A 288,358-nucleotide genomic window follows, 5' to 3' on the forward strand; every position below is an offset into this window, starting at 1 on the left:
TGCAAGGCTCGTGATTGGCTGTTCGCCATTCACACATTCATGTGCACGCGCTCCACAAACTCAGGATCAAAGCCTGAGTTGACAAAGAAAGTTGATGAACAGCATCATGGCACCAGCAAAGCCGGATTGGAGAGGTTTGGTTTTGTCAACTCAAAACTAATCCTGTAACTCCGAATTTGTTCAGCTACTAACATGGTTCAGGCCTCAGGTGTGCAAAAATCCTTGATCTCACTGTAGATGACCTTTGAAAATGTAGCCTGCCAAACTACAATCTATCTAGAAGGACTTCTAGAAACACTTTTGAGTGATGACTTAAACAAATAGATCAATCGTTGTTTGATTCAGTTTATTCCAGACTAGTTCTTTGCATGGTCAATGTGCTTGATATACTTTGTACACTAGCTTGATTGTTGTTGTTTTTATTTAGCATGGGGGAAAACAATTGGTCAAATTTACCTTAATGAGCATTTTAGAAAAATATTGCCATGTTTTAGTGCTATTTTGTACTTACAAAAATATATACAATTGGACCCACTTTATATTAATTGGCCTTAACTATTATGTACTTAAATTTTAATTAATTTAGTACAATGTACTTATTGTGTACATACATGTTTTTATATTGTACTTATATTTGAAAAAAAAACTACATGTAATTACATCTGTATTTAATTTCTGTAATTACATTTATAATTACACTGTTGACCCATACTTTACACCTTAACCCACCCTTAAACTTACCCATACCTCCAACCCTCTCCCTAACCTTACACCTATCCCACCTCAATAGCAGCAAAAGTGTTTTACAATACAATATGAACACAATAAGTACATTGTACTTATTTTTTTTATGTAAGTACATAGTAGTTAAGGCCACCTAATATAAAGTGGGACCATACAATTTATATCTAAATACAAATACGTCAATATAAGTCTAAATTATATATTACAAATAAAGCTTAGGCCACACAAAACTAATGATGATGCTCGACAAAAACACCAGCAAGGTAGTACAATTCTGTATCAAATATTCCATTTCGCATTGTGTAATTGTAATATGTTAATATTTTGTAATGCTCATGTGTAACTGTGCAGTTAATGTTATTTGTGACACCAGTCCAGCTATAAAGCTGTTTAGCACTCTACTGTACACAACTTGTTTGAAACAGTATAGTGTTACTGGAAAACCGTTGATATTTTAGAAAGAATAAATTGCGTTTGTTGCCAACACTTACGCTACTTACTAACAGCACTAGAATGATTCGCTTCTCAAACATCTTCACTGCTGCGGCTCATCGGTGGAATGAATTCCTAATAACAAAACAGGTGGCTTAATAGACATATGTATGTCATGTAAATCACTTGTTTAAATCAAAACTTTTGCATCAGTTTAGTGACTACCAGATAGGAATTCCTGTTTTTCTAGCAAAGTATGATTACGCAGAAGCACAAACAAAGCTTTCATTGTGACAGGAAAGCCACTATCTTTTATCCATTCAAATGTCAAATCAGTTTCTAAACTGGAGAAGGAACAAAATGTGTTGAGGTGTCAAAACTGTGAAATGGGAAGCTGGTGTACTTGGCTTGCAGATGTGGGTGGCTGGAATCTTTTGAGTTTCAGTGTGTTCATGCACATGCACTTGAAGTAAGACTAAACACCGATGTTTTCTCCTTTAGGCTGAATTAGCAAATTTTCATTGAAAAAAAAAAAGAGAAAAGCTAATATGTATTATATATGAAAAATGTACAATTGGTATATATCCCAAATTGTCAATCTACACTGAAGAAAGGAGAATTATAAGAACTGATGAATAGTCATGGAACCAGAAAACATATTATAATATATATTTTTTTTTCTTTTTTTTTGCCTTAATGAAGTTAGAAATCTGCCATTTTAGACTCCCTTTAAATTAAGTATTATTACAGTCTAAAAGAAAAATAGTGGTAATGCTCATTATAATGTGTTTTGACTTTAATATTCTCAAAAAAAAAAAGTTTCTTCTTCATTCGTTAATGGTTTCATGATACATCCACAAAACTTTTCTATTTCACACAAAAAAAAAATCGATATAATCTTTCAAATCTTTTACATTTTCTTCCGACTAAGAAAAACTGTTTCTTATAAGAACTGCTCACTGAAAGGTTCTTTGGTGAACTAAAAAAATAATTCTTCTATAGCATCTGTATTACTGTATTTTGTACCTTTATTAAGAGTATGCATTAGCATTCGCCCTAAAGCATTTGAGAGTGCAAAGATGATATATTAATGTCAGCAATCCTTGTGGATCTGTGGGACTCTACTCGTGTACTACTGTTGTTAGAGTTAGCAATTAGCAATTAAAAGTCTGTGTAATTGTGCAACTGAAGTGAAGCAAGTGATCGCTCCAGGTGTTGTTGGACTCTTTGCACATGAACACAACAATGTGCTTAATCAGTGCTGTCACTTTCTTATTGTTATGAGCAGCCAGAAGAATTTAGTTACGTAATATGTCTGGAATAGGTCAATACTTTCTCATTAACAATGTCTTTGTGCCTTTACGCTCTCAATGCGTCCATTCATGCCTCCAGCAAAGCTTATTTGCTGCATGCACCCTGAGACTTCGACTGCATTCAAGAGTTATCAGAGATTTCAAGTGAATAATTTGTTTGGTTTCATCTCTCTGATGTATCTAGCACTGAATTGTGGTTTGATGTTATTTATTTATTTTATTATTTTTTCACTTATCAAATGGATTCTAACTACATAGCTCTAAAGGACCAGCTGGTATCACATGTGAAAGAAAAGTAGTTGCTATAAGAGGTCATTATAGTATTTTTGTGATGGCCATAGGCAATAAAGACCACAATCTTGCACAGTTCACTTCGCAGTTTGTTTTCAAATGATTACAGTTCTTTTGAAAGTGATAAACCCTTTTTTTTGCACAAACATCAGGCAGTGACTTGATTATTCTCTTTGAAAAGGCCCTTTGATGTCATTCTGAAACTTCTGAGTCTGTGAAGAGGTTTTCATATAGTAATGTCAGAGTTGAACTCTTAAGCTGGTGTTGAACTGTTCAGCTCAGGTTTGATGATTTTCTGATTGCAGTCATGTTTATCTGCACCAGGCATCCTCCCACCCTTTGATTTGCACACTTTTCAATCACGTTCCTATGATTTCTTAGGGGAATTACACCGCTCCCCTGTGTTTAAGAGATGAGGAAATGACTCCAGACAGTAACCTGTATTATTCTTCTCTCCTCAATTAGGACCTGGAGATGCTGCTGTTGATGAGACATTTTGACTCCAAAAGAATTCATTACAGCTCCTTTGACATGAGCGTCAGTGGTCTGTTATCTCCCTGAGGGGGTGTCTGCACTGCTGCAGAAACATGTGTCTTCTTGCAGTCATCAGAGACTCAGCGTCATATCACTGAAATTAAGGCTCAGTGTGATATGGGTGGAAGTGGGGGTATACTGTTACAAGACACCACCCCCAAGGAGAATCAACAACTAGCTGAAAATCTGAATGTGTTTTACTGCAGATTCGAAAAGCCCAGTCTTTATGCCTGACACATTATGCCTGACTTTCTTTCAGCCAAAGTGACCCAGCTCTCTGTACCCACCTCCATCTGTCTGTGGATCATCAGCTTCCTGACAGAAAGAGCAGGCAGCAGCTAGTGAGGCTAGGCAAACTCACATCCGAGACTCTCAAGGTCAGGACTGGTGCCCCCCAGGGATGTGTGCTCTCCCCACTGCTCTTCTCCCTGTATACAAATGATTGAACCTCTAAAGACCCCTCTGTCAAGCTCCTGACGTTTGTAGATGACACAACCATCATCCGCCTCAAACACAGTGGAGACAAGTCTGCTTACAGACAGGAGGTTAAAGGGGGGGTGAAATGTTTTTCACTCAATATCCTGTTAATCTTGAGTACCTATAGAGGAGTACTGCATCCTTCATAACTCCAAAAAGTCTTTAGTTTTGTCATATTCATAAGCGAAAGATAGTCTGTAACGATTTTTCCCGGAAAAACGCGACCGACTGGAGGTGTGACGTGTGGGCGGAGCAAAAGAATCACGAGCGCCAGTAGGCTTTTGCGTTGAGAGCATGTGGAAGCTGTGACTTTACCTTGAGGAAAAAAACATCATCCTAAACAAACCATGGCTAACAGTCAGATTCAGCCATTTATTTATGATCCATAATCAGATCCCGAGGCTGAAACTGAACGAGAGCAGCAGCAGCAACGACTCGCTCCGAGCGGGGCTCGAACCCGGGTCTCCGATGGGAGGGGACGCACTAACAAGGAGGCAGAGATATTTTAAGCAGTTTTACTCAACGCCTGTGGTTCCAACACATGATCATGGCCCTTTTTCGTTGGGATTGCATCATCCTTAAGAAATAAACGATACGCAAATCTGTCATCAAACTGGGCCTTGTTTGTAAAACAAGCATCTTCGAAATGCAGGGAACAAACAAAAACACTTACACAACTCCGTTGATGCTCTGTAAAAATAAACTCCATCCACTGGTCCCTTAATGCTGTTTCTCTTTAGGTAATCTGTGCAGGGTTGTCTTGCCCTGGCAACCAAAAACACAATTCTTTTGTGACATTTCGCGACGCTCTCGCTCTGATCAGTGAATGCTCTCAGTTCTCTGCTATACGGGAGCGCGCGCTCTTCCGGCAGAAGTGCCTTAGGACCCATATAAGGAAATTCCGCTCCATCTAACGTCACACAGAGCCATACTCGAAAAAAACTTTCTGAAACTTGTGACAAACCGGAAGGAGTATTTTTGGAACAGAAATACTCCTTCAAACGTACAACTTAATTTTTGAAACTTTGTCCATGTTTAGCATGGGAATCCAACTCTTTAACAGTGTAAAAAAACTCAGTTTGCATAAAATAGCATTTCACCCCCCCCCCCCCTCCCCCCCCCCTTTAAGGATAGCAGTTGAGATGATAGTGGACTTCAGTAGAACCCCCTGCACTCCCCCCACTCATCATCATGAATAGCACTGTGGCTGCAGTAGAGTCATTAAGGTTCCTGGGCTCCACCATTTCTCAGAACCTGAAGTGGGACACTCACATAGACTCCATTACTATAAAGCCCAGCAAAGGCTGTATTTCCTTCGCTAGCAGAGGAAGTTCAACCTGCCACAGAAGCTGCTGAAACAGTTCTCCCCTCCATCATCTATTCTATCTTGTTTACATCCATAACTGTTTAGTTTTGCTCAGCTACCAGCTATCAAACATCAAGAGACTACAATAGACAGTCAGGACTGCTGAGAGGATTATTGGTTCCCCCCACCCAACCTCCATGATCTTGACACTTCCAGATTGAAGAAAACGGCTAATAAAATCACTTTGGATCCCATACACCTAGCCCATTCTCATTTTGAACTATTGCCTTCTGGTCGGTGTTGCAGAACACCAGCCCCCAGAACCCTTTTTAATTGTTCGGCCTAAATATGGCCTGGGCGGAATCAAGTTGTTTGTGGCCGGCCGCACATTATGCAAATGTGTTACCCTGTGACGTGCACCTACTGATGGTTAATTTAGGCTTTTCAGAGTCTATTTTTTTCTTTTGGGAGAAATAACTAAAAAAGAAATAAGGAATAACTTTATTCATCATGCACTTTCAGCTTTACAACTTTACAGATCATGTACATTCCCATATAGTTAAAATACACATTCCATGAAAGGCAATATTCTAAAGGGCATAAAAGGGGCAATTTAAAAAGTCTCCTTTTGTATTCAGATAGAAAAGCCCTGCAGGTTTGGAACTGCATGATGTAAGTTGAGGTAAGTAAATGATCACAGAATTTCAATTTTTGGGAAAACTTACCCTTTAATTTCATCCATTAAGGTTTTAATTTTTATATCTTGATGTCTTAAATAGCCTCTAACACATTGCTGATTGGGTTTCCAGAAACTCTCCTGGGGCTCGCTGTTGAAAGGAAGTCCCCTGAGAGCACTGCTCAAAAGGCAAGATTAGATGCAGGCTTTGTGGGATATACTGCAGGTGGCATTCCTTCTGCCAAAAAAACTCAATTTCCTTAACAACCTGCCGTTAGACTCATCATTACTGGTTATAAACAGCTTGTTCAAAAGGCCTTTTCTATTCTGCTTTTACCATCCATCTTTAATTAACCTATATATAATAATTTAGTTTTTGTCTTTCTGTGCTCATATTGCTGTGGATTTCATTTAATGTAATACAGTGTATTAGATACAGTGTATGTTTATTTCATATAATTCGCTTGAGCAGTCATGTATGCAGTTATTCAATAATCCTAACATTTAATACACGACCAGAAGTATATGGACACCCCCATCTAATTAATAGTCTCTTAATTCTACAATTCTCAAATTTGTGGCATACTGTTGCATTACAGAGGAATGAGTGCTTCCATCTTTACTGCCACAGTTTGGGCAGGGTACTTTTCAATTTCAGCTAAGCGAAACTGAAAATTTTAATTAAATTTAGCTTTATTTTTCATTTATTGAAAATCATTCTGAGAGATCAAGCTTTCAGCTCCGAGTAATTAGCTTTAGGTTTAACAAGCTTTCCCTTTTAGTTTAGTTTAGGCTCAGATTTTCAGGTCCATGTAGGATAGAGGACAAATTTGGGTGGATTAGCTCAAATACCTGGATCATAATCACAAAACTCATGTGTCTGATTCTTGTACAGTGCCAGACGTGCCTTTTGTGTGCCTTGACTTCGCAACGTCTTTTCTAAAAGATGACTTTCCATTTATAAAGGAAAAATGCAGCTAATTTATGATGTGATCTTTGAATAACATTCAGATTATATAATGTCAGAAGGATGGGGGTTCAGTTCCTTATGTATTTATTTTTACTGTCTTTTGCTGGTTTATATTGTTATCCTGGTGGTGTTGACTTCTGAAGTAATTGTTTGGTCTGATCAAATACGTTCTGTTCTGAAATAAAAGCGATTTCTATCCTTTATCCAATCGTTGCAATTAAAGAATGTCCAAATACACAATTTTTTGCTCACAGACCACAAAAGTAAATGAAATATAATACACAAATTAACACGAAGCCATATTGGTCTTCTTCCTGAACTATTTGATGCCAAGGACCACCATATAAAATATTAAGTGTGACATTATTAATAAAAGAATTGGCATTTTGTAATCATTTCATGGCACTTTACACAATGACCTTTCACCAATATTGGCTTTTTTTTTTTTTTTTTTCTAATAATGTTAATATAGCGTTTATATATTCTATATATAGAATAGACCTTCTCAACTAGGGTCCTCCACTGAAGCTTGGCCATTTCCAGCAATTTATATATGATAAAAAATATAAAATGCCCTGAGCTGCTGCATTCACTTAAGGCGAAATACTCTAAACGTTAAAGTTGCTTGTGTGCAACAAACTACGGTACTTTTAAAAGTTGCTTTTAAGTGCTGAGGTAGAGTTACTATTCTTATGATGTGGTACCAAGCTGGAAAATTGTCTGCCACGGCTATCATAGCTCTTACATGACACAACGTACGCAAAAAAGAACATCAAGGCCAGCTACCAGACAAATAGTTCTCTGAGTGAAAAACAAATGCCTCCATCAAGCTCCTGAGGAACCGTGCTGACATATTTCAAAGAGGTTTATGTTTCATGACTTCTGGCTGATGCCTTCTGAAAAACTACAAGGCAATGAGGTGAATAAAACTGAAGTGTAAAAGTCATGAACAAAGGCACTCATTCCATTAAGAATTCAACATTGGTAATATTGTATGAGTAAATCTGAAAAGTGGAATTGTGATTATGGAAATGATTTTGATAGGACTCGAGGCAAAATTAAAATTGAATGAAGCATGCATGAGCATAACTGACATATTCACATATTTAAAACCCACACAAAACACAGAGTTCACAAATAAGTGGGCATGCAATATTAAACTCTTGGACTCATCTGACCGCCCGGGCTCTAGTTGTTATGCTGCATTCATTCACTATATCTTAACTGATTGACGGCAGCAATTTCAGATTCAAGGTCTGCTCTCATCCTGAGTCATTTTGTCATTGCCTTCTTACCACAACTAATTTTCAGTTGGGACATCTGAGCATGACAGCAAAGTAGCAAGTCTTTATCCCGCCGCATGAGCAATATTTGGCCCTCGGTTACACAAATCAATTATTAATAAGAGTGTCCTGCCAAATATATTTAGTGTGGACCTCCATCTTCTATTTCAGAAGATGGAGCAGCACTAACCAAGGTTAGAGAGTTGCAGCCCGTCTTTTTGAAGATTTAAAACTCTGTAATGCTCCGTCGGTTGGGATATTAAAAGCTTTGAATTAATTTTTTCAGTGTAGACAACTTATTGATTAGTACTTCACCCAATCTCGTTTTTCTCCCTCTGCATGTTCGGTGGGTCTGATCATCTGGCAGCCTGGGTGTTTTGTCAGTCATTGCGAACGCTCACCGCCTCACCTGCTCTTAATCCAGGTCACATGGTCCTGATCGATCGTGCTACTACATTATGGAAGATGTTGTTCAGAGAACCTTGACATAATGTACTGTGCTTTAACAAAACCCTGTTTGTCAGGTTTACGCCAGCAGATGATTTCTAGTGCTAGTGCTGTCGCTATGTACTTGTTAGTTGTCAAACAAGTTCTCATCACAGACAAATCAATGAATCAGTGTTCATTGATTTAATCCTTCAGCGCTGAGAATGAATCACTACATCTTGGATAACCGGGGCTTTGTTAATTTAAACAAGAAGAGAATTGAATCATGGTTCAGATAGGGTCTGAATAAATTGATAAATTCTGACCCTCCGGCGAAGTGAGCATGTTTAGTTGCTTTTCAGAATCAAAGAATCACTTTATTCATGGTTATATAGTTACAGTACCAGGGTATGATGCAAACATCAGGCAATGTCAGATGGACGTGATCTCATTGGGTTTTCTGAATATTTTTGGCAGATTTCTGAACTTTTGCAATCTTGAAGGTCACTGCAGGAACGGGAAGTAGACTAGAGACTAGACCACTGAATCAACTGAACTTAAGTAGTTTTGTTGTTTATGATCATGTGATCTTGTGTGCCCAATAAGTACACTTAGCATAACTTAGAAAAAAAGAATGTCATCTTTTCTGACACTTAATTGCATGTTGACTGCAATTCGATGAATATAAATTAGCTGATTCTTACAAAAAGACAAAAATGTGATGTTTTGACCTTGCCTTGCCTGACATTATTTTCTATCTTTTTCTTTCCTCATCTCTGTTTCTTTTGTGTGTGTGTCAGTAAACGTAAGAGTGTTTAGCTTAAAACTTTATAGAATGAGAGACTGTGCTCCTGAATGCTGCAACACAATTGTTGTTCAAAATAGCTAGAGCTATTGCTTTATGAATTTCTAATTAGCTATCATATAACAGATATATTATAACACTGCATCCAAGATCATAATGTGTACTGTGTGTAGTTTTCTGTATAGAATACACTACTGTTATATAATGTAATATATTAATTTGTGTAGATTTTGTGCAAGAAACAAATATGAGTAATATAAATAATGAATTTACTGTGCATGCAGATTTTGTATTTCAATATAGTTTTTATTGCCCGTACATTTTCAACAGGAAATTCTGGATGCCTCAAGAACACATGTCACAAAGCAGAGAGGGAAAAAGAAACTAGCAGACATGATTGCTTACACAAGTCCCAGAGCCTGAAACCAACAGGAAATGAAGACTAAATTCACAAAGATTCAAATGGATTTGCACATGTCTGTTTCCTTGTACGTGACCAACCATAATGTGCTTTCAAAAACACTTGAATTGAATTATACAATTTTGAGCATGCAGCCAACCATCTTGTACATATTAAATAGTACATATTAAAATACCAGTATTTATTAAATGTCTGAACTATTAAAGCAGTAATTACAGCTCAAAAATAACTCAAAGATAGCAAAGTGTTCTTGAAAAGAAGGATGTCATTTCATTAAACTAAAGCCTGTGAAGCCTTTTATTGTGCATTTTTTTAAGCTTCTGAGTGCTCTGAGTATTTTTCTGAAGCCCAGTTCATTCTTTTCACTTTCAGTTTTGACAGGTTTCATAAGTGATCGACGTTGGTCTCTTTCAGCTCTGAGTGAAGTACTTTCATTCTTTTTCTTTCTTGCCCCCACAATGTCCTCCCACTGCTCCTTACCTTTTTAAAATGAAATGTGTTCATGCTTTAGTCTTCATGTTGGAGTTCAATTACATAAGCATTTTGAACATTTTAATTATTTTGGTAAACAGCCTATAATTACACCTGATTATTGCTTTTCGTATTTAATTAATTATAGTAGTGGATAATAAATGAGTAAATCTTCATAGTAATACTAAATGGAGTAATATGTGACACCTTAAATGGATTAGTTTTATGATGAATTGGTTAAAGAATGAAAAAAAGAAAAGAAAGCATAGCATAGTGTGAACATTAGTTTCCTTTATGATAATAATAATATAAAAAGTTAGAAAACGTTTTTTGTTTGACACTAGTATTGCAGTGTCAGTATGGCTAGAATGAAAAATGACCGCTTGCATTTGCACTTTCTACTAAGTAAAGTTTCAGTGCTTGGATGTTTTTATAGTTTAGAATCAGGTTTATTCTTTAAGCAGAGAGAAATATCAGTGGAAGATTTGCATTGACATAAAGGATCTCTTTTCTCAGTTTTCTTTTCCTCTCGCTGTCAGTCTCTTTCTGTCCCCTGCCCTCCTTGAGATTTAGCTGCTTTTCTCTTTACCCTGACTTCCTTACTGTCTGCCACCTTTAAGGCTTCTACTTTTTGAGCTCCAGGCAAAGAAACTCGCAAGAGGGATTGGTACCTCTTAAAAGGATAGACTACAAAGAACAAGGGAACAAAGCCAAGTGACTCAGAACAGAGCAGCCAAGGGAATAAATGAATGCGAATGGTATCCCAGAGAATCCTGTAATGATCATGGGATTGACTGGGGGTGAAATTTGATGGCTTCAAACAGAAAATGTTATCAGTGAAGTGTAATGAGACCAAAAATTAAGATGAGCCACCAAACTGAGAGTTTCCATTTAAACTATAGAAATATAAAGCTCATACACTTTCTTAGTATCACTATGACCTATATCCATTTCAGGTGCTTCTGATCTTGAACTGAATTGCAAAAATGATGATTGTTTCCCAAACACTCCAACATTCTGTAATATAGAGTTACCTCTGCATATTAAACTGGGATACTTCTACTAACAAAAATGACACTCCTCACCATTAAGTCCTTTCTTTTCCTCTGTTGTGGTAGTACAAAATCAAAGTCCTGTCTGAACACACATGCTGTGGGTGAGTATGTGTGAGTGCTCTCCTGGGGTAAGTGCACTGTCTCTTAAAAGAGTCCTGTGAAGAAGTGCTTGTGTTTTCTGCGATCCACTCAAAATGGTGTTTCCTGATAAGAAGGGATAAGGTCTGTTCTTTAATGACCTCCTCTAGTACTTTCCACATGGTAAATCAATCTAAAATAATATACAGTAAGCAGCCTCACCATAATAGAAGGAGACCAACATCATCTATTTGAAATCAGTTTAAGGTTATCCTTCTAGCTGTGCAATAAAACGTTTAAAGTCCTTAAAATGTAACCAGGTTGGGAAGTAACTGGACCTCAGTTCACTGAATTTGTATCGTGCTTCAAAAAACATTGTTGAAATTGTTTCAAAGCAGCTTTACAAAAAGATAATGTTTATTTGAAAATTGAATTCAGTCACATGGTATAATGACATCTAATAAGATCTAAAATGTATTTCTTAAAATGTATTTGTCTCAGGACAAATCTAAATATATGATCAAATATTATGAATTATATATTTAGCATTATGTGAATGACTTATGTTTGCAGTTACATAAATCCATTTTGACCATGATTATTTTAGTGTAACTGAGATTATAATTATAAAACTTGACTTGTAGCTATGAAATTACAATAGAATATTGTATAGATTTTTTTAATTATTTTGTTTTTCTGTTTTCATTTAAATTTTAGTTAAAGTTTTAGTATGCTGGTTGTGTTTTTTTTTTTTTTTTTTGAACAGACAATCAGCTATGAAGCCGGAATCTCATTAATAATTTGTTTTATCTGAGCACAAACTTGTTCAGTCTTGTTTCTGTTTATGCGTTCTGTTAGTTTGATGTCTCTGTGTTGCCCGTAATCATGGTAATCCTCTGTATATAGCAAATTACAGCTTCTAGGTTAGTAATGCAGAGGCTTTTACAGATCAAAGACATGTAGAAAAGGAATGTGATATATTAATCTGTGACATTTTATGCTACATTATACAAACATTTAAATGTGTACATTCCATGCAGAAAACATCACTGGATATTTCCCTAATATTTGTTGACAAAACTTTTTTTCCCGGCAATAAACTGTATGCACATTAGCTAATAGCATTGACTCTTAATGTTTGATTGGGAGATATGTTATCTATTGCATGCAGAACAAAACATCCACTGACAACAAGAAGATTAGGAGAGGAATTTGCATTGTGACGCGGAGTTAATTATCACTCTTTGTGCAACTGCAGGGCTGGATACAGGAGGATTAAGGTGCTTTACTGACTGACTCGAGCAGGTCACAGAAGGGGATGAATGTGGAGTATCACAAAGAGCTGTGATCTTGCTCTCTGTAGTAACAAGTATGTGCACAGTGTGTGTGTTACAGGTACAGATAGGGCATTAAAACTTTAAAGGAATACTTCACACAAAATATTTGCTGAAATTTTACTAATTCCTTCACTTTACTTAAAACTGTTGTTTCCGGCTAAAATACAAATCCTCTGTAATAATATTGCCTTATCCAAAAATAAAAAAATTAATAAAATAAAATAAAAAAAGTCAGCTCTTCTGATTCAGGAGAATAACATGCACAAACCAAGTACTGTTTATAAGTGAAAACAATCCAAAACCGTTTTAAACAAAAAAGTCAGTGGATTTAAATATGGGAGGACGGCAGAGGATGGACTTTTTCAATGCAGGAAGTGTTATTATGAATTAAGGAGCCATATTTTGATTAGAAGTGACAGTAAAAGTTAGATGTCTTAATTTTGGATTTTTTAATTTATTTATTTATTTATATTTTTTTTTTAAATGCAGCTTGTCTCTTCACAATATGTTTATTAATGGACTGGAGTTGTGCAGATTACTCGTGGAGTATTAGAACATTTTTATCAGCTGTTTAAACATTCATTCTGACGGCACCCATTCACTGCAGAGGATCCATTGGTGAACAAATGAAAAATAAATTAAAATAATAAATGAAAAATAAATTTCCTCTGTTTTGATGACATGTGAATTCTCATTTTTAGGAGTACCATTCCTTTAAGGGAGTGAATCTAAACCCACAGACCTCTCACTGAGTTTGAGAAACCCATTAGCAGATTAGTAATTGAGTAATGCCAAACATAGTGGCTAATTGATTTAAAATGTTTCGATTATTATTTATTTTTGTCTATCAGTTTTGGCAGTAGACCCAGACAGCTAGGTGTGGAATGACACGAGGGTGAGTAAATGATTTTCGTTTATGGGTGAACGATCCCTTTAAAGTAAGACTTGTGAAGTGTCTTATTAAAAGCTATGAGTTTGACTGAGAGATCAATAGAATCTCTCACCCTTTCATGTTTTATAAATGACTTCTGCACATCTTTCAGTCTGCCTTAATGAGGACAACATGATATATAGATCCGCTGTACAAAACATTGCACACTGGAAATGTGGAAATTATACACAAGATTACCCTGAACACAGTTTTCTCCTTATACAAAGTGAGAAAAAAACACATTAGCACTGTGTAATAATAAATGGTGTGCTCTGAAGTAGCTCATATTTTATTAGATATAACATTTGGATTCAAAGTGACTTTTTGTACACTAATTGCATGGACAGGTCCCACTGGAGCAATGTGGTGTTAAGTGGCCCAAGGACACAATTGTGTCGAAGACTGTGATCTCAGGGACTCACTTACTGTACCTGCCAGTTCCTTTTCAGAGCCGCTAAGATATTACCACACATATGATTTTCAGTCAAGGCTGCATTTATTTGATGAAAAAAAAAAATTATATTATGATGTATTATTACAATTTAAAATAGCTGTTTTCTATTTGAATATATTTTAAAATGTAATGTATTCTTGTGTGGGCGAAGCTAAATTTTCAGCAGCCATTACTCCAGTCTTCACTGTCACATGATCTTTCAGAAAATTCAGAAAACATTTATTTTTATTATTATTATTATAATTATTATTGGTGTAACCCAAATTTTGACTTCTGTCATGTGTACATTTGCTACGTGCTTAAAAGCACATGACAGTCTGTTCTGAAAGCCTTTAGGCTTTAGAAGACTTCTGCATTAATATAGAAACAGAAAAACAAAAAGATGTAGATTTCCATCTAGTTCCACAAAACGTTTCTATTCTGAGCTTCATGATTCTGTTTGTCTGAGTTTTAGCTTCAAATGTCTGTATTTTCAGTTATTTGTAATCCTTGTGGGTTTTTGATAAGGGAGACAATACAGCCAATCTCCTGAAGTATTTGTAACCCTGCATTTAACTGAGCAAAGTCCAACGGCAAAGACTGCCTGTTTTGACCTTCTAAAATGTGGAAGTGAAACTGGACTGCAAGGCTCATCTGGTATTTTTGGATAGATAGGAGACATATGACCAATGTTTTGATATCTATTTGAGACATGGCTGCAGAGACGTGGCTTCAGTTTGATCACAAGGTTTATCGATTCGCAGAACTATAAGAGAAGGCAATTCACCCATCCTTCCTCAGCTCAGACTGAGTTCAGCCTAGACCCTTCTAGCTGGACTTGGTCTTTTCTCACCTTCTTCTTCTCATATTCCGGGGCTCAATTGAACTCTTTGAACATCTTACAGGTTTTTATTCAAATCAGATACATTGTCTTGTATTGCTGTGACTTTGAAATGCAGGTATTTTATATACTGGTTATATACTTTGTATTATTCTTCTAACAGTTTGATTACTTTTGAATATTCTAATCAATGGTATTGTATTAATCTTAGATGAGTAAAATCCATCATATATGGATTGCTTTTAAAATGATATTAATTCTGGATTTGCATTTTCTATATTTGAAGTTGATTTTAATACTGTAATGATATAAACTTCCTAATCATCCAGAAGCAAAAAATTAAAAGCAAAACATAAAATATTGTCCAGGCCTGTTCCTCTCTCGTCCTTCACTATAGTTAGTCGCTCCAGTTTTATATCCTTCCATCTCCTACGTGGGACTCGATACCGGCGGTGGGGCGCAGGTGTAGCTCATCTCCAATCACTACACCTGGCCTCACTCCTTGTTCCCACGCCTCTCGGCCCCGCCCCACTCGGCACAAATACTTAATAATCTGTTTGCAAGAAATTAGTTGTTGTCTTACTTCCTATATTCTTTGAATAAATTTGCACACTGAATAACACCACACCGTCTGACCAGGATTGAAGTCTTTTTTTTTTGCATCAATTATCATCATCATTGTTGAAACCAGTTTCTCTACAATATTTTAATATAACTTAATATAAGATTTTCTGTGGAAAATGATTTAGTTTTTCCAGGATTTTAAAGAATAGAAAGTTTAAATGAACAGCACTGACTTGAAATATATGTTTTTAACATCATTAATGTATTTACTGTCACTTTTGATCAATTTAATACATTCTTACTGAATAAAAATATACATTTATTTCAAGAAAATTATTCTACTAACCACAAACATTTTACGGTTGTTTACATATATATATATATATATATATATATATAGAGAGAGAGAGAGAGAGAGAGAGAGAGAGAGAGAGAGAGAGAGAGAGAAAGAGAGAGAGAGAGAGAGAGAGAGAGAGAGAGAGAGAGAGAGAGTGGTGCTTCTCAATAAATTAGAATGTTGTGGAAAAATTCATTTATTTCAGTAATTCAACTCAACTTGTGAAACTTGTATATTAAATAAATTCAATGCACAGAGACTGAAGTAGTTTAAGTCTTTGGTTCTTTTAATTGTGATGATTTGGCTCAAATTTAACAAAAACCCACCAATCCACTCACATCTCAACAAATTAGAATATGGTGACATGCCAATCAGCTAATTAACTCAAAACACCTTCAAAATGGTTTCTCAGTTTGGTTCACTAGGCAACACAATCATGGGGAAGACTGCTGATCTGACAGTTGTCCAGAAGAAAATCATTGGCACCCTTCACAAGGAGGATAAGCCACAAACATTCATTGCCAAAGAAGCTGGGTGTCCACAGAGTGCTGTATCCAAGCATGTTAACAGAAGGTTGAGTGGAAGGAAAAAGATGTACAACCAAACGAGAGAACCACAGCCTTGTGAGGATTGTCAGGCAAAATCAATTCAAGAATTTGAGTGAACTTCACAAGGAATGGACTGAGGCTGGGGTCAAGGAATCAAGAGCCACCACACACAGACGTGTCAAGGAATTTGGCTACAGTGGTCGTATTCCTCTTTTTAAGCCACATGTTTTTGTTTGTTTGTTTGTTTGTTTGTTTTGTACCACAGACAACGTCAGAGGCATCTTACCTGGACTAAGGAGAAGAAGAACTGGACTGTTGCCCAGTGGTCCAAAGTCCTCTTTTCAGATGATAGCAGGTTTTGTATTTCATTTGGAAACCAAGGTCCTAGAGTCTGGAGGAAAAGTGGAGAAGCTCATAGCCAAGTTGCTTGAAGTCCAGTGTTAAGTTTCCACAGTCTGTGATGATTTGGGGTGCAATGTCATCTGCTGGTGTTGGTCTATTGTGTTTTTGGAAAACTAAAGTCACTGCACCCGTTTACCAAGAAATTTTTGAGCACTTCATGCTTCCTACTGCTGACCAGCTTTTTGGAGATGCTGATTTCATTTTCCAGCAGGATCTGGTACCTGCCCACACTGGCAAAAGCACCAAAAGTTGGTTAAATGACCAGTTGTTGGTGTGCTTGACTTGCCAGCAAACTCACCAGACCTGAACCCCAGAGAATCTATGGAGTATTGTCAAGAGGAAAATAAGAAACAAGAGACCAAAAAATGCAGATGAGCTGAAGGCCACTGTCAAAGAAACCTTGGCTTCCATACCACCTCAGCAGTGCCATAAACTGATCACCTCCATGCCACGCTGAAGTGAGGCAGTAATTAAAGCAAAAGGAACCCCTGCCAAGTATTGAGTACATGTACAATAAATCAACATACTTTCCAGAATGCCAACAATTCACTAGACATGTTTTTTATTTTATTTTATTGGTCCTATAAATTTGTTGAGATTGTTGTTTGTTTCGTTAAATGTGAGCCAAAATCATCACAATTAAAAGAACCAAAGACTTAAACTACTTCAGTCTGTGTGCATTGAATTTATTTAATACAAAAGTTTCACAATTTGAGTTGAATTACTGAAGTAAATGAACTTTTCCATGACATTCTAATTTATTGAGATGCACCTGTATATGCTAAATATTAATATTGCTAGGTGCTAGATGTATACAAATAAAATACTAATTCACATGCAGCAACAACAAAATGCAGCACTTTCAGCAGTTTCTCAAAAATGTTTTTTTTTATTTATTAGCAATGAAAATGCATTTAGCATTATTTTTATTTTTTTTAATTATATCTGTGTTTTTTGCAACAGGTGAAATATTAAGCTGATTTGTTTCCTTTCATATGCAGCAAAAAAAAAAGCATCATGCTTTTTCTCTCATATTTGCGAGTTATTGCTGTGAAGAAAAATGGGATTTGTGCCTGAGGACAGGTTGTGTTAGGTAAAGTTTACAAGTTTCAGTGAGTGATCAGTGAGTGAGATGAGCAGCGCTGTTCCCTTCCTGCCAGAGCACTACACAACATGTGTTTCTTAATTTCATGTTGCATCCAAAAAAGTTTTACATGGTAATATTTGTAATAGCTAGCTAGTTATTAACTGCCAATTAGGTTAGCTTGACATGTCAAAAATAACCCCACAAGATAACCCCACTTTCTCTGTGACACTGTAAGAAGCTACTGGTACTCGTTGTACCCCTGCAAAGAAACTTTTCAGTGTTAACAATTGTACTACATTGTCAGCTTTCCCAGAATGCTTCAATAATGTTTCCTTCAATTTCCTTCATTCTCCAGAAGCATGTACTTCCCAGTACATCAAACATTGTGTATTCTTAACATTTGATGTGCATCCTGCTGTTGCTCTCTGCTCTGTGGAAATGTAATGGAAATGAGGAGAATCTTCAGACTAATTTGTTTGAAGCCTGTCTGTCCTGCATGCTTCTATTGTGCTGCTGAAGGGCTTTGATGTCAGCAGGTAATTGCTCCCTTAGAACTGCGGAGGTTCAGCTTTAGAGCAACTCCATGGTGACCAGCACCACGAAAAGGACGCAGCTTAAGCCACAGACATTTCTGAGCACCACAAGGGGTCCGGTCTAATAAAGTGCAATAATTCTTGGATTGATCTGATAGCAGTGGCTGGAGAACAGCTCTTTGTGGTACATGTCTGAATGAAAATTATTATTGTAACCTTTATGTGGACAATTTAAATAGACTGCCATATCATTAAAGGCATTACATTTATATATATATATATATATATATTAAGTTTAAGTGATTAATGCCTTGTTATACGTTACACATTCAAAACATGTACCTGTTTCACTAATCACTGTTTTTGATCTTGGCAAAATGTAATGCAATTCCAAAGCATTTTGATTAATGTGACATAAACTGTATGTATAGTGAGACCATGCTTTGATTATTCATCAGTTATGCCTTCTCTGTGCACCACATTCTCCATCATTTAATGTTCAGACGCACTCTCTCTGGGCAAACCACGGGCTCTTAGGGTAAGTTTTCAGGAATGTGCTACAGGCCAAAGCCAGACCTTCAGCTGAATCTTAAATGGTTGGGTCAAATGTGTGAAAGAAAGTTAATAAAGTTGCTCATTTAATGGAGCCGATAGTAGAGCAATCGAAAAGGTGTTTGAAAGTGTTGAAGCCCAACACCATGAAGACAAAGAGGGCAGTGAAGAAAACCTGTCTCACATTTGATTAAAAAGTCTGTATTCAAACACTGTTAAAACGTAATTACATGTCAGCTGTTCCATTACAAACATTTGTTTAAGATAAGAAGAGTTTGCGGCATCATGCTCTGAAGTAAACTCAGACAGAGGGAATCAAATGTGACTCAGTGACGTTTGTGTGTGATGACTGTAGCCTTAAGAGGTGACTCATGACCCCACATAATGACATCGTTGTGCCCCTCGGCTAGTCTGCAGAGATGCAAAGAAGACGTAAAATTGATATTTTTCATTGTGTTCATGCTCAATTCATTACAACTGAAGTGCCATGAATAAGAGAAAAAGAGAGCAATAAGGAAAATTTACATTTTAGATTCCATCAAACCACATTACTCAATCGCTTGTGTGCTTTTTTTCATCTCTTCTCCTTGTCTCCTGTATCTAAAGGCTTAAATCAAACAAACTAATGCCATGCATTAATTATAACATTGTTGTGTGAATCTAAAACAAATTATATATTTAGTATATATATATATATAATATATATATAAAACTCGCCTCTGCTCTGACTATTTAATGAACTAGCTTGCATTCTGTTTCTTTTTGAATAAATGTTGTCATGATCCCAGACGAGGACTTTTGATCTCTAAAAAAAGCTCTTTGATTTGACCCTCTCCTAAAGCAACACTGAAACAGGATCTTAAGTGAGATGCATTAGTGTGAACTCATCTTTACATTAGGCCCTTTTACTTCAACAGCCTTAAAATGAGTTTGTCCTCATCCCTTTTGTAAATTTACCTCATAAATTAAATCACTGAATTACCATAATGTGACACTGAAAATGTGAGTGGGAGAGATCAATTCATAGTATATTTGTTACATTTATTGTCTTATTTGTATGTATTTATTTATGTATTTTTATTGTGTTATATTTGTGTGTGTGTGTGTGTTTATCATAAGATTTTACTGTTTAAATGTTTGACGTCAATAAGATTATTATTATTATTATTATCAAATTTAATTAATAATAAACCTTCAACAGGGTCATGTGCTACAATTGAGAGATCCAACACTAATTTTTTTTTTTTTTTTTTTTTGTCACAGCTTATTGTACAGATAAAGCTTGTTATAATAATATCCTATATGCTATTCAGAAGGGGAAAGATCCATCAGAGCTTGTTTAAATGTGAGGAAGTGACGATTTATAGGTTATTGCTATTATATCACTTATTTTAAGAAAATCCAGAGCCTGAATAACATTTCTGCACCATTGCCTCTTCCATCACACTCTGCATGTGGCTACTGACTGTCACAGGCTTTAAAGAACTAAACATCAGGACACATGTGGAAAATGTTTGGGGTGACTTTGCGGCATCATGCTAGGTCTGTATCGATAGCTGAAGTAATTGTATTTGTTTATTAGAGGAATAGTTCACCCAAAATCGGAACAGACTTTTGAGAAAATTAGTAGCATTATATCACTTGCTCAGAAACTGATCCTCTGTGGTGAATGGGTGCCGTCAGAATAAGGGTTTAAGCAGCTGATAAAAACATCACAATAAACCACAACATGACTCTAGACCATCAATTAATGTTTTGTGAAGCAAAAAGCGGCATGTTTGTAATAAACAAATCTATCACTAAGGTGTTTTAACTTTAAACCATTGCTGCTTGCTAAAATATCAGTCCATAATCCATAATAACGCTTCCTTAAGTGTAAAAATCCATACCTTTTGTTCTCTCACAAAATCCTGTCCACATACAGTATTTTTAATTTGTAACTGTTTTAGACTCTTTTTGCTTGTAAATCATGCTTGATCTGTTTAAATTTCTCTCCTGATTCAGACAAGATCCTTCACTCGGACTCGTATTTTAGACGAAAGCAACGGTTTGAAGTTAAAAATGTCAAAAATTGTGGATTTGTTTCCTACAAACACACAGCTTCACATTCCATTTGATCCACAGGATGTTAATTGATGGACTGGAGTCCTGTGGATTACTTGAGGATCATTGTGATGTTTCTACCAGCTGTTTGGACTCTCATTCTGGCGGCACCCATTCACTGCAGAGGATCCATTGGAGAGCAAGTGATGTAATGCAAAATCTTTCCAAATCTGTTCTGATGATGAAACAAACTCATCTAAATCGTGAATGTGAACTATTCCTATTAGGCTCTTTAAAACCTTTGGAAACAAACAGAAGGGTTTTCATTTGTTATAATTTAAACTGGTTTACAGGTTCTAAGATACTTTTTAATGCAACATGGTATAAATGCAGATTTAGAGGAACAAAGACCAAGTAATAGGGTAGCTTTGCCTGAGGCGAACTGATCATTGTGTACTTTTTTGCATCTCTGATACTGTCACTGACACACACATTATAGTGCTTTATTATCTATGTACACATATTACAATTTTATGTCCATATGCAAATTAAATATTTTTGATTTACCTAAAGCTTCCTTACGTGCCAAATAAAAAGAAAGAACATATTAATCATTTTAGGAAGAATATGCATTTTACTGAGTTATACTAACTTGTATTTAAATATAATTTAGATTTTTGTTCAGTAATTTCTTAAATGGTACATCTGAAGATTATATTGATAACCACATTAATTTCCCTTTGATCTTTTTTTCCCCAACCTTATTAAAGATCCCTCTCCCACCCCAACTACAATGATTCAAAATACAGTCCATTTTTGTGATCTAGATTTGTTTTTATTTCAAGGTATTTCCAGTCAGTCCATGTCCTTTAAGAAAACTGCTGAAAATAAATAGAAATGAGAAATGGTTTCACATTACATTTTTTTTTCTACATAAATGACCTGCTGGATCTTGACATCTCTGTGTGCTTACAGTCCCACCAACAGCTCCCTGCTCGGAGAATATACAGTAAAATAAATAATTTATTTATTAATTATTATTATTTTGTAGTTGTTGTTTGTTTGTTTGTTTGTTTAAGGGCTTAATTATTGAATGCACAGCTGGTCTGAGAGTCCTGGTCTAATCTGAATCCATCCAGTGGTAAATGCACATTGTTTTGTGGAAGCAGATAAACTTCACAGATAAACAAATACACAGGGACAGAGCTCTACCTCTTCTTGTGCTGTACTGTCCCGCCCTGCGTCCATTCGCTTGAATGCCTTTAGGGCAGTTCTTTAACAATCAATATGTGCATATTAGCATCCGTTTAACAGCATCGTTCACTGTCTAATACATTTGCATTTCAAGATCTTCTTAAATGCGTTCTGGAAGTCTTTGTTAAAGTAAGCGTATATGATGGGATTCAAAAGTGAGTTGGAGTATCCGAGCCAGTTAATGACTGCCCTCAACCACTCAGGCATGAAACAGTGTTGACAGAAAGGCGAAACAAGCGCCACGATGAAGAAGGGCAGCCAGCAGAAAATGAACGTGCCCATAATGATTCCCAGAGTCTTGACCGCTTTGCGCTCTCTGGCAAGGGCCACTTTGCGCCTCGCTTCCGTGTTTTTCTCGTTTCTGTTCTCGAAGCACGGCTGAGGGTTGTTAGGCAGGCTCAGGTGGTTTCTGGAGACGATTTGAATTTCTGTGATCTCGAACGACTCTCCGTCGTCTGAGTGTTTCAGCGCTCCGTTTACGCACGAGCCCGGCTGTGGCTCCACGCTTCGCCTCCAAGTTCTGCTCACCTCTCCGTTCGCCTTCCTCGAGAACAGCGCCGGAGACACCGACAGGCATTTGTCCGCGATTTTGCCCTTCTCGGTTTTCTTCACAGTTTTCCTAATGCGAAACCTCGCCGCTCGGAATATCCGCCCGTAGAGGACCAGCATGAGAATGAGGGGGATGTAGAAAGCTCCAAAAGTTGAGTAGATGGTGTACCCGTGGTCTTGGCTGATTGTGCACGCGTCGGGATCTGCCCGGTCCTTTGGTTTCCTCCAGCCCAGCATGGGAGGAATGGAAATTGAAAATCCTATTAGCCAAGTGAGGCTGATCAAGATAGCCGCTCGTCTGGGGGTCCTTTTATTAACATAGTCTATGGGATCAGTGATGGCCCAGTATCTATCCAAAGCGATTGCGCACAGATGCAGGATAGAAGAGGTGCAGCACAACACGTCTAGCGAGATGAATATATCGCACATCTCCTGTCCCAAAGTCCATTTGTTCAGAACCTGATACAGGGCTGCCATGGGTAGCACTAGAACCGACACCATGAGGTCTGTGACGGCCAGGGAGCCGATGAGATAGTTGGCCACATTCTGAAGCGATCTCTCCAAGGCGATGGCAGCGACTACACACGCGTTTCCTAATATGGCAAACAGAATTAACGCGGCCAGGAAAAGCGAGCAGACTATTTGGTAACTCAACGCAACTTCGCTAACTGTCGTCTCGTTCCCGCCCCATTCTTGGCTAACTGTGGTGTTGTTGTATCCCTCCATGGTGAGAGCGGTCACTCAGAAACAGTCCCTTGCGCCGGTCACCTCGCTGCTCTGAAGACGCATGGCGGGCTCCGGGCTCAGGAAATGCCGCACGCTCGAGCTTCGATTGGCGCCCAGTGACGAGGTGAATTCATTTATACGAGTCGTGCTAAGTGCGTCAGAGATGGCTGAGAGGTTGGCACGCGCTCTTTGCAGAGCAGCCGTCCAAGCTTTACAGCGGGACAAAGTTGTCCTTTTGGATGTGAACTGTTTAGGTACACGTTCAGAGATATTCAACAGCTTCTGTTCGGAAAGTTGCGCAGGCAAATTCAGCGACGTGCTGCGTCTGTTAAATTGTTTCCTAGTTCCTTGTTTTGCTAACAAAGGCACATTGTCAGCAAACATATTAAACGAAAATCGATGTTATTTCTTCACACAGCCATCTGAAACATTTTTTGTATGTTTATTTTTACAGTGATAAAGTCTTGTACTTTTTCAACTCATTTAAATTTCGTTTCAGATAAAGAAAGTAAGCTTGAAATCTGAAACTTGAGAACAAATGAATGGATATCAGTTTAATGGTTGGAAATAAATATAATTATGACGAAACGGTGAAAAAATACTTATACAGCTATATATAGTGAAAATTACAATAAATTACAAATGTGTATACAAATAATTTTTACCCGTTTTAATTAATAAAATGTTTTAATGTATTTAGGTTGATTCAATGATGCTAAATATCTTATGATTATTATTATTTGAATACATTCAGTTGATTTAGAACCATTTTGAGGATAGGCCCTTTTTCCAGTAGTAATAAAAATAGTATTAAAGTTAGTTTAGATAGTAATACAGTTTTGAATATCACAAGCATTTGATGATTATTAGATTTATTGTAATAGTGTACACTATATGTATTAGGTACAGCGATGCATCTGGAAAATGCACTTTCAGCACCGTGGACAGTTCCACGTGTTCCCTGGAACGGAAATCTGCTGCCATCTGGTGAGAGCATGGAAAAAGAATGAAAGAACATAATGACGATATAATAATGCACGAGACCCCGTTTCCCAACGATACAGATCACTCTTAACTCCCGTTTCTGCTGCCATCTGGAGTCCTGTGGATTACTTGAGGATCATTGTGATGTTTCTACCAGCTGTTTGGACTCTCATTCTGGCGGCACCCATTCACTGCAGAGGATCCATTGGAGAGCAAGTGATGTAATGCAAAATCTTTCCGAATCTGTTCTGATGATGAAACAAACTCATCTAAATCGTGAATGTGAACTATTCCTATTAGGCTCTTTAAAACCTTTGGAAACAAACAGAAGGGTTTTCATTTGTTATAATTTAAACTGGTTTACAGGTTCTAAGATACTTTTTAATGCAACATGGTATAAATGCAGCTTTAGAGGAACAAAGACCAAGTAATAGGGTAGCTTTGCCTGAGGCGAACTGATCATTGTGTACTTTTTTGCATCTCTGATACTGTCACTGACACACACATTATAGTGCTTTATTATCTATGTACACATTTTACAATTTTATGTCCATATGCAAATTAAATATTTTTGATTTACCTAAAGCTTCCTTATGTGCCAAATAAAAAGAAAGAACATATTAATCATTTTAGGAAGTACATGCATTTTACTGACTTATACTAACTTGTATTTAAATATAATTTAGATTTTTGTTCAGTAATTTCTTAAATGGTACATCTGAAGATTATATTGATAACCACATTAATTTCCTTTTGATCTTTTTTTCCCCAACCTTATTAAAGATCCCTCTCCCACCCCAACTACAATGATTCAAAATACAGTCCATTTTTGTGATCTAGATTTGTTTTTATTTCAAGGTATTTCCAGTCAGTCCATGTCCTTTAAGAAAACTGCTGAAAATAAATAGAAATGAGAAATGGTTTCACATTACATTTTTTTTTCTACATAAATGACCTGCTGGATCTTGACATCTCTGTGTGCTTACAGTCCCACCAACAGCTCCCTGCTCGGAGAATATACAGTAAAATAAATTATTTATTTATTTATTATTATTATTTGTTGTTTGTTTGTTTGTTTGTTTAAGGGCTTTATTATTGAATGCACAGCTGGTCTGAGAGTCCTGGTCTAATCTGAATCCATCCAGTGGTAAATGCACATTGTTTTGTGGAAGCAGATAAACTTCACAGATAAACAAATACACAGGGACAGAGCTCTACCTCTTCTTGTGCTGTACTGTCCCGCCCTGCGTCCATTCGCTTGAATGCCTTTAGGGCAGTTCTTTAACAATCAATATGTGCATATTAGCATCCGTTTAACAGCATCGTTCACTGTCTAATACATTTGCATTTCAAGATCTTCTTAAATGCGTTCTGGAAGTCTTTGTTAAAGTAAGCGTATATGATGGGATTCAAAAGTGAGTTGGAGTATCCGAGCCAGTTAATGACTGCCCTCAACCACTCAGGCATGAAACAGTGTTGACAGAAAGGCGAAACAAGCGCCACGATGAAGAAGGGCAGCCAGCAGAAAATGAACGTGCCCATAATGATTCCCAGAGTCTTGACCGCTTTGCGCTCTCTGGCAAGGGCCACTTTGCGCCTCGCTTCCGTGTTTTTCTCGTTTCTGTTCTCGAAGCACGGCTGAGGGTTGTTAGGCAGGCTCAGGTGGTTTCTGGAGACGATTTGAATTTCTGTGATCTCGAACGACTCTCCGTCGTCTGAGTGTTTCAGCGCTCCGTTTACGCACGAGCCCGGCTGTGGCTCCACGCTTCGCCTCCAAGTTCTGCTCACCTCTCCGTTCGCCTTCCTCGGGAACAGCGCCGGAGACACCGACAGGCATTTGTCCGCGATTTTGCCCTTCTCGGTTTTCTTCACAGTTTTCCTAATGCGAAACCTCGCCGCTCGGAATATCCGCCCGTAGAGGACCAGCATGAGAATGAGGGGGATGTAGAAAGCTCCAAAAGTTGAGTAGATGGTGTACCCGTGGTCTTGGCTGATTGTGCACGCGTCGGGATCTGCCCGGTCCTTTGGTTTCCTCCAGCCCAGCATGGGAGGAATGGAAATTGAAAATCCTATTAGCCAAGTGAGGCTGATCAAGATAGCCGCTCGTCTGGGGGTCCTTTTATTAACATAGTCTATGGGATCAGTGATGGCCCAGTATCTATCCAAAGCGATAGCGCACAGATGCAGGATAGAAGAGGTGCAGCACAACACGTCTAGCGAGATGAATATATCGCACATCTCCTGTCCCAAAGTCCATTTGTTCAGAACCTGATACAGGGCTGCCATGGGTAGCACTAGAACCGACACCATGAGGTCTGTGACGGCCAGGGAGCCGATGAGATAGTTGGCCACATTCTGAAGCGATCTCTCCAAGGCGATGGCAGCGACTACACACGCGTTTCCTAATAAGGCAAACAGAATTAACGCGGCCAGGAAAAGCGAGCAGACTATTTGGTAACTCAACGCAACTTCGCTAACTGTCGTCTCGTTCCCGCCCCATTCTTGGCTAACTGTGGTGTTGTTGTATCCCTCCATGGTGAGAGCGGTCACTCAGAAACAGTCCCTTGCGCCGGTCACCTCGCTGCTCTGAAGACGCATGGCGGGCTCCGGGCTCAGGAAATGCCGCACGCTCGAGCTTCGATTGGCGCCCAGTGACGAGGTGAATTCATTTATACGAGTCGTGCTAAGTGCGTCAGAGATGGCTGAGAGGTTGGCACGCGCTCTTTGCAGAGCAGCCGTCCAAGCTTTACAGCGGGACAAAGTTGTCCTTTTGGATGTGAACTGTTTAGGTACACGTTCAGAGATATTCAACAGCTTCTGTTCGGAAAGTTGCGCAGGCAAATTCAGCGACGTGCTGCGTCTGTTAAATTGTTTCCTAGTTCCTTGTTTTGCTAACAAAGGCACATTGTCAGCAAACATATTAAACGAAAATCGATGTTATTTCTTCACACAGCCATCTGAAACATTTTTTGTATGTTTATTTTTACAGTGATAAAGTCTTGTACTTTTTCAACTCATTTAAATTTCGTTTCAGATAAAGAAAGTAAGCTTGAAATCTGAAACTTGAGAACAAATGAATGGATATCAGTTTAATGGTTGGAAATAAATATAATTATGACGAAACGGTGAAAAAATACTTATACAGCTATATATAGTGAAAATTACAATAAATTACAAATGTGTATACAAATAATTTTTACCCGTTTTAATTAATAAAATGTTTTAATGTATTTAGGTTGATTCAATGATGCTAAATATCTTATGATTATTATTATTTGAATACATTCAGTTGATTTAGAACCATTTTGAGGATAGGCCCTTTTTCCAGTAGTAATAAAAATATTATTAAAGTTAGTTTAGATAGTAATACAGTTTTGAATATCACAAGCATTTGATGATTATTAGATTTATTGTAATAGTGTACACTATATGTATTAGGTACAGCGATGCATCTGGAAAATGCACTTTCAGCACCGTGGACAGTTCCACGTGTTCCCTGGAACGGAAATCTGCTGCCATCTGGTGAGAGCATGGAAAAAGAATGAAAGAACATAATGACGATATAATAATGCACGAGACCCCGTTTCCCAACGATACAGATCACTCTTAACTCCATGCAGCATTAGGGTGACCACCTGCTAATAAGCCCAAGGGGGGACAAGGGGTATGTTTCTGAGGGACAATGTGGGACACTGCCTTGCGCGGCGGTGCCCCCACACCATGGGCAAACTACCTGATAGTGGTTTACCCATTTCTAGCCCATACCACCTTATATGGCATATTAATAATGCCCTATTCCCCTAAACGTGTAACTGCTGATGTATGCCCATGACAGAATTGAAAGATTCACGTCCACTTATGATTTACTTTAGCTATTTAATTTTTTTATTACAATTTATTCATTTTAATTAAATTATAATATAAAATTATAGGATTAAAATGAAATGTAGTAGCTCAACACCACAGGAACAGTTAAAAAAAAAAAAAAAAAGTCTAAAATCACAACTCCAGAGGTTCACGAGGAGGAAGGATGGTGAACTCGCTTGTTAGTAAAGGCAGGCGCATGAAAAAAAAAACAGTTTGAAACAGGACACACCTTCTCTTTTTTTAGTTGATGATTGCGGTGCCTCAGAGTCTCTTTCTCCAATTTTCGAATTGGAAAGCGTGCATCTAAAAGTTCCTTCCCAGTGTGTCTGGTATGCACGTGCGTGCGTTGTCATGACAACAAAAAGAAAAAGTTGACAACAACCTAGACAGCAGTTCAATTGAGGGGTGTGTGTGGCAACAGTAGCGTCCTGAACTGTTAAGTAATGTTCGTTTGGCTGCCTGGGGCTCGAAGATATAGAGCGAACAACTTTTTTTGAGCAAGCATTGATTATGCGCGACAGAGTCTCAATTTGTGGGATGCATGAATTGGACTTCAAACGCTGTGCGCGCACGCGCTACGCGGGACGTGTGTTCAGCTTATGCAGCATAACTTTTCCCTCTCGCATCTCATTTAATGCTGAAAAGCTGTTGGAATATAAATAATATTAGTGAATTATTTACAACGATGGCTATCGAGAAGCCAAAAAACATACATGGATGATCAATAAAGAAAAAAATGTCCGATACCATTCGACATGCACTATTAATATTAACAAACATCACATCGTATAATGCTTAACCTAACATTATTCCATGCAATTCAACTTGTACGTGTCTTTAAAAACATAAGATAGACAAGTGGTATGAAAAAAATAAAGAAACCTGAGCTGGTCCAGGAAGGGTTACATGTTCAAAGCTCTGCAAAGGATCACCTTTGTACCCTTTGACAACTGTTTGTCTGATAAAAATATAATATATATTGTTTCTTTGCTTGCCATTAATATTTAAAATATCTTTCACTGTTTAACATGTTTACAGGGTCAACGAAAATATATTTCTTTTAATATTCAGTCATACTTTAAATAATTGAATAATCTGTTGAATTGAATGATTCATATATGGTGTGTTTTAATTTGCAAATAATTTAGTATTAACTTGTATCCATATCCAAATCCATTTAAGCAACTATTTGTTATTCACTGTAATGTGCATTTAATTAAATTGAAATAAATTCTTAAAAACATATAATTAAGATATATCATGAGTTTTAAAATGTTTGTACAAATATATTTAGTCTAATTATTTTTTGTATTATAATATAATAATTTATATTAAATAATTGTTAACAACTTGCACTAGGAGCTAAATCACTATAAAATGAATTAAGTTTCAAGTAGAAACCACACATACAGTACAAACTGTATAAAATGACCACACGTTTCGTTTCAGTCAGCATGACTGTCATATTCCTATATGCTGCCAATTGTTCAGACAGAAAAATAGCTGACAGTGTCTGTTGAAAGTTTGGTCTAGTTATTTCACCTAATTTTGCCACCCCTATAACACAAGGCATGCATTGTGGGTAATGTGAATTCTATAGGCCCCAAGAGACATTCAGGTGACTGAACTGTCACTATTTTGGGGGCTTTACCTTTTTCAACAGTGCAAAATACCTCATGGGACCAGTATGTTCCTACTCAACCTATCAAGAGGCTCATTACAGGGGGCAAAACCCTTACAAGGTTACTCTGATCTGCACTTTCCAGACTGTGATCTCCAGGCAGGACATATGCTGAGGTCCACAGCTAGCCAGTATGCCAACTTCCCCATTCCATAGGACAAGCCCTCCTCTTATTAACAGGGCTGTGATGTTTTTGAGGAGGTCTGATCTAGAACCTGTTAGGTCAGATATAATTAGAGGCTCATGCATCTCTTGTGAGGAACAGGAAGCAGGCGGCTCCTTCAACCGCAGAGCTCTTCTCATGTCTCTCAGCAGCTCTGAGGAGGAACAGGAGGCTGGAGAACAGGCTGGCAGAGCTCCAGCAGGGCTCAGTGTGGCTTCATCCCTGGTTACACCCACTCCTACTGGGGAACGCAGACTGGGTAAGAGAGAGAGAAAATGACTGAGGAGCCTGAGGAAGAGACAAAGGGGGAGAGAGTGCTGCAGACAGACCCAGAAACAGGAGAATGTGCAGGTGAAACAGAAATGCAATCAAGTGTTTATTTACACACACATGCATGCTGTTTGAGCTGCAATAGGACTGAAGTTTTCTGTCAGAATATTAGCTCTCTAGAGGCTGCATTTCTACAGTGGTGAATGCTGACAGTAAATGAAGATGACATTTTTTTTTTTTTTTTGCAGATGTTAATTCTCTGTCAATGTGATACAAATAAAAAATACAAACAATGCAACAAATCGAAGACAATATTTTAGGTTTTATTTCATTTGGTTATCAGCACAAACACACACACACACACATACGTTATATATATATATATATATATATATATATATATATATATATATATATATATATATATATATATATATATAAAACGTATGTTACGATAAATAGTTTAAACAAAAGGTGCTAAAACAAGACACAAAACTAGTAAGAGACAGAGAGTAAACTTAGAGGAAAACAAGTAACTATGTTTTGCATGTTTAATAATGATAATAATAATAATAATAACATAGACCTATACAGTGGGTATAAAATAATCACATTGTTGCTTTGCAGCATGAAATAAAGATGGACACAGTTTGTATTTTATCCAGCTGTATTTACTTATAACTTTACTTTACTTGTCAGTGAAAGATATAACACCAACATGTCAGAAAATAAATTAAAAAAAAAAACAACCGGAATCACTGAGTAGGAAAAGGACCACCCCCTCCTAAAAATGACTTTTAAAGTCAACCAGGTTTAGCTAATCACCTTCTCAATTACACACAAAGCTGACTTTCAACAGTGATCAGATGTGGTCACTTTGATTCACTCAGCGTGAAAATAGCGTTGTGCAACTGAAGCAAACAATCAACTATGGGTGGCAAGGCACAGTCAAAAGATCTCTGGGATAAAGTTGTGGACAGGCACAAGTCAGGAGATGGATACAAAAAAACTGTCAAAGACTTCATCAATGCCTAGAAGCATAGTGAAGTCTATTATTAAGAAGTGGAAGGGTACAACACAGAGCCTCCCTGGATCAGGACATCCCTCCAAACTGGATGAAAGAGCCAAGAGGGAACTGGTCCGAGAGGAGACCAAAAGGCCTCAGAAGCAGCTGCAGGAATTTATGACAGAGAGTGGTCATTGTGTGCAACAATATCACAAATGGAGCTTGAATGGGAGGATTGCAAGAAAAGAACTCCTCAAGAAAGGCCACATGCAGTCATGACTGAGATTTACCAAAACACACCTTGAAGATTCTGAGGCGTATGAAACTAAAATTGAATTATTTGGCCTCAACACCAAATGATATGTCTGGCGGAAATTCAAATTCTTGAGGAAAATCTGCTGCCCTCTGCCAGAAAGCTGTCATTGTAAAGAAGGTTTACCTTCCAACATTACAATGACCCGAAGCACACACAAAAAACTGACCACACTGTGGTTGAAGGAGAAAAAGGTAAATGTCGTTGCATGGCCTAGTCAGAGCCAAGACTTAAACCCCACTGAAAATCTGTGGACTGACTCGAAGACTGCAGTCCACAAACACTCACCATCACATTACTGAACTTGAGCAACGAAATGTGCTTATTTAAAGGGGGTGATTCTTTTCTATACCCACTGTATATTGCTTTTTCAATCTTGTTTCTAGACTGATTGTTTTCTACATTGTAATAGACTGTTTTTCTTCAAATATTTTTCTCAAATTAATATTTCATGATGGGGTTTATTTTGTGATAATATAAAGTATAAGTAAAATCTAATTAATGCTTTAAATGATTATTAAAATTATTTAAAAAAAAACTAAAAATGTATCTTAACAATTATTTTGATTATGTTTTAATGCACAACACCCAAAAAAGACTAAAATCTAAATCCACAGAAGAATGCTCTTAGAAAGCACTGGTCCTATAATTCCTGGTTTTGGTTTGATTATTAGTACTCAAATGCAATGACGTCTTTTGTTCCTTCATTTGTCACTGTCCACTGGCTAGAAGTGGGGTGGGTTGTGATTTGGCAGATGAAGTAAGGACCCTTCCTAATACAGTGATGAGAAAGAGAAATCCTAATAATAATTCTGGTGGTATGCTTTATATTTTCCCTTTGGAGATCACACACTTCAAGTGTGACTTAATTAAAATGGTTTAAATACTATATTTATTTATTTAATTCTGTTAAAAAAAAGAAGAGGGGTTCTGACTTTATTATAGGCATTAACTGGTTCCATGTGAGATGTTGATGTTAGAATTCTGATGTCCACTGGAAGAGTTCCTGGCTTGTCAAGTGGGATGTGGAGGCTAATATGAGATGTGTATTTGGTGATAATGACATACCAAGGGAAAAGAGGGCATGGGCTCTGGAGGTCCCCATGGTTCACAGTTCAGGGAATCTTATTGTGCGCTTGATTGTCCAACAAACAAGTGTGTTAAAAGTCAAGTTAAAACACTGTTTATATACGCCATCAGCATAACACTGCAAGCGATGCTCCCTAGTAAAGGTGAAGCTCAGCAGATTGTTGAGTTTAATAGCAGCACTGAGTCATCTCTTCTCCTCTCTCAATCTGCTGAAGAGCTCTACAGGGAAACATCTAGCAGCAGCGAGGACGAGGAGCTGCCTGGCCGAGATCGTGAAGGCTACATCTGCGCTGTGTGTCTGGATGTCTACTTCATCCAGACATGTGCCATCCCTGCAGCCGCGTCTTCTGTGAGCCTCGTCTGAGGATGCTGGCCAAGAACTGCCACCAATACATCCTGTACATTGTGCAGAACCACCCTAATACACGTCTTTCAGAAAGGTTTGTTTCAGAAAAAAAAAAAAAAGACGTCTTAAATTTTCTTTTTGGAAATGTGAAGAGTAATAATAATAATAATTGTTGTTGTTGTAATTGTCAGGAATCTTTTTAGGAATCATAAATTATTTGTAATTTGTTGTTACTGTTGTTGTTGATGATGATGATGACGATGATTATAATGTTTTTTATACTTTGTCAAAGGAGTTACCCAAGAGTTTTTTTTCTTAAAAACCCCAGACAAAACAACAAATTTAGCTGTTAAAAAAGATAATTAAAGAATAGCTAGCTAATATCTAATAAAAAGCTACTAATATTAATTTATTTTATAATTTGATATTATTAATACTATTATTATTATTGTGATTTGTCAAAGAGGTTGCAAAAACATACAATAATAATATTTTTAAAATGTGATTAATTAATTTAATTAATGTGGTTTTATTATTTGGAAATTTTTCCAAAACTTTTAATAATAATATCAATGTTATTATTATTGTTAAATATTACTCCTATTATTAATAATAATAAATGTTTTTTTCTTTCTTTTTTTTTTCTCCAAAGCTTAGGGACATTTCATAAATATCCAAACCAGCATTAAACAGAACATAAACAAAAAATGTTAGCAAGGAAAGAAGCAATACATAAAATGAAATAACATCAAAAGAGGGAAACGAGCAAAACAAAACAAAAGCTCTTCACTTGAAGACAACTAGGATTTACGAGCAATCGATTTTCTCTGGAATTTCCTATGGGTTTAGATAGGGGTTTATATTTGTAAAATGTGGTTCACATTACTTGAAGAGATTTTCACATTATTTTCAACAACATAAAATACACACAGTCATACCTAAAGCCTGAATTTTTAAACCTTTGTGTGCTTTATAAACAGGGGGTTAACAAGTTGCTACATAAAATATACGTGGCTAAATGGACTAAAACTCATTAGAAACTCCCAAGGGAACCCATGTAGCATTAGCCTTCTGAGTTGGCCTTCAAACTGTTCTGTAAAACAAGATTAACAACAAGAAGGGAATAAGTGCTGTGAGAATAGAGCTTAAGATCTGATCTGAGGGAGAAAGTTCATGACACTGAATAAAGTAGTCTTGCTTCACATTATGGACCTTTTTAGCAGGATTAAGCAAAAGCGAGCACCTATTTACAGACTCTTTGGTTTTGGAAGTACTTTTTCCATTTATGTTGTCCATAGGGATTTAAAAACATTTTCTTAGAGGCAAAATTAATGGGATTTTTTATTCCATTTACACTGGTTTTTCAGTGATTGAATAGAAATGAGGTTCTTCTATTGATTTCAAATGACATCAAATATGGCAGACAGAATCTGATCTGAAAAACAAGCTGTGTGAGATATGATAAATCTATTTAAAATGAGTCTGGGCTTTCTTAAAGTAAAGCACATTGCACTGAGCACACTAATGATTCACAGAAAAACACACATCCCACTCTTCACAGAACTGAACCAAACAGCCGTACATTCTTCCCAAAAGAATACCTGTCTCGAAAACAGAATTTCCAGAAAGCGCGCTGTGCAAAATGGCCTCTACCAAGCTGCCATAAACTGTCGGATTTTTGGAGGTAAATCAATTTTTACATCTATTTCCCTGATTTCCCTCCTAAATAAACTTTGCAGATTCAGCTGTTATTCTTCATATGGTAGTAATGCTCATTGTTCTTTGTCTTGCTCTTTTTCTCTCCCACTTTCTATATATCTTATACAGTATGTCTTTCTTAGGCTTTCAAAACCAGGCAAGTCCAATCTCAGACGCCAGTTCCCTCATGGGGGCTACCGGCTTGATGCCTTCAGCTTTGAGGATGATTCACATGGCTGGCGATTTGACATGGACATGGTGATCATCTATATATACTCCGTCAACCGGGACATTGGCTTCATTATCTTCTGCTTCTTCTGCTGTTTCATCTCCCTCTCTTTTTAAAGAGAAGGCACAGGGAAGCTGTCTGCAGTGTTTCAGACCTTTCAGGACAACACAAAAGTCAGCAACAAGGGAATAATGCGCTGCACAGAGAGAAATGAATTTATGCAGCCAAAGTTCCAGAGCTTGATGATTCCATTTACTGTAAAATTGAATCATGATTTTTCAGTTTGTGGTTTGCCTGATTACTGTTCGCTTTTAAACAGAATTTTAAAAGCATTCTTGCTTCTTTTTACAGTATTCCTAAACTGGCCAGAAAGGTTCTTTGTCTGGTCTCAATACCTAATGCTCAGTTTGTCATCTTAGATCTGTAATTAAACCATTATCCTGTCTAACACAGATTTTGCAATACAATATAGAGTGATTTATGTTATTATTTTTTATATTCAGTATATAGATTTTAAATCCAAGTATTACATTTACTTAATATGAAAAAAGAAAAAAGTTTTTTATTTATTAAAGAGAAAAAAAAACATGAAGTAGCAAAGAAAATCTTTTAGTAGTGGAAATATTTTTCTGCGCTTGAAAAAAATATTTAATGTTGAAAGCATTATGTATTATCCTTTGGAAACTTGTCTATTCCATGTTGTTAACACAAGCTGTCTTGTTCTACAACATGTCCACATATCCTAAACATGTTGTTAAGACCATCCATACCGACTCCATTAAATCAATTCTAGTCATCTTGCGCACAAACATACATAGATAAAGATATTACGTTAATAAAATCTCAAATCTCAGTGGTTTCTAGTGATTTTGCAGAGTACAACAAAACAGGCTGCTATTAGGCAACTCGTCCAATTTTGCTTCTTGTTTTTATACTAATAGGTTTTGATACGATAAACAGAATGATACACTAAACATTTAGAACCACTAGAACATTTCCTAATAACCAGACAAGAGATACTTTCTTTTATGAATATTTAATAAGATTCATTTGAAATAGCTTACATTAGAAACGTATTTCACTGACATACAGTAAAGACCAAAAGTTTGTTCAGACGTTCTCATTCAAAGAGTTTTCTTTATTTTCATGACTATGAAAATTGTAGAGTCACACTGAAGGCATCAAAACTATGAATTAACACATGTGGAATTATGTACATAACAAAAAAGTGTGAAACAACTGAAAATATGTCATATTCTAGGTTCTTCAAAGTAGCCACCTTTACTTTGATTACTGCTTTGCACACTCTTGGCATTCTCTTGATGAGCTTCAAGAGGTAGTCACCTGAAATGGTCTTCCAACAGTCTTGAAGGAGTTCCCCGAGAGATGATTAGCACTTGTTGGCCCTTTTGCCTTCTGTCTGCGGTCCAGCTCACCCCTAAACCATCTCGATTGGGTTCAGGTCCGGTGACTGTGGAGACCAGGTCATCTGGCGTAGCACCCCATCACTCTCCTTCTTGATCAAACACCTTCAGTGTGACTCTACAATTTTCATAGTCATGAAAATAAAGAAAACTCTTTGAATGAGAAGGTGTGTCCAAACTTTTGGTCTGTACTGTACATACAAAACCAGTCTTAGATGAGTAGTCCAGCCTGATCCAGTATGTCTGTCTGTTTGGGTTTAAATGTTTTTTTTTTTTCTCTCTCTCTCTCTCCGACAAGACACAAAGACAATCTAAGCACTGCTTGGACTATATAGTCTTAAACAGTCATCAAAAAATGTTTTATTAAAGACTGTCATAACTTTTTAAAATCAGTTACAAAAATGCAGAGTGATCTAATTTGAATTGAAAAGTAAGACTACCCCTTGGCTAACTGCTAGTTGATTAATAGTCTTAACATTGTGGCATATTCATGCAATTGGATTACTATTATTTTTTTTATTCCAGCAGGTTAGATAGATCTAAGCTGCCTATATGGTTTCTCTTGTTATATGTTTACTTCTTGCCTTTAGTGGCACACACTTGAAGCCGTGAGCGCACTGGAGTTGGTGAATCTTTGGCATTAGTATTCTCATCCTATGAGAGTGCAGTGTGTTCAACCACGTCATGCCTCAAGCAACTGCACCTATCAAGGTTAGAACAGCGCTACCTACTCTCAATAAACGCCATGTAGAGTTTATCATTTCAACTTGCGGCGCTTATTAGTTTATTTCGAGTAACGATTATTTGTCTCGGGGAGGTGTTCCGTTTAAAGGCGGCTGGTATTTCTTCGTTGAAGGACGTCGGGGCATCAAGAAATGTTTGCATCTGGTTCTTTGTTATCGCGCTTCTCTCTGCTGAAGAAGATGAAGCCCTGCAAGGACACTTCAGCTATATGCTGGAGTGAATGAAGGTGACTCGGCTTCTGCATCGTGGCAATGCGGAGAGAATCCAGGAGCAAGACACGGGCAGATCGATCAATTGAGTAAGAAATTGACCAAACGAGTTGCGGCGCATTAATCAATCAGCATTTTATATCAGGGCAGTTTCTTCACTTGATGTGTATGCATGAGTTCTGCACCGAATGGGCGCAAAACCCGCCCCAGATCTGCCGGGACCATTTTCCAGATCGGCAGTAAACCCCCGTCCAGAGAGTCGGAGCGCCGGGAGAGCAGCGAGGCTCTGCGCGCCGTGGCGGACTGCAGAATGGTGCGTAAAGCCTGCGTCATGACCCATGGCATTATTCCTCTCAGAATCCTGCTGATTGTTCATGCATTATTTGAAATTCACGCAGGGTTCTGCAAGTGCCAACATCCTAAATGTATAATGCGACACTAGGGACGTTTTAAATCATTCTGGCTTGGAGGTCTGTGACTTGCGGTAGTTCCAGCTTCATTTTCTCGGGCTGATTTTTCAGAAACGTTTCATTTGGCAGATTATGGCATGGAGAGTTAGTGCTCCATTTTGAGTTAAAACTGCGAGCACATTTGGAACGCACACTGGCTTGTGTGCCCCATTAACAGGCAGAAGGCATGTGGCAAGCCAGGTTAACATTGACCAATTGCTTTGAATTTTTGACATTTAATTCTGTGGTGCAGATTTAGCTGTTCATTTATGACTAATGTGTATTCCAATTGTTGCTGGTAACTATTCTAGTGTTGCTAGTAAGTGCTGGAGTATTTGTAAGCAACTTGTCGCCAGTCAGTAGTTGACACCTGACCCCCAGATTCCTATATTCATAGACAAAAAATAGACAAAAATATGCAGTGTGTGGAAAAGATTCATAGACAAAAATATGCAGTGTGTGGAAAAGTTACTTGTCAATATAGTAGTGAGTGAATAAGTGCTAGTGGCTGAATAGACTATATGCTATTCATTACTGAAATAAATACGTGTTTGTAATTAGTAGTTACTAGTTAAATAAAAAGAAGACATAGCAGTCACTGTGAGACTACTTATGAGTGATTAAAAACATAAAACATGCAAGTAATATCAATACAGATACCTTGGCAATTGAATCACCATTGGCTAGTATTTTTTTTAGTTTACTCGCCAGACTGATATACTATATATATATTACACACATAAACATGCTGTATATATTTTTTAAATGACACAGCTTTTAAAATACCTGAAAGTACACTCTTGACATCAGTCAGTCAACCATTATAATATGATATCTGGATAATCAAGTATTATTTAATGATATAACTTATTAATTATAATGAACTTGGTAACCATGCATGAATGCATAGACATTTAAAATGAATTTAGGACAGGTGGTGGTGTTTTGTTTGTGATTAAGGGAAAAAAACAAAGGGAAAAACGAAATGCACTAAGGATGAACGAGCTGCTGGACTCATGAATATTAATCAGGTTGTATCAGTTTGTGGGAACTGATCTGCTGAAATCAAAAGAGGGATGATAATAGATTATATAGATAGATAGATAGATAGATAGATAGAGATTGCCACTTGAGCATTACTTCTGTCCACTTCGCGCATGTGAGAGAAAGCGACACTGGTCTTGCACCTTCACACTAGAGTTCAAGGTACACCAAATACACAAACACAGGTGCGCTGCGCATCCATTGAGATGAACTGAAAAATATCACAGATTGCTTGACAGAGAGTGAAACTCTGAAGCGATCAGTCAGAGAGTGTTCAGCGAGTGACAATATATCTGTGCTAAACTTATACTTACCCTCCAACTCAAACACTGGTGAGTAAAATCTGATCATTTATTAGCCAGTAGCTAATATTAGACATCATTTAGTCGCCAGAGTGAAGATTTAGTCGCATATGTGAGTGATTTACACAATGTAGAGGGTTGAATTTAACAATAGATTATTAAGGTATTTATGTTTAATCAGCTTGCCATTAAACACTTCCTTTTACATTTATGCATTTAGCAGACGCTTTTATGCAAAACGACTTACTTAATCAGGCTACACATTTTTCTTTTTTCTTAACCATTATGTGTGTTCCCTTTTCACCAGATATTGATAAAATGACATGAGCATCTGGCGTCTGTGGCGCTGCTCTCCAACTAATAGTCTTTTTTAGCTTTGTGACATCGTCAGGTTGTTTCAGTGTTCAGAATGAAAACAAATTCTTGGCATGTTAGATACATGTCATTTCATTAATGTGTTGTCACGTTTCATTTATCTGCTTCATAGACATTTGAGGTTAAAATGGTATTGTAAATCCTACATCTTCACAGTTTGCATTTGTTTCTTCTTTCTTCCATCAGGTTGTCCAGGAGTTCAATACACTTGTGGCCCTCTATAGGGAGTTGGTTATCTCTATTGGAGAGATTTCCGCTGATTGCCCTTCTCTGCGTGCGGAAATGCACAAGACACGCACAAAAGGCTGTGAGATGGCACGGACCGCACACCAAAATCTTTCTGCAATATCAGGGTAAAAACATAGTGCTGTACATGCATATAGCCCATGCTTTATGTATATAGCCTATATATATACTGTATATGTGCAACCAAATTGTTTCTTTTTTGTGAGCGGTTGCCCATCTCATAAGCTCTTCCATTTCTGTTGTATTTGAGAAACATCAAACGGCAAACTAAACTAAACTGTGCTACGTTTCAGCAAAATTGTCGGAGCTCAGAACAGCTTTACTCGGGAGGCAAAGTTGATTTTGCGACTCTGTTAATGGACAGATGCGACAGTTCTGCGAGATCCAGTGAGAAGCGTTTAAATTTGCAGCACAATTATATGGTTACTGCGAGATCTAGTGAGAATCATTCAAATTATGTACATAAATCTGTTATAAACAGTGCTGACATATGTCAGGGAACAAGAAGCGGTAACGCTAACTGGAACCATGTTGTTGTGGTAGAAATAGTCGAATGAATCAATTATTCATTTCAGGGTTTGTACAACCTTTTGAGAGAGAAAATCAAGCACTTTTCAATGACTTTCAAACATTTCACACAACTATTTCCAGCACTTTAAAGCTCTAAGATGATCCAGTTTGAATGTTATTTTTAATGGGGTGATTATATATAAAATATAGCCTACTTTGGGTTAAACAAACACTTATGTAAAAAGTAAAAACATAAAATCACAATTATAACTAGTAGACAGCAGCAGAGGAGCACTTATTGGCTCATTTTAGTAATTAATTTCTACCTTTTCTCTAAATTTTGAAATGATAAAATCACTACCATAAAATATCAAATCATCAAGAAATCAGATTTTGTCAGAATTGTACACATTTTTTTGTGTATGAAGTAAGAAAAGCTTTATATACATATATAATGTATATTATATGTTAACAGTGCATTTTAATGTGGGAGGCTCAATGAGATATTAAGCTGAACATTAGCTTTAGCTTTGTTTCAATTTAATTTTTTTTTTTTTTTTTGGTCAAGTTATAATTAGCTTGCAGTACCCCTGTGGCCCCGCTAGGGGTCATGGGTCCCCTGTTGAAATCATGTTATATATTATGAAGCTGACAAAATTTCACCTTCCCAGCAACATTTAGATAATAAATATCAGTTAGTGCTGACAGGCTTACCATACACTATATTTGGAAAGCAAGATGGATGTTGATTAAGCTGGAAATTATGCTTTCTGCTGTGCATTTACCATAAATCACAGATCTGTGACACGATTTCACATTCTAAGAACACTATAAATCTTTACTATAGCTCTCAAATTGTCCTGCCCAATATTGCTCTGCTGCACTCGATTACACACCACTCTGTTTGCTGTTAGGATGATAAAAAGGTTTAGAAAGTGACATGTTAAGCTGGTCTGTTGTAGTGGTCTGACAGCTCTCGTCAATGTCAAAATGATTGAGATGGCCAATCAAATCAAAGAAGGCGAGGTTTACTGTGCACAAAAAAACGAGTGTGAATTCCAGCACCAAACTTCAGTTCTAACGTTGAAAGAAAGCAAGGTAAGATGGAAGTAACAAACCATTTAATATCTGACAGCAGTTAGACATGTTAAATGATTGACAGTCTTGCAAACTACTCGTTTTGCTCAGATTGAATCAAAATAAGGGATCATTCATGTGATTCGTGTAATTCTGAACTGAATGTGATGAGACAAGACATGTTTTGGATTTTCGACAGCATACAAATATGTGCATATTTTAAAATATAATTTGCGAATAATTCAAAATGATTACTTTAGAAACTAGAAATAATCAAAGAATGGCCAAGACATGGTTATGGCCTTGCTTTACATGCTTATCTTTAATGCCTACATTTGGTGCGTCTCTCTGTTACCAAGTAATTAAAGAACAGAAAAATAAAGTATCCACCATGCCACAGCATTACACCTGGGAATTACAGAGCAGTAATTATACAGGCGTGTAGTATTTTTATTAGTTACACAGTCCTTTTAAACCATCAAGACTGATGTTTTAAAAGTAAAAATTGTGTTGGAACTGGCGAGTTTGATGTACTTCTGTTTCCAGACATCAGCTCAAAACTCAATTTGCAATTAGTCTGCTTCACATTTAAAAAAATATTAAACTGATGGTCATACAGATTTGAAAAAGAAACTGTTAAGCAATTTCAGTGCAAACAATAAATACACGCAAATTGAATATCATCAGAAGGCTGAAAAATATCAAGTTATGCAGTAAATGCTTTAGCTGTATTGCCCAGCATGGCATACAATGTGTCTCAGACCTATGACTTTCATCATTGGTCACTTTTTGTGGACTGCGTGGCATAGGAATGCAGTAAAATGTAACTTGTGAGAGATTAGACAGGTTGAAGTGCATGGCTCGAGGCCAGAACTCTGCAGAATCTAGATCTCAGATGCATTATTGATGCTTTTTTCACAGGCCAGAAGATGGAGAAATACATCCGGAGATCTGCCGCCTCTTTATCCAGCTGCAGTGCTGTCTGGAAATGTACCTGACGGAGATGCTGAAGTCTGTGTGTCTACTGGGATCCCTGCAGCTCCACAGAAAAGGTAATGCTGTTAGGGCGCCCCAGGGCTCTCAGCAGGAAACAGCCACACCAGCGACAGGAAACTGATATCGATGAAGCCTGGCTTGTCCAACTGTAGAGTCTTCTAGTGGTTTAATGTTTGCAGGAGTTGACGCTGATAGTTTCTGTGTTTTGTATCTGATTTGAGCTTCATCATCAGAAACATGGATGTAAATACGGATGCTCTTGGAGCAGGTTGACTTGTTGCCCTGGGGTCAAACCTTGAAATGTTTATGTCTCACTTTATCTGTTCCAGCAAAACATTATTCACGAGTTGCAAAGGTTGACAATAAGAAGGAGGACAGCTCTGACATCCCAATCCTGGAAGACACGTCCTCCACTCTTCCGGACTGTCCGCAGACATACTCCCTGGTGGCCACAGACATTGAGAACATCGAGAGGTGAATAGTCTGAGCTGCTGAACAGGATCTCCATTTCTTTTACCATGAAAACTGAAAGTTTGACTCTGAAACGATTCCTCAATGTTCTAGGGACATGACAGAAATGAAAAACCTGCTAAGCAAACTCAGGGAGACCATGCCTTTACCACTGAAAAACCAAGGTAGTATCACTCAGCATTCGGAATATTTTAGCAAATTTTACCGACATATTTACTGAAAACTTACATACAATGGGCATCAAACAACAGTCTTTCAGCACAGTCAAGGTCTCAAATTGTTAATGTGTACTACCGTTCAGATGTCTGGGGCTATACGATTTTTTGTAAAAAAAAAAAAAAAAAAAAATGTTATGCACACCGAGGCTGCATTAATTTGCGCAAAAATACAGTAGAACAGTAACATTGTAAAATAGTGTATATATTTAAAGTTGTCTATTTTAATATATTGTAAAATGTAATTTATTCCTGTAATGGTAAAGCTGAATTTTCAGCAAATATTACTCCAGTCTTCAGTGTCACATGATCCTTCAGAAATTATTCTAATATTCTGATTTGCTGATATTTCTGATTATTATCGATGTTATAAACAGCTGCTTAAAGTTTTTGTGGAAACCTTGACATTTTTCACTTTGATTTATAGAAAGTTTAAAAGAACAGAATTTGTCTGACCCCTATTTGTTTTTTTTTAACACCGTAAATGTTTTTATGGTCATATTTTATTAATGAGTCCTTTCTGAATAAAAGTATCAATTTCTTTTAAAAATCATACTGACCCCAAACTTTTGAATGGTGATATATTTAAGATTCACTTAGAATTAAAGATGATCTTATACTTATTTTGCCAGAAAATAATAAAAATAATAATAATAATGCAGTTACTGTCCATATGTCCCAAGTGGCCACCTTATTTTTTTTATTTCCAATTTAGAAATTTCGGACTTCAGCAATATTTTTATTTTATTAAAAATTTTGATTTGCAAATTGGAGCTAATGCTTCCTAGATGGTAACAAAATATTGAATGTTGAATTAAAAAGAATGTTTTATTAAATGTATATATTGGCCAACTAAAGGACAGCTGATTTCTTAATGGTTGCTGCTGTTTTACAATGATCTGTTTTTGTGTCACCACAGATGACAGCAGTTTGTTGAATCTGACGCCATACCCCTTGGTCCGGCAGAGAAAGCGGCGTTTCTTTGGCCTCTGTTGTCTGGTGTCTAGCTAAGAGCCGTCTCTCCCAAAATCCAGTCACAAATGACTGCGTTCCCTCACAATGTGTGACACTCACCAATCAACCGTACTACTGCCATTTCCCAAACCAGAGCTTTCTTTTAGTGAGTTCTGTCCAATTTCCTACTGCTATGAGAATAAATAGTAATATCTGTGTAACATCAGTAGTCATACAAACACTATATAATATTTGATCAGTATGACAGATTTTCATTTTTAACTGAATGTTCGTCGACATTATACTTAGTAAAGAAAATGGTTTGTAGTATGAATATTGCTATGTTTGTCCACACGATTCATATTATGTGCTTTTTGTCAAGACAGGTGTTGTACTGAGAGTGCAGAGGTTATGATGCTAAACATTTATGATGCTTTAAAAAAAAATACTGCACAATACGAGTGAATGTGATATCTGACGGTTTGATCTGATTTTATTTGTATTTTTTGCTGTTACAATATTTTTACTACAGTATTATTTAGTCTTCCATAAACCGAAATCCTGTAACTTTTATCCCCCCTTTTCGTTTCAGCCTTTAGGAGTATACAATACCTGAAGAAGCCTTTGTAAATAAAGAATATATCTATAAATGGGAATTTTAGAGATATACAATGTAAACGCACTGTAAAAGCGATCTGAAATATTTTCCAAAACTGTGATTCCTTTAAAGAGATAGTCAGTAAACGGTGACATGTCTATCCATCTGGTGTGATATAAGTCCAGATTGGAGGGACTCAGCATGGGTCTTGCTTATTAATAACAGTTCTAAATGTGTCAGGCATGGTGAAGATACTGTAGTGTCTATGAAAAAACGCAGTGTCGTTTTACATTCATAATAAACCTTTTTATAATGATTTAACAAAACTGGAAGTTTGTGTCTTATATTAAGAATTGTGTTTTATTTAACATACAAAACACCATAAGAAAAGTACAGAAATTATATCTGTAGAATAATAAAAGTCAGTATCAATAGATATTACCCTCTTTTCAGAGAAACTCAGATTAGTCCGAGTGGAAACAATATAAACCGTCTGATATGCACCCTATTTCTCCCATTTCAGCATCTCCCATTAAATGTATCACGTTTGGATCTCAGTCAGTTTTGGGTAATTGGATTTGTTTGCACATTAATAAGGAGGGTGTGAAATTTGCACCTGGCAGCAGTGCCTACCCTTTTACTTTCTCGCAACAATGATGAAGCAGTAATGAAAAAAAAAAAGCATTTACAGGAACAGACATGGTTTTCAGGTTAATTATTTGGCTGCAATGTTGACGCTGGACAAGCTTTTGGCGGAATCTGGGCTGGCTGTCAGGAGTTTGGCAGGACGTCTGGAGCTGGCTCAATACGATCCTTTCAGTCCAGTGGAAGTCCAGAACAGGTTGACAAGAATACACAGCCAGTTTGGTTTAACGTGTGCTTTTTTTTTTTTTTTTTTTTTTGCTGGTTTTTAGGTTGACCAAAATGTCAAGGAAGGTAAAGACACAAAGTCTAGCTTTGTTTTGTTTTTTTTATGCACTTTTAGCAGTTACACTTGTTCCTTATCTTCCAGGAAAGCAAAAAAAGTTTTTTTTTTTTTTTGGTTAAATGCCTGAAATAAGTTCTTTTACTTTTCTTACTAAAGGCAGTTACAGAGGTTGTCAGGACATTAAATCTCATATACTCACTAGACTAGTGCACTTTCACAGACTTTTGTTTATATTTGCGCTTCTGAAAAAAATTCTAAAACATTCAGAGAGAATGGGTTTTAAATAAAAACTGAAAGAGCTGTCGGAAGCCTTCATTTATTAATAGCCTACATTCAGCTTCATATATTTGCTGATTTGACTGTATTTAGGCTTTAAAATTGATAAAAGTTTGTGAAGACTATCATGATTAACAAAAATTCAAAAGCCATTGGAAAAATCTTAATAGGATGAAGGAACAAGGGTCATGCTAATCTTCCGGGTTGGCCAACAAAAACAAAACAGCAGAACTGTATTTCTGCTCCTGCTCGAACTTACTGATTTACCTTTTTTTTTGACTGAATTCTCTGCAAACCAAAAGAAAACTGTTGCAGGAATCCTTCTCAGGGTTCAACATAAATTGTTACACTTTAATATGTAAGCGAGGCTCTGAGATTATGACTGACAGGGTTGAATGCTGACAACCTTGAGAGCCTCTCCTCTGCATTTCCTCACAGCCGCCTCACATTCTGTCATTGTCATTGGTGCAGACGCTCCTTCCTGCTGCACGCACACATGGATCCAGGCATCCTGGGATGAGCATTCCTCACTTGTCTTGCAACGGCAGCTGTTCGTTTGCTCTACAATGACACAATTGTTACAACCAAGCATTCCTGAATATTGACTAGTTGCGACATTTTCAATCTGTACATAGCTCTTTTCTAATCAGCTTCAAAAATACATTAGCAAGAATTTACAATTTCAAGCCAATGGATTCCTTAAAAAGCAGTTTTTGATTTCTGTGGTTAGCGTTATTTGAAGAGACTTCCACGATTTGTTTCACAACATTAAAACATTGTCGTACATTCATGTTTGGGTATGAAAGCATGTACTTTGTGTTTTAAAACAAAAGCTGCAAATTTTGTCGAAAGTCAAGTCAGTGTTAATCACCGAACTTCAAAATGTCAATATAAATAAAAAAAAAATGTCAAAATGTCTTGACACTCAGATTTACAATGTGAAAAAGAAGTCTAACTGATATTTTTAAAAACAGGAGTAGTTCTGAAATTACATATAAAGATTTATATTTAATATAATAGTTTTAATCTAAATTTAAACCATAATGTATTTTAATTTAATTGCAATTAATATGCAATTAATTGTCTGAAAACATTACATTCAGTTTGCACTTAAGTATATTATTTCCTTGTTAAGTACTGTTTTTAAAAGTCAGCTAAAGCGTACTTTTTTTTTCACAAGGGGATGTGTGCTATTATTTTATAATCCCTCACCGTCACACATCTCCCAGAGCGTGCAGTCCGGACAAGCAGTGGATGAGCGATGTGGCCACTGGCAGGCACTGTCTTCAGCAAGAGTGTACTGATTTCCCAGACAGCGCATAGCCTGTACTTTACACAGGCTCATTGTCCGTGCCCGACCGCGCTTCACATCAGTGGCACATATCTCCAGGGAAGACCTGCAGAAGAGAGAAACACACAACCCTTTGGCTCTATGGCTATATAGAAATACCTGTCCTGTCTAGGAACATACTTGCACTCGTGGGGTACTTTACAGACACATTTGTCCTTCGACAGGTTCTCCCATGGCTGGCACTGCAATGGCACAGCGGTTGACTTTAAAACTAATGGAAAACAAAGAACCTTTACTTACATTTTACTCACACTCAAAAACAATTACTTACATTAATTCTTTGCATCACTACATTTCAAAATTTGTCAAACAACCTTGTAATGGTTGACTCTTTACAATGTTTGTGTGTATCTACATTTGACTTCCACCTGTGAGACAACTGGTTTCTTTTGGCTGTGGTGACCAGGAAAGGCCAGCGTTGCACTGAATCTCAGCCGGACCTTCTCTGACTTTCCCTTCAGGGCAGGAAAGTGAGACAGCTTCACCGATGTTATAGGTAAGCTTCCACGGGCTTCCAGTGACATCTGGAGGAAGCTGAGGTAGATCACATAATGTCTCTGCAGACAGCAAGCAACATTTATTTTAAAACATATAAAACATATATGGTTCCTCATTTTTCGGAAAAGTTAAATATTATGGGATGCAATAAAATTAATTTATAAAGTTAATAATGAATCAATAACTGAAAAAAAACTAAATATGTAAAATATTAAATATGTAAAATATGCATTTTGTTTTATATTATATAGTATTAAAAAACACGGTTTCTTGTTTTCTAAAATGTATAATTTAAATAATTAAAACAGCAGTTATTATATATGTCGCAAACTATATCTTACAAAATATCATTTAATATTTAAATAAAATGTAAATAACCCTAAAGAAGTTCCTCACTAATTAATAATTTATGAAGACATGGTATATACAGTGTACTACCATCAGTATATGTCAGCTCTAAAAAGTCATATTCACTTACTCTTGCACTCTATTTGATGTCGCCCCCAGTCTAGATTTTCTTGACATTCTGCTATAGGATCCCCAATCAGGTGAAAGCCCTCAGTGCATGCATACTCAATCTTACTGCCCACTGGATATGCATCTTTGGGGTACTGCAATTAGGGGAAGACAAAAACATTGTAACGTCTCAAAAAAAAATATTCAATCACATTTTAATGGAGAATATTTAATAAAATTATTTTTTACCAAAACAAACCCATTAGCGAGGAAGGGGGGTGTTTTACAACTTTTCCTGGGTGTTAAAGAATTTGCAAAGCAGTGAGGCTCCATTGAACTGAAAATAGGTCAAAACCATTAAGTCAGGTTTCCACATAGTGGCAGTATTGCTGCACAGTAATATTCTCTAGGTCTCTAGCAACTTGTAAAGAACAGCTTATTACAGCCTTTCAGAACTAAGTTTTGTACTGTTGAAGAGGCGTTTGACCTTTCCTCACCGTAGGTAATCTAATTCCTGCACATCATCGCAGACTGTTGTCTCCACAGCGTTCCCAATACAGTCCCTGCCGCCTGAAGGAGCGGGACGGCTGCAGGAGCGGCTCCGGCTTTTCTGACCTTCCTTGCAGGTGCTCCATGAAGACCAACAGGCCCAGTCTCCGTGAATCACTCCTGAGATAAAAAGACATGAACTGGACAATCAAAAACAAGAAAGTGACCACAAAAGATATTTGGATACTTAAAGGGATAGTCCAACCCAGAATTTAAATTTTGTCATAAATCACTTACTCCCATGTCGTTTCAAACCCGTAAAAGCTTTGTTCGTCTTCGGAACACAATTTCAGATATTTTGGAGGAAACCCAGGACCGTTGTGACTGTCCAATAGACTGCCAAGTAAAATACACTGTCAAGGTCAAGAAAAGTATGAAAGACATCATCAGAATATTCCGTCTGCCATCAGTGATTAAACTGTAACATTATGAAGTGACAAGAATACTTTTTGTACGAGAAGAAAACAAAAATAACGTCTTTATTCAACAATTTGTCTCCTCTGACTCTCCCCGCATCACCGTAGTGCCATTTTGGAAAACACCTGCTGAACGCAAACTGCGTACCCTATTCTGTGTCAGCCACAACACAAGGATGCGCTACTTTCTTTCAAATCAAAGCATAAGTTCATGTAGAAAATGTATCCATGTGGCGCTGCTGACGCAGAAGAGTGTAAGCATTTTGCGTTCAGCAGTTGTTTTCCAAAATGGCGCTAAGTCATTATTTTAGTTTTCTTCTCATACAAAAAGTATTCTCGTCACTTCATAATGTTAAAGTTGAACCACTGACGGCAGATGGACTATTCTGATGATGCTTTTCATACTTTTCTGGACCTTGACAGTGTATTTTACTTGGCAGTCTATGGGAAAATCACAAGCCTCCCGGTTTTCATGCAAAATATCTTAAATTGTGTTTCAAAGACGAACAAAGCTTTTATGAGTTTGGAACAACATGGGGGTAAGTTATTAATGACAAAATTTTCATTTTGGGGTGGAGTATCCCTTTAAGCCACACTTAAAGTGAATGATTTAAACATAAACTGAGCATGTTACATTCCCAATCACATATCATAAATCAAGATCATACACAAAAAAAGAGAAAAATACTATAAAAATAAAGTTTTTAGTTATTATTATCATAAAAAGAAATGTTTACATTTAGAAATCCAAATAAAATATATACAAATATAAATGTATCATTTATTCATTAGATAGATCACAATTTAATATAATTAAGAATTGCAATTTTCTTCATAGCTGAGTTTCCATAATTGATTAAGCATTTTTTTTTGTTTATCCCTTTGTATGTTTTAACTTGACTTGAATTTATTCAAATTTGCAAACTCGTTAAATAATTACATTTTTTAGATTGGGAATTTGGGGTCCGCGGCTTTAAAAAAATTTGAAAACCCCTGATCGATGCAATATTAATTTAAGTGATTAATCTGTACCTGGCTGTTCATCTTGCGGCGTCCCATACTCGCACGCCTGGCCTTTGGTGCCTGGTTTACACACACACTTACAGACGTCATTGTCAAGCATGCGCAGCCCATTGTTCTTGCATTCTCTGCAGTGACATGAGTGTTTCTCGCTGAGGTAAGTCTCAATTGCGTGCTTTAAATGATGCTTTTTCACCCCCGCACATGAGACCTCTTTCACCAGCTCATGGAGAGGTCTGAGCTGCACGAATCAGAAATTCACACATGGTTTCTCATATTAGAATGAAATCATTGCATGTGTTTCTATTATATGATTAGCATAGCATACACTATTTGTTATTATAACAGCCTTATTTGCATACAATAACCATATATTAACATTGCTTTTCCAAACCAACCTTTTGTTTGATGACTTTTGGATACTCTTTCACTGAACCCGACCACTGTGAGAACGCCCTGCCATTCTCCACTAGTGTGTTTTTGTTTAACATTGACAATTTCGCTATAAATGCAGGAGCTCCACCATATATATTCGTGGTCATATCATTTTTTGGTATGCTTTCATCTGATTGGGAAACACAAAACAGAATATTATTATACAGTGCATTGCCTTTATACAGAAACAAGTATGAAAGTATTGCATAAGCGTGCAGAATTTTGTCTCCCAAAAGTAAAATAAAGCTTCAGTTAAGCATTTATGGTTTGAATTTGCTTTCTTTTTCTAAATGACTTACAAAATCGTTGAGCCTCATTAAATGTTTCTTCACGGCATTTTACTGTGGTCCACCTGATGAAAAACAGGATAGAATGGGACGTTTCGACACAATGTTTATAGTCTCTTTGTACAGTTTCTAAGTAAAAAGAGAAAACAGACAGCTGTTAGACAGTGCAATGACCTTGAATGAAAAACAACATCAACAGCTTCTCATGTAATAATGAAACAAAAATGTGACATACAGACCACTCACGCAATTTTTTAATGACATCTTGGCTGGCCATCATAAATAATCTAAACTGTCCCCCAAGAGAGCCCTCCGAAATGTAGTGGGTCCCAAATCTCTCCAGCACATTACGATAGGCAGCATAATCATATGTGACCGGTAAGGACAGCAGTGCTTTCCAGAACTCTTCTGAAAGTGGCAGATATTCTGGGGCCTGGTTTTGGAACTGGGCCACATCCATATCACTCTTCATGATAAGCAGATTTTTGGACTGAAAGGAGAGCAAAGTTTCAGATTTTAATATTTGGGTATATGTTGTCAATGACTTCAATTTTTTTTTTTTTAAGCAACAGAAAATTCAGAGATTGCGATACAGTTAACCTAAAATGAATGCCTAAATCCCCATTTTAACATTTAACATAAAAAATAAGAATAATAATTTGTTACCATAACCTAATGCATTAAGTCACATCTGCAACCAACAGAGTTAACCTCATACACAGAGTCAAATATTATGTTAACCCGGAGTTAAAATGTATTTTAATAATGACTTATTATCAATATTATATAGTGAATATGTTGTAGCATACGGTACCTGAGACTGGAACAGTTCGTTATGGAAGACATAATCGTCATGCCCATAAGATGTGCCGGATGTTCTTGAATGTTTTTCAATGTGAGTAAGGTAATGCCAAGAGCTGTCATAGGATTCATCTGTAAAATCATTTTTTGCTGTGACCTGGCAAAAACAAATGCAGAAACTAAGATAAAACTGAATAGAAAGTCTCCCAGATTCTGCTCTTGCACTGGTGACGTGTTCTGCTTTGTGTATCTCATGAGTATTATTTATCTTAATCTAGTAAACTGTGAAATTTAAAGGACCTGGAAAGTGTATCTGAGGACACTTTGGGGAAGTCTGTATAGGTCCCTGTGGTCTCCACTGAAGGTCTTTCTACACAGACCTCCAAAGCTTTTGGTGTTGATAACTGTTCCTCTTGCCTCTTTCCTCAATGCATCAAACCTTTAGTGCAAACATTCACAATCATAGTGGCTTTAGTCATCTGTCTGTGAATGTATTATTGAAATGAAATGAGATCTAATTAAGTTACCCGTGACCAGTGAGCTCTACATTCGGTGGAGGTTTTTGCAGGTCACAGATCACTTCACTGTCACATTTCCACTCATCTGAGCCGTCTTCACAGTCTTCCTCTCCATTGCATACCAGAGACTGACTGATACATTTCCCTTCAGAGAAAAATTATTCATCATTCAACTTAAAACTCTTTTTACGTTTTAAAGACGTTCAAATAAGTTTCATATCAAAAGAAGTACCTGACTGACAGCGAAAACGGTCTCCACAACCCTCCTCTAGAGGACAGACCTGAGCTGAAATGCATGATTGTGTGCGGGTTGAGCTCCCAGTGCAAGGCTGACCCCCAAACTGAGAGTAGACTGCAATGGAGCGGGTCTGTGTCTGTAATGTCCACATATGTCAGTATACAGATACCGCAACTACATTTACAGAAATTTATACAGCATACTAGACAGCAAGCAATTATTTAGTGTAAGATAGATGTACATTGTTAGTGATGCATGTCTAAGAACAGGTCAGAAACAAAACACTAGTCTCACCTGTGTTTTGGAGCAGCCATCACAGGCAGACCAGCTTTCAGGGGACCAGGGTCCCCACTTGCAGTGCACAGGTTCAGACACAGACCGGATGGACCTCACTGACACTGCACTGATTCAGAAGCAAGCTCATTAAAAATATGTAATCAGAATTACAAAATATGCTACTGTATATATGTACTCTGGCCACAAAAATATTTGGACATTTTTACATTAAATAACAGAATCTCAAACTGGCATCTGCAAAGAAATGACACTGGAGCTTTTCGCAGAACTGACTTCACTAAATTCACTGCCTTCACCCAGGTGTCCTATTGGAGTATATTACGTACAGTATTCAGTATACATTAGAGTTTACTACAATATGAAAATACCACAAAGTATTCAAATAAAAATAAAAATCTATAGATTCATCGCCTAATTCAATTAAATGTTTGGTGTCACATTTTATGTTGCTATACAATGCAATGGCATTTTAAATTGTGACTTCAGTGTCAGATACTTTTTGGGGCCACTGTCTATGAATATTGTATGTTCTATCACATTAAAACTGCCATGCATATAAACATTTTACATTGCATTCAAGCCATACATTTTGTATTCAAGCTATACAGACGGACAGACAGACAGACAGACAGACAGACAGACAGACAGACAGACAGACAGACAGACAGATAGATAGATAGATAGATAGATAGATAGATAGATAGATAGATAGATAGATAGATAGATAGATAGATAGATAGATAGATAGATAGATAGATAGATAGATAGATAGATAGATTTTCAGTTATATAGTTATTATTTACAGTTATTGCTCATAAAGCGTTAGGAAATAAAGTACATATTGCGGCAAAGTAGTTTTAGTTACTTACTGTATAACTGCTGCTGAAGACAACAGAGAGACAAGAAATACTTCATGCAGGGACACACACTAAAAACAAAGTTAAAATGAAAAACAGTTCTCCTAATAACACCATGTTAGCAGTTGTGGGGAAAAAAATGCATTTTATCAATATTGCATTAATCTTGACAGTTTACTGGAGTTCATCATTTGTGTCAGTGTACAGCATCGTGCTTTAAAAGTATATTTGTAGTGGTCCCTTTAAATTATGCAGGAATGTGTATATTAACGCTTACCTTCATTGTAATAATCCTAAACAACATACAGATTCTCTCCAAACTGTCTTTACTGTGTGCAGCTACAGGAAACACTCCCAGTTCCTGTTTTATCTCGCAACAACAAGTCTTAAGCGGGAAATGATCATTTCTCTGCCAAAAAAAATGCATGTAACAGCACAATCCTCATTTCACTGGAATGTGAGCGAGACTCAGGGGATCGAAAGAGCACATAACTCTCTCTAATGGCTCTAGAGGATTTAAGGCGCACGCTGAGAGTTAAACGGTCAGTTATGGATGTCCATTTGAGTAAATAGACAGATAAAATCATGTTTGCTTAGGTAGCTGTCATGCATCTAATGAGAATTAGACCTCTACATTTGATTCTCTGTCAGGTAGGTAAACACAATAAACACTTGATGGAGACAAAGCACCATTTCTTTTCATCCAATTCTGCAACATTAAAAGAATAGTGAATAAAAGAATGAAAATTACTCATACTCAGGCCATCACAGATGTAGAAGAGTTTGTTCTTACGATTTATTTAGATAGTTTAGTTTAGACATTGTACTACCTATAAGTAACTTTACAATTACATGTCACCTAACTCTCATTAGGGTTAACAGAATAAGTTGATATGTAATGTACTTGCAATGCTCTGTGAGGTGAAAAACTGCGTGTTTGTAAAAAAAAAAAAGTTGTTAAATTAAGCTGTTTTAACTATAAACCCTTGCTTCTGGTTAAAATTCCAGTCCTTAAACCATAATAGCACTTCTTCCAGTGAAAAGATTCACTTTTAAATGGTTCTTAATCTATGCATATTTCTCTCCTGAAATTAAAAAAATTCCTTAATGGACTAGTTTCTTCCAATACTGCAGCTTTTAGCTTCAGAAAAGGTTAAACGATTTAGTAGAGTCGTGGATTACTTGTGGATTATTGTGTTGTTTTCGTCAGCTTGTTGAACTCTCATTCTGACAGCATCCGTTTACTGTGGAGGATCCATTGTTGAGCAAGTGATGTGATGCTAAACTTCTACAAATCTGGTCAGACGAAGGGTGAGTACAGAAAATGTTTCATTTTTGGGTGAACGATCCCTTTTAAGAAGCTTCAAATGTGGATTATTTAATATATAGCCTCTTTTAGGTTACATACGTCTTGTTTACTGGAAAGGTCACTGTATTTAAAAAAAAAATCTCCTGATGTAGTATCTCCTAAGAGAACGACAGCACCTTCCCAGCATATAGATCGCCTTTGTGTATAATAATGCCTTATATTGTCTCTGTGTCAGGGGTTAATCGCCATGCTTTTTTTCGCTTCTTAGACCTCAGAATCCACAGTTCCTCTGAGGATCTCATTTGCATAATTAAAAGGTAATTGAGTTTCTCACCGAGCCCCTCATCAGCAAGCTGTTATTCACAACATGTTCAGCAGGGAGGTAATGCATCATAAATTCATGTCAGAGTCATGGTCACACAGTCCTTTCTTGCATGAGTCGACACAAACCAAAATATATACGTTTAATATTATTTAACATTTAAATGCACAGAGCATGTTAGTACTTCATGTATCTCTCCTTTAAATTTAATGACAGCAGAACTCAAACTGTAGTTTGTTTGCAACTTGACATTGTCATGTTCTCCAGCGTGTTTTGAAATGATCCATAGAACGTCTTGAGCATCACTGGAAGAACATCGGACTGGAATTTTTTTTTTTTAAATTTCCAAAAAGAAAAACTGCCCTGGTTCCAATTAGATTTAGAATTCCATTTCCAGTGGAGTCCTAGACTTGAGAACCCCATTTAGTTTGCTAGATGACACATGGAAACATGATGTAGAATACATACTGTATACTCAAAATTCATTCAAAAGTTTGAGGTGAGATTTTTTATTTTTCAGCAAGGATGTATTAAAGGGGTCATATGATTTTTTTTAAAGAACATTATTTTGTGTATTTGGTGTAACAGAATATGTAGACATGCTTTAATGTAAAAAAAAAACATTATTTTTAATAATATATTTGCCTCTCGCAAAATCCCTCCTTCCATAAATGCGGTCTGCACTGATTGGCCAACTGATCCAGGGCATTGTGATTAGTCGAACACATGCCTGCTTTTTTGCGTGAACATTTGGGCGGCATTACACAAATATTTCCACATAGTGATGTAGACGTGTTTGAACGTGGCATTTAAGGGGGGCGTGACAGAGTCTTAATTTTGAAAAAGAATATCTCTTTGGATTTGAGACTTCAGTCTTTGCAACTTTACAGATCTTCTTTATGCACCAAGAGCTTGTAACAGTCCAAAGAGAAAGGAAACATTGAAATCGCATCACGTGACCCCTTTAAACTGATCAAAAGAAATGTAAATATATTTATAATGTTACAAAAGGTTTCTATTTCAAGTAAATGCTGTTCTTTTGAACTCTACAAGGATTCTGAAAATTCTGTTTTCCAAAAAATATTCAACCGTTTTCAAACATGGATAACGACAAGAAATGTTTCTTTAGGAGCAAATCAGCATATTAAAATAATTTCTGGAGGATGTGACACTCAAGACTGGAATAATGGCTGCTTTTAAAAAAATTTAGCTTTGCCATCGCAGCAATAAATATAATTTTACTAAAATTTTTCTTAAAAATATATACAGTACTAGAAAACAGAAAACAGTTATGTTAAAATGCAATATTATTTGCATCAGCGAGTATGTTTATGAGAGTCTTTTAAAAACTGATGTGATAATGGAAACGTCAAGTCATATTGAATGGTATCTTCATCCACTTTTCTTGAGTGCTTTGTAATGGGACTAGAAAGGAGCATTTGTTTATTCGGTTTGTGCTTCTGATGACACAAAACCTAAGAATCCAGCTTAGAGTAAATCTCACAGTCAAGATTTGCAATGTCTGACAGTTTGAAGAAACAATGGATTATACAACAACACTAGCAACTTAACTGCTTTGAATTGTGATACACGCAACAATATTCAGTATTATGTAAATTGTTAACATCATTAAAAGGTGAAAAAGGTTATTTATACAGTTATTTTTTACATTATTTACATGTCTCAATATGAGTTGTAAATGGATGCTGTCAAACTAGGATGTTCTAATATTGTTCAGCTGGCTGTGTGAAAGCATGCTGGCATTAGGGAAACTCTTATCTTATGCCAGTACTGCTTTTAAAAATGGTGCCATGCTGCTCGTAATTACACTGTGGACCGTGAATGTGAGGTTTATGCCCAACCTTATTTGGCAATCCGAGTATCATTTTTAATATCACTGCAGGCAACTGTCAAACACGAATAGATTGAGCTGGCAGGAAAAAGAGCCAGTCAGACGCTGTCCACTCTTAATCAGAAACGGAAACTGACTAATGATTATATCATAATTGCCTCCCACAACAGGTTTTTATTTATGGCCAAGAGAAACATTTTTCTAGAATGAGATACATCTAGAACTGGAAATCAGCGATTATTGCTGATTAAGTAGTTTAATTACTGTCAAAGCTCAAGCTTCCTCCCCAGCCCATCAGAAAACAACAGTTGCACTAATTCTAACATTTTCTATAATCACATTTTTAGCTAACTTAAAGCAGCTTTAGGTGATTCTTTTAGAATACACATAGTAAAATATCCACATACCCTTATATCACTGTGTTGTGTGAAACCAAACATCTTTGTGTTGCAGCTAAAGTCTAAGCTAACCGTATAGCCTCAGTAAACAATATAGACAACCAAGGAGCATCCCTCAAAAAAAACAAGCCAATCATTCATGTTTTCTGCCTGTGAATCATTTTTAATATTCAGGTTAGCTTACATATCTTTAGATGGCTTTGGATAATGACTGCGAGGTTAAAGTTTAGTATAGCTACTGGCCGAACTGAGCAATGAAACCATTGAACAGCAGAGATGGTTTATCTGCTGTGCTCTAATTTCGAGAATCACAGTCACAGCAACGCTTGTTCGCTGCAGTTTGAAAAATACAATCAGCAGACTAACAGCTTCTCCTAATAAGCTCACAATCAGAAAAGAGAGTACACAGTGCTCGGAATAAGTGAAAGAGAGGTTTTTCACAGCTGCATAGTGCCGTTGTCAAAACATGCTGAGCGGACCTCTGCCAGCAATAAATAGCTGTAATTGAGAAAGCATGTAATGAGGCTACGGACTCTGCTCTCGGCATCACAGAGAGAGAGAGAGAGAGAGAGAGAGAGGGAGAGAGAGAGAGAGGGAGAGAGAGAGTTGGCAAACTGCACATCTACGCAAATGTTACTTTATCGATTGTTATTTATTTAAATTAATTTCTCGCCTGCATTTCAATAGATTTCACGAGTCATGGCTCATTTGGTAGAAGATATCATAGAAGACCTGGAGCAAGAATTTCAGCACATGCAATTTAACTGTGTTTAACTAGCAGTATCAGTTATGATTGTACATACATTTGTATAGATAACAACCTGATCTCATGAGAAAGTATTGCTATTTTATATTTTGGCAAATTGGTGTTTGTAGTGACAATTTGTGTTGAAATTTGTAATTTTTTGAAAAAAAAAAACAAAAAAAACACAAAAACAAACAAACAGAGATGTCGTGTCCACCTCTACATCTAACTATTAAATGGATAATTCACCCCAAAATAATTTTCTCACCCACAAGTTGTTCCAAATGTATGATTCGGTCTTCTGCTCAACACAAAACAGCTTTTAGGGGCCAAGTCGTGGCCTAATGGTTAGAGAGTCGGACTCGAAGGGTTGTGAGTTCGAGTCTCGGGCTGGCAGGAATTGTAGGTGGGGGGAGTGCATGTACAGTGCTCTCTCCACCTTCAATACCACGACTTAGGTGCCCTTGAGCAAGGCACCAAACCCCCAACTGCTCCCCGGAGCGCCACAGCATAAATGGCTGCCCACTGCTCCGGGTGTGTGTTCACAGTTTGTGTGTGTGTGTGTTCACTGCTGTGTGTGCGTTCTTTGGATGGGTTAAAAGCAGAGCATGAATTCTGAGTATGTGTCACCATACTTGGTCGTATGTCACTTCACTTCACAAAAGAAACTCATACAGGTTTAGTATGAGTGAACGATGGCAGTATTTTTATTTTTGGATGAACTAATTTTGAATTAATTAATAAATAATATGCAGTTGTTGAGGAGTCACACCACATGACATTTTATAACCTGAACTACCTTGTCTTGTCATGGAACATTCAAATTGACTGAATCTGAGAGACCTGTTGATCTTGACACACAATCCTGAGGATCTATAGGGCTCCCCTCTAAGACATCACTCCATGACTGTCATAGAAAAGTGGTATTAAAGTCATTGAATGTATTGAATTGCATTTTAATGTATTTTTTAATAATAATAATAATAAACACACCATATGGTATATATATATATATGCAGTATTTACATTTATTGTACACCAGATATTTCGATATTACGTACAATTTCTCGACCTAGACAACTACATGCAATTTTATACTGTACAAAGGCATGATTTATGCATTCACACTAGTCCATGTTCCAGATTGACCATGGGATTGTCACATTGATTAACATGATTTAAACATTTCAATGAACAAACAATGCTGCAAACTCTCTGAGTTGGTTTTTCAGGGCCACGTGACTGTAAAAATGAGAAGGCAGTGGGACATTGTTTCCTACTGTCAATTACTTGGCATCTGTGTGATTAAAACATTAGCATGGCCATTTACCCAATTAGCCTGGCTAATTAGAAAATGGTGTTATAATAAATCCGTTCACACCAATTAAGTGAGTCTCTTGTGTGTTTGTTTGTTTACGTATGCATGTTTACAACTGAATGCGATTTGTGCATTATTAAGTGATGGATTGTATGGGGGACTTCAGTGGCCACTCTTTAACAGTCCACAGTCACAAGAGTGCAAATGCAAAGAATATTTATGTTGTTCACTGATATATATAAAAGAATCTGTTGGCTAAAGTAAAGTACGGCTACAAAAATGTAGATACAAAGCCTCACCTATTAGTGTTAATAATGGCAGAAAGGCAAAAAATGCTGTTACATACAATTGAAATTTTTGGTTGTGAATACAAACATCGAATAGTTCACTTCTTCAACATTGCATGACCATACTGAGGCCTGGAAGGGAACCTCAACTCTTGACATACGTTTGGGCATGACAGATAGTGAGCAAAGATACAGTTCAACAGGTTTACAAGTATTTACAACTCGACAATCATACAAGTTACTATAACCACAAGAAATAAACTTACTATAGATTCAGCATCACATTCACTGTACAAACGATATTTATTCCCATGAAATTAGTATGTGTTACTGTTACTTTGATCAGAAGCAGAATTGGGGGAACTTATGAAGGTTTGGAGCATGTGGATCAGTAACTAGTAGTCCAATAGATAGGAAGCAGAGAAACATGGGGAAAGGCCAGTCACCTTTTTTGCCCAGAAAGAAATTAAATCATCATCTGCCCCCATTCATCCTCAGACAAAACCTGAAATTATTCCACCTGACCGTGTCTGGACTCTACTATCATTCTCAAGGTTTTCATTAGCCTTAAAAATGTCAGACGAACAGAGCCTCTATGATCCAAAATAAATCTATAAAAATCAATAAAACATAAAAAGAGAGAGGGAGCAAGTAATTGATACCACAAGCGATGTGGGAAATCTGGAGGTTCAGGTGGCGTTCTCTTCCTCATCGTCCAGGTAGTAGTTGAGGGTGATAACAGCGCTGATAAATTCCCCCAGCTCCACAAAATCGGCCGTGATGATGTTTACTCCACTTTCCCCAGGTCGCTGTGAGCGGATCCACTGCATCATGGCAGGAAGAGCCCTGAGAAAACACATACATACAGTCTGTTTCAATCTAAGGGGATTTGTTCCCAAACCGAACATCAGCGAACACAATAGCTCAGTTTCAAAATATAGTGTGCTGCCTCACTGTCTGCTGCCTACATAGGCAGCTGCCTTTTAAGGCGGTATCCTGAATGAAATCAAGCGTAGTGTTGGTTCTGGCAGGTCACGTCAGTCAAGATTGCATCAGATGACTCACATTGTTTTTTTATGTTATAACTTTGATCATTTAATGTCATAAAATGATGTCACATTTATGATTTGTATGTCATCACTATTTACCAAATAAATATTTGTTTTTTCTTATGTTGCTTAAATGGGCTTTCCTAGTCTGAGTAGGAAGTATGATTAAATTGTGTGACCAGGATACTGTCTAGGCAGGCAGCTCACTACATTTTGGAACAAATCTGATATGCAATGTTTGCTGGATCGGTCTTAAATTGTCTGCAGGTGGTGACAGACCAGAAGTGGGGTCACATCAGCAGACACAGACTCATTCCTGTGAGGGCTATGACTCAGGAGTTATCTCATGCTCTACTGCTCACTCCCAGATGATGCAAGGGCTAGAAGGCTTTATCAGCTAATAAGATGCCATGCTTGTCAGATTGCAGTGTGCTGGCAGAGGCCGTATCATTTTACTCTCTGTGCCCCACCTCTCCCCTTATCTGTAATTAATTTGACATCAGCACAGTCGATGCAAAAAATAAAGACACATTCGATCAAACCATCAAATTGGCTTTGGCCTGGATAAAATTAACGTAAACGTATGACCAAAGTGTGCATTTTCCTTAGAAAATAGAGATTTGACACTTGAGAGTCTTCCAGTAACCAGGATGACTAACGCTGGTGCCAGCTCTGCCCTTTAGCTAATGTTCCATATTCACTATCAGAAATAATGTGCTGCTTCTCACCAAATACCAGGGGAACCAGCTATGTCTGTGGATAGCATACGGTTGGTATCATAAGGTTGTGTGATTACAGTTCAGATATGGTTCCACTCTTTTTAAATACCTTGACCAAATTAGTCGGTTCTGTCAAACTAATTCTTCTGCCGTCTGTTCATTGGTACCAGCAACACAGCTACTGAATCTACACACTACTGTTCAGTAGTTTGGATTTTTTTAAAGAAATTAATACTTGCTTTCAGCAAGGACACAATTAACTGACAAAAATGACAGTAAATACATGTATAATGTTATAAATGGTTTCTATTCATCAAAGAATCCTGAAAAGAATGAGTCATGGTTTCCACAAAAATACTAAGCAGCCCTGATAATTCAGTACTGATAAGGAATAAGAAATGTTTCTTGAGCAGCAAATTGGCATAACAGAATGTTTTCTGAAGGATCGTGTGACACTTTACATATTGAACAGAACTGAATCAACACTGAACTGTCTTTAACTTAACAATTATTATTATTATTATTAGGGGTGCTCCGATCACGATCGGCCGATCATTAATGCATATCTCGTCAGTAAAGCCGGTTCTCTAATCAATGGTTAATTGCATCAGGTGCGTGATTTCACATAGAGCAGCTGTTACTACACAGAGCAATTCCTCTACAATTCCAATGGCTAGTTATTATAGCTGTGCTTAGCTGCATGCCCAGTTGCACACAATGTATCATGCCTGCCGACGGGCGAGAAGGAACAACAGAAGATCATCCTCTGACAGCAGCAGATGCCAATGTGGGAAGCAGAAAGACCCCCTCTCAGTCATTTGAATTAATGCATTGAATATGTTGTTCTGTCATGCAGAGCCATTTCGAAATCTGCTTTCTGCTAAGAGTCTCATGTTTCTAAACAAGCTTGACAAATCCTGATCAGTGAAACCCAAGATACTCTTAGCAATGGCTAATAACTGTAATGAGATTAAATTGGGACTGTAAAATTCTGCCTAGTGCTGATTTGAAGATAGCAGAGAGTGAGATCTAATGAGCCAGCAAGTTCTATGATGCCAAACATTTCACAGAATGGATTTTGTAACAGTGTACAATAGCTTACCTCTCTGTGATGGTCTCCCTCAGACCGCTGGTGACACCCTTCATGACTGTGCTTGCTTTGGGAGTGAGAACCACTTGGGACACAAAAAAGGTGCCCTTACGTCTCCGATCCTTTACTGAGGCTAGAAGGAACTGAATGAGCTTCTCAGGATCTGTGGTATTGGCCCAAGGAGAAGGCATCATCTGACCAGGCCACAGGAAAGGAACCTCCAGAGCCATGGGATTGTGATAGAAGACCAGCACCTGATACTCTTTCTCCCAGAGGTACTTCAGGCTTACCTCTTGAGCAAACACTACTGGACAGAGTCGGTCCCCGAAGATGGTGCGCAGCATCTGGACCAGCTTCTCGTGATGGAGGTTCTGTACGCCGTAGAAGTGGTTGAAGTCCAGGAACACGACCTCGCGAGCATGGGAGGCCAGGAAGGTGCTGATCTGCTCCAGGCCCTCGCGTACGGTGGCGCTGAACAGGCCGTGCGCAAAGAAGAGCTCGTTGCCAGGGTCTCTGGGTTTGGTGGATATGCGGAGGTCAAAGAAGCGGATGCCCGCCTCCAGCTGGCTGGTGAAGTTCATGGTCTGTGTCGCCAGCCACTTCCTCATCAGCTTCTTGGCCACTGTGCCAAACACAGAGACAAAGTTCTGCACGGTCTCAGGCTGCTCCGGCCCAACTGGTGAGGCTTCGTCGATGTAAAAACTAAAGGAGTCGTGGGAACCTGGATGAGAAGATTTCTGAGTTAGTGATATTTGTTAAGAGAGAACATAAAATGATGATGACATCTGAGTGAACAAATACAATTTTGTGGCTCATATAAAACATTCCAAAGGGAACTGAATAGTTATATCATTTATAATACCAAAATCACTAGTCTCTGTGGAATGACAAAGACAACATTCACTTTGCTATAGAAGAAAATAAATATAATATAATATAATATAATATTCAAACGTTGAAAGAAATCAATCAATCGATAAAAGGTAAAGTAACAGTAAAGACAGTAAAGACATTTATATTGTTACAAATGATTTTATTTCAAATAAATGCTGTTCTTCTGAACTTTCTATACATCAAAGAATCCTGAAAAAAAGTATCATGGTTTCCATAATTGTTGATAAACATTGATAAAAATGTTTGTTGAACAGCAATTTGCCATATTAAAATGAAAATTCAGCTTTGCCATCATGGGAATAAATTAGGTCACACTTTATTTTAGGGTCCAATTCTCACTATTAACTAACCATTAACTATGACTTTTGCCTGAATGAACTCCTTATTTGCTGCTTATTAATAGTTTATAAGGTAGTTGTTAAGTTTTGGGTATTAGGTAGGATTATGGATGTCATGCATTATATGTACTTTATAAGCACTAATAAACAGCCAATATGTTAATAATAGACATGCAGGGCCGTCGCCAGAACAAACCAAATGGGGGGGCATTTAATTTTCATAGGGGGGCACACTTTTTTTAATGATCTGAGACAGACCATAACATAAACCCATATTAGGCTATAACTAAAATAGACCACAATAGTCTTGTTTTGTTGAATTATTCAAATAAAATACTTCACCGTTTGATCTCAACGTCTCTGTTTATTGTCTCTTAACATTTCCAAAACCGCCAAAAATTTATTCTGAGATGGCATGCAACGCCAGCTCAGCTGCGCAAAGGAATTGCGAATAAACAATACAATACTGTATGCTTAACTAAATGAATTGCATGATTTATATATACATATACATATACTACTTACACACAAACTGCATATTGTAATTTGAATTAATAAAACTACTAACACAAAAATAACATATTGAAAGGTCTGCTGCTGGAGACTTGCCATTGGCTGTTGTATTTGAATAATTAATGAGGTAGGTCTTTGCAAGGTTTGGTTGCTGTTTTGGGATGTTTTAACAGTCATTTATGAATATAATTATATTTAAAATTATGTTCTGTGTAATAATGCGTTGAATAATGAATCGTCTGAATCATTTCTGAAGGTAATGTGTCATGCATTTCTAGTGTTACCGTTGTAGTGATTACTGTTCCTGTGAGCCAAGTTCTGCTGAAACAACGTTAATATTATGATGTTTTAAATCAATACCATTCAATATCACCGGCGGTGTCGGGAGCGTCAAAAATCGCTTGTGCCATTCTGTTCACGACACTGCAGAAAGATTCGTGAGCGCTCAGATGCTTTGACGTAGACCGAATGCTTGTTTTGTATTAGAAGTGGCCGCGAAGCAAACAGACTTGTTGGTCTTCTGCAGACTAATCTCAAGGAGGGTAACGTTATAAGTTGATCTCATTAAATGTTGTTGTGGAAGAAATATTAAGATCCTGTACTTAAAATGAACGATCTCAGACACCTTGGTCCACTTATCACTTTTAATTATTTTTTTATGTCCCTGTACGCAAACAGGGGCACATCATAGATTACTGCAAACGCGAAACAGCAATAATCAACCTGTCCTCTATTTTGCTTGGGAACTAATGTGATCGGAGCTGCGTCCTCTGGAATCCTCTCAAGCGGTTGACTTCTACGTTCCGATTAGTTGCTGCCCAACCGCGTCATAGCTCATTACCATAAGGTTGCCTTGATTTAAACTCTGCTCGACGCTCTCAAAGGCCAAGTCGCGCCGCGCCGCTCCTCGCTGCTGGTTTACATTGAAAATGAATGACTTCCGGCCACTTTGACGCTCTCGACGCCGGCGGTGTGAATGCACAATAATGCAAGTTTGGTTAATTGTTCTGTGCGTTACGTTTAGGGGGGCACAAAAAGTCCCCCCCTTGACGACGGGCCTGTAGACATGCTAATAAGCAACTACTTATTAGTATGAATTGGACCCTATACTAAAGTGTTGCCATAAATGATATTTAAAATATAGTAAAATAGAAAACCATATTTAACATAAAAAAAAAAAAAATTCAGAATATTACTGGCTGTACTTTATTTTTGATCACTGAGGCCTTGGTGCCCTTACATAAAAATGTATTTGAACGTATTCATTAAAAAAATTGTTTTGACTCCAAACTTTTGATAAATGTAATGGTAGTGTATGTTCGTGGTGTACATACATTTAATAATAAAGATTTACTCTGTTGATCTATAAAGTAATTTAATTAGAGTTCATATTTAACTATATTTTGACTAAATACTATTAAATTAAAATAGAAATAAAAACTGATGTTTAAGTTAATATTATAGAGAGCAGCTTTTCATCAACTCAGAATATTCTGGCAGTCATGTCCCTGAAAATATTCAGTTTTGGTTCATTGCTTGTAAAAATATAGAACAGCCCAGCTTTGTGATCTTGTAGACTTCACAGACATGCACAAGACTATGAACGCACATCACGTGCCAATTGAGACAGGGCCATCTTCTCTAAAAATGAACAGAACAATGATTTTATGGTAGCTTGTTCTGAAAAAGACACAAATCAAATACTGCCTGACAATCTGCAGTACTTTTGTACAGCAGGAACCTAAGAAAACATATAATGGCTGTTGTAACGGTTAAATGGAATAATGCAATAGCCAACACTTGCATCCAGACTGCAGCAGGAGGAGAAGCGTTGCCAGGGCCTACATGATAATAACACAGAGTTCACAAGCACGCTTTTAATTTAAATACAGAGCAAAGCCAGGTGCTATGTTTGATCTCCAAAAATCAAAACAACTATTTAAATAGATGCATTGCTAATGTAATTAAATGAAAGCATTAATCAGTCTATAACCGGTGCGTGTGAGAGAGACTCTCCGAATATTATTTTTGATGAATAAACAATGCATCTCTGCATCTGAAGGCAGCACTGTAGCCATCAACATTCACCATGGGAAAGGACCATTAGAGAAACAGCTGTCTGCTCGGCAAAGACATCTCAGCAATCACCACAACACCAAAACCAGTCGAAACGATGGAAGCATTAACAAGCCAAGGAGAAAGAAGGAAAGCAAGAGTGTTGAATTCAGATTAATGAGTAAATAGGTCTCATTTTCCTCCTTGAAATAGGTAATGCCTTCTGGTATGTGGAAACGGAGGGAAGTCTCCACTAAAACAATTTCTATGTACGTCTCATTGAATGAGAGACTGTGAAGGGTAAGATATGAGCATGATTGTAAATCAGTTTGTTTGGAAAGTGAAACAGACACTGAAGCTTTATTGTTTAACAGAAGAAAACCATGTAAATTCAACAAGTCCACTTTATTTGGCCTTCTAATAGCTCCTCAGCTAAATACAAAGGAGTATCTCCTTGTTATGAGATCCTTGCTTTGAGATGCACTGAGCTGATATTAGGAAGATTTGAGGAAAATTATTTCTGGGAAAATGGACCTATTAACAAAAGCGACCGACTGGGCTCATGTTTCACCTCTTGAGGAGGCACATTAGAGTGGATTAAACACTCATTTTTGTTTTTGAAACATACAATCCAGAGATTTATCTAGAGACAATAAATGTTGTTGTTCAAAGAAGTCACAGACCTGTCTAGAGTAAAATAAATAAAAAGCTAATTATATTACCACACAAACAGACAATATAAAGATTTAAATAATTGTAAAATAAACTTTTATTAATATTAAAAAAATAATATTAATTTTTATTATTATTATTAATAATAATAAATATTATTATTATTACTATTATTATCATTATTATTAACATACATCAGATAGAAAGAGAGGCACAAAACAGCTGTTCATAGCATCACTGAACAGAACCTCGATGAGAAAGTGCTGCAGTGTTTACTAGGGCTGTCAACTTTAGTCGTTTAGTCGACTAATCGGTCGATGACGTCTTGGTCGACTGACATTTATTCTGGTCGACCTGTTGCATAATTTTTTTTTTTTTTTTTTTTTTCACCAATGATGAAATTTTCATTGATTTACTCCTTGATATTTATTCCTTTATTAGCAGTTATATATTACTGCATTCTAAATATAATTAGCCTATGCTTGATCCCAAACTTTAAATGCTTTAATTTAGAAATAACAGCGCCAGAGTTTAGCGCACCACGTGAACACTCGGGAAGGCACCTGTGGCTGGCTGCCCTGCTGCTTCGCGCTCAGTAAGGAATATAGGTAGTTTTTATGTATTCATTCAGTTAGAAAGCTACTTGTTTTGGCTTTAGTCGACAAAATGTCCAAGGAATCTAAATCTTTTGTCTGGCTGCATTTAAAAAAAAAAAAAAAACGACAAGACCAATCCTCCGAGGCTGTAGGTCTCGCATCTGATTTGTGACCTTCCCTTAGAATGGAGGCATACATGACAGTTACGGCCCATTTTATCAATGCGGACTGTAAAATGAATAGCGTTGTGTTAGAAACAAAGCAGAAGGATGAAGCGCATACGGGAGAAAATGACTCCCTCAAGTCAACGCTTTCAACATGCTCTCAGTGGAATTACTGAAGGGATCCGGTCAGTGGCCAGACGTGAGCTCTTCACTTTGCAGTTAAAAAAAAAAATCACTTAACTTTCAAAGAATTGTATTATTATTATTATAGTTTTATTTATTATTGATGTTTTTTTCGTTGTTGTTTAATAAATACTCTATGACAATTGTTTAATAAATGTTCAATCAAATTGCAAAACATTGTGTCTTTTTTTTTTTTTTTTAGTCGACTGATCGTTGCGCAGGACAGGACTTTGGTCGACTAAGCATTTCTTTGGTTGACTACAGCCCTAGTGTTTACATCATAAGTCTTTATCTTCTGATTTAATGTGTTTTTGTTCATATACTGTACATACGCTGAATGAAAGCTAGCATACATTATTTTCCAATATTATCTTCCAAAATCTCCCTGGGTTACCTGTCTAACATCACATAATGCAGCCCAGAAACATGCTGGTCATACTAAAAAGCAAACCACCCAGCCGGCATTTCAACGTTGATTCAACGTTGAAACAACGTCAGGTACCATGGTTGAATCAACGTTGAAAAACCTTTCGATTTTGCAAATTGGATCAACGTTGAAATCACGACGTTGATTCACCGTTGAAATCGTGACGTTGATGTACGGTTGAAATCACAACGATGATTCACTGTTGAAATCCCGACGTTGAATCAACGTTGAAAAACCTTTCGATTTTGCAAATTGGATCAACGTTGAAATCACGACGTGGATTCACCGTTGAAATCGCGACGCTGTTTCACCGTCTTACCTGCATTATGGGTGAATTAGGGTCGTGCTGCAGCCCTGGGATGAAAGCTGAATGAGGTGTTGATTTTGAAAAGTTAATCAGCGTTGATAACACGACGTTGTTTCCCCGTCGTACCTTGCACCGTGTGTAAATACACCTAGATCCTAGTTGGCATTTAGATCAACAATGTACATGCAAGGCTAAAAATCTAATGACTGGCAGCAATGGCTTTACAAACAACTTCAATAAACTACCACATGCTCAAAATTGTCAAACAGCAGTTAAATTTTGGAAACAGATTAAAATAATCCCACACTTTATTATGCAGAGTATGCATGGAGGTAATGCTAAAAACAGGTAGTAGAACAATCCAAATACAATAATATTTAAAGGTTTTTGTGAAATAATTTGGCACATAAATGCATATTTTTTGCAGCACTTACAAGACAAACCCTTGTACCTTTATGACTGAAACCAGTGGATCCTTTATTTTGGTGGAAACCTACAGTTTCTGTCAAAAACATGTTTTAGTAATGTGTCTCATTACAAGAGTTGTGCACATTTGTGCGGTGAAAATGTGTTGCACAGTACGAGCAGGGAACCTTCCACCAGTTGATTTCTAATGGGAACCCCCCCGGACTGTGTCTTCTTTACCGTGGGGAATGCAGAATGAGATTTCTACCGCAGGGCACTCTAAAATGTTAGAACCAGCAGCCTTAGTGTATACAGTGTGGTTGTGCTTCGGGTGATCCTTGAAAGTGTCCCAGCGCTAGGTCCTTTCTGACGCCGTCCCCTCCACTCTCTCCCACTTGTGCACTTTCTGTACCGTCCTGTATAAAAATTTACATTTAATCATTTAACAGACGATTTTATCCAAAGCGACTTACAAATAAGAACAACAGAAGCAGTCAGGTGTACAAGCGAACAACAACAGTATACAAGTGCCATGACAAGTCTCAGTTAGTCTAGTACAGAACGCATAGCCAGGTTTTTTTTTTTATATATATATATATATATATATATATATATATATATATATATATATAAAAAAGACAAGAAAAGAAGGAAAAGTGCTAGCATTAGTTGGTTAAGTTCTGGTGAAAAAGATGAGTCTTAAGATGTTTCTTGAAAATGAGTAAAGACTCAGCAGTTCGGATTGAGATTGGGAGGTGATTCCACCAGCTGGACACAGTCCAGGAAAAGGTCCGTGAGAGTGATTATGAACCTCTTTGGGATGGCACCACAAGGCGTCGTTCACTTGCAGAGCGCAAACTTCTGGAGGGCACATAAGATTTAACCAGTGAGTTTAGGTATGTTCACAATGTTTGACAATAACTTTGATATTGTGAAATATATTTAACTGAAAACTGAATGCAAAATAAATCACACAATATTTTCACTTTACAGTTCAGTAACAGTGAGGTTGGAAACAAAGTGGACAACACTATTCATTAAACACTTATTTAATGTATTCAGATGAAAATGTACAATATTAACAAATTATTCACAAGCAGTGTTTTCAGAGCCCCCAGTTACACTGTTTTAATCAAAACACTAGCAATACAGTGTAGTAAAACAAGTCAAATCAAATTCAGTACATTTTTATTAAACTAAGTACAATCAAAACCTATCACAAAAGGTCAAAGCATATCTAGCAGAAGTGACAGTGCAATGTAGCAGAAGAACAATTTCTTACCAATGTTTCAAGAACAAGCTGGATCCTCGATGACTCTACAAGGGGAAAGAAGAAATGGTTTACTGAAAAGTTCTTAAAAAGCAGGATTTCATATTATACCATTTCTTTAAACCACTGGTTCTCAAACTTTTTATACCAAGTACCACTTCAGAAAATATTTGTTATTAAATATTTAGTTGCACCATAATGACCAACATTACATTTCAGCAGCGTAGTAGACCAAACTATTCAGCTACAGCTCTACAGTTAAAAAAATGAGGCAGTTTTATTCTAATAAGAATATTAATTGTTGTCAGACACTTTACCATGGTAAATACAGTTTGAACATTAACACTACAACTGTGCTTACATACACAGGTAAATGAAAAAAAAAAGTTTAAATTAAAATGTAATTTTAAATGTAATTATGTAACAAAAGTTACAAAACTGTACTGTACTTTAACTGTAACATACTTAAATGTGCAAAAAAAAAAAAAAAACTTACTCAATGATTAAGTTAAAATATATTAACATTAATTAGTTTAATTAAGTGATTCACCTGCATAACAACTAGAGGGGGCCTGACACTTTGAGAACCATGGCTTTAAACAATCCTTTTTTTTTTTTTTTCATTTTCATTAATTCATTAAAATTATATTATTTAAATACCGACATTTGCACTTATATGTTGCAGAAAACACTTTGAAACTAATATAAGAATACAAACATATATAACACACCTAATGCATGGGATTCATATCAGGAAAATATGGGAAAATCTCTAAAAGACAGACATTAACACATAACTCACCAGCAACACATTAGGTGAGCATCTAACTTGATCAGCTGTGATAAAGCAATGCAAAAATAGACACACGGGTATTTATTTATCTGCAGGTTACATGTCCTTTAAACTACCCATTTGTAAACTCTGGTAATACTTTACTATTTTCAAAAGATAATAAAGATAAAGTTAGCGATTTTCTTACCTCATTTTGACAGGATGTTTTCAGGACCTCGCAGAACACCTGACCCTTCTTGTGTTCACAGTTTTTGTTCTCCATTGACATGTCACGACTCAAATTCGCTCGAAATAAATAAAAAATATACAGGCAAATATGAAATAATTCGGGACCGACCGAGCAGTCAGTTATAACGAGCAGCAGCTCACAGTTAGCCGCCTCACTCACAGAAAGACGACAATAACGGTCATATTTTTAAATGTAGAAAAGCGCGAACCGATTCGTTGTCCAGTTTCCTGAATGACAGCCAGATTAACCAATCATGATAGAAGTAATAAAATAAAACTACCAATGGGAGTTGTTTCAGTGTGATAAAGCAGCGAAATGTATAGTTTTATTGTTGTTAATGATGATAATATTTAACATTTTAGAATAGGTATCATGACTAAAATATTTTTAAATGCTATTAAAATAATAATTAATTTAAATAATTTAATATAAATAATTTAAAAGCTTGTTAACCTTTTTCTACCATTTAGCATTAAACATTTTTAACGTTGTTTCATTAAAACAACTGACCTTATTTTAACCATATTTCAACGTTGAAAGTTTGTCATGTGCTTGATGTTTTTCAACCATTCAGCTTTAAACGTTGAATCAACGTTGTTTCAACGTTGAAACCACAACTGACCTTATTTCAACCATATTTCAACATTGAAAGTTGGTCATGTGCTGGATGTTTTTCAACCATTCAGCTTTAAACGTTGAATCAACGTTGTTTCAACGTTGAAACCACAACTGACCTTATTTCAACCATATTTCAACGTTGAAGGTCGGTCATGTGCCGGCTGGGCAGCAACAGCAAAGCATACAGCAGATTCGATGCTGTGTGATGATGAAACTACTCATCACACAAGATCGACACGTCACGGTCAACCACAGGGGACGGCATTTCAGTTCAGCAAGAAAAAAGTCATCATTACAGGAAAAAAAGTGACTCTTTTCCCCAATGTGACTGTGCAAATTCACGTATGATCACTTAATCTTTTCCATTTATCTTGTTTATTGAGACATGGCAGGCTAAAAATCTTCTCTTCTGGGTCTAAAGTGCAGGATTAATGGATGAACATTTAGATGTATAGACAGATTTAAAAATGAATCAGACAAGACGAATGGTGCCTTCAAGGTTTGAATCCATTATGATTTGTCATGCCCCTATGCAACTTTAAGTAATTGAAATCATTTTGTATGTGGCTGTACGTGATCAGTCAGAAAATAAATAAAATATTTTTTACACTTCACCACAGGAAACATTTAGGGATTTGACATCAAAGCAATGCAATGCTCTACTATGAAGAAAAATTAGTGATAGAAGAAGAGAAAAATTGGTAATTAAAATAATTTTCAGAGAACAACAAAGATGTGCCTTGAGTTTTGATGATTTATTCATTTATTTTTTTGCTTTCCAACAGAGCATGTAAAATCAATCCAAGTGTTTAGTCAATAACTGGCCGTGGATGCCGTTCATGGACAGAAAAAAAGACTAGTCATAGCAGATGAGTTTCTAATGGCACTCTCCTGCTACCTCAAGGTCAAATGGCTAGACTGGAGACCAAGAGCATTTCTAACCTACCAATGCAGTAAGACTCTGTGAAGCTCATCAACAAAAAGCTCTGGTTAGTGGCGTGATTCACATTAGTGAATAGGTGGGATTACATACGCTACCATGCATGAAAAATAGGGCAAGATAACTCCAGTTGTGCCCTGCAAACATCTTTACTATTCATACAACATAAAAACATGTTCAAAGCTTTATTTTTAAGACTTTTTTAAACATTTATTTTATTTTTTAAATTGAAAAGTTAACTGATAAAGACAGACCTACTGTGAACTATGCTGTTGTTAATTGACATTTTGAAAAGACCTGCCCCCCTTCATTACAGTTCCTATGTCTGACAAGCCACAGCACTCTCATGCCACACATCATGTTCTCACGCAGTGAAAAATACATCATGGAATAAAGAGGAGACTGACAACGCGCCAACAGACACGACAGAGCAGGTTATTTTTGGTACAGTATGAAACTGTCTCAGCTTTCACATTCTGTCATTTTTTGAAAGAAATTCAAACAATAAATACAATTTTGTGACTCTTTAATGTGTCATGACAGATCGCTGTAGCTCCTCATTACAAGCAGCACGTGAACCGATTATCTCTTGGCCTTTAGATATAGCACAAAATTACTGGATATCAGAAAATATTTTGTATCAATAACAGAAAGACAAAAATTTTGAAAAAATGGACAAAATTTGACATTAAGAGTGGTCAGATAGCCTGTTAATCAAGCTTCTGGCAAATGGTCAATTGATGGTATATGCTTTTGTCTATACCATCATAAATTAATACTTTTATTCAGTACGGATACATTAAATAGATAAAATGTTAAGAGTAAATGTATTTACAAGGTTGCAAAAGATTGATTTTTTAAATTAAAAGCTGCTCTTGTGAACAATTTTTTTCAAGAATCCTGAAAAATGTAACATTTTAAGCAGCACAATTGTTTTCATCATTGATAATAAGAAATGTTTCTTGAGCTGCAAATCAGCATATTTGAAGGATCATGTGACACTGAAGACTGGTGTAATAATGCTGAGGATTCAGCTTCACCGTCACAGGAACAAATTACATTTAATTAATTTGTGACGTGACACACAGCCAAGTATGGTGACCCATACTCAGAATTCGTGCTCTGCATTTAACCCATCCAAAGTGCACACACGCACACACACACACACACACACCAGTGAACACACACCATGAACACACACCCAGAGCAGTGTAATGTTGCTTTTAATCTGCAAAATATTCCATGTTTAATACATTTGCAGAAAAATTCCATGTCTGTCTCTGAACTGCAACACCCTGCGTACCTTCAAGGCACAGGTAGCTGATAAAGCAGTGGCGTCCTGCTTATTCTATGGGCCTGTCACTTCAGCATAGCCGCCTTCAGCAATGACACAATTCCTCTGCCCCTGTCCTGCTGCCTGTGCTGGTGACAATGCCAACTGTAACAGGGTGACGACCTCATCAAGCCAGCCATCCAGCAGAGCACAGTAGTGTAAGAGCCACACAAAAGCCTGCCTCTCCAAAAAAAGAAAAGAAAAAAAAACTTTCTCTAAGATGCCTATTGCTTGCCAATAGGAGAATGATTCACGTTTTTGCAAGTGTGTATGAGGAGGACGACAACCCAACCTCCAAAATACTGCCAACACTGATGTTGCAAGTGAACAATGCTGAGTTACAACAGGAGGGTCAGTCAAATCTTTAATCTCAGAAAGAGGTTTGAGAGGCTACAATGATTTCTTGAGCCTCTTAATTTGGAATGACTATAAAAAGAGTTTCGATAGAGGAAATCAAATTCACACTAGAATCTCTTAGCGCAAGCACTGACCTTCACACCACAGGAGGTGACAGAGTCAGTTTTTGAGTGGCAGTGCTTAAAAATATCAGGCTCTATAATGCAGCCACACACTGACTTTGATGATGTTTAAAGCAGATGGATTTCTGAAAATGACTCTATATGAAGAAATTGTTATTAGAAATGAGAAAGATTTACTAATATGATGTATTTCCAAGCAAATGTAGAGTGATATTTGATTTTACCCTGAAATTGATTGGATTGTGAAGAGCAAATATGGTAGGAGGAACACTATAGGATGCATTAGTCGGGTTCTGGAAGTAAAAATTCTTCTTACTTGCTTCTTGGGTATTTGTTAAAGCTAAGTGCAGTATTTCTGTATCTTTGTCTTTCATCTAATTTTACACCCTTTATTTTTTTAGCTTAAAATCCAAAATTGTATCATTGTGATTTACTTTGGGGCTTGTAGGTTTGGATTATGGCTTTAACGGATACTTTTTTAAAATTTCCATTGGAATAATATGCACTAGAATAACACCAGCATAAAAGAAAACCAAGAGCATGCATTAAGAAAGTAAATAGGTCGATTCTGGATAATGGTGTCTTTAATATAGACTCGTAAAGTAAAACAAAGTGCATTATGCAAGTTTAAAAAAAAATATTTTTCTGGAGAATCATGCAAACCTCCAGCAGCCTATGACAGTGCCTCAGGCTGAAATAAAGCACTAGGACAATACGCATGAGACAAAGGCGAATGATCAATGATTAGGTTTTAGGAATTGACCTTAAAATGACCATCGCTTTCTCTAATTATATCCGTATACAGCTAAACTTACTCTATTCCAGTGACTTAAGCAAAATCTAACATGAATAACATGGGGTCTCAATGGAGCAATGAATGGACATAAAAAGCTTTCAATGTTGCAGATGATAAATGCATTTCTACAATGGATGGATGGATACAAGGATAGATGGATAGACAGACAGACAGATCCTTTCTCATACAGTGTCAGTTGTATACAAACCCCTGGGCAGGGTGCTTATACTTTAATGGATCTTTTTTCCTTGTCTAATCTTAACCGCGCATAAGTGTAAGTGCAAGTCCTCAAAAGCTCACAGTTTTGCTGTGTGGGAGTGATATGTTGCCAGAATTCTTACCGAAGACTTAATTTGTTTAGTGTTTACACTACAACTTTCCATCATCCACCTACAGCCTCATCGACAATACTGTTTTACAAAAGTTTTACAAAATAGTGATGATGGCAGTGGGTCAAGTTGTCCTTAAGTAGAATACTGCTGCTATGCTATTGCTGGAATGATGAATCCAGCACAGACTAGCATCAGTGGCATGAGATGATCTTCTCATCTTTAGCCGTTAATGCAAATGATGCAGTTTAGTTTGCATTTATACAGTATGTTGAAGTCAGAGCACTTACTGTATAGTACGGTAAAGAAATCTGAATCTATAACTGATGATTAACAAGATGATTTGGAGATGGCAGGCCAGTTAATTGGTCTCTGTGGCACAGGGTCAAAATCAGTGACATAGACGTTAATCAAGGGTTTTAATCAGAGCTATCCGGGCTGATTGCTACAGCCTTTGGTGCATTTCAACTACAGATAGTCCACTTAAACCATAAAAAGTCATTTAAAAGAACAAGACGAAATCTGTGCATTTCACATTTAAAATAATAATAATGCAATCCTGGGTCATGTCCTGTTTGTTCATACTTTGCCCTGGGTTAGGATTCATCTGTATTTATTTGGCACCCTGCTCTCTTAGAAATGCTATACTACCCCCTAAAATGTAAACTATTCCTTTAAACAGATTTCTACAAGGAATGAGAGCTCAGTCACTGATTGGATTTGTCTGAACAGAAAATACTGACACACACTCTCAACAAGTGATGAATCATTATTGGTTGTACACCATGAACATGGGCAACGCCTGTATGCAAATACATGCCTACATGCCTTCCAATGTATTTTTTACTGCTCTGCACTTCAGGACGGTGTCAAAGAAGTTCCTACAATTGCCCTCTGTCACATCTTCTAAGTCACAACTGGAGCATATTATGGGGAGTACTGCCTGTGAGAAAGGTGTTTTTGGACATGGAGAGAATTGGCATTGAATAAGGTGTTTTACTTTCTTAAAAATAAAGGTTCCTCAAGTGGGTTTTCATAGCAAAGCCATAGAAGAACCATACTGGGTTTGTCAAACATTTCAATAGTTCTTGAGAGTTCTTGTAAAGAACTACACTTTCCAGTGGAAAGGTTCCATATATGTTAAAGGTTCTTCATAGAACCACGGATGTAAATAAAGAACCTATATGTTAAATAGTGGAGGTATCATGGAAATTATTACTTGTGAATAAGGCGTTTAGGGTTTTTAAGAGTATTGCCTGTGACTGAGATGTTGCGTTTTTTTTTTTTTTTTTTTACTGCATGTAACTACAATGTGGGTCCATGTATAATCTCATTGTTATTTAGTAATATTGTATCTGGTCAAGGCTGTGGCACACGTGTAATTTGTGTAGATTAATACAACGCCGAGACAGATTTCGAGCTCCGAGCAACAAGTGTCCTATTTAATTTCTGTCACACGTATTAACATCATTATGAACTCGCTAGATTGGAGCAATATTAATGTCGACAACCTATTAGTCACACAATAGCTTATGTCATAAGCAGAACCCATTTTATCTACGTTTGGGTGAGCTCAGTGCGATGTGCGTTTTGAACAAGAGTTGATTAAAAATAATGATTAAAAAAGTCAGTTAAGTCATTTAAAAACCTGACCCCAAGCAACATATTTTATTTATATATAATCTGCAGCAATTTCTCAGTGTTCAGTTAGTATTCCACCCATACGCGCATTAAAATGCGAAATAAGTCTTACCCGGGATGGCGAGGTTGGTAAGAGGAATACTGTGCAAGGTGTCCGGTAAACTTGACATCCAGTCCGCATAGCGGAGTTCGCTCTTCCCCTGAGACGATGCCATGCTGTCGGTTCTCTGTTCGGTGTCCGTGCTTTGCTCTGAGTGCTCTAGTATTCAGCGCCCGCTCGCGCTCTCGTGAGTTCACAGCGCGAGCATCACCACACCCCCGAGACGGCGCGCGCCGCTCCTACATCACAATTTCACCATCCTTCTGGATTTAAAAAGCGTCTTGCAAACATATAAACTCGTTGCATGTAAGATGTCTGAATTATTCCTTCCCACGTGTTTGCTGTGCGTGGGCGCAATAAGATATAGGCTTAAGCGCTCGCAACGCGCGCGAATTTAATTAATTCATTTGATTTTATTGAACAATTTCTGTTTGTGTAGAGCAACCGGGCGGTGGATCCGTGCATCATACACATTCACCGTTTCACGTTAGGTATGAACACAGCCGCTGTAGCCTATATGTTTGTAAGTCTGACTTGGTATTAAGAACAAACGGCTGTGGAACAACTGCAAACAGATGCATCAAAAATGACAAATCAACAGGCTTAAGTTACAGAGCTTCAAAAACATTCTCAAAGGATCTGATAAAACTATACAAACATGCAGTCAAAAGGAGATCTTAGTCAGATGAACAGTCTCTGTCACCATTCACTTAATATGCAGTGAAATAGTGACTGCAAGTCTCTTAACATTCTGCATATCTTCTGTGTTCCACTGAGAAAATTAAGTCATATAGCTTGAATAATATGAGGGTTTAACTAGCTGCAATTAATTAATATAGAAAACACAAGAAGGGGTTTCGATTGGGTCATGAATGGACATTTATTGCTTTGTACAAATAATATGTACAGAAAGAATCATTAAAGCCTCAGACCTGAGCTGAATTAGATGGGAAAATGGAAAATCTACATATGAAATGATGACTGATTGTTATTTTACAATACTTCTTGTTTAACCTATTGACAATATTTTAACAAATAATTTGCATTTAAATAAACTGATATTGACAACCTAAATCAACCATTCAGGCTACTTCACATTAATTCATTATTTAAACAGAGATGAATATACTGTGATGTTCTGATGACCTTATTGAATATTAGTTGTTTTTAACATACTTCAGTGAAATTTCCTCACAAATCTTCAGTTGAAGCCCTGAAAGGATTTGCAGTAGGGATTTAACAATTGTGTGGATTCCATTGGCTGTCTAAACAGCCTTAAGCATTTGTTTCTAAAACCGTTAAATTTGCTCCATTGGTTTCAAGTTAGGAGAGACCTGTTTGGAGAAAAAAAAACAGGAAAATAAGTTGTTAGTTTTCATTCAAGCTATAGTATTAGAGGGCTTTATATGCTGTTAAATGTCATCATGGGCTATGGAAACTATGGTACAAAGTCTTCAGTATTATTAACCATTTCTGTAAATCATCAATTATGTCATTCACCTCAAAGTCAGCCCCTGTGCATTTCTTAATGTCATCTGGTGTCAGACCCTCCCAAACCTCAATCAGTGTTAAACCTTTGTCCTTGTCGACATCGAAAACCGCCTGGAGAAGAAAGAAAAACAATGTGACCATGACAGAAGTGCCATCAAATGTGCAGCCATGTGTAAGAGAACTCTTCTGACCTTGAGGATGTGGTCAAATGAGGTAGAGAAAGGCAATGCGGTGAATAAAGCACAGAAAAAGACACTTGGTGATGTGATAAAAAAAAACAATGTATCATAAAAGTCTCAGACCATGCTGAAAAAATGTGAATATAAACCTGCAAACAGATTGGATGGGGGGAAAACAAACATAAGAAATACTTTAGTTCACTGCACTAATTCTAGGTCACTCTTCAAGTAAAATTAAAACATTCAGAAATCATCTTTACTCAACAATAAAAAAATAAATACAGTACAATTATAAAAACAGAAATTACAAAAATGCATTTTCACTAGTGGTCTCAAACTTTTAGACCTAACTTTACTGCATATTAAAAAAATTAAATTGAATAATTATTCAATTAAACCCGTGTTTAACATTATAGATGTCCACATGCACTGCAGATCTGTTGTGAGCTGCATGGCTCTTTTTTCATAATAATGCCACTTTTAGTTGGATAACGTACTTTTAAATCAGTTAATAATAATATTTGATTAATAATATATCACATTTAAACTACTAGGGCAGCTTTTGACATTTATTTTATTGTTCATTCAGCTTACAGTGATTAAAAACATCAAATCAAACGACCACATCATTAATATAAGATTTTTTTTTATATTATTCTTATAATATTGCAATACATAATACATCATGTTGTTTATGGAGTCATTAAAACACTTTTGTTAGTCAAGACACGTACGTGATTTGGTTCACAATGACCTGAAAGAGGTCGAGTGCATGCATTGTGTATGCTAAAGGCCATTACCAAACTAAATAATATATGTTTGCATGAAACCAGCAGCCTGTTGTTAATGTTCAATGTGACCCAAATCTAACATTGCTGTAGTCTCACTTCACAAAATACCTGTGGAGCACAACCTGCCACGGGCAGCATGCTTGCTGTAGCTCTGCCTTGAGCCTGCTGTCTCTGTATCCTCTCTTCCACCTGAATGAGAGTCTCTAATTCCTGGAGGATTTGCTTGGGTGTGTAACAATGCAGGCGATAGGATTAATCTACCTGCCAGAGTCCTAACCGTAAACTCTTGACAGTCAAAAAAACGTTTCTCTCCTCAGAGATATTTGTACTGCTTGCTTGTTTATTTATTTTTTTCAACAATCCGGGAAATCGAATTGAACAGTCAAACAAGACGGATGGCGTAATCACATCACAGCTTGCCAGCAATATTTAAATAAAAACTTCCATCGCTGGAGATGACAAGTGGCAAATTGGCTCAGAAAGCCATTCTTGGATTCAGATGCATTCTAGGAAGCAAGGATGTTTGCCCTGTATTGGTTTTATTTCTATGACAATACCTCATAAAGAAAGCATCTTATAATAAAAATAAAGTCCATGAACTAAAATATGAACCACATACATAAAAAAGGGTCAGTAACTGCCTTTGTTTTTTTTTTATTTTGTACTGTATACCGAGGTCCACTTATAATGTTATCAAGATTTTACATTAAAAAAACATCATAATTCAAGAAGTAATAGGCTGTTGTCTGTCCTGTTTTGACCCCCTCATAGAAATGCTCGGTTTGAATAAGTGTGGCTGATTGTAGACTCAGAAGTAAATGCCCACTGCTATGACTGGTAAACAGTTTTGCAGTTTTTCACAGATGTACTCTGCTGCTGTGATTAAGGTGAAAAGTGCATAAATACTCAAGACATATCAACTGATCTGTAAGAACAGATAAAGCAATAGTGACCATGTAACAAAAGGAGTTACTCACAATTGTGTGGTGCGAAATTACTGTATATCTTCGACACAGCATCGTCTTTAAGTTTCATATTTTACATCAAAGTGGCACATTCCACAACCTGTCGTTTTGGCTGATTGGCTTCAATGTAAGCTGTTTTTAGACTAACAAGAAAGGATTGAGTTCTGAAACTTACAAGATGCTTTCTTAGTTCAAGGACCTCTTATATGTAAAAAGATTAAGTGAATTTTGATTTCTCAGTTCATGGCCCCTTTAAGTTTCAATAACTGTCTCTACAGTTGCTCCTTTTTTTGTGAGAGTTTCACAAAAGCTTGAACCTCATGTTTTTTGAGTGACTTTCTTCATGTTGTCTTTATGTTTGGTGTTAGTGATGTGTGACAAAAAAAGAATACTAGTGATTTCAAAAGTAACTTCCGATTTTCTCTTCAAACTCTTTTAAATGCTCACGTTACATAATTAAACCATGGGACACAACGCCAGACCCTAAACATTTTGTTATTTGAAGAATGTTCTCAAGTTGAAATTATAATCAGCCCTTTTTAATAAGATTAAAAAGCTACCAAGCATCAAGGAGATATCTGGATACTAAACTTGTCCCTTGAGCTATTAACATGGCCTCTGGGTCTTGAAGAACAGTAGGGTTAAATAGTGAAAGGTTCTTCTTACAAGCGAAGCTAAAGCACTGCTTGTTAGGCTGACAGACAGGGGTTGTGTTGAACAGCAGGGTAGCATGACGAACACAGGCTGAACAGAAGGTGGTGGCAATGTAGCTGGAGAGGTCTAACCTTTCCAAATGTTGACAGAATCCTTTCACTGGAAACCACGGTGTGTAATTGTTACAAAAGCAAACACTGGCAAAGCATACAACGAGGAAGTGGGGAGAAAGAAAAGACTAAAAGGTAAGGAGAGGAGGAAGACTGCTGTTACACAGTCCAGTGATGCCACTGGCGAGATGAGAGGTCGGCTCAACAAGTGCCAGCAGCAGTCCATAAAAACCAGCAGCTATGAACAGCTGCATCAGTCAAGAGCCCCGTACCATCTAGTAAGGTTTTTTGTCTCAACCAACCAGCTGGGATCCCCAGGTCTCCGAACCCAGGCCATGTGGCAGGGCTGATAATATTATTAGCTGAGATTCACATTAAGGAGCTCTGGGTTTGAAAAAACAGTCGATATGTAATGTCACTCCAATCAGGAAATTTCACTAGGGTTGGTCCAATAATTGGATTTCTATTTTCCACTGCTTATGTGCAGTGTCATAACAATTTGTCATGTCCCATTAATTCTTTGCACATGCGTTAATAGAAGACAGCAAAGCCATTTTCACAGCTTTTCACTGTAGCAACTGAAGTTTTATTGGAGGCTGATTCGGTATATTGATGAAGTGATAAGCTGCTGAATAGATTGCATTTATTCTTTACCAGCAGAGTCTGGTTAGACACGGTGTGGGCTGTTGATTAAAGCGGTCTCCTAATGTTAAAAGGGTCAAATCAATGACTCATGTAAATCAAAACCCACCTTTTCTGTGATTATACGGTCTACACATTGTTTTCCAGTCAGAGGCAGATTGCACTTCTCCAGAACCTTGTGTTTGCCACCCTAGGAAACACAGAACAAAACAAAAACTATAAAATATAATGTAGAATATTTCACATTTAAATATACTAGGTTTCATTAGCACAAGAATAAAAATGTTATTTGACCCACATTAGTATTAATAAATATTATATTAGTATTATAAAATATATATTAATACATATTACTGAGGACAGTCTGAGGTTGGACAATTCAGTAACTAATTAATAATCATTAGTCAAATAAGTAATTATTTACTATAAGTTTTGCAACAAATAATAAGTAATTACTCCATTATCTGTAAAAACGTGTATCTATCCTCTTATATGCAATATAATTTTTTTAGATTACATCTACTTCTGTAAATTATAAATACATTAAATTATATATAAAACATAATAAATTAATATAGAAAGTTTTCATGATGTGAATATTCGTTACATTAAAGCATTCTGCTAAGTGTTCTTCCATAAAATAACAATACAATACAATACAATACTATATATATATATATATATATATATATATATATATATATATATATATATATATATATATATATATATATATATATATATATAAATAAATATATGACCCTACGCCAGCTTTCAGATGAACGATCAAAGGTTTGGGATCAGAATGATTTTTGATCTTTTTTCTTATGCTCATCAAGGCTTCATTTATTTGATCAAAAATACAGGGGAAAAAATCTATTGTGAAATATCATTAAGATGTAAAGTAAAATTTTTCTATTTTAATATACATTAAAATCTAATTTCTTCTTGTGATGCAAAGCTGAATTTTCAGCATCATTACTCCAGTCTTCAGTGATCCTTCAGAAATCATTCTGATGTACTGATTTATTATCAGTGCTGCTTAATATTTATTTGGAACCTGTGACACTTTTTTTCAGGATTCTTTAATGAATAAAAAGTTACAAAGAAGAGCATTTATTTAAAATAAAAATCTTTTCTCACAATATACACTACTGTTCATAAATTTGGGGTCAGTCAATTCTTTTTTTTTTAAAGAAATTAACACTTTTATTCAGCAAGTATGTTTTAAATCAGTGATAGCAAGGATTTATATTGTTAGAAAATATTTATCTTTTAAATAAATGCTATTCTTTTCATGACAATTGTGAGGGGGGTGAATTTTTTTTATAACTCATCCGTTTAAATTATATTAAGCCTTAAAGTTCTGCATAATTAAGTGTGTGGCCACTTGAGTGACAGGTGGATTGACGCTGCTGACAATGGCTGCATCTGAAAACTGAAAAATGCTGCCTTCGGAGGATGCATTCCAAGGCCGTGAGGCATCAAGGCACGTCCGAATTCAATGTTAGCCTCACTTCCTGTCTCCTGAGATGCCTTCATCTGGCCAATTTTTGAAGGCAGCGTAGATGTATCCTTCGCTGCCTTTGATATCCCACAATCCTGTGCGTTACATTCTGTGAGAGTTAAGCAAAAAAAATAAAGATGGCGTCTAAAAGTTGCGGTCGGTGATCAGTTTGTGTGTAAATGTATGTTTCTGATCAACGTTTTCCACTTTTGATGTCATTTCTAACGAGAAATCAATATTGCAGTAATGAAATATTCACTTAGTTATCACCAAAGCTCTCTATTTTTTGCTGTAGATCATTAAACCATTACACTGTCTCAGAAGCCTGTCCGAAATCAGTTATGTGAGGTGCCTTCGTGCAAAAACGCTGCCTGCAAAGTCATTGCCTGATAAGACTGATAGGCAGCAAGTCACCTGCCTAAGTTTTCGGATGCAGCCAATGCCATCGCACTAGGTGGGCGTGGCTTCAACAATCAACTTCCGCCTTTTTGCCCATTTTCGATTATCCGGGAGAGTCGCGCGGTGACGCGCTGCCAAGATGGCAACGGCTCGCTCTGCACACTTTAGGCTTCAAAACCGCTATTGAGGAGCCTATGGGTGATGTCACGGACACTACGTCCATATTTTTTTACAGTCTATGATGTATGTATTATATTATATGACATGAGCAATTAGTAATTAATACCATAAGAATAAGTTGTTAGTAATATATAATATAATATAGATAAATATTATTTAATTAACTATTATTTACAATAAATGTTAAAAATACATATATTTTTAATAATTTAAGTATGATCATTTAAAATTGTAATATAAATACATAAACATTATTAAAAAAAAATCATATGCATATGGCTTTTTAGAGAATATCGTTCTATTGAAACTGAATTTCTTTGCATAACATTCCATTTTAATTCTACTATTAATACAGTGAAATTTAAATTTCAGTCCTAAATGGTGTATTTATATTAAGGAATTACAAGTTAAAAAAGGCGCTCTCAACTAAATGCCGAATGGTGCACATCCACTCAGCCCTTGGGTACAGAAAACACTCTAAGCTAGCTGTGTTCATCATCAAGCGTAATGGATACACTGGCCCTGCTGACTCCATGTGCTCTTGGCTCAGGGGATAGTAATTAGAGAGCTGATGGTGGTTAATTCTAGTCATGTCCAGAGAGTTCATCCCACCAGGGGCAGGCAGCTGGCCCTGTTAGCCTTCCTTCAGGCCAGCCACTGCCTGCGTGAACAAAGCAAAGACAGCATGTGAACAGCAGCAGCCATGTCTTTCTATCTTTCACTCCATCTCAGCCTGGACCAATGGGATCTGAGTGGTGTGAAGGGAATTATGTCACCACCGTCATAATCAAGACTATTCACAACCATGGAACACATTTAAGCACATTTCACAGATGGGAACTCTGACACAGATTATTCAGCAATGGTGCCATTTATGTTTAATAGGGGGTTTTGATGATGGACACAGCCAAATTTAAACTTATTTTTATTCTGTGCCTGCCACTAGAGTTATTACAAGAGACGATTATATATATATATATATATATATATATATATATATATATATATATATATATATATATATATATATATAAATTAATGTATAATATAAATTAAAATAAACATTATTAATTGCATCCATTTTCTTTTCCAGAAATAATCAATGTTTAGTTTTTGATAATATGCCGATAACCAATTTCTGAAGAAAAAAAAACATTAATTAAATATGAATTCCTTTGCACTTTATCCATTTTAATTTTTCAGCATGTTGTGAGTCGGATTGCCAAACTCCAAAAGTGCTTCACACACTGCTCAATCTGTACCTTAAGAACTGTTTCAAAGAAGAGTACAGCGCACCCTCATGTCATTTCAAGCCCGTATGCTGTCAAAGGTTTTTTAAGAGTCTTTACACAGTTTGTTCCATTAAATGACAGTTCATAGTGGCTTTCAAGTTACAAAAAAGACACTACAAAAGCAGCAGAAAAGTAGTCCATGTGACTCATGCGGTATATTACAAATATTTAAAGCCACAGAAAGCTGTTATAGCATTAAAGTCCTTTAAAGACTTTAGTAACTAACTAAAAACATAAAAAAGATGTTACCTAAGCTTGCAGCCAAGGCAATATTTCCCAATTTTGATTAGTTTAATTTGCAGTACTTAAATAAATAAATAAATAAGAATTAATAAAAGAATTAAATAAGAATTAATAAAAAATTATAAAAATGACAAAACAAAAAAATTACTAGAACTATCAAAAAATTATGAAAACAGAAAACAAAACATAATTCAAAATATTAACAAAAACTACAGTAGTCTATTAATGACACTTAAATAACACAGATCTAAACTGATCACAAATGAAACGCACAAAACAATATAGAATCTCTAATATCAGCTGAAAACCAATGAGGTAATGACATTATGTGCATCCTTAGTTTTTATTCTATTAACTGTATAGCAAAAAAATATATTTTTTGTTTTCCAAAAAAAACAAAAAACAGCATAAACCTGGGAAAAACAGGAGGGTGAATAAATAATAAAATCAGAACAGAATGTTCATTTAACTATCCTTTAAAATATCAAAAATGTGTAGCGTACACCACTGACACCGCGTGTATGCATTCCGCTGTCTGCACAGCTGAAAGCTTCTCAGAATACCGACGCCTCTCCAACTGTCTGCTTAGGGAAAAGAGATTCTGTCACTCACAGGAAATAATGATGCCCTTCTCGCAGGGAATATGTGCCATGCAATGTGACTCAATGAGAATCTGTTCATTAAAACTGATTGATGCAATCATCACTTGCTTTTACATTTAAAACAAAACTATAAGAAATACATTCATAACATGATGATCAACACAACATATTCTGTTCATATACCTTCCATCGTCTCGAGAGAAAGAAACATCACTTACATTACTTTCTATGCAGCGTTCCAAAAAGTACCGACAATTTTAAAAACCAGGGATTGAATTGGGATTTCAGGAGTGGGAAAAGCCTTCAAATTTAGTGGTGGTACTGGTGAAAAGTCTGACATGACATGGATAAATATAGAAAAATGACCAATATCTATATGATATCATCAGTTCAGTGGGAGGATTCTTGCTTTGACTTGAATGGTCCTAGGTTAAAGATATTCCAGAACAGCTTTCAGTTTTCATTAGCAGAACACAAACAAATGGTCAAATTGTATCTGAAATGCTGAAGTTACTCTATATAAAATTCTTGTTTATTGAACAACTGCTCACAAAATAAGGCCATATAAGAAGCTAGTGTAACACAGTATCTTATGATTATACCTACCTTAGCAGAGTGCTCCATTGTAACAACTACTTTAGTTCCAGCACTGGCCACTAGATCCATAGCTCCTCCCATGCCCTTCACCATCTTACCCTGAAGGGAAACATACAAAAAGATGTTGTAAGAAATGAGCAACACATGCATGTAATTCAAAACACAATTCTACATTACAAACAAACAATATTTCAGGTTGCATGAAACAAATGAGAAAAATTCAGCAATTAAAATGAAATCCTTAAGTGGTCTGTGTGTTCTAGTTCAATTCGAGGAGGACAGGAGAGCTCGGTCAGGTTTATTTTGGAGGGGATCTGAAAGGACATTGTTGCTAGGAAACCATAAACCAGATTACCTGTGGCTAGAGTTACTTAACAAAAGGGTCTTTTCAGTGATGTTGATTTTATTATTATTATTATTTTTTATATAGTTTTTTTTTTCCAGACATGCTCAAAATACAGACGAAAGCACAAACAAACTGGGCACATGGATGCTAAGAAATCTATGAGTATTTGTGTTTATGAAAAGCTTGTTAATGACATCTCTTGTGTACCATATAGATTTTGTTTTGGTCTTGAATGCATTAACACAACATTTCCTGCCATCCCTGAAGCAACACATTAAGTCAACGCCTATATATTCTGCCACAATTCAGAAAAATGGAAATGGCCTTGACCGTTCATGCTTCATGATCCCCCGTAGAGTCATTTTACAGTAATTTCCAAAATCTATTTTATATGCTGAGAGAATTCATTTAAGAAAATGTCTTATGCTGTTTCTCAAAGTATTTGGCTCGAGCTCAACCAGCATGATCTCCTTCTGTCTCCAACAGAGACAGACGTACTTGAAATGCTTGAGTAGATTCTCAATAAAAGAAGCGAATATGAATAGAATACCTAATGTCTTGATGGTATTTCTGTTTTACAGGTATCCGTAATTTGTTTTTTGCACTCTTGTGTACAGAGATATATCTGGATTAAATAAATATTATAAACAATCTTATTTTTCAAGGTTTATTTATCTTAATGGCACCTGGCACTAAGATATCACATTATCCTGACATTTGGCAAAATTATGATAATGTCCAGCTTTATGGAAAGTTATTCCTTTTTACTGTAAACGTGCTGGACAAACCTTAGATAAAAGAAGGAGCCACACAGACACCTACATCTCAATAAATTAGAATGTTTTGGAAAAGTTCATTTATTTCAGTAATTCAACTCAAATTGTGAAACTCATGTATTAAATTAATTAAATGAACATAGACTGAAGTAGTTTAAGTCTTTGGTTCTTTAAATTGTGATGATTTTGGCTCACATTTAACAAAAACCCACCAATTCACTATCATCAACAAATTAGAATACTTTAATACATTTTAGCGAACTGTTGGCATTCTGGAAAGTATGTTCATTAACTGTACATGCACTCAATACTTGGTAGGGGCTCCTTTTGCTTTAATTACTGCCTCACTTTAGCATGGCATGGAGGTGATCTGTTTATGGCACTGCTGAGGTGGTATGGAAGCCCAGGTTTCTTTGACAGTGGCCTTCAGCTCATCTGCATTTTTTGGTTTCTTGTTTCTCATTTTCCTCTTGACAATAACATAATCTATGGGGTTCAGGTCTGGTGAGTTTGCTGGCCAGTCAAGCACACTAACAACTGGTCATTTAACCAACTTTTGGTGCTTTTGGCAGTGTGGGCAGGTGCCAAATCCTGCTGCAAAATGAAATCAATATCTTCAAAAAGCTGGTCAGCAGAAGGAAGCATGGAGTGCTCCAAAATGTCTTGGTAAACCAGTGCAGTGACTTTGGTTTTCAAAAAACACAATGGACCAACAAAAGCAGATGACATGACCACTGGTCAATGGTCCAGTTCTTCTTCTCCTTAGCCCAGGTAAGACACCTCTGATGTTATCTGTAGTTCAGCAAATAACTTGAAACATCTGTGTGTAGTGGCTCTTAATGCCTTGATCCCAGCCTCAGTCCATTCCTTGTGAAGTTCACTCAAATTCTTGAATCGATATTGCTTGACAATATTCATAAGGCTGCAGTTCTCTCGGTTGGTTGTGCATTTTCTTCCACACTTTTTCCTTCCAGTCAACTTTCTGTTGGCATGCTTTGATACAGCACTCTGTGAACAGCCAGATTCGGTGGCAATGAATGTTTGGGGCTTACCCTCCTTGAGAAGGGTGTCAATGAAACCTTAGCTAAAAGAAGGGGCCACACAGAGACAAATGTGCATCTCAATAAATTAGAATGTTGTGGAAAAGTTCATTTTCAGTAATTCAACTCAAATTGTGAAACTCATGTGTTCTCTCGGTTGGTTCTGCAATCTTTTTCTTCCACACTTTTTCCTTCCACTCAACTTTCTGTTAGCATGCTTGTATACAGCACTCTGTGAACAGCCAGCTTCTGTAGCAATGAATGTTTGTGGCTTACCCTACTTGTAAAAGGGTCTTCTGGACAACTATCAGATCAGCAGTCTTCCCCGTGATTGTGTAGCCTAGTGAACCAAACTGAGAGACCATTTTGAAGGCTCGGGAAACCTTTGCAGGCGTTTTGAGTTGATTAGCTGATTGGCATGTCACCATATTCTAATTTGTTGAGATGTGAGTGAATTGGTGGGTTTTTGTTAAATGTGAGCCAAGATCATCACAATTAAAAGAACAAAAGACTTAAACTACTTCAGTCTGTATGCATTGAATTTAATACAAGAGTTTCACAATTTGAGTTGAATTACTGAAATAAATGAACTTTTCCACAACATTCTAATTTATTGAGATGCACCTGTATATTGCTAATTTTATGTTCATACATTACAATTAGGGATGTACAGTATTGTTCAAAATAATAGCAGTACAATGTGACTAACCAGAATAATCAAGGTTTTTCGTATATTTTTTTATTGCTACGTGGCAAACAAGTTACCAGTAGGTTCAGTATATTCTCAGAAAACAAATGAGACCCAGCATTCATGATATGCACGCTCTTAAGGCTGTGCAATTGGGCAATTAGTTGAATTAGTTGAAAGGGGTGTGTTCAAAAAAATAGCAGTGTGGCATTCAATCACTGAGGTCATCAATTTTGTGAAGAAACAGGTGTGAATCAGGTGGCCCCTATTTAAGGATGAAGCCAACACTTGTTGAACATGCATTTGAAAGCTGAGGAAAATGGGTCGTTCAAGACATTGTTCAGAAGAACTGCATACTTTGATTAAAAAGTTGATTAGAGAGGGGAAAACCTATAAAGAGGTGCAAAAAATGATAGGCTGTTCAGCTAAAATGATCTCCAATGCCTTAAAATGGAGAGCAAAACCAGAGAGACGTGGAAGAAAATGGAAGACAACCATCAAAATGGATAGAAGAATAACCAGAATGGCAAAGGCTCAGCCAATGATCACCTCCAGGATGATCAAAGACAGTCTGGAGTTACCTGTAAGTACTGTGACAGTTAGAAGACGTTTGTGTGAAGCTAATCTATTTTCAAGAATCCCCCGCAAAGTCCCTCTGTTAAAAAAAAGGCATGTGCAGAAGAGGTTACAATTTGCCAAAGAACACATCAACTGGCCTAAAGAGAAATGGAGGAACATTTTGTGGACTGATGAGAGTAAAATTGTTCTTTTTGGGTCCAAGGGCCACAGGCAGTTTGTGAGACGACCTCCAAACTCTGAATTCAAGCCACAGTACACAGTGAAGACAGTGAAGCATGGAGGTGCAAGCATCATGATATGGGCATGTTTCTCCTACTATGGTGTTGGGCCTATTTATCGCATACCAGGGATCATGGATCAGTTTGCATATGTTAAAATACTTGAAGAGGTCATGTTGCCCTATGCTGAAGAGGACATGCCCTTGAAATGGTTGTTTCAACAAGACAATGACCCAAAACACACTAGTAAACGGGCAAAGTCTTGGTTCCAAACCAACAAAATTAATGTTATGGAGTGGCCAGCCCAATCTCCAGACCTTTATCCAATTGAGAACTTGTGGGGTGATATCAAAAATGCTGTTTCTGAAGCAAAACCAAGAAATGTAAATGAATTGTGGAATGTTGTTAAAGAATCATGGAGTGGAATAACAGTTGAGAGGTGCCACAAGTTGGTTGACTCCATGCCACACAGATGTCAAGCAGTTTTAAAAAACTGTGGTCATACAACTAAATATTAGTTTAGTGATTCACAGGATTGCTAAATAAAAAAAAAAAAAATGTTTGTACAAAATAGTTTTGAGTTTGTACAGTCAAAGGTAGACACTGCTATTTTTTTGAACACACCCCTTTCAACTAATTGCCCAATTGCACAGCCTTAAGAGCGTGCATATCATGAATGCTGGGTCTTGTTTGTTTTCTGACAATCTACTGAACCTACTGGTAACTTGTTTGCCACGTAGCAATAAAAAATATACTAAAAACCTTGATTATTCTGGTTAGTCACATTGTACTGCTATTATTTTGAACAATACTGTACATTATCAGCCCAAATGGATATTTAAGTGTGCCAGGCCCCGTTTACACCTCACACTAAAATATATACTGATACTAGGATCACAAGTGTCAGAAGAGACAAACTGCCACTTACACCCAGTAGTAACATGCATCTCAAATAAACATGTCTCCTGTGACCACTTACAATCGGATTTCAAGCAGTGTTATTATTGGTAACTAAAACAATTAAAAATTATTTTCATCAATGGAAAGAAAGCTGAACTGAAAATTGTTATTACATGTATACACTCGCCAGCCATTTATTACGTACACCAGTTCAATTGCTTGGTAACACAAATTGCTAATCAGCCAATCACATGGCAGCAACTCACAAGTGACTTTGAATGTGGAATGGTATTTGGTGCCAGACAGGCTGGTCTGTTTTTAAAAAACTGCTGATCTACTGGGGTTTTCAATGCACAACCATCTCCAGGGTTAACAGAGAATGGTCCGAAAAAGAGAAAATATCCAGTGAGCGGCAGTTATGTGGATGAAAATCTCTTGTTGATATCAGAGGTCAGAGGAGAATGGGATGACTGGATAGAGATTATGAAAAAGGCAACAGTAACTCAAATAACCACTTGTTACAACCAAGGTATGCAGAATACCATCTCTGAACGCACAACACATCGAACCCTGAAGCAGATGGGCTACAGCAGCAGAAGACCACACCAGGTGCCGCTCCTGTCAGCTAAGAACAGGAAATGAAGGTTACAATTTGCACAGGCTCACCAAAATTGGACAACAGAAGATAAAGAAAACGTTGCCTGGTCTGATGAGTCTCGAGTTCTGATGCAACATTCAGATGGTAGGGTCACAATTTGGCGTAAAGAACATGAAAGCATAGATCCATCCTGCCTTGTCTCAACGGTTCAGGCTGGTGGTGTAATGGTATGGGGGATATTTTCTTGAGGCATACTTTGGGCCTCTTAGTACCAACTGAGCATCATTTAAACGCCACAGCCAACCCGAGTATTGTTGCTGACCATGTCCATCTCTTCATGACTACAGTGTCGTCTTCCATCTTCTGATGGCTACAGACGATGGAAGCATGTAAATGCACCATGTCACAAAACTCAATTCATCTCAGACTGAATCTCATTATTATTCATTTTTTGATTTTCATTCAAACCCCCTTTTTTGCTAAATGGTTGATTGACAGTCCTTCTGGTTCATCAGATGCCTGAGGTTCATTTCACAAGCTCAGTGTGGTCTTTAATATTAGATATTTATTCAGTTGGCACATTTTGTTATATATGTGTCTTTTTATTAAAGTAATTAAAGACTAATTGTATTTTTTTTATTCGTTTTAAGCAGTTATATAACTGCAATCCAATTGTGACATAGTACACTATTCATTGAAATGTATTCTGAGATAAATGCTGTTTCCGACCCTACATATAGCTTTCCTACAACTTTATAACAATAGAAAATAAGTTGTGCCAAATGGTGATGTAAGCTTTCATTGAGTTTCCATCCATGAACAGTTCACAAATAACATCAAATGACGCATATGGACATGGTCATACGCCAGATGATGAATAATAATGCATTAACCAAATGAAAATGGTCCAAGAGTCTACCTCAAAACCCCAAAGAGCAAATCAATCAATCAACCATCAAGCTCTCATCATCACTGCAAAGGGCTTTTAACACAGAGAGCTTAACAAGCATACAAATAAATAACAGAGCAAAGTGGAAAGAAAGGGTCCAAGTGCAAACACCTGGGCTTTTTTCTTCTTCATTTATGCAGGCTTTGAAGGAGGCACATTCTGGAAGGAGAGCTGTTTACACGTTGGGGAAGTGCCACATGGAAGTGCTGTGTGGGTGTGTGTGTATATATATGTGTTGAGGGGATATTTCACATGGAAATAAAATGCAACTTTGGTGGACAGCAGACTGAGAGTTTCCATGACAACTTATCAAATATTTCCCCTGTAAAGTCACACTATCCTTGCTTTTCATGCCTGCTGATGAAGATGAGAAATTATGCCCTTCCCTTCAGGCAATTTCCTTTTGTCAGTTTGCATCCTTATCCGCTCCTCTAAATTCATTCTCTCCTACACAAACCGGGTGGACATTTAAATGCGTGGCAATTCAACAGTGACTAGCGTTAATGTCATTTCCTAGACAACAATTGTAGCACCAGTGACACTGTGACAAAAGGCTGTGTGTAGTTTGACAGTGCAGAACAACTTCAGACAATTGTGTAATTATCACATATTATGAAGTCTGTGAACTTTAGAATATTACATTCCATGTTCTTTTCTTTTTTTTTTTTTTTTTTTTTTTTTTACAATTAACCAGAATGATAACCTTTTGGCAAGGTGGCTTTACTCTGTGCAGCATGTTACCCACTGACATTTCAGTTTCAGGGAACACTGAAGTCTACATTTTGCAGGAAAAATGTGTTACACTTCCAAAACTGTAAATTCAACTCACAGGAGAAACAAGTTTTTTTCATGTGACCAAAGCCACACAGATCTTCACATGCATTCACACAAAATGGACAAAATTGATCGAGGCTTCTTCATGTCCATGTCTCTGAAAACAGACCTCATGCCAGTGAGGGGGCCATACCATGACAACACCTCCGACAACACTGGCCAATCAAAACGCTGGATCTGAAAGGTGCCAACTTGCTAAAATCTATGTTGCTTAAGCTGCTATGACTTATTCCAAAGAGAAACAAAGAAGTTCTGAAAGAAGCGAATTTGAGAAGTCTGGAAACAGCAACAGCAACAATGACCACAACGCTTATTGCTCCCCATCTTATGCAACAACTTCAGGAACATTTCGCCAGCAATCCTTCTCCTGCATGTTCCAGATCATCTTTATCTTCTGTACAGAATTTTCACCTTTGAGGCTCCTCCGTCTGCGCATTTCCAGATAAAGGACTTTCCTAGTGCTCAGGAGTTCGTTATTCACCAGTGCTTTGTGTTTAAGGCTGTGAAACAGATCTGACACCTTTCTTCCCACTGCAACGTGACCCAAGTCAACAAAGCCCCTTTCACACTGCACGTTGGACCCGGAAAATAGCCGGAACATTGCCGGATCGCCTTCTGTGTGAATGAACGCACGTCCCGGGATTGATTACGGGATCGATCCTGGGTTGGGGACCTAGTAACATTGCCGGGTCAGTCCCGGAACGAGCCCTGTGTGAACAAGAGCCAGAACCAATGCCGTAAAGGGTGTGTTGTAGTGATGATGCACGTAATTACATAAATATCACTCTTTCGAAAGCTTTTTCCTGATACCGTTTGCATTAGTGTGTATTGTCAGTTTATGATTATCTAATTTGCATTAGATTCTATATAACTGATGTCATTTAATACCAAATAATATCTTGATTCATTTGTTGAGTCTAGAATTAGGTTTACATTATTTCTTTCAGGAAACTTCAGTTTATCTAAAGATAATGTCCAACTCACTCACTTGCAACTATCAATCTTTAGCACTTTATCCATTCATTGTACTAGTTTAGTAGATGTTAGTTACCAGTGTTGGGAACGTTACTTTTAAAAAGTAATTAGTTATTGTTACTCACTACTTGTTCCAAAAAGTAACTGAGTTAGTAACTGAAATACTCTATAATAAAAGTAACTCATTACCAGGTAAAGTAACTATTTGCGTTACTGAAAAAAAAAAGAAAAAAAGTTGCTATATGTCAAATAATTTTTTTAGCAGTTTTCACAAGTCAGCTAAAATGAGTAGAACAGACATGTGTTTGTACATAACTTTCAATATTTATTGCACGTCAACAGACAGCAAGAGTTTTATCCTGCACTTCAAGTATTATCTTTGTAAGAAAAGTGTTTTTGGCCATTAGCTTTGTAGAAGCACGTGTATCACATTACACGTACACATTACATGCACGTTCTGGCCTTTGACCGCAATGAATTTGAAGTAGTTCTTATATCTCCACCTTAAAAATGGCAACTTGTCATTGAATTCGGATTACATAGTTTAAATCAATGCATAGTAACGTACCGCAGTTAATGTCCAGTAATGTTAACGGCGTTTGACGACAGGAAAAGTAATTAGTTAGATTACCCCGTTACTGAAAAAATAACGTCGTTACCTAACTTATTCCAAACACTGTTAGTTACTCAGTCTATCCTTCACTTCAACCTCAATGATAGGAAAACTCCTATTTCTGTGTACATATAGGTCAGGGGGCATGATTAAATATTTAATATTTATAAATGTTTTTTTTCATATATATTATATAATTAAGTGTACTGAGTTAACGTGTTAAATTAAAAGCCTTAAAAATATAAAAGAGTAAAAGATTCCTGCAGAATAGTGAGCGGAGACTGAGCAACTTCTGTGTCCTTAAGTTGTGTCAGGTAATGGGTACTTTGAAGTGGACTATAATTTTGTGTCTGGACTTGCTGAAAGGCTGTATGAGAGCCATTTCTGTATGAGGGTCAAGAGTTAGAGAGTCCCAACTCAGGTTTGTGCACATGAATTACATCTTTTTAACAAGAGAGTGTGTGGGTGTTAGGATGTGGAAGCAAGTGGGACTATTTCATTTAATCTAGTTCAGAATGTGTTCGACCCCCATTTTTTGCATCAGCGTTGTACATTATAATTAAAGACACAGCACGAATATAAAGTGAGGAATGGCTCTATTTTCCCCTCTCATTTCCATAAAAAAAAAAGAGATAACACCGCTTCACCATAAAAAGCTAGCCCAAAAGCCTTCCTTTACCAATGAATGCCAGCCAGCTCTTCTGAGAGCTCAAGGATGATGTACATTTGTTTTTGGATTAAGCTGTTCTGGAACATTACGAATGCTAACTCAAAATCCCCATTACCGATGCTTCAGGGGCATTTTCTCCAAGGATGCAAGGAAAGCAGTGTGTCCTCAAAAGAATTTGGATGAGAAACAGTACAAAAATTAAATTAAATACGAAATGTCAAAGTGTCCATGCACACAGCATGTGTTTCTGCGATGAAAAACATGAGACGTGGGCAGTGGAATGGAAAAAAAATAACACGTCCATTTTTTTTCTTTCTGGAAAATTTTATTCTGATTGGTCAGTCGAAACATTTCTAGGTGTGTAATTCAGTAATAATAATAATAGTTGTCATTACCAACATCAAATAACTTGCCCCTTATAAGTAATTTGCAATGGTTCATGAGATTGTAGTTATCTCCTTCACTAAAGATATTAAATATGCAGTCTTGTAATTTTTTTTTTTTTTTTCAGATTTTCTAATCCTAATTTTGTCATTCACCTTGAAGCTGGCTGGGGTTAGCTTGGTTCATGGCTTATAACTCATTAACAAAGACTTTTTTTAAATCCCTATGGCAAAAATTAATAGAACAAATACTTACAGAACCAAAAGTGAATGGGCTCTATTATGTTCACAATATCCAAATGAATGGGTCAAACAGGTGAAAATCAAAATGAAAAGTATGGTGACCCATACTCGGAATTTGTGCTCTACTTTTAACCCATCCAAAGTGCACACACACAGCAGTGAACACACACACACACTGTGAACACACACCCGGAGCAGCAGGGAGCCATTTATGCTGCGGCGCCCGGGGAGCAGTTGGGGGTTCGGTGCCTTGCTCAATGGCACCTCAGTCGAGGTATTGAGGGTGGAGAGAGCACTGTACATGCATAAAGCAATGTACATGACTAATTACAAAGTAAACTTTAGGAAGTAAATCATTTTTGTCCTCATCTGAACTGAAATGAATGAAATGACTTTCAATGATGATCTATGAGAGAGCAACCTGTCAGCTCGGTTAAATAAAATATTAACCTTCCTACCTGTCGCCACCGTAACACCTGTGGTGTTTACAGGGGATTTGTTTTCTAATGGTCTGAAAAGTGACAATTAATAACAACAGCTGAACAACCAAACAAATAATAGCTCATACTATAATCTGGGACACTCTGACACAACTCTTCCATTTTTTATTGGTGGAAGATCAATGTGACCAGTATGCCCCCTGTTAAAGATGCTATAACTATGTGATGTAGCATATCTTCATCATCATTTGGGATGCTGTGGAGAGGGAGAGCTGCTATCAGCCAATGAGCAGATGGAAGGGGAGGGGTTTTTGTTTTAGGTCCCTGTTCCTGTCTTGATAGTATTAGTCTTCCAGCTCCAGGCCCTCTGGCTACATTACATTCTGTTGTCCCTTTAGCCTTGAGAGGTGGCCAGGGAACCCACATTAATTGAGGGGATTATTGTAATTAGTCTGCCAGGCTTGTCTGATTCATTAAGAGTTTAAAGGCTAACGACAGCTTAGACCAGCACACTCTGTAGCACTGCATGCAAACCAATTTATGTTTGATAATGTACTCTGATGTCCGCACAGATATACTGACCTGAACATATGATCACGGGAGAATATGGACTTTATAAATCTGTTGTATTTAGGTTAAAATTGCAGTACATTTATATAGCACATTCCCCTAGAAATCAAACCCATGACTTTGCCATTGCTAATGTTATACTCCACTGTTTCAGCTAGAGGAATGCTTTAGGTTTGCGACTGAAAGGACATACGTTTACAAATGTGTAAAAGGATCTGAAATTAAGTTTAGATCAAAAACTTTTTAGAATTCTCAGGGACCACACAAAGTGATAAAGTGTATACGGTACTCTGAATGCTGTGTTGCTGTTGCTTTGGAAAAAACTCTCTGACAAATGCATTAATGTTATCAGCTCACCAATCCATATCTTCAACATTTTAGACACATTAAAGGAGCACATCTATCATAAGCACAATCTCTGCATTTCAATGTATGCTTCAGATTTTGCGCTTACCAATGTGTAAGTGAGGAGACTTGGGGGTTGGGGTGGGGGTGCACACTCAAAGCAGAGTGCAGCTCATGGTCTATGTGTGCCAGTTTGCGAGAAGTAACCTTCACCCAAACTCGATAAGCGAGACGCGCAGAGGGCCAGGAGGCTGGGAGGCATCAGTCAGTGACAGGGCGAGGGCCTTGGAGAGCTATAAATAACCCTGCAGAGGTGTCTGCATGCAGGGCAGCTGTGTATCGACAGTCCCTCGACTGACAGCAGGATCAGGCGCCACAGGCGACAGCCAGCAGAAGAATGGCTCCAAAAAACCACAGCCAACATTGACTCTCATTAAGCCTTGGAAACCTTTTGTGATCCTACAGGGAAGCAATGACTTTGGACTTAGGACAACAGCAGGCTAACTGATGCACCGACAATAGTTGGATGACTGTAAGGAAGAATTAAACTAAACAATGTGAACGCAAATAAAAGAAAGGAAACTGCTCTGACTTGCAGTGGGTCTGATTAACTGGAGCCAATGTTAGCTCAATGGATATTGTACATGTCAACTGTTGAGATTTACTAGTTTTCTTAGTTGTTGTTCTTAAGTGTAGTGATTCTCATCTCATGGGTTGCCCAAAAAATACAGAGTAGATTATGTCAATTTTGGATCCTGAAAATCTGTATTCGTTTTTGGTTTAGATAATATAGATCAAAATTGATATGCACGTTTGCACTACAATGTTACATTCTGAATTAAAATCTTCATGGGTTTGTACAAGTGCTACCTGAGTGACAACTTATTTTTTCCGCTTGAAAGGAGATGGTAACAGCCGTAAAATGAGACCATACATCTGTATTTGTGCTCCTCGGAGAACATCATCTTCTACATGAATCATTTCTGATTTCACGCTGTGAGTTCTGTCATTAGCTGCTCCGTAATTTCCATAAAACAAAAGGAAAACTCTTGAGTTAATTTCAGCGGGAGACTGGAGAACAGATGCAGATGGAAAGAAGGGTAAGCGTTGGAGTTGGGCTATGATGGTCTTGAAGTTCGGTTTGATTCAGCAATGAATGTGTGCATGATGAAACTATGGATAAGCTTTTTATACCTTTTACACGCATCTTAAAATACTTGAAAAGGACACAACTATAAGAAATTACACACATGCTGTATCTGCAAAAAAAAAAAAATTTTATGTGGGGGAAAATGTTTTGCGTGTGACATGGCTGGACTGAAGCAAGAGTAAATTTTAGCAACATCTTGTTTTATCTTCACTCTGCTTGGTCAAAGCCAGTCATACTGACATATGTATGAATAAGGGAATGAAATTGTGAACTTGCCGGAATCATCCAATTGGCCAGATCTCCATACTTGGATACCTGCATGGCTCCTAACATGGTCAAGTTGATATGACCCCTAGAGGAAACAAAACAATAAATCAAAGCAACAGTGGCAAAACAATGCCATTTTAATGAAGTTCATGGGCAAAAAAGTCAAAGCACACTTTCAGTTTCAAACCAAGCAGCTTATTGTTGGTCTTTTGATATTTGCATATGGAAATCTTTGGCTTCCACAAAAATTCCAGATTGGGCTTTATCAAATTTTGATTTTTCAAAATTACTGGTTTTTAAATGAAAATTTCACTGACCAATGTTAAATGTAACCGTTTCTTTATTTGCCAATATTACGACTAAATATTTAACAGATTTGAGATTGACAATTAACCTTATACGCTAATGTTCGGTGCCACTAATTAATAAAACAATTCTAAAGAGATATTTAAAGAATGCGCAACAACATCATTTGGTTTCAATGCTGTAATCCTGTCTGCAATCCTGTCACTAATATCCCTTTTTTCTTTAGAATAGGAATCACAACAAAAAGCCACTATTTTTGTTATGAGATCATGTCATTCGGTCATGGATTTAACAAATACAAGATATCACACAAAATTAGTTTACTTAGGTCTGCCATACTGACAAACAATTTAAAGAAACCGGTAACAAGTTTATGTTAGGGTGAACTACAGTACATTCTTATAACTCATGCTAAATAAGCACATGATTTAGGCAAAACTGTAAAATTTAAATAGCCATAAAAAAAAAACAAACAAAAAAACCTTCAGACTACACTAAATCTTTCGTGTGGTAAAGTGTGCCAACAAGTCGAGTTTATTGGCCTGAATTAGTGCACCATTAAACCACTGGACTGTCAGATGGTCTTATTCATGAACCTACAGACAGACTGTAAGTGGGTGGAAGGGCTCTATTCTTAATGTATGTGCTGTCATGACTCCCCTTGTGCCGGGTACAGCAAAGACCCCATGACCAATAACTGTGTTGCCTATAGCACCAGACAACTAAGGCCTAAATATATGACCTCTGCTGGATTCTCAGATGGTGAAAACAGAAATAACAGTGAAGCTTGTGGGAAGAAGGTGTCTGCTGCCCGTGGAAAAATCGATAAGGCTCATAAAACATCAACAGGGAGTTTTCTAAACGACATGGATCTAATGCCTACCATACAGCCATGCAAATAACAGAAATATTAAAGATAAATTGAAACTTATGACAACAATAAAACAGATGATTCGAAATAAGCAATGTCTTTTTTATTTGCATATATCATACTTGAAAATATGTATTTATATACATCTGTTTGCACCACAATTTGAACAATTTTAATGAATCAAAATATATTTTTATGTATACATATATGTGTGTGAGAATTTATTAACATATATATTTAACTCAACTAAGAATGTCTGGGTTACAAATGTAACCCTAATTTCCTGAAGGAGGTAATGGATACGTCACGTTAGTGACTGACGAATTGGGATCTCGCTTCGAGAGACCAATCTACTTCGAGTGTAAATTGAACAAGCCAATGCACATTGGCATGCGAATATTGCTTTTAGCTCCAGCTGATCACATTGTGATCATAAAAAGGCAAATACACATTTGAATATCCATTTAGGTGCATATGGAAATTTGGAGGTGACTGTAGCCCTCTCGGAAATGGCAGGCAAGCACAGGCTCTGAGGCTGTACCTTGGACTTTACACCCAGCCTTCTATCGGTTCTCAAGAATTCAACGAGTGAAGGCCTGGCGCCAGACGTTCCGCCGCATCTGTCTGCCGAGGGTATGGAAGAGCTCGACAGGGTCTAGAGTATGTATGTACATTCTGGAGTAGTTTTAGCAGGCTGACACTAACTGGCGCCTCTCGATGTCACTACCCGTTTGAGGTGAGAAAACAGGAGAATACCAGCTCCACACGAAGGCTATAGAATCTAGCGAACATGTTGTGGGTCACACAGCCTGCAGCTCTCCAAATATCTGTCAGTGAGGTGCCACAAGCCAGCGCCCAGGAAGATGCAAAAATCCTAGTAGAGTAAGCCCACAACCTGAATGGGCAGGGCACACCCTGTGCTTGATAAGTCAAGGTGATGGCATCCACAATCCAGTGGGCCATCCTCTGCTTAGAGACGGACTTCCCCTTCTGCCGGCCTCTGAAACAGACAAAAAATGGTCCTCTGGTCTGAGGTTCTAAAGGTTTGTGTCCTGTAAAGTAGTGCTGCAACGACTCGTCGATGTCATCGATTACGTTGACTACAAAAATACGTTGATGTGGGTGAAATGCATCGACGCGTCACACTGTTTGTTTAAATCTCGCGTAATGGCATACAGGGAATGGAGAAAGTTGCATTCTATCACAAAAACAGAGACCACTGTTATCAAAAGTATGGGAATACTTTAAACAGAGGCCAAATAAAATGGCCTTTTGTTCCCTTTGCAAAACCGACATGGTGTACCACGGCAGCACAACTGCGATGCGCGAGCACCTCAGAGGAAAACATCTTGGCGCACTCCGGTGTCACAGTTTAACTGGTTACCGTGTGATCTGGTGACCAACTTCCTGGTTCAGGTCTGATATTATTGCGCTTGCAGTATTCTGAAAAGTTAAGATGTTTTTAACTCGATGCGGTGCGGACGCGCCTGGAAAAAACGAGCGTGTTGCGACCACGCCGCTTATTGCGCGCCTACATTGGAAATAGCGAACTTGACCGCGCATACGTGATATGTGAATGGCCCCTTAAAAGACAGCGCGCCGCGAGACAACAGCCACAGACCACCGAGCTACCCCGAATCAGCTCCAGATCTCTGGAAACCATGCTAAACCATAGCAGAACCCTGACTACACTTTATGGTTTGTGATGCTAAAAAACATTTCATGATTTCAATTTTCTTTGCCTCTTTATTATTTTATACTGTAAAAACTTCAACCACATAGGTTGAAAATGAATAAAGGTTGAAATATTATATTAGAAGTTGTACTTATATTTTTTTGTAAAGTTATCCAAAGGATTTATTAACTAATAAAAAAAAGAACATTAGATTTATTATTTATTGGAATAAAAATAATCGTTAGATTAGTCGACTAATCGGAAAAATAATCGTTAGATTAGTCGACTAATCGGAAAAATAATCGTTAGATTAGTCGACAGACAAAATAATCGTTAGTTGCAGCTCTACTGTAAAGCGGTTTGCCACCACTGTAATCCTCAAACCACCCGGCTGTAAGCCTGGCAGCCACTAGGACGAGCACTACATTGCAAGAGGCAACGGAGCTCCGAGATGGTCATCTTCCCTGCGAACGGCACCTCAGCACATTTAGTGCCCAGACACATGAGGTAGTGATCGTGACCATCACCTGACACCAGGTAACGACTGCATCCAGAAACGCACGGGTGAAATGGCATCTTCTTAAATGACGATCTGTCATCTTTACAAAGACGCACCGATATGAGCTCTTTTAGAGAAACTGCTCTTTTCAGGGAAATGCTCTTTTAGTGCTGAGGCACACAGGGGACTGGCCACTTGCAGCATGACAGGGTAGTAGTGCAGCCTGAAGTGCGCAACCCGCTCGAGTCTAACTGACCCTGCTGAAGCGCTATACCGCCAACACCAAAAGCTTCCAAGAGCAATATGAACTCGTAGTCACTGCATGGAGCAGAACGATGTAGTTGCTCAGCTCTGAAGCAAAAAGCTGGCATGCATTGCACCCACTGCCTTTTTATTCTCACGCTGTGATCAGCTGCTGCTGAATGTAATAATTCCATGCCACTGGAAATATGCATTGGCTCGTTTAGTTTACACTCAAAGTAGAGTGGTCTCTCGAAAGGAAGATCCCAATTTGTCGGTCACCGATGTGCTGTCGAGACTTGATTGACTGAAAGGGAACTAAGCATTAATGTTAACCATTATATTTAATTGTGATTAATCATATAATTATATAAAAACTAAAATAAATTCAATAAAATGAACACACACACATATATAAATATATTCTCTACATTTCATTTAACCTAAACTAAAATCATAAAATCGAAAATGTATTAATTTTAAATCATTTTAATAATAAATGTAGACTTTTATAGTATTTTAAATTCAATTAGAAAAAAAAAGTTAAGCATTTTCCATAGTGTCCAACACTCAAGTAGCTTTTGGGCCCTCAAAAATGGTATCACCAGGAAATTGATATTCACACACCCAGGATGCACAATTACACATTCACACACTTAAGACCAGCAAGAGTCAATTGCTTTATTGACAGCACCGCGTGATCCCTCTGTGAAGGCCAGAACAGTCCCGGCAGAGACAAAGCACCTTCGTTCTGGCCGTCTCACCCTACTGAGCAGTACAAGAAGCATCCAATTAAAGTAGCCACCTGTTTTGACAGCGCTGAAAATGTCAGCCAACTCGGCCTGAGGCGCAGGCAGCATCACGACCGACTCATTGCATATTCTGCCGCTGCTCCATCCCTCACTTTCACCATTAACACACAGCAAACAACCCTTTACCCACTCCAAATCAAGCCAAAACAGCCACGGTGCTTCATTCAACACGAAATGTCACATTTATTATCAGGAATGTCTAAGTGAGCTCTTCCACCCACAGCTGGCCTCTTTAAAAGTGTCAGCATCTGGGTCAAAGTGCTCCGCCTGTCTAAGGAACAATCTACTGAAAGTCAACTTGTGAAAAATGTTTTGTGAGAATGGTTACAAAACACTGAATATATATAAAAATTATTTATATATGACTGATCTTATATATGTTTTAAGGACTTACCCTCTGATCATGGCAAAGGAGTCGTCGCTAGAGAAATAAGCAGCTCCAGGAAGAACTGTGACAGTTTCTTTACCTGAAAGGGTGAGGGTGAAATGGGAAGAGATTTCATTACAGGGTTAGTTCACCCAAAAATGAAAATTAGCCAATAAATTACTCACCTTCAAGTCATCCTAGGTGTATATGACTTTCTTCTTTCAGATGAATCTAGTTGGAGTTATATTAAAAATGGTCTTTGATCTTTCAAGCTGTTTCATGTCACTCAGTGGGGGCTGCAGTGCTTCAATCAAAAAGAAGTGAAATGAAATGTGCCCATCCATAAAGAAAAATGGTCTCACATGGCTCCAGGGGGTGAACAAAATCCATGCATTTTTCTAATAAAAATAACCATATTTAAAGCATAATAATCACTTTAATGTAGCTTGCAGAATCAGTAACCAGAATCAGTTCCGGGGGAATGATGTATGGTGGTCGGCTTTGCGAATGCGCCACTCGTAAGTGACGAACGCAAAAGCACAGGGAAGAGATCAAAACAAAACAACGGTCACTAATTAGAAGTACAAAACAAGGATTTGTAAAGAAGAATATCGGAGGATTTCTATATAAGCCAAGGGGAGACTGGTTTTCCTTTGCTTAAGTAAGGAAACTTTTGTTCAACAAACGTTGGTTTTCAAGAGACTCACCAGCGCATGCGCAATGCCGACCTCATACGTCATGTGTGCAACTATGTACAACTCGGTACAACTCAATTCAGTGTACAACTGTTGGTGCAAGCTACATAAATATTATTTAGTATGCTTTGAATATGGATATTTTTCTTACAAAAATGCATCGATTTGCTACAAGAGGCCTTTATTCAGCCCCCGGAGCCGTGTAAGACACTTTTTAAAATGGATGGGCACATTTATTTAACTTCTTTTGGACTGATGCATGCAACACCTGCTGAGTAACATTAAACATCTTGAAAGATCAAAGACAATTTTTAATATAATTCAGACAGGATTTTTCTAAAAGAAGAAAGTCATATACACCTAGGATGACTTGAGAGTGAGTAATTTATGGGCTAATTTTCATTTTTGGATGAACTAACCCTCTAAGTGCTCTGAATGGACAAATTAGGTTATTAAAAGGCAATTTATGCAATGCTAATGCTGTATAACTATCTACTAGTATGAAAGTGAGGGATAATTATTACCGGCATTGATGAGATCTGGATCAACATCTTCCTCTGTTGGGTAGGGGCCCTGAATTATTCAAAAAGCACAAAAATAGTACTTAAAAATGCTTTTATGAGGAGTGTAAAAATCACTCATATTAATACAGTAATAAATACGACATATATAACAACATTTAAAGTTAAATGGAGCCAAGTATTCAACTGTGGCTTCATGTACAGTAGTTGAAGAACTTTTACACAGATCTGACATTTTTGTGTATGAATTCATTATTCTTCCTTATATATACACACATTATATATACACCTACTGTATATCTGTTAAGATTATGAAATTTAGTATTGTCTTTTTCTGTTACATCTGCCTGTTTCTGTTTTCCCTTATATGGTTTTGTTCCTGTTCTGTTTTAGCTCATTAGTTAGTTTGCTCATTAGTCATCATTAGTTTACTCCCATCACCTGTTTGCCCCTCATCAGCTTCCCCATTTAAAGTCTCCTTTCTGTTCAGTATACTGTTGGCTATTTTTTTTAGTGTTACATGTTTTGCTGCTACTCTGAGTTATCTCCTTCCTTGTATTCATCTGGATTAAAAACAAAAGACTTTATTTTTGATTATCTGCATCATTTGGAGTTCCGCAACAATATCTAATAGCGATAATATTTAATATTAATATTTAGATCCAATTTATAAATCCAATTGAAATGTTAGGGGTTGGGAATTTTTTTTAAATTTGTTTTAAGTTTAGCCTCACATGCTCACCAAGGCTGCATTTGTTTGATCAAAAATACAGTAAAAACAATTATATTGTTAAATTATTAAATTTTTGAACAATTTATGTTTTGATGTAATTTTCATATATTATAACTATATACAGTGGGGATCGAAAGTTTGGGCACCCCTTGCAGAATCTGTGAAAATATGAGTAATTTTCAAAAAATAAGAGAGATCATACTAAATGCATGTTATAATTTATTTAGTACTGTCCTGAGTAAGATATTGTGCATAAAAGATATTAACATTTATTCCACAAGACAAAATAATTGCTGAAATTATTAAAATAACCCTACTCAAAAGTTTGGGAACCCTTGGTTCTTAATACTGTGTTCTGTTACCTGATGATCCTCGACTGTCTTTCTGTTTTGTGATGGTTGTGCATGAGTCCCTTGTTTGTTCTGAACAGTTAAACTGAGCAGCGTTCTTCAGAAAAATCTTTAAGCTCCTGCAGATTCTTCAGTTTTCCAGCAGCTTTGCATATTTGAACCTTTTCCAGCAGTGACTTTATGATTTTGAGATACATCTTATCACACTGAGGACATTTGAGGGACTCAAACACAACTATTTAAAAAGATTCAAACATTCACTGATGCTCCAGAAGGACACGAGATGCATTAAGAGCTGGGGGGTGAAAACTTTTGGAATTTGAAGATCAAGGTAAATTGTACTTAATTTGTGTACCGGGAAACATACAAGTATCTTCTGTTGCTTACGAAGGGCAGAACTAAATGGAAAAAAAATTATATTTCAACAAAATAAGACAAATTTGGCCATCTTCATTGTGTTCAAAAGTTTTCACCCCCCAGCTCTTAATGCATCTTGTTTCCTTCTGGAGCATCAGTGAATGTTTGAATCTTTTTAAATAGTTGTGTTTGAGTCCCTCAAATGTCCTCAGTGTGATAAGGTGCATCTCAAAATCATAAAGTCACTGCTGGAAAGGGTTCAAATATGCAAAGATACTTGAAAACTGAAGAATCTGCAGGAGCTTAAAGATTTTTCTGAAGAACAAACAAGGGACTCATGCACAACCATCACAAAACAGAAAGACAGTCGAGGATCATCAGGAAACAGAACACAGTATTAAGAACCAAGGGTTCCCAAACTTTTGAGTGGGGTTATTTTAATAATTTCAGCAATTTTTTTGTCTTGTGGAATAAATGTTAATATCTTTTATGCACAATATCTTACTCAGGACAGTACTAAATAAAATATAACATGCATTTAGTATGATCTCTCTTATTTTTTGAAAATTACTCATATTTTCACAGATTCTGCAAGGGGTGCCCAAACTTTCGATCCCCACTGTATAAGTGTCACATGATCCTTCAGCAATCATTCTAATATTCTGATTCATTACTCAAGAAACATTTCCTATTATCCTGAATGTTGAAAACAGGTGTGCTGCTTAATAGTTTTGTGGAAAGTTCAAAATATCAGCATTTATTTAAAAAAATAAATCTTTTGTAACATTATAAATGTCTTTGCCATCCCTTTTAATTAATTTTGTGTGTCCTTGATGAATAAAAGCATTTGAAACACTTTTGAATGGTAGTGTAGTTTCTAAATAATTTATACTTCTGCATGTCAACATTTCAGAAACAACCAGATAAAACAATTTTTAAAGCAATTTTCTGTCTCATTTACATAAACATGAATACAAGGACAATAAAATCATAGCAGACAGGATTTTCAAATTTCTAACCATATTTAGCATATTCAATACAAATCTCTAAAAAAGAAGAACTTACCAGCCCCAGTATGCCATTTTCACTCTGCAGGTGGACAGTAATATCCGGTTTAATGAAATTACTGGCCAGCATGGGGATTCCGATGCCCAGGTTGGCTAAAAAGGTTAACAAACTGCATTAACGGATTATCAAGAGAGACACACAGGAAATGACATTTTTAATAAACATTAAAGCCACTGTTGCTTATAATTACTGGCTAAAATTAAAGGAAAAGCTCACCAAATTTCAGTATAGTTTCATATGCTTGAAATATAGCACACACGTTGTGCGAATGATTCACTTCTATTATGCTCTGAATGCTTCAATCACCATTCATTGTACCGTAATTGTATGGCAAAGACAGATTCTTTAAAATCTTTTTTCCATTCACAAAACCGTCAGACAGTTTTAGAACAACATGAGGGTGAGTACATGATGGCAGAATTTTCTTTTTCAGGTAGACTAGATAAAAGAAGAGTGGCATGATCCGAAACACTGTACACACCGTACATCCCGTCCTCAAACTCCAGCGCAGCTCTGCGAATAATCCTCTCTCTCACAACATCAGAGTCTTTCTTGGGTTGGGGTTTTTCAGCCTGGCCTTTCTTTACTGTACGCCTCTGCAAAAGGTCAGACAGAAGGGTGTCAATAAGGAGAAGAAAAAAAATGATGGAAGATAAATGGATTAGGAAAACTTATAGAAACGAGCCAGACAAGTCAAGCCTCCTTACTTCGATCCGCTTCTCGTAGCGATCTCCCTTGACGATCCTGTGGACGTAGATGCTGGGGATGTGGATATCTTCGGCTGCAAATGAGCCCACGTCTACAATCTCCTCCACCTGAAGACAGAACATAGACCAGCTGACGATGACAATGATACAGTAAGAAAGGAACTACAGTTCAACAACAGACTAGTTGATTAGAGTGGTCAAGATTTATTTAAGTAGCTTTAAATGGCATGTTCAGTAGATGCGGTAAATCTCAGAGACAGTTTTTGTATGTTTACAGCATGTAGCACTTAGCATGCTAAGGGCCTATCAGTAGTCAGCATGGCAATCTGTCAGATAAGTTGTTTCTCTAAATTCATCCCTTTTAAAGCACTGTTGGGACTTCAGATCACCTGCTATGAATCAAGTTTTGGTTATTTTGCCTAATCCGTAGGGCAAGTACAATAATTTTCTGCAATAAAAATGTATATATTTAGCATATTTATTTGCTGAATGTCAGTCGGTATATAAAAAAGTTTGGGGTCAGTAAGATTTCGATTTTTTATTTAGGAAAAAGATTAATACTTTTATTTAGCAAGGATACATACAAATTTCCCTTAAGTCATCCTTTCGACCAACTGTCTCAAGACTCTTGGGTGGGGTTTAAAAACTTGCAATTTAAAAGCCCTGAATCATCATCTATCATATCCATCTGTGATCCATTACAGCTGAAGAAGTGTTACATACTTGAGGTTAAACTGCCCTTAAATTTGGTGGAGGCGCCTTACACTGAGTCAAGTGTAAAAAAAAAAATAAAAATAAAAAATAAAAAAAATTTCTGAGATGTTGATTTTGCCTTTATCATCTTCAAACAGCATTGATATGGGCAGCTTTGAGGACCCCACAGGGAACAATAAACCTGTCAAATATAAGCAGCCTGATTGAAGAGGGTTTGCCCTGCAAATGGGAAAATGTTAACCTATCTGCCTTTGGAGACTAGAGAATATGAGAAGCAGGAAATGAAGTGCTGACAGCTACTCAAGAAAAAAAAAAAAAAAAAAAACACAAACTTTCCATAACCATTCATCTTGAAGTAAAGTTTCTAATACTCCTTTATATATCAGGCTGAAGTGAGAGTTTTCATAAAAGCAGGGTTTACAGAGATGTTTGGCAGAATTTGCACAAAACTTCATACTACAACTTCAAAACTATCATAGTTCTTTTAGATACAATTAGCATGACCAAAAATGACCATCATTTTAATAACAAACCTGGAAAGTTACGTGACATTCAGCAAAGTATGGTGACCCATACTCAGAATTTGTGCTCTGCATTTAACCCATCCAAAGTGCACACACACAGAGCAGTGAACACACACACACACACACACACACCGTGAACACACCCGAATTGTATTATTTGAATATTGAAGTTCGCACTTCTAACCTGTTCTAACCAGAAAACATAAGAACTAATCTAATATACCATTATTAACTGTAAACCTAGTGATTCATTATTAATACCCCAATACTAGTGAATATAACATTTGTGCTATTTTATTATTTGCATATAAGAAAATATGCAAAATATGCTTTTATAAGAAACAAGAGAACCAATAGCATTTAACAATTAACAACAAACCTATAGTGATTAATTTCTAATGCTCCAATACTAGTTAATTTCTGCAATTTAAATATTTGCATATTCAAACGTGGAATATGTAAACATTTATGAGAAACACAAGAACCAACAAATTTTTATATTTGCATATTCAAATGTAGCACTTGTAACCAGTTACAAGAAAAAAAAAAAGAACCAATAGTGTTTTCCATTAATAAGAACAAACAAAAATATTTAGTGATTAAATATTTATAATACTCCAAAGTTAATGATAAATATAAAATTTGTGAAGTTTTAATATCTGTAAATTATAACCAGTTACAAGACACACGAAAACCAATAGCATGTAAAACATCAAGCTAGAAAAAATAAACTCTGTTTATGTTTCATGGAACAGAGAAAATGATAAACGTTAAAATGTAAAATTAAGTATGAACTTTGTGATCAGTAATTATATAGTGTAAACTCATTTGACGCCGATTTAGTCGATGTTGCAGAAACGGGTTTTCCTCCTGTGATGAACGTTGATGTATCTGTTCTGGTGGTGTGTGTTAACAAAAACTCACACACACAGTTTCACACACAGTGCCGCTGAGAGCTCAGAGAGCAGCTTAGCTCTCTTTTAAGGACCAAAAATAAGCTCTTAAAATACTGAACAAAAACCTGAAGCTCAGATAAAGGCTCAGGGGAGAAAACACACTTCGCCAAGAACCAAAGCAATGTGTCCAAAGCATGTTTAAGCCCTGCATAAATGCACAAACAGAGAAAAAAGGATCCTACCACCAGCGCACCAGTGTGACTTTACTTGTCAGATTCAGCACACTTGTGCGTTGTACATAAGGGGACATTTCCTGAAATCGGTGCATATTACAAATCTGTCCTCTGCACGCAGCACCGTTAGAGATGGCAAAAAGATGCGCATAGATTGAGCGTTGCTGTTGTCATGGTTACCGCTGGTAGCATTTGGCTTTTTATCATTCGACGGGCTGCGCAGGGCAGCGAGTGATTGAAGGGCTCAGGCTTCCAGACGACCTAAGGGTTTAATGCAGAGCACAGAATGAAATCTGTAGGAGTTAGCAACACTCTCTCTGGAGAGTTTGCTGCCTCATTAACCCTTCATGCACACTTCATACACTAGGAAACAAAATGATAGCATATTAGTTGAAGGAATAGTAGACCCAAAATAAAAAAGGTCATTATTTCCTCAACCTCATGTCAGGCCAAATCTGGGTGCTGTTATATAAAATTATCATTATTAAAAACATATATTATATTATTAAAAAAATTATACAGTAAGGCATTTTTGAAATTAGAATGTTTTAGATGTACTGTATGCACTGCTTTAAATTGATGCATTTGTATAAAAGAAAGCAATATTACATTGCTTTCTTTTATATAAACCCGATTCCAAAAAAGTTGGGAAACTTTTGTGAGTAAAAAAGGAATGGGATAATTTACAACTCTCATAAACTTATATTTTATTCACAATAGAATATAGATAAGATATCAAATGTGGAAAGTGAGACGATTTTGAAATGTCATGCCAAATATCGGCTCATTTTGGATTTCATGAGAGCTACACATTCCTATTCCTAAACTTGAGCAGCTTGTCTCCTCAGTCCCCAGACAATTGAAGGCTGTAATAAAAAGAAGAGGGGGTGCCACACAATGGTAAACATGGCCTTGTCCCAACTATTTTTAGATGAATTGATGCCATGAAATTTAAAATCAACTTATTTTTTTTTAAATTATAAATTTTCTCAGTTTAAACATTTGATATGTCATCTATGTTTTATTCTGAATAAAATATAGAAATTTTAAACTTCCACATCATTGCATTCTGTTTTTATACACAATTTGTACAGTGTCCCAACTTTTTTGGAATCGGGTTTGTATAACAATATATATGAAAAATAACTGCTTAAATGCTTTATATTTCTGCATTTATATTTTATATAATAAAGTATTTTATTATTAAATGTGGAAAAAATTCTATACTTTCTACTTTTACTACATTTGTAAAATTGTATTATATTATATTATATAAAGAAATATATTATTATTAATAATAAATGATATAGTAAGACATTTATGAATTTAGAATGTTTTAGATGTACTGTATGCGCTGCTCTACATTGATGCATTTATATTATATTGCTTTTATAATATATATATATATATCATATACAGATATCTCATGATACTGTCATATATTATTTATCTATCTATACACACAAGCAGCCCCCAGGAATAAACTCAGATATTGAAATACATGAATAATGAATGCATGATGAGACAAATCCAAAAATCCAATGGAGGCACAAACATTACTAAGCTATGTGACTTTTTTTTTTAAACACTAAACAAGGAATGTATGGTTTGTGTGTAGTAGTGTTTTTTTTTTAAATCCTAAAAAACAAATTTCTACATTTCTTCTCTTCTTGGTCCTCTCCAGATGTTTTTGAAGCTGGTTTCAGCTCAGTATGGGAATGTTAGAGGAGTCCTGGCCTATCAGCAGCATGCACCTTGAGGATCTGCCAACCTGAGGCTAAATACAATTACCACTTCACTCAAGTGGCCCTTGAGGGGAATATGCACCAACTGAAGAGAAGGGGACCTCTAAAGAAACAGGTACGTTTTTAAAGGTTTTTTTATCGACATGTAGCACATTTTCATAAAATGATTCTACACCAAGAGCATTGATAAAACAGAATACAGCATCTCAAATAAACTAACAAGGCAATCTACATTATAAATGGTTGATTATCATACAGTATCTGCACAAACTACATACTTTATATACATATATGTATGCACATTATATATATAGATTTATAATTTAGAAGTTATAACTACATAATGTGCATTTACTTATTTGCATACAATTATTTAATTTGAGTTTAGAGCAGAATCTGAGGTAGATTTTTATCCTTAAGAAAATTTTGAATTAAATTTATTTAAAGAAAGAGCAATTTGTTTAGTAAACCACTGTTTAATAGTTAAAAAAAAAAGCAATTTTATGTTTAGTTTTTCCCCCTTCTGTACTGAAACCATATCTAACAGTGATGTCAAAACCGAGGTAAGTATTGAACCCTCATGTTTGTGTACCATTACATCCCTAATTAATTATATATATATATATATATATATATATATATATATATATATATATATATATATATATATATATATATATATATATATATAAGTAAAAGTTACATTACTGTATATGGTGAAAAACTGAAATCTAAACTGGAACATTTCATGTAATTTTAAAAATGAAAAATATTGTTTTTACCAGTTATTTAAATTATTTTTTTTACAGTGTTTAGAAAGTCATCACAAGGCACTGTAAAACAGCAAATATTAGTATTTAAACATTTTAAAGTTTGTGTGTGAGATCCAGATCACTGCCCCAGTCACAACTTTAGTACCCTTTTTTTCCCTGAGACTATATAATACTTGTCGGTGTGCCCTTTTGTAACCTTGAAATCTAAAATGAAAGCGAACTGTAATTATATATAAAAAAAAGAAGAAAAAATAGTAAAAAACAGCATCATGTATTATGCAGAATGTATTATTTTTCAATAAATGAGCTAATTATTTAAATTATATTTCTATTTAAGTTAAACTTTCTGGGTACCATACAGTTGTGATTAAGACATGAGAGGGGACAAAACAAAGAATTAGCAGAATAATACGAATTTACATAATACATTTACATAATAATCTTTACATAAAGAAAGCCACAAATATTCTACTAGGAGATTATTTGATTGAAACAGGATTGAAAAATCAACACTACAACCTACTGGCTTCACATTTTGCAATATCCCTGATCTCGCCCCAGCTGTGCACTGGTAATTTATGTGCAACAAACCAAAAGGATAATCAGCGTTTTGAAATTGGACAGAGGTAGGAGGAGAGATAATACCTTTGAGGACGAATTTTATCAATAACCAATTAGCCTCATCCTGGAAAACCCATTTCATAAAACCTGTCGTTTCAACAAACCTTGAAAAAAAAAAAAAAAACTTGATCGGTTCCTTTATAACTGCTGCCACTAGCAAATATGGCCTTGTTTGAACCAACTGCCCTTGCATCCCACAATGCTCTGGGTCTCATTGTACCTGCGAAAACAGGATATCTGGAATAAGCTTGCACACCAGATCCGTGGCATGTGTCGCCTGGCAACCGACTGGCCAAATCGATTTCTCTTGCTTTATTATTGTTTTTTGGCAATCTACATTTCCTTTGGTTAATGCTAATGATCATTTCTTTATAGATCATTAGTTAAATAGCAGCTTTGTGGACGCACAGCGATCAGATATCCTGTTAATTAAGACGCTGTGCTGTGCGGTCTGTTTTATAATGAGAGGAAACAAGGTGGCAGTTTCCTCCAGTGGCATCAGTATTTCCAGCACCTGGCTCTGACAGACAACTGGAACGCTTCTCTCGAAACACAGAGCCATTGGAAAGCCTCATCAGCCAGCCGATTGAGAGGAAATAATTTAACATGGCTACTGCTTTTGGCAGATTATTACTGGATGATCATAAAACACTGTCTCCCTTCCACGCAGCTAAATATGGCCTCAGCTATTTTAGAGTGAAAAATCAGATGTCAGAAAGTAAACCAAATGCTGAAGCTTTAAAATGTAATGCACTACACAGCCAAATCCTATATGCAAATACAGCAGGGGGATACAGGTGAAGGGCCGAAGGAAATGGCAGTCTCTTTGAAGTAAAGCATGGGACAGAGCTTACGACGGTTCCAATCAAACACAAGAGACCATAATAAGCTTATGAAGGACTGTAAGGACGATTCACGTCATCAGCTTCACATAACAGGATAGTTCTGTCCGGGAAAAGAGATGTACTTGCACTTCCACGCAATATCCACGAAAGTGGGTCACAACCACTATGCTCTCAAAAAGCTTTTGCACAAAATCTCCACTACATGCATTTGGTCTAAAGTTTTAAGTAGGCCTGTCAATCACTTAGATTTTTAATTTTAAATTATAAATGCCTTTACTGTGACTTTTGCCAGTCAAACAGAGGCAGAATGCAAGAAACTCACTGTTGCTCAGCACTCAGCCGACTGATTCGTTCTCCTAACATGGCGGTTTTCATCACCAGATGCACAAACACAGAAAAAAGGCCTTTAACTATTACTGTGTGTTCAGTAAACTGATAAGCTTATCTTTAGTGGGCCTGCAATAATCGTATTGTCAGATGATACTGGCCACTAATAACTGCTCATATTGCTGTTCAGCCACAATAAAGATTGAAAACCAGAAAAATAAAAGCTCTAATGTGCTGCTGGCATCCGACACGATTAAACAATATCAGCGAGCTAAAAGTCTTCCTTCCTGACGATACTACTAGTAATGGATTGATTGGTATACGGATTGTGAAGGGTGAAACCTAGTTTCAGAAATATCTACACAAAGGATTTGAATTCAGTTATTGCTTCACATTGTAAACCGTTTCAAACAAGGGCTGCAAGAGAAAGAACGGGATGCTGGAAGACCATATTAATTAATGGAGTTTGTTCATGGCTACTGAAAATGCCTTTTGATAAGTCTTTTGTTCGTAGATGCGCGTTTTTGAACAAAGGCTTAGATAAAAGCATATTTGATATGCAGACAAGTGTTTGAAAAGCGCCCTCTGTAGAAAGGAAATGAAAAAACGAATAGGGGGCAAAAACTACAAAGATCTAGATGAAACCAACTATTTGTTTTGTTCATGTGAAAAACAATGAAATGAACCATATGGAGAGATATATGTTCGGGGGAATTGAATTCATAGGATGGATAATATGATATATGTACAGGCTTTTAAACTTGTAATAATGCACCAAACAGCATCTGAAAGAAGCATGTGTGTTATGTGGTCATGTGATAGCCACCTACCTCCACAACTGTGATCTTGGCTGCCTTGCACATGGGCTGGTTGAAGTTTCGTGCTGTTTTCCTGTAAGAAAATAAACATAAAATAAAAAATAAGGCACATGCTCAGCATTAAAGTCTGTTACGCTGACTTCAAACATCCAGAGCTGAGGTGAAATGTTACATATATGAAAGAGTGGGTTGTCCTTTCCTCGATTTACGAAATATAGTGAAATGAGCCAGAATGACAGGCTATAAAAATCAGTTTGACTGCGGTCAAAAACAACTATTGTCAAGTCATCATCCGTAAGAGGTGCCCTCATGCTAAAATAAATTAAAACAGAACAAGAGTACATTCATTTTCTTATGGAATAGGAAACAGTGCACCCTGGTGGTAAAACAAGATGCTATACAAAAATTCTGTAACATTGGAAATGAGAATGTTTTCAAATGCTATATAAGTATTTTACCACACACAGCTATTTGTATAACACTAATTTAATAATATAATTCTTTAATATGGCGACGTGCCTTTTGTGTTTTTATTTTAACATTTGTTAATGGATTTTATATACACTTCCGTAAGATTTGTATTTATTTTTATTCATTAAAGAACTCTTTTCAACACTGATAATAATAAGAAAATGTTTCTTGAGCAGCAAATCAGCATATTATAAATGATTTCTGAAGGATCATGTGACACTGAAGAATGGAGTAATGATGCTGAAAATTCAGCTTTACCTTTAGGAATAAAATCGCATTCTTTTATGTAGTTTAGTACTATTTTTATAACATTATTCTCTGTGGGTTGTATAATGAATAAAATGGCTGGGTTTGAAATTACAGTCATTTTAAGAGTCTGCCTTGACTACTGTGTTTAGAATTTGATCTAAAATAAGGTATTGTTCATGTCTCCTTTTTAAAAAGTGTCTCATGTGGCCTTCCTTTCTGTGAAACAGTCTGTGGGATTGTGCTAAATGAAAACAAAAAGGCGAGAGATAATAGCCATTTTAAGTTCGGGCAAAACACCAACGACACCGGTGAACATATGACACTGCACAGTTAAGGAAAACTGTCCAATTCTGTCTAAAGAGACACTTGTACCTGAAGATGACATTGCCAGCTTTGTCTGCTTTCCAGGCTTTGACCAGTGCAAAGTCTCCTGTAATGGATTTTTCCATGATATAATGACGGCCGTTAAATTCACGCACCTAAAATACAACATAGAAATCAATATAAAAGCTTAATCTATTTTTACGGATCCCATTTCAGATATTAACAGTGATCAAACTTCATCAGCAGAGACATCAGCTGTATTATTGTATCAGTCAGTAAGACTGGAGGATAAAAGCAGTAGCTCTGACCTCTCTGGGTTCACTTGCGATGGCAATGGTACCGTCCTTGTTGTATTTGATAGGAGAGCCTCCCTCTTGGATGAGCGTGCCATAGCCTGTGGCAGTGAAGAAGGCAGGCACACCTGCGCCTCCGGCCCTGATCCGCTCTGCTAGCGTGCCCTGCCATCAACACAGCACAATGGCCAAACAGTATTGGATCTTTTTGGAAGAATGGTACTATAAAAATCTTTATAGCATGCATTTACTTGGCAATACACTTGCCATTGAGAACAATGACAAAGTGTTTATTCTGAAAGTTGATGGTCTCACCTGTGGGGTCAATTCCACCTCCAGCTCCCCACTGAGATACTGCCTCTCAAACTCCACATTCTCCCCCACATACGACGAGATCATACGCTTGATCTGTTTGGTCCGAAGGAGTAGGCCCAGGCCAAAGTCATCAACTCTGTTGAAACCATACAGGAAAAAAAATAAAAACTTTCAGTGCATAAATAACTAATTTCTGCTATTATTACCTCCTAGTATTTGCCTTAAGTACACATGACTGTAAAAGTGTTCAAATCTTACTGACCCCAAACCGTTGAAAATCAGGTTTGAATTTATAGTAGTATTCTTTCAGTAACAAATCCAGATGGTTAGGCACACAACCCCAGATACTGGCTAAACAGTAAAGCCGCAAACAAACATTTCCAGAAAACCAATGTCTAATTAAGGCTGAACTATTGATGGAAAAATATTGCCTAAACAGGTCTAAATCCACCGTCCAATGGGCATTCTCTAACAAACAGGTCATTAAAATTCAAAACACGCACTGAATACAGAGACAAAGGCCACACAACACATTTTTGCAGCATAAAACATGAAACATTTTACAGATCTGTCGGATATCCTTAGTTAGATGTGTGGTCGATTGGCACAGTTACAGAAGCGGTGACCCAAAACTGATTTTGTCACTCATTAACTAATGCAAAGTGACTTACTGAGACTTGAAAGGCACTGAGGTATATGTTGGCCATCCCATTTTAAAGGTAGTCAGTGCAGTAGAGCAGATCTGGACATTTTTACACTGTTAATACAAAAGGTGGTCTGGTGAAACATAAGGGGGGGGGGGGGGGGGGGGTGTTTGATGAAAGATAATGCAGGCATTTTAGAAGCTTGGGCATATTTTTAGGATCATTCAATCAACGGGGAGCACAGGCTCTTCAGTCACGACTCGTTCACTGGACCGAGAAAGGTTGCAATTAGACACACACTGTGTCAAGCCATGTTCTCATTAATTCCCTACTAATGTGTCTTCTTCACTTTTTCTCCTGCCAGAGAAACGACAAAGGATTTTTAGGGCTAGAGAAAGGATAAAACAAACCGCTATCTAGGTCACATGTGCTTAGAATTTAGAGAGAAATCAAGTGGTTTTATGTATTTTAGAAAAAGCACAATTAACATAACTAGTGGAAGTCAATATTGAGTCGCTTACATTTTAGACAATTTTGGCAGTTACTTACACAGCTCTGCCAGAGGAAAAAGTTCCAAATTAAAGCCAAATCAGTGTAGTGCATCTCCAAGGTTCATCCACCAGTGGTGTTGTTTTCTTTTTGAATGAATCAGTTATTTGGGGCAAATTGTTTAAATGAATGATTTACTCATAAATGACAGGCTGTGCATAAATCTGCCCCATACCTGAATATAGTGCGCTATTTGAGGGGACACATAGTCGTTCAATCCCATAATACACCACATTAATAACTCATTTTCATTTACTCTTTCAAGTAGACTATTTCAGTGGAGTAACAGTAATGCAACGGTCACATGCTTTGTTCCTGTGAATCTGTTTCTTTAAATTAGTTCAAGGAATAATTCAATAATTCAGTCATAAAGACAGTTTCTCCACCTACTGGCTTATCCGTGTAACCTGCAGAAAAAGTAACTGAAAAATACATTCCTAATATGCACAGACTGACCGTTTGGAACATGCAATCATGGACAAGTGAGTGATTCAAACTTGAAAAAACATCTCGGCCAATTAAATTCAAGGCGCAGAACTAACTGTTGTATAATCATCCATAATAACAGTGCTGCAGTGTTAACAGCTTACAATAACACCAGTCTGTAACCAGATAATAGACAGTGGCCGATAACTACTTCTAAAAAAGTCAGCACACCATTTCTAAGTAACGAGTAACAGTTAAAAGTATCAGCAGGGGTTATTGATGGAAAGAAGTTGCACAGGAAACAACAGCCTTCTGTGCAAGCAACGCATGCTAATGCCAAACACCGCTGTGACGCTAGTTTCACATTACAGTCACACTGAGCAGTCTTTATGTGGTAGACCAAAAGATTTTCACCACAGAGATTCAGAACTCGCAAAACAAGGCCTACGACGACAAACAATACAGTCAATAGCAGCAGGATTCAAACAGTCAGACGGGAAGGAAACAATCTTCAAGAGGGGTATCAGTCAAGAACTTTCTATTTAAAACAGGTCACAACCTCCCTCCAGGTTTTCCAAAAACTAACTCTGGAAGAAAGCCAGCTGTATTGAACTAAAAAGGGTTTTAATAGTTGTGAGAAATTTATGTTATAAAGGAGCTGACAATAATAAATGGTGTTTTTTTAATAATGTTTTTAGAATATATAGTCTTATTTAATCCGGACTAAGATGATTAGAATGGACTTTATCGCTTTCTGCAACCATTTTCAGCAGTAACCCACACTGGCTTTGCTCTCTGGTAATGATAGGAAAAAAAAAGAACCAAAATAACATAACTCAGCCACTTTTAGAAATTACATAATAATATAGTCATAGAGAACCAACCTGGGAAAATGCCAGAACAGAGAGGCCTACACATAGTGTCAAGTGACATGTTCAGAGCAGCTGCAACATAGCAGCAATAAACCAAATGCTAATATCCAATAAGATAGTAAATACACTATATATTAGCCATGTCAAAAAAAGAAAAAGAAAAAAAGCATTTCCTCTTCAAAGAAGGAATTTTGATCATTCATTTCCCTTTGTGCAAGTTTGCCTAGGCCTACTTAACAGATTCGACTGGTTTATCCTGTTTGAGAAAAAGGTGGTGTGATTCTTCATACTGGTAATCTCTTTAAATCTGTGGACAGTTGTGCACACATTCTCATCATCATTTAAGGGAGAAATTCTTGTGGTATCATCTAGAGAACAACTGAGGTTATGAAGTTGTACTCAGTGACTTCAGATGTTTATTTAGAGCGACTGCAGTTGATTTGGTTATTTTGCCATATCCCAAAAGGCTCCAAATGGATTTCAAATCTCATAGACTCGAAGAAGCAGCCTTTCTGGTTATGGCCAGACTTTTACACAATAATGGACTACTGGACGTAATCAACCAAAATGCCTACCCGTGTGTCCCAAATAAAACCTGTTTACAAAATCACCACTAGGTGGCGCAAAGGGAAGGATGACACAATTGCTCAATAAAGCTGGAATTGTGACATTTTCACTTGTAAATAAACATAAAAAAAATGAAATAAATCAGTGGAAATATTAGAATAAAAGTAAATAAAAATTATTTTTTTATCTTGAACTAACCATCATTTAAATGTTTATTGTTCCAGCTGTTTGACCACTGTTACGGTGAAATAATACAGTGACAGCAGTGCAGCTTGAAGCATGCTAACTTATTACTGTACAGAACCAGCCAGTATTTAAGACTACTTATTAGATTACATATTTATATTACAAATACATTACAAAAGCGTTGTCCACTACACCATAAAAAAATAAAACTATACAAAAGGTGGATTATTGTTGCTGCTCCGGGTGTGTGTTCACAGTGTGTGTGTGTGTGTTCACTGCTCTGTGTGTGTGCACTTTAGATGGGTTAAATGCAGAGCACGAATTCTGAGTATGGGTCACCATACTTGGCTGAATGTCACGTCACTTTCACTTTCACTAAGAGGTTTATGAGTGATGTAGGCCTAGCTCTAACACATACTTTGGCATTATTGTCACATTATTGTCACAAATTAAAGTTTTGAAACTTTATTTCAATAATTCACTTACACATTTCAGCAGTCCACGCATACTTAAGCATATTCATTATCAGCCCTTTTTTGACACATCTATTGCCGCAAACAGCGCCCTGCTCATGACATGCCAAAAATCATAATCTCCATGAATTAAGAACTTGTTGATAACTTTATTAAACTGTTCCTTTGTATTAATTAAAACATGTTTAAATAATAGTGTTATGTTTTAACTAACAATAATAATACAAAAATGAAATAAAAATAAAATAAAAATGTATAAATGGTTTAGGATATTCACAATTTATCTAAAATTATGGCTTTTTTTTTTTTAACAACTGTTTATTGAAATTTTCTTCTGGGAACAGTAGTATAAAACAAAAGGCAACTGTGCAAATTTAAAACCCATCCCACCCCCTGCTAGACTTAAAAAAATAAAATAAACAATAATATTAAAAATAAATTAAGTAATAATACACAAATAACTAAATAAAATAATTTTTACAAAGATTTTAGAAAAGATGACACAACATTAAAAACTGAAAAGCCATAAATTTACAGTTTTTACATTAGATCCATGTATACGAGAAGTTGATAAAATGATGATCTTAAACCAAGAGAATTAATTAATAAACCTGGGAAGCAAATGGGGTTTCCATGCCTTGCTCAAGAGCATCAGTCGTGGTATTGAGGGTGGAAGAGAGCGCTGTTCATTCACTCTAATCACCTACATTTCCTACCGGTACTGAGAGTCTGGCTCTCTAACATTAGGCTCCAACCCCAGCCCGGCGTGTACATGAGAGACGGAAACGCTGCAGTTCTTTTGGCAATACAAAGGTAAAAATATATTGCATAATAAGAATGCTGCATTTCACATTTCACTTCAAATCGCACGTGAAATACATGCAAACCTGTAATAAAACTGTCCAGATACTTCATATAATCAGTTTAAGTTTCAGCATTCTACTAAATATATACATAAGTACTAAATTTGCTTCAGTGAATATACATTTTAACTTGTGTTTTTATTTTATTTTCCACCGACTGCAGCCATCAAATGTAACCCATCGGAAAGACAAAGATGACAGCTATTTGTAAAAATGCGCTTTGAAGCGTTCGCTTGATAATTTGCGGTTAAAGCGCCACTAAGTGGTTGAAAGCTGCAAATGCATTTTTCAGACACAGAGGCAGCGGTACCCACGGTGGTAACAAGCTCATTCTGGTTGAGCACCATCTGTATGTGTCACATTAATCATTTACTGTTAGTTTTAATACTCCAATATAAGCCGTTTATGTTGTTTGCATGTGTCAGGAAGTACAGGAAGTACCAGTTTTAGGCCTACTAGTCGAGTAATAAAGACGATCAAATTGGTTTAAGTTGTAGTTTACAAATAATAAAAAAAAGGCTTACCCTGCATTATTGCTGACAGCAGTCAGGCTCTTAACTCCTGTCTTCAGCAAACTGTTAATCAGATTTTCTGGAATACCACACAGCCCAAAACCTGTGAATGAGAGGAAAGGATATCAGCTATTTATCAAGGGGATGACAAAAATGCTGTTGTAATATAATATATGCAATAATAATAATAATGTAATTTAAAAAATCGATTTAAGTTTTTAAAATAAATTCATATTTTTTCAGCATAAAAAAAAATAGTGATGATAAATCAGAACTCTTACCTCCCACAAGGATAGTCGCTCCATTAGGAATATCCTTGACTGCGTCAAGGGGGTCTGAATAAAATCGCCCGGACCGTTGTCTTGAAGTGGAAAAGTAACACCCACACGTCTGCCAACAACAGACAGTTAGCAGAATGAATGAAGCAGGCTGAACATACAGAAACAGCACAGGCAACAACTTCAAAGCATTAATGAAAGAGATTTACACACTTAAACACAGTCAGTGAGTCTGTACTACAATTTAAATCATTTAAGCTTCCTTTCAATCTCCCTTTTCCATTGATTGAAATTAAGTGTTTGTGCAAATCCATGTAAGTAGTGATTTGAGGAATACAGCCTAGTCCTAGTGGAATATAAACACTATCAAGATCAGTGGTTGATTTTCCATTCACGAGTACTGTGCCTCTCACGATGTTAACCATTTACAATGGAATCCTAAATCATGCATAGAAAATAAACATCAAATAAGATTTTGTCAGTCAGCGACATGCACATGCTAAATAAACCCCGGGAGTCCAGCCAAGATGTCCATTTCATTTATATCCTTATATGTTGACACAACAGAGCGTTTGACCTCACAAATGCTCCACCAAAGGACGAGGAGAGGAAACAGCTGAATACTTATCACTCAACCTCAATAAATAACTAATTTGCTTAGTTTTGTATATATGGCAGCCTAATGCAGTATTACCAAATAATAGTAGACTAATAATAATAGTGTTATAGTAGTAATCCAAAGACCATAATATTTCCCTCAACAAAGAAACCATGTATGATCATTACCACTGTTATTACCACTTGAAAATCATTCAAAGGTTTCTGCTCTGACTGTATACAGAACAACTCCATGAGCCTCAGAGGCACATGACACTATCATGAGACGGTGTCATAACTATAGACTTCAAAACCCAGGCTTAGCAGTCTTGTTCTGAGCACTAGTTATTATAGCAGTCTAGTTCACATGTTGTGTGATATACAAAGGAAAAACTGACGGGTGGAACAAAAGAGGAGGCATGTGAGTAGGAGAGAGCAGAGTCAGGTTACTAACTGTTAACCGAGGAATAGTGTTGGAAGTGCTGTCAAGTTAGCTGTCCTCATTTTAAAAACTAGCATTTTCATTTAAGTTATTGATCAAATCTGTGATTTATCCCTCATGACAATAGTGCTTAGTGACCATGTGTTTCCAGGTTAACAATAAATCAAATACATGAAAACATAAATGATTGGTTGTGACTCTGAAAATCAAAAGATCAAACGTATGCCTATGGTCTTTAAACTGTTTGCCAAGAAAACACAATGCAGCACAAAATGACTAGTTTCAATGGACTCTCTCTGTCTGAGATAAATGCAATTACAAAAGCTTAAAATATAAGCTTTGCAACATCATTATTTTAAACTAATGCACACACGTCATATATATGATAATATATAGCCTAATAAGATATGCACGTCCATCTTCTCCATGCAATAGAAAGTGGGGTAAAAAAAGAGGCAAAAACAGAAGCACCGACCGCTCAACATCGTGCAAAATTTCGGATGCACCGTCTTTTGTTTGTAAACACTGACCTTGCCAACGGAGAATCGCGAGATGTTCGTTTTGATCGTCGCTGTCACGTTCCTGATGATCACATTTTCCACTCTAGATAGCGCTTTAAGAGTCGCCATGTCTGTAAATTACAGGCCTAATATTGTGTGTGGTGAATGATGGTGACAGTATGCCCTCGTTGATCTCAGATAGGCGGGGACGAAGAAAGAAAAGGAGTGTCGGGGGCTCGATGTGCTTATTTGCATTTAACCATCTCACCACCATCTTGCGAGATCTGATTCGTGAATCGGATCTTTTTTAATGTGTCGGATGTTCACCATACCATTCAGAACAATTTGTTCACCAACCTGAATCTTTCAGAGTGGTTCCAGATTGAACAATGCATATATTTAGTACATGTCCCAGTGATCCATATATTATATTATATTATATTATATTATATTATATTATATTATATTATATTATATTATATTATATTATATTATATTATATTATATTATAAGAAATCACTACATGGTATAGTGAGAGATAGTGCAGCCTTGATCCAGCTCATTAAAACATTTAGTACCTAAGCATTTTTTTTTTATTATTATTATTTACACTAAAAAACTAGAATGTAAATTGTTTGGCTATTAAAAATAATAATTATATATGTGTGTGTCGTATTTATGCTCCCTATCATATAAAGCGAGCCTACTTTTGTTTATGTTTTTTAATGTTTTTAAGTTTTTTTTTTAACAAATATTTTCTATATAACAACACTCAGGTAAAATTATTATTAACAAGTAAATTAATTAAGGAATACTAATAAAAATAAATTACATAAAACCCATAATAACAGTAATTATGAAAGTAAATTACTTAAAAAGTAACAGAAATAATGGCATAATTACGTCATAACCTTAAAATAATTGATGTGACTCCTTGAAGTGACTCTTTATAAAAAAAACTGTTTGAAAGAATCGATTCGCGGAAATGAATCGGACTCTCATTCATCACTTCTGCCAGTATTTCAATCCACTGTTATCAAACACAGAGTATTATGGGTATAATTTGGATAAGGGTGGACAAAGTAAACTCTTACTTTGATGTAATGACAAAGCCTGAAGTTAATGAATGAAATTAAAGAACAAAACGTCCCTGTAATCCTCTGCACGTGAGTAATCGCGCGCTCGTCACGTGACTGTCGTTTGCAGTCATGGCCGACGACTACAGACGAAGCGTCGAGCTGGAGAGGAGGATTTTTGAGTTAGATAACAAGTGTGCCACTCTTCGGACGGAGAAACCAGGTAACCGGGAATCATGTCGTCAGTTGTGCAAAACTAGCCTCCCGTTATTTTAGAAAACGCATGTTCAGTGGCAGAATCAGCCCGGTGTTGTCATCGTTAGCTGGTTAGCTTAGCTGCTTTGCGTTAGCATTCCTGCGAATCACAACAAACATTTCCCTGCCCATCTATCACGACGTTTATACGACATATGTTTGACTAACTAGTTCATACGAACACCGTAGCACTTAAACTAAACCAAAAGCTAATATGAAAGGTAAAGCGCGTTTATTACGTTCTGTAATTTTCAAATTTTTGGCTAGCTAGTAAGATCCAGTTTGCACAAACTGGGTGAAGTCGCATGTGGTCAGGCTATGTACAGAACGCGATGCACAAATAATAAAAAACGTACACCGTTATAGTTATTCTGCAATGTGATATTACAACCTCACATTAAACAACATGAGAGGTAACGTTAAATAGGAATTAAAGGCCTGTCATACTCTTTTAGCAGAATTATTCAATAAGTATTTTGCCTACTTTAGCTAGACTAAAGGGCACGTTAATATAAAACAAACAACAAATGCATTATCAGCTGATCAGATTTCTGTGTTGTTTATTTGGTTGTAGTCTGAATGATGCTGATTATTGCATTATATTTTGGGTCCTGTAAATCATACATAGTATACACATACATACCAATGCATTCTTGTTTTAAAATGCTAGAGTTGAATGACTCTCAGCAGCCAGAGTGTACATACAGAGAGGACATACAGGATGGTTTTAAAACAAGCTCTTTTCCGACTTTTTTACAGAGCTAGTTTCTTTGTCGTTGTGATATTGAATGTTGCAATTTGTTTTATACCAAAAGGTGAGCTTTACTCATAGATTTACATCCGTCAAAGTTGCTAAATAAGTGTAATATTTTCTTTTTATAGACATTTTTAAAAGCCGGATGATTTTAAAAGTCACTTATGGCCATATTTTGTTGGAACAATAGCCTATATAACCTCAGCTGTTTTTCTCAAACCATCAACTGTAAACTCTCATGTTGTATATCCTCTGTTAGGTATTACCACATATTGACATTGTATTTTTGTTCTAGATGATGACTACTTACAGAATGCATCTTCCATACTTGACAAGTTGAAAACCCATTATAGACATGGAGGAGAGAGCAGCAGCCTCCCTAAACTGCTGCAGGATTATACACAGGTACTTCACATAGCATGGGTCTCACCCTGCAACATTCCCTTAAGCATAGCATAACTATATATTAAAACAGGTTTCCTCAGATCTTGTCCTGGAGGGCCAATGCGCTGCAGAGTTTAGCGCCAACCCTGATCAAACTAACATATCTGTGATTTTCTAATGATCCTAAAGACATTGATTGGCATGCTCAAGTGTGTTTGATTAGGGTTAGAGCTAAACTCTAGTCTACAGAAAAGTGGATTTTGTCAGCCAGATTTGAGGATCCCTGTATTAACATGTTGAATGTGTGAACAATACAACATTTAACAGGGTTCCATACATCCTTAAAAGTGTTTTTAATTCAGTTTCATCAAAATTCTGAAGTCTTAAATATAGTTTTAGGATGTCTAAAATTTGAGGCGGTAAAGCAATATGGCCTAATGCAGTTAATAAACTTTGAAAACCCTTTGAATTAAATGAATGATAGCACTGCATGATCAAGTCAAAATATGGCACTGTTGCATGTTCTACAGGCCTCAGGGTTTCAGAGCAATGCAAAATGAACACTATGCTTTTATTCCAAGTGATCTCTCATTATTATTGATTTTTAATATTGTTGTAGGTGGTTACCTTTTTAAATGAGCAGTTGTAAGCATTAAAGAGCAATTTAATTTCACCCTCTTATGGAAAGGAGAGGCTAAGAACATTATTTAACACATTCATTATGTAAATTTGATCATTATCGACACAATAATCTCTTTAGTGGCTTCTCTTTAAACATATTATATCAGCAAATTTCAATATTGATCGAATCCTAAAACATATGTTATTATATATTAGTACATATATCAGCGGGTTTCAATACATATGTGTATATTGAATAAAACATGTCATTTTAAATGTCCAGCTAACGTGTTTTGCAGGTGAATGTGTGCCCAGCCTGATTAATTGAGTAAAAGAACATGCAGTATATTATTTATTGCATTGGTTTGTTCTGCATATAGTATTGTTTTTATGTAGGGCTTAGAAAGTAATAAAGGGGTCATATGACGCAATTTCAATGTTTCCTTTCTCTTTGGAGTATTATAAGCTTTTGGTGCATTAGGAAGATCTGTAAAGGTGCTGTAAAAGTCTCAAATCCAAAGAGATGTTCTCTATAGAAGTTAAGACTCGTCCACAGACCCCTAAAACGGCTCGTTCTAACACGTCCCCACATCTCAACGGGAAGATTTACATAACGGCGCCCAAATGTTCACACAACGAAAGAAGGTGTACCTTTTATTCTCGTTGTAGTATTGTTGTTGCCGCCATCGCCATGACACACAGACTGTGAAAGCGAAACTACTTTGTTTGTCCTTCCAAAAGAGGACGATATCCGCTTCGCATTGCCTGGAGTTGATCCATGCTTGTCGCTGAGAAAATATATCAACTTTGCACTGTAGAACACCAGATCAGCTTTCACCGTAGACGAGGCGGAGTCCAGCCTGGGGTCGTCACATGTGGTTGTCACAAGCCCAACGGATGCTCCTTCGTAGAATCCACTGGCCGCGCTGTTCTTAAGTCGGCCTTCGCTCACTGTTTGGCCTTCCAAAAGAGGACACGACTAGAAATCATGTTTAGAATGGGTTTTATGTATATGTCTTGTCGCTCCGGCCAGACAGGGCATCACAGTATGTTAAGGGGCGTAACATTTCCATCACACGCTTGAGCTTTTTGGCCAATCACAATGCACTGGATAGCTGGCCAATCAGAGCACACCTCGCTTTTCAGATTGATGAGCCTTGTAAAAATCAACATGTCTCTGAAAATGGGGAATAGAGGAGAAACAATAATATACAGTGTTGAAAATAATGTTGTTTTTTTACCTTTAACTGCATAAACACATTTCATTACACCAAATCATGTTCTTTTTAGCAGCATCATATGACCCCTTTAAGTTTCAGTTTAGAAACACTGCAGATACCTCGTTTTAGATGTAGTGGCTCATATGGCCCATTGTTTTACCTACTTTTCTACAGGTTGTCTTGGACATAACATTCTATGAGGAAAACAGGCTTGTAGATCAGGAGTTTCCAGAGGACACTTCCCCTTTTAAAATTCAGCAGTTACTACAGGACTTGACAGAGCCAGAGGTGTTAGCAGGGCGACTGGTACCTTCACAAGAGGTGTTGTATTTCTGTATCTTTAGGAGATCTTTGCTTGGAACAGTTAGTTTCATTATTTGCTGTTGATTCTAAATAAGGCATCCACTTCCACTGGTTAATATTTTTGGTTACAGACCACCTGTGCAATTAGGAAATGTTTTTATATATACATATATACCATTGTATCGTTTGTTTGCAATAAAGAGCTTTCAAATTTTTATGCAACATTTTATGCATTATATCACATAGCATAAGTATATATAACCTGCAGGTCTATATTTTCTAGTTTAATTGACATAGACTGAATAAGAATCGAACGCTCTGCTCTTGGTAACGGTATGTGATGGTGTGATGATGTGGTTGTGATCAGGTGCAGTCTGTGCTGGGGCTGGAGCTGCTGGAGTGCCTATACTGGAGGCGTGGGGCATTATTATATATGTACTGCCACACACTACACCAACGCAAGCAATGGATCAAGAAGAACAAAGCCACTTTCCTTAAGGTTCTTTCTCCAACCTCTCACTCCACAGTGCCAGTTTTAGTGGCCATGACTTGAGTAAGTGTTGCAATGCTCCATGTCTTCACAGTGTCTTCAAGAAGGTGTGCGTTACCTTATGAGAATGTTGCAAGTGAGGAACTCAGTCAAGCTAAACGATGGTGTGGTTTTTCATGACTCTGCAACCGCCAATTTTCTGGCAGAAGGTACATCTTTGCAAATGTACTTTCTGTTATTTTTGTAGAGTTTCTAAGCTGTGTTTGTAATCTGGGAGCTGAAAACTCTCGACTTGCAAGTCATTGTGCACACATTATGCATTATTACTTCAGATTGTCTTTGTGTGTGTGACATCAGACATTGTGTCTATGCAGGCACAGATTTTAAAAGCACAAAAAGATTTACAGCATTTATAATATCTCTAACCAGCTCAGCCAGTTGGTTATCAGTATCTTCACATATCTAAGTTCATTTACGAAGTAAAGTAATTTTCCACTGGAAAGATGTAGTGTAGCCTGCAAACTCCACCCCTGGTTGCTTCCATTAATCTGTAGCAACCAATAATATTGAGATTGCTAGTGTTTTTACAATGCGAAGTTTACAAGTTACAAAGTTATTAGATTAGATTAGATCAACCTTTATTTGTCTCACAGATGAGAAATTTCAACATTTACAGCAAAAATTGGATAGCATGAAATAATCAATAAATAATGAGTCACATTTCAATAAATAATAAAAAAAAATAAAAATAAAAAATAAAAAATAAAAAAGTACCAAATATAAAAACAGTGCAAGTGAATATACATAGATTGCATTCTTTCCGTCTCTGAGTTGTGATTTTATTGAGGTTAATGGGCAGGATGCAATGAGATGCTTAGTTTTATTTATTAATCTCAAAATCAAGCATAACATGTTATTTTTAAAGAATATGAATTTTACTAATCAAAATAATGTGTTTGTGTGTGTGTGTGTGTTTTATATTCTTTTTAAAACTGACAAATGTATCTTTTTCCCCACTAGGTATCTTTTCTGATACTCACTTGCTTACAATGATGTACATTGGTGAGATGTGTTTCTGGGCAGTGAAATATGAGGACTGCAGCATGGACACCACAGAGCGCAAAGAGGACAGGCTTCATTTCCGAGATATTGGCACACAAATCCTTCATAAGTATGTGCTGGCATGCGAGGGGCCACTTCAGGGTCAGGGCTGGAACACGGAGAATGCCAAGGAGATCCTTAGTATCTTGCAGTAAACCTGGAGAGAGCTTTTAGGAGAGGGGATTCACAAAAATGTTGTTGTTCTGAAACTAGCAAAAGAAAAGAAAAAAAAAGGCACTTATCTTCCGGTCCAGATTTGTTTTCTGGATGTGTGTTTTTGCCGAGAATGTGGAATAATACTTCTAATGTAAAATATAAACAAATAACTATTTGTTTAAGAAAGAAAAAAATTCCAACCAAGAAACATCGCAACTTTTTATTTATTTTAATTGTAATTATTTATTTTCAATTCATTACATTTATAAATGTCATTTATATATGTTAAAAGAAATGGTACAAAGGAGAGGAAAATGCAGGTGTATGTTGCATATTTAAGTATTTGTGACCATTTTTAAGTATGGATCTTTTCATTTTAATAACATTTATGTATATGACACCTCTTCTGCTCACTTATTAAAAGTTGCATCTTTATCCCTTTCATTGACCAGATGTTTAGAGATGGGAATTTGCATATTTTGATAGTATACTTTTAAAAAGCTAAACTTTTTGGTCATATTCTTTTAAAAATGAAGTTAATTTGTTTTGTTTGTTTTTTATGTCTTCGTTTAAATAAATTTTGGGTTAAGAAATGTTGAAAAGTGAACATGTGAGTGATATTTTGGTTTCACATATTTGAAAGGTTACATATTTAAAAGGTTGGAGATACAGGATGCTGGTTCAAAAATGTATTTTATACTCTTACTGCTAACCTTTTCATGTGTAATAAAAATGAACATCCTTAAAAGATTCAAACTGAAACAATTAAAAACATAATTATGAATTATGTTGCATTCATTAGAATTATATATATATTGTGACGAGTCAGCTGCCTCCTCCCTGATTGTCACCGGCACCCCGTCCTAAATCGCCGCCCTTCACCAGGCTCCCGACTGGAGTGGGTGTGTGAGAGGAGGGGCGCTGGACGAGTCAGGGCTGGCGGCGTGTGATGGGGCACACCTGAAGGAAGTGGAGCCTCATTACCGCCGCTGTTTAAAAGCCCAACGCGCCTCTCCTCAGGAGACCGGTCTCTTCCCCGTGCATGCACACTGGTGTCCTCGTGGGTCCAGGAAGGGTGCGTTGAGGGACTCCCGCGCCACCAAGACGTGAGCTGCCGGACCCGCGATCCGGAAGGGAACCGCACCCGTATACACGGCCGACGGGCCAGGATGCCGGGCCGTCCATCCCCTACCAGCGCCGCGGCCGACGAGAGAGATGTGGCCGCTAGATGAAGCCGCCGCCCCTCGCGCCCCGGACCAAGGAGGGGAGCGCGTGCGGCCGCCGGACTCCGCCCCTTGCCTGGACCCTTCCTTGATGAACACGGCCCGACCTACACAAATCCCGCAGCACAACGAGGACACCAGATTCCCTGTTATTTTGGACACTTTCCCCCTTTTGGCCACTTTTATTCCCTGTTATTTTATGATTTCTGTTAATAAAAGCCTCTCCGAGGCCTGACGCCACGCCCACTGTGTCTGTCTTGTGCTCCTCCCGTGACACTGGTGGAGAATGCGGGCAAGGCGGAGCCTAGACAGCGCAGTTGGGAAACGTCTGGTGACGTCACCCCCTCTCGCTTGCAAACGTTCGTGAGAACCCAGACTGGGACGGAGGAAAACTGGGGACAGCCTCCCAGCCACACAAGGGGTAAGTGACTTTTCCATTGTCATTTTACCCTGTGGTTGGTTGAGGCTGTCACTAAAACCTGGTTTCTCTGTCCCTGTTCTGGTGCGCTGCGAGAGGGAGGACCGCCCGGAGAGGAAGCCCCGCCCACTCCGACCGTTTGGAGCCTGGTTGAGGATGGTAGCACTCCCGTGTGGGTGGCGCCCTGGGGACGGGGATGTCGCTTGGGAGGGGGAATGTGACGAGTCAGCTGCCTCCTCCCTGATTGTCACCGGCACCCCGTCCTAAATCGCCGCCCTTCACCAGGCTCCCGACTGGAGTGGGTGTGTGAGAGGAGGGGCGCTGGACGAGTCAGGGCTGGCGGCGTGTGATGGGGCACACCTGAAGGAAGTGGAGCCTCATTACCGCCGCTGTTTAAAAGCCCAACGCGCCTCTCCTCAGGAGACCGGTCTCTTCCCCGTGCATGCACACTGGTGTCCTCGTGGGTCCAGGAAGGGTGCGTTGAGGGACTCCCGCGCCACCAAGACGTGAGCTGCCGGACCCGCGATCCGGAAGGGAACCGCACCCGTATACACGGCCGACGGGCCAGGATGCCGGGCCGTCCATCCCCTACCAGCGCCGCGGCCGACGAGAGAGATGTGGCCGCTAGATGAAGCCGCCGCCCCTCGCGCCCCGGACCAAGGAGGGGAGCGCGTGCGGCCGCCGGACTCCGCCCCTTGCCTGGACCCTTCCTTGATGAACACGGCCCGACCTACACAAATCCCGCAGCACAACGAGGACACCAGATTCCCTGTTATTTTGGACACTTTCCCCCTTTTGGCCACTTTTATTCCCTGTTATTTTATGATTTCTGTTAATAAAAGCCTCTCCGAGGCCTGACGCCACGCCCACTGTGTCTGTCTTGTGCTCCTCCCGTGACTATATATATATATATATATATATATATAATGTAAATGAAACCATACCATCTTACATTTCTATTATTTTATGGGGTCAATGGCAATGCTACATAATGCTTAAGGCCTTTAACATCATTTTGTTGGTGTTAAGCCAAAAATAAATCATATGCTTATCCAAAGTAAACTTTCACACAAAAGATAACAAATTGATGGCTGTGAATAACATAATACTATTGTTTTCTGCAAAGTTGTCACACGAAGTACAATCTATAGGTAACTGGGGCACTAGAAGAACAATATTTTAGTATGTTAACTGCTTCACAGTTTGTCCTTATGAAGGGCTAGTAGTGATACTTCACATAAATCAAGGAATAATATTCAATTTGTGTTTTAAATGGTTCATAATACATTTGCTAATTTAAATATATAGTTTGCAGAATTATTAAATTGATAACGTGTACTTTAATTTTATTTGTACGTGTCACTCTTAGTCCTCCGTATGTCCTCCCAAAGCTGATTATGATAGACCTTGCTTTATTCTACTGTAGTTCGGCAGTGTCGATTTAACTACAGTTCCCACAATGCAGTAGCCTACCGTGCGTGACGTTCCATATACGCCTATGATGAAAACACGAGAGACGTGTAACTTTGACAGTTCCGGGAAAATCCACAGGAATACTTTACAACTGAAATCGTGATTAACAGATAAATGACATATAATGTAAAACGTTTTTGCTATATTAAAAAAGTTACATATAGAAATCTAAGAAATATATGACAAAAAAGTGTCAGTATGCTGAGCAGATCTATAGTCGTGCAAAGTCTCAGGAGTATCAGAGATAGGTTTTTTGATACAAGACAACAAAGAAATGAGAAAAGTGATGGTCAGGGGTCAAGTAATGAAGTCACGGGCCCCTGTCTGGATAACCTGACGGTAAGGCACGACTCTATTCTACATTTTTGTTTATTTATTTATTTTTGGTACTCTTGGTCAAGTAATGAAACGAGAAACAGAAATGCGAAAAATCACAGCTGCTCTTACTTCTAGTTCATATATGAAACAAATGCATTGAATTGTGGGATTCAGTATTGTAAACCGTAAGCTTTTTGTTTACTACTCATTTTAGTATAAATACTATATGCTGCAATAATTGTAAGAGCAGTATGGTAGTATGCTCTGCCAAACATAGCCTGTGTACAAATACAAAATACTACATATTTAGACTAAACTGCAGCTGTATAGGTGCTAATACCAGATCATGTCCCTAAATAATTATTGTGTTATTTACACTACTGATTAAAATATTGGGATCACTACGTTTTTTAAGAATGTAAAAATGTTACAGCAAGTTTGCATTAAACTGATCAAAAGTGACATTTATTTATAATATTACACTTAGATCTATTTCAAATAAATGCTGTCCTTTTGAACTTGCTATTCATCAAAGAATCCTGAAACACACACACAAATATATTACAACAAAAATATTAGAATGATTTCTGAAGCATCATGTGACACTGGATACTGGAGTAATGGCTGCTGAAAATACAGCTTTGCCATCACAGGAATAAATGACATGTTAAAATATACTAAAATAGTTATTAAACAGATATTTTAAACTGCAATAATATTTCACAATGTTATAGTTTTTCTGTATTTTTTTATATTAAAATTAATTTATATTAAAATTAATATATAAAATATAATAAAAAGCTTATAAACCTTATGTTAAAATGTTTATAAGCTTCTTTCAAAACAATTAAAAATCTAATCAACACCAAACTTTTGAACAGTAATAATTTTTAAAACATTTCTCCAAAACACACATTCTTTTTGTCTGTCTTATCTAAACATACAGGTTGACATGCAGTTTCTCATCATGACCTTCCTGTCTCCGCAAGACCTCTGCAGATTGGGAGGCACCAGTACATACTGGCAGTCAATGGTTCGAGACCCTGTCCTGTGGAAGTACTTCCTGTTACGTGATATGCCACTCTGGCAGTCAGTTGACCATTTATCAGTGCCTCAGGTCAAGCTCACTGGCTCAGCTCTGCTGGATGACTCTGAGATGCAGCTTGATTATATGGCAGAGTAAGAGCTCAATGCTGCAGCACATGGCACTTCACTATCAGAAACAATCAGCTCTGGTGCACCCTGTTTATGTTGCATTGGCAGATTTCCTAAGACTAACCAGTCTACGAAAAAATTATATAGGAAATATGGCACACATAAAAGTGGTTTATCTCTTGTATGTGTGAAAGTTGCTAGCCTGTATGTAAAAACTATTAATATTTAATATAATATTCTCTTTAACATGGCACCCACAGGTATCTACGTGTTTGTCCGGCCTGTCGAAACCAATGGCAATACCAACCCAGAGCCTTCGAATCTGTGACTTCCTTCTTCCAGTCTCTTGTACCGGTTTCAGAGCCACAGTTTGCCATGTTTGGCCCCGGGCTTGAGCAGTTAGAGATTTCCCTCATGAATACAATCATGAATTCCCCTCATGTACTGCCTATAGCAGGACCACCTCATCGGCAGATTGATGGTGCTGTGCCATTATAGTTTATTCAAGTCAGTTATTAAACTGAATACATGGATGTGGTGCTATGGCTGCTTTTTCTGTAATTGACCATGTTGTAATTTTTTTCAGGCATTGGATCCGGAATCAGTTTTAAGTACAAAGATCAGCACAGATTCAATATTGCAACTTTATATTCAACTAACAGGTGAGGAAGAGGATATAATATCGTCATTTAGAAGTGTTGTACACGTAATACTGTTTAAATGCTTGCCGTTGGATTTTTTTTGTATATTCATGTTTTTGAAAGAAGTGTCTTATATGGAAGCCATATACCACATACCTCATGTTCGGTGGGATCTGATGTGTATATGTCACATAACACCGGTTGAAGGAACTGTATGAATTGGAGTCTGTGTCTCTGGGTTTAGGACGGAGCGAGAGAGAGCGCGTCTGGAGCATGTCAATCTGCGAAGTAAAATCTTTGTCTATGAAGAGGATAGTGAGTCTAACATACCCTTAAGTGTCAACCCCATGTTTAATCAAGTTTGTCAAGCTGTGAATGGATTCATCTTTGTGGCCAATGCTGAGACAGAAAGAGGTATGGTTGTCCTTTTTGGATTTAAAGGCTTATGCACCCATCTTTTTGTACACCAAAAGAAATTGTGCCTAAGTATAAATATCTTTAGTTTGCTGTAACATTGTAAGGAGATCCACATAGTGATTTTGCAGTTTATACTGTTTGTCTCTCTTTTATATATTGGAGGAACAGACAGGGGGTGGGAGGAGGAATGTGCCCAGATCAGGGTTATGTTAGACCCTGCGGTGGGTGCTGTGTCCCGCCCGATCCTGGTGCTCTCCTGTGTGTCTAGAGAGACCACAGACAGAAACAGGATACATTGTGTGACCATTGCCCATCAGCTTCAGCTCAGCTCACTGCCCAACCCTTGGATGGTAAGACATCAAACAGCATCTGCAAACATAATCAAAGAATTTCTGACTGTGCAGCGTAGAAGAAATGAATACTGAAAATGCAGTAAGTCTTTAGTATTTGTTTTGTCATACTATAGGTTCAGGACACGACTGCAGAAACACTGACAGGACTGCTGGATGGTATTGATTGGCTGCTGAGGCACTCTGGAGTCAAGCTATAACCAATAAGACTGTAATGAAGCTACTGGATGTATCAAGTCACACTATTATAGGGGGTTGTGCTTTTGGTGGGGACCAGTTATACATTTATTTGTTTTCACAATTGCAATTTTCAACCTGTTTTGGCTAAATGTTGTCCTTTAAATTGACTTGTTAGATTTTTTAAAGTGACATTTTTTTACATTTGTGACCCTGGACCACAAAACCAGTATTGGCTGGGGTATATTTTTAGCAATGGGTCAAAATGATCAAGTTTTATTTTTGCCAAAAAACATTAGGATATTAAGTAAAGAACATTAGGGTTAGTTAGGGTTAGGGTTAGGGTTATATTAATTGTAAAAAAAAAAACTTGGGTTAGGGTTATATTATATATTTTGGAAATTCCCTACCGTAAATATATATAAACTTAATTTTTAATCAGTAATATACATTGCTAAGAACTTCATTTGGACAACTTTAAAGGCAATTTTCTCGCTATTTGGATTTTTTTGTCATATCCTAACAAAATATACCTCAATGGAAATCTTATTTATTCATCTTTCAGATGATGCATATATCTGAATTTTGAAAAATTGACATTTAAGACTAGGGTCACTCACACACACATATTTAATCAGGGGAATAAAATGTATGTAGCTCTAAAGGCAATATTACACAAGCAAGAATGCTTTTTGCACTGAACATCAACAAGTCTGAGATTTGACTGTAGCAGGTGATATCAAGAATCAGAATAACAAGTTATGATTGTAATACAGTGCAGTTCAATAAAGAAAAATATTAAGGAACTTATATTTAAAACACAAATCCAAAGCAGAGCCATCCGTCTCCAAACAAGCTTAAACAAATCAGGGTTTTTAAATGCATTGATTGAGTGAATGATTTATTGATTCACTTCTTGTAGTCCCAGTGCTGTTTGACTAAATTTTCTGATATTCGCTCTTGGAATGTCGCTCAACCTATCAAATTCAAGGACTGGAACTCTTGTAGAAATATGGCTCGCAGCATAACAGTTCCCTCTCTTTATGAAACTATCTTAGGTGAATGATGCATATAAAATATGTAACCTCAGAATAATGATAGTTCAATTAATTTAACCCTGTGCTGTGCTGAAAATCTTTGACCTAATTTGGTGTTCCCATATTTCAATATTTTGGTTTCGATATTTGGTAATAATATAGCATACCAAGAGATTTGTAGGAAATCCCTTGTAGCCTGGACATTTTTGGATGGAAACACCTCTGTCAGTAAGATTTAGTCCAGAGTGTTAACATTAGCATTTTTGGTAAAAGGAAATCATATCTTGCTCACAATATTAATTGTCATAAATAGTTATTTATTCAGTATGGATCATTCTGTTTCATGAAGGGTGTTTTTCATAATTTGTCCACAAAGAGGCAGCATTCTCAGCTTTATTAAGATGATATGTTCACAACAATAAGAACACTGACCTTGTATATCCTGCTGCTCAGTTTTATTCAGGGTGAAGGTCAACCAGTGGCCAGTGTTCAAGAAATATTTAGGTATTGCTTTGTCTCTGTCTTCTCTGTCGGAGACTCCCTGCGGCCCTGTTCTCTTCCTGTTTAATTCAAGTGAAAGCCTATGCTTTCCCCATTTTACAAAAGTTATATGCTAAACTGAGTAATTAAAACTAATACTAAAGTTCAGCCTTACTGAAGCCCACACTGCCACTGAGCATGCTCTAACTCTCAAACCGAGTCACTTGAAATTGTGAAAAATGGGACTCAATAGGAGGATAAAGGTTGTGCAATGAGACAAGAATCATTGTCTTTTTCTCTTTCTGACATATTTTCAAGGTTGAGTGCTTGATAGATTAGACAGGTGGGGTTTTATATGACAAGTAACTCATTTCTGAGCACTAAGTACATGTACTAATAACACTAAAATCTATTCTGGTTGGAAGCAGATGTAATAATAAAAAAAATGTTTAGTCCTTTTGTATTTCACAAGAGGAAGAACAGAACTGTTTTTTCTTGCAATCTCTTTTCTTACTCATAAAATGATTATGTATAGCAATAATCTTTGTCTTGGGAAAGAAAAAAGATGCTTTAAAATGAAAATGTAATTGCTGCAATTTGGATACATTAAGTCTACCTGAATGATAGAGATGTCTGTCTGCTCTGTAATGTAATTTGACATAAAAGAGAAAGCGTTGACCTTTCTGATTAAAATTTTTTCTTTCACCTCCCCAGAAGCTCTTGCAATCAGTTTTCTTACACGCGTGTCTCTCTAATTCGCTCATGCCATGATTTCATGTGGCGAGACAGACCATGTATTGTGTGCACCCATAAAAAAGACAGGCCTGAAATCTTTTTTAAATAAATTGCTTGTTGATTTCCATGGATTGTTTTACAATTGCATGCATCTCAATTGCTTAATTGCCTAGTCGTAACTAAATTTATTTATTTCTATTATATATATATTTTTTTAAATCTTGTTGTTTTTTTTTTTTTTTTTTTTTTTTTTAGTCCAATCAAGATATAACAAGTAGCAAAGTGGACATAATTGACAATCATTTTGATTTTTGCAATGGATGTAATCAGTTTTGGACTTATCATAAAGTGAAATCCCGGACCGCATGCTGTAAAGACAAAGAAAACATTACATTTATGGGCTGAATTCAACATTGGTCGCTTTAATGTGATTCAGCTCTGCCAAACACCTCGGCTGCATAAACACCTGTGGCATTGTCTCAGAAACAGAGCTACAGAGATAACGAGGTGGGTCATGAACAACGTGACCAACATATCAGTCCTTATGTTAGAATGTGAGTTGTTTACTCCATAATGACACAGAGGGTCAGAGTCTACAGAGTAGCATCTCTTCTGATAATGTATCATGTTTTTTTCCACTGCTATACTCACATAGCAATTTTTCTTTAAAAGCTTATAATGTTTTTGTTTTCTATCTTTGAAAATAATTAATTCTATTTTCTCTTCGGATGATAGCTGTGAAACCAGTGTTGTTACGGTTACCATTCTCCTCAAACAAGATAACTGAATTATTTTTTTTATCATAACTTTTCTACCTTTTACTTTTTTATTCATGACAAAGTGTAGATTGTTTTTGTTGGATACATAGCAGTATTTCACACATGGCTCCATGATCCCTCTCTTCCTCTCATACACACCCATTATTCACCGCCAATTAGAATTAAATGTCTTATTTGTATTCGTTGATGTTAACCTCCATTAAGATCACCCATGTGCAAGAAATGAGGGAAACATTTTATTTGCATACTATATTAATACAGTGACAAGGACTGCTTTATTTTACTCACCCAGTGAGACTGTCAGCAGGAGGGTAAAATCATCTCTTTTGAGTTCAATAGCCTGATAAACATCTACACTACAGTGCTTATTAAATCATCCCGATCTGGTGTTCAAATCTGATGTTAGTTAAGGAATCAAGTTGTCATCAAAACACCAAGGCTGTATCTGAAATTTCATATTTCCCTTCTGAATAATAGGCCAAAAACAGTAAGTGAAAAGAATATGTCTGAATTCATAGTATTCATAAAACTCTGCCGATGAAATACTAAATCTGATGGACACTTTGACTTAACTATCCAAGCGACGGGAGAAGATTGGTGAATGGTAGTGAAGCACAAAGTAATTACTTATTCAAAAGAAGTACATACTCAGTATGCGATTTCAGACACAGACAATGGTGGTGTTTCATTCCTGAACGAATCAGCGTTTTTGACCATTTCAGTTGAGTGAATAATTCAAGTGACTAGATTCGCGGCAAAGTGTTAAAATAATTTATGTACAGTAACTATGTAACATGGAAAGAGCCACAAAAAAAAAATAAAAAAATAACAGTCTTTAACCGCTACTCCTTTGAGAACCAGATCTAGATTTCAGTTCTGCTTTAACTGTTGATTGGTAGAATGGGCCAACATTTCTTAGAACAGATTTAAAAAAATAAAAATAAGAAAGTATTTGAGGCATTTTTTATGTACCTATAAAAAAAGGTAATAGCTGATCTGCTAAATGTGGATGGAGGACACATTCTGTCTCTATTCCTGTCCAATAATCTGATGTTTCTCGTTTCCCTTTACACCTTACTGTCATTTCAATTACGTAACAACTTATAAAAATTATGTTATCTTCATGCCTCGGGGAACTTAAAATCAGTGCTGCGTCCATCCAGCCGACAGGCTGCACAACAGCCTTCTAATCCAATTGAGACTTAGCTACTGACACTGAGGTAAATACACATTAGCTTGGTGTGACACCAACAAAGTGAATTACACTTTATTTGGAGCCAGAAAAGGCCACATTTTGTGTGAAAAATAAGGATCTTACAAGCATTTCTGTTTCATACCACTTTTCAAAGTCCATCCAAAGGCTGTTTTCTTCCCAGCTATTTATTTTCCAACTTTTTAACCTAATGCGTGTAGCTGAACACTCTTTTCAAATCAGTAAAAAAATCAGCTTCAAAACAATGATTAGCACAGTACTGGCAGTGTTGCAATATAAATGCTAAATGTATGTACATTCGGGGTTGTGGCCTTGACCCTGACATAAAATCGATTAACAATAACATAGATCAAGTCAAGTCACCTTTATTAATATAGTGCTTTAAACAAAATACATTGCGTCAAAGCAACTTAACAACATTCATTAGGAAAACAGTGTGTCAATAATGTAAAATGACAGTTAAAGGCAGTTCATCATTGAATTCAGTGATGTCATCATCTCAGTTCAGTTTAAATAGTGTGCATTCATTTGCAATCAATTCAACGATATCGCTGTAGATGAAGTGACCCCAACTTAGCAAGCCAGAGGCGACAGCGGCAAGGAACCGAAACTCCATCGGTGACAGAATGGAGAAAAAACCTTGGGAGAAACCAGGCTCAGTTGGGGTCAGTTCTCCTCTGACCAGACGAAACCAGCAGCTCAATTCCAGGCTGCAGCAAAGTCAGATTGTGAAGAAGAATCATCTGTTTCCTGTGGTCTTGTCCTGATGGTCCTCTGAGACAAGGTCTTTTCTAGTTGTCCTGGTCTCCGCTGTCTTTCAGGGCTGTAGAGGTCCTCTCTAGGTGCTGATCCACCATCTGGTCTGGATACATACTGATCGAGGTGACTGCAGTGACCATCTGATCTGGATACAGACTGGATCAGGTGGCAACAGTGACCTCGGAATAAGAGAGAAACAGACTAATATTAGTGTAGATGCCATTCTTCTAATGATGTAGCAAGTACATCGGGTGTTATGGGAAGTGTTCCTGGATTTGTTTTACCTACTTAATGCAGCCTAAAAATCCTTTAACGGATTTGGATATTAGAAACATATTAGTATGTTATTTGTAAGCCAGGTTAAAGAGATGGGTCTTTAATCTAGATTTAAACTGCAAGAGTGTGTCTGCCTCCCGAACAATGTTAGGTAGGTTATTCCAGAGTTTAGGCGCCAAATAGTTGATTTCGATATTCTAGGTATTATCAAATTGCCTGAGTTTTGAGAACGCAGTGGACATGGAGGATTATAATGTAACAAGAGATCATTCAAATACTGAGGTGCTAAACCATTCAGGGCTTTATAAGTAATAAGCAATATTTTAAAATCTATAGGATGCTTGATAGGGAGCCAGTGCAGTGTTGACAGGACCGGGATAATATGGTCAGACTTCCTGGTTCTAGTAAGAACTCTTGCTGCTGCATTTTGGACTAGCTGTAGTTTGTTTACTAAGCGTGCAGAACAACCACCCAATAAAGCATTACAATAATCTAACCTTGAGGTCATAAATGCATGGATTAACATTTCTGCATTTGACACTGAGAGCATAGGCCGTAATTTAGATATGTTGAAATGCACATTATTGAGATAAAATATAAGGGCAAGTTTGAAGTTTGCTGAGATAGAAGTCAGAAACTCAATTTGTCATCCAAGAGCTTTGTTCACATGCCACATTCATTTAATGTAAAGTGTCTGGGTTTTTTTTTTTCACTCTCATTCACTGAGGCACTTGTGGGAGTGAAGAATGGGCCCCTTTCAACGAACTGTCCTTCTAAATTCTGATCAACATTCACTACAGGGCTATCCCACTTCACATGTTATAGTTTCTTTTTTAAAAGATTGATATATATATAAAAAACCTTGAATTTCTGCTATATTTTTAAGACACATGGGTAAGAGGACTGTATTAAAAGCACAACCCTTGCATTGATTCATATTAAACAGAGAGGCAAGCTTCATTTAAAACATACAGACCTTGAACTGTATAGCACATCCTTTCACATTTGAGATCATGAATGATGAAACAGAATTAAGGCTGACAAGAAAACTGAGGACGTCTAATTTGATTCAAGCACGCAAGGTTTCTCAAAGTCTAAAAAACAGATGTAAAAATACTCAATTCAAGCCAAGTCCAGTAATTAAAAGGTTGCTCACATGACAAAAGACATATGACAAACTCTGACCTAAAGTAAAGATGAGGTCATTTTTAGCTGTTCAGACTTTTGGATTCTATTCTTCCACTGCAAATTAGAGAAGACGAATACAAAATATTCTCAGTGAAAGTGACACACAGCCAAATATGGTGACCCATACTCAAAATTGATGCTCTGTGTTTAACCCATCCAAAGTGTACAAATACTCTGTGTTTAACCCATCCAAAGTGTACACACGCACAGGGCAGCCATTTATGCTGCAGCACCCAGGGAGCAGTTGGGGGTTCAGTGGCTTGCTCGAGGGCACCTTAGTTGTGGTCCTGCCGGCCCGAGACTTGAACCCACAATCCTAGGGTTAGGAGTCAAACTCCCCAACCACTAGGCCATAACTTCCTCCAGAAGTTCTTACTACATAAATATAAATATCCTATATAAATATTACTGCTCTACAATTATTGTCATTACTCTCTAGATTGCAAGTTAATATAGTTAAAGAAATTTGTCCTCACCAGGTCCATTGATCTGCAATTCATTAACACAGATGTAACACATAAAACCCAAAATTTATGTCACAGTAAAAAAATTAAAATCTAAATGTTTAAATGTCCAATGCACTTTCTTCAAGTATAAGTACTTTTTGAGCCAATCTTGAAAATGACCAAAAAGGCACTTAATTTGTGTTCATAGTTTACAAAGAAACCAAAAGTGGGGATAAGTTAAAATAACTGACAAAATCTGGACTTGCTCAAAAATCCTGAGCAAGTGACTGAAAAGTGTGGCCAATCTGCTCTCTATCCAAAATAGTGATCCAAAAGAGTGACCACTGAACAAAAGTGGCCAATCTGAATGAAAGACTGTCAGATAATAACCAAAAAGAGCAGCCTGTGTTCTCTCTCCCTAATAATAGACAAAAAGAGTGCCCTGAGCTGGATGTATTTTATGAACTGGTTGAAACGCGTAAGCAGTGCGCTCTCTCCCAAATAAACAACCAAAAGAGTGACTTCCTAAAAAAACGCTGGCTCTCTCAAAACTGGCCAAATACGGCGTTAAAGCGACCGTCGACACTTTCGAAAACAACAGAGAGAAACTCTCTGCGATGATGTGTAGTGATTAAACTCGTTCGATTCTACGCGGCACGAGTGTTTGGTCTGGATGTTGCGCGCGCTCAGCGCGTGGGAGACCGCTATATTTCGGAGCTCGCGCCAGGCTTTTGAGGACTCGAATATCTGTCGACAGGGGGCGCGAGCCAGTGACACCAGACCCACTGGGTGAACCAGACCACTAAATTTTTAAGACTTGAAGTGCTACGCAGTCAACGTGAGACCCTTAAAGATACGCGCGGTGCCCCCCGCTCCCTATTAACAAATAACTGTCAACAACGCGTTATTCCCTGAAAACCGTTCAACGCGTTCAGGCGGTATTCCCGAAAAAATGTTCGGGTGACTTCTCAGTGTGATTTGACCACGTTTTTGTTCAGTTTTTCTTGTTTTTGCATCGTTTTAAAAGCGGAGTTTATCGAGAGCCCCGCTACACGCAAGTCTGTTGATCCGGATGAACGAACTGTTGAAAAAGTAAAAATTCTCAACAGATTTTGCTCGCGGACAACTTATCTGGAGCTGAGTGAGTTTCGCTGTCTTCTTATCTAGTGTTCTTGCATGATATGCATTTAAACGTCTTTATTTGAAGTGTTTTAGTTGGGCTACGCTTTGGTTTTAAGGGGTGTGCAAAGGTTGTGGAGCACAGGGCAGTAAACAGTTTGGGAAATCGAGCACATTTTGCGTGCTGTGTGTGCATATAAAAATGCTTTTGATAAGTAGTAATCTTTATGTTGTTGTTTCTCATTTGATGTTGTTCTGTCGTATAAACTTCTCAGCGTAAGAGGGAGTAAGACATAAATAGTTTACGCACGTATATGTTTATAAGGGGCCTCGGATGGCTTATCGGCTGCGAAAAGTGTTTGAAAATATTTATTACCCTGGTTAAATTAAGGCCAGAGTTGCAAGTTAATCAGAGCGGGAATTAAATGGACACATTTGCTGTTTATTCCTGTTATGAATTAGCGTGGCAGCTGGATTTATGCACGTGGCGTCTGTCATGCAGCTGTTTTCCGCAGTTTTGAGGGCCCTTCAGATAAGTCCATTTGAGGTCTGAAAATATAAAGAAGCTGGTATTTCTTTACTGTTAAAAAAAATGAGTCTTCTAATTTTGCATATTATTATTCTGTGCTTTTTTTCTCTGATGTAAAATAAGATTTAATATGTAGCACTTTGATAACACTTTTGAATATTGCAGTAATAACTTCAATCACTTTGAATTCTAATACTAATGAATTAAGCAAGCTCGACTATCTAAAAACTCAAAATCACAGAAAATAATCAGAAATTATTCTAACAACCACTTACACATTTTCAGACAAAAATGGCATTGAAATAGGCTGTAAATCCAAGACTCCCTGCATTTAATATTTCCAAGCTGCCATGACATTACCTGTTAAATTCTACAAAATCCTGAACAAAGAGATGTAAAAGTGCTGCAATCAAAGTTCCCATTTTACAGATGCTTAAACAGAAAGGTCATGAGTTCCAGATTGAAATGCATCTGTGAATGAAGCTCATTACAGTTTCCAGTAAAACCAATACAAGTCCTATTATAGCTAGTAAAAACCATTACAAATTTTGTAATGGTGTCTGTTGTTGTTTTTCAGCAGGGGTTTTATAACATTTTTATTTTATTCAAAATATTTATAAAATATATCATGAAATATCTAGATTCTCAAATACAGTATGTGTAAGTAAATTCATTTTGCACCTTTATAGATTGTTAGTTGATCTATAATGGGCGATGGGCAAAATATAGTGTAATCTAATTCTGCATAAATATCTGTCTCTTTACTTAAGTACCAGATATGGGTACCAAATATTTTAATATGACTGACTTTGTATTTTATGTAGAGGTGGGCATAGATTAATTTTTTAAATCTAGATTAATCTCACTGTGATCTTGAAATTAATCTAGGTTAATCTAGATTAATCTAGATTAAAATGTCTCATTCGAATTCTGCCGACGGCATTCAAAATATGTGTGTTACCCAAATAAAATTGACAAACAATAAGTCTTTGAGAAGGAGTTTATCAAGCTAGGTGATGCATTAGAAATGTACATCTCCTGTTTCCAAAATGCACCACCAAGTGCTTGAAAAAGCTGTAAACTAATTCCACAATGCACAAGGTGCAAACAACCGTACGCCTGTTTCACACATACTCCATCTGCAGTGCGTATGCGTTGCATATTTTTTTTACGCACCCATGTTAATGGATTCCAGGTGTGTTTCAAGAGCATTGCGTCTGCAGCAGTGCAGCGATCGTTTACGTACCGAGTAGCGGACTGCAAACGCGTCCTGTGTGAAAGCACATTGAGTCCGTGCTGCACCAAATACGTAACGCACACGGACGGAGTATGAGTGAAACAGGCGTGAGCAGAGCCGTAGCTGGGGTCAGCGGGGACCCGGTGAAGGTTGTATCAGTGGGCCCGGTTTGAAATTGCTTAATTTGTTATTTATTTTATTTATTTGTGCTATTTACACAATGTTTAAGTTTTTTTTCAAGTTTGTAGGTGTCAAGGTACAGAAACTAAATAATTAAGTGTAAAAAAGCACTGGATAGTCTTCAATGTAAAAATGAAATATACAGTCAAACCTACATTTATTCAGACACCTTCAACATTTCTAACATTATTACAGTTTTGCTATATATATCAAAAATATATCTGGTGTCTGAATAATTTTTAGTCAAGAGCAGTGAGTGATTTTCATTTTCATTTTCTTGGATTAACATTACAGCAGCCAGTAGCTAAATTAGGCGCGGTCACTTTAAGAGACCATGAACGCATCCAATATAATACACATAGAATTTTTTTCCTCAACTGTTTACTTTCACTTAAGAAATACCTGACAGTTTTTTCGAGCATAATTTCTAAGGTGGATATTTTGACATATTTCCTATGTATTTGTCGGCACTAGAGCATATATAAAATATCAAGGTGAAAGTCATCATAGCTTGCTTAGTATAGACCCATCTCCCAACCCAACTTTGAGAATAGATTAACGGCGATATTTTTGTATCGCCCGAAAAGAGTCTCGCGTTAACGCAGCATGTTAATGCTGATAACGGCCCAGGGCCCACCACTAATTTTATGTGAATTAAATAAAAACATTGTAAGTTACTAATACCCCTGTAACAATTTAATTGTACAAAAAGAGAGTAAAGAAACTTTTCTTTATCAAAGATTTTTTTCACTTCAGTTCAAGCACTCTAAAAACCTTTGAACAGCAGTGTATAACACAAAAATATTGAATGCACTTTTAGATGTGACTTAAATGTTAAACTCTGTATATCAGAATATGAAGGTTTAAGCCTTACAGTGTACTAGCTTTTGACTCTTTGTGAAAAACGTCTAGACATTCGAAGACCTTTGCAACACAAACAGGTTTGCAAGCACTCTCTGCACAAACATGATTGACCTCAGTTTACCACGGGTGTTGGAATCATGATATCTCTCCCTCCTTGTTTGGAGTCAGTATCATAAAACTCAGTTTTCTCTCCTCACACACATATGCGTGCATGTTGCACACACACACACACACACACACACACACACACGCGGTTCGGCAGAATGTAGATCCGTCCCCCTCCAGTAGCCTGCTCTGCTGACCCAGGCTTTTCCACTGCCCTTGTGAAATAGGAGCGGCAGAGACGATCGGGTCTCACCAGCCAGAACTGAATGCCAACACAAAGCAAAAAGACTCTCATGTGCTGCTGCTGGCAGGAACCCACTTTAATCTCTATTTGAACAGTCCAGTGAAGTGTTAAACCCCTGTCTAACCAAGTTAAAACCCCCTTTTCTCCAGCAAAACTGCAGCACATGCAGTTTTTCCCTGTGCACATGTATATACATGTATAATTGTTTACACGAGGTTCTGTGCTTGTTTCACCATAACACACTGTTTGCTTGCTTGAGCAACTGGGGTGACTGAATGTCACCTTTGAACTTTGCATATAGTCTTCAGACTAAATCAATCAGAATAGGAAAGGTTGAATCCTCTCTGATATCCTCTTTTCTGCATAAGTTAAATGCTGTGAGGTGTAAGTAATGCACTAATGACATTTGAAGATGATGCTAGTATTAGATTACAACTGTAAATTCATGAGATATTAACAATGCTGCAATAATACATATGCACTGGATACTACTGAGATCCACCAACATTCATGGTAATATACTGATATCATCGGTAGTTTCAGATGCCTACATTTTTGTTTTACATCCTAGATGTGCTGACAGCATGATTGAGCTAGGAAGAACTGGAAAAATGTATAGTGGTTTTAGTCTTAGTGCACATAGATTCAGCCATTCAGATTTAATCTCTGCTTGATTGTCTGAGTGCTGATATAAAGTTGCTAAATAGGTGCTATTAAGAGCAATTTACGACCAAGCACACAGATTTAGTATTACTTCCTGTTTGGAGTGTACCATCATAACAGAGTATGACTCAGTGACTCTGGACGTTTATTATATAGCAGAGATCAACAGGTTTGAAATGGTAAACTCTGCTTGCATTACTCACTGCTAAGGATGGATGTTATTCATTTAGACTTGGATGTTGGCCCGACTGGAATGATATACTCTCTTGCTTGTTAGCCGGAGCTCTAGACTTGTTAAATTAGTTCATTTTGTGAAGCCTACAACAGTCAGCATTCAGAAGTTTTGTGTTTGAAAATGTGAAAATTCTGATTTCTGACCTTTCTCCTGCATTAAAGGTCATCCATTTAAGTAGAAATGCATCCAAGCACTATACTATTTTAATAGAGTTGTATGTAATTGAAATTGACAGACAGTGAACTTTGCTTATATTACGGTTTACTACATTATTTGAGTTGTGTATTTGTTTGAATTATGTGTCTTGCACTGATATCTAGAGAGTGTTAATGGTGCATCTTTTCCCTTAATTATATTATGGTAGATGTGCTCTAAGGAGGCACACAACGCAGGAGTAGTCCAATAAGTCTTATTATAATACACAAAGCAAACACAAGGAATCAAGGAGCTGGGGAAGCACAACATGTTCACCAAAATAGTAACAGACAAAGGACCAGAAAAAAACTTAGAACACATACTAGAAATTTAATTGGGAGAATTGAAACAGGTGTGGAGCTAATTCATCAAAAACCATGGAAACATATAAGGCAGGATAATGAAAACACAGAGAACTAAACCAAAACATATTATACATGTGACATTTTGCCCCCCTCCCTGAAAAGTGTGTCCTCGCACTGACTCAAGAAGAGAGAGGATGGGGGTTCAGGAGGCAGGCATGAGGCAGGTTATGGGAAATGGCATAGTTCATAGGGCGGAGTAGATGAGAGGAACCTGGAGGAAGATGAGCCAGGTGGAGTTCCAGATACCAGCCAGGATAGCGACCCCCATTGGAGTCGATGGGGGGAGGAGCCATGGAGGAGGAAGGGCTAACAACACCAGGGGGCCGACTGAAGGAGACTGAGCTGGCAGAAGAGGAGCCCAGGATGGATCTGGATGGCCAAGGCCGAGCTGAAGGCTCAGGTGACTAAGGCAGGGCTCCAGAAGACCACTGCGGAGCCAGAGCGACTGAGGATGGAGGTGGAGCTGAAGGAAAGGAAAAGCGTGACAGAGCCAGAAGGACAGAGAAGTGGAGTCCCGAGGCAGCGGATGGTCAACAACTGACCAAGGCAGAGCCGAAGGGATGAGGCAGCCTGGTGGAGCTGGTGGGAAGATGGGCCATGGTGGAGAAGAGGGAGCTAGTATCCAAAGCTGATGGGCCGAAGGACCAAGGTGAATTCCAGGACTCGAAGGCTGGAGGTGGAAACACTGGATCATCACACAAAGGCAGAGCTGGAGACTGGAAGTGGCGCACACAGATGGCACTGACTGAGGGTGAGCTGAGGGACTGATAGGCACCAACGGAGATGGGGCTGAGAAACTGACTGGTCTTAAGAGGAGGTTGGAGAGGGACGCTCGGAGGGAACTCCGGAGGAGTTGGGCGGAACCAGCGGAGACCCAGGAAATTCAGGTCTAGATGGAACCAGCGGAGGAGAACTGGGTATAACCTCCCCATACCAGTCTATTAAGTCTGATTGAAAATGTCCATTAGTTCCTCATACTTTATCCAAGAAACCGGCTGCAGCTCACCCTCAGTAGCAGGAGTGTGAGTGTGGCTCCCCTCCAAGCCCTCGATCTCCACCAAAACTCCCTTGGGGACAGGTGATGTTGCCGCCTCACGCAGCTGGTCAGATCGGTGTTGAGGCTTAGGCTCCGGTGCGACAATCAGCTTAGTAGCTGTTATGCACGTTGACTCAAGTGTCGCGGCAGGCTCAGGATCTCCATCTGTGGTGGGTTTAGGCATTTGCTCCGTGTAGCGGGAAGAGGGCTGGCTGGTCTCTGGTTCGGGAGTGGGGCTGACAGTGAATGGAGATCCGTTGTTCTCCAGAATTCACTCCATGAAAGTGTCAAAATCTTTCTTGGGACTGTTCGCTGTCAGGGGTGCCTTACACCGCTCACTCAGGCTGAGCCAAATCGGAAAAGTCCCTGGTATGGTCCTCCTCAAATGGCCTTGTTGCTCCAGGCACAGGAGTTTAACAGCTGGTAAATCCATTCTGGCAAAGGGGAGAAACAAATCAAAAAAGAAATAAAAACACCACTATATTGTTACTTAGTTTGAGGGTGTGCTATTCTGTCACTGTAACTGTGCTCTAAGGAGGCACACGAGTAGTCCAATAACAGTCTTTTATTATAATCCACAAAGCAAACAGAAGAAATCGAGGAGCTGGGGTAGCACAACACGTACACCAAAATAATAGCAGACAAAGACCAGGGAAAAAACGCAGAACTTATACTAGAAACTTAATTGGGAGAACTGAAACAGGTGTGGAGTCAATTAATAAAAAAAACAAAACATGGAAACAAACAAGGCAGGAGAACGGAAAAACACAGAAAATGAAATATGTGACATAAAGTTTTAAGAGTCTTTGTAGTCTGTGTGTGAAATATTAAGGACCAGTTAAAACCCACACTGAAAGCAATCATTTTTTGTTTATATCAAGCTTTGCACTAAATGCTTTAAGCAACAAATAAATTTGACCAAACTATGGGCTGTCATCCTCTAATCCACTGCCAATGACGTAAAACAGACCTGTTTATTCGCACAACCCACTGTACAACAATGCTCATATGTGTGTGTGCTTATAGGGAAATGTCTGTGCTACATCAATCATTACAGTAAGCTTTGTTTCAAAGTCATAGCCCTCAAATGGGCAGTATTAACAACTGCAGAGAAATTTTGGAGGCTAAAGGGTGAGAAGCATTGCCTAATATGCAGTGCTGGAGCAATCTGTGAAGAACTTGAGAAGCGGGAAAATCTTCCAGCCAATCAGATTCAAGGGAGGTTCCTCCCCCTCCTCCCTTTCATGGCTAACTGGACAATCATGTCCTCTGTGTAGACTGCCGATGCTTCTTTAACTCCCTTGTGGGATCAGACCCTACTGGCCCTCCCACAGTATCTCCAAACACTCCACATGGTGGAAATATGGAAATGTTACAGCAGAGCATTTGTATATGCCTCCTAAAATAATGTAATATAATATAATATAATATTCAATGGGGTTGGTGTTTTTATTTATTTATTTATTTGTTAGCAAGAAACACATTACATTTCATATAAATGCTATTATTTTGGTCTTTCTATTTCAAAGAATCCTGAAGAAAATGTATCACAATTTCCACAAAAATTTTAAGCAACATTGATAATAATAAGAAATGTTTCTTGAGCACCAAATCAGCATATTAGAATGATTTCTGAAGGCTCGTGTGACACTGAAGAATGGAGTAATGATGATGAAAATTCAGCTTTGCATCACAGGAATAAATGACACTCTAAAATATATTGTAAAAATATTTCTTAATTTTACTGTTTTTACTGTATTTTTAATCAGATAAATGCAGCCTTTCAAACATTTCCAAACTCATTTACTATTATACTATCAATAATAATAGTACTTAATTATACTTTACTAAATGCAATACAGTCTCATAGACCTAATAAGTACTGGACTGTCAGTATGGTGTGTAATACATTTTTCACTCTATTGCTGTAATGCAGCGTTCGTGTGAGTACTGGGGCCTCTCCACTGACTGAGAAGGGCTGTCTCTTTGAGAAGAATAGGGAGGATCAAGGCGAGTTTGAGGTGTATTTGTTGAATCTTTTCATACCAGACTTGAGACCAATGCACAACGATACAATAACATTTTTCACAGTATAATTTTAGAAAATATTTGAGTTGAATAATTTAGTAGATCATTCGCTTAGTTAGGTTTTGTGTATGTCAATACAAAATACTAAATAAAAGTATTTTACAAATCAAAAATACAGGGTAATGTTGTTATTCTAGCATTGTTAGATGATGAGATGGGGTGAAGCTACAGGTCAAATGCAACAAAGCCAGTTATTTGCTGACTATGTATTTTAGCACATTTGGAAATTATAGCCTGGTGCTGTTTTCAACAATCCACTGCCAAGTGCAGAAGAAAAATACCTCTGAAGCCAAGTTTTAGGCCAGAACTCCTCATTAATCAAACTAGATCCAGAAACACATAAAGGCAAGCTCAGTCTAAACAGCGTTCATTAGCTAGTTGTATTTATTATTGTATTTATTTGATGTCATATATTTGAAACACATTTTAAAAATATGAGTAGTCTAGGCTGTCTATATAAATCTACAGGCTAAGTTGGACTGTTAAGAACAGACTCATCAGTCCCAAAGTACCACTGACCTCTCTATAATTTATGCTGTGACCAAACAAATATAGTCTACTTATTTTTAGCCTTACTCTTCAGCTAGCTGGATACAACCTGTTCAGACTACACGCTTGTGACAGTAATTTATCACTATGTCACAATGTCATCACCATTTCAGACAAACCATTATCTCTTTTATTATTATTGTGATAAGACCCAAAAGTGGTAAAGGAATAGAGTCAAGGGTCACGGACAGACTAACCCAAGCTCAAAGTGTAAATCACAAAGCTCCCCCAAATACACAAATCACAGAACGAAAGATGGCAATGTGTCAACAGTATTTCTGTCACACATCAAGCACTAATATATGTCGGAGCCAGTTTAAATTCTTTATGCTTCACTGTGTGTGAGATGAAGTTTCACCACAACCTTAAGCTGAGATACAATGAATGTTTGACATTTTGAATGTTTTTCTGTCAGCCTAGCATCATTTTATAATGGAATCTCTAGTTTAACAGTAAATGCAGAGTATTAGTTTGTGAAAGCATCCTCCGCATTGTCTGCATGCTGAAAAGACCCTCAGTTACCTACAGATAATGACAAACCCACGTATGACTGGAAGTCCTGAGCGTTGGAGAGGCAGTGTCTGGTTATTAATTCTCTGGTGTCCTCATATAGGGTTTCACACAGACCAGCTAAGAATTAACAGTAACAGGCAACGCACTTTGGCATTAAAGAGTAAGAAAATGAATTGTAAAAGCAGTGGAGATGGCAGTGGCCCTGGGCTCTCAGGAGGTTTCAGCTCATTATTGTCAGAGGGGTGTCATCCGGGAGCACCACTGATAATGATTTTTCTTTTTCCCCTCCTCAGGGAGACAGCAGAAGCTATGGCTTACTCTCTCTCGCTCAGTCTGCTCTACCTGGGCTTGCTGTGTGGAAACGGACTGGTGTCCGCAAGAGGATCCGAGCTGTTCACTGCAGGTACTGCACTCGCATCCATGTAAAAATCATTTGTTCTTTTACTTTGCCAAAGCTGGCCAATTTGCAATCAAGTTGGTCGATCTATTAGAATATATTCTGATATGAATAAATACAGGAATATTCACCAGATGATTAAATAGCTTTACTAGGAAAGAATGCATAACATTTGAATAAATGGTGAATTCATAATTGGATCTCAAATCTCTTTTAGTAACATTTCAGAGTTTGAAAAATCTCTTTGAGCTTTCATAGACCACATTTTCAATGTAAAATAGTACTTGTGATGATTTTATTGCGGTTATTGGTTTATAAAATTTAGATTGTTGTGATTATTATTAAATAAAGATATTAAACATAATAAAAAAATTTTTTAATAATACTGAAAAATAAAAAAAGATTAATAAAAATAATTGAATTATTTACAGTCAGTGTCTCACAATGGCTTGATTGACAGTAAATGAACCAAGGCATTCTCAGACACTGGTCAGCTACACGTGTGTAGTGCCATGCTGGAAAATGCATAAATGAATTTAATTTAATGGCTGCCTGGGCCATTTGACAGTCACACAAATCCAAATTGTGATACTGATTTTATTTTGATATATTGTGCAGCCCTACAGTCTATCCAAGGAGAAATGAGGTGGTTTATGCATTTAGTCTGCCCTATTTGTTAATTGTTTGCTTATGTAAATATACAGTACATATGATGGATGTCTTTAGCTGCTTTGTTAGCTGTACTACTGCAAAAATGGGCTTTGCATTTAGGTGATACTTTTTAAATTACTCCGATGGTAGAAAAATTTATTTTTATGGAAGTTACAGATGGTTAGGGGGCATGTATTGTCAATTAGCGCTATTTTCACTTTATTTAGTTGTAAATAATGAAATGAACAAATAATTATTAAATTCATAAGTATAATTTTAAAACTAATACATAATTATTGATGTTATTAATGATATTATATTAATTAATCTGTATATTTATTATTTTATAATATTTAAAACAATACATTTATAAATACTCAAAATGAATACACAATTAAGATTGATTCATTGATTGATTTAGAAGTAATTTTTGCAAATGTTCAAGTAAAATGTGAAAATGAGAGTTGTAATATGAATAAATTTACGAAGGGCTCTCATCGATCACAGAATGAAACTGTAGATGTCTGTGCCAGGTCATTATTGGAAAATCATTGAGCCTGTGTCAAGATTATTCACCTTTGTGCACACAGTACATTTAGCTTTGGTCTAGTCAAACAATCCTTCATTAAATAGGTTTTGTTTGAAAGTAAACACATTGACTGTGGTCATCCAAAGTCCAGGGACAGGATACAGTGGCGCTTATGGGATGATGAACTAAATGGGATGTCAAGGCAGTGATATGTTATAGTGAATAACATTTGTGTAATAGGCTTTCAGAGATGCAGTGAATGACTTGGGTTAATGACCCAAGTTGGAGCACAGACTTTAGCACTTTGACTAAAGTTCATTTTTTGGGTTTTATGTTTGAATTATTCTCTTTTAATGTTTATTAAGTTATTATTTAACTACTACGGATGAAATTATGGCTTTATTGCCTTTTGGAGAGAATGTTTTTTTAGAAAATAGAAAAATGTGATGTGGAGAACCATGTCCATTGTGTCATTTTTTTTTTTTATAATAATTTAAACTAAAGAAAGGGCTATTAATTCATTAGCATTTAGTGTCAGTCTCAGTTTAAATTCCAAGCTGTTCCAACAAAGATGTACTAAAACTATATTCATCAGACTATGTGCAATTTTATTTTATTTTATTGTATTTTTTTTTTTTTTTGCCTTATGAAATATGTCTTGTTCAAATTAACCCAGTCTCATGAGAAAATGCAACTAATTTATGTTTTAGAAAACTGTATGATAAAACTAAGCATAAAAGTCCACAGTGGGGTGTAAGCAGATTGTATGAAAATGTACAAATTCACCACTATTAGTTACGAATTGCCACGAGAGTTTGTTGTCTGAGACGATCATTGGAGTTTTTAAACACAACATTAGATCAAAATGCACATAGGTTTACCACGCAACCTAAGGCATCGCATGTTAAGGATAAAGTTCTAGCTAAGCTTCATAAAACAGATCTTTTGCCCTGAATATTTTCCACTATTAAGTGTTTGATGGGTGGTGCCATTGTGTATCTGGGTTTCGATTGTTCAAATGATGCAGCATTTTAGAATATGTCTTTGCATTAAACAAATCCTAATGACAGAAATCTGGAAACGCTGTTGAACGGTGTCCATCTGTTCTGTTTTATGCTGTCTGCCCTGACGAAGTTCTCTTCAGAGGTGTTCTGAGGACAGGCTGTGGTTTAATTGAGAACAGAAGTAATCGTCTTGAGTTATGGCTTCGGACAGGGGCCATATTTTTGATCCTTTTTTGTGAGAGAGTTCTGGCAAACATGACTCTTTAGTTTTGGCTGGATTTTCAAAGACATGATGTCTTGTGGAGAAGAGCGAGTGACCTGCCAGCGCTGCAGGCCTGCGCTGTCAAAGCCGTATTTTTTAAAACAAATGTATGCCTTAATTTTATTGTCTAACACAGTGCTTCCCAAACCTGTCCTGGAGGAACCCCTGCCCTACACATTTTGTATGTCTCCCTAATCAGACACATCCATTTAGTTCTTGCAGTCTCTACTAATGAGTTGATGAGTGGAATCAAGTGTGTTAGATAAGAGGGACATAGGCTGCATCCGAAAACTGAAAAATACTGCCTTAGGAGGTCTCATCAAGGCACATCCGAATTCAATACTAGCTTCAGTTCCTGCCTCCTGAGATGCCTTCATCTGGCCAATTTTTGAAGGCAGCATAGATGTATCCTTCGCTGCCTTTGATATCCCACAATCCTGTGTGTTCCATTCTGTGACAGTTAAGCCAAAAAATAAAGATGGCAACTAAAAGTTGCGGTCTGTGATCAGTTTGTGTGTAAATGGATGTTTTTGATCAACATTTTCCACTTTTTATGTAATTTCTAGTGAGAAATTAATATTGCAATAATGACATTTCCACTTAGTTATCACCAAAGCTCTCTATATTTTGCTGTAGGTCATTAAACCATTACTCTGCCTCAGAAGCCTATCGAAAATAAGTTTTATGAGGTGCCTTCATGCAAAAAACACTGCCTGCAAAGTCATTACCTGATACGGCAGCGAGGCAGCAAGTCACCTGGATAAGTTTTCAGATGCAGCCATACAAAAAGTGCAGGGCAGGCACTCCAGGACAGGTTTGGGAAGCACTGGTCTAACTGTTAAGTTTGAAGCATTATGCACTTCTCACCTGAGTATGAACGGTTGTTTTGTTAATCATTTTGGGTAATTGATGCAAATAAATTAATAAATACAGCACGATGATAACTTTCAAACTAAAAGTTACTTTATCATACTATTTATCTGTTTGCCGTATTTATCAGTAGACCTAACATAAAAAAAATCTATGAGCAGTTCATATTACCATAATCACATGATATTAAAGCTCTTCCACAGTCTCAAAAAGCTTGAGTCTTAACCCAATCCTGATGTACAATGACCAAGGCCAGGTTATTTCAAGGGGATTGTCCTCAAAATAAATTTATAAATAAGCAAACAGACGTGCTGAAGACTTCAGAGCAGTCTGTTCATACACAGGAAACTTTTGGTAGCACGAAAAGATACTTGGAAGTCAGTCTATTTTTCACTATCTATTTTTCCTCCACTAACAATATGTTCACCGAGGAGCAAGCCACTGTACCGCTGAAGCGATGTTTTCTGCAGAACATGCTGTTTTGCATTTAAAATCCTAGTGATTATGTTGGCATGCTCATTCCTTTTTTTCCCGTGCCGTTCTGTCTGCCATAACCCTAGCACAACACAGGGGCCGCTGTGAGCGCTCATCAACACGAGAGTCTGCTGCCGTGACTCAGGGAGTTTCAGACGCAGGCGGAGCCCCTTTTGGGCTATAGTTTATTTATGTTAGGCAGCGGCCGGGTGAAGTCAGGGAGAGAGCTGAGCCTGAAGAGAAAGTACAGCAGAGGACAGCGAAGTTCGGCTCTTTTTGTTCAGAAAAAAAGTCCAGTTTCCAAATGGAGAGCAGGACCACATGGCCGTTCACATGAAACTTTATCCAGAAGGAGCATGCGGCCATAAAACTATTCCTCTTCATTTGCAGGCATATTTCTGTGGTCTGCAGATTCAATATAATGGTTTATAGAAATATGAGACAAATGTTAAATGTTTGGATGATAGATTTTGAGGGTTACCAATGTGGAATGTTTTGTTTGTGGTAATAAAAAATGTTAAATGGTAAGCAGTTTAACAAGAGCTTTAATGACAGATGAGATGATATATCTATTTTGTCAAATGTATAATATAAAATAACATTTTAATTACATAATGCTGTTTAAATTATATATATAATCTCTATAATATGTACAGCATTACATAAATATTGCTAAAATATATAATATTTTAAAAATAATATTGATTTATTTATATGATACTGTACTTTGGCATAATTTATTTATTTGTATACATTTATTTATTTGGTAAAATTCCCTATAAAGAATTGATTTAGTAGATTAACTCCAGTAATGGCCTCATTATTATAGTATTAGAGAGGATTAGGGTCATTATTGTAGGTTCATTTGACATAAATCTGCTGCAGTTTAGCCTGAGGGGCTGGATTTGTGTACAATGAACATCAAAGAGCGGTTGTGCTAATGATGGACTTAGACAGGGCAGCTGGAGGCCAGCATTTGTTTATGGCTCTTTGCACTGGCTTGACATTACATTTGGAAAAACAATCATTTGCAGGTTAGGAAATGGCAACAGACATTTATCTGTGGTTATATATATATACATATATATATATATATATATATATATATACACATTAAACTCTATACATTATCTGGGTACTAAAATTTGTGTTAAGCGAACACTTGCAACATATTGAGTTTCTCATCTGCCTTTCTGTACACTTTGTATGTAGGTGTAGGTGTAAGTGTGTGTGTGTGTGTGTGTGTGTGTGTTCTTTGCAGTTATTTTTAACACCTGTTTACATTCTGCTGTAAGTGTCTGCTGCCTTTGACCTTTTTGTTCATCCTAGAGACTGTTTTGCAATGACCACAGACAATTGCAGACATAAAGACAACAGACCTAAATAAATGAATAACTACATTTTATATTTTTATGTATATTTGATCAAATATTAAATAGTGTATGTGTCTGTGTGTTTGTATATATATACACACACACATTATACATTATACTATACATTATATAGTATGGTAATATTATTGAATAAACAACCGCTGTCCATCCTCTTCACCCTCCTTTCCACATAATGTTTTTGCAAAGGACAAAGAAGCACAGGTGGTGCATGTGCTGGACTGTCAGTGAGTATTCTTATGTGCTGGTCTGTAACTCAGCACAGTTCTGGAAACAACTAAAACACTTATGGCTTGTGAAGACAAAAGTGTTCTCATAATGTCTGTCTCTCAACTGTGGAATTTGAGCAGTGCCAAAGCCATTGTTTTATCAATGTTTGAGTAGGCTGATATCTGATTACTTAAAACACTGAAGTCTCCTTAAAAATATTCTGAGATTTGCCAGAGCAAAACAAATTTGCTACAATCAGTGTGCTTGTTGTAAAAAAAAAAAAAAGTCTATTAAGAGCAGAAAACTATATTGCGAACCATGAGGGCTTTTTAATTCTGTGCCCCTGGGAGTACGGTCGGTCCTACATATGGGATTTATAATGTTGAGTGATGTCACATAAATGTCAGATTCAAACTGTGCTTTCATGTTTTGGCTGGCACTGAGCAAGATACAGATGCACTCAGCGCTTGTCATATATATCACAACATTTTTTTTTGAACCACATAATGTATATTTTAGGTTTCAGACATTTAAATAAACTGAAATACTAGTAAAACAATAATTCAGAATTTGTAAAATACACACTGATGTCTGTGGAAGCAGAATTAACAATCCATTCAAATATAATTTGCAGACATATTTTATTCATATCCGAGACAGATATACATAATGTAAGTAACTATAAAGTTTACTCTATTCTTCTCCCAATTCACCAGCCACTCACTTACATGTATTTTGTGAGAAACTGATGAATTCACGTGCTGTAAATCTGACTGAAAAGACTGAACTGTGGCATAAACAAATGTGGTTTCACGTTATAGATCAAGATCATTATAAGGCTTTTTAAATGACAAAACATACTCACTTACAAATATTTGAGAATCTGAATAACAGATGGTTGGTGAAATGGTAAGCAAGTCTGTGAATATATTTGAATAAAGAAGGATTAGATGAACGAAAAGTGATACATATGTCATAAAGTGTTATTGTGGCTGTGGTGTGTCATGTGACATGCATGGTGCGTCGCCATGGAAACAATAAGGGCAAATGTTCTAAAAAACTCACTTTGGGGATTCAACTAGAATTGTAAAACTTACTCATGAAAGGGTTCATTGACTTTCTTTATTTCTAATAAGTCTCACAAGTGCTTTAAAGGGATAGTTCACCCAAAAATGAAAATTAGATGTTTATCTGCTTACCCACAGGGCATCCAAGATGTAGGTGACTTTGTTTCTTCAGTAGAACACAAATTATGTTTTTTTTTTTAGCTTCAGTCGTTACAGTCCCTGTCCTACAATGCATGGTAAATGGCAACAAAATCTATGAGAGTAAAAAAAAATCATGCACAGCCAAATCCAAATTAAGCCCTGCAGCTCATGACGATACATTGATGTGTAAAGATACAAAACGATCAGTCGGTGCAAGAAACTGAACAGTATTTATATCAGGTTTTTTTCTTTTACCTCTGATCTGAACTGTTAGAACTCTTGGCAAGCGCATGAGGCATTCTTCTTCTTCTTCTTCTTGCATTATGGCAGACCGCAGACAAGATGCATTACTGCCACCTATCTCTCAAATGGAGCATTGACACTCTATCTACGAATTCTTCTTCTTTGACATTTTATGGCGGCTGGCAAACCAGCTTTAGGTGCATTTACTGCCACCTACTAGGATGGAGTGTGGAGCATTCACTCTATCTACAATCTCAGTTAGGAGTGTCAATGAGAGGTAGGTGGCAGTAATGCACTTATAAGTCTGCGATCCACCATAATGCAAGAAGAAGAAGAATGCCTCATGCGCTTGCCACTCTGAAGCGCGTTCACAAGAGTTCTAACAGTTCAGACATTGCGTGAATCAGAGGTAATATATATATATATATATATATATATATATATATATATATAAATACTGTTCAGTTTCTTGCACAGACTGATCGTTTTGTGTCTTTACACATCAATGTATCGTCATGAGCTACAGGTTTTAATTTGGATTTACATAGATCAACATAGATTTTGTTACCATTTACTATGCATTGTAAGGCTGAGAGACTGCAACGACTAAAGCTAAAAATCATAATTTGTGTTCTACTGAAGAAACAAAGTCACTTACATCTTGGAGGCCCTGGCAAATATCAAATTTTCATTTTTGGGTGAACTATACCTGTAAGGAGCATTATTGTTTACCAGTAAGAACCATTTGTGTGTTTGCAGTTTTGGAGCATTGAAAAGGTCACCCTAGATGACCCTGCAGGAATGGATCTTTCTGAGAGTCTTTTTCCCTTGGGATTTTAATCAGGCATAATTTGGAAAGCACTTCCTTTGCATGGTTTTAGAGGAAAAATCTGGCCCCATCAACTTTTACCAATGCTGTAAAATCATGACTTTCTTACAATTTTGAAAAGACATAAACCCCCCCCCCCCTTTTTTTAATATAATTTCTACATGTTGGGTGACTTTTCATGAAGGGTGTATTTTTTAAGCTAAGGAACAAATTTGCATAAAGCTTATTTACTCAAGAGTTGTTTGCTGCTTCACTTCTTGCTCTCTTGAAATGTATTGATTGTTTTAGTTGTGTTTTGGACTAAATATTGAACCATTTTAGATGCGGTTATGCCATGGGTCAGAGGGCTTTTCAAATGTGCTCATTAGTGACTGTGAATGTGTGTGTGTGGGATTGGCAATTAGTTTTGAGGGATTAAGAGAATGAAGATTACATAACTGCTGCCATATTTTGTGCTCATTACTTGGCTTGTTTATTAACCAAGTTGACCCCTTGTTGCTTAGGTAAATTATAAAAAAAAATACCTTTTTTAAAAGTGTTTCTGGCAACAACGACAATGGAAAACCCTTTTTCAACTTCACCCTTTAACTCAAAATCTGAATTGAACACCTAAAGCAAAATGTTGAGCTTTTAACATTAAAGACTTTCAAATAAAAAGAGCTATCTGTGTAGCTGTTTACTCTTTAACAGCCCATTGACGTAATGAATTATCCAATCACAAACATCTCATTTAAATAAAGAGGAGCTTTCAGTGTTCTTTCATGATTCAGGCTTCCGGAGCAGATGACAGTAAAATAAGCGGTGAATGGGATGTGTGAGCTTCATTTATATATTTGCCATATGAATAAAGTCATGAGCTCTGGATTTATGTTAAGCCATTGCTGTTTGTTTTTCATTATTAAGCTCTAAATAAGTTGTAAAGCATGTTGTTTCCAGAACCAATTACTGTTGAATAAATGTAAAAACAACCAGCTCTCTGTGGATAGTACATGGATGATAATCATAATGTTCTGTTTCTCTGTGATAAAGGCTTGGAATCCTTGTCTGGTAATGAACACATCCATATGCTAATTGGACATGATGTTCTCATGCTGTTTTTCTCAGAAAGTCCAGGGTTTTTTTTTTTTCAGATATTTCGAGGTGTCCAAGTGACCTCCGCACACTAAACACATAAAAATAAAGTTTTTTCTTTTGAGGGAAACTGTAGGTAGATGTTGTGACTCATATCACATATTTCATAATGAGATTTATAGCCATGCATTCTCCTAACCCTTATGAAACAAAATTATATTGCAGTATATTGGAAAATATCATGTAATATATTAGGCATATATTCTTATATATGGGATTTCATATTTATTTTTTCCTATATATTGCAATATATTGAAAGCAGCAATCATTTGTATATTTTGCAATATATTATATAATATATGTAACATCAATTACATTATATTATATCAATGTATTCAAATATATAATATATTAGGAAATAAAAAGGGAAAATAATATATTACAATATATCAAAATATATTTTAAGAAATATATTTGGTAAATATATTTTCCTTTCGTAAGGGAAGGACTATCAATAGGAAATATTCTTAGCATGTTTTCATGTTTGTTTATATCACCACACAAACATTTATGATGCAACATTAATTGTTTCAGCTTTCTACCTGTCATTATGCTGTAAACCTTAAACTGTACTATATTTACATTACCATTTTAAAAGTTTGGGTAGGTAAGATCTGTTACTTTAGATCATTTAATGCATCCTTGCAGAATAAAATAGTATTTCTTAAATATAAATGTGTGTGTGTGTGTGTGATTGGTTTATCATTTAAACCTTTTAAACTGTTTGTAGTTTAAGATTCTGTGTTTGAAATGTTCAGTTTAAGTACTTAACACTCTTCAATCTGTAAGGAGTTTGTATTTAATGTAAAACATAAATTAATCATTTATAAGTTCTTTCATGAAATTAACTACAGAGAGTTTTTAGAAGGTTTGTTATTTAAAAATAATAAATAATAAAATAAAATTGGCCGGCTGTTTCTCTATTTAAACACAAGTAAATGAACCTGTGTGATTAAAGTAACCTTCTGATTTAAATTAAGTGCAAATAATGTGAAGTACTCTTCTTAGTGCGTACTTCAGGTGCTTCAGTGTCAGTAGGGCACAGTGATGGTCACTTTCAAATGAGTTTCACATGGTTCCTGAATGACGCACAACTGTAACAACATTCATACAGAGGCTCACACAACCTTATGTAAGTGCTCTCATAAGTGCACATGTGTAACCAACACTGTGTGAGTAGACACATGCTATTTAGCTTCACTGAAGTACGCATTTTCTTGTAATTCTGCTCTTAAACTGTCATCTTTGCAGCAAAAGCTCGTCTGCTAAGCAGCTCATAAGCCTGAGCCAATCAAGACATTTGCTGGACAGCCAGTGATAAAGGTGCTTTTTCAAGGAGTCCATCAAGATTTAATTGTTGAAATGTGGCCTATTTGTTCAAAGTTTTTTTCTGTCTGGACTGGTATCCTAGTTACTGATAGTCTATCTTTGCAGGAAGCTGAGTAAACATCATGTTTTTCATTCACGGAAAACCTTCACCCACACAAGCTGTAGCTTTATTTAAGTTTCTAAACAGAAGGTGTATGCATAAACAACTGCATATTAATTTAGCTATTATTTATAAGTATCTGAAATGGAGTTGGTGGGGGGGAACAGAATCACACAAAGCATTTTGGCTTCATGTCTTTTTAAAAAACAATGTTGAAGTTCTAACTGAAAAAGAAATTGATTTATTTGGTGCGTTCCATTCTGGAACACATGTATAAAAATCCATACTGAATTTCATTAATGATTTGTAACATCTCTTGAGTAGGAATCGTTGGTCAGTACAGGTCCAAAATATTCCTGCCTGCACAACCACATACGCAGATTAGTATTCCACAACTCTGCCAAACATCTCAATGATAGATGAGCTCTTTTTAATGCATGTACTTTGGCTCCAAAGTTTCAACTCATAGTTCCAACATCATGTGCAAAAACTGAATAACTCACAGCTTGCATAATTATCACAAAAAAAAAAAATAGTTGTGAAATATCCCCCAACAAAAAAACTATTGCGAATATAATGAGAGATTGTTTTGTAACAAAGGAAAAAAAAATAAATAATATGTCTGATTTAGTTCTTGGTATAAAAGTTTCCTAAATTGACATCTAACACAGTTGAACCTGGTCCCAAAGCTCTTGCAACATTTCTTGAGAGCAAATTATGCTTAAAGAGGTTTTTTTTTTTTCAGCACCAAACCAAATATTGACCAGGAACAATTTGGTGGTGATAATGTCCTTATCTGTTCTGTCCCCATCCTTTCCGCAGTGGCCCACAAATCATTTTCTTCATCTCAGACCTAATCGCTTATAGCAAGCTCTTTTATTGCACATGCCGGAATTTTGAGGGGGAGGGAACAGCAATAACAGAATATTTGGAGTCAGAAAGGGGGAGAGAGAGCATTAGACACTGAGAAGATCCAGAATAACGCTGTAGTGTTTATTAGTGATTGTTTACACAGCTTTGTGTCGGTTTCATATGCAGTTTTTTTATTTAATCCACGGTACACAAAAGGAACATTATGGAAAATCTTCAAGCAATTATTTTCCATACAACACCAGTTGTATGTGCCATTTTGAGATTTGAGAAATGCTGCAATTTTAATAAAGTGATTTTGAAATAGCTTTGAACTCACACACTTGAGCCACTGGAAATCCCTTTCCAACATGATCAGTCCTGACCAGCATCACTGTCGGTGCAGTTTTGTAGCTCAGCAGCTGTGGGACAGAGAAAATACATCTTGTTGTCACTAGATGCCGGCTGGATGAAGGAGAATGAGGTAAAATGGGTGTGTGGGGGTTCCTCAACAGAAACGGTTCTTCAAAGTAAATTTGATTTTTTTTAACCGCCCTCTCCATCCCCAAAGCTGTATTAATTTAACAAAGATTTACTCTTACTGTTACAATTTAGAAAGGGATCAACTGAAAAAACTGTTGTAGAAAATCTTCATACCTTTAGCGGATTTCTTGCCACATGCAAGCTCTGCTGATTTATACTGCATTTAGGAAAGGAGCGACGAAATAGAGGATGAGAAAATCAATTGCACCCTCCAAGGCTTATTTATGGCTGCGCAAAAGCAGAGGACAGAGAGGACTGCTGGTAAACTTGGCACCAGAGGAGCTCAACTGCAGAGGACAGAACTGACAATGTGCTAAAAGATAACATACATACAGTATATAAAAAGAATAATTGATGTTTTTATTTATTTAAATAATAATATAAACCTGCTTTTCATGATGTTAATTCATTTTATAGCTTGTTCGTTTTTCTCTTCCTTTCCTGATTCAGATCCTAGCAGAGGACCTCATTTTATGGGCTGCCGCTCCAGAGAGCAGGAGACCTTCCGTTGTTGGTGGAGCGCTGGGACCTTCCAGAACCTCACCGAGCCCGGAGCCCTCAGGGTCTTCTACAAGACAAAAAAGTAAGAGACAAACACTGTAAGACACCAACTACTTAAAGATTTCAAAAAGACATGTTGAAGAATACATTTCATTTAATAAACAAAAGCCATCCCTCTTGCCAAGATGCAGACCTTGTAGTGTCACATGAGCAGATAAAGAAAAGACAAAATGAAGAGATTCAAGTTACACAGGAGCATGAGAAGAGACACAGTTTAAACGTTGTGATTAATGAATTAAACGTATTACATTCTTAAATAGTATCTAGGGTACTGAAGATGACAAATCAGGCATTTTTTTTAATAATGCAATTTTTTTTTTATAATAATATGATATATTTTACAACTTTATACTACCAACCAGTCAAAAATGTGGAATCATGAAGAGTTTTTTTATATTTTTGCTCAAGAAACATTTCTTTAATTTTATCTATGTTGAAAACAGTGTTTCTTGTGCAGCAAGTCAGCATATTAGAATGATTTGTGAAGGATGGAGTAATGGCTGCAAATTCCATTTTAAAATACATCAAAAAAGAAATAAGTCCTTTAAAATGGTCAGGTTCATCACAATGGTATTGTTTTACTGTATTTTTGATCAAATAAATCCAGCCTATACTGATAAATGTTCATATTTTTGGGGCAAATTGTGTCATTTAGTGCACCATGAACCTGTTTCAGTTAACATGTTATATTAATTTATAATAATGATTTTTGATGTAAAAAATGAATTTCTAAAAGTACAACTACTTTATTGGATATCATAAAAGTGGCATGCATAATTATAAAACAATTAGGGGTGCACCGATTGAGATCGGGCGATCATTATGCGCTTCTCGCCAGTAAAGCCGGTTCTCTAATCAGCGGTAAATTCCATCAGGTGCGTGATTTCACATAGAGCAGCTGTTACTACACAGAGCCGCTGTTAACTGACTAGTTGCACAAATAAATGCTGATGATGAACGTGGATTTGCGCAGCTTCTCAGTTAACAATGGATCTGTGTAGTAACAGCTGCTCTATGTGAAATCACGCACCTGAGGGAATTTACCGCTGATTAGAGAACCGCCTTTACCGACGAGATGCGCATTAACGATCGCCCGATCTCGATCGGTGCACCCCTAAAAACAATAATAAAATGTTGTTTAAAATGGTTTCAGATAGAGTATAGCATGTTTCACCAAACTGTATTTTTTTTATGTTTTCATGTTCATTCATAAGTATTTAAAGTCAGCTACCTAAATACTCATGCAGTGCAATGTACTGGGGTGTTTAATATTTAAATACATCATATAATTTTGCTTAATATTGTTTTTGTGCTTCATTGAATGGCATCTAGAGCTCTCTCTGAGTGGCAGGAGTGTCCAGACTACACACGTACTGTGGAAAACGAGTGTTACTTCAACAAGACCTACACACAGATCTGGACCTCTTACTGCGTCCAGCTGCGCTCGGTTCCTCAGAACATAACCTATGATGAGGCCTGCTTTACAGTGGAGAACATAGGTCAGTTAATAGCTATGAAACCGCTCCATGGACACGGTTACAGAAATATCAGTGTTGGAGGCCTGACTTAAAATTCTTTGTGTTTTTTCCAGTGCATCCTGACCCACCAGTTGGGCTGAACTGGACTCTACTGAACGTGAGTCGCTCAGGGTTGCACTTTGACGTCCTTGTGCGCTGGGCTCCCCCTCCATCAGCAGATGTGCAGATGGGCTGGATGAGCCTGGTGTACCAGGTTCATTACCGGGTCAGGAATGCCTCCCACTGGGAAATGGTATGTTGTTAGCACTTCATACTGGAGAAGAATAAAAGAAGAGTGGTTTATGAAAGGTTTAGCATAACCTTGATAAAAAAAAGTTACATTTATTTTCAATAATTCAACAGTTACAAGTGTATGCACACTACTTATCCAACATTTACCTCATGCACATTAGATCTTTTTCAGATTTTCATCTCTAAAACAATATTGTGTGTGGGAGACTCATTTTGATTATAAACCATACACATGCTCGTACTTTAAAGATGATGTAGAAAAGTTATATATGGTCAACAATCTTGGGATTAATTATTTATGTATTACTCTCAGTGTTTTGATAAAAGGATGTTAAAGCAAGTATGAATATGCAAATGCTGCCTAAATAATATATCATTCGTCGGAATATATTAAAACTATCCTTGGTTATACTTTATTTTACTGTATCCTTGATACAGTGCAATTATACAGTTAAGTACTGTGTAATATTAATTAACTACATGTACTACCTATATGGTAAGGGTTAGGATAAGGGGTTTGGTTTAGGGATAGATGCATGCAATTATGCATAATTTACGGTTAATACTGTAGTATTTACAGTACATGTAACATTAAACCTTAACATTTAAAGTTTTTACCAGCCAATGAGGATGAAATGTTCAGCAGTGCTGTGGCATAAAATAACGTAAACCAAGGGAATCCATCTTTAAAAGGTTGTCTGTGGAGCTCATCAGACCATCACAGAACAGACCTCATCAGACCCTTACCACAGAGGCTGTTTTGATCTTCCTGTCTCGATGGACTCCCAGGCATTGCTGTGGAGGAAATTGGCTATACCACCCAATTTTGTGTTGGAGACACATTATAAGCCAGTGTTCATCTACTCTTAAAGGGTCACCACTGGTCCAGAGCAGTCATATATGCTCTGTAATTCAGGGAGATCTTTGCATCTGGCGGGATTTTCTGGAGCTATTTCGGTTTACACGTCCCCCCGGCCTGCCCGGCAGTCCTGCTCTGACTGAGCAGACATACGAAAAACCACATTGAGCCACATGTTAAATCACTGTCATATGTTGACAGTCCTGAACAGATCAGAGGGGAATGATTCGCTGTTATAGTTATTCCCGTAGGCCCTCTTCTAAAGCCACATATAAGTACATTCGCTTTTTGGTGTCCTCAAGAGAGTTTCAGTTATAAATTTTACGGATAACTTTTATTGAGGTTCTTGACAGTTATTCTCTCTGTGGGTCAAAATATGGTGCTGAAGCTAGATTAGTATAAAAGTGCAATGTTACAATATAAAGGAAGGCTTGGAGAAAAACAATTAAATAGTATTGCATTGAAAAAAGTGGCTTTATAGTTGCCTTTAAATGTTGTTTTATTTCCATATCATTGATCCACTGTAATCCATTTTGCAATTTGTCAACTAAATGAACGTTAAATCTTTTTACCATTTCAACACATTCAGTTGACAGCCCTGAGAAAATCTGTCTCTAGTAAATGTAATGGCTCACAAATGGTAGTTTATTTCTCAATCCCTTGGTTTGTTCTTTTTTTATTTACTTTTTCATCCTTATTATAGCTGGATCTGGAGAGTGGCACACAGCAGTCAATCTACGGTTTGCATACTGACAAAGAGTACGAAGTCCGGGTGCGCTGCAAGATGCTAGCCTTTGACAACTTTGGCGAATTCAGTAACAGCATCATTGTGCATGTGGCGCAGATACCAAGCAAAGGTTAGTTGACGCCAAGAACTTGACTTGTTGTTTGCACAAAGTGAAAGCAGCTGTGCAGGTGAACCATCATGAATCAGTTAAGCAAATTGCTCCAGGGTAAGTAAAGAACATTTTTCTTTGCACAGAATCAATGTTCCCGACGACGTTGGTGTTAATTTTTGGAGTGATCGGAGTGGTGATTCTTCTTGTCCTCCTCATCTTCTCTCAGCAGCAGAAGTGAGTTAACTATTTTTAAAAACCTACGTGTTGTATCTCACAGATATGGTTATATTTCAACCCAGAATCAAAAGGAAGAAAAAATTGAAATGAGGTCAGAAATTAGATTCTACACAATAAAAATGAGCCCCACTTTTTTAAACCATTAAGATTTAAATTATTTTATTAAATTATATGTTTTATATATATATATATATATTTTATATATATAAATATATATATATATATATATAAATATATATATATATATATATATATATATATATATATATATATATTATTATTATTTTTTTTTTTTTTTTGTAATTAGTTTTCATGTTAAGTTATAAGCAGGGAAACCCAGGAGCAACACACAATTACAAATGCATATAATGGTTTTCATTTACAATATTTTGATCATTTTGTTTCCACAGGTTGATGGTGATATTTTTACCACCTATTCCTGCACCTAAAATTAGAGGTATCGACCCAGAGCTGCTGAAGGTAATTTTGCATCAAACATGTACAATTTTATATGATTTCGTGCATGATCATTTTGTTAATCTTTTAATAAGAATTATATTTGTCTTGTTTTTGCAACTGCAAGTAATTATAATAATGTGGAACAGAGGAAGTAAAGCATGGAAAATGCATAACCTAGTGATTTTGAAAAAGATTTTGATTTAAGAATTAGTCAGAAATTACTACAGCAATGTCACCAAAACAATGATGTGTCTACATGAATAAGTATATTAGGAAGACTGTTACATAATAATTGTTTAAATCGTTGCATTATAAAATTAGACTGAAAAGACTGAGGGCCCTATTTTAACGATCTGAAACGCAAGTGTCAAAGCGCAAAGCGCAAGTAAGTTTGTGGGCGGGTCTCGGCGCTGTTGCTATTTTCCCGGCGGGATAAATGGCTCTTGCGCCCGGCGCAAATCTAAAATGGGTTGGTCTGAAGTAGCTTCATTATTCATAGGTGTGGTTTGGGCGTAACGTGAAATAAACCAATCAGAGCGTCATCCAACATTGCCTTTAAAAGCAGGTGCGCAAGTTCCATTATGGATTGCTATTATTATGGCGTATTTACCAGGCGCACGCCAGGAGCGGTTCACAGCCGAGGAGACTGATGTTCTTGTAAGAGCAGTGAAAGACAGAGAAGTTGTGTTGTATGGGGATGGGAAAATAATTAGCCTGAATAATTTGTAAGCTAGATTTATGCCTATTTTGTTCACATCTTCGTGTCACACCACAATGATTTCCGTCATCTCATGTGTTAATATTTTTTTAGTGTAACAATTTATGATTTGCAAAAATAACTGTTGCATCTGTGTAGATTACATGAGCAAAGTGTATGCGCGTTGTGCACGCTATACATTATGGTCAAGCTTGCGCCCTTAAAATAGCAGAATGAACAACGCGCAACGCGCCACTGACTTTAGACTATGTTTTTTCTGGTCAGTGGCGCAATTGTTTAATGGAACAGCAAAATAGCACCAGGGATTGTTTGCGCCGGAACACGCCTCCTTTTTTGCGCTGAACCGCCCAGGGAGCGCAAGTTCATTCACTAGTTTAGCGACGTGCTTCTGTGGAGGGAAAAGCGCGCTTTGCGCGGGTGCAAAATAGGAATGACACATGCGTCGGTGTACAAAGTCAATTGCGCTGGGTGCAAGATAGGGCCCTGAGCCTCTGTTCAAACCTAGCATGATTTGCAAAGTGGCATGAATCACTGCAGAACTTGATTGTTTTGAAAAGGTCATAATTGTTGACATGTTGTGGGTGTTCTCCCGTAATCATTAAAACCTCCGGATAGCTCAGGGACTTGTTAATTAAACAACCCTCGTACTCCATTTTTAGAGCATAATGTAAGCATTAAACAATTAAACTCCACGAGCAATTCGAAAACAAACACACTTAAGCCAACATATAAATGTAATATTTTTGATGCATGATGATTGGTTAAAAAAATTATTGATTGTATTTTTTTTTCTATCATAGTTTTATTTGATTGTATATGGGACTTGTTTTGTTGATACTAATAACACCATATATATTTCCCTTAACTGACAGAATGGAAAGCTTGACCAGCTCCATTCTTTGTTGAGCAGTCAAGATATGTACAAGCCGGACTTCTACCATGAGGATCCATGGGTGGAGTTCATCCAGCTGGACCTTGATGACCCTGCAGAGAAGAATGAGAGTTCTGATACACAACATCTGCTGGGCTTGTCCCGCTCAGACTCTTCTCACTTCCTGAATTTCAAAAGTGACAACGAGTCAGGTCGTGCTAGCCCTAAACCCGTGGACTTGCCTTTGGTTTCCAGAAGCAGCTCATCCATCTCTGATCTTGGCATCCAGCAGACATCCGAAGTTGAGGAAACGCCCATTCAAACACAACCCACTGTGCCCAGCTGGGTTAACATGGACTTTTATGCCCAAGTAAGTGATTTCACAGCAGCAGGAGGAGTGGTGCTTTCACCTGGACAACTGAACAGCCCTCCGGTGAAAAAGAAGGAAGAAGAGAATGAGAAGAAGATACAATTCCAGTTGGTTTCCGATGGAGCCTACACCTCAGAGAACACAGCCAGGCTGCTTTCTGCCGATATGCCACCCAGCCCTGGTCCTGAGCAGGGCTACCAAGCATTCTCAACCCAAGATATTGAGGGGAACCTCTGGAATGTCGAGTACCTGGTGTCCGCCAATGATTCCCAGACGCCGTGCCTGGTTCCTGAAGCTCCTCCGGCCCCCATACTGCCCCCAGTATCAGACTATACTGTAGTGCAGGAGGTAGACGCCCAGCACAGCCTCCTCCTGAATCCTCCTCCCTCACAGCCCGTGATATGCCCTCACAGCCCAAACAAACATCTCTCCGCAATGCCAACCATGCCCATGGGGTACCTCACCCCAGAACTCCTGGGAAACCTGAACCCATGAAGGAACTAAAAAGCACAAAACTCATGGTCTTGTTGTACCTTTTCACTGCTGGAAACCAAAGTTGCATGAATGGCATGACAGTTGATGAAAATTCCATTTTGTTTGGGAATTCTGCGCATGAATTTTCTCTGATATACGCAACAAAATGGAACATGCTTAAAACATTTTTTTTCTGTCAGCTTTTGCAGCAGTGATACGGTAACTCACTGGGAGATTTTAAATGTGCTTTCGATTTACAATCAGAAACAGCTGGTTACATGCAAAAAATAATAATTATATATATATATATATATATATATATATATATATATATATATATATATATATATATATATATATATATATATATATATCACTACAGATATATGCTCGCTTGCTGTATCTGAGAACCGTTTTGAAAATGTGTGTATCTTATTACAAAGTTACAGATCTAGAGCAACTGTGGCATTGGGATGAAGAGTTGACAAAATGAATTCAAACATATCTTTATAAAAAAACACAGGTGAAAGATGAATCACTTTACTCTGATTACATCAACCCAGATTTGCTCATATATGGTATATTAAATATATTCCATTGCATCATATCAAGGTTCCTGAATTATTTCGTTTTGTGGACGAGTCAGTATATTTTCTCAAGTCTCCACACAGCCTTGATCTTAAGGGAACCTGCTTCCCCAGATTTATGGGAGCCATTTTGAGCGCTGCATCCTTTCTGCACACTTTATCTTCTGCCACATCCAGATGGATAAACTCAGCAAATGTACTTTTTTAATATGCTAAATATGGTTGTGGTGCAGCTGTGTATTTTAGCATCACTATATATGACTGTAATATTTGCGATCATTACTAGAAAAGGTTGAGACAAGTTTTTGTGATGATAATAGCCCACTGAACAAGGTGTTACCTTGTTCAAAAAATGAAAAATTAACTTTTTATTTGTATGTATTCAGGGGAAATGTCAAAATCAAAGTGCTTATAGAGTCTTTGCTGTGCAATGCAGACTGTATGGCAATTTTCTTATATTTTATCTTTGTACATGTAGCAGTTTTATATTGATGAAGACACTATATATGTATACATGCATTTACAATGGGAGTTACACTACAGAATAGCTGGGAAAGATGTGCCAAATTTTGGACTTGTTTAATTAGAAAAAGACTTGCAATTAAATAAGGCTACAGTTCTTGCCTGGACAATGAATTAAGTGATGTCCTATAGAAACAGCACATTATTGTGCAACATGGCCTCTACACAGGGACAAAAGCTGCTTTTAAGTAGAGCTATTTTATGAAATCATGCATTATAATAACTGGAGAATTAAAAACTATCTTTTTTATTTACACCCATAGAGTGTTAAGATTTGTCAAGCCACATATTGGAAACCCAGTTGGTGAAATTCTCACAGATGTAATTCTGTGTTCTTGATAAGTTTGTACAGAAAAAGTACTGCTTGTTAAGTTTTATACAGTAGATGAGCTTATATTGAGCACTTTGTGACGTTCTCTGTTTTTAGAGAAACACAGTGGAGGTATATGATGGTGAAGAAGGAGACTATGATGCTTGAATATTGGGTCCTATTTGTTTTAGGTGTCTGTTGTAGTTACAGTGCCTTCCAAAAGTTTTTTGCTGATTTGGAGTTACATTTATTTGTGCCCCAATCTTTTACATGTATATTAAAGGTATTCAGACAGTCTTACAAACCATTTCTTGCTCGGTGAATTGCTATTAATTCTTAATATTGCATATGCCAACAGTATAGCTAAGGAAATAGTTCAACCCACAATGACAATTCTGTTTATTTTTGAATACATTCATCATGCACATTTTAGTTTCCTCATTTACAAAGACAGTGAACCATGATTTTAAGCTTCAAAAATTACCCAAATAGAAATTATTCAATACGACTGGTGCCTGATGTCATTTGAAAGCTTTGTGTGATGAACAAACCAAAGTTTAATCTGTTATACTGTGATAATCTTCAGCTCCATTAGTCTGGGTCTTAAAATCAGTGAGTTTAATGATTCGGGAATGACTTGTCCAGTTTGTAAATCTAATCAAATCCTATTTTGTTCACTAAAACAGACTCACAAGAACAATTAGTTCACTCATCCAGTCTTTGAGTTCAACTCATGATTTGGTCTCTGCAGTTCCAGGATGCATACGATTACATTTGTTGTCATTTTCAAAGCTTGATCAACCTACTGTGAACTGATATAGTATAGGAAATAGCAATGAGAATATTTACCAAAAGTTACCTTTTAGTGTTCCATGAAAAAAAAAAAATTATAACAGCATACAGGTTAAGAACAACACGAGTGTGAGTAAATAATGACAGAATATTCAGTTTTGAAATAAACTGATCCTCATGAATAGCTTCATGTAATTTATTTACAGACATCACAGAACTAGCATGATGTTCTGCCAGATCTGCACAGATGCCATGAGCTGAACCTGCTTGTAGTGCACCCTTTGCGGTCAGTTTTTCCCCTTTGTATGTGAAAGGTCTAAATTGTGCTGTTACTTTCAACCTGTGCATAGTTGAACATTTCTTTAGTTTTCTGCTATAGTTCACACGTAAATTCTGGAGTTATTTTATTATCTAATTTCCAGAGTTTTGTTTACTGAGAAAAATCTATTTAATCTTTAAATACAAAACATCTTTACATTGATTTTGGAAGGCAGTGTATGTGCTTTTATAACTCAGGCTAATCAAATGTATTGTTTGATTTAATCATTTATTTAGTACAATTTGAATGCTTCGTTGTACCGCAGTAGAATGAAGTGCCATAATTATGATGATAAGCCTTTGTTATTGTGCGAACACACAGATACACCTAAGACAATGGGACCAAAAACTGTTGAACAATGAGCCAGAGGGAAGGACTTGATGCTGAAATTCATATTAGATGTGTGTATATATATATATATATATATATATATATATATATATATATATATATATATGTATATATATATATATGTATATATGTATATATGTATATATGTATATATATGTGTATATATATATATATATATGTATATATATATATATATATATATGTGTGTGTATATATATATATATATATATATATATATATATATATATATATATGTGTGTGTGTGTATATATATATATATATATATATATATATATATATATATATATATATATATATATATGTATATGTGTGTGTATATATATATATATATATATTTATATATATATATATATATATATATATATATATATATATATATATATATATATATATATATAGTGTAGATATTGGTGTAGAGAAAAAATGGTACAGTAGAAAGTATTTAGCTTTCTCTTATTTTGAAAATGAGCCAGAGAAGGAAATTAAAAAAAAACAGTTAAAACATTTACTTTTGTATTATGGCATGCAGAAATAAAAAGTATTTAATATAATATATTATATATACAATATGTATAATATGATATATTTAGACCGATTTGAATGGCCTACACTTTATGTGCCTCCACACACACAGAACAGGACATAAGCTAAATCAGTAAATTTAAAACCTAAATGAGGAGTAATGATTTCACTTGTGAAGTCCTGCATATGTTTATTATGTGTATATATGATTAGTGGGCCTATACATGATGTAGTCAATCTTAACACTGTGCTAAGCAACGTGCCATTCTTTTATATATATATATATAAAGATATTGCCTTACTGAGAAATATCAAGTATTATACAGCTCTTCTGCTGCTGCCATTGCTGTGAAACCAGCATGTTCATGTTTTAATGGAAATGTCTTAAGCTGTCATGATATGTGGCGTACGATATGTATATGTATTTTAACTTCTGCTGTTTGTTGCGTTTCCTGCAGTGCTGCTCCTCTTTATTACCTTCTCATGTAGCATTTTCCTATGAATCTCCATCTTTCGCAAAATTCTTAAAATGCATAGGCAGTTAAATGCCTGTCTGTACATGCAAGTTGATAAATGTACATGATATATAGACATGCTATTACATTTAATCTTCTGTAAGGTTAGTCCTGTATGTGACTAGATATTTTTTGGAGCAGTGTATTTGCCTTGATGCAGACCGCTGAGCATTAATGAGACATTATAAAGAACTTGATTCACGTTTGTTATTGAAACATTTGTACGGTTTGCTATTGGAATTGGTTGAATTCATCATACCTCAAATCATTGTAATTTTCAGCATTTGCCTTGTTCTGTTTTCTTCAGTTTAATAAAGATGGCCTCAAACTATTTGATTTCCTATGGTTGTATGCTGTTGGTTGTTTCATGTTTTATTTAAAGACATGGACTGTTAAGTTAATCTTGGCACAAGTAATATTAGTTTATTGTTCTGGCTGAATGTGTGTACTGTGTGCTTGGGAATTACTGTGAAGATATATGTTCCAGCTTTTTAGCCATCATTTCCCTCAAGGTGAAGACAAACTGGTAAAAATAACAGAAATAGCCCTGAACATAAGATTGATTGTGAACAACAACTGAAAAAAAATCCTCCAGCATGTTCAATTAAATTCAAATTTATGTGTATAGCGCTTTTTATGATATTTTATGTGCATATGACAGAAATTTTCTGAAAAATTAACACAAGACGTAGTCAACCAGACGATGAACACTATTAACAGCAATTATTATATGATGCAATCACACTTGTACCAATATTTGTTACTTATGTTTGATGATTCAGGGTAAGCATCATCTGGGATCCTCTGAGGGGTCAGCATAATTTCTTCTCAGGTGTTCTGGATCCAGACTGGAGCTAGTGTAAAACAAAGAAACAAATAGAAACATAATAAGCATAGCTGCTGTTCCAACCAAGTAAAATTAATTAGTTTAACCCAAGCTAAAGAAAAATAATGTGCATTTGATCAGATACAACTGCAGTCACAAATTATGACATGCATTATTTGAATGCTTGGCGAAAGAGATGTGTTTTTAATTTAGATTTAAACAGAGAGAGTGTGTCTGAACCCCGAACATTATCAGGAAGGCTATTCCAGAGTTTGTGAGCCAAATGCAAAAAAGCATTTTGAGACCTTAGGGAGCATGGTGGATTGTAGCGTGGTATAAGGCTAGCAGGAGCTAAACCATTAAGGGCCTTAAAGGTAAGTTATAATAATTTGTAACTGATACGGAACTTAATAGGTAGCCAGTGCAGAGACTTTAAAATTGGGGTAATATTGACCTGGTGAGGACTCAAGGCGATGCATTTTGGACTACCTGTAGCTCATTTTTTTGAAGATGCAGGACAACCACCTAGAAGTACATTACAATAGTCCAGTCTTGAGGTCATGAATGCATGAACTAGCTTTTCTGCATCAGAAACAGGTAACGTATTTCGTAGCTTGGCAATATTTCTAAGATGGAAGAATGCTGTTTTTGTAACATGGGAAATATGTTTTTCAAAAGACAAGTTGCTGTCTAATATAACACCCAGATTTTTGACTGTACACTGTAAAAAACAACCTATAGAATCTACTCAATAAAATTGAGGTAACAATTTGCACTCACTTCATTTGGGTAGATTCTATCTTATATATTTGAGTAAAGTATACTTAAATTTAACAGCTATGGCAGACTAAAAGAGATTAGGTAAGGTCTACCTAATATTTCTCATTACATCAAATAACTAATTACTTATAAAAATTTAGTAATATTAACCCTATTGTAAGTGAGCAACAGTGCATCTACTAAATTATTATTAATAATGATTAGCCAATAGAAAAAATTACATATTACTTATTCAGGCAAGGTAGAATTTATATAAAAATGGTCAGACGCAGGAGATTGCATCAATTGCTTATTTTATTGATCAAATAACATTTTGTATTTTTAAACATTTAAAACTATATTACATAATTAAAGTACAATTTAGCCCCTTACAATAAATTTCAAGTGAAATACAAAATCATAATGTGACAAAGCTTTTTGAATATATTACATTCAAAAATAAGATGAAAAAACATACATTAGAGGCAAAACTCCTAAATACTGTTTCTTCACCATTTCAAACTATATGCGTTTAGATTTAATGTGTGGCTACAATACTTGCAACTCTAGAAAATAAAAGGAGACTGAAATGATCTCATTTACCTCAAAAGACTAGCATTCTACATCGATACAAACATTTAAACTTCATTTAAAACTAATTAAGTGCAAAAAATGCTCTTACATTCAATTTTAAGTGACATACAACTTCATATTACATAAAACTCATTACATTTAACTTTTTGAACAATTACTATTTAAAAGTAACACAATACATTTTAAGTTACATTAAACTTCAAATATAACTCACATTACATATAACGTGCTACTTCTTGAACATTTACCATTTGCAAATAAAACAGTTTTCATAGAGGCTGAACTTACAGTACAAACAGCTCATTCCAATAGTTTACACTTGAGGCTTTGGACCTTCTTCAGCAGTTTTGCTCCGTCAAGTTTCAAAAAAAAGTTTCTGGAAGACTTCAAAGGTGTACTTTATTTTTTTTGGATATTCAAGGTTGAGGGCATATATCAATCCCATCAACAGTATGCACGCTGTGGTTCTGTTTCCACAACCATTCAGCACTTTGATGCCCTCGATTACAACACACACATCTGCTGGGTCCTCCTCAACTGCAGGATTGTGAATAACCACCAACTTCATTATTTCATTTGTGTGGCCTTCAAGTTCATCCTCCTGTTGAAAAAAAAAAAAAAAAAGGTTTTATGTTAGTTCAAGCAAATTAGCATGTTTGATTAGTCGTTTTCTTGGTTAATGCCAATTGTTTGCTCACACGCAGGATTTCTTTATTAATCAGCATTTAAATAAAAATGAGTAACAAAAATCAAAACACAAATTCTTCACCTGAGTATCCCATAATGACACAATTATTAATCAAACAATGTTTGCAGCATCCAATTTAGACAAACTAAAGCTGAAGCATGCTTGCTTGACACGTTACACCTAATGAAGTTAATTTTCTTGTCCCACAACATGTTTGAGCCTCTGTAAAAAAAACAATGAGGTTTGTTCTTGTGTGTCAAGCAAGTAAGTTTGAACTAAGTTTGTTGATCAATGTGTATATGAGATTAAAAGTCTACATTAAATTTATGCATCTAAATATGTGAGTAAAAATCAATGTCAAGTATTTTCATTATGATTGTTTTTTTAATGATCTGAGCTAATCATGTGATTATAAGTTCTATGTTAAGCAAGTTTACATGATCATTGACCTGAGCATCCTTAGGCCGGCGACACACTGTTTGCGTGGCGTGTCTGTTTTAATTCAGCTCCCATGTTAGAGCTTGCAGACTGCCTGCGTGAGACGCGCGTCGCGCAGAAAACGCGTGCATGCTAGAAATAGAACCGACGCCTATTTTTCACGCGACGCACGCGTGTTGGAAGCGTTTCCAGGCAAAATATAATAGGAAAATATGTTAATATGTCATTTTGTATATAAATACATATTAATTCATGACACTTTGATGTTTGAAAGTGTATAGGTTGACAAATTCAGATATAAATGTAACTAAAAAAATTAATAATTATCGATTTTCAAATATTTCACCTGTCAAACATAGTATATTTTGCCGTCAATACTGTTGACGGTGTCCTTTATCAGTAGGCGTAGGTGTAGGTGTGTAAAAAAAAGCTGATATTGTTGTCATGAAGACAAGATCCTGGTCTGTCAGCGGACTCCCTCTATGCCGCAGGCCAGGAACGCTACTGGTGTGTAAAGACACAGAAAACGCGAGGCAGCCACCATGCTCCTGACACGCAGCAGAGACGCCATGCAGCCAGTGTGTCATGTCCTTAGTCTGCATTTTCTGAACATTTCATATGTGACAAAATATTTCTAATCACAATACGTAAATAAATACATACACAAATATATTTTTAAATGCACTACTGACTATTTATCAAAGGCTAGGTATTGTGTTGGTTTATTGGCTAAATCACAGTGATCAATAAGGGAAATGAAACAATGTGTATCCATTTGAATACCTTGAAATTATGAATTATGTAATAACATACCTGACAGTCTTGGAACAGATCTTCTTGATTTTCCCCAAGATACTCAATGAGGCAACAGATGCATGCATCCCTTTTTTTCTCAATACTCTGGAACTACAAAGACATGCAATTTTAGAGCCAATACAGTGACTCTATGAGCTCGGCACTGCAACTTAGGAAAACATGCAAACAGACAAATAACAAGCAAATAAAAAAAATCAATTAAAAAAAAAAACATTATTAGTCTGACAACAAATGCTCGATTTCAAAAATGACAACAAAAGTATTCAGTGGATACTAATGCTAAACACTATACAAAGGCAAGTATAGGTATCAAATTGTTAACAACAAATAAAGCAATAAATAAATACAATAAAAATGCATGGGCAATTCGAATGGAGACAGGGTATGGACTGGCTTCGACTAAAATGCCCATGTTGTAATCTGTAGTGTTTTAATAGATCCAATCGTTTGGATGATGTAAAGTTACATATTTTGCACAGCCAATTCATTTCCAATAAGCTAGAACATCCATTGACTCAGTGGTTAGTTTGGGTACCTGAAGTTAATTTGTCTTGATAACTGCTATGAATTCTTCTTTCTTCTTCATATAGATCTTTCTGCAGCAGAAAAAAAATGTGTCAGAAACAGGATACTGAAATTATTAATTATCACACTCCTGTAAAATGAATGGTACATAATTTATATTCATATTCATTTACATTTTTCATATTTTGCTTAATAATTACACCAACTAGAAGTTAGTACAATGTATTTGAAAATCCAAGTTAACTCAAACACATAAATCAATTATAAAAACATTACAACTGTTAGGCCTATGTTACAGATCAGATAAGGAACATAAAAAAAATTACATATTTTCAATCATTTGCTTTTTGTCGTTAGCAGAGCACATGCTAATCGCTGCATATTAATGCTAACCATGTGCTCAGTGGGAGGCTGATTAGCTGTAATGCAAATTTATAAACTTAACACTTAGGCACCAGCACACAGTTAGTAGTTTAACGTTACACAGTATTATTTACAACACAGTAGTAAAAGTCTGACATTTTTGCATTTGAAATACTTAATATAAATTATCACGAATGAAGCACATTGCTCAAACATAGGAATTGGAAGATGCACGCACTTATACAAACAACGATTTTCTAACATAGGCTGATTAACGTTACTTGACAATAAATTTGGATCGTATAAACCCCCAAAACACATTTTTTAAACAGACAATAATTTAAAAACGCACACGGAAAAAGGCAAACGTTAATTATAAATCTGTAAATGATGATAATAATAAAATGGCTTTTATAAATTGATCCCTTCTAACACAAAACTCAATATCAACAGATAAATGCAAGAAAACTTTAACAGTAATTATCTAGCATACCACATCGACAGCTTTACTGCTATTTTCTGCTCCGAATGCCTTGTCGTCTGTAGAGTAACGTTACATCAGCCATCCATTGCTCTCTCTCGTCACTTGCTCAAGTTCAACCACTGTGTAACAGTTTCGCTGTTCACGAATTTCAGCCATGTAACATTACAATAATTGAAGCTATATTTCAATCACAAACGTAGATGTTTGCTCGCATTCGCAGGGGCAAATAACTTAACGTTTCTGGAAAATGTATTCCGCTTCCAATCCTAACTTGACTGACAACAAATTATAACGTGTCGATCTATCACCAGATGGTGCGTCAACAGAGACCGAGAAATGACTATTCTTCTGGTACATTTTACCGTTAAACAACTTAACATTTGCAGTCATGATGATGATATCAACAAGTTGAATAAAAACGTACCTGTAGGTTCACCAATAAATGTTCATCCACCGCCAATGACAAGGAAAATGGTGACTCCCGCGGCCGCGATTCCCGCCTGGATGTTGACGCATGCGCACTTTGCAGTGCCAAAGCTAATATTTAGGGGTACATTTTACTTATTTTTTTAGGCTTGCAGTTAATACTGTTAAAAAATAGATAGTGTAGGTACAAAGTACCCATTATTTTTAATTTTACTTGCTAACTCATATACTTAAGTAAACTATAACTGATTTTCATGGGTTGTATTTAACACCCTCAAGAGTAGTTTTTTACAGTGTAGAGGAAGTAACAGTACATCCATCTAGTTCCAAACTGTAGTCTACGAGATTCTGTGTACTGTTTTTTGGTCCAATAAGTAATATTTTTGTCTTCTCCAAATTGAATAGGAAAAAATTATTGGTCATCCAATCTTTTACAATTTTAACACACTCTGTTAGCTTAAATAATTTATAAGCTTCATCTGGTCTCGTTGAGATATATAGCTGATGATGATCAGCATAACAGTGGAAACTAATCCCGTATTTTCTAATAATATTACCATGGGGCAACATGTATATTGAAAATAGCAGAGGACCTAGGACAGATCCTTGTGGCACTCCATATTTTACTGGTGATAAATGAGATGACTCCCCATTTAAATGAACAAAATGGTAGAGATCGGACAGGTAGGATCTAAACCATTTTAAAGCCTGCCCTTGAATACCTGTATAGTTTTGTAATCAATCTTTAAGTATGTCATGAGCTATGGTGTCGAACGCAGCACTAAAATCAAGTAAAACTAGAAATGAATTCCAGCCTTGATCTTACGCAAGGAGCAGGTCGTTTGAAATTTTAACCAGTGCAGTTTCTGTGCTATGGTGGGGCCTAAAACCTGACTGAAATTTCACTAGGAACTAGTTGTAGTTTCTTAATAAGAGGCTTTAAGGGTGGGTGAAATGCTATTTCATGCATATTGAGTTTTTTACACTGTTAAAGAGTTGGATTCCCATGCTAAACATGGACAAAGTTTCAAAAATTAAGTTGTACGTTTGAAGGAGTATTTTTGTTCCCAAAATACTCCTTCCGGTTTGTCACAAGTTTCGGAAAGTTTTTTTCGAGTATGGCTCTGTGTGACGTTAGATGGAGCGGAATTTCCTTATATGGGTCCTAAGGCACTTCTGCCGGAAGAGCGCGCGCTCCCGTATAGCAAGGCTGAGCAGCACAGACATTTCACTGATCAGAGCGATTCACTGATCAGAGCGAGAGCGTCGCGAAAAGTCACAAAAGAAGTGTGTTTTTGGTTGCAAGGGCAAGACAACCCTACACAGATTACCAAAAATAAAACAGCATTAAGGGACCAGTGGATGGAGTTTATTTTTACAGACCATCAACGGAGTTGTGCAAGTGTTTTTGTTTGTTCCCTGCATTTCGAAGATGCTTGTTCACAAGGCCCAGTTTGACGACGGATTTGCGTATCGTTTATTTCTTAAGGATGATGCAATCCCAAGGAAAAAGGGTCACGATCGTGTGTTGGAACCGCAGGCGGTGAGTAAAACTGCTTAAAATATCTCTGCCTCCTTGTTAGTGCGTCCCCTCCCATGCCAGAGACCCGGGTTCGAGCCCCGCTCGGAGCGAGTCATTGCTGCTGCTGCTTTCGTTCAGTTTCAGCCTCTGGATCTGATTCTGGATCATAAATAAACGGCCGAATCTGACTGTAAGCCATGGTTTGTTTTGGATGATGGGTTTTCCCTCATGGTAATGTCACAGCTTCAACATGCTCTCAACGCAAAAGCCTACTGGCGCTCATGATTCTTTAGCTCCGCCCACACGTCACGCCTCCAGCCGGTCGAAAAATCGGTACAGACTATCTTTCTCTTATGAATATAATAAAACTAAAGACTTTTTGGATTTATGAAGGATGCAGTACTATTCTATATGTACTCAAGATTAACAGGATATTGAGTGAAAACGAGCATTTCACCCCCCCTTTAATAACCACCAGCTTGAATGGTTTTGGGACGTGACCTAAAGATAACGATGAGTTAATAATATTGAGAAGCGGTTCTTCGGCTACAGGTAACAACTTTTTCAGTAATTTAGTGGGTACAGGATCTAATAAACATGTTGTTGGTTTAGATGCAGCAATATCTTTATAATTAAAGCAATAATATAATTTTTAAGAAAGCAATAGAAGGAAAAAGTGTTAGACTTGCATTATAGGCATCCAAGAGTCTACATTTATAAAGCAATATACCATAAACATTTGTTCTACTAAACTTATACTCCCCAAAATTGTTACAGAAAGAGGAACAGTGAACTGCCTTTCTACCTCTGTAGAGAACCACAGGAAATACCAGGAAATACATTTATGAAAATATAAATGATTGAAATTGTATTTTATCAATTATAAAATAAAATAATCAAATAAATCATTCAATTATTTTTTTTTATAAATGATTTAAAATATAAATTATTTTATTCAGTAGGAATGCATTAAACTGGAATGCATTAAATCCATTTTTACTTTTGGGCTATCAAATAAAAAGATCATATGGCTCTGAAGACTGGAGTAATGACTGCTAAGAATTCAGCTTTTTTAGTTTCTATTTCAAAAGGATTTCTACTTCCAGGTATTTCTTTATTAATAATGTTTCTGCTAATAACATATGTATAATATTAAAGGATTAGTTCAGTCCCAGAATAAAGATTTCGTGATAACTTACACCCATTTTATCCAAGATGGTCATGTCTTTCTGTCTTCAGTCACAAAGAAATGAAGGTTTTTGAGGAAAACATTCCAGGATTTTTCTCCATGTAATGGAATGGACTTTATTGGAAACCAACGGGCTAAAGGGCCAAATTACAGTTTCAGTGCAGCTTGAAAAGACTCTACATGATCCTAGCCAAAGAATAAGGCTCTTATCTAGCCAAACAATTAGTCATTTTCTAAAAAAATTAAATACAAAATAAACATTTGTATACCTTTTAAATACAAATGCTAGTCTTGCACTAGCTCGACTTCACACATTACGTAGACACAGAAGCACCGACCAAGTGTTTACAAAGTGAATGTGCTAAGAAAGTCAAATGCCCTTTACAATAAAAGGTAAAATGATGTTTGAGGAGAAAATTAGATGGAGTTTTTCGACCCTACCCTACCTTTCTGAACCAGACTAAGAATTAACTGCACATGACCTTTCCAACGGGATTATGTAATACATAAACTGAAGATGCACATGTGCAAAAAGAGCTAGAGCAAAACAAGCATTTATGGTCAAAAAGAACATAAATATTATTTTTTTATGTAAATGACCAATGGTTTGGCTAGATAAGTCATTTATACCCCCTTGAAACTGCACTGAATTTGGATCTTCAACCATTTGCTTACTGTTGAAGTCCACTATATGAACCAAAATACTGCCATGTTTTACTCAAAAACCTTAATATCTTTTTGACTGAAGAATGAAAGACATGAACATCTTGGATGACATTGGAGTGAGTAAATTATCAAGAATTGTTAATTTGAACACTGTTGATGGATATGACACTTATGATATGAATAAATGAATCTTCTTAATTGCACAAAGGTAATATCCAGTTCACACACATCAGGAAGTTATTTTCATTCTTATTTCACAGGCTTTTAGTGGAAAACAGGAACAAACTGTAACCCACAGCACAAGGGGTCCATTAGTATGATGTTGGCATGATGTGTGTGACAGACTAACTTAACTACATCACTGAGAGCCATGCTGTGGAAAGGGCCTGATGCATTATGAAAGCCAGGTCAACACCACCGAAGCTTTAATGTACTGCGAACGAGGGGAAGATCAGGCATCCAGCAAGTACAAGATAGAAGCTCTCCGGTCTCTGCTAAGTAGATACAGAAGCAGCAGGACCCTAGCTGATAGCGAAAGCAGATCAGGCAATTTGGCGAATGGTGTGTACTTAGCAACACTGCATGAGGCTGATTGAATCTGTGCAGCCCACTCTCACAATCCGCCTCTCAGGACATTGTAAGTAATTCGCCATGAGCCTCTGCTCACTTGCACTGGATCTTCAAGACAATTAAGCCTATCAAAGCCTCCAACCCTGACCATTTATTGCCTCTACTGGCTTGTTGACCTTTTGCGATGTATGCTTTGAAGGGGAGGTTTGAGTCTCAAGGGCATCTCGATGGCTGTTAAAATGATCAAGGGAACTGCTTTCTTTATCTTTTGCTACAAAAGTTTCAAGGTCAAATTATTGCTTGTCCACACACAAGCCACAGTAAATCGACTGGAAATCAGTGAAATGAAACGTTATTCCAACCGTTAGTCTGCAACTGAGAGGCTCATATGCTGTCCTGCTATAAATACTGCAGAGTGCAGATTTTCAGAAAAGGTGATAAAAACGCAGATTTCTTCTTCATTTTCTCTTTACCTGTGTTTTCTGCCAGGAGACTATGTCTAAGTTGCACATGCATGGCAAAGAACATTTGTGTGTCTAACCGGATCTAAAGGGAAACACACTGCAAACGGCAGCAGGTCTGGGAGAAAAAATCTGGAGAGGCTCTGAAAGGGAACAAATGTGGACGAAAGCTGAATCAGTGCGCGCGCGCCATCTGTCAGTGAACTTCGGAATGACGTAAACAGTGGAATGAATGAACAGTTTTTTTTTTTTTTTTTTTACAGATTATATAAGTGTATCTAAATATAATATGAAATATATAATAAAATACGTTGAAAATGATAAACTATTATTATAATATTTAGGTTACACTTTATTTTAAGGTGTCATAGTTGCAATGTAATTACGCAAGTACTAAGTACAACGTGTTTTTATGGGGTTAGGGTTATCTATTATTAACAAAGTGTTAACAATAGTTATTTAACTATTTTCTTTTAATTGTATATTATATATTATAAATAAATTCATATTAATACCATGTATTTATAAGTCACCACTTAAATTAAATAAAAAAAGAATAATGAAATTAATTATTTAGTAGCTAATAATACATGAATTAAATCATTAATTTAAGAATAAAACATACAAGAATAAAACATGATTATTTAGTCATGATTAAATAATCCTGTTTTATTCTTGGGACGTTCCTGGGCACCACCATCTCTCAGGACCTGAAATGGGACACTCACACAGACGCCATTACTGAAAAAGCCCAGCAGAGGCTGTACTTCCTTCATCATATATTGACTGATTGACACTTGTAAATAAAATATCTGTACATTCATTAAAACAATTATATGTTTTTTCTCGAAATTTATACTTCTGTATATTAAACCATTTAGTTTTCTGTTCTACGTAAATTAGCGTTTTATATATATATATATATATATATATATATATATATATATATAATATTAATAAATATAGTAACTAACTACATTATTTATTTACATGTTAAAATTATTTTTAAATTAATAAAAATGATATATTGATTTAAATGATAAGACAAATAATTGTATAAATTATTTTATAATAACGTATTTATAAGTAATCAATTAAAATCAATACATTGAAATAAAATACATGAATAAATAAATTAACTTAAGTCATCATGTTATGTATAAAAATCTAAGTAAAGTTCACTCACAGTTCACAGTTAATGAGTGGGTAGAGGTTTTTTTTTGAAAACTTTATTTGAATTTATTCTCTCTCTCTTTCCAGGAAAACCTCATTAATATCGATGTGGTCTAACATCAAACAGGCACCACTAACGCATAGTTTCCACACCTGCTTTCATTAAGGCCGCATAAAGCATTTAGAGGTGAAAAGACACTAACATGATGAACCTAACACACATCAGACACTGGAAGTTTGGTTGTTATATTACAGATTTAACCAAAATAAATAAATCAAAATCTAGTGCACATGTTGTCATTTAGATGTATGTGAATTATATATCTTCCTTCTAACAATAACCAATTAGCAAATTTTTCCAATTTGCATGCTAAAGTCCAGTGCTGCCACAGCTGTACTGAACTTTTCACCTAGTGTGTTTCATGATTGGTGGCTCAAAGGCTGCTGACCACAGTCAGCCTGGGCCAGGTAGTGATGGTGGGAGCCAGCATGCCTGTGTCTCTCCACGTCCTCGGCCACGCCATTCTTCCTCTACTGGTGTATTCTCATCTGTGCTTTTCTCGCAGTGTTCAAGTTGCAGTGAACTCTGTAATGACCAGAAGAAAATGGCACATCAAAAATACCGTATGCAGTCATAAAACTGAAAATACTGTATGCAGTCATAAAAATAAAGCTTCTAAAAGTTTTTTTTTTTCAGTCTTGCCATAGAAAAAGCCTTTTGGGTTCCCCAAAGAACCATTCAGTCAACAGTTTATTAATCTGAAGAACCTTTTTCCATGCAATGGAAACTTTTATGCATTGGAAAGGATGCTAAAGGTTCTTCATGGAGTCATAGAATAGATCCCAATAAAGAATGAAACTTTTTTTAAACATGCTTTATTCATGCCAAACAGCTTACATGAAATTTTACCAACAAGTATAGAAAACAAAATATATGTTATAAAAACAAAAATATTAGTTTAAACATGAAAAATAATTTGTCATTATTAAAGTTGTTGTTGTTCTATATGCCCATTAAATACCAGTAAAGAGGATCCTTACCTAAAATGTTCATTTATGTATAATAAATATAACAAGAATTATATATATATATATATATATATATATATATACATATATATATATATATATATATATATATATATATATAGAGAGAGAGAGAGAGAGAGAGAGAGAGAGAGAGAGAGAGAGAGAGAAAGAGATAGAGAGAGTCACACTGAAGACATCAAAACTATGTATATAGTCAAAAAAAGTTCATCAAAGTTGTCGAAAGAAGAGGAAGAAATCGGAAAAAAAAACATGATAACCCATAATAGATGGGACTTGCTTTGGAGTAAGTATTTAAAACTTACATAACCAAAACACATTTCAAACATTCATAGACATTCCATCTGGTTGGACAATGAGAGAGAGAGAGAGAGAAAGAGATAGAGAGAGTCACACTGAAGACATCAAAACTATGTATATAGTCAAAAAAAGTTCATCAAAGTTGTCGAAAGAAGAGGAAGAAATCGGAAAAAAAAACATGATAACCCATAATAGATGGGACTTGCTTTGGAGTAAGTATTTAAAACTTACATAACCAAAACACATTTCAAACATTCATAGACATTCCATCTGGTTGGACAATGAACAACAATCAAATCAATAGCATGTTGAGAAATTGTCTACTCTTATTAGATTTTAGATACTTTTTCTCAAGCTTGGACAATCATTTTTAGATTAGCCTAATGTTTAACTACCAAACCTGAAATGGTTAAACAGCTCATGTATAAACCTTTTGATGTTTGCTTCCTATTTTAAGATAGTTTAGATTGAGGTTATGTTGTATTGTTTTTACATTTAATTTTACACTTTATACATGCTTCCAGCAATCAAATCTTAGTTCTTTGCTCGAACTACATTTACAAGCATCATCATTTTTTTACATGTACATTTACATTTATTCATTTACCAGATGTTTTTATCCAAAGCGACTTACAAATGAGGACAGTGGAAGCAATCAAAAACAATAAAAAGAGCAATGATATATGAGTGCTATAATAGGTCTCAGTTAGCTTAAAGGGGGGGTGAAATGCTAGTTCATGCATACTGAGTTTTTTACACTGTTAAAGAGTTGGATTCCCATGCTAAACATGGACAAAGTTTCAAAAATTAAGTTGTACATTTGAAGGAGTATTTTTGTTCCAAAGAAACCTCTTCCGGTTTGTCACAAGTTTCGGAAAGTTTTTTTCGAGTATGGCTCTGTGTGACGTTAGATGGAGCGGAATTTCCTTATATGGGTCCTAAGTGCGCGCTCTTCTACCGGAAGAGAGCGTGCTCCAGTATAGCAGAGCACTGAGAGAGGCTGAGCACAGCCTGATCAGAGCGAGAGCGTCGCGAAAAGTCACAAAAGAAGTGTGTTTTTGGTTGCCAGGGCAAGACAACCCTGCACAGATTACCAAAAGAGAAACAGCATTAAGGGACCAGTGGATGGAGTTTATTTTTACAGAGCATCAACGGAGTTGTGCAAGTGTTTTTGTTTGTTCCCTGCATTTCGGATTGCACATCGTTTATTTCTTAAGGATAATGCAGTCCCATCGAAAAAGGGTCACGATCGTGTGTTGGAACCACATGCGGTGAGTAAAACTGCTTCAAATATCTCTGTGTTGTTAACTTAGCTATCAGCGCGTAAGCACATCAAGTAAACAACATGCGATGTTGTCATCAAACTGCACTTTCCACATGTACAGCTTAAAAAAAAAAAAAAAAAAAAAAAGACGACAAAGTGGAACTTAGTCATTTTCCAAAACCGCTAAGCAAATATATACAGTTTCAGTACATACCACATAGCATACCGCCTTTGCTGATGCTGCTCTTGTTAAATTTCAGCCTCTGGATCTGTGTCACAGCTTCCACATGCTCTCAACTCAAAAGCCTACTGGCGCTCGTGATTCTTTAGCTCCGCCCACACGTCACGCCTCTAGGCGCTCGTGTTTTTCCGGGAAAAATCTGTACAGACTATCTTTCTCTTATAAATATAATAAAAATAAAGACTTTTTGGAGTTATGAAGGATGCAGTACTACTCTATAGGTACTCAAGATTAACAGGATATTGAGTGAAAACGAGCATTTCACCCCCCCTTTAACACATTACATGTAGCATGGGCTTTTAAATAATATAATAAATAAAAAGAAAACAGATGGAATAGAAAAAGAATAGAGCAAGCTAGTGTTAGAGGTCTATACACACACACACACACACACACATACACACACACACACACACACAATTGCATAATAAATGTAAATAGAATATAAAAAGATTAGAAAGGTAGTTAAAAAAATTTTAAGAATAGAATTAGAATAGTGAGTGCTAAAATTAGAGGGTAAAATAAAGATGGAAGAAATGTGTTTTAAGCCGATTCTTGAAGATGGCTAAGGACTCAGCTGCTCGGATTGAGCTGGGGAGGTCATTCCACCAGGAGGGAACATTTCATTTAAAAGTCCGTAAAAGTGACTTTGTGCTTCTTTGGGATGGAACAATCCAATCAAGCGACGTTCGCTTCTATAGGGCACATAAGTCTGAAGTAATGAATTTAGGTAACTGGGTTCAGAGCCAGTAGGTTTGTAGGCAAACATCAACGCCTTGCCTTTTTTTTGTCATATTAATGATAATAAAGATTCCAAACGGGTTTTCACAGTCATGCCATACAATAATCATCTTAGGTTTCCCATAGAACCTTAGGTTTCCCATATAACTTCTTAAAAGAACCATTTGTTCTTAATAAAAAGGTTCCATGTGTGTTAAAGGTTCTTAATGGAACCGTCAATACTAATAAATAACCTTTAGTTTTAAGAGTGTATCAGTGGAGAGCTTTGTTTGTCAAAGGTGGATTACATGAGAGAAACAAAAAACATTTTAATATCACAAATTTCAACTTATCTTCAAATATCCTTAGTGAAAAATGTAATATTTATGTTTGAGGTCTTATAGGTCTAGATGAACAAATAATATATAGCTATAATTAATTCTTACAGAGTAATTGGTCAAAATAATGTTATTTTTAGACTTTAATAAATGCTGAGTTTTTTTTTCTAATTTGTGGATTTTTTTTCTCCAATGTGTTTTTGAACAAAAGTAACATTGCTACATTGGATCAGGGTTATTAAAACTAAAGCCATTAAAAACGTTAACTGAAATAAAAATATACAAATCTTACATTTATTTTATATTATCTAAAATAACTAAAACTGTAATAAAAATAAAAATGACAAAGACAATAAAAAATACTTAAAAATGAAAAAAGAAAACGTTTTAGAAACAAAACATTTAAAATTAAATTTAATTATTCAAATTAAAAAATGTTAAATGAAGTGAATAAAAATAATAATAATAATATATCAATGAATTGTATGTACAAGCATTCAAAATGTTTATTAGTAGGTAATTTTGTGATAAATTATAGAGTAATTATAGTATAGTATTATTGATTTATTTTAATCCAAATCAGGCTGCCAACCCCAAAATGTTACTTATAACACGTATAAGACGTATTTACATTTTCCATTCTTGAAGATGACATAATCTTTGGGCTCCGTCGCCCTGGTAACCACCACCTGTCAGCCTCGCGCGATAAAACTCTTCCGCAGGGGCTTATGGGAACTCGAGGCCAAAGCAAAAGCGACCGCCCTTTTCCGACGAGCGGAGGAAAAACAGCACATTCATCGATTCAGGCCTCCAACGAATAGAAGCTACTTCACTTAACAGCACAGCGTCACCCGGGGTAAGTTCTCGGGAGCGTTAGACACCCGGCATCACTCATTATTTAGCCGAGAGGGAATCTGTTTGATTAAAAGAGCATTTTAATGCGCGATTTGATGACGTAACGACAATGGTCCAGAAAACAAATGGCGAATGCGTTAGCATCCACAGGCCTAGCGCGCGAGGAACATGAAGTTGACTGGCACACATTGCTGCTTTTGCCGTTTGTATATTTCTGTAGGGCCTCTGTGCGGTTGGGCTGTTGAAGTCGTGGCTTTTGCAGCAGTTTGACCAGTTGGGTGTAAAGCAGCCCGTCTTGCGTAGAGAAGCTCCCTGTAGAAAAGCGCGTATTCAGCTTGCTGTTTAGAAATGACCGCTACTCTGTGGATCTGTTGGCATAGGGGCCATTACAAAGTATGTGCCTAATTCATCTGAAAACATTGTCTGTGTTAAATTACATAAGCTAGTTAAAGTTTGCAGAAGAATTTGTTGGCTGTAAAAATGCATTGACATTTAATATTTTAATATTGTAGAAGTCTACGTATGTTTGTTTGTTTCTTAATAGTACTTGCATGCGCAGGGAAAGGGCTGAGCCATGTCTGTTGATGGAGATGTTGACTATGGGCATGAGTTTCCAGCCCATTACAAAGTGATGCTTGACAAACTGAATGAGCAGCGTCAGCTGGATCAGTTCACAGACATCACTCTTATCGTGGATGGTAAGGTTTCCGGCCTTTCTACCTCAAAATATAGTATCTTACTGAATTATGCAAACTATTATACAGTTAAATAGACAGTTGCACATATTTGGTGGTGTTGATGATTGTGGTTACTTTAACAGGACATCAGTTTAGAGCCCACAAAGCTGTTCTGGCTGCCTGCAGTCAGTTTTTCCACAAATTCTTCCAGGACTTCACTCAAGAGCCTCTAGTGGAGATTGAAGGTACCTAACAATACACACAACTGTATGGAATCAAAAACTGTTATTTATTATTACAGTGTAGCCTGTTTGTTCTGGATAATGTCAAATCTTAATCAGTATATCTGTCTAAACTGGAAGCACCTGTTTGCAATCCAGTTGACGACTTGGTGGCATTTTGTTTGTATAGCAGATAATAGATTAGTGATGAACCGATATTGTTTTTTTTTGTTTTTTTTGACAGCTGATGCCAATATCTTGGAAAGCAGGGGGGCCTATCTATCTATCTATCTATCTATATATTAGTGTTGGGCGATATGGTCATTTTTTAAATTGTCATATCGTCACCCCCTTAGATCGACGATACATGATATTATCATGCATGGGTGGAGCAAGAGAGAGGGCACAACCCTTTTATTTATATATATATATATATATATATATATATATATATATATATATATATATATATATATATATATATATATATATATATATATATATATATATATATTTTTTTTTTTTTTAACTGTTAATATTTAAGACATTTGAAATAGTTTGACAGTGGTTAAAAAAAATGTGTAAAATAAACATAATTTAAGAATTTTTCTCAAATAAATAAATATTTTATAAAAACATTATTTAAGTTGAGCTGAGCAATTGTAACCAACAGGGCACTCCGTATTCTGGGAAGTTTGTGTGCATTTGGAATCATATTTTTTAAATAAAGTAAGGGTAACAGTCATTTTCATACAACACACAGTGAAAATGACAAATATGACAGTGGGCAAATGTATAAAGCGCAGCATAATTTAAAATCATGAGTTTAAAGTTTATAGAATTCAATTCACAAAGACTGACCGCCACACAGAGAACACTGGATCATGCTGGAGACACATACACACTTCACAAGATCTCAAAGCTGGATTTGACTGTTTGCTAGGTTTGTGAAATTAAATGTTCATTGGCCACTCAAAGATTTGTTTAAATTATATAAATGTGTATTTGCTTACTGCTGACAGCAAAGAGAAAGTATTATAATGTTTGCTTTTTTTTATTTTTTTTATTTTTTACTGCTAACAATATAAAAGCAATCGTTATTAGAGATTGACCGATACTGAATTTTGCCGATATCGATGGCTAGGTTGGACCACACTGGCCAATACAGATTAATTAACCAATAGCATTTAAAATGGATACTGAACAAAAACTAAAATAGTGCTTTATTAAAAAAAAAAAAAAAAACATACAAAAAAAAAAAAAACAGTACTGAACCTTACTAGTAGTAGTTCCTGTATTGTTTTAATTTTTTCCGCTCCTTTTTAATAGTTAAATTAAAGTTTATTAATCAAGCATGTCTAATTAATTAAAACCATGAAACGTATGCATTTTCACATTCATTTAATAAAAGTTGATGGCCCTATTAAATGCTTTATTTTTTCTCACCATATTTTTTTTTTATTGTTACCAAATTCTGTGTTTTAGCATGTCTTATTATTTGAATGCATAAAACAACTTAATTAATTTTTTTTTTTTCTTAAAGAAGCCTTATGATTTTTTTCCCCCTCAAAAATTCTGTGTTGTGTATTGATTTTTTTCTGGTTATCAAATCAAGACATGAACCATTAATATAATTTTAATTTTATCTTTTAATTACTGAAAAGTAACTTTTTTTTTTGCAAACAAATAGGATTTACTATATAAAAAAAATAATGTTATTATGTACATTCTACTGAAAAATCAAGCCGGACTTTTTTGATGGGTTTCTGTGAATACCTTTACAGTTCTGTGTATCGACTTTCCCAGCTTAATAGTTATAGGTATTAGTCCATATCGTGATTTGATTTAAGTGTAATGACCTGCTTTTAATTTATTAAAAATTTTACCAATTCCGTGACATTCCACGTTAAACTATGAATTCTATTCAACGATTCCATGTTTTCTGCATTGTGGAAAACGAAGGGCCCTACATTTATTCCAGTACAGTTTAACTCACATTTGAACTGCTTCTATCCTTAAACACTTAGTGATTATCTAATCAAAATAAAAGAGCAGCACAGAGTCTAGGAGAACTCGCCGGTATCACACACACTCCAGACACGTCGCTTCAAGTTGCCCTTGAGCAGCGGTCTAAAACTGTTTATTTATTCACCAAACAGACACAAGTTTACTTCAAGAATGAACAATGAGGCATAGATAAGTTTGAAGTTCATTGTTTAAAAAAACGGAGAAACGTAAATAGCAATCCAGACTTTATTAGAGCCACAGAAATACAAACGTTTCGATGAAAATGCTCGATATACAATTCATTATGTACATTAACAACGAATAGGGGCAAATATAATCCAATTTAATGGAAAACTATGTGAATGGCGTAGTAGGATTTTCTGTCAGCTGGATTTAAATCCGGGTCTGAAGTTTCTCGCTTTGTTCAGCGTGCAGCATCACGTGTACAAACAAACAGCACGTGCTGCCAGTGATTTCAACCACTAGAGGCCACTCACTCTCTGTATAATGAAAACACCCTTCTCAGCCGCTCCAGCAACAGACACAACCCGGAAAATTATGGGTATGGATTTTTGCTGATAACTGATTGTTCCATCACTCAACTATTGGTGCCGATTAATCGGCAAAACCAATACATTGGTCGACCTCTAATCATTATAATACTTTTAGTATACATTTATTTGTTTAACCTTTATATCTGATTATTAGGCAGAGTTCTATCTGTATTAGACAGAACTGTTCACAACAACAGTAAACGAGAGAGAGTGTGTGAGCTGTATAGTAGTAGTATCGCCTGATGCCGATATTTGACATTTTTCAGATATCGGCATCGGGCGATACGTTTTTCTGCTTAGTCAGAGAATGTAGCCTATACTTTAAATTTCAAGCTGTCAAAAAATGTGGGAGAATGTTTTGGTGCAGCTGCCTAGCATCACAATAGACGGCATCAGGTCCAATAGAGATCATCAGGTCCATACGTTTACATTTTTTTTCTGTCTTTGTGTCCTACGCTCTTATCAAAATTTTAAACCTGTCAGACCTCAAGTTTTTGTATCAAAGTTGATAGCAATTAAATCTACAAGTTGACACATTTCTACTTTTGTATTTATGTTCTCCCAGCATTAATAGTAATAATCTAAAAAATACTTAAAATATTAAATGCTCAATAATTTATTTCTCTAGGTGTAAGCAACACTGCCTTCCGCCACCTAATGGAGTTCACTTATACGGCTACATTAGCTGTGAACGGTCAGGAAGAAGTCAATGATGTCTGGAGAGCTGCGGAGTACCTTCAAATGCACGAGGCGATCAAAGCCTTGAACAACAGGTTATTCATTATTGTACTTTTTTTTTTTTTTTTTTGCCTGCTTTTATCCTGAAGTTGATTTTTAACTATTATGTTTCTTCTCCCATCTAGAAGGAATGGTACCACCTCAATAAACTCCTCCCAGGCCTTGACTGGAAAGAGCAAGGCTAAGAAGAGGAAGATTGCAGAGACCTCCAATGTGATCACTGAGACTCTTCCTTCAGTGGAGACTGAATCTGTTGAGATTGAAGTGGAGGTTGGCGAGGAACATATTGAGGTGGAGGAAAGTGGCCTGGTGGAAGTAGTGGATGCTGCCAGGAGTTCCACTGAACCCTCATCGGATGACTCTGCATTGGCCTTATTGGCTGACATCACCAGCAAGTACCAGCAGGGAAAGCAAACGGTCCATGTGATGAGAAACCAAGAAGATGAGACAATAGTCATGCAGGATGAGGCTGTGATGGCCTCCAAAACCCTGGAGAATATCGAAGTGGTGGAGGTTCAGATCTCTCAGCTGGACAACCTTTTCCGTTGTGACAAGTGTGACCGCTGCTTCAAACTCTACTACCACCTCAAACAGCACATGAAGACTCACACCACTACTCCAGATAAGGGCTTTGTCTGTAGACACTGCGGCAAAACATACGCCCGCGAAGGAGCCCTTAAACTGCACCTGAATAATTATCACTTTGATGCAGAGGAACAATCCCGACGGCAGAAAAAGAAAGTGCATGTTTGCGAGTACTGTGAAAAGCAGTTTGATCATTTTGGACACTTCAAAGAGCATTTAAGGAAGCACACAGGTGTGTGGGTGAGATATTATGAAGTTAAATGGATTTAAACAAATGTATTCAAGTTTAATCTCTAATCAGCTTTTATCATTTATTCATGTATATGTAGGTGAGAAACCCTTTGAGTGCCCGGAGTGCCATGAACGTTTTGCCAGGAACAGTACACTGAAGTGCCACATGTCAGCATGTCAAAATGGTGCTGGAGCCAAAAAAGGGAGAAAGAAGCTCTATGAATGCCAGGTTAGTTTTAACCAGTAACATATTATCCAAACATGCATTTCTAGTCACTTATAGGACTAAAAAAAACCCACGATCATATTTTAAGAATGTTTTGCACTCTAAGTGTTTTACAAAATGTTTTAACACTAAAACTAGCTCCTAAATCTGTGAAACATTAGAAGTAGTGAAGAGGACTCCTTAGTCACTATAAAGACCAAGCCACAGACTATCCTAAAATGGCTGTTGCTGACAATTTGCCCTAGAATAAGAACATTTGAAAAACATTTGACGATAATGAGCTTTTAAAAAGGTATCACCTTTGGTTTTAGAGGTTATTCCAACTCCAAATGTTCCTTTGATATTATATCCTTGTTTTCATTAACCAGCTGGACAAGAAGTAGCAGCTGTGCTTGTGTCCGGTTTGGTTTTCTTTTAAGTTTAAGTTTGCATGCTTTACTATCAGCTATGATTCTTCTACTCTGTTAATTAAAAAGGCTGTTTATATGCATATTCACTAATTATGAGTAGCACACGTGTAAGTGGCTGACAATTAGCTGAACATATAATGGTTTAATTAGTGACAGAGCCTGCTTCTTAAAACCTTTGAATATGGCAACATAATATTGTTATATTATATATTATATAATATAACTCTTCAATATTTCTATGAATAAATCTCTGACAGAGACTATCAGCAAATCACTGTGGACGTAATTAGTAAGCAAGCTGACATCATCCATAGAAAAAAGGTCAACCCCACCCTTACTCTTAGCTTAAACTTTTCTCTATTCCTTAGTAAAAGTTGAATAGGTTTTAAGAGAAAACACTGAGCTAAAAACTTTTACTGCTATTTTTGATCTTTCGATCTAGTATTTCGAAGTATTGCGCAATTTACATAAAAATGCTAAAGGAGACAACATAAAATGATAAGGAGTGCAGCAGCTTTTGTTTTTTGCCACGATAACTACAAAACTATGTTGAACGCTGTGGGTTTGTTTTAGACTTTTTTTTCGCCTTCACGTCCCGTAATGTTTTCGAATTGGTTCAGTAGGCAGAGAGGGGGTGGTGTTTTGTGGCTGTTCGAAGGCATTTGACCATGTGAGCATCCACACTACGAGACCAGTCTGATTGACTGCATTTGACTGCCTCAGTATCTCTGGAAGTGGTCGAAAGTGGACAAAACGCTTTACACCCCGTTCACACCTGTATTTAGCGTTGTCCACTTGATACTGGATCAACCAAAATGCATCTATCATTTTCAAATGCCAAAGCATCAAGCTTTATTTTTGACAGAATACTTCAGGCTTGTTTTCTTTTGTTAACAACCGTGGGTTTATAAATGTTATCATTTTAAGTTTGGGAAGGTGGTTGTGGTTGTGATGCCAAAAATGTAAAATAAATTGATTTAATTAAATGCAATTTAATAATTACACTATATGGCAGTTTCAGTTTTATTTTGCTTATTCTTGCAGCCCTACTCACTTATCTTTTTCTCTTCTCAGGTCTGTAGCAGTGTTTTCAATAGTTGGGAGCAGTTCAAGTACCATTTGGTGATCCACACGGGTGAGAAACCCAACCACTGCACCATCTGCGATCAATGGTTCATGCTAAATAGAGACCTCCACAATCATCTGCAAGAAATCCACGGCTTTCAGGAGAAGGTTATCGGCACAGAGGATGTCATGATTTCAGACCCAACCACGGTCTTGGCTGTGGCAGAGGTTGAGGACGGAGAGGAGAGGGTGATCCTGGAGGACGGCATGTGTGTGGAGCATATCACTGTGGAGCCGGTGGACGTTGTTGCTGTTGACGAGACTGTCATGGTGGAGGAAGAGCCTTCTCAAACTGTGGGTGGGGTGGAAGAGACAGTGGTTTTACAAGTAGATGGCGAGAAATTGAAAGAACAAGCAATAGAAATCCAAATAGAACAGGTGACTGTTGCAGAACCAGCAGACTGTGAAGTTAAACAAGAGGCAGTGGACCATTTGAAAGAAGAAAAGACTGCAAATGTATGAAAGGCCTCCCCTGTGCATGGACATTTTAAGTATAAACTTGGAAGGTGATCCAGGCCTTTTCCTCATTTCATACCACATTAATATTATACAGTAAGCTTTGCTTTTCACTTCTCAGAAAGACGTGTCTCTATAAATCTGATCACAGGTTCAGTCATGCTTTTTAATGTATGTTGTGGATAAGAATAGTATGAGGTGTAATTATTACATGAATAGTGCATGTCACCAAGACTGTTTCGGGGGTGGAAAGATTTACTTTTTTTTTTGAAGTTATCTTTGGATGTATGTTTATAGTGCGTGTAAGAAACTTATTTTCATAAAAGAATTAAAAAGCAAATTGTGTCCCCAGATAATCAAGAGACATGTATGCAGTTCTGTTCTTGAGTTTCAGCCAATGCTGAAATACAATGGTCCGCACAATTAATTTCTAGTAAATTTGCTGTTCAGCTGTACAGAGCAATAAAATGATGTATAAAATATTTGTCACAGGTTTTAACCCTGATGTGGCACTCTGAGCCTGTTTTCAGTAGCAGTGTTTAATGTGAACAGGAAATTAAATGTAATTGGGATATACAGCAACTCTTTAGTGCTGAAGTGGGCATGGGTTAAACCAGAGGTGCTCTGATCGCCTCTAAGGGCAGTGACTCTCAACTAGAGGGCCGTGACCCACTATGGGACCTTTAAAAATTTCTTGGAGGGCTGCAGGATGTTAAAATTGTTTCTCATCATTAATGTAGTTAATTTCAATATTATCATTAATATCTTAAAACAGTTTGATTAAAATGTTTAAAACATCCCATTATGATTATTTATATTTCTTTAAACAAATTAAAATATATGGTTGTCTATATATTTTGCAAGGGAATGGCTGTGTTACTGAAACACACTAGTTTATAGGATCATAATCACTGTTAATATATTGATACATTGATATGGATAATAATCTGGTCCACGGATAGTCTCAAAGGTAAGTTACTTTTTTGATGTTGTTTTTTGTTTAATTTAAACTAGAGTCTCCAATTTGTTACTCTTTTTACACAGTTTTATTTATTTATTTATTTTTGCAAAACACAACGGACATATATATTTTTTTCTATTTGGAAATGTCCTAATAGCCTATTGGTTTAAGCAACCCCCTTGTCCCACCTCCAAGCTGTGATTGGTTAACAGAGCTGTCCGTTATTTGACCTCCCTTTCGCTGTGACGGTGCACGGAGTCCTCGCGCATCACATTCAGTCTGTGACAGCCACAAGCTGAATGTTCCCGCAACGAATGCGCACAATATTTCAACGAGCAACGCTTCAGAAAGGTAAGGATATTTATCCTTATCGATTCCTATCATATTGAAAGGTTAAAAGCATGATGAATTCACGTTTGCCTACAAGTTGTTTACAAGGCTTTATAGGTATAATTTGTTCAGATATCAGCAGACAAATCTTGATGTTGATCAGCAGCGGTTGTTATGGAAGCCTGTAAACTACAATTCATCTTTGGCGCAGATACGAGCATCATCTCAAAAATGTGGCTGGTCTTATCATCACTCATAATTATATTGCACAGAGCTCATATAGGCACCAAAGTCTGACACTAACATGGGTGTTGTCACCTTTAGTGACTTTAGTGGCGTTTAAAATAAAAGATTTACCCTTGCAGAATAATTTTGTTAAAATTATATGAATTTATAATTAATGTAATATTTCATATTATATGTACTATTGCTAATATCTGTGTAAAAATATGTATTGTTTTTCTTTTTTTGACCAGCCTTTATGACTGAACATTTATAAAGCTTGACAAACTGATTCAGACTCCACTGATCAAATGACATATGTAATTAACATGATTTTAGTCTTGCATTTGGGAATTTGTGGGGGGGTCTATTCTGCTGAGGGTCTGGTGGTGTAAATAATAGGGCAGCATTAGTGTTTGAACAAAACAGGTGTGTGAATCTTCAGGTCTGAATGAATAGAGCTGATCCCAAATGGCTCCTGAATAGAACGAAGTATTAATTTACTCAGAATATTGTAATTTATGATATTGAATGATCCTTTGTAGTTTCTCATGGATTGATGTCAACTTTTGTTCAGGCTCCTTTGATGACTCCTCAGTCAGATAACATGAAACATGGTTTTAGGTCTGTGATTAAAGCTGCTATGATGGAATACATTAACAGGGCACAATGCAACAGAAGCAGCCTTTTTTTTTTCCTTTTTTTTTTCTTTTTTGTGGTTTCCTCTCATAATTTGCATGTTTTTTTTTTGTTCTCAAAGGTCCAAACATCATTTTAAAACTACTTAATTATGGTCTGTATTTAATACTCATCTAAGAAGCATTTGTGATGCTTGTGGTGTTGTGCATTTTTAATATAGAATTAATATCATTATTTAGAAACAGACAGCAACCTGTTAATCATTTTAACATGTATAGTAGAGCCTCTTTAAAATTTTTATTATTGTTATCCACACATTTTTATATGATTTGATTTTTAATTTAATAACCCATATTCTGTCATTAATGTGATAGTTCACCCAAAAATGAAAATACTATCATTGTTTACTTACCCTCAAGGTGTTCCAAACCTTCTAAACAGTTTCTTTCTTCTAAACACAGACAATATTTTGAAGAATGTGGGTATCCAAACACTTCAAAGTAGCCAATGTAGTGTGGAAAAAATATGGAGGTCACATTCTTTAAAATATCTTCTTTTGTGTTCAACAGGTTAGGGATGACATGACTTTGTCATCTGACTTATGGTGTTAGTTGCATCAACACCTCTTCTCATGGGATCGTAAAGTGTACAACGAATGTGCTTATTAGAATCTCGCTAGAAGTGGAAGATCATCCTGGTACTTTTTGCCAAATATTATATGAAAACTATGCATTCGGATATATAGAACTCTTTTTACATACTGTTTTTTCCCTGCTATATTGTAGGTAATAGGCATATTTCGATGTAGTAATGAAAGTCATAGTAAAAAAAAAAAAATGACATGACATACAGCAAAGTATGGTGACCCATACTCAGAATTCGTGCTCTGCATTTCACACACACCCGGAGCAGTGGGCAGCCATTTATGCTGCGGCGTCCGGAGAGCAGTTGGCGGTTTGGTGCCTTGCTCAAGGGCATGTAAGTCGTGGTATTGCCGGCCCGAGACTTGAACCCACTACCTTAGGGTTAGGAGTTAAACTCTCCAACCACTAGGCCATGACTTCCTTTAAGGAGCATTTCATAGAATGTGTGCCTGCATTTTAGAGCCAGAGGTTTTACTATCTGAACCCTGTACATGCAGCAAGGCTTTTTTCTTACAGGGGCCACTGATATCCCATGAGTTTAGTGTTTATCTTGTGTGTGTATCAGCGCCGGATTAGTAGAAATGGCCCTTGTGGACAATGCTTAATGCTTAGTCAGTGCTTCTTTCCCATGGGGCGTGTAAAGAATCGCAATATTGATGTAAGGACCACATTCAAAATCCTGCCCATGAGACTCATTTTAATGGTGCTGTGTCCCAGAAAGGAACTAAATTATGAGCTATATGCTTTTTTATAGTAATGGATTTATAAGGTAGATACTTCTGGGAATCCTTGCTCTGGTCTCAAGAGACCAAGTCAGTTATTCTGTATCCTAAAGCATCCAAAATTTTGCTAAAGAGGGGTACAGTTATAAGTGCTTGGTAGTGAGGTTCTGTGGTAGAAAAGCTTTTATATAGGGATGAATGAGTGCTGAAGGTGCAAGGGAGTTGTGCTTTATCAACGCTGGCATGAATTCACACACTACTGTGTGATGTAATACAAAAACTTGAAACAGAAGATTCTGCCCTCCCCTCATTCCGTACATTATCGGCCATTTTTTTCAGCATAATATTTTTTTTCCCAAAGTGATAATCCTTCAGTGCACATGTATTTCACTCAATCTTAATGCTCTTGAGCAGCTGTAGGGGATTCTGTAGAGACGAGCTGAGCAAAACTCCCCATTAAAGACCAGAGCATTTAAGCAGGTTGTCCAGGAGTTAAACAGGACAGATGTGAACTTGTACACTCAGTGCCAGGAAGGGTCAGAGCAGTATACTTTTCAATTTATATATATAATATTACACATTTTCTGAATTAAATCTAGGGTGTACTCATTTATGCAATTCTTCATTTAAGCAAAACTGGCTAATTTACTTATCTTACAGAAAATATTGGCAGATATTTTGTTTTTATTAAGTAGATGTTTAATATGTTTTAATTTTGCCATCTTTCCTTTATATATATTAGTGATCATTAAGAAAATAAATATTTTATATTAATTCAGAGGGGGTGTACTCATTTATACTGTGTATGTATATGTATATATATATATATAGAGAGAGAGAGAGAGAGAGAGAGTGCTCCAAATACACGGACATACAGACAGTGTTCTATGATAAAATACAGCAGATCCATCAGACATTTAAAACTCTTTCAAACCAGGAGGTGTCTGTGTTCCAGTGTGGTGTAATGGGGGTGTAGTGCTTGTCTTATGTGTGCTGTTACCACTCCGCGTCTCTAGAGAGTGAGATGACGGCACTCTGTGTTCTTATATTCTGCTCTGTTGGGACATTGTTACAGAAAACTACATCAGCAAACTCACCCTAATTGCATCCTGAAACACACACAAATGCACATAATAATTTCAATCACATCTGCAGTTAAAAATTTATTTAATACTTGTTTAAATAAATGAAATTATTTAATTAATACTGCTAAATGCATCAAATGTGTCATGCTACTGACATATTTTTTGTCTCTCTCTCTCACCAGGTAAATGTGAATCCATTAGTTTAGTCCCTATGTTTAAATTGGAGACTTAAGGGCTACTAAAAAAGACATGGATTAGGATCTCTGTAAACACTAATCGAAGAAAGAAGACTGTAGAGTGAGTCAGAAGCACCAAAGAAACACACCGAGGTGAACAAATGAAAGGGAGTGGCTGTTTTCCAGGTGGGACCCCCATTTCTGAATGACCAACCAGACAACGATGTTAAATGAGAGAAAGCACCGTACATGAAGCCAGGGCCAGCGAGAGCAATGTGGAGCCTTGTTATAGCAGCCAGACAACAATCACAGCCTTCATCGTTCTCTACGCTTATCCACAGTGCTTTTTTATTTTTTATTACTGAGAATACGAACCAATTAAGGAAGATGCAGGACTGAGGGGAAAGAACAGCACTGTGCTCTGGGCCACTTGGGTGAAGCTGATGAGCCTAAACAACTTCTCTTTTGTTGTTAGATATGTGTATAAGCTTGAGTTGAGATGAGGTGATGATAATGAGCTAATTTGGGAAATTGAAGCAGACGTACAGGGCAACATGTGAAGGTGAGAGAGGGCTATCCATTCATGTCTGAATGCTTTTATAATATATATATATATATATATATATATATATATATATATATATATATATATATATATATATTATATATATATATATATATATATATATAATAATAATATAAGAATAATATTTTTGTTAAATTATTATCATCAATATTGCTATTATTGTCTACTACATATATACATATATATATATATATATATATATATATATATATATATATGTATGTGTGTGTGTGTGTGTGTGTGTGTATATATATATATATATATATATACTACAATTGTAAGATTATTAAAATAATTATTCAGAATGTTTCAGTTTTTTATTATTATATAATTTGCTCCTTGATAAATTATGGATTTTGTTTATAGGCAGAGATAAAAAAGCTAATGTATTTTTTCCCTTCACCTTTTCCTCTGTTCTCTAATTGTGTTTCATTTCGTTCCTTCAGGTGGTGCCTTAGTTCCAGGTCTCCTGCCATGAGCTGAGCCCTCAGTGGTCTGTGGCAGGATGACTGCTGTCTACCCAGCTGGGGGGGACTCTGTTGGGGTCTCAGAAGTGGCCACGGGTCCCCAGCGTTATGCCCGATGGAGTCGACAAGACCGCTCTGACATCTGCATGGACGATGAGGGGACCCAGCCACACCACCTCACCCCACTGGAGAAGCTCAATCTGGACATGTGCCAAGATGAGATGATGGTGAGAGAGCTCACCGTGGGCCGCCGCATCGGCTTCTACAAGATTCGTGGCGAGATAGGCTGTGGAAACTTTTCCCATGTTAAGCTGGGCATCCATGCTCTGACAAAAGGTACATGTCAGTTAAGTTGAATTTTGTGTAATGGGTTATAACCTTTGACTTTACTGAGTGGTTTTCCCCATAAGCTACAGCAGGAGGCTAAAATATTGATTTATTTATTTTGGAGCAGCTCACTGACAATTTTATGAACCTGGAATATTCATATAGCTCACTAACACCCTGTAAAGTATTTTTATATTTTTTAACTCAAGTAAGCGTGCTTTATGCTCCGTGTTGTTCTCTTGATGAATATGTGTCCTGAGAGTCAAGTTTACATTGATATTGTGGGTCATGTCCTCAGTCAAAGTCAAGCTGAGACAACTTGTCTGGTCTAGACACAGCTTGATTATGAGGCATCACATTTCTGTTGAGACCTTTAGAATTTCCGTAGGCCTCAGCAAAGATTGCCATGTGTAAGGAATAGGAAGTTGTGGTGAGCCTTTACCAAGCCATTTGTGAATTCACTCGAAGAGCATTTTGAGGATTTGTACTAGTGCTGCGGCAGATCTTGAAGAGAGGATGTGGAATGACTTTCCATATCGCATAACACCATATTCAATACCAAAACTACTCAAATGTCTTACCTTTATTACTTGTTGACTTTTACTGCTGTTTGAATAAACAATTCATATATGCAGTTAGTAGGAATTCGGATGTCCCTCAGACAAAATAAAATGAATGTTTTCTGAATGATAATCTTCGGTAACTGAAACTTTGTTGTCATCCACAGACAAAGTAGCCATCAAGATCTTGGATAAAACCAAGTTCGATCAGAAGACCCAAAGGCTGCTGTCCCAGGAGATATCAAGCATGGAAACGCTGCACCATCCAAATATCATCCGTCTGTATGAGGTGGTGGAGACGCTGACCCGTCTGCACCTGGTCATGGAGTACGCAAGCGGAGGAGAGCTCTACACGAAGATCAGCACAGAGGGGAAGCTCTCCGACATCGACAGCAAGATTGTCTTCTCTCAGGTTCTCTCAGCTGTCAAGCATATGGTGAGATGTACATGATGCAAACAAATAGAATTCAGTGGGAAATCTGTTAGAAATGTGGACTAAACATATTCAACAAACATATTCTTGTCATGATTCTTATGTTTTTCCTGACCTTTCAAATTTGGCAGATTTAAGCCATTTTATGCCAGTCTACTTTTCCAGTTTTTTTATAATGTACATAGTTGGAGAACACATACATAAAGGTCAGTGACACAGTGCCCATATTTTTTCAGAATTTATTCAGAAATATAACGTATAATTCAATGAAAATTAATTGACACAAAGATCTATTATAATTTCATAGCTGAAATGCATCTGGATATAATCATATTATCGAATATGTAAGATTTTATATGTACAAATTTTAATCTTATGATTTTTGATTAGGTGGTAGAATTAGTTGTTGATTTAGATTAGATTAAATAAAAATACAATTGTAAAACTTGAAACTATTTGAATATACAGGTGCTTCTCAATAAATTAGAATGTCATGGAAAAGTTCATTTATTTCAGTGAAACTTGTATATTAAACAAATGCATTGCACACAGACTGAAGTAGTTTAAGTCTTTGGTTCTTTTAATTGTGATGATTTTGGCTCATATTTAACAGAAACTCACCAATTCACTCTCAACAAATTAGAATACTGAATATATTGAAATATTTTTAGTATAATTAATATTATAATTAATAATAATTATTTATTTATTTGCTTTTTTTTTGTGTTGTACCATGACTAAAATGTCCAAAATTGTAGTAAAAAAAAATATATGCATATGTAGAAGATTGCTACATTTGATTCAAAACAATGGTGAAACTTATTATATTATTATATTATATAAATAATAACAATGATAATAGACAAGATTTTATTTTAATATTTTGATACAAATATATTTACCCAGTTAAAACACATTATTCAAAATATCTGTATATTTAGAAGTCAATAGTAGTTTATCTTTCTCATTTTGCAGCATGACAATAACATCGTTCACAGAGACCTGAAAGCAGAGAATGTTTTTTACACCTGTAGCACCTGTGTTAAAGTGGGAGACTTCGGCTTCAGCACTGTCAGCCGCCGCAACGAGATTCTCAACACCTTCTGCGGTTCTCCCCCTTACGCCGCTCCTGAGCTCTTCAGGGATGAGCACTACATAGGTGCTTGTGTGGACATATGGGCACTGGGGGTCATGCTCTTCTTCATGGTGACTGGAACCATGCCCTTCCGTTCTGAAACGGTGGCCAAACTAAAGCGCTGCATCCAGGATGGGACGTACACAGTGCCTCCTTGGATACCGGAACCTTGCCAGAAACTGATCCAGGGCATTCTGCAACCCCAGCCTTCTGACCGCTACACTGTAGAACAGATGATGGGCTGTGAGTGGCTGCTGCCAGTGGAGTTTCCAAAAGCCATTGAGCCCTTCAAACTGGAACCACTCCATCTGGCTGAGTCTAAGCCGGGGGAGCTTGAAGAGCATGATATGGAGTTGAGGAACGCCCTGGAGGCTCTTGGCATCACCGCGGACCACATTCATAACAACCAAGGCAAAGACAGCAGGAGCTCCATCACTGGAGTCTATCGAATCCTCTTACACCGCTCACATAAACGACAAGCAATGGAGAGCATGCCAGTAGTTACTCACATAGTGAATGGAACTGATGCTAAAAAGGACCATCTGAAGACATACAGGAGCCTTAGGCATAAATCTAAACTCTGCATCATTCTGTGATGATCTGAAAGCAGCTCACAGACACTATAGCTCAGGTAGTTATATTTGATATACCTCTTTTGTTATCTTTTTTCACTTGAAAATGAGATCAGTGAATGCCTCTAAATAATGTAGTCCATATGAATGAATAGCAAGTATGAATGTTTGCAAGTGAGTGAGTGCAAGACTTTTGTCTTGTCATGGATGTCACATCATAAATTTATTTTATATATGTAATAAAGTGCTTCGGACTGCATTGTTTCAAACATTCTCTTTGCAGTATAATTTACCACACATGTTCTAAAACATCTTTTCTTATTGTGTGAAGTGATGCTTACCAATTTAATCATTCATTGCTGGCCAATCCTATTTTACTGTATTTTTCTAACGTTTTAATATATCTCATATGAGTTTAAAAGAGTGTAGTTTTACTGTGTAAAATAAGAATTGTGAAAAATTATAGAATTTTGTGAATAAAGTTTTATTAGGCCATGTTGAATTAGATGTAATTCTTTGGATATTAAAATGTAAAATATTAAAGTAGCATAAATAATGTTTACATATCATTTATAATTATAACTTTTTTTTTAATGTTGCATTGTGTGCACAAAAACAATTATATCTATTTATTACAATTACAATTAATTGTAATATAATTACAACTGTAATGAACACACATTTCTACTTCACTTTTGTAATAACATTTTCACGAAGTCTTCCTAAAGTAGCCTACAGATTCATAAATGGCGTATTCGAGGCATGACATTTAACACTACAACTCCCAGAAAGCCCTTCGCAGAAGACGTTAACGTACTGACGCGCCCATACGTGATGACGCAATTTTTGCCTTGTTGGAGGGTGATTTCATCAGGAACAGGACAAAGAGTAAAGGCACTTCCTATTTGTTGTCTATGTCAACGTATGTTATTTCGAAACAAGATCATCAGAGGTAAGGCTTTATTTAAAGCATTTTAGATGCTTCTCGACTTTGCCTTCCTCAGCAAAATGCAGAATGCTTACTGTAACTGTAGAGCTGTCAAATGTCAGACCTGTCACATGCTTAACCAAATGCTTTCATTCCTATAATATATTCAATTTATAATAATTCAATTGTCCTGTTGTATTATATTTTATTCATTTTTCCCCCAATATTCTTTTAATTATTAATAGCGTTGTTATAAGCGTTATTATTGTCATTATAAATAAATCTGTTAAATTCGACGATACATATTGTCACTGATGAATATGCAAAGCGGAACACATAACCAAATCAGATTCAAATTTTACCTGTCTCGGTTCTTTTTTTTTCAGTAAACATTATTATATGAACTGAGCTGTCATCGTTTTATAGTAGTATTTCCTGGTTTAATGGGTGTTAAAATTATTCGTCACACACAGTTTTACCATGTTACGTCTTTGCTTGTGACCTGTTGTTAATGCTGTGAACTGCAGTCGTTAGTAGTTAATAGTGGTGTTGCAGTCACATGACGAGTGGGCGGGGTCTGAGCTTGATCAGCTGTCAGTGCGCAGTGTCGCTGCGGATCTGCCCTGTTTCATACAGTCTTGTTTGATTTCTACTTCTCTAAAGCACTGTCAGATGTCAGTTTGCGAGGATATGGAGAACACAGACCTGTTTGGTCTAATCTTCCCAGATGAAGACCCAGTATCCGGCGATCTGTTCCTCACAGAGGGGAATAACTTGCTGGATGAATTGCTTTTAGAGCAAGATGTATGTAACATACATGATAGATACATGTAATAGTAGTAATGAAATAAACATACGTTGTTGCAAATTAAATACATAATTACATAATTTAATTATATACATTTACTTTGAATAATATGAATAACTAAATAGAAATTGCTGTACAGTGTGTAGACTAAATAGATTGAGACAAAGAAATGTTTTTATTGTTGCAGATGCTGAGTGCAATGGATACAGAGGAGTTTCTCAGCAGTCTTCTGGGGGAGGAAGAGGATGGCCTGACTGTGAGCTGCCTGTCTCAGTCTCCTCACGGCAGTGACAGCGGCATCTCTGAGGACACCACCCCTCCATACTGCCAGAGTCCACATGATAGCAGTGAGACAGACACTGTCCCCAGTCCAGGCGTCGAGCCGCTGCTTTATTCCGAATGTGTGACAGAGAGCTACGAGGCCCAGGTGGTGCAGACAGACCACTCTTACACCCTTCCACAGGGCACAGATGCCTTGCTGAGTGTCCGATCAGAGAATCCCGAGTCTGACGTCTTCATAGATCTAGGTAAGGTCATGTTGTGGTGTGTAGAGACATATGAAATACTCTTGGAATATTTGAAAATATGTGAAATATTCGTTTCATTTTTCTTTTTTGTCAAGTGGTTTATTTAAGTGTCCCATCATAAGTTTGATTATCTTCCTGTCAGATGATTTGGATGATAGTATGGAAGATGACTTCTCCCCCGAGCTGCCCTGCTCACTCACGATTGAAGACTTCACACAGAGCAGCAAACCAGACAACCAGGTACATTACAAATGACTTTAAGAAAACAGCAAATAGTTACCATGACATCCCAGATCAGATATAACGTGCATATTTTGTCTCCAGTTCCAGTTCAAAGAGATTGTTTTGACGGATGAGGAGAGGAGACTTCTGGCGAAAGAAGGTGCAACCATTCCAACTCATATGCCTCTTACAAAGGTGAGAGAAATGGTTTCTGATTGATGGTGCTTTCATGTTGATTTTTTTTTGAAATGCAAAATGAAACGTAACACGACAGTGTTAGCTAAAATGCTGTGTGCCTTCAGGCCGAGGAACGGACCCTGAAGAGGGTGAGGAGAAAGATCCGGAATAAGCAGTCTGCTCAGGAGAGTCGCAAGAAGAAGAAAGTTTATGTTGACGGCCTAGAGAACAGGTTAGTGTGAGAGACAGACACTATGACAATCAGAATGTTTCTAAACACTTAACAGTTAACTATGATGCTATTGCACAATATACTGTGTATTCATTGTTCCAACTGTTGTAATTCAGTTGATACTTCAGCTATTAGTAATTCAATGAATAAGGTTTCAGGAATGAATTATATATATTGTGCAAGCCAAAGATGCAACACTGTAATACTTTTTTTTCTTTTTTTTGAAAGAAGGGTCTTATGCTAACAAAGACTTCATTAAATAATCAAAAATACAGTAAAAACAGTAATATTGAAAAATGTCACTACAATTTAAAATAACTGTTTTCTATTTTATTATGTTGTAAAATGTTATTATTGTATTACTGTGGAGCAAAGCTGAATTTTCAGCAGTCATTACTCAAGTCTTTAGTGTGACATGCTTCTTCTGAAATCAATTATTTGAAATGGAAAACTTTTATAAAATTCTAAATGACTTAACTGTCACTTTTGAGCAATTTAATGCTGTATCAAAGTATTAATTTCCTTAAAAAAATCTTTAGTGTGATGATAGTGTGAATTTGAATACTATTTGTAAATTACTTAACTAGTTTTAAGTAATTGAAATAATATTTTGTACATCCATAGGGTAGCGATCTGCACGGCTCACAATCAGGAATTACAGAAGAAAGTTCAGATGCTGCAGAAACAAAACATGTAAGCCTTCATCATCAGTAGCATAACATAATTTTAGTGAAGATTGGAATGATACTTAATTGCTACTAACAACAGTTGTTGGTTTTCTATTTAAAGATCCCTTATTGAACAGCTAAGAAAACTGCAGGCTATGGTGAAAATGTCCACGATGAAAACCACCACAACTAGCACTTGTATTATGGTGAGTATTTAGCCGCTATAGAGTTTGATCTATCAGTGGGGTTGTAGCTGTGTTGACTTGGTTTTATTTGAACACACATTTATTGATCATAAATTAAATATGATGTACGAATGTAATCTTTCACAAGCATGTCATGTAAACTTTGTGTCTTGCATAAATACAATGGCAGTGTGATGCGTTTCTTGACCTTCTCCGGTGTCACTTTTTCAGGTGTTCCTGCTTTCTTTCTGTCTGATCATTTTCCCCTCAGTCAATCCTTTTGGCAGCAGCAATCAGAAAGATCTGTATACGTCATCTACAGGTGAGCACAGACAGCGTTTGTCCTCATTTCCATAGGGTGCTGAGGAATGTTGTCCTGCTTGTTATTCTGTTTTGTTGTACTGTATTCTTCTGCTTATGTAATAATGCAGTTTCAGTAATCAGTACCAGAGAAATTTCACAATTCTTGATGCTAATTTAATAAGGATAACTAATATGCTAATAATATGTTAATATCAATAACTAATGTCTAATATAATTGTTTAAAAAATAAGTTAAATTGTTAATATAAATATATTTAAATGGCATTAAAATAAGTAGCATGTGCCTTTTAAATATTTCTCGAAAAAAACATTGATTAAGGTCATACATAAATAGTCTAGTAAGTGGCAATAAAAAAGCAGTAAAATAAATATGAACATAAAAGATACAAGCTTCATGTTATTTTTTTATATCTAGGAGCAAAAGAAGTGTTATTTTATTGTAGTTTATATACTATTATAAATCTTGCTAATATTTAGAAATTTATTTTATTTTTATATTTTGTTTGTATGTTCATTTTATTTAAAATTTTTGCAGTTTAGTATTGTGTTTTTATCATTTTTATTAGTATGTTTTAAAATGTCTATATACTTTTTATATAAAAAAATGTAATTAGTTTTAGTTTTTTTAGTTTGAGTTATTTTAGTTGTTCAAGTTAAAGTAAACCAGCAGTTTGCCTTGGAAACTACCTGAAATAAAATGAGTTAAGTTTTTTAAATATTTTATTTCAGTTAAAAGTTATTTTATTTCAAGTAACAAAAAATATGCCTGGAGCAAAGTAAAGTAAGAAAAAAAAACCCGATAAAATAATGTATTACAAAAAATTGTACTTACTTCGTTTTCTACCCAAGTACTGGTGCTTTACGTGTAATAAAAAAATTCCTTGCTTCTAGGAATGTCCCGAGCTCTACGGTCTTTTCCAGCTATCCGGAAAGATGACATTATATCCACGTCTGCTAAAGAAGTGCCAGATCAGGATGTCCTCCTCGTGGGCACTGTAGAGAATAACCAGGTGCTGCTGTCCGGCGCTCAGAACCACACTCCTGACTACCAGCGGGTCGAGCAGTCTGACTCTGAGTCTGGTGTCAACAACAACAACTCATCTGCTGACTTCCCTGATCCTGCCCAGTCAGATCTCACAGCGGACGGATCTCTCTCAGAGTCCCACAGGAACTCAGCAGCTTCCCCGGTGATCTACGACGGCCAGAGCAAAACAGAGGAGAGCTGGATGGAACAGAAACCCACATCGGTTATAATTAAACAGCACCGATCTGATGAAATGTAGGAGTGCATCTAAAACAAAACTTGCTTTGTTTTGGATGAAAAATTCAGTATAGCCATTTTCTTTTCATTGTAGCATCACATTCTGACCCTTTTTCCTTCATTTTTATTTTTTACATGGATCGACTGTCATGCTATAATAGCACTTTTTTAATAATAGCAGCCATTTTTAGGATGTTTTTGTCCTATTCATCTGCACAAATGATGGAGGAGTCATATTGTTTTGAACTCTGCATTGCGTCCACATTGAGTTTTAGTACATTCAGGAAATGTATTCATTTGTTTGTATTACTTGAGACATTTAAGGTCTTTTGGGCATCAAGTAAATTATAATTTCCCTTTTTAAGTAAGGGAGCCACATGTTTAAAGAGATTCCGCTACTGAAAAAATTATCATTCCTAGTGATATGAGTGTATTTAGAAAAGGGAAAAGCTTTTAAATAATTTTTTCATTGTTTATTTTATTTTATTTTTTTGCTTGTGCGTTATTTGTGACTTAGAACCCCTTCCGTTAAACCGCTGTAAATTTTGCATTAAATGTACCTTTTAGAGGGGGCATAGTGTTGCACATATCCACGCAAATAAAAAAGTTTATGTCTGTATATGTATATACGTATGAAAAAAATGTCATGATCTGCTGTGTCAGAGAAGCATTTTATATGTTATTTTTTATGTTATTTTGTTTGTTTCTTAAAAAGACTTATTTTTATTGCAGTCTTTTTTAAATGATTTCTTTCATTCTCTGGTCATATGGTGCACTGATGTATCTGTAAACATGGAATGTTCATAAACTGTTTATTTCTTTTGTGATCATGTCATAATTAATAAAAAATATATTACTTTACTATAAAAAATAATTTTTTGGCATTTACCACAATGAAAATTGATATAAAGAAATGATGAATTAACAATAAAATAATAATAATTACACTAGAAATATAATGGCACTAATTTCAAAACAATAGGATTTTGAGAAAGTGATCTATATAAGTCTAAACCTTGAAACTTGGTCAGCCGCCGGTATATGTCCAAGCCATAGACTGTATAAAAACAGGTCCAACTACAAGCATGTTATCACAGTCAGACTTGTCCTATTTAGGCTGATAGAAAGAAAGGCAAATCAACACAAAGTAACCTATAAAAACCAAATATCCTGTTTTACTTAAATGCAAATGAATCTGTACCAATCTATTTTTGACACGTACGAAAAAAACCGTCATAACACCGAGAAATCTTTTTTTTTTTTTTTTTCCTTGTTGTACCTGCAGATGGCGCCACAACATCTCGAATCAGTGTGCTATCATTAGTCCTGCACAGATGGCTTTAGAAAAGGAGAACAATAAATCTATTGATATAAGGCCACTTTCGATGCCGCTTTACTTCGGTATCCTGTATCAGTACCCTTGCAGGTTTGATTTCAGATGAATTCATTTATGGAGTGTTTTAACATAAGCAAATATTAATCCCTGCTATCTGAGATGATGAGCAAGTGCATCTTTGTATCTGTAGTGCGTGATACACTCGGCCACTTGTGCACAGCCGCTAGATGGCGCCTAACATAAGAGTAATATCAATCAGAAACCCCAAATCTTGGTGCTTTTAAATAATATTGACGCACGAGTTATTACATCATTTGGCATATTAAGAGAAATGTCTGTAAAAGTTACAAGTAAACATAGATCAAGTCATATCTACTCTACCCTGCTGTAAAGGTCTCCCAGACTATTAAAATGGTCTTCAGCTATACCATCCTGACTATCGCAAAGTGCCTATAATTCCTCTAAAACCAGGCTGGGAGACCAAAGACCAACTAAATAGTCTGGGCAGCAAGCTGCTGCATACAGAATTGCAGAATTTGCAATAGACCAGCTTGAACAAGACTTGATGTTGTAGTCTGATATGTGCAGCTATGCTGGTTCAAGATGTTAGTGAATAATTAATAAATCTCTGTACAGAAATAACATTGCTCAAGGTTTTAGAAGTAGTATTAAGAGCTAAACAGGCCTGGGGTGGAGTGATGGTTATCTGCTATTTCTGTTTATGCATTCAACTGACTTACTTCCCAGTGAGATCAAGTTTTGACCCTTGGTCTCACCGGGACACACTTTCTGCAGGCTGCAACAAAGCCAAGGGCAGGTGGAACATGAGGCTGTTATTCCAGCTTTAGGGCCAGCCAAGCAGTCATTAATAGGCACACGACACATGAATTAGGATGACTCCTTTACAAATGCAAAAGAGTGGCATGTGCCTCGCTCACCAGTCTTTGTGTCTGTGGGGCTGGTGGGGCTCATGGTTTGCTTATATTGTGGGGATCAAGGACAGCAACCTTGCTGGAACCATGTATGGAACAGGGTAGCTGCATCCTAGCTGGTCTGAACTGGAGCAACAACAAACAAACTACCTGAAGTAACCTTTGTGAGGATCATTGTGAGGGTTAGATGAAATAACATCAATGTAAAACAAAATAAAATGTGCAATATTAGAGTTAACCACATTAACTCTGACATAATTCCGTCTTTTCTAGATAGTAAATTGAACTCAGAAACTTCAGCAGTTTGTACCCAAGCAGTAAGAAAGAGCACAAGTAGTGCTTTGTTTTGTTGACGGAGAGATATTTGAACACCCACGTGGGCTGTTTACAGTCATCAGAGTAGTTTGCATACACCCGTGCCGCCAGCCAATCAGAGCGGGTATGAGCGGAATGCCCGCCCACTACCGAGAAACACAGCTGATTCCGTATAAAACACGGCGAGTGCTCGACACGGCATCAGAAACTTAAAGCTCACCTCAAGGCAAACGCAAGCGAAACGTGGATTTAAACAATGACTTTTGAAGAATTTAGTGGACAAGATAACGCAGGTGTTACTGGCGATAGGTAAGTTTCTTCAGGAGATGCTGTTGTCGTTTTTTTGCGTTTTATCAAACAAATGCTAGGTAAAGTATATGGACTAACAAGCCGCTTGTGTTCTCCAGAATGCATAGGGCAGGAACAGCACTAGAGGAGCTTCTGGTCTCAGCTAGGAAGCAGGACTGCCTTACCGTTGGGGTATACGAGTCTGCACAAGTCATGAATGTGTAAGTATTTGTTCATTTATTACTAAACGCCTTAAAGTGTTGCTTTCAGTATACATTAGATCATTAGTCACTGAAAGTATGCATATGGAAGCAAATGGAAATTTTTCTTTTAATTACCTAGTCTTCCCAAGAATTAATAATTGGGTGCATCTTTATGCATATATGCAAGTAGCACATGCTGAACTGTTCCCTAATCAATATGTCTTTATGCAACCTCAGTGACCCAGACAGCGTTGCTTTTTGCGTCCTGGCTACGGATGAGGAGTATGAATGTGACATCGCCTTGCAGATCCACTTCACTCTCATCCAAGCCTTCTGCTTCGACAACGACATCAACATTGTGCGTGTGAATGACATTGAACGTCTTGCTGACATTGTGGGGAGCGAACAGGATGAGGAACCTAAGGACGTACACTGCATACTTGTAACTGTGAGTAGCTCAACTCCTCTTCGCTGCATCTGCACCTACACTTTGTCAACACCAACATGTGCACTTCATCTGCGTGTCATACTAATACATTTTTTCATTTTTTTTTTCCCAAAGAGCCCCAGTGCTGACTCTTTGAAAGATTCTGCTCTTGAGAGTTTGGGCTTGTTCTGCGAGGAGAGCCGAAATGTCTACGAATGGGTGCCTACTATTAGTCTGCCGGAGCGATGATAGGAGATGGCTTTGGCACATGAATAAATCAGAAACAAGTTGAAGTTGTCCATCCTAAAGGGTGCACCGGTGCAAAGCGTAAAAGCTTTGAGATATTGTCTGGATTACCCTCACAACTGGGAAGATAAAGGTGGACTGACCCAGCGAACGGTTGGCTGTCCTGGAAAAGCTGATGTTCAGAATCTTTTTTTTGGACGAGCATGGAAAAGTCAAGGTTCCTGTGCCACTCAAGTCTGCTTTGGTGGTATCATGGAGACCACAGGAGAGAAATGGACAGGTGGACTGTGAGAGCACGTTTATGAGACTGACGGCGAAGAAGAGCCTTGGAATTCATGTTCTTGAGGAATGAGATGTGGATTTTAAAAAGGAACTAAGATTAAGTGACATTTTGAGGACGTTTTGAGGTCTAATGGGCACTTGGGATGTTTTCTGAAAAATATTACATGGACACTAGTGTAACTTTTCTTTTTTGCGGTGGGGTGGTGGGAGTTTCCTATTACGAAGTTGTGGTTTTTGTCAAATATTCACAATGCAATGTCAAACTGTGGTGAAGAAGCTAAAATTTCTGCAATCAATTTTAAAATAAATACCTTTAAAAGTGTGTTTCATTTCAGAGTTGTTGCCTTTCAGTGGTGTGTTTTATTTTCACTCGATTACATCAGAGGAGAGAGTTCAGGGCATTTCAATAACACAGTCTACGAGAGAAAGAGAGGTTACGATTGCACTAGAGAAACTGGCACCTCTCCAAGCTCTTACTGACCTTTCACCACCCATGCACCAGCTGCTTTCTTTATAGGGCTTGCTCAACTGAAGGGCCACCTTTGCAATGGGGGACTGACTTCTGTCATGTGTAGCTTTTGCACCATCCATTTGGAGGAGAGGCAGTGTAGAGCCAGATCCGTTAGATGACTAATTGAGCTGAACTCCCCAAACACAACAGTTGAAACTGAGCTGTCTTGACAGTAAAGGTTATAATATATGGGGTTATATTTAAATCTAGTATGCACTTTTCTTATTTTGCCTTACACAAAATAACAAGAATATTAGCAGCGAGTTAATGGGAATCCCGTTTCCTGACTCAAGTCAATTCGTCTCATTCATTGTGTGCGTATGGTTTGTGGTTTACAAGAGAAAGGGTGCTAAACTACCCGTAAGACAGATACTCATTTGTGGTTTGTTTGCTCTCTAGTTATGCTGTCCAGTCAGCCTCGTGCTCAGTCTTCCAAAGTAACATTACTGGAAATTTTCTGCAAAGAAAGCTGCATATGTTTAAAAGCAAATACTTACACCAGGTGTCTTGTACCGATGGCAAATGCCCGAAGCAAGTGCATCCAAACTTAAAAGAGCTTTTCAAGTAGTGCCTGAAAAGTCTCTGTGTACTTGAAAGTCAGCCGACAAGAAAGCAAAGCTCATGCGCACACAAAGCAACACACACCTGCTTATGAAAACAAAGAACAGCAGACTGCGGTTTCACAAAGAGAATCTCTCACTCCCTTGGATAGCAATTGATCTTTGCAGTTTACTTTCATTAATTAATGACAACTAATGCACTGAAGTCAAGAAACTGGGTCAGTTGCAAAGGAGGTACTATGGAGATCCCCTTAAGGTCATTCTAGTAAAAAACACCCACAAACATATGGTGCATTCAAAGGTGCATTTGACAGTTTTTTTCTGAGCTGCTTTTTTGGGAGAGGCTAATCTAGACTTAATTTCCTTTAAAATATCAGACAGATTACACACTTTTAAATAAAAGTTGTAATGTGTCTGGTCATTTATTGCATTCACTGAATGACAAGCAACTCACCCATCTGACACCTTCTCAGTGGAGAGTGCACTGCATGTGACTTGTGACGTGCCCTCACATGCTCTCAATATGAAATGCATTTCTCATCATATTTCCGCCCAAAGCGAAGCGTTTTTCTCAGAGACCAAGAGACCTTCTGTGGAAACCACAGTAAAGTTCCACACAATACTTTTCAAGAAATGTGAGAGTAAGGCCACCAAACTTTCCTGTGAATAGAGTTTCAGCATTAGACTACTCACCGCCTTGTAAAAAGCAATGACTTGTTGCTCCTCACCCATGAAAACATTTTGTTTCTCATTTGTATTCACAGGTGCACAAGGCTTCAAAACCAAAACTACTTCACACTGAAAACCGATTTGCAGCTGGCTTGATGTCTGCATTGCACACATGTTGTAAGCACCGGCGGCGCCAGGGGGGGTCTTGGGGGGTCTCAAGACCCTGCCAAAAAATGCCTTGACCCCCCATTTGACCCCCCAGCCTCTTCCTGATTAAAAAATATATATATTCGGGATAAAGATCCCAAAATGTTTCTCTTCAAACTACGCAGAACAATAATAAATAATAATTATTTCGACATTTATTCATACACTGAACCGAGAACCGTTTCTGTCGGACGCGTCCGATTCGAGAACCGATGAGCTGATGATAACTGCTCATGCGTGATTCAGCGTGAAGCAGACTGACACAGAGCACATCTGAACCGAACTGATTCTTTTGGTGATTTATTCTGAACTGATTCTTTGCTAATGTTATAAGCGCGGGTAACCCAAAGGCTTGAATGAAGGGCAATCATCGCCAATGACGGCATTACATCGAGCGCAAAAGAACCGGTGAACCATTTTTTTTTCAGCTGGTTTATTTGATCGAATTGTCCAAAAGAACCGGTTCACTTGAGCACCTGCTCCTTTGCCCCTTAAGTGCCCTTTTGTCAAAGCAAAATTTCCTAAATTTTTTTTTTTTTGTAATAACATAAACTTTTGTGAATGCCTGCCCACGCCCAATCATAATATGAGTACAATTTATTAATAATAATTTAGCCGTAAATAAAATGACCAACATGATGACCGTTCACCTGACTACGACCTCATCCAACCGGGAAGATTCCTCATGCTGCACGCGCATTTTTTAATTGCTAGAGGATATTTTCAACATCGTGGCAGCTGGTAAGTGGTGTTTCATTCTCACCGAAGTGATTTTGGTGTTTATTTACTTATTATTATTTTACAAGAACGATGTGATGTGAGAACATGCAGATACGTTGTTTATATTGCTGTGTGTAGCCTGTAGTGTAGAAGTAACACTAGCGTGCTGTTTGAGGGAGAAAAGTTTCACAGGCATCGAGGGGTCTGGTCTTTTTTATGTTATTTGAATAAACTTTTATTATATTACAGAACTTATTTATTTTTAACACGTAAAAATAATTATCACAACACTGGTAAGGCTTATTCAGATTTTCTCATTCTCTGAATTATCATTATAAAAATAAAAACAATTCAGAAATGAATTAAAATATAATTATATTTTAAATGTGATGCAAATATTTTTTTCTACAAAAGCAACAGTGTTTACAACAGCACGACCACTTTAGCCTGTAAACTCAATAATATCTATCTGGAAATAAATGTAAAAATATCAATGTCAATAAAAATGCATAATATACCTGACATGAAAGTGCTGTGTGAAGGATATGAATAACAAATGTAGCCTGTCATTTGTTTACATTGCAAAGGTGTTTTTGTTGTTTAGTAGCAGAAATATGCAGTTATTAGCCATGTCCACTGTATTTTTTGTTGGTTTTCATGAGACCCCCCTCGAAAAGACCAGGACCCCCCCATTGCCCCCCCAATCAAAATTGTCTGGAGCCGCCACTGGTTGTAAGCCCTGCAGCTAATGACTCAACCAAGACAGTAGTACTGGCATCTGTTAGCACTTATGCTCACTCTGATCACCAGCCACAGACATAGTGTTCTCTGGGTCTAGTGACTGGGACAGTGAAATGTGAAGATATGAGAGCAAATTTTGGGTTTGACGTCTGCTTTTTCTGTGGATACATTTTGCAAAGTTTCTGTGAAATTTTCACAAGACAAAAAATAAGTCAGTGGTTTATTGTCAATAATGTAGATCATGGGTGTTCAATCATCACATCGGTCACTTCAATATCACGTTGAGGAGAGACAAATTAGTACGTGATGTCTCCGTTCCCCTCTCTAATGAACAAGGCTTAAACAAGTAACCAAAACATTATAGTTATCTTTCTAGTTATTGTTCTTGGTGTGAATGGCTTTCACAGTTAAGTGTAGAGAACATGGCTGTCATATGGCTGAACATATCAGTCTTCCTTTTTATAAGGTTCATGCAAAAATGAAAAAAAAAACCAGCATTGTACTCAACTTACTGTAAAATATGTTGAATTATTGAAACTTGCTTTTTTTCTCACTTCCACAGAAGAAAGAAACTCACTCAGGTCTTATATTTGGGTGAACAATATTGTGGAACAGAAAAACAATCTTCTTGTAATTGTTGAATAGGCAGTACTTTTTTAATTCTAAAGAAGTCTGTGATCTCTCTGATAATGATCGGCTGCTCTTTATGTAACCAGTTCTGATCTAAGAGTACATGAACTAACAGGCCCAGAATAGCATTGTACGCCTGGGTACAGGCACTACATACAGGCCTGAACTGTGTGGTATGAGTGCAGGGTCAGGATATTCATGGGTCACATGCTGCTCAGATTGTTCTGCATCCCTTCTCATTGATCTACTATTAAGGCAGTACTGCAGGGTGGAAGACAGTGTCAACATTCATGGCATTTTTAGGTTATCTTTTGTAGTCATGTGTCTGTGCTATGCTGCCATTGTGGGAGAGGCACAGTCACAAATTTGGCGGTGCTGCTAATGTTCAAATATGATGCCTAAATATGTTGGTATAAGCATGTATGCCAGATATTTCAGAATGAAGAGCTGACATCCATGAAATATCAGAATCAAATGCAGAGCTGTACAGACACGATTAATTCGTACAGACATGAAATGCAGTGGGTATGTTGTGATATCGTCACTATGTGCCTCTCCACATGCCTGAGATATCTGAAAGTCTGTTGCAGATGACACTGCAGGTACAGCAGATTGCCGAATATGAGCTTCATATGGAGTTTAAAGGAAAAACTCTCACATAGCTTTCATGCACAAATGCAAGAAATGTCTTCAGGATAATTCAGAGCCCAAAAAATGGAAAGCAATGATAATGTCAAACAGTTGAGAAAGGCTCAACTTTATGCATTTTAGGATGGGATCAGCAGCAAACAGCTATGAGGTTCAGCAGATATGTCTGCCTTGAGCATTTATAATAGGTTTAATTTATAATCTATAATAGACTGTGTTGGGGTTTCATATTATTACATCAAATTATTTACATATTTAATGCATTGCAGCTGTAATTTGTATTACATCTAACAGTTTGTTTACAAACATGTATTAAATTGTATCTATAATACTGTACATTCAGACTCCACAGCAGATTTTCCTACTACAGTATAAATACACCACTAAGCGCAAAAGTGCTTGATGTGAACAGACACATAAGGAAGCAGAGAGCAAGAGAAAGTGTCAGGATAAATTTAGGCGAAGAGTTTTAGCAGCTGTCTTACCCAAAGCATTCTGACTTACTCAGCTTAGAGCGGCAGCACACTGTAAAATAGGAAACCTCTGGAGAGATTCTAGGCATCCTTTCAGAAAGAACAGATTCCATAACAGACAGATACTTATGAGACACTTCAAATTAAAAGTTCCCAGAGAACATAACAGGATGTTTCAATCACATTTTTACAGCATGGTTGTATTCTATGCCGTCATTGATTGTTCCACTGCACTAAGACAAACGTCAGCACACAGGAACAAGCCCAGTCTGTCAGAAAAGAGGAATGGTTTAACTTAACAATAATACAGTATCACTAATTAATTTCTTGTCTGCTTGATTCAGAGAAACAGATTAAAGGGACTCACCAATTCAAGTCTTAGTGTAAGAAGCCCTAGAGTTTAACAGGATTACACAAGGGTATCAAAGGAGTCTAGAGGCCGGACTGACTCCAGAGATCTTTATGATGGTCTAAGCTCTATAAATGCTGTATAACAAAGAGATAATAGAAAGACAAACACAGAGAAACCTTTTAACAGCTAGGCCATTGCATTGTGATCAACCAAATTTGATGATTCATAGATCAAAACGAAAAGAAGCCTTACAGATGAGTTACATTATCTTGATTTTATTCTGTAACTTTTGTACACAGGCAAGGGTATAGAACACAAAGCAAATAAATGACATAAAAATGGGTTGCAGAAAAAAGGAAAATTACATTCTGAAGCTGCTCAATGTGGGATGGAAAAAGTTTTGTTTTCCTGACAGTTGGATCTGAAAGGTCAGGGTCACTAACTGATGCCTTTGACATGTCCAAACAAGCAATAGTAAACAGTGAGACACTCAAAGCATGTTCCCTTGCCCTCTCTCACTCTCTTCCCAAAGGCATCTGTCTGATATTGACACAGATCTAGTTTGGAGAGGTTTCCCTCCCTTTAGTTAGTAGTTGACATCCCTTGACTCAAGTCAAACAGAGATATTACTATATATGTATGCTGAACAAAAGGTAACAGACTATAACAGACACAAGTAGTTAGCATTGTAAATATTTTGATGTATAATAATAATAATAATAATGAATTTAAATAAAACAAATTGTAATATTAATATTTTCGATATAATCTTTTAATTAAAGATAAAATAAAACCACTTCTAAGGCTGTATGCACTTTATGTCTATGCAACCTATATAAATATATAACTGTTCCCAGCTGATACAAAAAAATAAAAAAGTCAATAATACAAAAATAAAAATTAAGCAACAAGAAAGTATATTCATTTTATATTGCACCATCACATGCACAGGATGGAATTTGGTGAAATATTCACATGATTTACACAACTTTAATATGCACTACCAGTCAGTAATTTCCTAATGTAGGATATCTGATGCAACAGCCTGCTTTCAGTAACACGTTATATTTCACCCGATCTCATCATTTCTGCTTTCTCAAAGAATGCTGTAACCCTGGCAACAAGGATTCGCCCTATTACTTTCCTCTTGCCTTCACATGACTCTCTTTCCACCAAATAGAAAAACACAGCCCACTGTTGTTGAGTGGAGCCATGCTACTGCAGGAAAACAAAACTAAGCTCTTCTTGTTTTGATGATGTTGCTCAATCTGTGTGGATGAGAGAGCGTCAAGGGAGGGGCTGTCAGCTGAGTGCTCATGGAGTTTTGACCAATCAGAAGCTTGGATCCATTGCCTTCCTGGTGTATGGGTTGTTGCTGGTGGTAACAGGTCTCTGATTGGTTGTTGAGAGATTTCTCAGCTGTCTATAAGAGAAAGAGTTTTGAACAGAGTTATTATTGTTTTGGATCAAAGAGGTGTTTTGATTAAGCTTGTTTTTATTTGGCTCAAAAGGGGTGAGCAGAGTTTACCACCCCATGATGTAATTTGTGTTTACCATCTACTTTTTGCTTCTTGTGATAAGGTCAACATCCCACGTCAGATGAATCAACTTTGTTATCCTGGATAAACAGGGTCGTGCGCCACAGGTCAAACTTTGATATTGATTTTGGATCTCTCTCATTCTCAGTCTTCAAAGGTGTCTCTAAAATAGTCACTTTAAAAACATTTAACTTAGGTTACTGTGTAACTTTTTGTTTCTTTAGGGAAAAAAAACGAATAAATGAAAACAGTAATTTAAGGGTTCAACAGAGTTTCTCTGGCTGCCAAAGTTCAAGGGCGTTTAATACATAAACTTATTCTTGATGCTTCAGTGGGATGTCTTTGTCCTGAGATACTCTGTTGCTTTGGAGACAGGCTAAGCTGTTAGCCAATCAGAGCTCAACCGTAGGACTGCTGCAACTATTATCGTATCCCTCAAAGTACAGATTCTGCAGTATAATAGTAAACTGATATTTATCAGTGTTATAAGAAAGAAAACACAGGGTTGAATAGAGGAAATTGTATAGTGAAGTGTAGTTTACTAGTCAATAACATGCAGGAAGGGTATTCTTTATCTCTGTTATATTTAAAAAATATATTAGAATCGTATTTGAATTTTTTTATTTGAAAAATAAATATATATATATAATGAAATAAAATTGCATCCTTTTAATTTTAATTATTTATTTATTTTTGGATCAACTGTATTAGTTTTAGCTGTGAACATGTTTACAAAATTGCATTATTAAAGCTTTTCAGGAAAAGTGTCATATGACTCATAGTCTATCGTCCACAAGTGGGAAGTCATTTTATAACTTTTCTTACACTTACACTTAGGCAATGTTCTTGACACTGAGTAAACTACAGGCTGTCATGATAACAATAATGCCAACAACAACACAAAAGCTGTTAAGTCTAGAATATTCCCCCAATATCTGTCAAAATTGCACAACAGTGCTATAAACAACGCTACTGCTGCTCTGCAGTGTAAGATGTGCAGATGCAGGTGCTGCCATGTGTGTGAACAGAGATGTGTGGATGTGTAGCGTGTGTAAAAAACAACCAGCACCCGGTGTTCAGACACACAGGATGCAGCTGGTAAAACTGCACCTACTGAGAACAAGTGCAACACCACGCAGCATAATGCAAGAGAAATAGACGAAGGAGAGTAAACAAGACAAAATGCAAGAGAGATGTATGAGAGGAAGTGGAAAGGTGAATGAGCTGCACTGTGGTAAAGTGATAGCCATCCTGGTTGCTGGGTAGAAGTGAAACTGTTTCATCAGCATGCAGCTTGTAGTGAGGGGATACGCTCTTGAAGCAGAGATGGGTTGGTTAGGCTTGCCCTGCTCCTTCCTCCAGAGCTAATGGAAGGAGCACAAAGGATTTGCCTGTGCCTGGGGGTCTGCAGTGGGCTGTAATGTCCTCCAAATTAAAGAACCTCTAGTGCTTCTGTGATGGAGGGGTGGGCTGAGAGGAATCCTCTAACTAGGACGTTAATGATTGTGGATGTGCCTGTAAACCACAGCCTCTCATTTTGTGCAGAGGCACTAGCAGCTAGAAATGATCTAAAACAAGAGTCTGTTTTGTTACTGTTATCTCTTCATTATTCCCACTATTGGAAACCTCATGATATTTAACTGACTTCCCACAATACTGCATAAATTCTGCTCAACTGTAGTATACAGAGTTATAATATTCAAGTATATGCTCTCATTTTCTTAATTTTTTATTACATTAATTTGATATTATGATCACCTATATCTTCTGTTCTGCACAACTCTATTCATCTCAGACTTAAAGGATTCTCCTCCCTTTGCACTCATTCACCTTCATCCCTCCCTCCCTCCCTTCCTCCCTTCATGACATTTGGGGGTCCCCGGGGAGAAGCAGATGGGAATACGGGTTCCACTAAGGTTAGTCTGGAGCCCGAGGGATAGAATCCCCCATTCAGACCCACACAGACAGTGTCCACAAAGAAAGGCTCTTCAAAAGGCAAACATATCTCTACCCTCTTACATTTCACCTGTTTTCACCCTAAATACACACACACACACACACACACACACACACACACAATTTGATGTGTTTTGGCTGTTAGCTGCATGAATGACCTCAAGAGCAAGCACAATGACTGATTTTATAAATTTATACACAATTTACACTGAAAAAAAGACTTGTAAATACATAGTTAATTACTTTTTGAGTTATTTTCTAGTAAAAAAATATATTTGTAACCTAAAAACTGAAAAACGCACTTGTAGTACTGCATAAAATTGACATTAACTAATATACTAAGAGTTTTGTTGCTGAAATACATATATTTTTATTTATTTTTATATTGTTTTACAGGCAGAAATACTAATTTACAATCAGATATTTTTACAGTGCAGACATTTGTACATGTATACTGTACAGATATACTGTACACTCCTATTGTTTTAATATAAAGATAAACAAAGATTGTTTAATAATATCTGATAATATCCATCCTCATTGTAAAAAGTATTTTTCTAAGTTGTACGTTTTTAAATTCAAATACTATTTTCTAAATAAAAATTGTTTATACATTTTTTTTTAAAGTGAAGTCAGACATGAAAATCATTTTGTGTGTGTGTAAGAGTGTGTGAATACCAGAATAATATCCAGCTAGAGGCACAATTTTAGTGGAAATGAGTGGAATAAGTTTTAAATTCAAAATATAAAACAGTTGAAACCAATTTTGAAAGCTTTGCAAAAAGAAAGCATGCGTCACAGATAATCTACATTAGCCACATTGCCCATCATTAGTAAGTTAATCCTGTGCAAAAAGGACAATCATAGTGTCATTCAATAGCATCATTACATGATAAAGTACATGGATATACCAATTTCCCAACCGCATTCTTTAACCCAACAGCAGTATGACAGTATGTGTGGGTCTATCAGTGTCCTGCTTGATGGATGCTTTTAAAGGTGTCATGTATCGTTACAATGTGTGTTGCAAACTGTTGCTGAAAAAGTGTACATTAAAGTGAATTTGGGTCCAGTGAGGGGCCTCTTGACCCTCCAGCTCTATTGTTGCTAATGAGTGGCAGATTGAGAGAACTGACAGCTGTGTTCTCTCTCTCTCTCTTTCTCTCTCTCTTTCTTTCCTTTCTCCTCTCCTTTTCCTCGACAGCTGCCCTTGCCTCAGGCCTCAGGCCTCGGTGGCTTTGGCTCAGAAAGATTAGAGAGATGTTAGCACGTGTCCAATGGCTCCAGAGACAATGCATAGACTGACCCCCCTACCGAACAACCCACCAACCAATCCATCTCTCTGGATCTTTCTCTCCATGGCTTATTAACCAGCAGAGCAACAAAGATGGGCAGAAGAGCTCCTGTACTCATCCAGAGAAAAGCTCTTGCAAGAGATACATATTGGGAAGGACAAGCGGCAGCAGTATGGCACATTCAGAGAGAGACGGGCTGATGCATCCAGATGAATCCCTTCTGTATGTGTGCTGAAAGCTCTGGTGTGTGGCACAGTGGCAGCTGCTGCTCCAGCAAAGGAAATCTGACTCTGCTTTCTTTCACTGACACATGGCTGGCTGGAGGAACAGGAGGGATACAGTGGTTTGGGAGGGGGAGAGAAGTGTGCGTGGGTCTGCACAGGGAAGAAAAGGCACACTTTGGACCAAATAGCTGCTTTGCAAATGAATAGAAAGAGCTGGAGCACAGAATGAGTCACTTTCACCCTTCAAAGATAGGAAAAAAAAATTATCATGTGACATCCATCTCCATTGACTCTACACAAAAGAGGCTCAGTTAATAGGGTCTGCATTTGACATTGTGATGTGATATACAATTTACGAAATTTACATTTGTTTTTATTTTCGAAATTGAAATAATTCCTGATTCATTAAAGTAAATGAAAATTGCTAGATAAGGGATATATGCAGTCAGATGGTCATTATTGCAAAATAAATCCCCAATATACAATATAAACACACATAAAATATTTGTTTCATTAATTTATATAACAGCTACTTAACTTAAATGGTTGTCAGGCGCAATGATCAAAAGCTCTATTGTTAAATGGTCATTTTAGTGGTATAGTGGACACAAAAAACTGGCCAAGCAAGTATTCCTGGAGATTCATGATTCAAATAGCATTATCAAAGAGAAATTTCCACCTGCTAAATGAGGAAATATAAAAGTAAACTTTGTGGCAATATTTATGAATATCTGCATCATTTATTAGGGGTTAATATACTGTCTAACCGTACAGTCCAGTGACAATCTGTTTGCTTAATTTGATCTATTAAAATGAAATCTGCAAAATGCCATATGCAGTGCTTGATGCATTCACTCAATCACTTTCTCCTTTGTGTAGTAATTAGAGGAGTTTACATAGTCAAACTCTGCAATGTTTAAATTACAATCACTCCCTCTGTAGGGGCGTGTGATGGAGCAGATGGTTTTGCATAACCCAGAATGGCTGGCTGTTGTGTGAGCTTCTGGGTCAGCCGTCATCAACAAACACTCATCAGTCTTGCAACCTGTTGCCTATTAAATGCTCTTTTGTTACAAAGTGTGTCCATTTTCACTGGGCTCCTTATTGTAATGTCCTTATGAGCAGGGCTGGGCTGGGGCTAAAATTTGGCCCTGGACAAATCCAGCTCAGGAGTCCACCCATGACTGTTTTTGCTGGGGCTAGGGCCTTAAAATGGAATAAATAACTATATAAATAAATAAAAATGGACATAATCAAATACTGCAAATACAGTTAACTGATTTAATATTGCATTTTTTTTTCACATATAAATGCACTTGATAGTAAAGCACTGATTTTGAGCTAAAAGTTTACTGCTATTAAACTTTCTCTTTTGTGAAATTAATTTTGAAGAATGTTGTTAACCAAACCACTTTGGTTACCATTGACTTCTCAAAAAAAAAAAAACTTTCAAATATTCTAAATGACATGCCAATTGGGATTAAAAAATAATAATTATTGGGTCATTTTGATGGTGTTACTTTTTTGCAATATTATTTAGAGTCATTGTTAACTGTATAGTATGCCAATAACTTCTAAATAAAATGTAACTTAGTTGTTCAGGGTTTTCTTTGCTCTGAATGGCACCATGTCCTTTTGCTCTGAAGGCATAATGTTGGTGTAAGTCCAGTCATGATGAGATCACTGCTTAACCCACAGTGACACAATCTGTCAGTCTGCCACAGTTAAACGCTCCAATAATTCAAATGCCAGTTGAATCTGGACTCTTGAAATGACTTTTTACAATATTAAGTCAGGAAAAGAGGAGGAATCATGATTTTAGCTTTATTACACTCTGGCAAACTTGTTTGGCATAATAGTGGCATTCTGTAACAGTCAAAATAAATACAAATATATTACATATGACCACTAAAAATGGTTGGTTTTAATCCTTACCCTAATGCTTTTTTTATTATTGTGAAAATTACAATTAACAAATTAATAATAATTAAATGATAGAATTGCCATTAATCATTTTATAATTGTCCCAGACAATTGTTTTCCTTATATCAAACAGATATTTCAATATTTATTTAAAAACAAATATATTATAGACCTTACGTATCCCCGGCCCCTTTAAGCACTGCACTCGTTGTCTTTCAGTCATCTGGCTTGTATTTCCACAGCATGAAGGTAAGAACTAACAGATTTTTAAATGAATCACTTGTTTTAAAATTTGACATTTGTCGTGACATCCACTTCAAACATTAGAGTTCATAATATGAATGTTGAATGTTTCAGAATCATGAATAGTTAAATCATCTTCACCAGCTATTACTCTTCAACAGAAATGCTATAGAAATTTACAGAGCTACTGTGAAAATGGTAATTAACATTAACTTATTTATTTGGTAAGTAGCCACATCATTAGTGGGATACTGCACAGTCAGTTGGTTATTATTACTAAATAATGACTGAATGACTGTGCATTATCCATTACAAACTATATCATTTATATATTTGTATATTAAGATTAGTAAGAGTTCAAAATGCTAAGAAATGGTTCATATACCCGAAAAGCGAACAATGTAGGTTCAGTCCCCTTGTTGACCTTATTTCTACTAGTAAGGGGAACTCTCTCAAGTTCCTCTAGAAGGATATAATAGTAATACATTTGTTATAATTACTTTTATTATTATTATTATATTGCAATTAATTAATGTAATTAAAATAATAATAATAATAATAATAATTTAAAAAGTATGATGATTACTGCATTAATATTATATTGGATACAAGGTCACTCACCCAAAAAGACTTAAACCGGATTATAACAGCATGACTTTCCATGCTGGTGAAGCAGCAGATGTGCTTTTTTTCTAGCAAAAAGGTCAACTGGCAAATTATATCTGCTAAAGCTGGTTGAGTTAGAAGGTTGGGTTGGTAAAAAACTAGTTATGGCTATGACCCCAGCATCTAAGAAATGAATTTTGCTATTGTACTGTTGTTGTGTAATGCTGGTCTACTCAACAACGCATGAACTTGCACTCAGCACAGTGAATTCTACTTTGGGACAGTTTGTCCTCTAACAGCTGTCAGACGGAGATAACCACAGCTGGACTGTGACCTAACACAAAAACACAAAGGTGTTTCATTGCCTTCGATGTACAGCTACCAACTGTTTACCTGTGACACATGCTGCAGATTTTTATCAGCGCTCCATAACAGATGCCTTAACAGGAGACAAAGGGCACACTTCTGACATCCCACACAAGGACAATTTGTTGAACTGAGTGGCTGTTTATTGTCTGCTCTGTTTACACCAATAACATCACACAGTTCTCTGTGATTGAGATCGAAGCGAGTATCTACCTGCCTCTAGTATCTGATGAAGTCTGGATGGCTACCGCTTTCATTTACTGCAGTGAAAGTATGTGTGTGCATATAAACACAAACATGAAGTAACTACATAAAAATTTTCTTACCCAAACCCATTTGTGTTTGAGATGGCAATCAGGAACACTCATTTTAGAGATTTTCAAGAGCATTTAAACAGTGATTTCAATTAATCTCCACTTCACAATTTTATATTTATATTTGTTTATATACAACGAATCAATTTATAAAATAATAATTAAAACCCGTACTCATACTTAAAATTGTTGATAAATAACAACAGAAAAACTAGAAATTACGACAAAAATTCCATTTAGGGTGAAATGTCACTTTAAGTGGGGCAAGTTTAGTAATCCAAATCTATAACCTGTTCTGTTTATGTAACCTCATGTAACCTGTTCTATTTACTGTTTTCATCTGTGTCCCTTGATTAACTTTTTAAAAAATATCTACTTTTCTCATACAGTTATTAGTCCATCCAGGGAGGCTCATCATCTTTTCTGTCATCACGAACCCTCGGATGGTGTCATTCCTGAATATTTAGCTCTAAATGTGCAGGTCAACCTTCTGTCCACATCTCCCCACTCACAAGTGCACGTGAAAGACAGTGAGACCCGGTGTGGCATTATCTCTCCGTGGGCTGATAACTCTGTTTGGACTGCTCAGTGTGGCACGAGGTGAATTTAGAAAGAGGTGTCAGGCACAGCGAGGCAGGGACAGAGAAAATTTGCCCCTGTGTGTGAACAGTGAATTGCAGGTGAGGGTAAATGAGTGAGCACTGCTTGACGGGAAGTGCTGCCTGTTTCTGCACAGCACTCGTGTATCACAGCAGTGCTAGGAAAGTCCAGCGCTCTTCAAGGGAGCTGAGTCACCGTGCTGTCACTGCATTAGAGAGAGTGAGCGAGAGAAAGCGATAGAAAGAAAAGGAAAAGAAAAGAAGATGGTGGGCAGAAACATAAAAAGAGCTGAAACTAGCACGAATGAAGCTATTATTAGTCTGTCTTTCTAGTGTTTGTCAACAGTGTTGAATGCCTATACATTAGTCCTTTATTTTGAGACATAACTGTTGTAAGACTTCGCCCTTTGAAGTCTTCGGAGATTAAAAGACAACTTAAGATCTGAAATCTCTTTGATCAGACTCTTTAAAGAAATGTTTCTTTGTGAGGAGATGAATGAGTTGCTTGAATCAGTGATCTAATGTAATTATTGTCAATGGTAAAGTTTTGTTTTAAAAGCCCTTGTGGCTGAAAGAGTGTCTGTTTCAAATGTAACATGTCTCTTTTACACATCAGTGACTTTAGAATATGACTCAATATTATTACGATTTTGTAGATGGTATCTTTATTTCATATGAAGAACACTTGCACACATACATAGAAGGACAATTATATATGTGCACCATAAAAAAAAAAAGAGAAAAAATGGTTTGGTAACAATGGTAACAAATATTTGCTGTTATTTTACTATGTACTGTATACAGTACAAAATATTAAGTAATTTTCTTTAAAATACATAACTAACTAAATAATTCAGTACAAATATTAAAAAACCATGATTACAGTTTACTGTTACTATTTACACTGTTTTTAAAGGCAATACTTATTTGTACAGTATATGGTAATTATTTTTTTATAAGTAAAGATTTAATAAGAAAAGATAAAATAATTGTAAGTATTTAAAGAAATTCTGCAACATTTCTTGTTTTTGTGCACTGCAAAAAAAAAAAAAAAAAAATCATTATTAATCATAATAAAGCACAATGTACCATGCTTTAATCAGATTTTGAATTTTTCGCTGCATTGAGTTGTTTTATGGTTAACAGAAATCTTAATAAAATTAATTAATAACGTCCTAGCAGAAAATGTAAAAGAGGCACCAAAATGTTAATGCTCAAAATTGTTACTTTATTTACAGTCAAAACTTTGGAAATGCATACTCATTTACCATATGAATAATTGTTAAAGTAATACGAAATAATGTAAATGAAAGAACAAGAATTATGTAGTGGCCAAAAGCCAACTTCCAAACTCATTTGTAAAACACTTTTTTTTATTTTGGTTTTATCAGATTTTTTTTTAGAAAACTAATTTCAACCGTTTAAGACAGAGTTTTCCAACACTATTCTTGGAAGCAACTCTACACATTTTAAAAATATTATAAAATCATACACAGTTGATTTTAGCAGAAATTCCAAGACCTGAAAAGGATGGCTAAGATGAGGGGGGCATCCAAAATATATTCTGTTGTAATGCCTCCAAAAACAGGGTTGGGAAATACTGACTTAATCACTGATTTAATACTTCAGATTAAAATATTTAATTTCACAAGAAACATTAATTCAGTCAAGTGTGTCCAAATTTTTTTATCTAGAATGAAAAATCTGTCCACTCTCTGCAGAAACACTGTGGCATGTTATCTGACTCCTGACCCACTGTAAGTGCCAGCGCCACTGTCCATCCTCAGCCAACTTGATGTGATTAGACATATGTTAACCATCCCATGGGACGGTTAGTGGGGCCGATGATCGTTTCTTACAGTCTGCCCTTGCCTGTATTTTTTTTGCTTTAAGATCCCTGGCAGCTGCCTTGTGCGCATGAAATTTGAAATGGACAGGTAGCGCCACATGTTTGGGTCTGGAGTCGGCTCTCCTGTTACCAGCTGCACGCGACAGCTGCTGTAAAAGTGCTCTGGTTTCATGTGGGTTTATTGCAGTTTATGATGAACGTGCTGGACTCCACACTTGGCCCCTGTTCTGGGTATTTATGAAAGACAATTAAAATGCCAAGCACCAAGGCTGCAGGACAGAACAGTGACTGTTGAGCAAAAATATTTCCGGTTTATGTAAGACGTTTTTATCATTTGAAATCAAAGCTATGAAATGAAACAGTAAACAAAACACAAAGACTCTTTTACTCTTTAAAAAGAGCCTTTTCTCTTTTCAAACTTGACTTGGGTTGGGTTTGTCGCAGGTAAGACAACCATCTTATGAAATGCTTAAAAATCACATAAGATGCTATAGGGATGTTCTGAGGAATTTATATACAGTGGTGTATTCATGCAAACTAAACAAAGCAACCAGTGGAGCCGAAGGACTGAAGATAATGGTATAAAGGACAGTTGTTACATACTGTAAAGCCAAACAATGGACTCCACACATAAACTGAGGTGGTTTGTTGCTTATGTCTACAATACTTTAACATAATGTACAAGATGTTTTGATTAATTGCAAAATATATAACTTTCAAAGGTTAGGGGCGTGTAAGACTTTTTTTTTTTTTTTTTTTGGAGGTCTCTTTTTTTCTCACGAAGGCTGCCTTTTTTTGATCAAAAATACAGTGAAACAGTAATATTGTGAACTATGTCACATTTAAAATATTTACAATGAAAAATGACTGTTTTCTTTTTTAATATATGTTAAAATGCAACTTATTCTAGTGATGACAGCTTAATTGTCATCAGAATGTTCAGCATTTTCTTCAGAAATCATTAACATGTTGATTTGGTGCTCAAGAAACATTTCTAGTTATTATCAATGTTGAAAACAGTTGTGCTGCTTAATGTTTTCATTAAAACCATGGTACAACTGTGCAACATCAGAAATGTTGATAGCACCTTCTTTTACAGTCCTGTTCCTCATGTACATACTATGTACTTATTAAAGTAATAACTACAATAACTATGTAATAACTAGGTACTAACCCTGAACCTGCCCCTAAACCTAACCCTATGTAGTTATCTTGTATTACCAGAACTTTCTTAGATAAATACACTGTAAGTACACTATATGTACACATACACTTAAATAAAGTGCAACCAAAATGTCTTTACTGTCACTTTTGATCAATTTAATGCATCCTTACTGACCCTTACATGAACTTCACATATGCAATCACATGTTAAAATCACATGAAATATGTGAAACAAATATAAACTTATGGTTTTGGAACATTTTCATGGTGTAATGTGTGAAACCCATGTGAACAAATGTGGACATATGTATTGATTTCAAATTTGATTGCATATGTGAAGTTCGTATGTTTTTTTTTTTTGTAAAGTATTTTTATTTCTATTTTATGAAATCTTATTGACCCCAAACATTTGAACAAATATTGAGGAATGAAAGATTAAAAAACAATGAATAAAAGTAAAGTGATTGATTTTCTAATCACTTTTCATTGGATTTTTTTTAAATATCCCAAATGATTTATCCCCTCACTCAATATCATTTAAAACAGCAAAATATAATGGATGCAATATTAAACACTAAAACATAATTTGGGGGCTTTGAAAATCTGTTTGCTTTCCACCCCCTCATCATATTTTATGTCATGACCTCTGTGCTTTCCCACCTGACGGCCGTCTGAGGTCATGTTGTATAAGCAGAGTTACAAAAGTGGTGCGTGTCCTCTGCTGCTCCACTGGGACAGAAAAAGATCTAGCACATGTTGTTTACACTTGAGAAGGTTAAAAGGAGAATGGTAAAGGAAGGTGTAATTAATACTGCCAAATAATGAATCCTCTCCATAATTTGATGTGCCATGGTTGAATGCATCAAGCTATTTTTATCTGCTCCAAAAGGACGTTGGCCTTGCTCTGGTTATGGTTGAATTAGAGAAGTCTTGGCAAGAAAAAGCCATGTGAAGCAAACATTTTCAAGATTTCAATAAATATATTACCTTGGTTACAGGTCCTCATTATTCTTTGGAACCTGTTGATAGGAAAAAGAAAGATGACAGTAAGCAGGAAACAATGTGGTCTTTAGTTTTTAGGAAGGAAAATTAGTTTTCATAATTCTACAAATAATATCCAATTTACAGTGAGCACTCTGGACAGAAAACAAGTCACAGAAGCTTCATCTTTATGATGGTGGTAAATATTGCATCTACTTTTAGATTATCTCTCAAAGTTACACATAGTTAAAGAAGATTAAGCTCAACAATAGCAAACATGGTCAAGGAGTTTAAATAATTAGATTTTAGAATTAGACAGAGGAAGATGCATTCACTTTGACTTCCTGAGTAAATTCTTTTAATAATTTCTTATCTTACATTCAGACATAAAAATAAAAATTTCATTTTTATATTTTAGTATAATATATCTCATATCTATATGGATCCCCTAAAGTGACATTTGCAGAAAACAAGTGAAACTTTCAAATGCGCATGGGAAAATGTTAGCATGGGATAATGTTAGCATTTCCGAATGATGTTTCTGGTGCATTTTCCAGTGTGCATGCAAAATCCTAATTTGTTCTCCAAAAGTCACTATAGAGGTTTAGAGGCAAACATTTGACAGTGCACACATAGAAACTGTGTCGTTCTTCTAGAGGTTTCTCAAGCACAGGCAAAAAAAATCTCATAAGAATGCAAATGTACAGTGTATGCATTAGCGAGAGCAAGGGAAGCTTAATCAAACACTCATTTGTCAGAGAAAAGAATCTGCTAAAGGGTAATGAAACAAATAGTGCTCTGTTTCAACCTCATGCCTCATTCATTGAGAAGCCCAAATAGTGTCTTCACTGTTTGTGCTGCAGGCTCTCATGACGTAAAAAAGTCAGTATTTATGAAGCAGAGTGGGCAATGAGTGGACCTTTTCATCTCCACTGGGAATTCTTCTGTAGACGCATTCAGGGGGAGCAATTTTTGTTATGTGTGGAGATGAGAAGCATTTCGGATAACCTCATTCCCATGTACGCAAAAGAGTCAATAGTGACGGAGATATGCCCACACACAGATAAACACTCATGCAGAGAGGGGAACCCTTTAGCTGTGTGACTACCTTGCTTTGATAATTCATGTTATTGATTTTTGTTTGCAATAGCATGATGACTTGCTTTTTGCGTTCTGTTTGCCTGATGTTATTACACCACTACTACTAAACACCTCGAAGGGAAACATATATCACATGTTTGTTTTCCTACCACCGTTCATACTTTTATTCATTCAGATTTTTAAAATACCTCAATACAAAATGAAACCCTTTAAAATTTAGGTAAATTAGCTATTTAATATGTTTAAAAAGCCATTTTAGATTTTTTTCCCCATGATGTGACCAACTAAGACTAGGTCAGTGGGTCGTGATGCAGGATTTCTGAAAAAAAAAAACTAAGCTACATGCAAACCTTAGAATGCAACTAACTATTTAATCAACATACACTATATGGACACCTGAAACCTGGGACACCTGACCACTATGCCAACAGGCACTTTAATGACACTGCATTCTAAAAAGTCATGCTGTAATAGAAAGGGTCCTTTCCCAAACTGCTCCCACAAAGGTGGAAGTACCACATTATCCAAAATGTCTTGGTATGCTGAAGCATTAAAATTTCCCTTCACTGGAAATAAGAAGTTTTTCCCAACTCCTGTAGAATATCTTAATGTCATTATATCCCCAATGTTGTCAGGAAGGTAATGTTCTCCTGGTATCCACCAAACCCAAACCCATTCCATGAAACTCCCGCCACAAAGTTTTTGTGCTATTAAAGGCATAGTTCACCCAAAAATGAAAATAGGCTTTAATTTACTCTCAGACCAACCAAGATGTACATGACTTTTTTCTTCCATAGGACATTACAGAAGATGTTTAGCTGAATTCATGGTTTTTGGTGATTAATAAAATGCTCCTCACAATATATTGATGTCTTATGAAGCGAATCAATCGGTTGTGCAAGAAAGTGAACATTGTTATAACATTATTTCCTTACTTTTACACACCATGCACCTCAATACTTGATGACTCTACTCATGGCATGTTAATAATTTAGCAAATGCAATTGATAATCTTTTTATGGTCTAATTTTGAGTATATTTTTGCTGTATATTTATTTCAGTATATTTCACAATCCTGGTACAGTATTTGGGTCACACACTTTCATTTAGAAATCCTGGCCAGGATATGCCTGGGCAATAAAAGGATTTATGGTCACCCTAAATTATATCTGATGCAAAATCTGAAAACTTAAGCTAAATCAGTTGCTAATCATTACATTAAAGAATTGTACCACCTATTCTCTGTTTTTGAACAGAAATATGCAAGTATACACAACACAAATAGTGCATTTGTATATAAGTGGTGGTCATATAATTAGAATATCATCAAAAAGTTGATTTATTTCACTAATTCCATTCAAAAAGTGAAACTTGTATGTTATATTCATTCATTACACACAGACTGATATATTTCAAATGTTTATTGCTTTTAATTTTGATGATTACAACTGACAACTAAGGAAAATCCCAAATCCCAAAAAATGTAAGCTGCTTCTCCATAAAGTTGGTCAGCAGCAGGAAGCATGAAGTGCTCTAAAACTTGGTGGTATATGGCTGTGTTGACCGTAGACCTCAGAAAACACAGTGGACCAACACCAGTAGATGACATGGCACCCCAAACCATCACTGACTGTGGAAACTTTACACTGGACCTCAAGCAACATGGATTGTGTGCCTCTCCTCTCTTCCTCTTCCTTTAATCAGAGAACATAACTTTGGACCACTCAGCAGCAGTCCAGTCCTTTTTGAAGTGAGACACTTCTTATACATTCTGTTGTTCAAGAGTGGCTTGACACAAGGAATGAGACAGCTGAAATCCATGTCTTGCAAATGTCTGTGCATAGTGGTTCCTGAAGCACTGACTCCAGCTGCAGTCCACTCTTTGTGAATCTCCCCAACATTTTTGAATGGGTTTTGTTTCACAATCCTCTCCAGGGCCGCGGTTATCCCTATTGCTGGTACACTTTTTCTATCACATCTTTTCCTTCCCTTCATCTCTCTATTAATGTGCTTGGACACAGAGCTCTGTGAACAGCCAGCCTCTTTTGCAATGACCTTTTATGTCTTGCCCTCCTTGTGCAAGGTGTCAATGGCCGTCTTTTGGACAACTGTCAAGTCAGCAGTCTTCCCTATGATTGTGTAGCCTACAGAACTAGACTGAGAGACCATTTAAAGGCTTTGCAAGTGTTTTGAGTTAATTAGCTGATTAGAGTGTGGCACCAGGTGTCTTCAATATTGAACCTTTTCACAATATTCACATTTTCTGAGATACTGAATTTTGGATTTTCCTTAGTTGTCAGTTATAATCATCAAAGTTAAAATAAATAAACATTTGAAATATATCAGTCTGTGTGTAATGAATGAATATAATGTACACTTTTTACTTTTTGAATGGAATTAGTGAAATAAATCAACTTTTTGAGGATTTTAATCATATGACCAGCACCTGTACATTCATCCCCCACACAGATGATGTACTGACCCTTTACACAAAACAGGAAGACCTCAGGATGTTATTCCAGGGGTCTCTGGCCATCATCTTCCTCAAGGATTTCATGAGGATTATTTTAATGATGTGTGGCCATTTTGTTGTTGCCAAGGAGAATAATCCTTACCTATTCTCCTATATTGACAGCCATCCATAAAACTGGTGATCATAAACTGCCACAAATTAAATAACTAAGTAGGACTTGCTTGTTTTGGCTCTCTCTCTTTCTGACAGACTTGACCCCTGCCTCATCCATGTAGAAGATAGTAGAACCAAGCTGTGGAGATTAATACTCAGAACACTGCATCAACAGCTGCTAATCTGTTTTCTGGATTAGGAGTTACAACGGTTGTCAAATAACACAAAGAACGAGACAAACGCCACCCCCCCCCCCCCCCCCCAACACCACCACAACACACACACACACCCAACAAATTACATGCCCAGAAATGAATCACTTTGTCATAGCACCATAAATAAACACAGTAATAAATGTAAATGTAGTCAATAAACAACATACAAATATTTTCACAATAAACAATGCATTATTATACATACACTAACATTATAATACTGGTATTACTGAGAATAATGACACATAGAAGGAAAAAATATGGCTTTTTGTTTTGGAGTACATTCTTTCTTACTAAAGTGATTTTACCCAATCTTTGTTAGCAAGTAACAAACCAAAGGATGTTGCGTTTGGCTTTGTCCTGTGTTTGGAGCTCCCCTGGTTATGGTCGTCACCTTGGAATTATAAGGTTCTATCTGACATTTTTGTCAAAATTGAGTTATTCACATATTCTTGTTCTGTGACAATTTATTAACATTATGTGATGTTTTATTTTAAGTTTTGTACATTTTGGGATTTTTTATTGAAAAAGCAAAAAGGTTCTATCTACAGAAGTCTATGGAACACAAAAACGTTGAAGCTCAATATCTCAAAACTACTGAGAATGCAGATAGAACCTTATAATTCCAAGGGGACACTGGACTGCCAATTTAGCCTCTGATTGTGTGTTTCTGACACCGCATCTGCTGTTAAATGAAAACTTGAATTATTTATTCATAATATGTAAACGGTTGATCTGTATCCAATGTGAAAGATCTAGACCCTCAGGGAAACCAGTGTTTGGTCTCCAGTGATGTTTGATTGCTCTCATTAGACACAGATCTGGTTTGTTATAACTCCAGATAATCAAGACTAGTACAGAGAGTTATTTTATGAAACCTAGAATGATCTAGCAACATCTAACAAACGTTGAGGCAGTAGTAGTAAATATTACTATTCCAATTTTTAGAGATGGTCACTGTTTTTTAAAATCTATTTTATATATATATTTTTATATATATATATTTTTTTTTACTGCAATTATTTACTGCATTTATTTGATTAAAATATCAAAAGCGGAAACATTGTGAAATATTTGTACAATTTGAAAGAAGTCTTTTCTATTCTATTATGTTTCACACACATGTATTCATGCATGCATACATTCCATAAGCTGGCTCTGGGTTACTGGGCCATATTGTTGAGTCCTCACTAGTTCATTGTCACTCACAGTCCTTAAAATTGAAAGTTCATGATCAAGAACAAAAGAGCTCTGCTGATGATATGGCATATGCTGCTCAGAATATATTTTTCAGCCTGCGGATAAAAAAAGAGAACATGCAGTAAATCCCTGATGAAATCAAATGATGAAGAATCTAAATAAACTCCTAAATTTACAGTATGGACCTGCTGTTAATAATTAATATGCAGATATGTAATATGTAGAATTTTAGAAGTAATAAGTAGAAGTAAGAAAGGCTAATTAATAATTATAATAAACACTGAATCTAAACAGCTGTGAAGAAAAACAGATTTTTGCCTTTGATCCAGTTTTGACCATTTGATTCAGTATGACAGCCACATTTTTTTGTAACCACATGGCCAACATTAATGTTTTTGGTATCAGAGAGACAGGTAAAGCCCGCAGAGTATTCCCCTGGCCTGCTCAGTTCCTGTGTCAGTGCTATTTTGGAGGCATGAGAGGAATGATTTCCGATCCTGGACATATCTGATGGAACAAATAAAGCATGCTGGTTATTAATGCTGTCTTGCCGTGTCATTTAAAGATCAGACCACAATGAACAACTTCTGGAAAATCATACCTGGCTTTCTGGAGCTAGTTTTACTATTGACATGTATTAGGTATGTTAGGACGGATTAAAAACTGTTAACACAGGAGTTTTATCCCTCTCATTTCACCTACTACTTGTATTAAACCCTGCATTTTTATGAGGGATTTGCATAGCAGGTGGACCCCAGCACAACACAAGTTAGCAAATGAAACAGAGGTTTTAAAATTGCAGTTAATCCTTTTCAATGAAAACAACTGTGAAAGGATCAACAGCTTACAACAAATCAAAAACAGATAAAACTATGTTTTTTAATCTTGACATGGTATGCTTCCTCTACAAAAAGAAAAAAGAAACAAAGTGCATACATATGCATATACATATACATACATATAAGAAGAACCATAACTGAAAACCAATGATATTTGATAATAACTGAGCACCAAATATTAGAATGATTTCTGAAGGATCATGTGACACTGAAGACTATAGCAATGGCTTCTGAAAATTCAGCTTTGCCATCACAGGAATAAAATAGCTTTCCAAAAACAGCATAAAAATGCATTTACACAACAATGTACTAAAAATGTAAAACTTTTCCCTTATTTAAAAGTTTTGCATACAGATGACAACATTGTCAAAATGTTCCCCTTAACAAGGATTCACAAAAATTGCTAAAAAGCTGCATGCTAAACACTACGTGCATGTGCACATATGGACTACGCATGTGCATGACGTCACCATTTTCACAAATTCACTTTTTTTTTGTTTACACATAGACAATAACTGTATTGTTTACAAAAACTTGCACTTTAAAAATTATTTTCAATCATTTGCATTTTCAGAAATTTTTTCAGTTTTTAGTTGAAAATGGTGTGGTGTAAATTCCCCTATAGAGACCTCTTTCAAAACATGAAAAACCTCTTTACAAACTTTGGGCCGGCAGTTTATGTATATCGTACTGTATGTATATTAGTCCATGAGGCAGTAAATAATTTACTTACAGTCTTGTATTAAGCTAAGAAAGCAGTGCTCTCTTTACACACTCAACAGGAAGAGTGATTACTGAACACACATGCACTCATACACTTGGGTAAACGGGCAGCAGCTGTGATTTCACCTGTCCTATATAAGGTGATCTCTAATGTATTAAACAGAAGGCTACTCTGGTCTTCTCCAGTGTGACACACTGACCTACATTTAGATCTAATCCAACTGTTACATTCTGTCAAAAAGGAATTTACTGTTAGCAAATATGTCAAGTTCTCATCAAAGTGTGAATATTTAATCTAATAAAAATGTTCTCAAAAAACAAAAAAAACAAACATATATTAAATAACAGAAATCACTTTTCAAAATCTACAATGAATGAATTATTTAGACTACAATGCATATTTTCTGGGATTTGTGATATCACAAATATCGACCTGGTTGAGCTTCACTAGAGTATGCAATGAGTGTTATCACAATGTCAGAGACACATTAGCTTTCCTAGGGCAGACAAACTTAGAGTGGTTACAATCATCCGGGTTTAAATCGCACTCAAACTGATTTTGATGCAGTATTTACACTGAAGCTCGCAGGTGGCTATGGTAAGGAGCATGACATATATATACAGTATTTGTTTCTGTGTGTATGTATGTTTGAAAATTTGCTTTACCTGAGTCATTTATCAATCAATCAATCAATTTACAAGCTGTATGTAATAAAGATCCATTGCTGGCAAACTAAATTAGTTTTCAATAGATTGTAAATTGAATTGATCCAACCTAGTCAATAACTCCCTGATTTTATTCAACCGAGAAGGGGTCCTACTGTAATAAACTGATAGAGCTGATAGTAACCAGATTTGAAGTGAAACAAGAATTTTACTGAATAGACAAAAGTAAGTTTTCTAAATTCAGAATGTACAAGAAATATGTCTATGACTTGACTGTACAGCATGTTCTCGTCAATATGCACAATATGCACCATGCATATTGATTACAATTTTTTATCACTTCATCTACAGCGATATCATTGACTTGATTGCAAATAAATGCACAGACACTATTTAAACTGAACAGAGATGACATCACTGAATTCAATGATGAACTGCCCTTAACTGTCATTTTGCATTATTGAGACACTGTTTTCCAAATGAATATTGTTCAGTGCTTTGACGCAATGTATTTTGTTTAAAGCACTATATAAATAAAGGTGATTGATTGATTGATTGATTTATCATACGATTATAATGTTGAAATAAGTGTGCTTTTTAATTTGAGCATGTAATATGCCACAATAGGATTTTTTGGATAATTTTTAGGATAATTTCCTGCAAAGGATCAATAAAGTATCAACAAACATGGTCGTCATCCCGTGAAATAACTTAAAGTTGTCTCTGCGCATTAAACTACACTATCAGTATAAACACACAATATGAGCTATGCATCCTCATTTGATGAATCCAACATTTTTTATAACAAAATTCTTAACAAAAGTTATGCTTTCAGTTTCAAAGAGAGATGCAATAATACAGTTAGGCCATGGTTAAATACATGCCTCATTTTTTAACCACCATTTTTGGTTTAGTTCTTTTCGGTATGGTTCTGAATGCTTGGCACATTAGAGTGTTTTTTGCAAACTGCCCTTTAAAATTTGATAAAAAAAATAAATAATTATAAAAGTAATACTGGTACACTTCTGTTAACTGGAGATCATGGAGTCATGGATTATCATATGTGAACTTCAAATTTATTTCAGAGAAGTAATGTTTTTCTTATTTTTATCCAAAGTGGGATGGATTGGCGATTATTAAGTGCTATAAACACATGTTACATCTGTTTCATTCATACAAGCCATCTCAGGTATTTTCATAATAATCAATCAAGTATATTTATAATTGATTGCTAATCGACAGCCTTTTTACAATATAGAATATATTTTCTTTCTCATTCTGTGATAAGAAGCCACATCAGATCAGAAAAGGAATTATTATTATTTCAATCATTCGACTGATGTTGTGGAGTAAAAACATGTTATGATGTTCTCTTTTTTTGAACAACAGGTTTGGAAACGCTTCTCATTACAAGTTATTACAAGAGATGTTTTGCTGTGTGTTCCTTTTTCAAATGCACATTAATAAGCGAGGAGGCGTTTCCTCATGTCAGAGCATAAAGTCGGGTACACAAACAGCCAGTTTGGAAAGAAATATTGGCATGGAAATTATTTAAAAACAAAAACGATAAAACACAATTCACAAGTGCATACTAAACTGTGGATGTCTTACCGAATGTTTAAATACTGAGAACTGTGACATCGCTAGTTTTAATGTATTGAATGCTTGTTAAAGCAGTTAACCTCAGCTTTGTTCATTCTGTATAGTGTATTCTCTCTCTCATTCTGGTGCTACAGCTGTCTGGCTACCCTCCATCTCTCACCCTGCTATTTCCAGGCAAAATCTCTTCTGTATGGTGTATCTGCATTGTCTACAGTGTGTTTGCTGTGTAAGCAGTGCGCAGAGCCCTGAGGCCATTCAGAAGCATATGGGAGACAAAGTGGGAGGAGATGTGAAAGGCCAGATGTGAGGGGGGAGAGAGTTCAATGCATTTAGCTCTGAGGACCGAACACAGACAGCATGTATCACCTGGTCTGTTTGATGTGGTTGACGCATAGACCAAAGAGCGATATTTCTTTAAAGTTTCGACTAGCCACAGAAGACATTGAGGATACCGCCAAAGAAACTCAATCCACAGAGGAGGGAAGGGAGTGACAGATATGACTTCCTTCTTTATGTGAAAGAAAATCCCTTCTAGGTTTTTTCGCAGCCCATAGCACCTTTTAGTAGATAGTAAAAAATAAAAGACTCTTGTTCTTTTTGTTCCTTGCTTGCCTTGTTTTAGAATGGCACATTAGAGATCTTATATAACACTCTCCCTGCAACATATTTACATAGTTTCTGGGTTAAATAACAAGCACTAATATTCACTTATTGTCATCTAGAGTCCATTTAGAGCTGGCAATCCAGGAAGCCTTGGTAAACAAGTCCCACCTAGACAAAGTTGGGAAAGGATTGTGCAAATGTGTTAATGGACCTTAATTGGCTTTTGACAACAACTCCACCTTTAGCAAATGTCAGTTCTTCAGTTACAACTCATGTGTTTTGTAAACTCAAGTTAGATTGTAACTTGTAAGTCAACCGGTGGGTCATATGCAGATCCACTGAATTCTAATCTAATCTATTTGTTTTAAATTAAGCAATTAAAGTGGAACAATCAATGCATGTCAGAACTGCAAGCAGATCAAGAATCAAATTTTAATGCAAATGGCCTTTTTCATCTTGGTTCAGAAGTTGTTTTGCAGGATATTGCCATGCAAATAGAAATAATAATGCAATGTAAAAGAGCCCCAGGCATAGACACAAAATAGACACATTCATTAGATTCAATTAGAGATGTTGAGATGAAAAAGCAGACAGAATTAAAAAGGAAAAAAAAAATCTGTTATCTACTTTTGTTTGCAAGGATTTTTGCACAGTGTGTCTACGCTGCTCTCTGCACACTCACAGTGACGAAGGGGAATTTGTCACGTAAGCTGAATTATCCAAAGCAGGCCAAATGTAGGTGAGTATTTTTACCATGGGGATATTTTAGCCAGCTCTGCTTTATTTTTAGACAAAGCCATCTGAGCAGCAATCACATGTCGTTGACACAGTCACACACATTGTTCAGAAACACAAACGCTTTGTAGCAAATCCACATGACATCGATGTCACCTTAAAAAGGACATTTACAGATTTAGAGTTCAATCTGCTCAAACAACGTTAGGTGTGAATTTTATTTTAATTTTTGATAAATAATGCTGGAAATATTTGTTCTTGCACTGAAGTACTTCAAAACAATGTTTTTGTTGTTGTTGTTTTTTAATTGTAATCACCAGGGTCTTACTTTTTTTCATTTTGCTAATTGACAAAATGAACCAGACATAATATTTCATACCCGGCATGAAACTGTATTTTACACTATTTTATAATTTTAACAGAAATTATAAATTAAGTGGTACCTTTCCTAAAAAGTGGTGTTCTTCATACTTTGTTCTTGTTAGTTTATTTGTGTGCAATATTTCACAAATGAGTCTTTATGAAATTCTGTAGAGAGAAAAATAAATTTGCATCTTAAATTGGCAACTATGCTGCTTCAGTTTTCAAATGGATTTGAATCTCTTTTGTCTCTTACATGTGTGAGTGTCACACAGCCTTAGTATTATGTAGGAGTTCAAAGTCACCAGCTATCTGGCAAATAACCAAAGTCTCCTTTAGGCTTGTCAGTCCACTAGGCGTTCGTCTTGGTAACATGACTCAACATGTAACAGTATACTTTTAAAACCCAGTTTTTGCTTGGCACTTAGTGATAGGTCATTTTGGATGCAATAATCAGAATTTGCAATTATTACTTGTAGAGTAATATGTTTTAGTCTGTCAGTGTGCAGCTGTTGCACATTGTGCAGTTTTGTATATGCATGATGGAAATGGGTGAAAGTTTGTTGTAAGTGGATTAGGAAAGTTCATGGCTGTGTTTCAACAAAAACACTCTCTCTGAACGCACAGATGAGATTAATCTCTGCTGTAGAGTTACTGGAAGCAGCTGAGCATGGATTTGCACATCATGTTCCCTTTTTAAAAACGTGTTCAGAATAGCTTATGTTGCAACCTACTGCTCTGTGTAGTCATTCACACATGGACTATTTTCTCCTCTTTTTGTCAATTGTATTTCAGTGTCAGAAACCACAAAGGCCATATCATATACACCCGACTTACTTTAGTCTAGCAACAGCGTTCACAATAGACAAGTGTCGAGTGGTGTAAATATCAGGTCAAATGGTACTTTCGAAAGTACTCTCACATTATGAAGACTTCCCTTTGCGAACACGTGCAGACAGCAAGCATGAAAAGCCAACCAATGTCACCAGACCACATTAACTTAGATCTTGCAAAGAAGACAGATTTTATTGTTTTCCTTGCATTGCAAAGACACAGAGAAGTTACATGCACTCTGCAACAATGATTCATTTGATATTTAATTGTGCATCTCATTTCCACTATTTTTACATTTAGATTACCTTCTTTGTAAAAATCATTTTAGTTATAAAAATGTAAATATTTCAATATATTTCTATATATAAAAAAAATCCACTAACCGCAAATGTTTTGACCAGTAGTTCAACTCTCACTTAGAGTTAATATTAAACACTATTGGATGCAATAAATAAATATCATCTAATCATCCATGCAGAACTGTAATCTCCACAACACATACAGAAATTATATGATTTATTTCTGTAAACAAATATAAATCACTGTCATCTAACTGTGCCAACTATACTCAATGTATTAATCAGCAAAGATCTTGAAGTAACCTCAGGCACCTGGATTTCACAATTTAGGTTAAAGATTGTTATTGATACTTGGGCTGTACACAGCAAACTAGGGCTGAAATAAAAACTGTCCAGCCCACATTGATCAGAGGATGTACCCTTTTTTTCTGTTAAAGATGACAAAAGAACAGATAGAAAAGATAGAACAGGTTATGTGTAAGTAGGTCAATACATAGCTGTTGTGATGCATAACCTGTTACCAATGACCTCTTTCAACATTATGCTGTGTAAGTAGTGGCCCACTTTTAAGGACACAAGAGTTTGCTTGTCACATGTTAAGGAGACTAGGTTATAAAGAAAGAATGAAGTATGGAAGGTGTACAAAGAGAATGAGATAGGACATATGTGTTTTGAAAAGATTTTAGAGGTGACACAGTAAAATGTGCTGAAAGATTTCCTGGGTTTACATTTTTGCTTTTAAGTATAAAAAGGCACACATAGCATCTTTTGTGGCTCTTTTTGATGACTTGACACTAACTGAAATTTGTCTTTACATGGACAGGGCATCAAAACCACTTAAAATTCATGTTTTTGGTGACCAGTTGTAGAGCCTCACACATGACATGCTTGGACAAAACTAAATGTGCTGGCCAAAAATGTTTCCACAACTTTTTACATTGATCCCTCGTTTTAGACAAATCATGGTCATGTTTTAATAATTATTTAAATCGTGATCAGTAATCATTTTTTTCCAGGGTATCCGTTTTTGGGCTTTGTACTATATATAGCCATTGAAAACATATTTCTGCCATTACAACTCTCTGAGAGTTTGCATTATATGCATGGCAATGTCAATTTTTTTTCGTCTTAGCCAAATAGATCTGCTACATTGTACCAAGACTTGCTACTGCTAGTACATTCACGACATGCTGCTGTGAGTATGTAAACTGCTGCTGCACATATAACATATATGAGACAACCTCATATAAAGCATATGTAGCAGATCTATACAGGTGGAGCTGGGGAAGATGATGGGTTTCATAAGCACGCTGAAACTGCTACAGCAAGCACTAGCTGAGTATTTGAATGTTTGAGCAACAAGCTCATTGGCTGATGATATAAAAATAACTGATCAGCTGCTCCACCTGAATAATGATGTCATTATGTCGGACTGAGTTTCCTGACAGAACTTTGTATATACAACAGTTCTTTCTGGTCCTTGAATCTGATTGGCTGAGAACCTTTTTCCAGCAGTACAATATCTGGTGATAACAGAAGTCCAACCATTTCACTGTTTGTATAAATCCGTTTGCGTTATTTCTCTTTATTTTTTAAATAATACTGTTGTGTCACGGAATGTAGTTGTTTACATGAGAACGTAGTTGTTTACATGAGAATGTAGTTGTTAAGACTTGAAATATGCTGTTTCTTATTAGATATAATGTCTATTTGAAAATTTGCTTTGACGTTTTTGGGTATGTGAGTTTCAGGGCATCAGTCAGTAATGTCAATAATGCAAAAAGGCAGTTCATCATTCAATTTAGTGATGTCATCATCCAGGTCAGTTCAATTTCGATAGTATCTGTGCAATCAAGTCGATGATATTCCTGGAAATTAAGTGTCCCCAACTAAGCAAGGAAGAGACGACAGCGGCAAGATACCAAAACTCCATCGGTGACAGAACGAAGAAAAAAACTTGGGAGAAAGCAGGCTCAGTCGGGGGTCAGTTCTCCTCTGATCAGACAAAACCAGAAGTTCAGTTCCAGGCTGCAGCAAAATCAGATTGTGCAGAAGAATCATCTGTTTCCTGTGGTCTTGTCGTGGTGATCGTCTGAGAAAAGGTATTTACAGGGGATCTGTCTCTGGGGCTCTAGTTGTCCTGGTCTCTGCTGTCTTTCAGGGCTGTGGAGGTCCTCTCTAGGTGCTGATCCACCATCTGGTCTGGATACGTACTGGATCCGGGTGACTGCAGTGACCCTCTGATCTGGATACAGACTGGATCTGGTGGCTACGGTGACCTCGGAACAAGAGAAAAACAAATTAATATTAGCGTAGATGCCATTCTTCTAACGATATAGCAAGTAAATCATGTGTTATTGGAGGTGTTCCTGGTTCTGTTTGTTTTAAAAAAAAAGATTTTTAACGTATCTGAATATTAGAAATATTTTAGTGTGTTATGTGTAAGCCAGGTTAAAGGGATGGGTCTTTAATCTAGATTTAAACTGCAAGAATGTGTCTGCCTCCCGAACAATGTTAGGTAGGTTATTCCAGAGTTTCACTAAATAGAAAAAGGATCTACCACACGCAGTTGATTTTGATATTCGAGGTATTACCAAATTGCCAGAGTTTTGAGAACGCAGCGGACGCGGAGGACTATAGTGCAATGAAAGTTCAAATACTGAGGTGCTAAACCATTCAGGGCTTTATAAGTAATAAGCAAGATTTTAAATTCTATACGATGTTTGATAGGGAACAAGTGCAGTGTTGACTGGACCAGGCTAATATGGTCAGACTTCCTGGTTCTAGTAAGAACTCTAGCTGCTGCATTTTAGACCAGCTGGAGCGTGCAGAACAGAATAAAGCATTACAATAATAGTTAATATAGTGGTTAAACATGAGATATAATTCATTTTGGGTAAATCTAATGGGCATTCTTTGGTCTCATTAATCTATTATTTGTTACAGAACAAATAGTTTTGGCTAAGGGCAAAGTCTCATGACTTTATATTTTATATACCTTTAAAGGAAAATGCCACCGTTTTTCCATATTCCACTATGTTCATCCCTCAGTTTAGACGAGTTGATACTGTACGTACCTCTCATTTCTGTAGCGCGGCACCACTGTGTGCTAGCATTTAGCTTAGCACCGTTAAATTCCTTAGGATCCAAACAGGGATGAATTTAAGAGCTACCAAACACTTCCATATTTTCCTTATTTAAAGACAGTTACATGAGTACAAAATAAACAGTGTCACTTTCCTAAGCGGATAAAAATAATGAAAATAATGTATGGCGAAAGAGCACTGAGTGATAATATCACTGCTCAAAGTCAAAGTGCTGCAAAGTGCTCTTCCACCATACATTATAGTTCTTGCAGTTGCAAAGCATCTATTGAATGGAGCTGTATGTTTGTTTCAGTAGCGCTGGCTAATGTCCTCTGTAGGATCTGAGGGAACAGGTGTAGAAGTCATCTCTGCCTCATTGAAGCAACTGCCTGGACCACACAAACAAACCCCATCTGCCCGTCAAGGAGATGAAATCAAATGTCTCCTATTTCAAAGGATTAAAATGCTCAGAAGGCACGCTTACTCACACAAAGGGGACTATGGGGAATTCTGGGGCATTATTTTAAAGATGACTCTTTAATGGGCACAGCTGTCTCTGTCTCCTCCTGATAAACCAGTGGAAGACATTTGTGAGAGGCATTTTGTCCTCATCACAGCTGTGCAGCTCCAGCGTGCAGCACGATAGGCATTCCAGGAATTTAGAGGTTTTATTCTGGGGCCTTGAGTCAATCTCAATGACTTTTTCACTGGCCCGAAGACTTAGAAACAAAACATTTGTTATAATTCATCACTGGATGAGCTGCAAGAACATGACATCATGCATGCATTTACTGCAGCTATTTATCTGACATGTGATGAACCCTTTCAAGATAATAAATTAAATTAGCTGTTATGGTCAGGTTTCATTTTAAAGTCCACTGTATAATAATTTGGGCTACGCCCATTGTGAGATTAATTGCATTATACTGTAGATCTGTTAGTCCAACTATGACTTTGGTCCAACTTAAAAAATGAAAAATATTCTTATTAGGTGATGGGAAGTATGATGGTATATATGTAGTAAAATAGAGTGTCTGTTGTTAGAGATTTTGCTATATTGTTAATTCCGTGGTATGTACTGTAAAAATATCTTCATAATATAATATTGCTTAAACGTAATACACCTTTAAATAATAAGGAAACATGCATGAATGAGAAAATACAGAGCGGGACACACTTGGTAGAGTTATTAAGTGCAATAAGCAGTGAAAAAGAACTCAATGTGCTGCTCGCACTGACTGACACACACTCAGAAAGCGCCTCTCTCAGATAACATGTAATCGCGAATTTGGGATGTGCATTATGTTTAATAAAGTTATTAAGTGCAATAAGCAGTGAAAAAGAACTCAATGTCGTGCTTGCGCTGACTTACACAGAACCAAAGCTCACACTGATAGCCCCTCTCTCAACAGCATGTGATGCAAAAATAGATCTCTTTTGTGTTTTATTGTGCTAGTTCTTATTGCACCTTCATCATTATTAAAAAAATAATAATAATATATTTTGCAAAGTAAATGACATGGGAGTTGCGGGAAATGATAATCGTTTATAGACAAACCAAGGGTTAAACAGTATAAGCAGAAGACACACGTAGCACCATCAGGAGACGAACAATACTGGACAGGGAATACAGGACATACGACACTATAACGATAGGTGTAAATGAGGGGAATAGACAAGACACACCTGAACCAAATAAAAATAATCAAGCGAGGAAGAAACTCGGCCACGGGGAGCACATGGGAGAAAACACAACAAAACCGTCCATTTTCCTGACTTTTTAAATGAAAATTATTTGTCATCACAAGAAATATTATTTTTTAAATAAATAAACAGCACAGAAATCTGTATCATTGACTGAAATGTATATTAACTTTTAAAATGCATGTAAACATATTTCAAGCAGTAAAGTATTATATTATTAAATGCATTGACTGTCCACTTTACCTATAAATCACTAAGACAGTGTCACTGGGATGCCCCATTTCTAAAAATACACTGTATTTTGGTCACATCATGTGATCAGTAGAAATCTGGAATAGACTGGTGAAGGCTGATGAGGATCCTAGTGCTCTGATCACTACTTTTTCACATGCAGGTTACAGACAGGTTTAGTGTAATGCGATAAAGGGCTATTTTTAGTACACTTATATCTGTTTAAAGGACAGACTGGTCTATGTTTAGTAAGTCAATGACTTGTGATTTCTATCTTTAGCTCGTTCAGTTTCCAAATGCAGGAACATTCCATCCCGAAATACTTGTTCATGTCCCAAGTGTACACTACGTGTGTTTATTTTCGCATCAAAGCGAGAAACCATATGGTCAGTGTTCATAAGCTGCCCTGAGGGAAACTGTCTTTTTGAAGCAGCTTGCATTTTTTCTGCATGCTCCCTGTAAAGAAGAAAGCATTTTTTATATCATCTTGATGTTTTATTTGTCTGGTGCAAGCCCATCCAACTTTTAAAATAAAACTGTGATAACACATATCACAACAACAAAAGATTTGGTATTACACAAATATTCCCATTCTCTGTGAGTTTTGCAGATCTAGTTGCATTTTGCTGATCTGAGAAGAAGCTCTGCATGATCTGTAGAAAACATTTGAGCTCTGCTGGAGGTGGTGCTGTGGTTTAGATGAGTTTGAAGGGGAAGCCCATCATACTAATTGCAGACAGAGCTGAAGCTTTCATATCACATTTTTGATGCTGACATACACAAATGTCAGCTGAACTACTTTTTCAATATATGAGCAATATCCAGAAACCTCACAAACCCTGATATATATCAAGAAGGAGCTTTGTCTATGAATAACTACACTGTTCTCAGCAATAAATTACCAAGCGGTGCAAATAACAGATACAAAAGTTAGTGATACCTGCCAAAGCTCTGCAGGCCATGTATGGTTTGAGGTCAGGTTGAGGACAGGGAAGCATAACAGCGTAGGATCTAGGTTGCTAATACAGAAGTTGCTGGTTAAATCCCACATTGCACTTATCCTCAAATTACTCCAGGGAGGCCGTCCATGCTATTAGTGTCAGTCACTTGGGAAAAAAGCACATGCTAATAGCTAACTTATAAATGTTACACAGTATCAATTAATGGTTAACAGTTGCTTATTTAGCAAATGTTCATTTTAGCAATAAAACAAACCAATTTAATTAATCTCGCCCTCAGAAAAAAATCTTACAAAGCTGTCACTGGGTCAGTATACCCTATAGGGTAAAAGCTAACAGGTACATCACCTGTACCTTATTTAACCCTAATTTTTCTGAGAGTATACTTCTCTATGATAATAAGTTGTTCCCCAATAACTATTATTATAAAATACGATTATATTATATTTTCTTTTATAATCTGTTAATACAATTTATTATATAATCTAAAAAAAAAAAAGAAGTCTACATTAGCAAATTTAAGGTGACAGGGACCAGATTTATAATTTTTACTATTAGTAGTGACACACTTATTGTCCTTACGAAAGGGGGTTGGATGGGGTGAAAGTAGGAGAGGACTGACTGGCCTTGTTGTCAAACTACAAGGACCTTATGGCTCAGACAGGCTCTTACTTAGTAAAAAGTAAGGCCTTTGCTCTTATTAACAAAGATTTAATTTCATTAAGTGCAGCAGATGCTTAGATGGCAGTGTACTCAACTGCTCTTTTAAAAAGTTCTGCTGTGACCAACAGATGTCTGTGCCAGCAGCATAGCAAATATCATATGTCCTGTCATATGTCCTGATTCCACTGGGTCATCAAAGGGCACCTTTTTTGCATGCACATAGTTCTCAGTTTTATTTTGTTTACCATATTCTGTTCTAAAGCCAATTAGGTAAAGGGTATATTTTGTGCTTTTAACACTTCTAGAAAGAAAAAAAAAGCCTGCTGGACTGCATCTACAAAATAAAGCACTAGTTTTAGCTACTACCTCCTTCTAGATTTGAGTAAAGAGCTACAAATCATTACAAATAACCCCACCACAGAAATGTTTGTAAACACCAACTACAAGGTGACCTTTAGCTGCCTTGCTTGCAAATGTAAAAGATACATACATAGATACAGGACAAACATTTCAAGAGAGTTTGCTGAACTTTAGTTTATCAGCCTGATAGATAATATCTCACCGCTACATCTCTCCACTCTTGATGTACAGTGATATTAAAAATAAATGTTTACTAAGCACCAAATCGCCATACTAAAATGATTTCTGAAGAATCATGTTACACTGAAGACTGGAGTAATGTTTTAGAAAATTCTGCTTTGCCATCACAAGAAACAAAAGTACATTTAAAACATATTCAAATAGCTATTTTCAAATATTTCAAATTATTACTGTTTTACTTTATTTTAGACGGATTTATGAATAAACAGTTCGGTATATTAAAATGTATATGCCGTTTCAAATTAATAATAATAAATAAATTTAGTTAACTCCACAATAATTAAATCCACTTCACCAGGTAATTAGTCTTCGGCAGAAATGCGATAGAAATATAGAGCTACCAAAAAAAAAAAAGAAGTTCACAGATACAGTTCTAAAGATGGTTGCATGCTTGTTTCTCTGTAGCATAAGGTCTATAAGAGACTTATTTTTTAAACATCTTATAAACAAAAAATCGTACCAACCCCAGACTTTTGAATGGTAATGTTACTCGTTTAAGGAGTCATGTTTCAGAGTTAAAATCATATGATAAGTTAATTTTAACTCTGGGTTAAGGGAGGAAACCAAACTATTAATAATTAGTTGTTTCAGGCCCAATTCCAATTCTATTTAACACCCCTTCCCCTAGCCCTCCTCGGTGTCTATGGTTATCGCCCTGATCAGACATGAAAATATGTTGTAACGTTATCGTGCTGTCTGTAATGATATGACGTTAGCAAACTTTAGAGATTTTTTTTGCAAACATTTGAGTAACATCACTGTAAATATGAACCCACGATTGAATGCAACATAAAACAAATGATTACTTTTTAGATTTGCTTACATTTATTTGTCTTTTTGTTCGCTCGGGCAGCCATGTTGCCGCTGAAGCCAGTCTACGCTGAGATAATTCATACCCCTTCGTTTGAAGTGTGGTCCAGAAAAAATCTCATTTGAAGGGCTATCTGGCCCTTCCCCTTACCCCTACCCCTCCAATCAAAAGAGAATCGAGACACGGTAAAGGGGAAGGGCTAATAGAATGTATTATTATTTCTGATGACTATTAAAAGAAAATAAGCATGTTGTACTCTTGCCGAGTCAAGAAAAGTGAATGTTGTAATGTTACTTCAGCATAATCACTGCACAACTGACTCATCTTCTCATCTTTGTGTTTTGATCTTACTCTAGGTGAAAAGAAAATCCCCTAAAACTAACTGCCTATATACTTATCTTTGTGATAAACTATTTTGTTTTTACGTTCATTTTTATTCTATTTTATTTTATGCTACTTGGATTAATTTAGTATATAAGCTGAATTTGTATTTTATGTTTAACTGACACTGGCATATAAATGTATTGTAACATGGATGTTTCCACTGATGTTTAGGTGAAGGTCATGAGTCAGTTAATGCCAGCTACAAATTTGTTTTCTATACTTAGTCAACAAGCTTGTGTGGTCTAACCAAAACCTTTACACATCAGTGAGTCATCAGCCAAGACAGTCACCCGCACCACCAGCCATGATCATGTACAGTATGACAGTCAAGTCTTACAGCATGCAGACAGTCTTTCTTTGTGCTACAGGATCACTGAACTGAATAACACTGAACTGGTGGAAGTTTGAGGGTTGTGCTGCTTTTATACTGCTAACACATTTCACTCTGATGAGTTACCATAAAGTCCCGAAAGTCCATCTCTCCCAGGTGCCGCCAACTGATCTGCTCTTGCTTTTGCAAATGTCTATGTGATTATGCACTATTAGTGACGCACAATAGTATTTGAAGGATGACTAGCATTCTCAGCTTATGCATTGAATTAAAATAAGGACACTATTGTCTACTGCTTTATTGTTGAAGTGATTTTACTTCATAACTAACTTGCAACATTCACACTGTTATTGAACTAAACTGAATCAACAATGAAATTATTATTGTCTTTTTATTGCTTTATGGATGAAATGGTATTTGCTTCATAACTGAAAAACTTAATAACATTAATATTGTTCTTTTCTTGTTTATTTCTGTGAAACTGCTGTATTATCTGTAGACTATAAAGCACTAAATACATAAATGTGATCATACTTAACGTTAGTATAGAATAATTTGTTGGAAAAAGAGCAAAAAAAAAAAAAAAGAGGTTCCTATTGAATATACATTTTAATTTATATAATTATAAAATAAATGTTTTTTAAAATGTTTTATCTTTAATGTGACAAATTAAATGAATTTTAATTGGATTTTTATACGTTTTAATCCATGTATCTATCTTTCTATGTATTCTAATTTATTGGTTACTTTCTGTTAAATACGAACATAAATCCCTTGTTTTAATGGAAAGGCTGATTGATAGATAATAGGTATTCCTTACAGGACACATTAGGATGGATTCGTGTTTACTCTAATCATTTTCATGCATTTTGACAACCACAAATATGGTTTGAGTTACCTAACCACAAAACACTAGTGCGGTCGACTAGGGGCACCAGACACCGTAATTGTTTTACAGAGAACCTGTGAAAAAATCTGTTGTTTGTTGCACATATAACTGATGAGCTTTTATCTAGTTAGTGACATACTATATGCTAGTGAGTAATACAATGGACTTTTTAATAGAGCAGCTTATAGGCCCTTAATGACATGTTGGCACATGTTGGCAGGCTTGACCTGTCCTGAGAGCTGACAGATCAGTGGTCAAAGTCAGTGCAAAGTTAATAAGTATAGGTTGAGGTTAAGTTTAGAGTTGATCTAAAGATTTGGTCAATCTGCCCCTTAAACACCTCATGCCATAAAAAGCTAATGCATGTATTGGCCTTTTTAGCCAGAGGGGTTATTTGAGCTGACCTTGTAGATGTCTAAAAAAAAAAAGAGTGAAGACATATTTAAAGAAAAATAACATTTTTGTAATGATCAAAGAATAAGATAAGAAAAACTCTGTTTCCTTGAAAAGAGCACTTTTGTTCTAAAGAACATGACAGAATGACTCAGAGATGCTAAACCTGCATGTAAATGAAAGGGTTTAGTGTGTGTATGCTGAGGAAGGATGGGGTCTTTTCTGTGACAGGGTTCCCCTTACCATTTTGGTTTCCTGTGTGTAAACGAGCAGATTTCTCTACCACACAGTAGATTTTCCAGGAAATTGCAGACCTGTTAAATTCTCGTTTCTCACTGTGATCAGAAATGGCCCTGAGCTGAGAAACGAATCCACTACGGCTTGGGAAACCATGCAGCAATCAATATCTATTAGGGAATGGAGTGCAGATATTATCATCCCATTTGCCTGTAACAGTAAATGGCTATAGGCCATGTTTTGTGACCTAATACAAGAACAAGATTAATGCAGTCATTATCATTTGATATTTCTTTAATTTACAGAATGCAAATAAATGTATTCACATGATCCAGTTTGATGATCTTAGCAGATATGAATACGGGAACAGTCATTAAAATATCATAAATAAAGCTTAAAATGTCTTTTGTTTATAAGCAAAATCTATTTTTACCACTGTTCAAATTTATAATCATTCAGATTTACAAAATCTAAGAAAATGGTGGTAAGTAGACAATAATTATTGTGCATCCAGAAGGTTTGTCCTTCAACGCTTTCCTCAGAAACAAATCATGCTATTTTTATTTTTACACATATTGACATTACTGTAGGTGTATCTGCATCACGGGAAGTACATGATGTGCTTTTACTTTCTGATTTTATTTTATACAGTCTTAAAAATAAAGGTGCTTAAAAGGTTCCTTACAGCGATGCCATAGAGGAACGATTTTTGGTTCCACAAAGAACCATTCAGTCAAAGGCACATTTATTTTTAAGAGTATACAGTATGCGTTTTGCAGATTATTTACATGTACAGAACTGACTGTTTTGGTCAAAATCACATTATAGTTACTTTAGGTCATACATTGCGTCATTATCTGTTGTAAATATAAGGGATTACTGATGCAAATGTTATGATGTTTACCAATGACTCAGATCATAGTTTCCTTATAGACAATACAATGCACTCTACTGGCTCCATAGTGACAAATCCCAACTCTGGGACAAATGTCCCTCACAATAACTCATCCATTTCTATGGATTTACATTCATTGCAATGGCTGTAGTGATAAAGTGTATGCATATAAGGTAGCTGTAGAGACACTGCTGTCCTCTCCTAAACAAAATTCAGTAAACAAAGGACAGTGTGGTTGTTGACTCTGAGTCATCATTGCTCCTACACAGGATAGAGGGTGGGGAAAGTACTCATCTTAGGGGATTCAGATGTCTATAACCTGTTGACCAAGCAGGGATCAAGTTGACATCTTTTCATTTACTCATGCAGAATTAAATCTATATAAAGCAGGGGGCTTTATAAGGGGTTGGTGGATATAGAGATGGAGCAAAGCCATTAAAATAATCATTGTTAATGTACATTACTGAGTAATTATACTTAATGCAATAAGACCAAATAAAAACTACATACTGCCTCGCAAACACAAATCATTTATGAGAGAAAAGTCCAATATAAACAAACAAAAAAGTATAAATCCCACACTCTACTTAAACTTGCATGATAATGAATTTTTTTTAGCAACATTTCCGTCAAGCCTTAGCAAAGTAATTTGACTGAAACTTTGTCAAAAAAAAAAAAAAAAGTATGGTGTGAGGAATTTATACATATTTTCAAATAAATGCCATAAAACGTTTACCTAAATTTAATATTTATTTTTAATGAATGCATATTCTCAATTTGTCACAAACAGGACAGGACCTTCCGCAGACCCCCTATAGTGTGGGACTCTTAAATATTAAAGGAAATAGATTTGTGTTTATATTTAGAAGCATATTTAAAATATTGTACTGGTATATTTGTGTATTACTGGCCCCATCAGCCCAGCCTTCCCACAAGCTGTCCCAGAAGAGCTGCTTTATAGCAGCACTGCCCAGCAATTTTAACAAATTAAATAAGAGAGAGAGAAGGGAAGTTATTGACTTAGACATTAAGAGGAAGCATGTGAATTGCTGGAAATTAGCTTTTTATTGCAACATGTATATAGCTTTTTATTGCAATATATATATATATATATATTAGTATATGATTTTGCACTGCATCTTAATAATTTGCATACTATTTTTCCCTCTCTGAAAGAACTTGAAGACTAACACAATTTTTCTAAGAGGTAAAATCTTGCATTGGAATGAAATTTTTACAGCAGCATAAAAAAAGGCTGAACATCATAAATGAGCACTGTAGCACTGATATGATTTTTTTGTCACCAAAGTTGTGAGATGACTTGTGCTTTAGCAATGCTTGCGGCACCTGGCGATCATATGTGGGCTGAGATGTGTTTGGGCATGTGGTGCTTACAAAGACAACAGCAGCTTATCTCCAGTTTACAGCAGATGAATCATATATGACTCATTCTGACTCATACTGAGAGTGTCTGTCTATCACCCTCTACTGAGTGTAGAGGGAAGAAGCATATGAGTTAATACCAAACAAAGCAATTATTTGATCTTGAATTTCTCTCTTATCGTCAATATGTGACCTTGTTCTCTCTCTCAGCCTCTCTATCATAAACTTAAACTACAGTATTATCTTGAAAGGTGAATGCATTGAATATTCACTGCATGAAATATGGGAAAGTGGTGCCATCTTGTGAAACTCCTGTCATGTGCAACTCTGCAAAAAAAAAAAAAAAAAAAAAAAACTAGGACATGATTTCTAAGTATGCATTTGAATTATGCATGAGAGTGGTTTCCAAATGAGCAGGTCTTCAAGGACATTAGGAGTTTTAGCTGTGTCGAATAATTTAAATGGAAGGCAGTCACTGTACAGATGAAGATGAAGCCTTCCCGTTTATGTGGGGTTCTCCTGAAGGTTAGCGTATCAGTTTGTCATCCACATGCTTTCCCAGCAGTCCCCATTTAAAACCCTGCCCACAGTCTGACATGCCTGGATGTTCACTCAGCTTCCCGTTTCCCGGCAACAAGCATCCCAGTTCTGAGCCTCCACCTTTCTGCCTCCAGGAATTTTTTATTCTTCTATTACATGATAAAATATGCTGTTGCGCATCCTTTTACTAATTACAAATATTTATCCTTTTTAGTTTTACAAAACAATATTTTACCAAAATGTTTTTGAATTGCCACTTAGGCTACTAGGTCTAGGACTTTTACTTGATTATGTCAATAGTTTTAGACATTCATCCAGACCGTCAAGTATGTAAAGACAACAGAACAAACCAAAACTATACAGTGAACAAAAAAATCCGTCATAAAAACCTGTCCTACTATTGCAAAATGCATGAAAGAGGTGAATATCTGATGCCATGCATGATATGCATTTACAAGGCAATTAAAAGATCTATGAGAAAGTGTTTCAGAATATCCAGTGGGGTGATAGAAATGTTTCTGCTTCCCTTCATAGAAATACTATAATAAAAAAAAGTGTAAATGGAAATATGCTATAGGAGCGGTATGTCATAATTAAATTAATCATTCAGCTCTAAGGCTGTATGTGGTTATTGGGTATTTAAGCACTACATTCACTTCGAAGTGAAAGTGACTTTCGATTGTCTTCGATTGCTCCCATCTCTCCATATCATTCTTGTCTGTTCCTTTTCCACTATTTCTATCTTAAATCTTTCATCAATTCCCCACGCTCCTGATCCATAGTAAGCTTTGACATCAGACCAACTGCAAAACTCTGTATCAGGCATCAGGCATACTATGATAGGACAGTTAACCAAAGCAGTACAGCTACCTGCCGAAGTGGCCATAGTAAAGGTAAAAGGTCACGCAACAGGTGAGGAAGAACAGGCTGTAGGAAACAGGAGAGCTGATGAAGTTGCAAAAGAAGCAGCCAAAGCCCAGATAAAATCACCATTTAATATGGGTGACAAAACACAGGTAGCTATGACTATGCATGTGACTAATGTTCCTGACATTGACATTAAAATTTTGCAGAGTCAACCTACACAAGTTGATTTAGAGCACTGGAGTAAACATAACTGTGCTCCAGACAAAGATGGGCTCTTAAGAGATGAGAAAGGAAGAATAGCCTTACCAAAATTAGGACTAATAGTCCTTATTAGACATTACCATGGACTGTCACATACAAGTTGTGCAAAAGTAGTACAAGTTATTAATCAATTGTATTGCATTGCAGATGTACACAAAACAGCAAAGCTGATTTTAGACTCGTGTCTCACGTGTGCACAGGTAAACCTGCACAAACCTATTAAACACGACGCATTACCGCATCCAGAAGCAACATTTCAACATGTATAAATTGATTTCACACACATGCCGCCAATAGGTAACTTGAAATATCTTTTGGTTATTGTGGATCGATTTTCAAAGTGGCCAGAAGCATTTCCATGTGCAAAGGAAGATGCTAAAACAGTGGTAAAGATTTTGACTAAGGAAATAATTCCTAGATTTGGGATACCTAACACTATTGAGAGTGATAATGGAACACCATTCGCATCAAAGGTAACACAGCTACTTGCTAAAGTATTATCGATTGATTGGCACCTGAACATACCTTACCATCCACAGTCTTCGTCCAATGTGGAGAGACTTAACCAAACAGTCAAACGAAGGCTCACTAAGGCCTCTATTGATACAGGAAAGAAACGGGTAGATTTGCTACCTGCTGTCTTGACAGAACTAAGAATGACTCCATCTTCCACCACTAAGTTTTCACCATTTGAAATACTAATGGGTAGACCTTTCCCGACCCCATGGGTTAAAGGTCGCGCAGGCTTTACTTCCTTAGGTGATCTGGAGGTGATCCAGGAGGACTACGTGACTTCCCTCATTGAGAAACTTAACTCCATATGTGCTGATGTTTCTTTGTGTCTTCCTCTTCCCTCAGAAAAGCCTACTCACCCCTTTGTTCCAGGACAGAGTGATCATCAAAAGCCTGAAACCAACGAAGGTGGGAGAACCAAGATATCTTGGACCAGCCACTGTGATCGCAGTAACCCGGATGGGAGTGCTGACAGATTATCAACCGCAGTGGATACACACCTCACGCCTGAAGAATTACTCTACAGGAGAGCAGGCAAGCTCCAATTTCACATAGAATCTCGAACGGGGATTCACCTTAGTGTTTAACAGGGAGGAAAAGGCACTGGTTAAGCGGAGGAAGGAACTACCACTTATAGTGAGGTGGGGGTTGTCCAAAGCAAGAAGATAGTTGGCCCATTGAGTCAAAACAGTGCTACCTCCTTAAACCACCCTGTTAACATTAAGGGCTAAATTCTATTGATGGACATACCACCGTTAGAGAGTTTTACTCTGCGTACACTAGCTGAAGCAGCTGCTGATTTCAACGAAGAATTTGTATGCTTAGCAGAAGCTGCCTTAGAAGCAAATCCTAACATAGAAAACCTAATCTTGCAGAGGTTGTTTCCAAATAGAACCACCTTTTGGTTGTTTACTCGAAAATACGGAACCTTTGAAGCCTACAGAAGTGAAATGTATTGGGACCCTGAGAATGAAATGATCTAATGTTTATCTTTGAGTTTTTAAGAGAGTGGACATTAGTGCAGGGAGAAACGTGGTATGAAATAGCATTCAAAGCATTTGAGGATTTTGATTTACCTGTCAGAGACATAATTCGTGGTACAGTTGCTAAAATATATGCACACCCACCAGAAAATGCAGTAGATGCATGGGAGTTGTTACAAACTGGAAAAGCCAGAAGACCTCCTAACACTGCTTTAGTAGCCATATTTCGTCCAAGACAGGCACACCAGGACGGAGGATTAGTCATCTATAAAATAGATAACACCACAAAATTGCTAGTTGAGGCTCATTACAAATTCTTATGCAAAGAAGAATAGAAAGAAGACCTAAACCGTGGCACCCATTCCGATTACCAGGAATGTGTGGACTAAGAGGAACCACATGTGTCTTAATGACAATAGCTATAATAGTTGTGTCACTTATTTTCTTAAAGGAAGTAGAGAAAGTGAGACAGAACGACATAGGGCCACAGAAAAGGGAACTGGCTGAGGCCAGGGTAAGTCCCCCTCATACTAATCCACTTAGAATCACTCTTAGACAGGGAAAAGATGAAAGTTTTCTGTGCGATCCCATATCTGCAAGTATAGGATTATTGAAGAATCTGAAATCCACCAGAAGTTTATATGGCACTGAATTCTATTTTTGTTCAGAGTTTTGCAGTTGGTCTGATGTCAAAGCTTACTATGGATCATGAGTGTGGGGAATTGATGAAAGATTTAAGATAGAAATAGTGGAAAAGGAACAGACAGGAATGATATGGAGAGATGGGAGCAAGGGCTATGCATGGCTGTTAAAGATCACAATATCCAAAGTTCAGTATTCTGATGCTGGAAGATATTATTGTGCATGGTCTAAAACAGGAACAGATGCTTATCAGGAAGTTCAGATTAATGTTGTAATGCCTGAACAAGACAGAGATGTTGAAAGAGTAATTTCTGAGCTGCCTCCAAATCTGGTTGACCTCCCACAGGAGACATCCAATGAAGACATAGAATTCATTATGAGTTCTGATTTAAGCAATAATGTTAAGGAGGTGAGGACAGCTAAGGCTAGATGTGAAGGAAATTATGCATGTGCATTGGCTTTGTTACAAAGAGGAGTTTTGAAGGAAGAGATAGATGGAGAAAGTTGGATTTGTATGCAACTCCACTCAGCGTGGAAAACACACCCTGTAACATCAGATTTGGTATGTCTTGAAAGAAACAGATGTGATGTACCCCGCCAGGTGTCTATAATTCTACAAATGACAAATAATCTAAGAACAAACAGAGCATTGTTGTTTTCGCTACAAGAGTATAATTGTTCCTATAAAGGACTACCTTTTAAAGGACCAGCCTTTCATGTACAAGCACATCTCGCAGATTTGTGTATTTGTTCAAACAAAGGAAAACATTATGTAGGAATGTCAGATTGTAAGAATGCAATAACTCTGATTCAAAATGCTGGAAATCAGCCTAATTGTACTATTAAGTATGATAACCAGACTGTTGAGAATTTTCACTGTCCGTTTTCTTATCTTGATAGCTCCCCAGGTATGATTTGGACCTGTGGGGGAATGGCTTATTACCATTTGGATGAAGGAGAATGGCGTGGATGTTGTTATCCGGCTATACTCTCCACAGGAACTACAGTGTTGACACGTAAAGATCTTGATACCTGTGAAAGTCAGGCAACATCAAACAGACAGAAAAGAGAGGTACATAGTATGCCTGATCGATACAAATGATTCAATTATTTCCCCAGTCTCAGACACCACAGCATAGCCACAAAGGTAGACCCCATCAGCAGGTTTTGAACATGATCCATCAACATATAGATGTTCCCCCCCATCCAGGGGCGAATCCAAAAGATCGGCCCTGGAAGAACATGAGGAAGTTAGTTCAATTATGCAATCATGCTCTGTGACATTATCTACCATGTCAGCCATTCCTAACACACCCAACAGTGCCGGGTTAATGGACGCTGTAGGTTGGATCGTTAGATTTTTAGTTGCCAGCAGTGTTGCCTCGTAACCTGAGCGTCGTTGCGCTGTCATGTGTTGTGTTTGCACATTGTGTAATATTGCGCCTACCTGATGTGACGTATACAATATCAAAGGGTGTGACAAAACCATTCTCTCAGCCATCTGTACAACCAGGGCAGCTGCAGCCACAGCACGAAGACATGCTGGCATACCTGTAACAATGTTGTCCAATTTCTTAGAAAGGTATGCTAATGGTCTGTATGTGGAACCATGCTGTTGCAGTAGGACACCTATGGCCACCCCCTCAGTTTCACGGACATGCAAGTGAAAGTCTTTGCTGTAGTCTGGTAGGCCCAGAGCTGGGGCCTTGGTGATCGCCTGCTTCAACGCAGTGAAGTTCAGTTCTGCCTCCTCAGTCCAGTTCAAAAGCGTGCTTGGTGGAGCTTTGTGATCAATCAGGCTTCTCAGGTGCCTGTCATGCACTGCACAGTCAGGTATCCAGGATCTGCAATAGTTAACCAGTCCCAGGAAGCTTTGGAGCTGTTGTATAGTTCGTGGAGACTTCATCTTCCTGATCAGCTGGACCCTGTCTGTAGAAATAGCTCTCAGACCTGGCATGATGATGTGTCCCAAATAGGTCACTTTGGATTGGACCCATTGGAGCTTGTCTTTGGAGGCCTTGAATCCTGCTTGAGCGAGCACATTGCATACAATGATAGAGGCTTTTTCACAATCGCTTTGTGTTTCACCTGTTATCAAAATGTCATCTGCGTATTGGAGAACGCAGACTGTAGAGGGTAGATCAGTCATCTTTGCCAATGTCCTCTGTACTGCCGCCGAGAAAACTGCGGGACTGTCCACATAGCCCTGTGCCAAGCGTGTCCAGGAAAATTGTTGACCTTGGAAGGTGAACGCTAGTAGAGGCTGAGTGTCTGGATGTACAGGCACAGAGAAAAAGGCTGCACACAAATCAATGACTATGAAATATTTGTGCGTACATGGAATAGAATTAATCACAGTCGGTACATCAGGCACAATTGGAGCTAATGGTGTTATCAATTGATTTATAGCTCTTAAATCTTGAGTTAAACGCCATGTTTTGCCATCTGCTTTAACTATGGGGTTAATTGGCGGGTTGTAAGGAGAGTGTATCGGTACGAGGACACCCTGCTGGACAAAATTCTCTATCAATGGCTTTATGCCCAGTTCATTATCTTTATACAAAGGATATTGCTTAATATAGAAAGGTTTATTAGTTTTCAATTTTACTTTATATGGTTCCATGTCTATAAATCCTGTGTCATCTTTATACTGTGACCATAATGCAGGGTCTACCAGAGTTTCAACCGTTGGAGGTATGTCAGACCTGGGCTTACATGTGGCTGGTTCTGCTTTGCTGTCTTCCCAATCCGGCAATGGGTTCACAGAGACCTGTAAGCTAGACAGGAAAGAGAACGTGACCAAATCATCAGTGAATTTAATGTCCATATTTAATTTGTGCATCAAATCTCGTCCTAACAAATTTAATGGAGCTCCTGGAATGATTGTGAATTTGTGAAAGAATGGAATTAATCCAGGAGCTCTTACCTCTAGAGGAGGCGTTACTGGACATTGAATGTCAGTTCCTGAAATTCCTACAGAGTTTACTATTTGACTAGAAAGAGGACCCTCATAATGTGCAGCAGTCATTGAAGTTGCGTCAGCTCCAGAATCTAGGAGGATCGTCTGTGGTTGACCGTGCACTAACAATGTAACATATGGCAAATCTTTATTGTTATTAGTAAATGTGAGGGTCGTCATAGATACATTGGAACTGACTTCACTCTGTAGGCATCCCTATTGTGGTCCTTGAGGTTTGTGCCAAAAAGTAGGATAAGGGGAGTTGATTCTTTCTCTGTCTCTCTGCTGAGAGTGATCTATTCTTGGCTTCCACTGAACTGAATCTCCCTGAGGACGATTCTGACTTCTCCCTTTTCTGCAATTTCTTTGGACATGACCTTCCTTTCCACAGAGATAACAAACTATTCTTGATCTTTTTGGAACACTTGATCTGTGCTTTAGTTCTGCTTTTAGGTCATGTTCACCTCTCTGTGGCTTTTGCCCAGTGAACATAGCAGTTTCAGTTTTGACCACAAACCCTCCAGAAATATCTAGTTCCCTAACTCGCTTCCCTAAGGCTTCAATGGTCATTTCTAACAAGTTAGTTGTTGTGATTCTAATCAGCTGTGCTTGTTTTCCATGCATATTATTCAGAAATGTGTTGATGAATAACGCCTTTAAGTTATCATCAAGTGGGAGTTTAGATTCCTCCACCCATGCTTTCTTAAATCTCATATATAAATCTGAAGCAGTTTCTTTAGACTTCTGCTTTGTGTTTGCAGCAAATGATAAATCTTGTTTATTGCCTAGACGCTTCTCTAGTAATGCTCTCAACTCCTTAAAGAAAGAAGTATGATTTTCCTGTTTTTCCCAGAAAAATACATGTGGTTCTTTTGATGTAGCTAAACCTGATATATGATCATTTTCATACGCCAGTGTTTTACATTCACTAATCAGCATTTCCTCAGTGACATCTCCTTCCAGTGTCCTTGCCAGAACTGCTCTGTAATCTGCACCTGTAAACTGAGCATACTTTGTGTGTGATTGCAGAATAGTTACAAATTTACTAGGATTCTGTGGAGAAGGCAAACTTTTACAGATTGCTTCCATATATGTCATTTTTACTGGTTTCACCCCTATCGCATTTCCCGATCTCATCCACACCATTGCACTCTGAGTTTTGGGAGTTTCCTTTGTCTCTACCTTTGTCTCTTTGAAAGTACCTGACTTTTCAGTAACATGACTGTTGTGCGGTGGCGCTGTGGGTATGCGAGGAGTGCAGTAGGGCGGTGGCTTGTCTTGTGGAAAGCTGTTTTGCTTAGCCACAAAGGCAAGTACCTTTTTCTTTTCTGGTCCTTGATCCCAGACCTTTTTCAGATCCTTCCAAACATTATAACTTTTAGTCATATATTTATAATCCCAAGTGGGATCGCCCCACCCCTCAAAAATTAGACTTTTAGCTAATTCCATACCCTCATCAGTGAATCAACCCTCTCTCGGATACGGAGTTTCAATTTGTGGTTTCATACACTCTGACCATCCTGCCATATCACTTACAAAAGGTTCCGCATAAAACCCTTGATTATTTCTGAACATAAAATCAATTGGTGTCTCTCCTGGTAATGGTCTTGACTTTGAACCCCCCATCTTCCACTTAATAGCAGCGCAAATTATAGTGTTTAGGCAGTGATAAGCAAGCAAATTTGCAATTCAAAATTCTTCTATACTCTTTTGCCCAACCTTAACTGTGATTCCATGTATCGTATTGTGACCTTGGGTGATTTTTCTAGGTTTTGACTTACACAAAGCTTTCGCCCTGATCGTCACTAGATCACCTTCTTTTGTTTGGGTGTTTCCTAGTTTTGGGCTCTCGCCAAACCAAGTTCGGGTCGCCCCTAAAACACCTTTCTTTTGGGTCACAATATTTCAACATGTAATAACAATTGTTAATTGATTTCCACAATATGGATTTTAATTAGATTTCAATCCCCAAATTAAATCAATTTCCACAATGGTTAAAATACAGCAAAAGTTTAGAATTCGCAATACGCAATACGCAACCGTGATCAAAAGTACAGTGTGGCCAGTACTGCACATCCAATCACTCTACGCTAATAGTCAATTGACTGCTGTTGCCAGCCGTAGTGTAACAACAATGGAACGCTTAATTCCACTAGCAATTAGTGATTACAACTCCTTCCCGTGTCTTTACGGGGAACGTGGGATAATTTTTATATTAATCCCCTACTAGGATCCTACAGAGGGTAAGCGCTATATTTCAAAATCACTCTCACGGACCTTTTCCTGGACTGTGCCCAGCTGGTGGAATGACCTCCCAATCTCAATTCATACAGCGGAGTCTTTACTCACTTTCAAGAAACATCTAAAGACTCATCTTTTTCGCCTGCACTTAACCTACTAACACCAGTACTTTTCCTTTTCTTGTCTTTTTCATTTAATTACAAAAAAAAAAAAAAAATTATATACACCTGGCTATGCGTTTTATACTAGACTAACTGAGACTTGTCATGGCACTTGTATTCTGTTGTTGTTCTCTTGTTGACCTGACTGCTTCTATTGTTCTCATTTGTAAGTCGCTTTGGATAAAAGCGTCTGCTAAATGATTAAATGTAAATGTAAATTTCTTTCAAGAAATCTACGAAAACACTTACCCCCTTTATTATGTAGGTCCGCCGGATTCACCGGTGCGTCTTTTTCTCTTGATCTCCTGATCTCGGGATGTTTCACTCCCTGGTTCTTAGGAGATTCCCCCCATCCCCTATATGAGCCCCCAGCTGTAAGAATAAATTGTATATTCTTGCCTTCGAGATCGTAAATATTATTTTGGTTCAGGTTGGGTTATCTGAGCAGAGAAGAGCAGGTACCCGGGAACCAAGAATGAGTCACACAAGTAGTGTAGTTCATTCTAAGCTCAGCTTTATTGTACAAGGGGTGTTACTTTTATAGGGAAATGAAACAACGTAATGTCTGGCAGATATTTAGATGATCAAGCATAACACACTGCATTGAGCAACATCATGAATATAGAGTAAGGTTCAAAGGAATACATCATACTGTTATCACACAATGTCCTGTATCACAAGATGTGTTCACGTGTACGAGCAGAATCTCACACTATATATATATATAGTTCCCTGGATAACTTTTTTCCTCTTCCCTGGATAACTTTTTTAAGCTTCCTGAGAATCATTTAATTCAAGTTTCGATTGTATTTCCTCCTTGATATGCCAGTTAACGTTCACGACAACACTGTTCTGCGTAAAATGTGAGTATAAGTGAATATGCTAATTATTTGCCAGAAGGTGGCGCTTGTGGTACAGTTAGCTACATAAAGTAAACATTACTTATTCCTTTACGGCCCCCGGGCCCCTTCCTCAAATCTTACCCTGGAGGTCCATTGCACTTCAGAGTTTAGCTCCAACCCTGATTAAAGTCACCTGTCTGCCATTTTCGAATGATCCCAAACAAGACATTGATTGACACTGATTAGCATGCTCAGGTGTGTTTGATTAGGGTTAGCGCTAAACTCTGCAGGAAAGTGGATCTCGAGGTCTAGATTTGAGGATCCCTGCACGGGTTACATGCATTATACAGAGGTAATATGAAAAGAAAATGTCATCAGAACTTTCCTGGCCGATATGTGAGTATACAGGTATGATTTAAACACCATAAATTACACAAAATATGAAATAATATTTGGTGATTGCCAACTGAGTATTTATTTTGAAAAGTGCCGTCCTCACGCTTAATTTATTAATTAAATAATAGCTGTTCAAAGATTAATGATCACATTTAAACAATAGGATGATTCTTATTCTTATATCCCTAGATTAGAGATTACAACTCTGAAGCTGCATGTTGAAACACAGTGGTTGAATCTAAAACCTTCAGATGACACAAAGATTACATCCACGCAAATCACTGAACTCGCACTGTATGAGGTTACACAAAGTTGTCGGTCCAGCTCCTTTCACACAGCAGTCTTGCGTTTTTTGTTGATCTGTACGCAAATAATTGCTTTCACATTCAGTGTTATTATTAGATTAATTTTAACTGAAAAAGTAAAAAAATCAACTCTTCCTAAATGACTTTACACTCTGGCAATCAACAAACAGATGATTTAAAGATTCCTCACAGTTGTTACAAAAGGAACATTCTTTCCCAATATCCATAAAATTTGAAAGCCACATATTAGTTGGACATATTTTGTGTAAGATCTTCAGAATTTATCTTACTTTGTTAGAAATACAAAATTTGTAAGGGAGCAGCCATGCTTTTCACCAATTAACATCTCTTAAAATGGAATTCCAGTAACATTTCCCTCTGGGAGTAATTCATTAAATTCTTGTCTTATATCTTTGTTAGTACATTTTTTATCAAAAATATATTTACCATTTATAAGGAGATCGTAATCTTTATTTTCAACTTTATAATAAGTCAGGTGGCTGCACATTAAATTAATAAGCCCAAAGGGAATAGCTTTAGTTACTACAGAAAATTCTTTAAATTTTACAGGAAAGTCGAATTTGGACAAAAAAGAATCATAAGAGTGAATTTCTAAAGATGAATCAAATAAATCACTTAAATACATTAACCCATGATCCAACCATTTCACAAAAAATAAACTCTTGCCTTTAACTGTAATCAATTCGTTGTTCCATATTTTCATTCTGTGAGGAGAAAAATTATGCACAAAGCACAATTTCCAGGCCAAGAGTGCTTGCTCATGAAATTTAGACAGTTTTATAGGTAATTGCAAGTTAAAAGAAATTTAAGACCATGACCTTCTTAAAAACATTATGTGGAATAAAATACCAAATTGAATCAGTATCAATAACACACCTTTTGATCCATTTAATCTTAAATAAAGTATTGTTCATGTCTACATAATCCAGCATTTCAAAACCTCCTTCAGATTGAGATTTCTTTCCAACTAATACATCTTTTTAAGATGGTGGTGCTTATTTTTCCAGCAAAAATTAACTAATAATCTATAAATTCCTTTACCAGTAGAATCTTGAACAAATAAAGACAGCCCAGGAAAAATAAATCTACTTTTGTTAATAAGATTAAATAGATAAATCCCTTCTTAACCAATTGTCAAAAATAATTTTTGTTTTCTTAATCTTGTTATTAAAATTTAGGTGCTGTCTAACTGTCAAATGTTTTGATATATAAATTCCTAAATATTTAACGTATTCTTTCACTGGAATGTTAAACATTGAATGTTCAGAAGAATCATGCACTGGAAGAATTTCAGACTTTGTAATATTTAACTTAATTTGAGTCTTGAATCTTTTAGAAATAAAGTTGTATCGTCAGCCAATTGTAATATTTTTATTTCTCTATTAAATAATGTTATGCCATGTAAATTTGGATTTTTAACTACTAATCGCTTATAGTTCCACAACAATTAAAAACAAAAAGGGGGAAATTGGGCAACCCTGCCTCACTTCTCTGTTGATGGAGAATCTTCTAGAAGTATTGTTCTGTAATATAACGGAACTATAAATGGATTATTAAACGGATAATACCTAGTTTCATTGTTGTGCTTGCACCTAGGCAATGGCATGAAAATGACTGAAAATTACATCTGATGATGTCATGTAAAGGCCTTTATTGCATGTGCTTAGTTGGATTAATCAGCAGATGTCACTGTAGTAATATTTGTTAATAAAGCTGCTCCTATAGAGGGGTAGCACATCCGGCTCACAACACAACACAAGCTCAATGCAGCCATCAGGATGCACTACCAGCTTTAACAATGAGGTCAAGTTTATGAAAAATGTGGGGAATTAATGACAGAATGTCAGGAGGCCAGTTTAATGCCTCATCTGAATGACACTCCTTTTTGCAGGTGACGGTCTAATGCTTATCTAAAGGTTGCTTCATTTAACTGAAGTTTTATTCGTTATACTAAGGCTGCATCCGAGAAACTTAGCCAGGTGACTTGCTGCCTTGTATCAGGCAATGACTTTGCAAGCAGCAAAGAATAAAAAAATTTGAAAATGAAAATGTTTTGAAAATGTACCCATTTTAACTTGTTTAATAGCCATATAAGCAAATTATAACTTAAAACATTTTAACAAAAACTCAAAACGAACAATTCATCTTGCTCAGGATCTTAAGTTACAATGGAGTACATACATAAGAAGTTCATTATTCATACATTATTGACAGCTTCTGTAAATATTGTATTCTGAAAATATTGCACATGTGTTCACTTGACGTGACAAACATATGCCTTTTATTTATTTTCAGTTCCACGGTTACAGAAATGGAGCTATAAACACAATAAATACACAATAAATGTGATATTGAGCCTAATAAAAATATTATGAATGCTCAGCGTGTTCACCTCGGTTAGAACAAACCTTTAATTTTTTTTTAATGAATCTCAGAATCAGAAAGAGCTTTATTGCCAAGTATGCTTGCGCATACAAGGAATTAGTTTTAGGGACATACAGTAAGCTTCCAGTACACAGAGACAACAAAACAGACACAGACAAAAAAAATTAACAATAAAATAATGCAAATAAATAAATTGTTTGAACAGTTGTGCTATAGATGATAATATAATAGAATAGAGTAAGATGCAGGGATGTACTAGGATGGAGGGGTAACAAATAAATCTAAGGATATTGCACATTTTTATTGCTTAAGTGGGTAACATTTAACAGTTCAAGATGTAGATTGCCTGGGGGAATAAACTGTTCTTGTGCCTGACTGTCCTGGTATTTGCAGCTCTGAAGGGCCGGCCAGATGCCAAAAGTTCAAAGATTGGGAAACTTGGATGTGAGGGATCCAGAGCGATTTTCTGAGCCTCTCTCTGGATGTATACAGTTCTTGAAGGGTGGGCAGGGAAGCAACAATAATCCTTTCAGCAGTCCGAACCATTCTCTGAAGTCTTCTGATGTCTGATTTTGTAGCTGAACCAAACCAGACAGTAACTGAAGTGATAACATAATATTATTACTTAACAACTAGCTAAAATAGAATAAAACAATTATATATTGCTCCAGGTCTTCAGTTACAAAAGCAGACAACAAGAATGATCACCCCCCACCTTGCCACCCCCTCTGGCTGGACTAAAACTAGCTGCAGCAGCAAGCTACATTTTCACAAATGGTCTCCCACCAATGTAATGACCAGGCTCTGGCCTGCTTAGATTTAGTGAGGAACCAGTCTACTGCATGGCACAGCTGCATTCGTAGCCTGTGCCTTAAACTATTATTTTTACACCAATAAGTATTCTGTGTAGAATTTTTTATTAGAGACGTTTATTCCATGTGCCTTTCCAGCTGTTAGATCTTCATATGTTTGTGTTTAGTATTACACTGTTAAAAAAAAAAAAAAAAAAAAAAAATCAATCGTGAGGTAACACCTGATTCACTTAAAGGGGTCCTATTATGCTCTTTTACATGGCCTTGATTTAAGGGGTGTACTAGAACAGGCTCTCATAATAGGTTGTTCGAAAAACACATTATTTTTCACATATTTTACATTATTAAAATACCTCTCTCCCCAGTCTGGCATGGAATAGTTCCTGTATCAAATGAAGGCCCAGCCTTCTGAAATATGAAATGTGCTGTTTGTGCTTGGCTAGCTGGGTCAGTGTGTGCTGTGATTGGCAGCACTCGGCACCTGGTCGGGAAATGTCATGCTACTTACCATAGCCACCTGCTGTGAGCTTCAGTGTAAATATTTTGTTAAAAACAAATGAATTTGAGTGCTATTTAAACCAGATGTTTGTAACCACTCTAAGATTGACTGCCTTGGGAAAGCTGGCATGTCTCATTGTATTTTTTTAGTGCAGCTCAACCAGGTCTCGGCCCATTCGTTGATATTTGTATCACATCACAAATTGCGGAAAAAATATATGTTGTAATCCAAAACGAGTCTTTCATTGTAGTTTTTGAAAAGTGATTTCTGTTAAATAAATGATCTCCTTTTGAATTGGACTTTAAGCTTTTTAACTTTGCAGATTTTTTTATGCTCAAACAGCAACATTACAAACTAACTGAAATTTAAAAAGTGAAAAAGCATAATAGCACCCCTTTAAACACATTTAAAATGATAGGCCTATGAGAAGAGTTGCTAGTGATGTGATAGTTGGGCATATTCTGCAGGCCCAGTTGTCCAATAATTTATTTATTTTAGTTTTTAGGAGCCAGAATTCATATTTATGGTCTTGTATATATGTACATCCACCTTATCATTTAGCCTGTATATGAACATAAATCCTGACATCATTATATCAATGACATTCAACAAAGGGGGGAAATATGCAATTATATTTAGCATGCTTATTACCTTCCTTGACATACTCTTTATACATGGTGAAGTCAGTCAGTCAGAAAGTCAGCCATTAAAAAAAAAAAAAAAATCATAAAAGAAAACAAAAACACTACTCAGTCTCTCTATTTTAAAAAAAGAAAAGAAAAGAAGGGTATTTGCCCTTTTGTCTTACTAAAATTACCAAAACTACAAAATGCAATAACATGATGACCAAGCTTTTTAAAATGGACAGACATTTCTATTGCTATTATTATTATGTAATGTTATCAGTCAAATATATGAGCCATTAAGGACTTGCGGGGTGTTTCATTTATTGAGCATTTTACAGAAATAAAGCAACACTTGTCAACAGAACACAACAGGTAATGAACAGTGTAAATAAATAAATGGCATAAAAATGGCAACAGAAATAAACACAGTAACACTGTCTTTTAAGGTTTTGTGTGCATGCTATTGATAACATTACCTAAATGGTTTGTTCATAAATATGTTTTCCCTCAGCAGATTTTTATAAAGTGCTATATCTAACACAGTCCAGCATACAATGGTGTTATACACAGTTGTTTAAATCTTTTTAAAATTTTATATTTTGTTATTGAAATATTACTTTTCAAATATAAGCATCTAAGTTTTGTCAGTCATTATAAATGATTAAAATAAGACTAGCATATTTTATATAAATGTTTATGATTTTTAACATTTCAATAAGTGTTTCAATTGAAACACCATGAGATAATAAAAAATTAAAACACTCAAATAATACAGATAATAACCTTCATGTCAGATGAATAAATTAGTAAGTAATCTTATTTGTATATAATGAAAATGTGCATAACTCAAAGATAAAAGTTTTCCTGTCATATAAAGTTAAAGTTACATTTTCAGCCGATTTAACAATGTGAATAGATATTAATACAATGCAGAAAGCAGTTGCCATGTACAATACTGTGAAATCTTCCAAGCAGTTTATTTGAATTTGTCTAAAAAAATACATTACCTAACATTTGCTTTTGTCTGCCATACAGATCATTATCTATGACTACAATTTATTTTTTTAAAAACTGACAAACCATTGCAAAATTTAAAGTGAATTTGCATTTTTCCTTGCCAGCATGCATTCTCCATGCAAGTGCATATTTATCCTCCCAAGGGGCTAAAGACAATGACTTTTAGACAATACTGTATTGTATTGCCAGGGGGTCTCCAAAGTTTCCTAGTTGTTATATCCTCACTGCAACATACTAGCACAAGAAATATAGCTATAAACAGGCCCACACATAATTCACAGAAAGTTAAACAACTTCCACAGAATTGAAACATCTGTCATTTAACAAAGTTTTGTACATCTTCCTCTCCTTGAGTTTATTATACTTAGCTTATTTTGATGTTTGCCTATGAGTACATTGCTCTCATCTCCATTAAACAGATTTTACAGTGTTTAAATCCATTCTGCAGAAAGATTTTGTCCCAAATATCAGCACAGAAAATGCAAAAAAAATCTTGATTCTGTGTAAACAGATTTTAAGATAAAGCATATGTGCTTGTATCTTCTAATAAGTACTGTAAATAGCTTTTTTTTATTCCTTAAGCAACTTGTATTAATTATAGTTTTTAGTGCCATACAGAAAAACAATAAATATAGTCTCACTATTAAAAAGCTTGATTATATTGATGCATAGGATTAAATTATGTCATCTAGAAGGTGTGGTGCACCAACCCAGTCAAGCATCCTTGGTTCAGATGCTGCCATGATCATACACATGAACTGCTTTCTGGTTCTCTTGTCAGTGGGATAGATGGTGGTGGGGGTAAACCTTTTGTTGCTCTCAACAAACTCACAAAGCTGGTTGTATATTTTTGGAAACTCATGGCGAAGGAATACGCCCCGGGTACGAAGCTCTCTTTGAATGTTTATGAAACAAATCTCTCTTGCTTTCCTGCCCTCTTGGCCTTCCTTGTCAAGGTCAGATGTCCCAGGGGGTGGGGTGAGAATCAGAGTCTCCATTTCACATTCTTTCTTAAATATTTTCTTATCTGGGCTTGAGGAGGCCAATGACACCTTAGCATACTTGCGAACTGTTGGCATTTGTAATTTGGGAGAAGGAAGTTTAGGCACTAGGTCTCCAACAGCAATGGATACATTCAGGATGAAACATTCAGTTGGGTCATATTCCTTGCCTGCAATCTGCAACTCTTTGTAGTACTGCCCAAGGTTGTCTTTGAAACTGTCTAACTCTCGAAGGGATAGATATGTTGGAGAGATAGTAAGGCTGTCAAGACCAACTTGAATAAAGTCATCTGCACACCCAGGGTTTGGAAAACCCAAGAACAGTACACCTCTTCCACGGGACAGATACCCTACCCTAGCAATGCGTGAAAAGTCTTTATGTACATCAAAGTTCTCTCGACAATGTTTTAGTATGTGCCTGCAAACACTACTAATGCGGCCATAAAGACAGTTCTCTTTATGAATGTCCCAGTCTTCTCGCCTACAGTTCCTGGAGCAGTAGTAAGTATAACAACTGTGGCAGGACTTGAAGTACAAGCAAGCATTGAATGTAGTGTCTTTGCGTAAGCATTTCCTGTTGGAGCACACCATAGTGTCATCCTCCTCTGTAATATGGTTCAAAGAAACATCCTCAACACTCCTCTGAAAACCCTCACAACCACTGTCTGGGTCTTTAAATGTGTCTGGGCTGGTCTTGGAGGAGTCTGTTTGTGTGTTCAAAACTCCTGAATCCTCTTGATCTATGTCCCGCTTCCCTTCTTTGGTCTCATCATTCTGAATCAATTGTTTGAGTTGGTCTATCCGATCCTTACTAGGTCTCCTGCTATTTTGAGGCTTATAATCGATGACTAGGTCAGCTAGCAGCTCATCAAGCTGTTCAAGGCTTTGCTGCAGGGAGTAATTATTGTTCTTTCTCTCTGTGGATTCTGGTGGGTTTGCTGGTCCTTGTAAGTTGTTCAAGTTCGCAGTTTGACATCCCGCTGTATTTTGGATGTTCCAGCTGCTAGTTCCTCCATCTCTCTTGTTGTTATTTGCTGCACGAATGTCATTGTCAGTAATTGTAATCTCTGGGGTTACAAACCATTGCCCCCTCACACTGTTTTTTCTTTCACCAGCACAGTTTTCTAGACAGTTATCAGAGAGGGACAAGGCAGCATATCGTCTCGGCGAACTAGAAAGGTTCACAATAATTGGTTGTTGACTTTTATCCGAGGGAACTCCTGGCCTTCCATGATGGAAAAGGTTCTCGTAACTCCTGCCTCGTGAAATGCCATGTTCTCTCTCCATATGAGGGGTAATAATGTTGTCCCAGGATTTTGAGTAGTTCCGGACATCTGCTCTTAAATGACTTGGCTCAGTAAAGTCATTATGATACCATGGGCTTATTGATGGCACTCGCTGTGGAGTAGCCTGTGAGGATGCATACTGACTGGAATATGTAGCAATGCTTGAACGGTTCCAGTCATCAGAAAAGGCCTGGGACATACGTGGTCGCCGCCGTCCCTCCGTATGATATGCTCTCATAGGATTGTCTGCTGGGTAATGGCAAGGCTTTGTATAAAACATCCTTGAGGGCTCAGAGGGAAAGGCATATACTCTTGGATCCTCCTGAAAGTATGTTTCATTCTGAGGGGTGGATATGAAGTATGGCCCTGGCTCACTCACTGAGTAAGGTCTACTGTAGAATGGATCCAAGGGTTCACGATGGGAATCTGCATAGTATGAACGCACAGGCAAAGTATGAACCCACCGAGTCCTTGGGTCATGTATATACTGACTACTGATGGATGGATTTTGGCTGTTGCTGCTGTTAATACTGTACTGGTCATCCTGATAATATTTCCTACTAGGTGGGTGAACTGGATACCTGCAGGGATCATCCGTGTAGAAGAACTTGGTTGGGATGTTGGGATTAGACAAGGTTCTGTAGTCCCTTGTGTCTCTAGGAGAAGTCATTCCAAAAGGGTTCTCTCCAGTTTGAATGTAACTACCAGACTGATGGGAGCTGTTGGGATATTGATAAGCTTGCCTGTAGTCCACGTTGTAACACTCACTGGGAGTAGGTGTTCTAGAAGTGTATATCTGACTTGAAAATGAGACATTCCTGATCCCTGATGTTGAGGAAAGCTGCCAGGGAACATTACTTCTGTGAGTAGGCATCTTCTGTGCAGTGTGCTGGAGAACTGAGGCATCTGGCTTAATATCAACACGGCACCTAACGTGGGGAGTGTTTGCTTGTTTCTCCTGTCTGCTCTCCTCAAAACAATCAGAAACATAGAGGGGTGTGTGGGGTTGTAACTTGATTGGATGAACCTCATTCACTAAAGCCCTGGTTGAACGGGAGGCTTCTCGATTTGGCAAACATTCAGATCTCTTCTGGGGGTCCACTGGAGATTGACGCCTCTTGGTTGCAGGTGGAGAGACTGTGATGGGTACAGGAGTCAGGGTGGCTCGAACCCTTGGAGCACTTTTTGAGCGAGGCTTGCCATGAACACTAGTCCTTGCTGCCTCATTGGTTTTGTCTGTGCTAATTTGTTGATGGCTGAGCCGTGAGTTGAATAGATCTGGTGAGGAAAAACGTAAGTGTCCCTGCTGTCCAATGCCATTCCAGACTGCATCCTTACTTACTGTTTTCTGATCAGACCTGTAAGGATACTCCATGGACGAGGAAAAGTCCTTTGGGTCATCCAATGACTCAATAAAGTCAAAGCTACGGCAATGTCTTTTGTTAATGGTTTCAAAGTTTTGATCCAGTGGGCCAACCATTTGGGAATCACATTGCTTAGAAGATCCAGAATACTTTGAGAGCCCACAGTTACGACCAATTTTTATGTCTCGATACAAAGTTGATGTTAATATGTCAGGGGGATCCGTCCGTGTCATCTTAAATGGACCCCTGTTATTCTCCCCCTCAGTTGGTGTCTCCTAGAGAGAATTAAAAAAAGCATCATTAGCAATACATTTTCTGAATAAACTAAATATGAGTAAAGGATCCCATTTAAAGTCTTAAATTACCCAACTACGCTTATGACCATAATATATTAAAGAGAAGATGAAGTGTAATTTTACAACTTATCATTGAATTTGCCAGATTCTTCACAAATGATCTTGCTTTAATTGGAACACTAGTATATGTACAAATGAACACATAGTAAATTATAGGCATCATTTTTATATCTGCCAAAGGGAAAAAGACATGTTGGAGAAACTAGATGAAGAACATGGCAAAGTTTGAAGTGATATCTGTATATATATTATCTAAATATTTTACAAACTAATAATGTAAAAAATTATATTTATTTAGCTGCAATAATAGTAATTTTGCTTAACATGATCACTGCAGAGGTTCATTGAAAAAATATAAGACTAATACATTATAAATGTCTTCACAATCAGAATGAATGTAAATGTTATCCTTCTGTTAAATGCCATGTCATGCATAAACATCAGAAATTTCTAAACACGTCTGTGCAGAGAAATTGCAGAATGCTAAACAAATGAAACAACACTGAATGGATCTGTATTAATTATGAAGATGGAGGCCTTGCAGCATCTCAGAGGAATTAATTAGTGTATAAGAAAACTGAGTGAAGGGTAGGACAGTCCTTTGTAAAGCAAAACCCTATGTTCCTCTATCTTTATTCTTGAGCGCTGTGAAAGCTAAAGCATAAAGAAAGAGCTCCAGATATAATGTCATGCTATATATTTAGGATCTTTCTGTTTTGCACATAATAATCTATTTTTAAAATGTGAATATGAAATATAATTCTTCTGCCCATTAATAATAGTGCCACTCTGGTCTATGGGGAAATAAAACTAATAAAAACTAAAAACTCTATTTTTTTATTAATAGAGTGGAAATAAAAAAATAAAAAGGTTAAAAAGGGGAGCATATAAACTAATAAATGTCAGATGGTAGTTTTATTATAGACAGTAGATTCATTGCACATTACTCATTTGGAATGCAGATTTGTTCCAATCCCAGAATTCAGATTCAGCTGTGCCTAAGATTGCTTAGAAACACATAAGAACCATGGAAGTAATGCATCTGTGCATGTTCTATATTTATGCTTGTACTGATTTTCACTGTTCCTTAGTACGTTACTCTCTTGAGTCTAGCTTACTTTGTCCTATTAAAGGGGTCCAATTACGCTGTTTTACAAAGTCTTGATTTTGTTTTGGGGGTGTAATAGAATTGGCTCTCATACAAAAAAACACATTATTTTTCAAGTTTCACATTATTTCAACACCTCTCCCCAGTCTTGCATGAACAGCTTGAATAGTTCCTGTATCAAATGAAAGCCCGCCTTCTGAAATTTGAAATGTGCTGTGATTGGTTAGCTGGTTCAGTGTGTGCTGTGATTGGCAAAGCTTTTTGTTATGGCTTTACTAATTCGATTTTGTTTACATAATATAAATGTTATTGTATTTGGTTGCATATTTATCCTGAGGTACAGTAGTACAGTTGTGCAACATTTATGAAGGGTTAGGAGCTAATTTTGAGGTTATTTACTCTGTTGGGCTTTTCAGGGCTTTTTTAAATGACAGAATGGAGCCCCACTTACTTACGCTTTGAGCCAGTTTTGAAAACCATCTGTTCATCCTGCTGAGAGAGGACTGACAAGCAGTTTAAACGCACACACATACACACCTTCACTCTTTTTACTGGATTAATTTGAATAGAATTCTTAGCTTTTCAACATATTGCATTGTGAATGTATGTTTACACTAACAATATTAAACCAAGTTCTTATATACTGCAGGGCAAAGTAAAAGCACAGTAAAAACGTATAAGTGCCTAGGGTTGCACAATAAATCGTATTTCAATTGTGTTCATGATTAATGCTTCTCTCAATTAATTAAACTATAATTGTCTGTGATATTTTCCCACTGGTTATTTATCCTGAAAAGGTTTCATTTGCATTTCATGTGACATTTGCGTTATCTTGCATTGGTAATAAGACTCCTCAAGCCTTCAAACTAGTGTTTACCAAATTTTAAGAGTCTAAATCCCCAATCAGAGCTTTTCTCTTAAATATATATATTTCTGGCCCAGAGTTTTATTTAAACTTCCCAACCTGGTAAATTATATTTCAACGCAAACCTCAAGGATGAACTGTAATGAATCAAAACATGAATTTTGCTGAATACATTTTGTTGTTGTTTAGAAAAACAGCATAATTTTGAATTGCTTAATTTAATATTAGGAATTTCACAGGTTTGGCTTTTAAGAGAAGCTTTTTTAGTACCAGTTTTCATAATGTCAAGAGTAAAAATTTTTATGATAAATATGATACACCAGGAAACTAGATAAGGTAAAAAATAAATTGTGCAAGTTTACGTTCTCTGGATTTGTGATTATGTGAAAGTGCGTTAATTCTGATGAATGTCAAAAATCATTGTTATAATTTTTGTTCAAAATAATTGTGTTTGTCAGTTTAACGATTTTTGTGCAACCCTATAAAAGACACCGTATAACTATATAGTAGGCCTAATTACTGATGTTGAATCTTTCATGAAAATGCTTTTATTTCATATCAGTTGATCTCTTGATTGTATCCAAAAATAGATATCAACATAAACTAACATGAGTATTTTTGTGTATCGTAAGGCAGTTGTTCTCAACCTAGGGTAGCATACCCCTGGGGGTACGTGAGATGATGGAGAAGGGTACATGAACAAAATTAGTTTTGGCATTCATTTAATTCTACCTCAACTTAAAGTAACATTAAAACCTGAACATGTATTTTTGACAAGCAAAAAACCACTTCTAAAGAAAGTTATTTATATTAACTTTTTTATTTATTTGTTTTACGATAAAGCCAAGTACTTTCAAAAGAGATGTCGCTTGAAAACGTTTTTTTTTTTTACTTTCAATTATACAATTACTTTTTCTTTTTCAATTCCAAAAAACAAAATTTTTTAACAGTATTTTACTGTAAAATTACATCAAAGTTAAGTAAACTTATTCACCATATATAGTATGGAAACTTACTGTTAACCAAATAACAGGTTTTTACGGTACCATTTTTACAGTCTTTTACTGTTAAAATCACAAACATTTTTTACAGTGTAGAAAAGGTGTGACGGTGGTCTAAGTGGAATAAGGGGGTACACAGAAGAATTTTGCCCCAGGGGGTATGCAGCTGTAAAAAGTTTGAGAACCACTGTCCTAAGGGATGGACTGTAGGTAGTGGTAACTTCTCATCTGAGAAGACCTCAGGTACACAATAAGACTTGGACATACAGGATAATTAAACTCCAGCAGAGCACAGATAAGATTTGCAGAGGTTCTATTTTTGATGCAGCTGGGACGAGATGACTTCCATGACTATTGTATTACATGTCTGCTGGGAAAATTTTTTGGGCACAAACAAAAATGGCACTTTAAAGTGCACTGAGCACTTCATCTACTTTTAGAAGCATTTTATCCAGTGTCACTGAAGCCAGAAGTGAACAGGCTCATGTGTTTGGCTGATAACCCACAACTTTGTGATGTTTTATTAACAAATTTCTGGAGAAACATGCACAGATAATTAATGCAGCCAATTCATCATTAGTAATTACATCCATCTATCCAATCGATCTAATCTGCGAAAGAGAGCAACCCTATAAATAATCAAAGCAGTCCTACCTTCATTATTTTTAGTCTTTCAGCATTCGGTTTGCTCTGTTTGCCATCATATCACAGACCCAATTTCCTATCCAACGAAGAGAACTATACCGGGGATTTTTTACAGATCTGCCGCAATTTGCCCGCCCTAGTGTTGTCATGGTACCATGAAAATCCATGGTTCTCGGTACCAGTTTCGGTACAAAAGCAAAAAACAAAAACACGCTTATAAAAAAATACCTTGAACTCTATTTCTTTTGGCATATATCCAAATTCATGCTCTGCCAACAGGAGGTGCTTGTAGAGCACGTGAGAGAGGTTTCTCCGGTACCCCCTCCCCTAACCATGGCCTGCAGCCCAACAGTCCCACCCTAGAATGAGGCTGCCCAGGCTTACAAATCAGGTTCCTTTGGGCTGCCATTTTTTACTGGTTCTGTTTCTAACTGACTAAGGGTATAAGTGTCCTCTTGGTGAGCTAATATCTGCCCACCATCTCTCACTGTCTCCTTCACTCTTAACACTGGACAAGTAACATAAAAGTTGGTGCTGATAATATTAAAGTTGGTCCACATATCAAATATATTAATTAAATAAAATATCACTGTATCACCACCATTTGACCCACTTCTCTGTACAGTATTCGATTACACTGAATCACTGAGAATAAAAATATATTTTCCTTCGGTAAGCAAATGCTTTTTGTCCATCTAACCAGCCTTAAGCAATAATTTAGAAGGACGCAATTATTTAAAAGGAAAATTCCACAAATAAAAATATAATGAGGAATGAAAATAGAGCATGAGAGAGAGTTTAAGGTCATTGTCATGTTTCTTTTAGATTAAAACATTACAAAGCAAAACATGACCATCTTGGGCAAGGTGGATGTTAATAATTTCCTTCTACCTTTATGCAAGGTGGCTGATCAGCAGGCATTTTCACAGCTAGCAGAAGAGCTAGTATCTGTGACTGAGACCCGACTGCTCTCACACAGTCAGTCACCACCTGTCTGACACTTCCATCACAGTCTGCCAAGATTGTCACTTCCTCTCACTTCTTTACCAGCACATACTTTTGCGAGGGAAGGCATGGGAGTTAACTGGGATTTCTGAATAAACTGGTCGTAAAATATGACGAACTAAAGCCGGGTGTAAACTGGACGATTATGGCCACATTTGACCATCTGAGACAAATTTAGCAAATCCAAAAAAATTCCTTTGATCCTAAGCCAAAATATATAGTCTTTGATGGCTAGTTTCACATACTCACCGGCAATCGATTAATGACCATTGTGATCAAATTTTACTTTCGATTAAATTCTGATGGTTACATGCACAATTTTTTGTTAAATCGGACTGAATTAATTGAGATTGATGAATCTGAATGTAGTGTATACATGAACGCTAAATAAAGTGATCGGGTCGATGTGCACATTTATATGTCACAAGCTTCAAATCAGAATAGGTTTTTTTTTTTTTTTTTTTTTTACATGCACACACTGCACAAATATTACGTTTCTCACTGTTTGCACATAATAACCCCTCTCCTACACGATTTCTTTATTTGTTTTTAAAAGCAGAATTTACATATAAACCACTGTGCCGTGCTGCTCATATTTATCACGCAGTAAAACTGCCTATCCCCGCGCCCCAAACGGGTTGCCTGTGGATGAGAATCCAAAACAAGGACTGGTGGGAGGTGGTCCTGCTCCACTTCACAGTTGCCGATTGAAAGGAGAGTTATATAATGACAGGACAAGCATTTATACAACACTTTATTCAAAAGGAAGGGCCACCCATTCTGTGAGCCATTTGTCATTACACTATTTCTGCTTCATTGCACATGCGCAGTCAATGTCAGAAGTTTTGAGTCATAGTCCAGCAGTGTGGCTTCTCTAATGACCATCAAATGAAGAACCATAAGGAGAACAAAACGTAATGATGCAAAAAGTGCAACAACATCTTTCTTTTCAAGACAAACCGTCAAAATGAATGCTAGAGACTGGGCTTGTTTGCTAGCAACAATTTTGTTTCCGAGTGTGAATGCAGCTCACCATCATCGAACATTTTACAATTTGTGATGTAAAACTCTAGACATCTCTTCTTGTTTATTTTTAGCGAGTCTTAACTGTTGTACAGTCTGACACTAATGACAACTGAGATCACGTGTGACATGGCCTATAGTCTCAAGCAACAATCATAATGTCTCAGGTTGAAGCAACTGCACGAAGCCATCACCATATAGGTATTTTAGAAAGAACGCAGAGCACTA

The 288,358-nt window shown here is 36.7% G+C and overlaps 14 protein-coding genes and 2 long non-coding RNA genes across 22 annotated transcripts in view; 9 read left to right on the forward strand and 7 right to left on the reverse strand.

The window, feature by feature from the left end:
- Positions 1-21,603: 21,603 nt before the first annotated feature.
- On the reverse strand, positions 21,604-23,646 carry LOC113096393 (5-hydroxytryptamine receptor 1A-alpha-like). The gene has a single exon (XM_026261774.1). The coding sequence runs from the start codon at positions 23,417-23,419 to the stop codon at positions 22,211-22,213; it is 1,209 nt and encodes a 402-aa protein (XP_026117559.1). The 5' UTR covers positions 23,420-23,646; the 3' UTR covers positions 21,604-22,210.
- A 1,590-nt stretch (positions 23,647-25,236) lies between these two features.
- Positions 25,237-27,165, reverse strand: LOC113096394 (5-hydroxytryptamine receptor 1A-alpha-like). The gene has a single exon (XM_026261775.1). It carries the CDS (start codon positions 26,936-26,938, stop codon positions 25,730-25,732), a length of 1,209 nt encoding a protein of 402 aa, XP_026117560.1. The 5' UTR covers positions 26,939-27,165; the 3' UTR covers positions 25,237-25,729.
- Positions 27,166-31,281: 4,116 nt separating this feature from the next.
- Positions 31,282-35,315, forward strand: LOC113096383 (uncharacterized). Its single transcript, XR_003288501.1, has 4 exons — positions 31,282-31,897; positions 33,008-33,232; positions 34,700-34,822; positions 34,966-35,315. It is a non-coding gene; the product is annotated as an uncharacterized LOC113096383 (long non-coding RNA).
- Positions 35,316-37,134: 1,819 nt separating this feature from the next.
- On the forward strand, positions 37,135-45,412 carry LOC113096392 (regulator of G-protein signaling 7-binding protein A-like). Its single transcript, XM_026261773.1, has 6 exons — positions 37,135-37,755; positions 39,799-39,965; positions 42,367-42,497; positions 42,771-42,915; positions 43,006-43,076; positions 44,047-45,412. Exons 1-6 carry the CDS (start codon positions 37,615-37,617, stop codon positions 44,136-44,138), a joined length of 747 nt encoding a protein of 248 aa, XP_026117558.1. The 5' UTR covers positions 37,135-37,614; the 3' UTR covers positions 44,139-45,412.
- A 147-nt stretch (positions 45,413-45,559) lies between these two features.
- On the reverse strand, positions 45,560-54,048 carry c7a (complement component 7a). The gene is made up of 18 exons (XM_026261772.1): positions 53,884-54,048; positions 53,619-53,677; positions 52,747-52,855; positions 52,447-52,588; positions 52,224-52,359; positions 51,997-52,135; positions 51,710-51,853; positions 51,142-51,385; positions 50,908-51,024; positions 50,572-50,738; positions 50,186-50,414; positions 48,686-48,857; positions 48,438-48,525; positions 48,211-48,343; positions 47,603-47,791; positions 47,355-47,445; positions 47,096-47,280; positions 45,560-46,444 (listed from the first exon to the last, which is right to left on the reverse strand). The coding sequence occupies exons 1-18, from the start codon at positions 54,031-54,033 to the stop codon at positions 46,260-46,262; spliced, it is 2,679 nt and encodes an 892-aa protein (XP_026117557.1). The 5' UTR covers positions 54,034-54,048; the 3' UTR covers positions 45,560-46,259.
- A 6,110-nt stretch (positions 54,049-60,158) lies between these two features.
- Positions 60,159-78,101, reverse strand: plcxd3 (phosphatidylinositol-specific phospholipase C, X domain containing 3). The gene is made up of 3 exons (XM_026261738.1): positions 77,790-78,101; positions 62,708-63,416; positions 60,159-60,683 (listed from the first exon to the last, which is right to left on the reverse strand). Exons 1-3 carry the CDS (start codon positions 77,890-77,892, stop codon positions 60,527-60,529), a joined length of 969 nt encoding a protein of 322 aa, XP_026117523.1. The 5' UTR covers positions 77,893-78,101; the 3' UTR covers positions 60,159-60,526.
- A 541-nt stretch (positions 78,102-78,642) lies between these two features.
- Positions 78,643-125,494, reverse strand: LOC113096336 (succinyl-CoA:3-ketoacid coenzyme A transferase 1, mitochondrial-like). The gene is made up of 17 exons (XM_026261699.1): positions 125,302-125,494; positions 123,736-123,844; positions 123,467-123,557; positions 118,363-118,498; positions 118,063-118,212; positions 117,803-117,909; positions 116,723-116,783; positions 109,215-109,322; positions 108,989-109,103; positions 108,505-108,599; positions 106,003-106,051; positions 104,811-104,883; positions 100,023-100,098; positions 87,439-87,528; positions 82,719-82,799; positions 79,278-79,379; positions 78,643-79,111 (listed from the first exon to the last, which is right to left on the reverse strand). The coding sequence occupies exons 1-17, from the start codon at positions 125,398-125,400 to the stop codon at positions 79,076-79,078; spliced, it is 1,578 nt and encodes a 525-aa protein (XP_026117484.1). The 5' UTR covers positions 125,401-125,494; the 3' UTR covers positions 78,643-79,075.
- An 890-nt stretch (positions 125,495-126,384) lies between these two features.
- Positions 126,385-131,708, forward strand: LOC113096352 (UPF0600 protein C5orf51 homolog). The gene is made up of 6 exons (XM_026261724.1): positions 126,385-126,570; positions 127,652-127,761; positions 129,756-129,902; positions 130,252-130,383; positions 130,469-130,583; positions 131,395-131,708. The coding sequence occupies exons 1-6, from the start codon at positions 126,480-126,482 to the stop codon at positions 131,628-131,630; spliced, it is 831 nt and encodes a 276-aa protein (XP_026117509.1). The 5' UTR covers positions 126,385-126,479; the 3' UTR covers positions 131,631-131,708.
- Positions 131,709-134,759: 3,051 nt separating this feature from the next.
- Positions 134,760-138,628, forward strand: fbxo4 (F-box protein 4). 2 transcript variants are annotated; one of them, XM_026261736.1, is made up of 7 exons: positions 134,760-135,084; positions 136,010-136,242; positions 136,479-136,699; positions 136,805-136,880; positions 137,104-137,273; positions 137,439-137,626; positions 137,743-138,628. In XM_026261736.1, exons 1-7 carry the CDS (start codon positions 134,944-134,946, stop codon positions 137,824-137,826), a joined length of 1,113 nt encoding a protein of 370 aa, XP_026117521.1. In that variant the 5' UTR covers positions 134,760-134,943; the 3' UTR covers positions 137,827-138,628. The 2 variants fall into 2 exon arrangements, with proteins under 2 accessions (XP_026117521.1, XP_026117522.1); XM_026261737.1 differs by having other exon boundaries at positions 137,445-137,626.
- Positions 138,629-145,414: 6,786 nt separating this feature from the next.
- LOC113096320 (growth hormone receptor-like) lies at positions 145,415-174,056 on the forward strand. Its single transcript, XM_026261660.1, has 9 exons — positions 145,415-145,857; positions 154,932-155,041; positions 167,109-167,241; positions 168,552-168,718; positions 168,811-168,989; positions 170,551-170,704; positions 170,830-170,920; positions 171,334-171,403; positions 172,973-174,056. Exons 2-9 carry the CDS (start codon positions 154,948-154,950, stop codon positions 173,834-173,836), a joined length of 1,752 nt encoding a protein of 583 aa, XP_026117445.1. The 5' UTR covers positions 145,415-145,857; positions 154,932-154,947; the 3' UTR covers positions 173,837-174,056.
- Positions 174,057-180,218: 6,162 nt separating this feature from the next.
- LOC113096382 (uncharacterized) lies at positions 180,219-183,789 on the reverse strand. Its single transcript, XR_003288500.1, has 4 exons — positions 183,672-183,789; positions 182,411-182,471; positions 181,873-181,965; positions 180,219-180,534 (listed from the first exon to the last, which is right to left on the reverse strand). It is a non-coding gene; the product is annotated as an uncharacterized LOC113096382 (long non-coding RNA).
- A 10,087-nt stretch (positions 183,790-193,876) lies between these two features.
- On the forward strand, positions 193,877-201,743 carry znf131 (zinc finger protein 131). Of its 6 annotated transcripts, XM_026261748.1 has the most exons (8): positions 193,889-194,020; positions 194,240-194,412; positions 194,564-194,717; positions 194,840-194,941; positions 198,107-198,251; positions 198,342-199,033; positions 199,131-199,261; positions 200,743-201,743. In XM_026261748.1, exons 3-8 carry the CDS (start codon positions 194,594-194,596, stop codon positions 201,253-201,255), a joined length of 1,707 nt encoding a protein of 568 aa, XP_026117533.1. In that variant the 5' UTR covers positions 193,889-194,020; positions 194,240-194,412; positions 194,564-194,593; the 3' UTR covers positions 201,256-201,743. The 6 variants fall into 6 exon arrangements, with proteins under 6 accessions (XP_026117531.1, XP_026117537.1, XP_026117533.1 ...); XM_026261746.1 differs by lacking the exon at positions 194,240-194,412 and having other exon boundaries at positions 193,877-194,020; XM_026261752.1 differs by lacking the exon at positions 194,240-194,412 and having other exon boundaries at positions 193,877-194,020; positions 198,345-199,033.
- A 362-nt stretch (positions 201,744-202,105) lies between these two features.
- On the forward strand, positions 202,106-210,797 carry LOC113096374 (serine/threonine-protein kinase NIM1-like). Its single transcript, XM_026261754.1, has 5 exons — positions 202,106-202,561; positions 206,035-206,590; positions 207,061-207,417; positions 208,136-208,404; positions 209,377-210,797. Exons 3-5 carry the CDS (start codon positions 207,120-207,122, stop codon positions 210,130-210,132), a joined length of 1,323 nt encoding a protein of 440 aa, XP_026117539.1. The 5' UTR covers positions 202,106-202,561; positions 206,035-206,590; positions 207,061-207,119; the 3' UTR covers positions 210,133-210,797.
- A 144-nt stretch (positions 210,798-210,941) lies between these two features.
- On the forward strand, positions 210,942-216,301 carry LOC113096373 (cyclic AMP-responsive element-binding protein 3-like protein 3). Its single transcript, XM_026261753.1, has 10 exons — positions 210,942-211,060; positions 211,700-211,840; positions 212,032-212,371; positions 212,514-212,611; positions 212,696-212,788; positions 212,896-213,002; positions 213,627-213,695; positions 213,792-213,876; positions 214,087-214,177; positions 215,070-216,301. Exons 2-10 carry the CDS (start codon positions 211,709-211,711, stop codon positions 215,459-215,461), a joined length of 1,407 nt encoding a protein of 468 aa, XP_026117538.1. The 5' UTR covers positions 210,942-211,060; positions 211,700-211,708; the 3' UTR covers positions 215,462-216,301.
- A 1,889-nt stretch (positions 216,302-218,190) lies between these two features.
- On the forward strand, positions 218,191-219,801 carry LOC113096367 (growth arrest and DNA damage-inducible protein GADD45 gamma). Its single transcript, XM_026261740.1, has 4 exons — positions 218,191-218,331; positions 218,430-218,531; positions 218,751-218,961; positions 219,076-219,801. The coding sequence occupies exons 1-4, from the start codon at positions 218,279-218,281 to the stop codon at positions 219,187-219,189; spliced, it is 480 nt and encodes a 159-aa protein (XP_026117525.1). The 5' UTR covers positions 218,191-218,278; the 3' UTR covers positions 219,190-219,801.
- Positions 219,802-277,233: 57,432 nt separating this feature from the next.
- Positions 277,234-288,358, reverse strand: part of LOC113096356 (apical junction component 1 homolog) — a 16,098-nt gene continuing 4,973 nt past the window's right edge. Inside the window, exon 2 of the mRNA XM_026261727.1 lies at positions 277,234-282,402. Coding sequence (XP_026117512.1) covers positions 279,151-282,402 — 3,252 coding nt within the window. The 3' untranslated portion in view covers positions 277,234-279,150. The remainder of the gene's footprint in view (positions 282,403-288,358) is intronic.

The sequence above is a fragment of the Carassius auratus genome, unplaced genomic scaffold (assembly GCF_003368295.1).
Source record: "Carassius auratus strain Wakin unplaced genomic scaffold, ASM336829v1 scaf_tig00215912, whole genome shotgun sequence".
Lineage (NCBI taxonomy): Eukaryota > Metazoa > Chordata > Actinopteri > Cypriniformes > Cyprinidae > Carassius > Carassius auratus.

Coding starts and splice junctions, on each gene's coding strand:
- LOC113096336 (XM_026261699.1), bottom strand. CDS start 125,400: ATGGCGACTCTTAAAGCGCTATCTAGAGTGGAAAATGTGATCATCAGG. Junction 123,558..123,735: donor AGCGACTATCCTTGTGGGAG/GTAAGAGTTCTG, acceptor TCTCATTCACAG/GTTTTGGGCTGTGTGGTATT. Junction 104,884..106,002: donor TCCAGATCTCATCAATGCCG/GTAATAATTATC, acceptor TCACCCTTTCAG/GTAAAGAAACTGTCACAGTT.
- plcxd3 (XM_026261738.1), bottom strand. CDS start 77,892: ATGGCATCGTCTCAGGGGAAGAGCGAACTCCGCTATGCGGACTGGATG. Junction 63,417..77,789: donor TACCAACCTCGCCATCCCGG/GTAAGACTTATT, acceptor CTTCTCATCCAG/GTTCCCACGACTCCTTTAGT. Junction 60,684..62,707: donor AGGGAGACCATCACAGAGAG/GTAAGCTATTGT, acceptor GTGTTTTCTCAG/GGCTCTTCCTGCCATGATGC.
- LOC113096393 (XM_026261774.1), bottom strand. CDS start 23,419: ATGGAGGGATACAACAACACCACAGTTAGCCAAGAATGGGGCGGGAAC.
- znf131 (XM_026261746.1), top strand. CDS start 194,594: ATGTCTGTTGATGGAGATGTTGACTATGGGCATGAGTTTCCAGCCCAT. Junction 194,942..198,106: donor GCCTCTAGTGGAGATTGAAG/GTACCTAACAAT, acceptor TTATTTCTCTAG/GTGTAAGCAACACTGCCTTC. Junction 199,262..200,742: donor AGAAGCTCTATGAATGCCAG/GTTAGTTTTAAC, acceptor TTCTCTTCTCAG/GTCTGTAGCAGTGTTTTCAA.
- LOC113096352 (XM_026261724.1), top strand. CDS start 126,480: ATGGCCGACGACTACAGACGAAGCGTCGAGCTGGAGAGGAGGATTTTT. Junction 129,903..130,251: donor GACTGGTACCTTCACAAGAG/GTGTTGTATTTC, acceptor GGTTGTGATCAG/GTGCAGTCTGTGCTGGGGCT. Junction 130,384..130,468: donor ACAAAGCCACTTTCCTTAAG/GTTCTTTCTCCA, acceptor ATGTCTTCACAG/TGTCTTCAAGAAGGTGTGCG.
- LOC113096320 (XM_026261660.1), top strand. CDS start 154,948: ATGGCTTACTCTCTCTCGCTCAGTCTGCTCTACCTGGGCTTGCTGTGT. Junction 155,042..167,108: donor ATCCGAGCTGTTCACTGCAG/GTACTGCACTCG, acceptor TTCCTGATTCAG/ATCCTAGCAGAGGACCTCAT. Junction 171,404..172,972: donor TCGACCCAGAGCTGCTGAAG/GTAATTTTGCAT, acceptor CTTAACTGACAG/AATGGAAAGCTTGACCAGCT.
- LOC113096392 (XM_026261773.1), top strand. CDS start 37,615: ATGAGTTCTGCACCGAATGGGCGCAAAACCCGCCCCAGATCTGCCGGG. Junction 37,756..39,798: donor CCGTGGCGGACTGCAGAATG/GTGCGTAAAGCC, acceptor TTCTTCCATCAG/GTTGTCCAGGAGTTCAATAC. Junction 42,916..43,005: donor GACATTGAGAACATCGAGAG/GTGAATAGTCTG, acceptor TCAATGTTCTAG/GGACATGACAGAAATGAAAA.
- fbxo4 (XM_026261736.1), top strand. CDS start 134,944: ATGCTGAGCAGATCTATAGTCGTGCAAAGTCTCAGGAGTATCAGAGAT. Junction 136,243..136,478: donor CAGCTTGATTATATGGCAGA/GTAAGAGCTCAA, acceptor TGGCACCCACAG/GTATCTACGTGTTTGTCCGG. Junction 136,881..137,103: donor ACTTTATATTCAACTAACAG/GTGAGGAAGAGG, acceptor CTCTGGGTTTAG/GACGGAGCGAGAGAGAGCGC.
- LOC113096367 (XM_026261740.1), top strand. CDS start 218,279: ATGACTTTTGAAGAATTTAGTGGACAAGATAACGCAGGTGTTACTGGC. Junction 218,532..218,750: donor TCTGCACAAGTCATGAATGT/GTAAGTATTTGT, acceptor ATGCAACCTCAG/TGACCCAGACAGCGTTGCTT. Junction 218,962..219,075: donor TACACTGCATACTTGTAACT/GTGAGTAGCTCA, acceptor TTTTTCCCAAAG/AGCCCCAGTGCTGACTCTTT.
- LOC113096394 (XM_026261775.1), bottom strand. CDS start 26,938: ATGGAGGGATACAACAACACCACAGTTAGCCAAGAATGGGGCGGGAAC.
- LOC113096373 (XM_026261753.1), top strand. CDS start 211,709: ATGTCAGTTTGCGAGGATATGGAGAACACAGACCTGTTTGGTCTAATC. Junction 211,841..212,031: donor AATTGCTTTTAGAGCAAGAT/GTATGTAACATA, acceptor TTATTGTTGCAG/ATGCTGAGTGCAATGGATAC. Junction 213,877..214,086: donor CAACTAGCACTTGTATTATG/GTGAGTATTTAG, acceptor TCACTTTTTCAG/GTGTTCCTGCTTTCTTTCTG.
- LOC113096374 (XM_026261754.1), top strand. CDS start 207,120: ATGACTGCTGTCTACCCAGCTGGGGGGGACTCTGTTGGGGTCTCAGAA. Junction 207,418..208,135: donor CATCCATGCTCTGACAAAAG/GTACATGTCAGT, acceptor TGTCATCCACAG/ACAAAGTAGCCATCAAGATC. Junction 208,405..209,376: donor TCTCAGCTGTCAAGCATATG/GTGAGATGTACA, acceptor CTCATTTTGCAG/CATGACAATAACATCGTTCA.
- c7a (XM_026261772.1), bottom strand. CDS start 54,033: ATGCATTTTTTTTGGCAGAGAAATGATCATTTCCCGCTTAAGACTTGT. Junction 52,360..52,446: donor CCGTTTTCGCTGTCAGTCAG/GTACTTCTTTTG, acceptor TTTTCTCTGAAG/GGAAATGTATCAGTCAGTCT. Junction 47,281..47,354: donor AAAGTACCCCACGAGTGCAA/GTATGTTCCTAG, acceptor TCTCTTCTGCAG/GTCTTCCCTGGAGATATGTG.